This window comes from Hemitrygon akajei, chromosome 16, assembly GCF_048418815.1.
Source record: "Hemitrygon akajei chromosome 16, sHemAka1.3, whole genome shotgun sequence".
Taxonomy (NCBI): Eukaryota; Metazoa; Chordata; class Chondrichthyes; order Myliobatiformes; family Dasyatidae; genus Hemitrygon; species Hemitrygon akajei.
The window spans coordinates 6,996,881-7,285,238 of record NC_133139.1 but is presented as its reverse complement, the minus strand read 5'-3'; the positions used below and the strand labels follow the sequence as shown (position 1 = coordinate 7,285,238).

Genomic DNA, 288,358 nt, shown 5'->3' with positions numbered 1-288,358 from the left:
AGAATAATAACCATAACCATAACAGAATCAATGAAATACTGCCCAACTAGGTCAGAAGACAACAAACTGTGTAAATACAAAAAGAAGAAATAATAATAATAATATTAATTAATTAATTAATTACTTAATTACTTAATTAATTAATAAGCAATAAATATCAAGAACAAGAGATGAAGAGTCCTTGAAAGTGAATCCATTGGCTGTGGGATCATTTCAATGATGGGGCAAGTGAAGTTCAGTAAATTTATCCTATTTAGTTCAAGAGACTGATGGTTGAGGGGTAAATCACATCATCAAGGATTGTGCTGGGCTGCCCACAGGTGCCGCCACACTCCCGGCACCAACATAGCACGTCCAGAACTCATTCACCCTACCTGTGCATCTTTGGAATGTGGGAGGAAACTGGAGCACACGGAGGAAATCCCTGCGGACACAGGGAGCACGTACAAACTCCTTACAGGCAGGGCCAGGAATTGAACATTGATCAGCAATCACTGGTGCTGCAGAAGCATTACACTAACCACTACACAAATGTCAACAGTTTAGTTGGTGTTACTGATAATGTAAAACAAATTGCATGAAGACTCCAAATGAATAATGTACATGAACATCTAAATTGTTATAAACAACCTGTGCACTAATAATCTGTGGCGTAACTAACTTTATCGACATTTTTAACCTAGTGGGACACAAGAGTCTGCAGATGCTGGAAGTTAAGCCACTAATGATTCCTTTCCCCCTACAGATGCTGCTCGAGCCACGTAACTACAAGACCATGTCATAGGAGCAGAGTCAGGCCATTTTTCCATTCACCCGGTTCCACCATTACATCATGGCTGATTTATTTTTTCTCTGAACCCCATTCTCCTCCCTTCTCCCCATCACCTTGGACGCTCTTACTAATCAAGAAACTATCAACCTCTGCTTTAAATATACAGTGACTTCACCTCCACAGCTGTCCGCGGCAATGAATTCCACAGATTCATCGCCCTCTCACAAAAGAAATTCCTCCTCATCTCTGCTCAAAAGGAATGTCCTTCTATATTGGTCCTAGACTCCCCCACAATTGGAAACATCCTCTCCACGTCCACTCTATCTATTTATTTATTTACTGGGCTACAACACAGAATAGGTCCTTCCATCCCTTCAAGTCATGCCACCCAGCAAACCCCTAATGTAATCCAGCCTAACCATGGAACAATTTACGATGCAGGAAGCCAGAGAAAACCATAGTGGTCATGGGGAGAACATACGAACTCCTTACAGGCCATGGCAGGAATTGAACCCAGGTCGCCTGTATTGTAAAGCACTGTGCTAAACACTACGAGGGGCGATTGATAAGTTTGTGGCCTAAAGTAGGAGATGAGTTATGCAACTCTCGTTACATGAACATTCAGTTCAACTCTTTGAGTGATTATGCAGGAAGTTTGAAATTATCTCCTTCTACCGTAGGCCACAAACTTATCAATCACCCAGATGAGTTATTAACTGATGAGCTATTAACTTCAAACTTTCTGCATAATTACTCGAAGAGTTGAGCTGCACGTGCATGTAACGAGAGCTGTATAACTCATCTCCTTCTACCGTAGGCCACAAACTTATCAATCCCCCCTGCTGTGGACACCTTCTGGAGGTCCAAGATTTGTATGCTCCACGACCGCTGGACTAAGTGTGTAAATGTAGGAGGGGACTATGTTGAAAAATAAATGTGCTAGGTTTTCTAAAACGGACTCCTTCTACCTTAGGCCACAAACTTATCAATCACCCCTCATATGCTAGCATGCCGCTCCAGTATAGCTAGGCCTTTTGATAATTGGTAAGTTTCAAAGAGACCCCCCCCCCCCCCACCTCATTCTTATAAAATCCAGTGAGTACAGTCCAGAGCCATTAACTGTTCCTCATACGTTTCGCTGTGTAGACTAGGTAACTAGGGAAGTTCCCAGAATGTTGTTGTTTTTCATGAAGGGAACTGGTGAGGAAGTTTTACGCCAATTATATAAGGCATTGGTGAGAAAGTGTGTGGATTAAAGTCCTTATTTAAAGAAGGGTGTAAATGCACAGGAAATGGTTCAGAAAAGGTTTATTTTCTAATACCTTAAATGGACAAGCTGCCTTTTGAGGAGAGACAATAGACAATAAACAATAGATGCAGGAGTAGGCCATTCAGCCCTTCTAGCCAGCACCACCATTCACTGTGATCATGGCTGATCATCCACAATCAGTACCCCGTTCCTGCCTTCTCCCCATATCCCTTGACTCTGCTATCTTTAAGAGCTCTATCTAACTCTTTCTTGAAAGCATCCAGAGAATTGGCCTCCACTGCCTTCTGAGGCAGAGCATTCCATAGATTCACAACTCTCTGGATGAAAAAGTTTTTCCTGAACTCCGTTCTAAATGGCCTACCCCTTATTCTTAAACTGTGGCCTCTGGTTCTGGACTCCCCCAACATCGGGAACATGTTTCCTGCCTCTAGCGTGTCCAATCCTTTAATAATCTTATATGCTTCAATCAGATCCCCTCTCATCTTTCTAAATTCCAGTGTATACAAGCCCAGTCACTCAAATCTTACAACATATGACAGTCCCGCCATCCCGGGAATCAACCTTATGAACCTACACTGAACAGAGGATGAACAGGCTCGCCTTGTGTACACTGGAATGCAGAAGAGTAAAAGGTGACAAGATGCAAGATGTCAAGAGGAGAGAAAGAGACCACAGATGCAGGAATCTGCAGCAAAAAAATCTGGAAGAGCTTAGTTGGGCAGGCAGCATCTGTGGCAACAAAGAGATAGTCATTGTTCCAGATCAAGATTTAATGCAGAGTCTCAACACAAGACGTCAACCATCTCTTTTGCATCCAAAGATGCTCCCTGATGTTCTTGCAGTAGGTTATTTTACAAATCCCAAGAAGGTTTGGCTGGTTGATATGGAGAGGATGTTTCCTTGTGTGGGAGAAAGTAGAAATAAAAGTCATCCATTTAAGACAGAGATGAGGTGAATCTTTTTTCTTCTCTTGGGAGGACGTGGGTCTCTGGATCACTCCTCAGAGGGTGCTGGAAACAGAGTGAATATTTTCACAATAGGTTCTTGATAAGCATAGGGTTAAAGGTTACTGGGTAGGCATGTATGCAGAGGTTAAGTGACCTCTATGTTCTTATTGAATGGTGGAGAGATTAAGGGACCTCCTTCTGATTCTAAATCATATATTCCAGACAACGATCTTTGTTCATTACAAACTTAATCACTCGCAGATCCTCGTACATAGAACAGTGCATAAGTACTGGCCCTTTAGTGCACAATGTTGTGCCAAACTTCTTACCCATTCCAAGATTCCTTCCATCCTACATAGCCCTCCATTCTCTTATCTTCAATGTGCTTCTCTGAGAGTTTTTTTAATATCCCTAATGTATCTGCTTCTACCACCATCCATGGCAGGGCATTCCATGCAGCCACCACTATCTGTGCTAAAAGCCTACCACTGAAATCTCCCCCATACTGTCCTACAATCACCTTAAAATAACCCCCCTGTATTCACCATTCCCGCCCTGAAAAATAGTCTCTGGCTATCCACTCAAATAAGGCCTCTTATCTTATACAGCTCTATCAAGTCACATCTCATCCTCCCTCAGTCAAAAGAGAAAAGCCCTATCTTACTCAATCTATCATCATAAGACATGCCTCTAGTCCAGGCAACACCCTGGTAAATCTCCTCTGCACCCTTTTCAAAGCTTCCACATTCTTCCTATAATGACATAACCAGAACTGAACACAATATTCCAGGGATTTATAGAACTACAACAATACCTCACGGCTCTTGAACTCAATTCCATGACTAATGAAGGCCAATAGACCATACTCCTTTTTAACCACCCTATCAACTTGTGCAGCAACTTTCAGAAAAGAAGTTTATCTGTGATGCACCATCAATAACTCTCGGAGACGTGAGGCGAGATATAGGCTTTTATTCGCTGGAAGAGAGCAGCCTGCAGCGAGAGACCACCATACAACATCCTGGAGACTGAGGAAGGAGCAGTGCCTCCAATCGCCTTTATACCGGGGTCTGTGGGAGGAGCCACAGGAGCAGTCAGCGGGGGGGGCATGTCCAGACAGGTATATGTAGTTCACAACAATCTGCTTCAAAAACATGAATGTCTCTGGAATCCCAACTAGCAGTGAATTTTACTGTTGCTCTGAAATGCTAGTCAGCTTGGCTTTTGTTCCTATCTTTGAATAATCCCTGTGACATGCGAGAACAAGGAATAAAATCGATCCTGGTTATAACTTAAACTTCGATATATCCAACAATTTTTTTTTCCAATAGAAAGGTAACTTGGCTTGATAGAGGTGTACAAGATAATGGCTTCTGGCAGTCAAAAAATCCATCTAAAAAGAAATCACTATAAATACATTTTCTGAGGTAAATTGTGTTAAATTATCGATGCTAAAAGTGAAATGGTGAGGCAAGTTCAGGGAATGAGCTGAGATGATATGCTGCAGATGGAGGTCCGATGCTTCTGTGGCTGGCCCAGGAGCAAGGCTGGATCACTCTGGGTGCTGAAAGGAGAAGTCAGGGCCCAGACAGAGAACTCTTGATGCTTGTTCAACTGGCCCAGGAGTGATCTTGGATCACTTTGGGCTCCGAGCTGATCTGAAGAGCATGGGAGCAGCTTCAGGCTGAGCGGCGGAATCTGGGCCCAAAGCGAGTCACTTGGCAACATGGTCTAGGCCTGGGGCCTTTCACAGTAACGATGCCTAGGTTCTATTGTGAGGTGCAATGCGCCGTTTAGACAATTTAAAAAGATGGCCCAGATTGGAGGTGAGAGCCGATTTCACTCACTCTCCACAACCTTTACTCCTCTCTGTTCTGCTGTTGAGTCAATTTAAACACAAGCCCAGATAAACTCGAAAAGCAGGGTGTCAGTCAGGACGAAAGCTGATTTCGTTTGTTCCCCACAATGGTCACCTCTATCACGCTGAGGCTATAAAGACTGCCCCAGCTGATGTGCTCTGTGCCCGCTAGTTGGATGAACTGATAAGCAAGGCTTTTGGCCTTCTTCGAGCTGCTCCAGGGTTCAGATCTGACGACTTAATTTTGGTTCGGAATGCTGTTGTTGTTCGCTTCAATTGTTTGCGTGATTTGTATTATTTTTCTTTCTCTTGAGCATCATGCGTTGGTCTTTTTACATTCATTCTTTTTTTCCTTAATTAGGTTCTTTTGGGTTTCTTGTTTTGTGGATACCTGTGAGCAAACAAATCTCAAGTTTGTATAATTTATACCGCCTTTGATAATAAATGTACTTGAATCTTGAATGATAAGAAGCATAGATCGAGTGGATATGCAGAGACATTTCCCAGGGCACAAATAGCTAATATCAAAGGGCATAATTTTAAGATGATTGGAGGAAAGTATAGTGGTGGGGGGGGGGGGGGGTTCAGGGATAAGTTGTTGCACTCCGAGAGTGGTGGGTGCATGGAACACCCTGCCAGGGGTGGTGGTAGAGGCAGGTGCATTAGGGGCATTTAAAAAACTCTTAGATAGGCACATGAATAATAGAAAAGTGGAGGCCTATGTAGGAGGGAAAGGTTAGACTGATCTTAGAATAGGTTAAAAGTTTGGCACAATATTGTGGGCCGAAGGGCCTGTACTGTTCTGTGTTCTATGTTCTAGAAAGGTATAGAGGTGCAGTTGGTAAACATTGAATTGATGTAAGGAGAGTGAAGACATGAGGTTTAACTGCTTAGGAAATCTTGGGCAATGGGCCAACAGAAAATATTGATACTGATACTTTATTTGCTGAACCTCCTGTAATTATGCTCTTAAAAATAATTTAGCAGGGTATGTTAAGTGGTGTAAAGAATTCTACAGGGTTCCAGCAGCTTTCACTGGGATCTATCCCTGGAGGCCATGTTAATTTGCAGTTTGTTGCAACGTGCACCTGGAATCATCTCAGGAGGGAAATATTCCACGTTCTGAAGAAGAAGCTCGTGTCTCTCGGCAATCTGCCACTCCCTGTCAAAGGCAACTTGGGATTACCTGTTCTGAATGTGTCCCAGTGAACAGGTTTACACAATCTGTATGCTCAAGGTGTTCGAATAGGGGGTATGATTAGTCTTCCATCAAGATAGATCTGGAAGTACATTCTAATTTTTATCACAGTGAAATGTGTGGTGCCATTAGGAATTCATCCCCACCAAACCTTATTGACCTGTCTCGAACATTCACCACTGTGCATCCAGGTACTGCACTAACTCCATTTTATGCCACTGTAATGGGCTGCATTTCAAAGACCAACGAGCTGGAGTACAGGAAAGAGATAGAGAGCTTAGTAACTGTGTGTCATGACAACATCCCTTTCCTCAGTGTCAACAAAACAAAAGAGCTGGTCATTGACTTCAGGAAGTGGGGAATAGTGCACTGGCTCCTGCCTCCATCAATGGTGTTGAGTGCAGAGGATTGAGCACTTCAAGTTCCTGTCTTGGTCCAACCATCTTTAAAGTCACAGCCCAGAAATGACTCAACATCCTCAAATCAAACAAATAGACATGTGAGCATATGGCTTTGGAGTTCTTGGAAATTGTTCAGTCTGTAATGCTAGGCAGTTGTCACAACATTTCAGTCAAACTAGACACTTAAAATGATTTGTCTTCTTTGGCCAGAGGGAGAAACTGGGTTCTCTACTCACAGCACTAATATTTGTACCATTTTAAACCCTCCCCACAGTTCCTTAGGGAGTGGAATTAGCTTATATTTATTTTTAAGCAAAAGGAACAGTGTTATTGAGGTTTCTTGTTGCTGGTAATCTGATGCTTTCTACTGCATAAACAATAGATTTCATAGGGCCCAATACTCCAACCTGACGTCATGAACAATGATTTCTCCAACTTCTGGAAATTTCTGCTCCCTCTCCCATCTCCCTCTTGCCATTCCCCATTCTGATCTCCCTCTTGCCATTCCCCATTTTGATTTCCCTCCCACCCCTTCTCTTCTGTTCACCCGCTCATCACCTTCCTCTGGTGTCCCTCCTACTTCCCCTTGTCCCAAGTTCAACTGTCCTACCAGGTTCATTCTTCTTCAGTCCTTTACCACTTCCACCTATCAACTCATAGCTTCTTACTTCATCCCCCTTCCCCCTCACCTGGCTTTGCCTATCACCTGCCAGCTTGAACTCCTTCCACTCCCCCTACCTTCTCATTCTGGTTTCTGCTCCCTTCCTTTCCAGTCCTGATTAAGGGTCTCAGGCCGAAATGTCGACTGTTTATTCACTTCCATAGATGCTGCCCGACTTGCTGAGTTCCTTCAGCATTTTGTGTGAATTGCTCTGGGTTTCCAGTATCTACAGAATCTCTTGTGTACATGATTCATTTGAATTGTTTTGCCTGTTGCCTCTTGTGGTAGCCATGATATGGTTAAACGGGATTGTAAATAACAACCTCGTAATAATATCAACACTTCACCCAGAACCACATTGCCAGTTTTGAAGATTAGGATTGATGATGACAGTTAGTACCTACCTACAAGCTAGGGTTCTGTGAGGTCTCTGAGTACAATCCACTAGATGGAGCATCGTATAATCATGGATTGAGGAATGTTTTTAATGAACCATCTGAAAATAAGAGCATAAAACCTATGGCTCTTTGAGTCATTGCTGACATTCGCCAACACCATGGTGATTTACGGTCTCATCAGAATGTTCCTGCACTGTCCTCACGCCCCAGTTGCAGCTGCTTGGCCCAAGACTGCAAGAAATTGCAGAGAAACACACACACAATGTTGGAGGAGCTCTGCAGGCCTGTTGGCATCTATGGAAAAGAGTAAACAGTTGACATTTTGGCCCGAGACCTCTCATAGGTCCTGAGGAAGGGTCTCAGCCCAAAACGTCAACTGTTTATTCATTTTCTTAGCTGCTGCCTGGCCTGCTGAATTCCTCCGGCATTTTGTGTGCTGCTTTGGATTTCCAGCATCTGCAGATTTTCTCATGTTTATGACATGACATTTGAATTTATGGCAGCAGTACATGGTAAAGGCATAAAATTGCTCCAATTTACAAAATAAATAAATAGTTGGTGTCACTGGTGTTGCAATCGCATTACACTAACCACTATGCTACCGTGCCACCCAGAAGCAGTTTCTGAAAACATTTCAGCTTTATTCAAAGCAACCACACACAAAATGGTGGAGGATCAGAATCCATGGAGAGGTCTAAGCAGTTGATGTTTCAGGCTGAAACCTTCCATAAGTTTTATTCAAAGTGGAGTTATGTCTAAACCAGATTGAATACATTTCCCATAGCAGAACAAGCTGCACATTACACTCCCAGCAGCATTTAGAATTGAAACCAATTCTTGGCACTGATTGTCCCAGGAAGTGACCCCTCTCCACGTGCAGCAATAATACCCTTTTAACCTTTCAGAAAGGGGTCGCCGTGAATCAGCCTACTGCTGCCTCGGGTTGCGTCATCGGCTATATTTTTCTAGCTTGTCTAAAGATCCCAGCCAACTTCAGAAATTCAGGAAGGGTTTTTAGCAACTCATCTGAAGATGCAAAAGAGTACGTCCCACCCCAGGACGCAATCGGAGCCAAGCAATATGGCCATCTGTGTGAGACCTGCAAAGCTCATATGCCAGACAGGAATGCATTCGGCAATTTATAAGCCACATACCTCAGTTAGCATGTACTTGAGTTATGTAATCTGCTTTCTTCATTGGCCGGACTTTAACTTGGATGTGAAGAAACCAATATCTGAGTGTTTATTTTGTTTACTTTGGCCTGATGACAGACACATGAATCCACTGAGAGAGCCTGCAGAGGCAAACGGAGGGACTCCAGTCACACCTGAATACTAAGTAACTCATTAAGCAGTAAAATGAGAAACGCTGTGGGTTTAAAAATCAATGATCAAGGATAAAGTTCAACTTTATTCACCATATATATTTACATGTATTTGGGATTTGCTGTGGCCTGTTGGTCAAGACTTGACATGCAACAAAAAACAACTTTCAACAATTACAATGAATAAAAGATATATATACAATATAAAACTAAATATAAAAAAGCTAATAAAGTTAGAAGTATGGATATGGAATAAAATGTGGATAAATACATAAATGCCAGCATGTATTTACAATGTAAACAGCATTTTAAAAAGTGGTTTAAAGTGTATACAGTGCAATTTAGTGATGGGGGTAATAGATAGAGGGGAGAGGGGGACAACTAGAATGGTTCATCAGATTAATTGCCTGGGGGAAGAAAAACTTTTTTTAAGATGGTGTGAAGCCCTGCAACGTTTCCCAGAAGAGAGCTTCTGGAAAAGGCAGTTTGCTGGGTGGATTGCGTCCACAATGATTTTTCCTGATGAAGGGTCTCAGCCCGAAATGTCAACTGTTTACTAAATTCCATAGATGCTGCCTGGCCCGCTGAGTTCCTCCAGCATTTTGCATTTCTAATTTTATTGCCTCTTTGTCCTGGACACATAAATATCCTGCAGTGGTGGTAGAATGTACCCAATGATCTTTTGTGCTGACCTGACAGTTCTCTGTGGTTTTTGTACATTGTGAGAGGATGCCACACCAAAGCAGACGGTAATGGCCGATGTGATGATGCTCTCTGTGATGTCAGTGTAGAGCTGCACCAGTTTGTTCTGGGCATGATGGAGTATGGAAAATTACTGATTATTTGCACCAAAGACAAACTAAGGTGTGATACAATGTAAAAGCGGCAAGATTATTTCATTCTGTTGCATAAACACAGTTAGTAACAACATTAAACTCCCTAAGAGTTTGCACATTATTCTAATTTATCCCTAGTACTTACACAAGACATCCACAGTCCAGGCCTCCACTCTGCACTCAAAGGCCAGCGACCAGAATTCCATGAGAGCTAGAGGCACAAGGAGGCACAAGAGCTAGACAGTCAGTAGGCCCAGAGTTCCAGACTGGAGTTCAATGTCCCATTATTGACTAGTCTGGGGATCGATAGCGGAGATCAGAGCCCCAAGGTTGATCAGTAGTCTGGAAGTTGAAGCCCAGTGGCCAAAGCCTGGAGACTGGAGCTGGGAGGCCAGTCCTGTAGCTGAAGGACTGCCCGTGTGTTTGGGAGGGTGGGACAGAGGAAGAGGTTTGCTTTGCTGCTGTTGTGATTTTTTTGTGCTTGTTGTCTTCTGTGTTGTGGGAATGCTTTGCTGGTGCCAGAACGTGTGGCAACACTTGCGGGCTGCCCCCAGCACTTCCTTGGCTTGTGTTGGTTGCTTACACAAACAGTCCATTTCACCGCATGCTTCAATGGATATTTTGAATATAAATCTAAATCTGAAGTCTGAAATCCCTGTGTCCAACAGCTTGCACACTAGTTTTCACACCACTGTCTTACAACTATCAGAGTGAAGTTATATAGAAATGATGAAGGCTCCCTTCAGGAAGCATCCGTGGAAACAACATTGTGACAGGAAACAAAGTTACCAGAGCTGAGAAGCAAATACTGGACATGAATGTAGCAGGCCGCAAAGACTAAATTTTATGCTGCACCAATGCGTTGTCAGCGATTTGCTAACTAGTTCATAGGTAGATTATTGGTATTTTAGTAAATACAATGCAGATCTCTGAGTTTGCAATTAAACATTCACTAATTTTAACTTTGTGGAGTCATAGAGCACTACAGCACAGAAACAGGCCCTTTGGCCCATCCAGTCTATGCCGATCTACTAATCTGCCTAGTCCCATCCACCTGAACCTGATCCATACCTTTTCAATCCAGGTACTTATCCAAATACCTCTTAAATATTGAAATCGAACCCATATTCAAAGTTCAAAGTAAATTTATTACCAAAGTGCAAATATGTCACCATATACAACCCCGAGATTCATTTTCTTACCCAATAAGTCTAATAACCATAATAGAATCAATGAAAGACTGCACCAACAGTGTGCAAAAGAAAACAAACTGTACAAATACAAAAAAAAGAGAGAAAATAAATAATATTAATATTAATAAATAATAAATAAATGTCATGAAAATGAGATGAAGTGTCCTTGAAAGTGAATCCATAGTTTGTGGGAACAGTTCAGTTACGGGGTGAGTCAAGTTAAGTCAAGTTATCCCCTTTGGTTCAAGAGGCTGATGGTTAGAGGATAATAACTGTTCCTGAACCTGGTGGTGTGGATCCTGAGGCTCCTGTACCTTCTTCATGATGGCAGCAGTGAGAAGAGAGCTTGGCCTGGATGGCGAGGGCCCCTGATTATGGATGCTGCTTTCCTGCAAGAGCACTCCATGTAGATGATGTCAATGGTGGGGAGAGCTTTACCTGTGATGGACTTGGCTGTATCCACTACATCTAATAACTTGTAATACTTGTAACTTAGAGTAATTTTTTCTGCTATTATTGCTATAAAACCATACATTTCATGACATACGTCAGTGATAAAAACCTGATACTGATTCCTATTCTGAGGTAAGACATATTTCTTGCCAGCCCAGGGTCCATCCAACCAGCGACTGAAAATATCCATATAGAACAAAGAATCTTTGCATGCTTCCACAAGACATCAATATCACCAGGAGGACATTCACCTCAAGGTCCACAGCTGTGCGAAAAGTCTACACTGTCCCATCACACTCTCCTTAGGCTGTCACTAAAGAGATAGTGATGAGCAAACTAGAGGGCCTGAAGGTAGCTAAGTCCCCTGGTCCTGATGGGATGCATCCCAGGGTGCTGAGGGAATTGGCAGAGGTTATAGTAAGTGCATTGGTAATCATTTACCAGAATTCTCTAGACTCTGGGCAGATCCCAGCAGATTGGAAGACAGCAAATGTCACGCCACTTTTTAAAAAGAGATGTAGGCAAAAGACGGGCAACTATAGGCCAGTTAGTTTAACATCTGTAGTCAGGAAAATGCTTGAAGCTGTCATTAAGGAAGGAATAGCAAAACATTTAGAAAGGAGTGGTTCCATTAGAGAGACGCAGCATGGGTTCAGAAAGGGCAGGTCCTGTTTGACAAACTTACTGGAGTTCTTTGAGGACATAATGAGTGCAGTGGATAGAGGGGAACAGGTGGACATTGTATTCTTGTTTTCCAGAAGGTGTTTGATAAGGTGCCGCACAAGAGACCTATAAATCAGATACGGATACATGGAGTTAGAGGAAGTGTATTGGCATGGATAGTGGATTGATTAACCAATAGAAGGCAGAGAGTTGGTATAAATGGGTGTTTCTCCAGTTGGCAGTCAGTGGTGAGTGGGGTGCTGGACCTGCAGCTGTTTACCATTTACATTGATGATTTGGAAGAGGGGACTGAGTGTAGTGTAGCAAAATGACACTAACCTGAGTGGAAAAGCAAATTGTACAGAGGATGTGGAGAGTCTGCAGAGGGATATGGCTAGGCTAAGTGAGTGGGCCAAGGTCTGGCAGATGGAATACAACATTGGTAAATGCGAGATCATCCACTTTGGAAGGAATAATAGAAGAGCAGATTATTATTTAAATGGTGAAAGATTGCACCATGCTGTTGAGCAGAGGGACTTGGGAGTGCTTGTTCATGAATCGCAAAAAGTTGGTTTGCAGGTACAACAGGTTATTAAGAAGGCAAACGAAATGTGCCTTTCATTGCTAGAGGGATTGAATTCAAGAGCAGGGAGATCATGCTGTAACTATACAGTGTACTTGAGAGGACACACCTGGAGTACTGTGTGCAGTTCTGGTCTTCATACTTGAGGAAGGATATACTGGGTTTGGAGGCAGTGCAGAGGAGGTTCACCAGGTTGATTCTATAGATGAAGGGGTTAACCTATGAGGACAGATTGAGTCACCTGGGACTATACTCTCTGGAATTCAGAAGAATGAGAGGGGATCTTATAGAAACATACAAAATGTATGGGATAGAAAATGTAAGAGATAGATAAGATAGAAGTAGGAAAGTTGTTTCCATTGGTAGGTGAGACTAGAACTAGGGGACATTGCCTTAGGATTCAGGGGAGAAGATTTAGGACGGAGATGAGGAGAAACTGTTTTTCCCAGAGAGTGGTGAATCTGTGGAATTCTCTGCCCAGGGAAGCAGTTGAGGCTTCTTCACAAAATATATTTAAGATACAGTTAGATAGATTTTTACATAATAAGGGAATTAAGGGTTTTGGGGAAAAAGCAGGTAGATGGAGCTGAGTTTACGGACAGGTCAGCCATGATCTTATTGAATGGCGGGGCAGGCTCGAAGGGCCGGTTGGCCTACTCCTGCTCCTATTTCTTATGTTCTAATATTCTTATGAATGATACAGAGTAAAGCTCCCTCTACATTGTCCCATTGCACATTCCCAGGACTAAGAGTTACAGAGTAAAGCCCCCTCTACACAGTCCATCACACATTCCCAGAGTGAGAGATACAGAATAAAGTTCTCTCTAGACTTTCCCATCACACTCTCCAAGGACTGGGACAACATGGGTTAGAGAAAAGGGGGGGGAAAGCTAGGAAATATGAGATGTGCTGATATGAATGGCAGTCAGGAGTAACCAGTACCTCACATGACATCAGCCAGCAATGATCTTCAGTTCAGTCCAGTCTGGCTAAAATTAAAACTGTATCACATAACACTGAGATTCAGGTACCAAATACTCCATTTCCTAGGTTTTATTTGTCACCCTCAGAACTAATTGCAACAACCAAATCATAAACCCAATTTTAGGGAAGGCAGGGTTCTAATTATGACAGGATAAAATTACCCTAATCATTTCAATTGTCAGTATTTAAAGCTGACATTTAAGGTTTTAACCACTTGTCAGCTTGTAAGAGTTTGACAAGAAAAATCAGTCAGTCACTGGGATTTGAGGTTGCTCATATCAGCTGGTCAGATCTGTTCAAAGTTCAAAGTCAATTTGTTATTGATGTACTTATGTGTCACCATATCCTACCCCGAGACTCATTTCTTGCAGGCATTCATAGTAGAACAAAGAAATACAACAGAATCAATGAAAGCCTACACACAAAGGCTGACAATATGTAAAAAAGATGAAATATGCAAATAAAAATAAACTGACAATAATAAGTCAATAAATAAATATGTGCATACATACATACATACATTAGATAGATAAACAGATAGTACTGAGAACATGAGTTGTAGTGTCCTGGAAAGTGAATCTGTAGGTTGTGGATTCAGTCCAGTGTTGAGGTGAGTGAAGTTATCGTACCGATCCAGGAGCTTGATGGATATAGGACAATAACTGTCCCTGGCGGTGAGGGATCTAAGGCCACTCTGCAGCTCCTTCACGATGACGGTAGTAAGAAGAGACTATGGCTTGGATGGTAGACGTCCTTGATGATGGATGCTGCCTGCTCTTGGTAACGCTCTTGTAGATGCGCTCGGTGGTGGGGAGAGATTTCCCTGCGATGGACCGGGCCATCTCCACTACTTGTTGTAGGCTTTTCCATTCCTGGACACTGCTGTTTCCATACCAGGCCATGATGCAACCAGACATGATACTCTGCACTGTGCATCAATAGAAGTTAGACAAGGTTTTCCGTGGTGAGGTAGAGTCAGAATTAGCCAGGTCCAATCATTTAGGCTTCACTTGCTTCCAGCCTTGAACCCTGATGTTAATGGTTTCCGAGAATTTCAGTTACTGGTGTTTAACTAAAATATCTGACCAGCAATCACTCTGTACAACAATAGGTTAAAAACAGAGACATAAGAGATTCTGCAGATGCTGGAAATCTAGAGCAACACACACAGAATGCTGGAGAAACTCAGCATGTCAGACAGCATTTATGTAAAGGAATAAACTGACAATGTTTAGGGCTAAGACCCTTCCTCACTCTATTTAAACTTTATTAATTTTTTTATTTCTGTAAGATCTCTCCTCATTTTCCTGTGCTACAGATGCATCGCTGCTTGGTACAGAAACCGCACTTAGTGGACAGGATTGCTGTACAACTGGTAGTCTTCCCAATGCATCACCGGCACCAGCCTACCTGCCATCAGGGACATATAAACAGAAAGGTGCAGGGGAAGATCATGTGGGATCCCACCCACCCTGCTCATGGAATGTTTGTCCCACTCCCATCGGGGGGGGGAGGCTATGTAACATCCATGCCAGGACCCAGGCTCAAAACAGTTACTTTCCCCCAAGCAGGACGGCTGATCAACACCTCCACCCACTAACCCACCCCTCCACACCTCAACCACCAGGACTTTATCACTTCCTGTCAGTCAACTTATGTACAGACACTCTTGTGCCTAGCATCACTCTATGGGCATAAAATCAATCTACACATATAAGCTATCTTATGTGCTTATTGTGCTTTTTAATTATTGTGTTCTTTATTATTGTGTTACAGAGAAAAGTTGAACAAGTTATGTCTTTATTCTTTGGAGCGTAGAAGGTTAATGGGGAACGATAGAGGTATTTAAAATTATGAGGGGGATAGATAGAGTTGACGTGGATAGGCTTTTTCCATTGAGAGTAGGGAAGATTCAAACAAGAGGACATGAGTTGAGAGCTAAGGGGCAAAAGTTTAGGGGTAACACGAGGGGGGAACTTCTTTACTCAGAGAGTGGTGGCTGTGTGGAACGAGCTTCCAGTAGAAGTGGTAGAGGCAAGTTCGATTTTGTCATTTAAAAAAAAATTGGATAGGTATATGGACAGGAAAGGAATGGAGGGTTATGGGGTGAGTGCAGGTAGGTGGGACTAGGTGAGAGTAAGCATTCAGCACAGACTAGAAGGGCCAAGATGGCCTGTTTCTGTGCTGTAATTGTTATATGGTTATATGGTTATCTCCTTGTGATCTTTTTTTGTGCTGCATCAGATCCGGAGTAACAATTATTTCATTCTCTTTTATCCTTGTGTACTGGAAATGACATTAAACAACCTTGAACATTGAATCCAGTGTGGTCCTTTTATCATCACTTTTGCCTTACACCATTCCTTTTCTGATTTAATTACTCTGCTTTTACTTTTAGTAAAGGACTTCCTTTTCCTTTTTCTCTCTGCCTTTTCCTACATTTACCTATTAGTTGTTGCAGATAACTTCTTCCAATTCTCACCAGAAGTTTGAGAAGTTAGCGAGTCAGGCTGCAACTATGGAGGGAAATGAACAGGTGAGGTTTCATTTGCCAGATGTATCATTAATGTGCAAGTATCTGTGGAATTCTTTGCCACAGGCTGCTGCGGAGGCCAAGTCTTTATGTATATTTAAGACAGAGGTCAACAGATTCTTGGTTAGTCAGGGCATGAAGGGATACGGGAAGAAGACAGGAGATTGGGGCTGACAGGAAAATTTGATCAGCCATGATGAATTGGCAGAGCAGACTCAATGGGCCAAATGGCCTAATTCTACTCCTATATGTCATGGTCTTATTTACCAGGAAGATTTGGCCCGATGTCTTAGCTTAGATCTCCAGTGGAAAGTCAATAAATAAAGCAATAGTGCGATCACTTGAGTGTATGATGTTCTTCTAAGAGTTTGTCTATTGTTGGGTCCTCTAGAGGCTGATTGGGGATTCACATATGTTGGTGCAGTGTAGCTGTGGTTGTTCAGTCTCCTTTACCCCCTGCCTCTTGTTCCCTGTGGCACAAGGAAGTCGGCTGTCATGTAGCACAGCTCCCTCTTGAACAGATTTCCTCCAGGCGTATCTATTGAGTCAAATGTTTTCTTGGGTTTTAGATGTCATGTTGAATTCCTTCAGGCTGATTTTGATGTTGTCTTTGAAGCGGTTCCTTTGCCCGCCAGGGGCTCGCTGACTTTCCTCTAACTGGGAGTAAAGGGTCTGTTTGAGGAGATGTGAGTTAGGCATCTGCATGACATGACCTATCCGTTGAGTTGGTGTTGCTTTATCGAGGTGGAGGTGCTGTTCATGTTGGCCTCCTCCAGTACACTGGTCTTTGTGTGTCTGTCTTCCAGCTGATCCCCAAAATCTTTCGTAAGGATCAGTGGTGTTATTGTTCCAGGGCTTTCAGGTGCCGACTGTAGGTGGCCCATGATCCAACTCCATACAGTAGGAAGAACAACTGCTTTATAGACCAAAAGTGTTGTTTGGATCTGTAGGTCACAATCTTCAAAGACTCTTTTCCTTAATCTTGCATTGGCTCCACTAGCACTACTCAGGCAGTGGTTGATGTCTATTTTTGAGGAGAGAATGCTGCCAAGGTAGGGAAAGTGGTCTACATTTTCATGGGTGATATCGTCAACCTTTATGGAGGGCTGCACAAATGGCTGGCTGGGAGATGGCTGATATAGGACTTGGGTCTTTTTTATGTTCAAAACAAGACCCAGGGCTCTAATATGCCTTGGCAAAGGCATTCAAGATATAGCCTGTAAATTCCTATTGAATCTATACTATAATTTTCATAAACATACACATTTCACTTTTACATTAAATTATATTTTCCCCACAAGGCATAATTAATGAGTCAAGAAGTGAAACATCACTGCAGAATGTTGCAGCTCCATCACAGGCACAAAACCCACCACTGTGGACATCTTCAAGCGATGTTCCTGAGATATTCAGTCCCGAAGTAGGGTGTCGGCCCAAAATGTCAACTATCTACTCACTTCCTTAGATGCAGAATTCCTCCGGTATTTTATGTGCATCTTCAAGAGACGATGCCTCAAACAGTCAACATGCATCATTAAGGACACTCACCATCCAGAACATGCCCTCTTCTTGTTATTAACATTGACAGGGAAGCACAGAAGCTTGAAGACCCACACCCCACGTTTCAGGAACTCTTTCTTCCCCTCTGGTCTATGAACACAACCTCACTATTCCTCTTCAGCAACTTCCATTATGTTTGCAACTTATTGTAATACTTATGCCTTTGTGTGCAACACGTTTCATGGCTTACGTCGGTGATAATAAACCTGATTCTGATTCTGATTCTAACTCTCAATGTATTTCTGCGTTCTATAAAACAAATGTGTCTGAATACTTCTGTTGGTAATTAATAAAGCTGCTGCTGCTGAAGTCTGTACATGAAGTTGTTTTCTATTCAATGGGAGGAAGGTCAAAGTTGAGTATGCGAGAAATTCCAGTTATGTGGAGCCAACATGTTACTACACTCTCAGTCAAACTCATCTTCACATGTCAGCGAGCCAACGCAGCCAGCCATTAATTTTTTCAGTGGAGGATTAGTTCCTGTACTTCTGGCCTGTGGCATTTCTGTGCATTTAGATATAATCTGCTTTCTGGTTTAAGCATCGCTTTTTTTTATGCTGTTAAACAATGTTTCCCTGCCCAGGGAGAGATTCAACAATTCTCTGATGAAGTATATAGTCGTGTATAAGTGAAATATTATGTCCTCCTTTTCAGAGAGTTGCGCGTCTCTATCTAACTTCCTGGGTGTCAAAATCTCTGAGGATCTATCTGGGACCAACACATCAATGCAACTACAAATAAGTCATGACAGCAGCTACATTTCATTAGCAGTTTGAGGAGATTTGGTAGACACCAAGGAGACACGTAAATTTCGACAGATGTACCGTGGAGAGCCTTCTAACAGGCTGCATCACCGTCTGGTATGGGGGTGGTAGTGGTGGGGGTAGGGGGTTGCTGCTGCACAGGATCGAAAGAAGCTGCAGAAAGTTGTGAACTCAGTCAGCTCCATCATGAGCACTAATCTCCCCAGCATCCAGGACATCTTCAAGGAGCGGTCACTCAAAAGAGGCAGCATCCATCATTCAGGACCCACATCATCCAGCACATGTCTTGTTCGCATTGCTACCATCAGGAAGGAGGTGCAGAAGCCTGAAGGCACACACCCAACAATTCAAGAACAGCATCTTCCCTTCTGCCATCAGATTTCTGAATGGATGTTGAACCCATGGACACTACCTCCACCTCACTACTTTTTCGCACTAATAATTAATTTAACTATTTTATATCCATCTGTCTCAAAGGACGATGGGTGATGACGATGATCATCACAAGCCTGAGCACGAGGTTTGGAGATCCTGAGATGCCCAGTCATCAAGATCCCTCTCTCGGCCTCACCAGTGTAGTCCAAAGGAAAGCTAATGAAGCGATATGTTTGCCACCAGCTCGGCTGCAGGAGCTACCAGAAAAATTTTCAGTGACGTTCAGCCACCTTAGGGACTCCACTCCGGATTTTCAGTTTGGGTTTACTCCTGTAGCCTTCATCTCTCCTGGGGCTGCCCAGAAGGCAGTGGGGCTATCTACCCATAGCTAGGGTTCTGGTTCACGAGCACCAGGGTGTGTCCACTCGCCAGAGGGCCTGCGTGCCACAAGTGCAGGGGCCAGGCTTCCTCCCCATCCTCTGTAGTTCGTCTTGAGTCTGAAAGGAGTTCAGTTTCTTACTTACTAACTGTAATTCACAGCTTTTTGATTATTATGTATTGCAATGAACAACAAATTCCACAACATATGCCAGAGATATGAAACCTGATTCTGATTCTATAGAACATAGAACAGTACCATTGGGTGACACTGTCCTACAGTAGTTAGCATATCGCTTTACGACACCAGCGGCCTGGGTTCGCTTCCCGCCACTGCCTCCGAGGAGCTTGCACGTTCTCCCTGTGACCACATATATTTCCTCTGGGTGCTCTGGTTTCCTCCCACATTGCAGAGATGTATGGCTTAGTAGGTTAGTTAGTCAATGGGTGTAATTGGGAGGTGCAGGTTCCATGGGCCAGAGGGCCTATTACCATGCTGTATCTCTACATAGAACATTACAGCACCATGCAGGCCCTTCAACCCACAAAGTTGAACAGCCCTTTTAACCTACTCCAAGATCAATCTAACCCTTCCCTCCTACATGGACCTCCATTTTTCTATCATCCATTTGTCTATCAAAGAGTCTCGTAAATGTCTCTACCACATCTGCCTCTGCCACCATTCCTGGCGGCGTGTTCCACACACACCACTGTCTATGTAAAAACTTACATCAGACATTCCCCCTGCACTCTCCTCCAATCATCTGAAAACAATGAACACTGCCTCGTTATTCCTTCTTTTCCACCATTTATTTATTTTCTAGTTCATAGTCATCGTTGCACTGTACAATAAATTTAATGTCCTATGAGTCAGTGATAATAAACCTGGAAACATAAATTCAGTTGGCACAACATCATGGGCCGAAGGGCCTTTTCTGTACTGCAGTGTTCCACACTCAGTGGCCACTTTATTAGGTACACCTGTACACCTGCTTGTTAACACAAATATCTAATCAGCCAATCATATCAATGCATCAAAGCATGCAGACATGGCCCAGAGGTTCAGATGTTGTTCAGGCCAAACATCAGAATGGGGAAGAAATGTGATCTATGTGACTTTGACCGTGGAATGATTGTTGCTGCAAGACTGGGTGGTTTGAGTATCTCAGAAACTGCTGATCTCTTGAGATTTTCACGCACAACATTCTCTAGCGCTTACAGTGAATGGTGAGAAAAACAGAGAAACATCCTGTGAGCAGCTGTTCTGTGAGTGAAAATGCTTGTTAATGAGAAAGGTCGGAGGAGAATGGCCAGACTGGTACGAGCTGACAGGAAGGTGACAGTGACTCAGATAACCACGCGTTACCACAGTGGTGTGCAGGAGAGCATCTCTGAACGTACAGCATATCAAACCATCAAGTGGATGGGTGACAGCAGCAGGAGGTGATGGACATACACTCAGTGGCCACTTCATTAGGCACGGGGGGCGACCTGAGTGTACATCACCTTGTGAAACTTATTGTCAGATCCCAAGATCCAAGTGAAATTCTCGGAGACATTTGCTACTTAGTGAGCAGATAGAATTGACACAATACCCAACGTCATCTAATTTCTGTTCCCAGGAATCAAAACATAGCAGATGTTGGAAATCTGAAATAAAAACAGAAAGTGGAAGAAACACACAGCAGTTCGGGCCACTTCTGCAGGGAGAAAAGGAAAGTCACGTTCACACTGTTTCTCCGTCCACAGTTGCTGCCTAACTTGCTGACTCGCTAGGACCAGAGGCGCGGCCTCGGAATGCATGCATTCAGAACAGAGATTTGGAGGAATTTCTTTAGCCAGACAGTAGTGAATCTGTGGAATTGATGGCCACAGATGGCTGTGGAGGCCAAGTCATTGGGTATATTCAAAGAGGAGGTCGATAGGTTCTTGATTAGTCTGTCCATCAAAGGTTACAGGGAGAAAGCAGGAAAGTGGAGTTGAGAGGGCTAGTAAATCAGCCATAATGGAATGGTGATGCAGACCCAGTGGGCTTAATGGCCTAATTATCCCCCTATATCTTATGGTTTTATGGTGTTTTTGGCATTTTCTAGTGCTATTCCATTTCAAAGGTTTATCTAGAAGCAATTTAAATAAGGGGTCCTAGTGAAAAATCTTCATCCAATCAGAACTGATTTACATAAAATATGTGAAGGGAAGATAGAAACATACATTAATTATTGTTAGCTACAATAAAAGTAGTCATAGAAAACGACAGCACAAAAATATGTGCCTAAGACTTTTGCACAGTACTGTATGTATACATACATAATTAAAGTAAAAATCTAGGCAGAAAGTGAGGAAAAGAACAGTGAGGTAGTGTCCATGGATACATCATCCTTTCAGAAATTTGTTGGCTCAGGGAAAGAAGCTGTTCCTGAATTGTTGAGTGTGTGCCTTCAGGTTCCTGTACCTCCTCCCTGATGGTAGTAATGAGAGGAGGACCAGTCCTGGATGATGGGGGTCCTTAATGATGAACATAGCAGAAAAATGCATAAGTAACATGAAAACATTCAACAAAATTCAAAGTGCTTTCAAAGATTTAAACAAGTGTCCCATGTCACACAGGACAGGAGGACAAGTGTCTGAAAACTGCTGTGTAATCAGAGCTTTTGCAAGTGAAAACTATGACTCAGTCTGTGTTACCCACCCAGAACCTTTGGTAGAGGTTTGGGAATAAGATTTCCCCTTTCCGCTGGAGAAAAGCAAACTTGTGCAAACTCATCGTGCTTTGGAATGTGCAATCTATTCACAGAAAGGACTTGAGAGTGGAGAAGGGCTTTGTATTCACTGTTCAAAGTTCAAAGTTGACTTATTATACAAGAGTATACAGTACATCATCATATTCAACCCTGAGATTCATCTCGTGTAGGCATTCACAGCAAATACAAAGAAGCACAATCGAATCCATGAAAAAATGCATCCAACAAAATAGACAACCACCAGTATGCAAAAGACAACAAATTGCACAAATGCAAAAGGAGAAAAAATAAATAAATTGTTGTTCCTTTCTATGCCTTGTCCTGCATCTGGTGGCAACCCTGCCATTTCCTTAGCGTTTGTCTGTTCCTTACGAGGCCGAGTTGTTATCTCAATGCTCAACCCAGCACGGATGGGAAGTGCGTGAGGGGCCAGTCAGATTCAAACCAGGGACCACTCGCCAGCAGAGTCCAGTGCAGCTTAATAAATAATTACATAAATAAGCAATAAATATCGAAAACATGAGATGAAGAGTCCTTGAAAGTGAGTCCATAGGCTGTGGGAACAGTTCAATGTTGGGGTAAGTGAAGTTATCCCCAGTGGTTGAACAGCTTGATGGTTGAGGGGTAATAACTGTTCCTGAACCCAGTAAGGTGGGTGTTTTTAACCAAACCTGCCAGAAGTTTTAGAGATAATACGACAGGAAGAGAAGAGAAAGCACTGAATGATTGTAACCGTTCAGTAGACTTCTTTCAAAGAAAAGATAAGCTATCTTTTTGGTGATAGAGCTTTCATTAGAACTGGATGTATTGTTCTGATAAATGCTCAACATCTAAGAGAATTACCTCTCATATTTTTCCTGTACAGGTGCGGCTGTGTTAACCTAACAACGCCTGTTATTACACCGCTTTCCATTATCATTTAGCATACTGATAAGATTGATGTTAAAATTCTCACAAGTACTTCGATAGGCTGTTGTGTAGAGGTCTGGGATGTATATAGAAAACTGAAAAATACTGGATGTATTTTTGAACCTGTAAGATTTCTAATATTAAACGATTGGTTGAATATGCAGCGTGGCTGAAATAGTGTGGTTCCAGAACAAAAATCCCAACTGCATTCAATCGGCATGGTAGCACAACGCTTCACAGTACCAGCAACCCGGGTTCAATTCCCTCTCCCTATAGGGAGATTGTACGTGCATGGCTTTCCTCCGAGTGCTCCAGTTTCCTCCCACAGTCCAAAGACATACCGGTTGGAAGGTTAATCGATCATTGTAAGTTCTCCCATGATTAGGCTAGGAATAAATTTGGGGATTGCTGAGCAGTGTGGCTCGAAGGACCTATTCCGTGCTGTATCTAAATAAATAAACCTTCAGGCCATGCCAGTCAGGGACATGGGCTGTATTATACTTTGTGGCTGTATGTTTTAATGCTATCATATATATATATATATGTGATTTAAGCGCCATGTGCAATTTGCTGTGTGTAACTGCTGGTACCATGCTTTGCATCTTGGACCCTGGGGATCGCTGTTTCATTTGGCTATATCCATGGGTATGGTTCAATAACAATTAAACTTAAACTTGAATTTGAAATACAGACAGCTGATATAGTAATATATGCACAGTGGCCACATTATTAGCTACTCCCTGTACCTAATAGAGTGGCAACTGAGTGTGTGTTTCTGATCTTCTGCTGCTGTAGCACATCCACTTCAAGGTTCGATGAGCTGTGTGTTCAGAGATGCTCTTCTATACACCGCTGTTGTGATGCATGGTTATCTGAGCTATTGCCATCTTCCTGTCAGCTTGAACCAGTCTGGCCATTCTCCTCTGACCTCTCTCAATAACAAGGCATTTTCGCCCACAGAACTGGTGCTCACCGTTCTTTTTTCTTGTTTTTTTTCTATTCCCGCACCATTCACTGTAAACTCTAGAGACTGTTGTGTGTGAGAATCCCAGGAGATCAGCTGTTTCTGAGATACTCAAACCACCCCGTCTGGCACCAACAATTATTCCACAGTCAAAATCACTTAGATCACATTTCTTCCCCATTCTGATGTTTGGTCTGAACAACAACTGACCCTATTGACCATGTCTGCATGCTTTTATGCATTCAGTTGCTGCCACATGATTGGCTGATTAGATATTTGCATTAACAAACAGCTGTACCTAATAAAATGGTCACTTCATATCTATGATACTGTGATAAGCCAAGTCAGAAAGGTTGGGTTTATAGGGAACTTGCAAGGTCACAATTTTGGTTAACTAATTAAAAAGTATCAATACTAAAGTTTGCTTATGGCTGGGATGTATTGTAACTCAAAAAGAACAGCTTTTCTGTTTTTGATTTCACAATATTGAAAGCCGTTACTAGGCAATTGCACAATATATTTTCATAGCCTGACAACATCAGACAGTCACATTCTATGGGCAGCCAATAATCACATCGGCTGTATTTGTCAAGTTCAATATTCAAGACTCAAGATTTAAGATTGTTTATTGTCATTTCCAGTACACAAGTGTAAAGAAGAACTAAACAATTGTTACTCTGGATCTAATGCAGCACAAAAAACACAATAAGATAAAGAACACGATCATAATTTAAAAACACAATAAATATAAATACATGGGATAACTTTTATACTGTACATAGATTGATTGAATTCCCATAAAGTGACATTAGGCACAGCAGTGTCTGTACATAAGGTGACTGACAGGAAAATTATTTATTTATTGAGATACAGCATAGATTAGGCCCTTCCAACCTTTTGAGTCATGCCACTAGCAACTCCCCGATTTAATGCCAGCCTAATCTTGGGACAATTTACAATAACCGATTAACCTACCAACTAGTACGTCTTTGGACTGTGGGAGTAATCCAAAGTGCCCACAGAAAGGCCACGCTGTCACAGGGAGAAGATAAAAACACCTACAGACAGTGATGGGAATTAAACCTGTGTCGCCAGTATTGTAAAGCGTTGTGCTAAACACTACATCACCATGCCTCCCCAGATATAAAGTAGTGTTTGCTGGATAAGTGGGTGGAGGTGTTGACCAGCCTTGCTGCTTGTGGAAAGTAACTGTTTTTGAGTCTGGTGGTCTTGGCGTGAATGCTATGTAGCCTCCTCCCTGATGGGAGCGGGACAAACAGTCCATGAGCAGGGTGGGTGGGATCCTTCATGATGTTGACAGCCAAAGCTAAACTTCTTCCAGAGTTATTTTAGCAATGGATATCAATTAAGTATGTGTCATACATTTCAATTAAATTTACACATCCATAGAGGTTTTCCTCTAGTTTAGAAAAATAATACAGAGGTTCTGTTTAAAGCACTGTGTATAAACAATACAGTTTCCTGAATTTGGCTTTGATCCTAATTAAAAACGTGGCAGCTCACGCTTGGAACAGCACCAGCAGAACATGGAATTGGTCCAAGTGGCCAGTTGATCCAAATAAATTTGTTCTGATCAGCATTGAAGCCACAGCGTACATATGCTGAGCCAACGGGAACGTACAACTGGATCCGTTCTACTTCCAGGTCCATAGCAATACACACAAAATGATGGAGGAACTCGGCAGGTCAGGCAGCATCTACGGAGTGGAATAAATAGTCAATGTTTTGGGCCAAGACTCTTCATCAGCACTCGACTTGAAGGGGGAAGATGTTAGAAGCAGGACAAGCTGGAAATCGATAGGTGAAGCCAGGTGGGAGGAAAAGGTAAAGGGTTGGAGAAGAAGGAATCTGATAGGAGAGGAGAGTGGACCATGGGAGAAAGGGAAAGAGGAGGGGCACCAAGGCAAGGTGATAGGCAGCCCAGCAGAAGAGGTGAGAAGCCAGAATAAGGAATAGAAGATTGAAGGGGAAGGGAAAAAGAGAAAAAAAAGGAATATTAATTACCAGAAGTTAGAGAAATCGATGTTCATGCCACCAGTTTGAAGGCTACCCAGGTGGAATATGAGGTGTTGTTCCTCCATCTTGGAAAAAGAGGCTATGGACTGACATGTCAGAATGGGAATGGGGGTAGGAATTAAAATGGTTGGCCACCAGAAAATTCTGCTTTGGCAGTTGGAGTGGAGATTCTCAACAAAGCAGTCCCCCAATTTGCATCTGGTCTGTAAACTGTATTTCAATATTGATAAGGCCATAAGACTATAAGATATTATATTATTAGGCTATTTGGCCCATCGAGTCTGCTTCGCCATTTCATCATGGTTGATCCATTTCCCCAATCTCCTGTCTTCTCCTCGTATCCCTTCATGCCCTGACTAATCAAGAATCTATCAACCTTTGCCTTAAATACACCCAAGACTTGGCCTCTACAGCTGCCTGTGGCAATGAATTTCACAGATTCACTACTCTCTGGCTAAAGAAATTTCTCCTCTTCTCCATTCTAAATGGGCGTCCCTCTATTCTGAGGTTGTGTCCTCCGGTCCTAGATTCCTCCACCATAGGAAACATCCTCTCCACATCCACTCTTTTAAGACCTTTCAACATTTGATAGGTTTCAATGAAATTCCCTTCCTCCCTTCATTCTTCTGAATTCCAGTGAGAAGAGGCCCAGAGCCATCAAACACTCCTCATATGATAAGCCTTTCAATCCCGGAAACATTCTCGTGAACATCCTTTGAACCCTCTCCAAGGTCAGCACATCCTTACTTGGATAAAGGTCCAAAACTGCCCACAATACTCCACATGAGGCCTTGCCAGTGTTTTATAAAGCCTCAGCATTACATCCTGGCTTTTGTGATGTTGTAATATTGTTGGAAGTCACCCTTCCGCTGTTGGTTAACTTCAGCTGTGAGGTTCATAGACCAGCACGGGTGGGTTTCCATGTGCAAAACCCTGATGGAAATGCCATTTGCAGTTTTAGTGTGTCCTTCCTACTGATGTGTTCCAAAGTGGTCTTTCTGTAGACCAGCCTGCTCTAGGGGGTTATCCATCACCTATCAAGCTATAGGGGAGTTGCTGCTATTGAAAATGAATGGGCCAGCGGGGAGGGAGCATACACAAAGGGGAAGGGGACTTCAAACAAAGAGTCTAATCCACAGGAGGCATGTTCTCAGTGTGGTAGTGTTTGTGCAAATCTTTGATTTTGAAGGATCATGGAATTGAGGTGAAGAGGAGTTGAGTTCTGGGGCAGATCAGCCATGATCATTTTGAATGGTGGGACAAGCCTGATGGGCCAAATGGCCCATTCCTGTTCCTGTTTTCCTGTGTCCTTGTACTCAGGGCTCCAGCTAGGAAGTCCTGGCCTGAATCAGATTTGGAATTGGTTAAAACAAGGAGGCCAATGAGACCCAGAGCAGCCCTGACATCCACTGAGCAGCATCCAGCAAAAATCTAGGATGGGGACATCTCAGAAGAGTTCATAGCACTGACATACAGTGTATCGTGAAATTTGTTCTTTTTTTGGCAGCAGTACAGTGTAATTCATGAAATACACCACAAATCATGGAGCATTCAGAAATCTGATGGCAGAGGGGAAAAAGCTGCACTTATGTTGAGTGGGCATTGGAGACAGCAGAGATGGTAGACAATGGAATCTGGAGCAACACACAATTTGCTGAGGGGCATGTGTGTGGGTGGAGGGGTGGTCGACAATGTTTCAATTCCCGATACAGATTTTCAACGCAAATTGTCGACAGTTCCTTTCATCCCTCAGGTGTAGCTTGACCTGCTGAGTTCCTCCGACAGATGTTCTGGTGCTCGGCAAATTGAGAAAAAGTCCTATGGAGGCAAGGCCGTGCGTCCTGACTCGCTGCTCCTGTGCGCAGTAGAAAGAGTGAAAGAAGCCTTCCTTCATCAAGAATTGAATCAGGGTGTCCTTCCCATGCACTAGTGAGGAGCAAACTGTGCAGTAGAGAGCAACAGCTTGGTTTGCTCTTGAAAGTGACCGTGATCCTAATCTCTGTGGTCAAGGCAAAGTAATTTTGCCTTTCAATTCAGTGGAGTTTACCGTACTCAGGCAACATCAATGTCATTGTGTCAGAGAAAATGAAATTAATTAATCTTGATTTTTCCTACCTAAATGAGAGCAATCAATTTTCAGGCAAATGACACTGAAAGTTACACTGCAGCCAAATTTTGCATGATGCGTCACTTTTGAAATCATTTGGAGGAGAACCTTATACTAGATAAATACACAGTGGTCACTTTATTAGGTAGACCTGCCCACCTGCTGCTAATGCTGGTATATAATCAGTCAGTCATGTGGCAGCAACTCAATGCATAAAAGCATGCTGACATGGTCAAGAGGTTCAGTCGTTGTTCAAACATCAGAATGGGGAAGGAATGTGATCTAAGTGACTTTGACTGTGGAATGATTGCTGGTGCCAGACAGGGTGGTTTGAGTACCTCAGAAATTGCTGATCTCCTGGAATTTTCACACACAACAGTCTCTAGAGCTTACAGAGAATGGTGCAAAAAACATAAAATCATCTAGTGATTGGTGCTTCTGTGGGTGAAAACATCTTGCTAGAGAAGTCAGAGGAAAATGACCGGACTGGTTAAAGCAGACAGTAACTCAAATAACCACACATTACAACGGTGGGCAGAATAGCATCTCTGAACTTACAAAATGTCGAACCTTGAAGTGGAAGGGGTACAGGAGCAGAAGAACATGAACATACATTTAGTGGCCACTTTAATAGGTGCAAAAAGTACCTAATAAAGTGGCCAGTAGTGTATGGGTTCAAATTAAATTTATTATCAAGTACGTATGTATATGTTAATATATACTACCTTGGGATTAATTTTGTTACAGGTAATTAAGGATTAAAAAAAGTAGAGTACAATTTACAAAAAGAAACTATACATAAATACTGAGAAACAACAAATATGTAAGAGAAGACAAACTGCAAATAAAAATAATTTTGAGAATGAGTTGTAAAGAGTTATTGAAAATGAGTTTGCAGGTAGCAGAATCACTTCAGATTAGAGGTGATTGAAATTATCAAGATCAATTCTGGAGCCTAATGGTTGCAGGATAAGAACTGTTCCTGAACCAGGTGGTGTGGGACCTGAGACTCCTGTACTTCTTGCCCGATGGTAGTAGTGAGAAGTGAGCATTCCCTTGATGGTGGGAGCCCTTGGTGATGGATGTTACTTTGGTCTGACAGCCCTCTCTGTCAATGTGCTCAATCGTCTGACCATTCAATGTGTTCAAAATTTCCATAAAGAAATCAAAAGCTGAATTTCTTGATGAGTTCAAAGACAAACAAGATTCTCTCAACATTGTGAACTGACACCAGCAAAGCACCCTTTTAACTTAGAGATACAGCGTCAGAAACACAAGAGATTCTGCAGATGCTGGATATCCAGAGCAACACACACAAAATGCCGAAGGAACTCAGTAGGTCAGGCAGAATCCATGGAGAGGAACAAACGGTCACTGTTTCAGGTGGAAACCCTTCATCAGCAGTCATTGATTGCAGGACTTCAGGCTTCTATCCCTCCTCCTTGATAGTGGTAACAAGAAGAGGTCATGTTATAGATCAGGGGTTCCCAACCTTTTTTATGTCAATGCCATTAATCAAGGACCGCAGGTTGGGAACTCCTGTCCTAGATGAATGTCCTTAGTGATGGATGCCGACTTCTTGAGGCACTACCCCGAGAAGATGTCCTTCATGGTGGAGAGGGTTCTACCTGTGATGGAGCTGGCTGAGTCTACAACCCTTTGCATCCTGTTGCAATCCTGTGCATTGGAGTCTCCAGACCAGACACTGACGCAACCTGTCAGAAAGCTCTCCACCATGCATCCGTAGAAATTTGCAAACTTTCAGCAGTCTGAAACACTCTAATTGCAGTTGGCTAAAATATTCACCACAGGCAAATTCTGCAGTATAATAACATCTAAAATAGTTCCCTTTCCAACCAAACTTTTATATTTTGAGATGCATCTTCAAATTAATATCATTCCGTTTCCTTAGTGGGTAGAAATATCTGATAAAATTAACAAAATATATATATTTTTAAATTAGCCTCTTTGCAATTAGCAGAACATTAAAAAATTCAAATTTACTTTCATATCAAGATTATTTTTAAAGAAATTACTTATTATAAGAGAAAATGGCTTCTGCATTACATTCCAGTCAATGTCCTATAAATATTATTGTTGACAAATAAATTGTAGGCTGTTCTTGGACAGCAATATATTCTTCATGTCCTACAAAACCTATGTTTAAATCCTCTGTATTTAGACCAACTTACACAAATGTGTCAGTAAGCAACTATTTAAATTGTATGTTACACAAGTGTGACTCACTCTTAACAAATACTTGTAGACACCGGGTACCAAGTGATTCACTTCACATGCTTGAAGTTTATATGACTGCTATTTATTTAACAAAAAGTGCGGTTAGACAATCCGTCTGGAAACCAACCGGGTTCTTTGTCAACACAACCTGAAGGTACTACCTAGTATATTTTGTTCTACTTTTACATATTTACCCCATGTCTCATTGTCTACCTCTCTGACTGCTCCTCCTCACACTACCCAATCCTGCAGGCAATATTCTCACTACTGTCTTCACCTCATCTCTGCTGTTTGTCAGAGGATTATGAGGCAGGTCATAGGGTCATAAAGTCAGAGAGTACTACAGCACAGAAACAGGCCTTTCGTGCCATCTAGTCCGTGCCAAACTAAATAGGTCCATCAACCTGCACCTGGACCATAGCCATTCATACCCTTCCCAAATTCCTCTTAAATGTTGAAATTGAACCCACATCCACCACTTCCCCTGGCAGCACAATCCTTCCCCTTAAATATTTCACCTTCCACCCCTAACCTATGACCTCTAGTTCTAGTCTCACCCAACCTCAGTGGAAAAAGCCTCTTTGCATTTACCCCTCATCATTTTCTATACCTGGTGATCAGCTTCATGGCACCTACAATGCCACTCTTTACTTTTTATTTTTCTTTAGAGATACAGCACGGTAGCAGGCCCTTCTGGCCTATTGAGCCTGCAACATCCAATTACGTCCATGTGACCAACTAACCTACCTCCCCACATGTCTCTATTGGTTATTTTTATATACAGAAGTACACAAATGCAAAGAGGAAATGACAAAAATTACGTACAACAGCATCACAGCGTTACAAGACGGGTGACCCCAGCCATTATCAACACTCTTCAGAGATTGTCTGTCTTGTGTCAGTGATCACTTAACCAGGCTTTGTGATATGCACCAGCTGCTCATACGACCATCCAGCTATGTGACCCTGATCGGGAGTGCGGGTGAGGGTGCGAAACAGGTGCTACAACTTGGCCAAGGGCGACCTGCAGGCTTGCAGAAGAGAAGGAGTGCCTTGTACCTCCTTTGGTAGAGACGTATCTCGACACCAGCACCCAAAGGAAGTCATCGACATAAATTAAAAGAGAGGGATAGGCAAGAGTTGCTTTATTTGTCACACATACATCAAAACATATAGTGAAGTGTTGCTTTTGCATCAATGACTAACACAGTCCTTGGCTGTGCTGGGAGCAGCCCATAAGTGCGACACATTTCCGGCTACTTACTAACCCTAACCCGTACATCTTTGGAATGTGGGAGGAAACTGGAGATCTGGAGGAATCTCACACAGCCACGGGGCGAATGTACAAACTCCTTACAGACAACGGCGGAGGTAGAACCTGGGTCGTTGGAAAGTAGCAGACTTGAGCTGGATACAGAGAGTGAAACCAAACGTGCCCTTTGCTCCTCTATCCGCTGTTAACAGGCCTCTCACATGATGAAAGATGAACTCTTGAAGTCTGATCTCCTAATCTTCCCCACCGTGGGCCATGCATGCTAGCTGTCTGCCTGCATTACACTTTCACTGTAACTGCAACAGTACATTTTGCATTCTGTCAAATTGGCCTTTCCACTTCCCTGAATTAAAGCCACTCCCAAACTACAGAACAGGAATCTCCTGTTGCCTAACCTCATTATCCTACTAGTCCAAAATGCATTGCTCCAGATTATCCTCATATTCCATCTGGGTAGCCTCCAACCTAATGGTATCTAATCGATTTCTCCTTCAGGTAAAAAAAAATGTTCCACCCACCCCCCCCCCCACCCCCCCCATTCTTCTATTCCCACTCTGGCCTCTTACCTGAACATTGATTTGTCTAACTCCAGTAATTTTCCCCCTCCCCCTTCCCTCTTCTTCCTACCCCCCCCCCCCCAGCTTCCCTCTTACCTCTTCTCTTCATCTCACTTGCCTATTACCTCCCGCTTGTGTCCCTCCTCCCTCCCTTTCTCCCTTGGTCTACTCTCCTCTCCCATGGTCTACTCTCCTCTCCCATAAGTTTTCTGCTTATCCAGCCCTTTGCCTTTTCCACCTTGCATCTGCCAGCTTCTTACTTCATCATGCTTCTCCCGCCCACCTGGACCATCCATCACCTTCGAGTTCACACTCCTTCCCCTTCCCCCTATCATCTTAATCTGGCTTCTTCCCAGCTCCTTTCCAATCCCAATGAAGGGTCTCAACCCAAAGCATCAACTCTTTTATTATTACATAGACACTACCTAACTGGCTCAGTTCCTCCAACATTTTGTGTCTTTTACTCTGAACTTCCAGCATCTCAGAATCTCGTTTGTTCCAGATTATCCTCTGCTGGTTTTTATTCCACTTTATTTCTATTTGTTGTGAACTGAATGTGGGCCTGTATTTGACAGAGTTTGGAAGGACAAGATGGGCATCACATTGAATCCTACCAGACACTGAAAGGCCTGGATAGCATGAACGTAGAGAGGATGTTTCCATTGGCAGGAAAATCCAAGATCCGAGGGCACTGACTCAGACTAATGAGACCAGGCAAAATGTATTCAGAAAGAGGGTGGTGAACCTGTGGAATTAACTGGCACAGATGGCTGTGGAGGCCGCATTGTTGAGTATATTCGAGGCAGTGATTGATAATGTTATGTTTTGAAACCCTAAAAACCAATCAAAAGAAAAAATTAGGACCAGGGATAATATGTCTCTACTTCTTTCTGTGCTTTTAGAAAGGTGCGAACTTAGGACGTGGTGCATGATAACGTAAACCATTCACACACTTTTACACATAACCCATACTGAATTATGTAATCAATGAAGAATGCCTAATCAAACAATATATTTACAATATTAGTCATAATTTACTGAAATATTAAATACACAACACTCCTCCCTGCTTATCTGTAAACTCCAACTCGATATAGAAAGTATCTCAACTATATACAAAATATACTATATAATACAACTAGAATACAGACATCCACAATGTAGTAAATTTTAGATAGTCTGATTCAGGCCTACAGATTTAATCATTGTGGAGGATTTCTTACTCTTGTGGGATAATGTCTTTGCTGATGAGGGGAGTCACTCTGCCTGGCAGGTGCGATTTGTGGCTATTAACCAACCTCGGGGTCTGGGGCCTCCTCCGTGTTGTTTGTAGGAATTGACCCTAGGACTACAGGAAATAATTCTAACAGCTTTGTACACCTTTCTTCTCTAGCAATTGACACCACTCTCGTCAACTGACTGATGTGTCATCTCAAGATGAAATCAGATGCAATCTCCACTGTGTAGGAGAGTGGTCCAGTTCTGTCCTAAGTCTTTCCAAGTACCCAGTTTTGATCAGCTCTCTAGTCCCTCATCAGGACTACATGTCCAGGAGTGAAACATCGAACCTTCTAGTTTGAAGAGCCCTGAATTTGTCTAAGATTGGGTTTGTGGAGATCGAAGCAAGAGCTCAAGGGACAACCCAGGGACAGCATAGCTGGTGAGATGTTGGAGTGATCTAGCTCACAAACTACTTTACCATAGATGGTATAAGAAACCAGATGGGCCTTGCAAAACTTATTCGTGGCATTTTCATTTTAACACTTTTTGAGTTTTCCAATGCCTAGTGCTACTGTGACATCATCCAGTACCTTTGTTAGTTAGCTTTCAATTGACTCCATTGTAGCAGATGGGGCTTAACTTGAACATCTCGCAGCACTTCAACAGATAAATAGTTGTCTCCAGTTCATTTTAAAACTTACTCATCACCACTGTTGTGTTTTGTTACTCCAAAAACTAATCAAAAGAAAAACAAGGGACCAGAGATAAACATGTTCTTTACTTTTAGAGAGGCATTCATTTATTTCGTGGTGATGTAACAACATACTCATATGATGTGATGGTGTAATAATGTATGCCATTCACATACTTGTAATGAATTATGTAAACAACAAAGAATGCTTAATCAAAAGTATATTTATAATATTACACAAATATTATACACACACTAGATAGGTTCTTAAACTGACTGGAGGATTAAAGTTTATGAGGAGAAAGCAGGACAATGAGGTTAAAAAAATCTGCCAGGATAGAATGGCAGAGCAAATTTCATGGGCTGAATGGCCTAATTCTGCTCCTATAAGTATCTTATGGTCTTATAATGAAGACTTAAGCAAATGTATACTTTCTTCCTATATTCAATAATCCACTTAGCCCCTTCAGTCATCTGGCAGAAGAGAAACAACTGCAAGGGATAAATCCAGATACCAGGTTATTGACTTTTTCTGAATTAATTGAGTTTAGTATAATACCTTTAATTATTTATGGATATTTAGTGTCAAATATTCTATTCCTTTGTTTTCTAATTTATAATTGAATGAAAAAAGCTACAAACAATAGTGCATTCAGCTCACAGGTAAAGCCCTCCACACCATTGAGCACATCTCCATCAGCACTTTCGCAGGAAAACAGTCCTTCATCAAGGACACCCACCACTCAGGCCATGCTGTCTTCTCACTGCTGCCCTCAGGATGGTAGTACGGGAGCCTCAAAACCAGGGTCAGGAAACAATTATTATCCCTCGATCATCAGGCTCTTAGACAGAGGGGATAATTTCATGCAATTTCACTTGCCTTATCACTGAACTGTTTTCACAACCTATGGATTAACTTCAAGGACTCTTCATCTCATGTTCTCAATATTTATTGTTTATTTATTTACTATTTATTTCTTTGTACTTACTGTGAATTTCCACAATAAAATGAATCTCAGGGTTGTATATGGTGATATGTATGTACTCTGATAATAAACTTACTTTGAACTTTTTGAAATCTGGACTTTTTCTACTTGAAATTCTTTTCAATGATGTTTACTTGTTGTTTTAGAAAGGTATTACATTGTACAAGGACCTGCCACCAGAATGAAGATAGCTTCAGTCAGGAGCTGGACACTAATGGTTCTGCAGGAAACAGCAGGCCTGAAGTTCTGGGCTGCTAATGGAGGAAGCCCAATGAAAGATCCTTCTGAGGAAACTAGGTTGGGTAAGAAATACATGATCAAATATATTGCGCGTAGGATTATGTCACTTCTGTATCCAATGTCTTTAAGTATTTCCTCCGAGTCAGTCACACTTCAGACAAATTCATTGCTTTAAACAATCGTTATCTGTTGTTGTTTATCCTTTCTCATCAAAGTTCACCTCGCAGATTTGTTCCTTAGTCAAAAGGCAAGATATTGTAAAATATCCCATTTACCAAATGAACTTAATGACAAAATAACAGAGCTTTACTCTCCTTCTCTGATCAAAAAGATAAGATATACATTCTAAACAATTACTTGCAGATTCCACACACACACACACACACACACACACACACGCACGCGCACATGCAGACACACACATACATGCACGCACACATGCAGACACACACACGTATGCACACATGCAGGCACACACACACCTATGTACGCGCGCGTGCACACACACACCTGTACACACACACACACACACACACACACACACACACACACACACACACACACACACACACACACACACACACACACACACACACACACACACACACACACACACACACTTCCCCCTCCCCCCAGTTCTCTTGTTTTTCTTCAGGGAAATGTGCATTTAGTCAGAAGATTCGAAAGCAGTGGAAGTTATCTCTGCTGCTGAAGGTAATCAACTGTAATTCCAGGATGTGAATCTAAACTCACGATCTGCGCTACGCAACTCTGAACAGTTGCATTCCAGAGATAAAATTCCCTTAGTTCCAGCAGTTCTGGAACTAGAGCGTTCCACAGAGTGTTTGATTATCTACAGGCAACAGCTCGAAGGAACCCCACACAAACTGCAAATTGTTCCTCCCTAATGGGTCCTGAAGTTCCTGCATGAATGGTTGTCCTGCAGAAAACGCCAGTATTACATGCCTATAGGAGTGGAGGATGCAGGTTTGATTTCAACGTTTAAGAGAAATTTGGATAGGTAATTGAAATAGGACAGGGTATGCAGGGCTATGGTCCAGATGTATCCCCCTTATTACTTAGACTCTGTGCACTGTGATTACCGAATTTGCTACCCTTTTTGATTCTGCACCCCTAACTTACGGGTACTCACCCTGCTGGCCATAATTTTGTCCTGTCTTCTGCCTGCCCCTCCTGATGGTCTGACTGCAGACTATCTTGTATTTTTACCATCTGTCCTATCCCGAGTCCCTTCACATCTGGTTCCCAAACGGCTGCCAAATTAGTTCAAACCCTCCCCAACAGTTCTAACAAACCTGTCCACGAGTATATTAGTCCCCCTCAGGTTCAGGTGCAACCCATCCCTTTTGTACAGGTCATTCCTCCCCCAGAAGAGATCCTGAGGATCCAAGAACCTGAAGCTCTGCCCCCCTGCACCAGCTTCTCAGCCGCACATTAATCTGCCAAATCATCGTGTTTCTACCCTCACTGGCCCGTGACACAGGTAGCAATCCAGGTACTCCTACTGTGGTAAACCATGTAAACCTGTCTGGATACGCCCCTCTGCTGACTGCTCCTGTGGCTCCTCCCACAGACCCCTGGATAAAGGTGATTGGGGCACTGTTCCTCCCACAGTCATCCAACATGGTTGTGCTCCGTTTTCGCTGTTAATAAAAGCCTATTGTTATTTAATCTACTTCCAGTCTCCTAGAGTTATTGATAGAGCGTCACCTACCCTGGAGGTCCTGCTTCTCAGCTTTCTACCTAGCTCTCTAAATTCTCCAGGACCTCTTTGCTTTCTCTTCCTATGTCACTGGCACCAATATGTACCAAGACATCTGGATGCTCTCCTTAACCCTCCAAAATGCTGTGGACACAATCCAAGACATCCCTGACCCTGGTACCTAGTGTCCTGTTGACATCGACAGGAACTCCTGTCTGTTCCTCTGACTATTGAGTCCCCTATCACTACTATTCCCTCTTACCCTTCCACACCACAGACCTATGCTCTGTGCCAGTAACCTGGTCACTGTGGCATTTCCCTGACAGGTCATCCCCCACAACAGTATACTCATTATTGAGGGGAATGGCCACAGTGGTGCTCTGCTCCAGCTGGCTATTCACCTTCCCATTCCTGCTCCTGACAGTCACCCAGCTGCCCACCTCCTACAACTTAAGGGTGACTACTTCCCTGTAACTCTGATCGATGATCTCCTCACTCTCCCGTACAAGCCGAAGGTCATCCAGCTGCTGCTCCAGATCCCTAACACGGTCTTCAAGGAGCTGCAGCCGGATGCACTTCACACAGATGTAGTTCCCGGGGAGATTCTGGGTCTCCCAGGACTCCAACGTCTAGCATGAAGAACACCACAACGGTTATCTAAAGTACACTAAGTACCCCTGACACAGTAAGAATAAAGGGAAACTTACCTGGACAACTTACCCAGAGCCTGAGCCAAAACCTCCTTTGCGCCAAAGCCTGACACTCCCCCTCTCACCACTGGCCCACTCCCAACAATGGTCACTCCACCTGTCCATATAACCATATAACAATCACAGCACGGAAACAGGCCATTCCGGCCCTCCTAGTCCGTGCCGAACTCTTAATCTCACCTAGTCCCACCTACCCGCACTCAGCCCATAACCCTCCACTCCTTTCCTATCCATATACCTATCCAATTTTACCTTAAATGACACAACTGAACTGGCCTCTACTACTTCTACAGGAAGCTCATTCCACACAGCTATCTCTCTCTGAGTAAAGAAATACCCCCTCGTGTTTCCCTTAAACTTTTGCCCCCTAACTCTCAAATCATGTCCTCTCGTTTGAATCTCCCCTACTCTCAATGGAAACAGCCTATTCACGTCAACTCTATCTATCCCTCTCAACATTTTAAATACCTCGATCAAATCCCCCCTCAACCTTCTACGCTCCAATGAATAGAGACCTAACTTGTTCAACCTTTCTCTGTAACTTAAGTGCTGAAACCCAGGTAACATCCTAGTAAATCGTCTCTGCACTCTCTCTAATTTCGAGTAGGAGACACTGGAATAAATCTTCATAGTTGTTTGCAGCCTTCAATTATTTTGAGGAATATTTATGATAAGTTTTGATGAAGGTAGCATTGCTGGAAGAGAGAGATTTCAAAACAGTTGTCCTTAGTTCACAGGCAACTGGAACATTGCTAGGTGCAGCAGCGGCTAAGCTGTTGAGTTCCAAGAAGTAAGTATAAGTGAATCATCTGCTTTTAATGTTACAACAATTAAAATGACATAACTCAATCCACCCAATTAAACCGCAATATTACCTTCAACAACAGAATATCTCACAGTTTAAGTGAATTCATCACACCAGAAATAAACATTAATTACTCTCTCAAGATGCTTTTCTTGATTTATCTGTAGTAATGTGTCAGATCAAATGTAGGGATGAATAGTTCTCTGAATAAAAGTGACATTATGTGTAAACGGTTTGAAATAATCCCCCAGACTGGCAATGATTTGTACAACTATCATACATACACTCGGTGGCCACTTTATTAGGTATGCCTGTACACCTGCTCATGAATGTAAATACCTAATTAGCCAATAGCGTGGCAGCAACTCAATGCATAAAAGCATGCAGACATGGTCAAGAGGTTCAGCTGTTGTTCAGACCAAGTATCACAATGGGATAGAAATGTGATCTACGTGACTTTGATTGTTGGTACCAGATGGGATGAGTTGATTATCTCAGAAACTGATGATCTGTGATTTTCGTTCACGACAGTCTCTGGAGTTCACAGGGAGTTTCTTTATTTCTTTTTTTCTCTTTGTTTTGTGGCTATCTGTGGGAAGGCAAATCTTGGGGTTGTATACTGCAGATGTATTTTGATAATATTTATACTTTGAATCTTTGAATGGCATGAAAGCAAAACATCTAGTGAACAGCAGTTTTGTGGGTAAAAATGCCTGGTTGATGAGAGAGGTCAGAGGAGAATGGCCAGACCAGTTCAGCTGACAGGAAAGCGACAGCAACTCAAATAATCATGTGTTACAACTGCGGTTTGCAGAAGAGCATCTCTGGATGTACAGCACATCAAACTTTGAAGAGGATGGGCTGCAGCAACAGAAGGCCACACCAGGTTCCACTCCTGTATCTAATAAAGTGGTCACTGAGTGTAGATTCGCAAGTTAGAGAAACACGCAATCAATATCAAACCAACGTACCCAACAACTAGATGTTTCCAACCACGGACGCCACACCAAGTGACCACAGTATAACCGCTGCAACTTCTGAGAAAATTGTGCACTTGCATTGTACAGCGATGCAGATATCAATGAACAATTGCTGCAGACAAAGCATTAGACTCTGGCTTTTGTGTGGCACAATCTTTGAACCACAAGATGATGAAAAAGCGATAACATCACAAAAATTGGAGATACAAATCAGAGAAGTAAGCAGGCCACTGAAGGACTGATATTCAGGAAGTGCTATACCTCTCTGCTTTACCGCAGAAACAAAATATCTTCCTGACCCACACTGATCTACAAGGCCAAAGGAACATCTGGTCAACCTGATTTTAATCCAACTCTTCAGGAAAATTGAGGGGGAAAGACAATACATATGTTCTTTCTTGAGAGCACTGGACAGCAGAGTACATTTTAAGACGGGTAGAAAGAATTTAATGTCTGACATGCAGTATATTTTTCAGAACAATGAATTTACCTTTGGATTAAAAGGAAACTAAAGACTCTGGCCTGGAGGATAATCAAAAGCAGAAACCATATTTAACGTCTTCAAAAGGCGATGCCTCAAGAAAATGGAATCCATTGAAGATCAATGTCAATTTATTATCAAAGTAGGTATACCGTACTCAACCTTGAGATTCATTTTCTTGCAGGCATTGGCAGGAAAACAAATAAATTAAATAGAATCCACAAACGCTCACATACCAAAGACAAACAAATATCCAACGTGCAAGAGAGGACAAATCGTGCAAATAAATGATACTGAGAACATGAGCTGGGTCTTTAAGGACTCTCACTATCCAGGACTTGCCCTCTTCACATTACTATCATCAGAGAAGAGGTACGAGAGCCTGAGGACACATACTCATCAGCTCAGGAACAGCTTCTTCCCCTTCCTCATCAGTTTTCTGAACTGGCAGAGAACCCACGAACACGACTTCATTTTTTGCTCTCTTTTTGCAATACTTATTTATCTTGTTTACATTTCTTTTTGTAACTTATAGCAATTTTTTATGTCTTGCACTGTATTTACTTATTGCCTGTTACGTTTAGGGCAGCAATGAAGGTCCTCACAGTTTTCACTACTGTCAGCCATTCAAGTCTCAGGTGGAGACTCGGGAATGATGTACGATTCTTTATTGCTGCTTCCATAACAGTTTTGTTGGACCAGTCGTAAGAACGTAAGAACATGAGATATAAGAGCAGGAGTAGGCCATCCAGCCTATCGAGCCTGCTCTGCCATTCAATAAGGTCATGGCTGATCTGGCCAGGGACCCATCACCACCTTTTCCCCATAACCCTTAATTCCCCTACTATGCAAAAATCTATCCAACCTTGTCTTAAATATATTTACTGAAGTAGCCTTCATTGGGCTTCATTGGGCTTCATTGCTCTTTCATTTTTCCTTCCAAAGTGGATTACCTTGCATTTACCAACATTGTACTCCATCTGCCAGACCCTTGCCCACTCACTTAACCTATCCATATCTCTCTGCAGACTCTCCATATCTTCTACACAAATTGATTTTTCACTTAGATCAACAACAAACTTAGATACACTACACTCGGTCTCCCCTTCCAGATCGTTAACATACATCATGAACAGTTGCAAGCCCAGCACCGATCCCTGTGGCACACCGCTCATCACTGATCTCCAGCCAAAGTAACACCTATGTCTCCCAACTCCCTGCTCTCTACTAGTTAACCAATCCTCTATCCATGCTAATATATCAACCCCAACTCTATGCATCCTTATCTTATGGATGTCTTTTATGTGGCACCTTATCGAACACCTTCTAGAAATCCAAGTAACTAATGTCCATCTGTTCCACTCTATCCACTACGCTGGTTATATCCTCAAAGAACTCCAGTAAGTTTGTCGAACAGGACCTGCCTTTGCTGAATCCATGCTGTGTCTGCCTGATGGATCCATTTCTTTCCAGAGGCCTCGCTATTTCTTCCTTAATGATAGCTTCAAGCATTTTCCCAACTACAGATGTTAAACTAACTGGCCTGTAGTTATCTACCTTTTGCCTACATCCTTTTTTGAACAGTGACATGATATTTGCCGTCTTCCAATCTGCTGGGACCTGCCCAGAGTCCAGATAATTTTGGTAAATCATTACCAAAGCCTCTACTATAACTTGAAACATTCCCTTCGGTACCCTGGGATGCATACCATTAGGACCAGGGGACTTATCTATCTTCAGGCCCACAAGTTTGCCCACAGTCAGGATTGATAGATCTGTGTGAACCTCCAAACCTGGAGGACCGGAGGGCCGCCCTCCAACCTGTTTGGCGTGGGTCACCCTGCCAAGAGCCAAAGCACAAGGCCCTGACTCCAGCCAGCATAGCTGTTTGGGTCGTTGAGGCACACAAGCCTCCAAACCACGAAGTTGCGGTCATCTTGGAGGCTGCACTGTACTGCTGCCACAAAAAAACAAATTTCGCAAGATATGTCAGTGAAAATAAACCTGATTCTGATTGTAATTGTGAAGTAGTTCATTTATATACTTTAACTTAGTTGTTATGATCTTGCCCCTACTCTTCACTTTCTCTGTAACTGTTACACTTTATTTTCTTCCTCAATGCATTGTGTAATGAATTGATCTGTCTGAACAGTACGCAAGACAAGCTTTTCACTGTATCTTGGTACATGTGACAGTAATAAACCAATTGCAATTGCAATAACTCAGTGGGTGAAATACTTAACTCTCGATGATGCATCCTGATGGTAGCCCATTGTATCCAACAATGACAAGAGACACAGAAAAGTTTTAAAGTGGAAAAGCCATTGCACTCTCTTGACGTCACAAGTCCAGGTCCAGCAGTACAAGTGCAGATCACAAACGGGGTCTTCCTTGGTTGCAGTAGACGACCATGACTCCTTCTGTGCCTTGCCCTGACCTTTGCTCTCCACGCGCTATTGCAGAACCACCTTCCTGGCCGTAGAATCTCTCTAATGATCTCATCAGCCCAGTGCACTGGATCTGGCTTCGCATGCTAGGTCAGGCGTGTCTGAATCTCACCGGGGTATGAGACCCACCGTCTGCCCTCACCTGATCGACCTGTCGAAGTGGTGTAGCAGGGTGAGGCTTCCATAACAGCTACTTGGAGCCACTGATGAGAGCTGAGTGTTGGGTGGGGCCCAGGGATGAGTTTGCTGCTCCAGAATGGACATGACAAGCCCCTTCACCAGAAAAGCTATCCTTCCACGGACAGCCCATACACACCACAGACATACTCAATACTTCAGGGGTTCCCATCCTGGGGTCCAGAGAGCCCTTGCATCGTGGTACAGTATTGGTTATGGCAGAGAAAAGGTTGGGAACCCCTGACTTAATGAGAAACCAACAAAATCCAATGACTTTCTTTTAGATCCTGTATCAACATAATTGCTGAAAGCTTACAGTGACCCAGGCATACATTAGATAGATAGATAGATAGATACTTTATTCATCCCCATGGGGAAATTCAACATTTTTTCCAATGTCCCATACACTTGTTGTAGCAAAAACTAATTACATACAATACTTAACTCAGTAATAATATGATATGCATCTAAATCACTAACTCAAAAAGCATTAATAATAGCTTTAAAAAAAGTTCTTAAGTCCTGGCAGTTGAATTGTAAAGCCTAATGGCATTGGGGAGTATTGACCTCTTCATCCTGTCTGAGGAGCATTGCATCGATAGTAACCTGTCGCTGAAACTGCTTCTCTGTCTCTGGATGGTGCTATGTAGAGGATGTTCAGGGTTTTCCATAATTGACCGTAGCCTACTCAGCGCCCTTCGCTCAGCTACCGATGTTAAACTCTCCAGTACTTTGCCCACGACAGAGCCCGCCTTCCTTACCAGCTTATTAAGACGTGAGGCGTCCTTCTTCTTAATGCTTCCTCCCCAACACGCCACCACAAAGAAGAGGGCGCTCTCAACAACTGACCTATAGAACATCTTCAGCATCTCACTGCAGACATTGAATGACGCCAACCTTCTAAGGAAGTACAGTCGACTCTGTGCCTTCCTGCACAAGGCATCTGTGTTGGCAGTCCAGTCTAGCTTCTCGTCTAACTGTACTCCCAGATACTTGTAGGTCTTAACCTGCTCCACACATTCTCCATTAATGATCACTGGCTCCATATGAGGCCTAGATCTCCTAAAGTCCACCACCATCTCCTTGGTCTTGGTGATATTGAGACGCAGGTAGTTTGAGTTGCACCATATCACAAAGTCCTGTATCAGTTTCCTATACTCCTCCTCCTGTCCATTCCTGACACACCCCACTATGGCCGTGTCATCAGCGAACTTCTGCACATGGCAGGACTCCGAGTTATATTGGAAGTCTGATGTGTACAGGGTGAACAGGACCGGAGAGAGTACGGTTCCCTGTGGCGCTCCTGTGCTGCTGACCACCGTGTCAGACCTACAGTCTCCCAACTGCACATACTGAGGTCTATCTGTCAAGTAGTCCACTATCCAATCCACCATGTGAGAGTCTACTCCCATCTCCGTTAGTTTGTGCTTTAAGATCTTGGGCTGGATGGTGTTAAAGGCACTAGAGAAGTCAAGGAATGTAATCCTCACAGCACAACTGACCCCATCTAGGTGAGAGAGTGATTTGTGCAGCAAATACGTGATAGCATCCTCCACTCCCACCTTCTCCTTATACGCAAACTGAAGCGGATCCCGGGCGTGCCTTATCTTCAAACAACCATCGACTAAATATTTAATTGACTTACGGCACTTGCGTCATCTCTGTGGTGCAAATGGCTTGCACGTTCTGCTTTTAACCGAAGCATTGGTTGAGAAGGATAATAAACCAGCCATGATGGAATTGTGGAGCAGACTTAATGAGCTGAACGACCTAATTCTGCTCCTATGTCTTGTGGTCTTATGCTTGAGAGGTTCCTGATTAGTAAGGGTTTGAAAAATTACAGGGAGAAGGCAGGGGAATAGGATTGCAAGGAATAATAAATCAGATATGAAGGAATGGTGGAGAAGACCTGATGGGCCGAATGGCCTATTTCTACTCCTATGTCTTTTGGTTTTAATGTCTTATGGCCTAACACACCCATCTAAACTCGCAGGATATTTCAAGAAAAAGTGGTGAAGGAGATCACCTTGAAAATGCTTGATGAGAGCTACCAATGTCACACAGGTCCTTTAACAAAATAGTTTTCTATCAGATTCAGCTGCCAATTGTCATAAGGTATCCTCACCAGGCAGAACAAACAGATTCATCATCTGCTTCAGAGAAGCAGAATTTGTATCATCTGATAATGAGTCACCACAAGCCATTCAGGATGTTTCTAGGTTCAGTGATATATCACTGACATGAAAGTGCGTACTTGGGGGGGAAGTGCTCCTCTGTTTGTATTCAGATATGGGCTTCAGATTTAGATTTATTTATCACATGTGCATCTATACTGTGCTGCAGTGGACAGACGGGCTCTACACTTGGTAGTCCAATCTGCCCAGTGCATCACTGGCACCAGCCTACCCACTAACCGAAAGGTGTTGGAACATCACGGAGGATCCCACCCACCCTGCTCATGGACTGTTCGTCCCACTCCCATCGGGGTGGAGGCTACGTAGCACCCACACCAGGACCACCAGATTCAAAATCAGTTACTTTCCCCAGGCAGTAAGGCTGATCAACACCTACTCTCACTAACCCTCCCCTCCACACCCCAACCACCACTACCTTATCATTTCCTGTCAGAGCCACCTTTATGGACATACAGTCAATCTATGTATATAAGCTACCTCTGTGTTCATATTTATTGTGTTCTTTTATTACTGTGTTCTTTATCTTATTGGGGTTTCTTGTCCTGCTTTGGATCCAGAGCAACAACTATTTTGTTTTCCTTTATACTTAACATTAAACAATCTTGAATCTTCAGCAGTCTTAAACGTACAGTGAAATGTGTCATTTGTGTTAACAGCCAACGCAAACTAGATATATGCTGGGGGCAGCCTGCATTCCAGCGCCAACATAGCATGTCCACAATGTTCAGCAGAACAACACAGAACATAACAAGCAACAGAACAATAGCTGCAAAACAAGCCCCGTTCCTCCCTCCCCCCTCCACACACACTCTTCCTACTCCAGGACAAACCTCCAGCCTCCAGTCTCCAGGCTTCAGTCATCGGGCTTTCTACTGGTTTACCTTCTGGCTCTGATCTTTGGTATTGACCTCTGGACCAGCCGGTGACGGGCCTCCAGACTACATACCCGACCTGTGTTCTCCTAATGTTTCTCTATAACAATGTCTCCCTGCTTGTACAGTGCACGTTAACGTTTTGGTTAGTGCTCAGCTTCACAGCACCAGCAATCATGATCAGGGTTCAATTCCTGCCACGGGCGGTAAGGAGCTTGTACGTCCTCCACGTGACCTCATGTGATTCCCCTGGATGTTCCGGTTTCTTCCCAAGTTCCAAGATGCACGAGTTCGAGTTGGTGAGTTGTGGACCTGCTAAGCTGGCTCTGGAAGCATGGCGGTAATTGTGTGCTGCGCCCAGAACTGTAATGAGCTCTTCAAACCTGTGTGTAGGGTGTTGGGCTCTGAGGTTTATAGAGCATCTGAACTGGTAAAGTGTAGTTTAACAAGTCGTTTAGGGTCCCTTGTGTTTTTTCTCAAGCAACTTGCTCTTTGTAACGTGGTCTCCTGCATGCTTTTTGTTTAAGCTTGTTATGTGTATTTAGATAGGCTTGGGGATTCTGTGTTACAGTACTTGTATTATTTGAGTGGACTCCCGATTAGCGCTAATCATGGGGTCCTAGTTTAGAGAATATTATGTCTCACAGTGTCATTCGGCTGAGCCACCAATATTATTGTTATGAATAAACTCTCATTGTCAACTGAAGCGTTGTGGGAGACTGAAACATTGAGACAGCAAGCCGTGTGTTTGCTAATCACAAGCTGCAGTCAGAGGAAGGCCCCTCTACCCAAGTGATCTCTCTCTCTTGCTCTCTCTCTCTCTCTTTCTCCCCTCACTCTCTGTCTCTCTCTCCCTCTCCCTCTCTCTGTCAATGGCAGAGAGAACCTGTTGGTCCTCGAGACAGGGAAGCTTGGAGAAGCCACACTGGAGATTGTAACATCAGAACAGTGAGTTGCTGGCCTCCACTCTCATTGTTGACGGAGCGATCATTCCCTCCCGTGCCTGTCTGAGATACCGAAGTGCTGGTTTGTGAACTGTAGCTTGATGGGTTCTGAGTCAATGGACTCGTTGGCGTTTCTGCTGTTGATTGCATGGTGGGGGTGGGGGGGCTGTTGGTTCTGCTGGCATGGGTGGGAGGTCAGTGCTTTTGCTGCTGGTTGTGCAGAGGGAGAAAGGGGTTTTGGGGCTTCGATGTTTCTGTTGTTCTATTGTGCTCTCTGTTTTGTGGATGTCTGTGAAGAGGATGAATTTCAGGTTGTATACTGATATTAAGTGTACTTTGAAACTTTGTCTTTCCTCCACACTCGGGTTCTGATATTGGCAGCACACATCGTGACAAGCACATCTTGAACTGTGTTGATCAGTGACACTAGCAATGCCTTTCGCTGTGTGTTTTGATGTTTTGATTTACAGTACATGTGACAAAGGAAGCTAAAACCAAAGCGAAGTGACAGGAACCCATGTGACAGGAACTCGGGCTGATGTCTCAATAGATCAGGACAGACGCGACTGATGAGTAGATGGAATCCCTATCCACTTCAGAATCAAGTTTAATAGTTTAATCAAGTTTAATATCAATGCCTACTTTGTAATTGCATTCATATGTAGGTCCAGGTTAGATCCTCAGAGATATTGACACCCAGAAACTTGAAATTGCTCACTCCTTCCACTTCTGATCCCTCTTTGAGGACTGGTGTGTGTTCCCTCATCTTACTCTTTCTGAAGTCCACAATCCATCCTTTGGTCACAATACAGAAGGAGGCCATTCAGTCCATTGAGTCTATGCCAGCACGCAGAACACAATGCTCTGAGTTCATTTGTTTATTCTGAGATACAGCGCAAAATAGGCCATGGGAGCGGAGGTGGATGGTCGTATGAGCAGCTGGTGCACATCACAAGTCCTGGTTATGCGACCACTGATACCAGGCGGACAATCTCTGAAGAGTATTGATAATGGCTGGGGTCACCCTTCCTGCCCAGAGAAGGCAATGGCAAACCACTCCTGTAGAAAACTTTGCCAAGAAAACTCATAGCCATGAGATCATGATCATCCACATCACATGACACGGCACATAATGACGATGATGATGAACTCTGACACCCCAAGCTGTAATAGTGTCGCACTAACTGTCAATTTAAATCATCCATCTAGCTACAGATACGTGTGGTCTATATCCCTCCATTCCCTACCTGTTCGCGTATCTGTCTGAATGAGGTCATTGTATCTGCTGGCACCACGTCCCCAGGCAGTGCGTTTTCACCACCTACAAGTCTCCATGTCTCTGGCTTCTTCCCTCTTTCTCTCCAGTCCTGATGAAGTGATATGAACAAGAGGGGCTGGAAATCCAGTATGTGGAGCAGGAGTTCCCAAACATTTTTATGCCATGGGTCCCTACCATTATCTGAGGGGTCCATGGATCCCAGGTTGGGACCCCCTGATCTCGAGCAACATACACTAAACCCTGACATACTCTACTTGCTGGGTCCCAGGCGCAGCCATCTCCACTAATAGCAACATTCGCTTACGGTAATCGCAACCAATGTAGTAACCGGATTGGCATGTCAGGAAGCTTTACAGAGGGGAATAGGCAGGCGATGTTTTGGGCTGAGATTCTTGATTAAGGGCCTCAGCCCAAAATGTCGACTGTCCATTCCCCTCTATTGATGCTCACTTCCTCCAGCATTTTGTGTGTGTTTCTCTGTGTATTATATTGCCTTGTGGCTCTGTAGTTAGTGGTTAGCACAACAAAATGGGAACTGTACCTCCCTTAATCGCAGGACTCTATAGAGAGTGGTGCAGACAGCCCAGAGCATCTGTAGTTGTGAAAATCCCATGATTCAGGAGATTTACAAAGATAGTTGTGTAAAAAGGGCCCATAGGATCATTGAGGTCCCGAGTCCCCCCAACCACAAACTGTTCCAGCTGCCTCCATCCGGGAAACGATACCGCAGCATAAAAACCAGGGCCAGCAGGCTCCCGGACAGCTTCTTCCACAGGGCTATCAGACTGATGAACTCATGCTGATGTGAGTGTATTCTATGTCACATTGACTGTTCTATTTATTATGAATTATAAATTACTATGATTGCACATTTAGACAGGGATGTAACGTAAAGATTTTTACTCCTCATGTATGTGAAGGATACAAGAAATAAAGTCAATTCATTCAGTTCAATTCTTTCAATTCATTCATTCCCATAGATGCTTGTGAGGAGCTTGTACATTCTTCCCATGACTGTGTGGGTTTCCTCCGGGTGTTCCAGTTTCATCCCACAGTCCAAAGAACATACTGGTTGGTAGGTTAATTGGTCATTATAAATTGTCCTATCATCAGGCTAGGATTCAATTGGGGGATTGCTGGGCAGCACAGCTCCGAGGGCCAGAAGGGCCTCCTCCGTGCTGTATCTCAATAAATAAATAAATTTCAATACTCCCCCTCTCACCTATGCCCACTAGTATGTGATATTTTTGCACTGGGAAAACATCTCTATCTTCCCTACACACATACACCTACACACACACACATATATATATACCTATCCCAGTTACTTTTTTCAGATGGCCCCTCAGCCTCCAACGCTCCAGAGAAAATAATCCAAGTTTGTCCAACCTCTCGTCGTATCTCAAACTTCCTAATCCAGGCAACATTCTGATGAACCACTCTGTAACGTCTTCAAAACCTCCACTTCCTTCCTGTAATGCGGTGACCAGAACTGCACACAATACTCTAAATGTGGCCTAACCAAAGCTTTATACATCTGCCACTTGACTTCCCAACTTTTGTACTCAGCGATCTGACCAATGAAGGCAAAAATGTTGTCTGCCTTCTCTTCGGGTCCTCGTGCAGGGTCCTCATTCTTCATCATCAGCAAGTCCTGGAGTCAATACTCCAGGAGTATTGGGGAATGGGTCTTGTTTTGGTCCTTGTTGTGCTCTGTGGTGTTCTGTTGACCATTGTGGGCATGCTATGCTGGTGCCAGGGTGAACGCTGACACTGTGGGGGCTGCCCCCAGCACATCCCTGGGTTGTGTTGGTTGTGATTGAAAATGACACATTTCACTGCATGTTTCCATATGTACATGATAAATTGATTAGTCTGAATCTGAATTTGGGCTTCAGATATCATCAGTTCATAAATGTTCCAAGTACCCATGAATTCACAACACCTAAAGGCATGGGGAGGAGGCAAAGGCGAAGGCAAAGCATAGTGGAGGAAAACGAATTGGAAAGGTGTACAAGCCAAATCGTGGTGGCAGGTTCAAAGCCCCACACCTGCCTGAGAGCAAAGAACAATCCAATGTCTGGAGGATTTAGGCACTGGGCCAGAGTGAGAACATCAGGGTGTTGGGACTGGAGGACCACTTCTGCGTTGGTTCTGCTTGGTCACTGCTCCATGACGTTAGCTCAGCTGTGCAATGAGCTGAGGCTGTGACCTGCTGCGTCGGCCGTGATGCCTGACTTCGCGCCTGTGGTCCCACGATGTTAACTCAGCTCTGCAATGAACTGAGGCTCTCACCTGCTCTGGCTGCAGAAATGCCTGGCTTTTATAAAACCTCAGTTCTGAATGCTATTTACTTACTTCTACTGTTTGCACGATTTTGTTTTCTCCCCGCGCACTGGGTGCTTGGCGGTCTTTTTCTTAATGGGTTATTTTGGGATTTCTATGTTTTGTCGCTGCCTGTAAGGGTATGAACATCAAGATTGCATAATGTATACATACTTTGATAATAAATGTACTTTGAGCTTTGAACTTAGAATGTGGCTGCTTTGTCCTATTGCAGTCTTCACACTCACAAGAGATTCTGCAGCTACTGGAAATCCAGAGCATCTGGAGAAACTCAGCAGGTCAGGCAGCATCTATGGAGGAGAATAAACAGTCGATGTTTTGGGCTGAGACCCTTCTTCAGGACTGATACATTCAGCAATCATACTGTTTGTATTCTTCAGTTTCTGTTCTAGGCTGTGTTTAGTCAGCGCTGGCAAGCTGCATCATTTCCCTTTGCAAACCCTTGATGTATGATGTCTGCAAGACTGTTAAACTCCCTGAGGTATTATCACTGAAGTGGCATTGGTATTCATTTGGCAGCTAACTTGTACAATTTATTTCATTTGAAAAACACATCTGATTTTTGTGATTATTACTTTTAGTAAGAAAGGCATTTTTCCTGTTATCTTTTAGTTCAAAGGTCGAAATAAATATATTAACCAAGTACATATATGTCGCTATATATATGACCCTGAGATTCATTTTCTTGCAGGCATTCACAGAAAATACAAAGAAACAAAGATAATGGTAATGATAATTATAAATAAATAAGCAATCAATATTGAAAACATGAGATGAAGAGTCCTTGATAGTCAGTCCATTGGTTGTGGGAACAGTTCAGTGTTGGAGTGAGTGAAGTTATCCCCACTGGTTCAAGAACCTGATGGTTGAGGGGTAATAACTGTTCCTGAACCCGATGATGTGGGTCCTGAGGCTCCTGTATCTCCTTCCTGATAGACGCAGTAGTGAGAAGAGAGCATGGCCTGGATGGTGGGGATCCTTGATGATGGAGGCTGCTTTTCTGAGACAATCCTTGTGCTCAATGATGGGGCGTGCTTTACCCGTGATGGTCTGGGCTGCATCCACTACTTCTTGTTTTGCCATTAGAACCGAATGTTTCTGTGACAGACAGACTGTTTGGAACTGCTGACAGGGATGCTGAATAACTCCATTTCTGAACTGGTGGCAGCCCCTTCCTTCAATGTTCACATGAGCTCAGAAATGCCAAACAATGGAATTCAACCACACCAGAATAATCTACATTGCCTCACTTACAATCATATCTCTCCCAGACATTACTATATACGTTTATCTTGGAAGCTGAAAAAACAAACAGTTTAAAAAAGTAACTAAAATAGTAGCACATTATAATCATGCTGCTATTAACATGATAGAAAGCATCTGCCAATGGTGGTTTGCAACTTGTTTTATCACAGGCTGGTACAATTCTGCCTTTAAAATAGTTTTCACAGAGCTTTAAATCATAGAATTGGACAGGATAGAAATAGGCTCTTTGGGCCACCAGAGGAGCAAAGGGACTCAGGCGCCCTCGTGCAGGATTTCCTAAAGGTTAACTTGCTGGTTGAGTTGCATGTAATGAAGGCTGATGCAATGTTAGCATTCATTTTGAATGGACTAGAATATAAAAGCAAGAATGCAATGTGGAGACTTTATAAGGCTTTGGTCAGACTGCACTTGGAGTATTGTTAGGAGTTTTAGGCCTCTTATCTAAGAAAGGAGGTGCTGGAATCGAAGAGAGTCCAGAGGAGGTACACAATACATCCTATGAATGAAAGGGTTAATGTACGAGGAGCATTTGATGGCTCTGGGCCTGTACCCGCTGGAGTTTAGAAGAATGAGGGGGCATCTCATTGAAACCTATTGAATATTGAGAGGTCTGGATAGAGTGGATATGGAGAAGGTGTTTCCTATAGTAGGAGAGTCTAGGACCAGAGGGCACAGCCTCAGAATTGAAAGATATCCCTTCAGAACAGCAATGGGGAGGTATTTCTTTAGCCTGAGGGTGGTGAATCTGTGGAATTCATTGCCACAGACAGTTGTGGAAACGAAAACATTGAGCATATTTAAAGCAGAGCTTGATAAGTTCTTGATTAGACAGGACATCAGGATGTCAGGATGTCAAAGGTTACAAGAGAAGGCAGGAGAATGGGGCTGAGAGGGATAATAAAGCAGCCATGCTGGCATGGTGGAGCAGACTCAATGGGCTGAATGGCCTGATTCTGCTCCTATCTCTTATAGTCTTGATGCTGACCGTTTTGCCTATCAGCACTAATTTCATTTGGCCTCATTAGAACTCTATCCTCTGTGCTCTGTGTATTTTAAGTGTCTGTCTACAAGCCTCTCCAATATAGTTACTGATGAATTTCTACAAGATATCCTATCCTCAGTGAGCATCCAGCAACCACTCACACTAATTCTAGTTTATTCTCCTAACGCCGCCACCCACTCCCGCCAGGTTCTACCATACCTTACACCCTAGGGCAATTTGCAGTGGGCTCTTAACATCCTATCCCACACATGTCTGGGATGGGGAGGAAATCAGAGCACCCGGAGGAAAAAAGGTGTAGTCTCGAGGAGAACGTGCAAACTCCACAGAGAGAGCATTTGTGGTCAGAACTGAAAGTGAGTCAGAGAAGCAGGGAGGAAGGAACTCTCCTAGCAGGGCCATTGTGCTTCTGTCATCTCAGAGCTGTACTGTTATCACCAAGGATCTCCTTCCTCCATGGTCTAACATGCCAGTGAGATCGTGCACGGTGCCTCTCACCGATACCCTCCCCACAGTCCTGTCTTCATTCTGCAATGGTCTGTTGTAATTGAGGCATCACATCAAACCAGACACGGCAAGATCTATCAGCCAGATACATCCTCCTGACTCCGAAGTGCAACCCATTTACAACACCTGCACTGAGCGCTGCCACAGGCAAACAACATCCATCATCAAGGACCCCACCATCCAGGCCACGCTCTATTCTCATTGCTGCCATCAGGCAGGAGGTACAGGAGCCTCAGGTCCCACGCCACCAGGTTCAGGAACTGTTATCACCCCTCAACCATCAAGCTCTTGAACCGACATGAATTACATCACTCACCTCAACTCTAAACTGATACCACAATCCACAGAATCACTTTCAAGGATTCTGCAACTCATGTTCTCAGTATTATTTATTTTTTATTTGCACAATTTGTCTTCTTTTGCACACTGGCTGTTTGTATATAGTTTTTCATAAATTTTCCTGTAAATGCCTGTAAGAAAATGGATCTTGAGGTACCTCCTACACCTAATGAAGTGGCCACTGACTGCATGTTTATGGTCTTCTACTGCTGTAGCCCATCCATTTTAAGGTTCGACGTGTTGTGATTCAAAGGTGCTCTTCCGCTCACCACTATTGTAACACGTGGTTATATGAGTTACTGTCACCTTCCTGTCAACTTGGACCAGTCTGGCCATTCTCCTCTGACCTTTCTCATTAACAAGGCCACTGTGGTATGATGCACATCACACACTAGCACAAGGTCTCAGCCACCAGCTGCATGTTAGGTAAGGGTGGAACAGGGGGAGGCGGACAAAGGGGTGACAACCAAGAGAATTTCTTTCTGGGTAATCTGTGACAAAGCATCCGACCGCTACCAGTAAACAGAATCAGAATCAGAATTAGAATCAGCTTTAATGGTATATTTCATGAAATTTGTTGTTTTGCAGCAGCAATACGTTGTAATACTTAATAAAAAAAAACTATAATTTACAGTAAGAAATATATATGTTTTTAAAGAGGAAGTAGAGCAAATACAGAAACAAAAGTGAGGAAGTGTTCATGGGTTCATTGCCCATTCAGGAATCTGATGGTGGATGGGAGAAGTTGTTCCTCTACCTCCTCCTTGATGGTAGCAGTGAAAAGAGGGCAAGTCCTGGGTGATGGCGGGTCCCTAATGATGCATGCCTCCCTTTTTACTCATCGCTTTTTGAAGATGTCCTCGATGCTGGAGACATCTTGATGGAGCTGGCTGAGTTTACAACTTTCTGCAGCTTTTTCCAAACATGCGCAATAACACCACCCCACCTCCCCTCCATACCAGACGGTAATGCCACTGGTTAGAATGCTGTCCATGGTGCAAAGTAGAAATTAGAGCACAGCCTGAGTTATCACTTTGCTTTCCCCAAGTGCTTAACCAAGACACAAATGCTTCATAATGGTAAGATCAAAAGAGCATTAAATAAATATCCAACCCACATTAATAAATCAAACCATATTGAATACTATGCCAATGTCAACTAATGTATTTCCTGTATTATGCCTGGGAACTTTAACATACAGCATACTCTCAGAGATTTAAGAGTAGGCTTCTCGGGAATGCAAGTACAGCAGTAACAAGGTTCCTCCAGTACCAAACCACCTAAGCTGACGCTGGTTCAAAACTAGAAAATTCCCAGGTTTATATAGTCAGTAACATCTGATGAGTGGGAATCAGGGCTTGCAGACACGGGAAATTCAGCTTTCTCCCCCCTCCCCCACTCAAGACTCAGCTACCCACACAGATCAAATTCAAGTTTAATTGTCATTCAACCATACATGAATATCCATTAACAATGCCAAACGAAACAAGCTGGCCAAGGTTTCACCTTTCACCCTTAATCCATGATCTCTCATTCTAGTCTCACCCAGCCTCAGTGGAAAAAGCCTGTTTGCAATTACCCTACCTATACCCCTCATGATTTTGTGTACAATGAGGGTGATATGGATATGTAAGGAGGTGGGGTGGAGATACCAAAGGAGGCGTAAGGTGCTCCTTCCCTCCACTAGCCTGCAGGTCACCCTTGGGAAAGGTGTATTTAACATATAGCATGCTCTCAGAGACTTAGGAGTAACGTTCTCAGGAACGCAAGTGCAGCAGTAACAAGGTTACTGCTTAAACCCCCACCCCCTCCAGATCAGGGTCACCTGAAGCCATGGGAGCCATATGAGCAGTTGGAGCACATCACAAGTCCTGGTTATGCGACCATTAAGGCCAAGCAGACAATCTCTGAAGAGAATTGATGATGGCCAGAAGAAGCCAATGGCAAACAACTGCTGTGGAAAAATTTGCCAAAAAACAATCATGGTCATGAGACCATGTTCACCCACGTCATACGACACAGCACATACTGACGGCGATGATAGGAGTATGTGCTTTATCTGCTTTTATTTTGCAGAGTTTTAGTGAAATTAATCCGTTGTTTACAGCACTCTAGTGTTCTGTTGAATTCATTGCTTAAGGTTTAGCAAGATTTTTCTTTGACGCACGCATTTCTTTCTGTGAAATTATGCACACACTGTTAAGTCATTACACGTTTCATACATGTAGAATCACTATTCAACAACGTGTGTATGTGTAGAAACTGAATCATTTTAAGTTCAAGCTTAATTATCATTCAAATACACGAGTACCCATGAATACAACCATGCAAAACAAGGTGGCCAAGGTGCAAAACATATCACCAACAGTCATACACAGCAGAAGCATCGTATAGCAGGTATAAGACAGCAGATTGCTAGCCTCCTACCCAACCCTGCTTTCACAGCCGGGCTTGGGATTACCCATGGCAAAGTTAAGTAGTGCAAAAAGAGAGGAGAAAGTCATGAGGTAGTTGTGGTGAACTACATATACCTGTCTGGACATGCCCCTCCACTGACTGCTCCTGTGGCTCCTCCCACAGACCCCTGTATAAAGGCGGTTGGAGGCATTGCTCCCCCCTCAGTCTCCAGGATGTTGTGTGGCGGTTTCTTGCAGCTAATAAAAGCCTATCGTTCGCCTCCCGTCTCCGAGAGTTATTGATGGTGCATCAGTAGTGCTTCTGGGTTCACTGTTCATTCAGAAATCTGACAGCAAAGGGGAAGAAGCTATTCTTAAGAGTGTACCTTCAGGCTCCCGTACTTTCTCCCTGATTGTAACAATGAGAAGAGGGCATGTCTGCAGTGATGGGGGTCTCTTTTAGGTGTACTCCACATTTCAGCTCGATGGAACTCAGTGCATTTCCTTTATTAAAATTGTTTGTACACAGCTTAACTAATACCCCTCACCTCCTTATAATAACCATCTCCTCTCTGTTTGATCAGTCTAGATGCAGGGCCTTGACCTGAAACATTGACCATCTATTTCCCTCCTCAGATGTTGCCTAACCCGTTAAGTTCCTACAGCATTTTGTATGTGTTGCTCCTGGCCTGCTAAGTATTTCCAGCATTTTTCTGTTTTCAGTTATGATTTCCAGCACTGGCAGTTTTTCTGCAGCCGATTTCTGCTGTCCACACAGTACCCACAGATACAACTCCAGTTCCAATTCATAAGCACAAGAGATTCTGCAGATGCTGGAAAGCCAGAGTAATTCAGCAACATTCCCCATTTGATCTTCCCTCTGTTGCCCATGGCAACGGCGCTGACCACATGACAGAAATAACAGCAAATGCTAAAATAAACACTATAAAACAAACTTACAAATCAAAGCATGCCAAACGTGGTACAAATGTCAAGCAGTCACTCTTATGCATTTGTTTAATTCCTGTCTCACACAAGCCTTTGCCTGTTCTCCTGGTGCTTTACTGGACACTGCATGGTTCGTGGAGGACAGCCACCTTCAGAGGAACAGACACCAGACTGCCTCAAGCAGCTCTAAGTCGAGAAGGTGCCACTGCACAGCATCAGAAAGAGCTGCAGAAGTTGTAAGCTCAGCCAGCTCCATCATGGGCACTAGCCTCCCCACCTTTAAGGACATCTTCAAAAGGTGAGGCCTCAAGAAGGTGGCATCCGCATTAAAGGGGTCTCACTATCCAGGTCATATTCTCATTGCCTCCATCAAGTGCAGGAGCCTGAAGATGCACACTCCTCGCTGATGGGAGTGGGGCAAACAGTCCATGAGCAGTTTGGGTGGGATCCTTCGTGACTTTGTTAGCCTTTTCTCTAGAACCTTTCTGTACATATGTCATTGTTGGCGAGTAGTCTGGTGCTGGTGATGTGTTGGCAGTTCTGAATACCTAATGTAGAGCCTTCCTGTCTGCCGCAGTGCAATTCCATACCATGTGGTGGTGCGGCTGGTTAGCATGCTCTCCGCCATGCATCTGTACAATGACGTGAGTATAGGTGTCCATAGCCCAGTTCTCCTCAGCCTCCTGAAAGCAGAGGCATTGGTGAGTTTTCTTGATTGTGTAGGATGTGTTCTAGAACCATGAGAGAGGTTGTGTGAGTTCCCTGTAAGATGTGCACATGTGCACGCGCAAACATTGTTTGCTACTAACGCAAAAGAAAAGGTTGTTACGCTCTACCTCATTGGCATGTTAAATATATTTCACGATCGTACACAATCACATTTCCTTTTCTGGTTTCTGATGTGGACGGTGTCGATGACGAGTAGTTTGCGATGATTTGTCTGCGGATTTTTGAAATGGTTTATTTACACTTTTTATTGAAGAAGTTATTGATTCGCTGTGTCGAATTCCAAAGGAGCAAAGGACGTGAAATGCTAAAGAATTGTTAGTTCATTTAAAGCAGAATGGCCGAACGAAACAGTCAGAATTTCTACACCGAAAGCTCATGAGGTCAGGAACGCGCAGCTATGAGGAATATTTATGTACAATATAGAAACTAGTGTTACCTGTGTGTAGTGTTGCAATACAGAAGTTGCTGGAGAATTTGCAAATGGGAAGAAGTGGAGTGATATTTGGAAAGTTGACTTTTTAAAGCGCCATTTAGCAAGCAAATCACATATGGACGGTGTGCAAAAGTTCTGGCGAGAAAATCCTTCATTATTCACTACAGGCCTGTTACGTAGGTTTTGTGAGAGTGCAAATGAATAAGAGCGAAAGTGATCAAACCCGGAAGAGGTCAAAGTTCTTATTGACAGTATTTTGCTAGCTGTTAAAATGAATATCTCTATATATAAAATTCAGTGTTCACATGATGTTTTCACTGGGCAAAAAAAATTGCACAGCACAAGACGTTTGCGCACACAGGTCATTACAAACTAGAGGGAATATTGGTGCTGTGCCACAGATTGAAGAGGAATGTGAGTGGTGCAAGTTCTCCTCAAGTCCTGAACTGAAATTGAAGTCGAAGCTGCTGCAACACTATCAATGTTCTCTCAACACTGAGAGTCACAGTGAGGATGACAGTGGTGCACACTTGCAGGGGAACAGACATTTTTATCTCCCCTGATTTATTCACAGCATTCCAGCAACCAGCCTTATCCTCCAGGTAACTCCAAACCACTCCTTTAGCTCTCTAACAATGTATTTACACAGCCTCTCATCTTGAGGCCTTTGCCCCTCTGGACTGATTCCTAGCATCATACAGACCTGCTCTGTTGCCCCAAGCACCATAAAGGATGTAGTTTTAAACCTAAGCTTCCTCCGTGCGTTGACCTCTGGAACAGGGCTGAAACCCCTTCATTAAAATAGCAAATAATGAAGCTGATCCCATGTAGCCCACAACCAAGTACGTATTCATGCAACAGAGGGAAAGCCCGGAGGGTTGCTGACTGTGTTTCTCTGTGCATTCATGACGTTCGTGGTGGTGATGATTGTCCATCACGTCTGACGATGACAAGAAACCCGTGTGGGACAGTTTTTAAAGTGGAAAAGCCGTTTCCACTGGGGCAGTTCCTCTCTCTCAACCTCAGAAGTCCGGGCCCAGTGGTACGAACAAGCATCACAGACTGGGGCCTTGCTCTTTGCAGTGGATGACTATAATGTTTTCTGTGCCTTGTTCTCCACAGAGCACCTTCCTGGCCGTTGGATCTCACTGTAGATCTCCCCCGCCCAGTAACAGGAGCTGAGTTCATGTGCTAGGACAGGCATGTCCCTTTCTCACCGGGGTATGAGGCCCACCAGCAACACTCACCTGATTTAGCCCGCCTGTCGGAGCAGTGTACTGGGGCGTGGTTGTTGTCACATACTAATAGCAGTTTGGAGCCACAGGTGAGAGCTGAGTGTCCGGTGGGGCCCAAAGGTGAGTGAGCTGCCCTGGAATGGACACGACAAGCCCCTTCACCAGAGGCGCTACCTCCCCCCGGACACCCCATACACCCCTAAGCTGGTACAGTATATGGCGAGATTTTACTTGCAGCTCACAGAAAACTTATCTCAGGATTGTATATGGTAACATACGTGTACTCTGATAATAAATTTACTTTGAACTTTGACATGGCATCATATTTGTAAGTCTGAGCTTTATCGCAGTGCTCAAATGTTCTGAGGGGTTCTGCTCGTACCGACTCAGATTAGATTCATTTATTTATCAGATGTGCATAAAAACATGTGACAAGCGAGTCTGAAAGTGACGGCAGCACAGGACTGTTGTGGTTAGCACAGCTCTTTACAGTACCAATGACCCGGGTTCAATTCCCATTGCTGCCTGTAAGGAGTTTGTACATTCTCCCCGTGGCTGTGTGGGTTTCTTCTGCGTGCTCCAGTTTCCTCCCACAGTCCTAGGATGTACCAGTTGGTAGGTTAATCGATCATTGTAAATCGTCCCGTGATTAGGCTAGGGTTAAATCAGGGGAATTGCTGGGCGGTGCAGCTCAAAGGGCCAGAAGGGCTGATTCTGCATTGTATCTCAATAAATAAATAAAAACATACAGTGAAGTGCATCATTTGCATTAGAAACCAACACATCCTAAGGATGCACTGGGGGTATAACATAGCATGCTCACAATGTTCAAAACAAGAACAAAACAACGACAGCAAGACAAGCCTCGTCCCCCCACCCTCTCACACACTCACACACATAGACAGTTTCCAACCCCAGGATAGGTTGCTTCCAGGCCTCCAACCTCCAGTCCCTAGCCTGGACATGCAGACATTGGACCTCCAACTTCCAGATATGCTGACGCAAGGGCTTTGCCCATTGAGCCTCAACTTCCAGGCTCACAAACTTTGGTCTTCAGCCTTTAGTATGAACCCCAGGGTTCAACATTCACTTATCTTTAGACTCTGGGCCTCAGACTCTGACTATTGCAGTAAAAAACTGAACCGATGGTTGGACAACGATTGATGCACCGGGCCAGATTACAAAGGTCAAGGTATCATAGTCTGAGGTGAGGGACAGGCCAGTTGCATTCGCTGCTCCAGTCGGTGCTGAACTAAGGGTCTATGGACGGATTCGCTTTGGAGAGTTCAGTTCAGAGCACTATCTGCCTGTGTTTATTGTTTGCGTGATCTGTTTTTTTCTCTTACACATTGGCTGTTTGATTGTCTTTTTGTTTAATGAACTCTTTTGGGTTTCTTTGTTTTGTGGCTGCCTGGTAGGAAACAAATCACAAGGTTGTATAATGTATGCATACTTTGATCATAAATATTCTTTAACTTTGAACTTCGAACCTTGAGAAAGAGTTAGACAGGACCTGCACAACTGTTGCGTCCATAAATTTGCTCTACGCTCCACGATAGGGTTGACCCCAGGCTCTATGCAACACCCTCAACGTGTCTGATGGTATATTGCTTCATGCTCCCTCAGGTTGGATAAAGGCAAATCAAAGTTTAGTTTATTTTTTTATATATTGCTTGCAGGTAGCCAAGTACTTTAACAAAGGATGTTGCTGAAGCTAGAGGAGCTGAGTTATAAAGGAAGATTGAATAGGTTTGGACTTTACTCCTTAGCGTGTATAAGATTGAGAGGAGACTTGATAGAGGTATACAAAATTAGGATAAGTGCAAGCAGGCTTTTTCCACTGAGGTTGTGTGGGACTACAACCAGAAGTCATAGGTTAAGGGTGAAAGGCGAAAAGTGTAAGAGGAACATGAGGAGAAACTTCCTCACTCAGAGGGTCATGAGAGTGCGGAACGAGCTGCCAGCTCAAGTTGTGCAAGCAAGCTTGATTTCAATGTTTAAAGGAAGTTTGGCTAGGTACACGGATGGTAGAGGTGTGGAGGGTAATGGTCCCAATGCAGGAAAATGGGACTAGGCAGTTTAAATGGTTCGGCACGGACTAGATGGGCCAAAGGACCTGCCTCTGTGCTGTACCTTTCTATGACTCTGTAAGCACAGGTGCAATGAGATTAGGTCACATCATTAGGCCAAGTCAATTTGAGTCTATCATTGTGCACAAGTACAGCGAGGTACGAGTTCAATGAAGAAGTGGTCTGCAGCAACATCACAGGCACATAGATTCAGACAGCACACAGAACATAAATTATGTGAGACTGTCTAAAACAAGACATTGGTGCAAAAAGCACTAACCATCAGCCTTTGGCTGTTCATCATGCTTCCTCCATCACTTTGCCTTTCAATGCACCATCTTACTGGCTTACCCTGACGCTCCCTCATGACATCAGCAGCCAACAACCAGGACAAGAAAGGAAATGCTAAACTAAACATTCTAGTGCAAACTTATAAATCAAGACATGCCAAACACCATCTGTAAACTGATCATAAATTACATGCAACGAGCTGTGTCTGGGAATGTTAAAACAAGCAATGCTGTGCCGTTAACTCCATTCTTTGCTCATTTTCTGAAGTTGCCTGGCGAGAATGCAGTTCTTGGCTGCCAGCGAGGGATGAGGCTATGGAATAGGGCTGTGGTAAGAGGGCAAGAGAAAGATGAAGGGCACAGGCTTTGACCTTTGCAGCAGATTGTGAAATGAGGCGGGGTGGTGTTTCTGAGATGTGAGGAAGAGGGTTTGTTGTTGGATGTTTGCACATTTTCCTTGTTTTCATTGGGAATTCTGGTTCCCACCCACATCGCACAGGTGAGACCATAAGAGCAGAGTTAGGCCATTTGGCCCATCGGTCTGCTCCACCATTTCATGAGTTTAGAGGTCAGTTTTGAGTCTAAAGAACGACACACAAAAATGCCGGAAGAACTTAGCAAGTCAGCCAGCATCAATGGATGTGAATAAAGGAATTTCTAACCATAACTGGGCACCAATGCCATATTTAAATCTGCTGACATCACTACTCTCATTGGCAAAATTAAAGGTGGTGGGTGACAAATCAGCAATTACGAGAGAGACTGAAAATCTGGCTGAGTGGTACCACAACTACAATTTCTCACTCAATGTCAGTAAGACCAAGGAGCTGATTATTGACTACTTCGGGAGGAGGAAACCTGAAGTCTATGAGCCAGTCCTCATCAGAGGATCAGAGGTGGAGAGGATCAGCAATTTCATATTCCTTGGTATTCTCATTTCAGATCATCTTTCCTGGATCCAGCACATAAGTGGAACTATGAAGAAACCATGACTGTGTCTACTTCCTTAGAAGTTTCCAAAGATTCAGCATGTCATCTAAAACTTTGACAAACTTCTATAGATGTACCATGGAGAGTATATTGACTGGTTGCGTCATGGCCTGGTATGGAAACACCAGTGTCCTTGAAAGGAAAAGCCTTCAAAAAATCATGGATACAGCCCAGTCCTTCATGGGTAAAGCCCTCCCCACCATTGATCACATCTACACAGAGCACAGTTGTATGAAAGTAGTGTCTATCATCAAGAGCCCCCACCATCCCGGCCATGCTCTCTTCTCACTGCTGTCATCAGGAAGAAGATCCAGAAGCCTCAGTACTTACACCACCAGGTTAAGGAACAATTATTACCCATCACCCATTAGGCTCTTCACTCAACTTCACTCACCCCTGATGCCAGAAACCCTAAGTAACTCACATAAAACACTGGAGGAACTCAGCAGATCAGGCAGCATCTGTGGAGAGGAATAAACAGTCAACTTTCAGACCAAGATCCTTCATCAGGACCAGAAAGTAAGGGGGAAGAAGCCAGAATAAGAAGGTGGGACAAGGGAGGAGTACAATCTGGCAGGTGATAGTGATATCAAGTGAAGGGGCTGAAGGTGTGGGGGGGGGGCAGATGAAGTGAGAAGCTGGGAGGGGGTCGGTGAAAGAGGTTAATGACTGAAGAAGCAACTGAGAAAGCACGTAAAGGTGGTAGCTTTGTAACAAATATCCAAAGTAAATCATTTAATTCTCCTTTGCACTCATGTACTGAATGACAACAAAAAACCTTGAATCTTGAACAAGTTGCCCTTGAGGTCTCTTTCAGATCTTTTCCTTCTTACTATCTTATCTTTTCAAGTCAAGTCACTTCTTATTGTCATTTCAACCATAACTGCTGGTGCAGTACACAGTAAAAACGAGACGACGTTTTTCAGGATCATGGTGCTACATGAAACAATACAAAAACTGCACTGAAACTATGTAAAACAACACAAAAACTACACTAGACTACAGAGCTGCACAGGACTGCATAAAGTGCAGTTCACTCCTTCATGAGTAGTTTTGGGCCCTTACTTAAGAAAGGATACACTGTCATTACGTGGGAATGGAACAGTTAACATATGAAGAATGTTTGATGGCTCTGGGCCTGTTACTCGCTGGAGTTTAGAAGAATAGGGGAGGATATCATTGAAACCGATCAAAGTTCAAAGTAAATTTTATAATCAAAGTGCATATATGTCACCTATAACAACCCTAAGATTCATTTTCTTGTGGGCATACTTAATAAATCTATAGAATAACAACCATAACAAGATAAATGAAAGTCCACCCAACTAGGGCATTCAACCAGAGTGCAAAAGACAACAAATTGTTCAAATACAAAAAGAAGAAATGATAGTAATAAATAAATATTGAGAACATGAGATGAAGAGTCCTTGAAAGTGAGCCTATTGTTTGTGCGAACATTTCAATGATGGGGCAAGTGAAGTTGAGTGAAGTTACCCCTTTGGTTCAAGAACCTGATGATTGAGGGGTAATAACGGTTTCTGAACCTGATGGCAGCAGCCAGAAAACAGCATGGCCTGTGTGGTGGGGATCCTGGATGTTGGATGCTGCTTTCCTGCGACAATGTTTCATGTAGATGTGCTCAGTGGTGGGGAGGGTTTTACCTGTGATGTGCTGGGCCATATCCACTAACTTTTTTGTAGCATTTTTCATTCAAGGACATTGATGTTTCCACACCAGACTGTGATGCAGCCAGTCAAAATAATCTCCACCACCCATCTTCAGAAGTTTGTCAAAATTTTAGATGTCATGCCGGGTCTCGGCAAACTCCTAAGGAAGCAGAGGCACTATTGTGCTTTCTTCGTATTTGCACTTACACGCTTGGCCCAGGGCAGGTCTTCTGAAATAATAACACTAGGAATTTAAATTTGCTAACCCTCTCCACCTCTGATCATCCAATGAGGACAGGCTCATGGGCCTCTGGTTTCCTTCTCCTGAAGTCTATAATAAGCTCCCTGGTCTTGCTGACATTGAGTAAGAGGTTGCTGTTATGAGACCACTCTTTCAAATCTCCCTCCTGTATGGTGATTCATCACCACCTTTGATTTGATCCACAACAGAGGGTAGTGCATTCATTGCCGTAGACAGCTGTGGAGGCCAAATCATTGGGTATATTTAAAGTGGAGGTTGATAGGTTCTTGATTAGTGAGGGCATCAAAGGTTACGTGGAGACGGCGGGAGAATAGGGTTGCGAGAGCTAATAAATCAGCCATATTGGAATGGTGGAGTAGACTAGATGGGCCAAATGGCCTAATTCTGCTACTATTCTTATGATCTAAAACAGAAAACCAGCTTTATATTAAACGGCTGGCCACAGTGTGAATCTTAAAAACTGTGGTCTCAGTGGCTAATTAAGATCTATGCTCTCCAGAATTTAGGACATGTTTAAGGGTCCTAAAATCTGTTTAAGATAACTGACAGGAGCCCTGAATTTGGCACTTTGGACTCAGACCATCCAACCACCAAATTGTATCCCTTCAATCCAGTTCAAGTCTGAACAGTGGAGTGATATACCAACCATTTGCTGCTCTTCAGAATCTTTATTGATGTTATTTACAAATTTGCTATGAATAGTTAAAAAAACAATTTCACACGAAACCTGAGAGGCCTCATTTGCATGCAAATTAAGCTTAATTCTGATTAGTTATTTTGAGCGCAGAAAGGAAGTGTTCATTGAATAAAATTTGCAAATCATTCTGTTAGTGTGCAAAAATACAACCACTCTGAAGGCTGTATGCAAATAGTAACTCAGTGATTCTCACACTCCTTTATTTCTCACCCTTTTCTTTTCGTTATTTCCTAAAGCTGCCATTACATCCTGACACTGATGACATAACTACACTCAGTGGCCACTTTATTAGCTACAGGAGTGCAATCCGGTATGGTCTTCTGCTGCTGTAGCCCACCCACTTCCAGGCTGGATGTGGTGTGCATTCAGAGATGCTCTTCTGCACACCCCTGTTGTAAATGTCGCCTTCCTGTCAGCTTGAACCAGTCTGGCCATTCTCCTCTGACCCACAGAACTGCCACTCACTGGATGTCTTTTTGTTTCTCGCACCATTCTCAGTAAACTCTAGAGCGTGTTTTGTGTGAGAATCCCAGGAGATCAGCAGCTTCTGAGATACTCAAACCACCAAGTCTGGCACCAACAATCATTCCAAAGACAAAGTCACTTGGATCACATTGGTCTGAAGAACAACTGACCATCTTGAACATGCTTTTGTGCATTGAATTGCTGCCACATGATTGGCTGATTAGATATTTGCATTAACAAGCGGGTGTACGGGGTGCCAAATAAGGTAGCCACTGACTGTCTTTCTACCATTTATTCAGAAGGATAATTTGTGCTGCGTATTGAACCATACCTTGATCGTGTCTGACTTCACTAATAGGCTTCAATTTTACCTTCATAAATAGATTCAAGTGTAACATGTTATTCACTCAGTAGCCTCTTTATCAGCCACACCTGTACACCTGCTATGAGGTGGGACCTCATAGAATCATATCGAATATTAAGAAGCTTAGATAGAGTGGATGCAGCAAGGGTGTTTCCTATCATGAAGAAATCTAGGTTGAGAGAGCATTGCCTTAAAATAAAAGGACAAACCTTTAGAACAAAGATGAGGTGGAATTTCTTTAGCAGATGATGGCAACGGAGGCCAAGTCTTTGAGTGTATTTAAAGTGGAGGTTGATAATTTCTTGATTAATAAGGATGTCAAAGGTTATGGAGAGATGCAGGAGAATGGGGGTAAGAGGAATAATCAATCAGCCATGATGGCTTGGTTGAACAGACTCAATGAGCCAAATGTCCTAATTCTCCTCCTGTGTCTTATGGTCTTATTGTCTAATATTACCAAAACAGAGCCAAATACATGATGACATTTTTCACAGCAAGCTAAAAAAATGTTTTGATTAGGAAAACATGGTTAATACAATACTACAGGCATGAAAGCCCAAGTAAATACTTCATAATTCTGCTTGTGTGCTCCCCTGTTCAGTTCTGAGTAAGTTGATTAGTAATTTTAATATACTGCAAATTTCATGCCAAATTTATGTCTTTGGCAATGTGAGTTTGGCTCAGGAGTAATGAATTCTATGTGGAAATTGTGTTCAGAAGCTGCCAATTCTTTCTCTGCCATAGTTCCATTATTTCCACTGAGATATTCTTGGAGTGGGCACAAGAGTCTCCAAAGACACAGCTGAGCCTACACAACATCTCTGACTCTAATACCTCGATGTGCATTTAAACTATTGTAGACTTACTTAGCATAATGAGTCAGCTCTGGTTGAGCCAGTAGGTGTAACTTTCCTGAAAGGTTTTTCATTTGCCTCTTACATTGGGAGCTTCTGTTCCTTCTTTGTAAATGGTAGCACATGTAGTATACAAAGATTAAAGGTTAACTTTATTTATCACCTATACATCCAAACATAAAATTAAGAAACAAATATAAGAAAGTCTGCAGATGCTGAAAATCCAAAACAACACACACAAAATGCTGGAGGAACTCAGCAGGTCAGGCAGCATCTATGGAAAAGAATAAAGAGTCAATATTTTGGGCCAAGACCTTTCCACAGGACTGAGAAGGATGGGGAAGTTGACAGAATAAAAAGGTGGGGAGGAGGGGAAAGAAGCTAGTTGGAAGATGATAGGTGAAGCCAGGTGGGTGAGAAAGGGCTGGAGAAGAAAGAATCTGATAGGAAAGGAGAGTGGACAATAGGAGAAAGGGAAGGAGGAGGGGACCCAGTGGGAAGTAATAGGCAGGTGGAGTAAAAGGTCAGTCACAAACATGCGGAAGACTGCAGATGCTGGAAATCCACAAACACAAGATAAGCTGTTTGTGTGAATGATTAAAACAGTCTGAGGATGTGCTGGGGGCAGTCTGAAAGGGTTGACATGCTTCCAGTGCCAACATAGCATGCCCACAACTTCCTAACCCCAACCCACATGCTAACATAGCATGCCCACAACTTCCTAACCCTAAACACCTTTGGGATGTGAGAGGAAGCTGGAGCATTCAGAGGAAACGCACTTTTCTGGACGATGAGAGGTGCAGCACGGTAGCATAGTGATTCAGCATGAAGCTTGACAGATCGGGGTTCAATATCTGCCGTGACCGCATGGTTTCCTCAGGTGCTCTGATTTCCTCCCACATCCAAAGAGTTACGGGGTTGGGGTTAGTGAATTGTGTTGGAGCCAGAAGCCGCCAACACAATACTTAGACTGTGTTGGTCAATGATGTAAAGCAACGCATTTCGCTGAATTAATGGGCATGGTTCAAATAAAGCTAATCTTCATTGTATTTTCTATATCAGTTCATTCAATGTATTCATCTAGTGCAAGCTAAATTGAAATTTAAATAAATTCTTCATGAATAAGTCCATACAGAAGGAACAATGAAATATGAAAATTCCTTGCTAACCAATAACTGAAGTAATAGATTTGAACAAATATTTTTATCTTGATTCTCTTAAAAATTTGCAATCATAATATTCCTCAAACACTTTCACTCCAATAAAGTGCATTAGCAGGATCTGCATAGCAATTTTCATTGCGTTTGAGGGACCGGCCAAACGATTAAAGAAAATGAATTGTACAAGCTACTAATTAAAAAATTAATTTTTCTTGATCATCCACGTTAACATTGAGATCATTGATGAGACCCTACTAAGGACTGCAAGGACTGCCAAGAGAATCATTGGGGTTTCTCTTCACCAATTAGAGTTATTTATCAGGAATGCTGTGTACACAGGACCTTTAGCATTGTCAATGATCCCTCCCATTCATCCAACAATCTCTTTGATCCTCTACCATCAGGCAGGAGGTACTGTAGCATTAGGACAAGAACCGTTAGGATGGGAAACAGCTTCATAGTCACGAGCCTACTGAACTCACTGCCACCAGCCGGGTCTCATCATGTATGAAGCACCACCAGCTCTACAATGTTTACTTTTTAACTTGTGTCATAAATGCACCTATGTTAAGTGTCAATCTTCTGGAATATATTTTGTTATTTGTTAACTTTTTGGTGATAATATTACTTTATGTGTTAGGTGCGTGAGTTTTAACGTACTGGGTTGTGCACCTTGGTCTGGAAGAACGTTGTATTGCTTGGCAGTATACATGAATATGCTGAATGGCAATAAACTTGTACTTGAACTTGAGCTTGAGCCTTTTAGGAACCAATCAGATAACAGATTCTCCTCTAGGCCCTACCACAAAGACAGACAAAAGCAGTTCTCGATCCACCAACTAAGTCCATTCAACTTCCTCCATCCATTACTTTAACAAAGACACACCCTCCTGACTCATACTCAAACCTTTTTAACAATGGTAGCATTTCTGGTCACCTACCTGCAGCAAAGATATCAATAAGCTTGAAGGAGTACAGAGAAAATTTACAAGGGTATTACTGGTTCTTAACAACCCGAGTTACAGGGAAAGGTTGAATAGATTGGGAACTTATTCTCTGAAGCATAACAGAATGAGGGGACATTTGACAGAGGTATACAAAATTATGAGGGACATAGATAGGGTAAATGCAAGCATGTTTTTTCTACAGAGGTTGAGCAAGATGAGAACTAGAATTCATAGGTTAAGGGTGAATAGCCTCAGAATAGATGGTGTCATTTTAGAATGGAGATAAAGATGAATTTCTTCAGCCAGAGAGTGGTGAATCTATGGAACTTGTTGTCACAGGCGGCAGTGGAGGTCAAGTAATTGGATATATTTAAGGCAGAAGTTGATAGGTTCTTTATTAGTCTGGACATGAAAGTTTATGGAAAGAAGGCAGGAGATTGGGGCTAAGAGAGAAAATGGATCAGCCATGATGAAATGGTGCCCAAATGATCAGGGTCACATGAATCCATGGGAGCAAATGGTGGATGGTGGTGTAAGCAGCTGGTGCATATCACAAGTCCTGGTTATGTAAACACTGATGCCAAGCAGAAGAGTATTGACAATGGTTGGGGTCACCCGTCTTGTAAAGGCAGTGCCCAGAAGAAGGCAATGGCAAACCAACTCTGTAGAAAAATTCTGTAGAACCACCTCAGCAGAAAGACTATGAAGCTGGGCCATTTTTTCTGAGGAATGCTGCGTAAAAGATAATCATATAAAAGTTACTGCATATACATTAAATCAAGCTTAGTCTCCAACAAGAGTGTGGTCACCAAACCTGATTGACAACAATCCCCATCATTCAGTCATCCTCACTCTACGTGGTTGCTATGTGAAACCAGGAAGAAAATGGAAAGGTAATGATTTTATATCACAAACATGAAAACAATCTACAGATGCTGGAAATCCAAGTCAATGCACACAAAATACCAGAGGAATTCTGCAGGTCAGGCAGCATCTATGGAAAGGAGTAAACAGTCGATGTTTCAAGCCGAGACCCTCCATCAGGTCCTGATGAAGGTTTTATATGAAGATTCATATAAAGATTTTATATGAAGGGTCACTCATAGGAAGGGCCAGTACAATGCCTGATGGGAATAAGTGACACGTGTATCAGAACCAAGAGCAGGACAATCAACCTCCTGAGAGTGTTCCAATGTTCAATGTGATTGCGGGTGTTTCAATCTGGGCTTCAACATCTCTTTTCTTTTACATCCCCATACACTTTGAATCCCCTGCAACTTAAGTTTCTCTGAGACTCCATCATAAGTGAATTCAAAGACTCCGCATGTTTCTGGTTTCCAAGAGGACCACAACCTCACTGTAGAGTTAGGTGGCTTGCATGCCTAAATGATCTAGGGAACTACATTGGCTGGAGTCAGGACCTTGTGCTTTGGCTCTTGGTCGGGCTCTACCCATGCCAAACAGGTCAAAGGGTAGAGGCCAGACTAAGAGTGGTCCACCAATCCTTCAGATTCAGGGGTACAGCTCAGGGCTAACAATGCTGACTGGTCAAAAAAATTGTTACAGAAACAGCAATGAAGTGAAGACACTGCTGTGCTTTCTTGTTCAGGGAGGTGATATTAAGGGACCAGGTGAGGTTATCTGTGATGTGAACTCCCAGGAACATGGTGCACTTAACTCTGTCTATGGAGGATAAGTGAACATATAATTATTCTAAATCGATGACCCATTTTTCTTGAGTAGAGATAATAGCCAGAATCTTTTAGCCAGGGTAGAAATATCAAATACCAGAGGGCATAGCTTTAAGGGAGAGGAGGTACTTTAAACAGGATGTGTGGGACAAAATTTCTTAAACAGGTGCTCGCCATTGCCTTTTACAGTTTAAGATTGTTCATAGAGCCCATATGTCTAAATCTAAACTATCTCGATTCTACCCTGGCATTAGTCCGCTCTGTGATAAATGCAAGAGGGGCGTGGCCTCTCTCATCCATATGTACTGGCTCTGTCCTAGCTTGGAGAAATTCTGGAAAGATGTCTTCACTACATTATCAGGTATTCTGAATCAGCACCTAGAACCAAACCCCTTAATTGCTCTGTTCAGTTTTTGGGGCGAGACAGATTTATGTCTGGGTCCGACCAAATGCCGAACACTATCCTTTGCCTCTCTCCTGGCTAGACGCTTGATCCTCCTTAGATGGAGAGATGTTGCCCCGCCCACTCATGCGCAATGGCTTAATGATATTATGGCCTGCTTGGACCTCGAAAAAATTCATTATTCAGTTCTTAATTCGGATCTAAAGTTCCATAAGGTCTGGGGACCTTTTATCAAGTACTTTCATAACCTTCCTCTTGACTAGGGTTTTTTTTTTCTTCCTTTCGGTCCCTTGCTTTCAGCTCCCTTTTTTTTCTGGTAGTAGGCATTATTATCCTCTGTTGCTAAGTGTATTCACAGTCTGGGAGTTTGACTGTCCTGACCTATACTCTTTATATTGTGTTGTGGTCGGTCTGGAGTTGTTTTTTTTTCTTGTGTTGTGGGGCTTGGGGAGGACACTAAGCTTACTTGTCTTTAATTTGGGTGCTTTTTTGTGAAATTCTCTTCCTTTGTAGCATATTGGTATTGTATGCTTCATTTTGCACTGTATTAATGCTCCTCTTTGGGATTTGGGATTTTTAATTTGTAAAATGTTTTGAAAAACTAATTTAAAAAATTTAAAAAAAGATTTCTTAAACAGAAAGTTGTAGGTTCCTGGATATATATCATTGCTAACAAACCTGATTTTGCTTCTGATTCTGAGATGGAACCCACCTGTTTTGGATCCTTTTCCCAGAAGATATCTGCAGAATTATACTCTTCTGATCACTGTTGCAACGCGTGGTTATTTGAATTATCAACACCTTCCTGCCAGCTTGAACCAGTCTGGCCATTCTCGTCTGACCCTCTCTTATTAAGAAGACATTTTCACCCACAGCACTGCTGCTCACTGAATGTTTTTAGTTTACCGCACCATTCTCTGTAAATTCTAGAAACTGTTGTGTGTGAAAATCCCAGGAGATCAGCAGTTTCAAAGATACTCAAACCAGTCTATCTGACACCAACAATCATTCCAGAGTCAAAGTCACTTAGATCATATTTCTTCCCCATTCTGATTGCACAGCAAATGAACCTTTTGACCATGCCTACATTTTTTTATGTATTGAGCTGCCGGCACATGATCGTCTGATTAGATATTTGTACAGTACAAGCAGGTGTACTGGAGTACCTAATAGAGTAGCCACAGTGTATACTTATTATTGTAAATTATATATTTGCACTGCTTTTAAATAGATGTATGTACATAAGTAGTGCAAAAAAGAGAGAGCAAAATGGTGAGGAGGTATTCATGGATGCATGGACAGTTCAGAAATCTGATGGCAGAGGAGAAGCTGTTCCTACAACTTCTTAGCTAAATTCCTTTGCTTACCAAGCGAGGCAGTTGGTGACAGCATATCTGATGTGCTGCAATAAACTGGGGTGCATTAAACATCTTGGTACTTGTGGTGCCGCAGCCTCTGTGCTAAGCTGTTGCATTTGCCGAGATAATTCACCCTGGTATGAGGTTCAAACTCTCAGCTTTCTGAGGAGTGCTGTCATCTGAGTGAATACTGATAAGAAAACCACATTGCACCTAGGATCTGTTGACATTAGAGCAAGGGATGAGATAACAAATCTAACTTGAACCTCCATCATTTCTCTTTCAACAAATAATTTCATTGAAAATCTGCTGTGCAAATTTTTTTCTGCTATAACCAAACTAAAAACATCATCCCGTTGTAGACACAAATAAGATACAATCAAAGTTTGATGTTCATACATCAGGATTGTAGAATTATCCATTTTACCCAGGCTCTCAAGGCTCAAATCAGTCATGACTTTGTCCCATACTCTTAAACAACAATGTATGTTGTTAAAGGATTAGAAGCAGTTCTTTCAGATAAGAAGTGATGTGCAACATGCAAAGTAAATAATTTATAAAGCTGGAGTATAAAATGAATTACAAAGATTAAACTAGAAATTCTGCTCCTGGTACTATTACAGTTTTGGGTTGAGCTTGCTAAACTACTGGGCAGCATGTTAGTGCCGCGGTTTACAGTGCTTGGGGTTCAACCTCCACTGCTTGTCTGTAAGGGTACAAAGATTCGAAGTATGTATGCAGTTTACAACCCTGAGATTCGTCTTCCCACAGACACTCATGAAACAAAGAAACACCACGGAACATGTTCAAAGAAAACATCAAACACCTAACACGCAAAAAAAGGAAAAATCACACAAACGGCAAAAAATGAGCAAATTAGCACACAGAATATTAAACATCAAAACGTAGAATTTTTACGTTCTCCTTGTGACTGTGTGGGTTTCTTCCAATGTTCAAAGACATACAGGTTAGGGTTAGGGTTAGTAAGTTGTGAGCGTGCAATGTTGGCGATGGAAGCACGGCAACAACTGAGGGCTGCCCCAGCACATCCTGTAGTGGTAATAACAGGTATATAACCAGAGGCATGTTCCTAAGTGAAATGCACATGTTCCTCTGAGGAAACGTGCCACCGCCTGAGGCACCAGAATGAGTGCCAGCCCGGTTGTGATCTCCATGCCTTCACTCATCTCATCACAAGATTTCGCTCCTGCTTTCCACAGGCAGGATTTCCTTGAACACAATGCTTTTCACTGTATGTTTCAATGTCCAGTACTGTGCAAAAGTCTTAGGCACATGTAAAAAGATTCTGTAAAGCAAAGATGCTTTCAAAAATAATGTAAAGTTTCTAAATATCAAAAAGTTTACTATAAAGAACAGTACAGTAAAAAAAACTAAATCAAATTAATTTTGGTGTGACCACCATTGCCTTTAAAACTGCATCAATTCTCTCAGGTACACTGCCATGCAGTTTTATAAAATAATCAGCTGGTAGCTTGGAGAACTTGCCACAGTTCTTCTACAGACTTTGGCTGTCTTGCTTACTTCTTTCTCTCCAGGTAATCCCTGACAATTCTGCTCTTATATTAATGGTCTTTTGGAGATGATGTTGAGATCAGGGCTCTTTGGATGCTATACCATCTGAAACCATATTAAAAATCTAGAGAGCCTAAGAGTTTTTCACAGTACATGTGACAGATAGCATTAATCTTTAAAGAGTGACATAGTTTCAAAGAGAGTACTTTCAAAGAGTGTGACTAGACTCTTTGAATTATGTCTGTTTCTGCTCCAACGACTATTAAGTACCATAAGGAGTCCACTAAACTATTGCCTTTCCAATCCAAATGGCCAGATTGCAAAGATTAAACAAAATTAACAGACAATTGCGAGAGTTTCAAATAATTGGGATTGATCTTGATATAATTTAGTCCCAGCGCACTGTGACATTTCAGAACCATTTGAGCATTTTGTTTTACTTGCAGTTTTAAACACCATTTCAATCAGTCAATTGATTACCGCCCTAGATCTCAGTGTTGCCCAGTATATTAAACGCTACCACAGTCGGCTAATTGGGAATCCAGATGTGGGATTTGCAGTCCTGATTAGGAAATGGAAAATGAGTCCTAAACATTACTGTCCGTGTGATCACAGTACTTAGATTCCAACAATTCTTTGTATTTGTTCATTAAGTGGTATGAGGAAAAGCGGATTAGGCAGGTGTTTATTGATTATCTTCACTGCTCAATGCTGGGAGATGTTTGTTAAGTAAATAGCCACATTCATCTGTAGTTAGTGTGTGAATGCCAGTATTTTCTGGTAAGGTTGTCACAGTGTAGACACCTGTGGCTAGCCATCAGATTCCATTAGACAGTACTGTTGTCAATTGTTATCCTATAGGAATGTGTGCATTTATCGAAAAACAACTAATATGCAGTACTGTGCAAAACTGTTAGACATATATATATATATATATATATATATATATATAGAGAGAGAGCTAGGGTGCCATTGAGTTCTGCACAGAGCTGTAGTAATTGTATGTATTGCACTGCACTGCTACTGCAAAAATAAATAAAGTTCAATACATATGTGAGTGATGATAAACCTGAGTCTGATATGGGTTTCTATTGTGGACTGAGAGTGGGAAGGGGACAGGGAGAGGGGAAGGAGTGGGAAGCATCAGAGAGACATTCTGTAATGATCAATAAACCAATTGTTTGGAATCAAATAACCTTGCCTGGTGTTTCAGGGCTGGGTGTGTCTGCACCCCCCAATCTCCCTGCCCTTGGCGCTCCTCTGCCACCTGTCCTACACCCCTCCCATGGCATTCCATCCTCACCATTCCCAACAGCCTTCGCTCCCGCCAGATTTACAAACTTGCTTTCCACTCCACATTGACAAATACAATACTGTGCAAGAGTCTGAGGCACCCTAGGTATATATGTGTATATATAGCTAAGACTTTTGATCAGTACGTTACTCTATATACAGTATTTCTTATTGTAATTTACAATATATTTTATATATTGAACTGTATTGCTGCTGCAAAACAGCAAATTTCACCACATATGTCAGTGATAATAAACCTGATTCTGATTCTGAAATATCCCCATTTGGCTTTTCTCTGGAATCTGAATGGATGTCAGAGCTGTTCTGGGACCCATTCGTCTCCTCGTTTTGCTCTACATTAGCCAATACTTGGAAATAACACTCATGTGTCAGTGAGCTGTGGTGCTTGTGGATATTTCTCAGCAGTGATGATAGGATTACAACGTGTGAGCTGATGTCTTTGAGATGAGCTGTTGCAGTCAATGGCCTGGATAATCAGAGACCCACAGCAAAAGGCGGAAAAGCCTGAGTATCCCAATCAATGGTTATATCTCAGCAAAAGTCATTAAAACAACTGGTCGCTAACCGTACTGCTGTCTGTGGGACCGTGGGGTAGATAACTGAGTGGTTGCTGTGTTTCTTCCAGGTACAATAATGGCCACTTGTCAATGTATTTACTGACATTTGAATTCATTGAAATATTTAGAATTTTATTTAAAGATGTTGGTTGTCCGTCATACCCGACAATGACAGGAAACCTGTGCAAGAGAGTTTTTAAAGTAGAAGAATCATTGCACTGGGGCAGTTCCACTCTCTCGACCTTGGAGGTCCAGGTCCAGTGGTACAAACAAGCATCACAAACAGGGGTCTTCGTCGGTTTCAGTGGATGACCATGACTTCCTCTGTGTTTTGTCATGCCCTTCACTCTCCAAAAGGCGTTGCAGAACCACCTTCCTGGCCGTTGCATCTCACTGTAGATCTCATCTGCCCAGTTCTCCAGAGCTGTCTTCACACACCAGGACAGGTATGTCCCTGTCTCACCAAGGTATGAGACCCATTGGCTACCCTCAACTGATTCAGCTCGCCTGTCAAAGTGGTGTACCTTGTATGACCACTGTCGTATGCAGGCAGCTACTTGGAGCCACAGGTCAGAGCTGAGTGTCCAATGGGGACCAAAGGTGAATGAGCTGCCCTGGAATGGACATGTCAAGACCCTTCAGCAGAGGTGCTACCACCCCTCCCTGGACACCCCATACACCATTTTATTTAAAGATACAGCACCTTAACAGAGTGGTCCGGCTCAATGAGTCCACGCTTCCCAATTACACACATGTGGCCAATTAACCTACCAACACATGAATCTTTGGATTAGGGGAGGACAGCCAAGCACCCAGAGGAAACCCACCAGGTCATGGGAAGAACACTTCACAGACAGTGGCAGAAATGAATCCGGGTCGCTGGCACTGTAATGGCATTACACTGCCGTGACGCCCAAATCTATTCTGAGTATGTATATGATACTCCGTAAATGCTTGTTTTTGTGCATAGCATACACTTCCCCACTGCTATCAGACTTCTGAACCCATCACTACTTTCTCACCCTCTCATTAATGGTCCTGCCAAGTTCTCAGACTGTCAATTCTATCTCTTCCAGTTACTCAGTTTAGCATTTCTTTTTGCACCACCACAGACTGCCTGAAGCCCCACCCTATCATTGAGCACATCTACATGGAGCACTGCCTCAAGAAAGCAGCATCCATTATCAAGGACCCCCACCATCCAGGCCATGCTCTCTTCTCACTACTACCACTTGGCAGGAGGTACAGGAGCCTCAGGATCCACATCACCAGCTTCAGGAACAGCTATTATCCCTCTACCAGGAGGCTCTTGAACCATCGTGGATAACTTCACTCACCTCAACACTGAGATGATTCCACATCCTATGGACTCACTTTCAAGGACTCTACAACACATGTTCTCAGTATTATTTTTTAATTGCACAATTTGTCCTCTTTTGCACATTGTTTGTTTATATATAAGTTTTTGATAAGTTCTATTGTATTTTTTTATTTTCCTGTATATACCTGCAAGAAAATTAATCTCAAGCATGTGGTAACATATGTGTACTTTGATAATAAATTGACTTTGAGTCGTTGCTCAATTTTGTTGATTTGTGCCTGCCGTTGTATTTATTATTCCCATGTATATTGTTTACTCTGGGAGTTTCAAGCACACAAGGAATTTCATTGCACCCTTGTGTATATGACAATAAAGTTATCTGAATCTGAATCTGATCTGGGTCACATGTTTCGTGTATCCAGCTGAGGAAGAATGGGAAAAAAAGCAGTATTCATTCAATCGGAATTTGCCTGGAATGAAGCGTTATATTTATGAAGATAAACTTGATAAGTTTGGAATGTTTTCATCAGCACTGATTAGCAGATAACCCGATTGATGTTTTCAAGATTATGGAGGGTTATAATAAGGTTAATAACTGATAATGGGATGAAAAACTCATGAGAGTTAAAACAAAGGGCAAACAAGAACAAATTAATGTAAAAGACTGTTAGAATCTGGAACTCAGTGTCATGGGCTGTTGAAGCAGCCAGTAAATAATTTTAATAGGAAAATGATTACTTATAAAAAGGAAAATTGGCACAAAAGGGAAATGTTCAACTGTAAAGAGACAGTACACTGTTTAGGGCATAACAATGTAATGAGCAAAGGGATTCTGGGGTGCAAGTTCATAGCTCCCTGAAAGTGGCATACAGAGGTTGATAGAGTTGTTAAGAAGGCATACAGTATACTTGCCTTTATTAGTCGAGGCATTGAGTTCAAAAGTCAGGAAGTTGTGTTGCAGCTTTATAAAGCTCCAGTTAGATCATATCTAGTGCATTACATAGCATTCTGGTTGCTCCCATTACAGGAAGAATGCCCAGGCTTTGGAGGGGTACAGAAGAGGTTTACCAGGATGTTGCCTGGAATACAGGGCATGTGCTATAATGAGAGTTTGGAAAAACTTGGGTTGTTTTCTCTGGAGGGGTGGAAGCTGAGGAGAGATCTGACAGAAGTTTATAATAATATGAGAGGCATAGAGTAGACAGACAGTATAATTTTCCCAGGGTTGAAATGTCTAATATGAGAGGGTGTGCATTTAAGGTGAAGGGGGGGGGAATTTCAAAGGAGATATGAGGGGCAAGTTTTTTACACAGAGTGGTGGGTGCCTGGATTGGTCTGCCTGGGGTGGTGGTAGAGACAGACTTCTGAGAGACATTGAGATAGGAACATGAATGACAGGCAGACAGTCAGACATACTTTATTGATCCCAAGGGAAATTGGGTTTTGTTACAGTCGCACCAACCAAGAGTAGTGTAGAAATATAGCAATATAAAACCATAAATAATTAAATAATAAGTAAATTATGCCAAGTGTAAATTAGTCCAGGACCAGCCTATTGGCTCAGGGTGCCAATGTGAGGGAAATGGAAGGATATGGGTGCTGTGTAGGCATGAAGAGATTAGTTTAGTTAGCCACGAGATTGCTACTTGAGTAAGCATAGTATTGTGGGCCGAAGGGCCTGTTCTGGTGTTGTTCTATGTTCTATGGGCTGAAGGAGCAAAAGTGGCTTGAACAATGCTGCAAAAAATCCACACTATCAATTTTTTTGATTTGAATAGTTGGATGGCTGATTTAATAAATGTTGATATTAATTTAATAATCATGGCACCTTCCATCACTGTAGGACATATTGCCTGATTATAAATATCAGAATTACATAGAACATAGAAGAGGACAGCATAAAAACTATGGCCCTTAGGCCCATGAGGTCTATGACAAAAGCAATGCCAAATTAAATCTCTTCTTTTAACCCCATTCCCTGTGTATTCACGTGTCTAACAGCCTCTTAAAAACATACACACAATATCCTGGAGCAGTTCAGCAGGTCAGGCACCATCAATGTAAATTAATAAACAGTTGACATTTGGGCCGAGACCCTTCATCAAGACTGGAAATGAAGAGGCAAGATGTCAGAATAAAAAAGTGGGGTTTGGGGAAGCAGGCTAGCTAGAAAGTGATAGGCAAAGCCAGGTGGATGGGAAAGGTAAAGGGCTGCAGAAAAAGGTATCTTGGGAGAAAGGGAAAGAGGAGGGGCACCGGGGGAGGTGATAGGCAGGTGAGATGAAGTGAAGAGGTAAGAGGGCAGCTAGAGTGGGGGATGGAAGAAGAGGGAAGGGGGAGGGGTAATTACTGGAAGTTAGACAAATCGATGTTCATACCATCAGGTAAGGGGCTAGAGTGGGGAATAAAACAATAGAGGGGAGGCGGGGGAAACATTTTGTTACTTGAAGGAGAAATCGATGTTCATACCATTAGGTTGGAGGCTACCCGGATGGAAAATAAGGTGTTGCTCCTCCATTATGGGGTGGCCTCATCGTGGCCCAAGAGGAGACCAGGGACCTACATGTTGGAACAAGAAAGGGAATTGGAATTAAAATGTTTGGCCACTGGGAAGTTCCACCTTTGGTGGATGGGCTGTTAAACAACTGTTTCCACACCAGCCCTAGCACCTGGTTCCAGGTACCCACCACTCTGTATAAGAGACTTGCCCCACTCATCTTCTTTAAACTTTTCTCCTCTCACTTCAAAAGCATGTACTCCAGTACTTGACATTTCTACCCTGAGAAAATGATTCTGACTGCCTATCTCATCAATGCCTCTCATAATGTCCGCCCCTGACATCCCAGAGAAAAAAGACGGTTTCTCCTATCTTTCCTTATAGTATTATGGCAAACTCCTGTTGGATTTCATCAAGTTTGAGTCAGAATTGGAATCAAGTTTATTATCACTGACATATGTCATGCAGCAGCAGAACCGTGCAAGACATTAAGAATATAAGTTACAGTAAAAATATATTAAAAATTAAAAAGCAATATAAAAAGAAAGCAAAGCCTGGGGTAGTATTTATGGGTTTGTGGGTTGTCTATTAGTACATGGTGCACCTCACCCATTTGGCATCTGAGTACCAGCACAATTGCTCAGAGCAGGGATTCCCAACCTCTTTTATGCCATGGACCCCCACAATTAACCAAGGGGTCTGTGGATCCCAGGCAGGAGGCATTGGCTTAGAAAATTAAGAGAAGTCAGTGCCCATATGCAGCATACTGAGACAACCCTCAGCCCTGGGTTGATGATGATAAGCTATATTTTGACCAGATAAATGGCCAGATGCTGCAAGAGAATGACTGGCCACACTTACTGATACTACAATTACCATAATTGAATCTTAAGGACCCTGGAGGAAAAGGGGAGGTGTGGGCTCACTACTGAGCAGAAAATTATCTACACACTTGGTATGGTTGCAAGACAACATTAAACCAGGCTATTCTGTACCTTTGGGCTCATATTTAGAATCCTAAAGCATTTCCACCATCAAGAATACGATGGAATCAACTTCTCCAGCAGGTGGTAAACATGTAGAACTCATCACCACAGAATGTGGATGAAGCCAAGCACTAAAAGGAATTGGGTATAGTTATTCATCATTATGTGTTGTGTCCTATGATGTGGACAATCATAATCTTATCCATGAGCACGATTGTTTTGGGCAAATGTTTCTACAGAAGTTCAAAGTTCACATATGTCACCTTATACAATACTGAGATTAATTTTCTTGAGGACATACTCAATAAATCTATAGAATAATAACCATAACAGAATCAATGAAAGACTGCCCAACTAGGGCATTCAATCAGAGTGCAGAAGGCATCAACGGTGCAAATACAAAAAGAAGAAAAGATAATAATAATAAATAAATAAGCTAAAGGTATCGAAAATATGAGATGAAGAGTCCTTGAAAGTGAGTCCATTGGTTATGGGAACCTTCGAACGATGGGGCAAGTGAAGCTGAGTGAAATTATCCCCTTTGGTTCAAGAGCCTGATGGTTGAGGGATAGTAACGATTCCTGAATCTGGAAGGGTGGACTCTTCTTCCTGATGGTGTCAGAGAGAAGAGAGCATGGCCTGGGTGGTGGGGATCCTTGATGATGGATGCTGCTTTCCTGCGATAGTGTTTCCAGTAGGTGTGCTCAATGGTCAGGAAAGTTTTAATTGTGATGAACTGGGCCGTATCCACTACTTTTTGTAGGACTTTCTGTTCAAGGAGATTGGTGTTTCCATAGCAGGCTGTGATACAGCCAGTCAATGCATTCTCCACTGCACATCTATAGAAGTTTGTCAAAATTTCAAATCTCATGCTGATTCTTTGCAAACTCCGAAGGAAGCAAAGGTTCTGCCATGATTGCACTTAAGTGCTGGGCTCAGGAGAGGCCCTCCAAAATAATAACACCTAGGAATTCAAAGTTGCTAACCCTCTCCACCTCAGCAAGACCAAGGAACTGATTATAGACTTCATGACAAGGAAACCAGAGGTCCATAAACAAGTCTTCATCGGAGGATCCAAATCTTCCATACCCTTCAACCATCAGGCTCTTGAACCAAAGAGGATAACTTCACTTGCTTCATCATTGGAATGTTCCCACAACCTACGGACTCACTTTCAAGGACTCTTTATCTCATGTTCTCAATATTTATTACTTATTTATTTATTACTATTTCTTCTTTTTGCATTTGCATAGCTTGTGGCCTTTTGCACTCTGGATGAACATGCTAGTTGGGCAGTCTTTCATTAATCTGTTGTGGTTATTATTCTATAGATTTATTGAGTGTGCCCACAAGAAAATGAATCTCACTGTTGTATATGGTGACACATGTACTTTGAACTTTGAACGAAGGGTGATTTGATAAAGGTATACAAAACTATGAGGTGTATAAACAGGGTAAATGCAAGCAGGCTTCTTCCACAGAGATTGGGTGAGACTAGAACTAGAGGTCATAGATTAAAGGTAAAAGGTGAAATATTTAGGGGGACCATGAGGGAGAACTTCTTCCCTCAGAAAGTGGTGAGAGTGTGGAACGAGCTGCCAGCGGAAGTGGTGAATGTAGGTTTTATGTGAATATTTAAGAGAAATTTGGAAAAGGGTAGGGTTTTGGAAGGCTATCGTTTGGGTACAGGTCCATGAGACTAGGCAGAATAATAGTTCAGCATGGACTAGAAGGGCATGGTTTTGTGCTGTGGTATTCTACGACTCTCTGAAATGTAGTACTGTTGGATGGCAGCAATCTCAACCAGAGCCACCTTGTAAACAATACGAAGGAGAATGAATTAACTGTTTTTTGATCATGAATGTTCAGGGAAGAATAATAGTCAGAAGTCTTTGTGAAGCCATGATTTGTGCAGTAATTTAATTTCAAGGAAATAGTAATCTAATTGTAAAATTGCAGATTTATTCTGAGTTTTACAAGAGTCCACCAGCTTTTCCAAGTCATTTAGGTCTGATGAGCTTGAGCTAATATAGAAGGGACTCCAGGCACGCACATTGGCTCACACCATCCATCCCCCTTCTTCTACTGTGATGTGACCATCCATCAACACCCCGTACACCCTGCATCCTGTGACTTCAACTTCCCGCGCTTCTCTCCCTCGTGATCTTCCTTCCTGGAGATCTGGAAAGCTGATAGCAGAAATGCCAGGATGAATAAGGGAATATCCTTGTTCTGCGCATGGCCTGTTTAGTAGCAACACCTTGCACTTGTGTACTATTTAAACTTTCAGTCCAAGTTCAAATTTATTGTCATTCAACCATACACATATCTATCACCAAATGAAACAAAATTCCTCCGGACCAAGGTGCAAAACATAGTACATATAACTGACACACATAACACATAAAGTAATATTATCAGAAATAAATTAACAAATAATAAAGTGCATTTATGACACAAGTTAAAAAGTATATAGTATAACGCTGCGGGCACTTCATGAGCCCTGGGTGGGGGCAGGGAGTTCGGTAGTTTCACAGCCTGGGGGAAGAAGCTGCTTCCCATTCTGTCAGTTATTGTCCTAATGCCTCATGTCACCTCCTGCCTGATGGTAGGGGGTCAAAGAGATTGTTGGTCGGATGGGCGGATCATTGACAATACTAAGGGCCCTGTATAGATAGATAGATAGATAGATAGATAGATACTTTATTCATCCCCATGGGGAAATTCAACTTTTTTTTTCCAATGTCCCATACACTTGTTGTTGCAAAACTAATTACATACAATATATGCAGCAGTCCTGATAAAATTCTCAGATGAGTGGGAGAGAGACTCTGATAATCCTTTCAGTGGTGCTCGCAATCCTTTGTAGGGGCTTGCGGTCAGATGCCATGCAGTTCCTTGGGACATATGGAGGTGAATCATAGAACATAGAACATTACTGCACAGTACAGGCCATTCGGCCCACGACATTGTGCCAACCTTACAACATACTCTAAGATCTATCTAACGGTCTTCCCTCCCACGCAGCCCTCTCAGCTTTCTTGTTTTCCTTTAAATTAGTTTTATGTTTTGGAGTTACAAAACATAAAAGTGGCCACGATTAAGTTCAAAATGAACCCCAGATGACTACCTACCTGTTGAAGTGCAGCAAGATGCTCAAGTTTTTAAAAAGCACAGCAAGGAGGTTCAGTTAAAAAAGCTCAACCTGCAAAAGGAAAGAAGATCCAAGTTTTTTAAAAGGCAGAAAACGGAAGAATTAACAGATACCTATCATGCAGTGCTGTGAAGGTGCAGAAGTTAACATTGTGCCAGAGCATAAACCTAGGAGGCTCTGCAAATGCTGGAAATCAAGAGCAAAGCAGAATACTGGAAAATTCAGCAAGTCAGATGGTATTTACCACCAGAATCTTGATGAAGCGCCTCACCTTAAAACATCGACTGTCTATTCCTCCCCACAGATGCTGCCTGACTGCTGAGTTCCTCCAGTATTTTGTGAGCGTTGCTTTGGATTTCCAGCATCTGCAGAATTTCCCATATTTATGATGTGCTCCTCTATTTTTCTATCATCCATGTACCTACCTAGGAATTTCTTAAATGTCTCTAATGTATCTGCCTCTACCACTATCCCTGGCAGAGTGTTCCATGCAGCCACCACTGTGTAAAACATTTACCTCTGATATCCCCCCATCCCCCTCAAATCACCTTAAAACTATGCTCCCTCAGCTAGCCTTGTTAATGAGAGAGGAGAATGGCCAGGCCAGTTCAAGCTGACAGGAAGGCAACAGTAACTCAAATAACCACACATTGCAACAGTGGTGCGCAGAAGAGCATCTCTGAACATACAACACATTGATCCATGGGGTGGATGGGCTGCAGCAGGAAAAGACCACAAGCATACAGGCAGTAGCCACTTTATTTGGTACAGGAGGTACCTAATAAAATGGTCACTGAGTGTACTCACTCCCTTAAAAAGTGTCTAGGGAATTTAATATTTAAAATCGGCCTCTTTGACCAAGCAACACCCAATTCAGTGTATCACTGGGATATCAGGCTTCTCATCTTAAGGGAGGGATTGACCTTTGGTTGACTGGGAGCTGTGGCTGAGCCAAGAGAACACATCTATCTACAGTCAACACATTAAACGTTGCAACCTTGACCTCTAAACCATCACTTCAGCTGTCCAATCTCTCTAATTTGCTTATTATGGCATCTTTTGATGTTCTAAGACTGGATTTTAGCTCTTTCTGTTATTCAATTACTTCCTTTGTGATAGCTTTCATAGTCTAATTTTAGAACCCCCTCTGTAAAAAAACGCTTTGCCTTTTAACTTTTATCTTAATATTCATAACCATCAACAAATAACATTTAAACATCACTTGTGATTCGTTCACCGAATCTAAAATATTTATTTACTGTTATTTATTGGTACCGTGTTTTCGCACTTTGGAAATGTTTCGTTTTAAATGAAACGTGACCACTAAATTGTGGGCAAAATTATGTGGTTATCCTGTTATACCAGTCTAACTTACACAAGACTTTAGCAGCTAGTGCTGAGGGAAATGCGAAGATTTCCGATTAGCCTCCAATGCCGATGTTCAGAATGCCACACGCTAAATGGCGTGTTTGCTTGTGATATTTACTTTTTGCGTATCTGAAACGTGGGTGTTGTGTAAAATACACGGCACATAAGCCGAATGATAAGACCAACTAAGTTTCGAACCATTAAAAATTACAAGTGTGTGTGTGTGTGTGTGTGTGTACGTGAAGATGATTCTTCTCGCCCTGAGTGATCCTGTCACGCTGCTTTAGAGAGGGGGATGTCTGATCAGCTAACGTCTAGATACCTTGAGGCTTCATATGCGCAGAACACATACACACAAGAAAATTAATTCACAATTTAGTTCGGCCCGCACTCGGAACGCTGCAGCGTCTGATTCGTCAGTAAGCAGGACATCGGAGAAGACTTGGAGGCGCTCCAGCTAAACGATGACATCACCGCCATTCCAAAGTCCTGCTCCAACGAGCTCCGTTTCCTTTTCCTGCGAAACATCAGCGCAACATTGCCGGCGTTTTGGGCTGGGATGGGACGCCAGTTTGCACTCGGGACTTCGCCACCACTTGGCGTGAACGCCGCGGAACGATCAATGGCCGTGATGTTTAACATTGCCGCACTTAAAGCACGGTGCAGAAATAAAATGGGCTATCACTCCACCCGCCCTCCTCCTCCCTTCCACAGCCTCCCCTCCCCTCACTCTCAACTCCCGTGGACGGGCTTCCCACCGCCCGAGAGCAGCGCCACGGACACGGACACGGACGCCGCCACGAGGGCGGGCGCGCGAGGCCCCTGGGCCAACCCCCCAGCCAATCAGCGACCCGGACGCCGGCCGATTGGATGCAATCGCGTCACTACAATGGGCGGTCCTGCCCTTCTGATTGGCCGCTCGGGCGCACCGCCTGTCACTCAAAGGTGGAAGGGGGAGGGGAGGGGTGGTAAACCCACAACACTCGAGCAGCCGGCTGTCCGCTTACGCGGAATATATTGTCCCCGGGGAGGAAAGCGCCCCTCCGCCCGCTTCTCGCACGCCGGCCGCCGCAGGGTTTTTTTTTGTTCGGCAGCCGTTGTTGAGGAGCGCGGTTGGCCGCCGGCAGCGGGGCCGGGTTTTTTTTGTTTCTGCTGGCCGGGACTGAGCCCCCGGATGTTGGCGCAGGGATACCTCCCCCGCCTCACAATGTGATCATGTTTGAAGAGGGTAAATATGTCGGCCGCTGGGGATGCCTCTGCTTGCAGTGTAGCCGCAGTTCGGGGGGCCTTTCACCTCAGATAGTCCTTAAAGTTTGCAAAGGGAGGATCCGAGTGCCGGCACAGGGCGGGCGGGCCGGCGGTTGGGGAGGGGGGTGGTAACTATACCCCGGGAGGGCGCAGAAACCCCGCTTCCCTTTCATTTAATGTTGGCTTTTCGGATGCTCGCCGAGGAGGTAAACACACGGCATGGACTTTTATTGTTACGGAGTAGAAAGTTGTATGAGGGACCTCGGGTACGGCCAGATGGGAAAAGTACAGCACCCCCGGGCGGGTTGATCTAGAGGGTGGGAGGGGATGTGTCGGTCGGTATCTCCAAGGGCCAGAAAAGTGCTTTTTCCCCCGAGGTTAACTACTGCTGCTTTTTTTTAATGTCTGAAGTTGTTGCGGCTACTCTGGAGCGAGGGGCGCACATGCACAAATGTTACTGGGAATCGGGTGGCTGGGGGTTTGAATTCATGCCCCCATTTTCAATCTGTGAGGGGGCTGAGCACTGCCCCCCAAACTTTTTACTTTAACGCCCAAGTCAAAGTTGGCTGCCCTTTGTTACTTTGTCCCAATCCATCAGCAATGTTAACTTCTGGTGACTGTGAAAAGTGATCTGTTCTTGCACTACTTGTTCATATTTGCATTTTCTGTGTTTTTTAAATGGCAAATTCTCTTTCCTTTAACTTGAAGACAAGGCGGTTTTGAATCTCGTGATTAACATCACGGTGTGGTCAAGGGTAGTAAGGTTTTCTTTTCCTTTTCTTTTTTTAACCTTTGTTTAGGGGTGTTTTAATTTGTCAAAATGAATCCACAGCAGCGAATGGCAGCCATAGGGACGGACAAAGAGCTTAGCGACTTGCTGGATTTCAGTGCGGTAAGAATTATGGCGGTGTATCATGTATTTATGACCGATATATTTTCTTGCGGTATCGACTCTTTAACGTAATTGTGCAATAGTCAGTCGTTTGATTTGCGATTACCACCATTGCAAGTGGCTGGTATTTGAATTTTAAGCGTGAAGCCAGCTGGATGTGAACTGTTTCTGGAATGCCATTATCAAGCGACGCTGATACTGTCAGGGGCTCAGTACTGTAGGCGATCTTTTGTTTTACCAATTTATTTTATTTTTAACTGTACTTAATCCTAAGAATCTGTTGCAAGATGGTAGCGCCGATTAATTACTCGGAGCGCGAGTGGGTGCACTTTGAAACGAGTTCCTAGACTTGCGCTGTGGAACTAGTGTGAAATTGCGTGACTGGTTGTGGATTTAATGAATTTGATTAGCGAAAAAAATACTTTTTTTAAGCTGTGGTGTTGTTGATGAGACAGATTTTTGGAAAAATGATGAGACGCCCTGTTGCAAAATCCTTTATTCAAGTGACACTTTTTTTTCAGATGTTTTCCCCGCCTGCTTCTAATGGAAAAAATCGACCAACCACGTTAGGAAGCAACCAGTTTGGAGGGACAGGTACTGTGCGCTAATCTTTTATAAAATGGGCGGTATAACTATGTCAGTGAATGGTCTTTTGGTAAAATTTATTCTTTTCAGCCTTAGAATCTGGTTTGAATTGGTAGAAAGGTTGTGGATTGAAAGGACTGGATCCGTATTAGGTCTTTAAAATTTAAAAAAAACAATAGTATAGTTATTCACAGTTGAAACATCAGTGGGGAATGTGGAATGGTGTAAGGTATCTTGGAAATATGCCTGAGGGGATTTTACTGACTAATAAAAAAAGTGATGGCTTGACGAACAAAAAAAAGGATAATCATAGGAATTGTTTTTTGTCCTGATAATTTTGCCATCTACTTGGATAAAATCCAACATCAACAGATTTTTTTTAACTTCTATATTGTCTTGTGCTTCAAGTAGCAGTCAAAACATCTGCTCTTCTGGTGAAAACTGTTTTTTTTTGCTTAGCTGTGGGCATCTTGTCCGGTGATTCATTGTGTATGTGTGTGTTCCTGCTAGAAAAGCCTTCCAAGTTTGTTTTGAACATAATGCATTGTGTCCTGACATCAGTATTTCATTATCACTGTTCTAATGCGGGTAGATTAATTTCCATATGAATGGTTGCACCGTAGTAATATCTTGCGTGGGTAACGTTTGAGATCGGTGTCTTGTAACCTGTTTCGATCTCCGAGACCAAGTGAATCAGATGAGGAAACTCCACATGGTGAAACACTTTCTAGTTTCGTTGCTTAATCGTGAACTAAAAGCCAACTTGAGTATTGACAGGCCTCCTTTAGTTGGCAACTCTGTATTTAACTCCTTTGGGATCTCCATATTACAGCAGTGTCAGGATGGAGGGTGTCTGCATTTTTAAACCAGAAAGTACAATGTGAAATACCTTCAAGTGAGGGAAAATGTATAGCTGAAATGTGAGTAGTTGTTTCATTTTATGCTTGGATGATTGTAGTTATGTAACTTTTTTGTTTTTCTGCAGCAGTGATTATTGAGCTCTGTCATAGGTCACCTGTGGATTTGCAGGCATTTGGCAGTCTCCGGGGTGGTTGGGAGTGAGAATGGGGGAAAGAATAATAATATTCTTCTTCCCAGGTGCTGGTCAATGCTGAATAACAGTGACAGGGAAAAGATAGGCAGAAGGGCAGAATCAGTTTTAATATCACTGGCATGTGTTGCAGCTGTAAATTGCAATAAGAATCTTTGTGTCATATTTAATAAGAAAAATAAAAAATTCAACCACATTTTGTGTATATAATGTGCATGTAGACGTGTAAAAATATATACATAGTGCAAAAAACAAAAAATGAAAAATAGAGGCATGTACATGGGTTCAGTGTCCATTCACAAATCTGATATGCAGTGGGGAAGAAACTGTTCTTGAATCGTTAAGTGTGCCTTTGTGCTCTGTACCTCGATAGGAGCAATGAGAAGAGGGCATGTCCTTGGTGATGGGGGTCTTTAAAGATGGATGTTGTTTTTGAGGCATTGCTTGTTGAAGTTGTCCTCAATGCTGGGGAGGCTGGCTGAATTTGCAACTTTCTGCAGTGTTTTTTGTTCCAATCCTGAGTAGCCCCTCCGTACCAGATGGTGATGTAACCAGTTAAAATGTTCTCCATGGTTTCTGTGATGAAGTGCTCTATGACTTGAATTTAAAATTTCTTCCTGGAGCCTTTGAGCGATGCAGGGTAGCAGTGAATTTTCTAAAAGGCTAAACTGTTCCTAAATATAAGTGTTAATATATATGTATTTATTGAAACTCAGTTGAGATCATTGTCATATACTCAAATGTACAGGTGCAATGAAAGACTTGCAACAGCATCACAGACAATTTCTATCATCAGAGATCCCCACCATTCGGGCCATACCATCTTCTCATAACTACCATCAGGCAGGAGCTACAGAATCCTGAAGTCCCACATCACCATGTTCAAGAACAGCTACCTCGCTTCAATCATTCTGTTCTTGAACCAGCCTGCACAGCTCTAATCACTACTGCAATAATAACCACACTATGACCACTTAGCATTACAATGGACTTTGTATTTTTTTTGTTCTAATTGAGTTTTCCTGTTTTTAATAAAAAGTACAATTGATGTTTATTTTGTCTCCATATCCGATGTAATGTGCCTGTGACGTTGCTGCTAGTCAGTTTTATTTATTTATTTAGAGTCACAACAAGGAGCAGGTCCTTTCAGCCTGCCCACTTATGTGCCTTGTAATCTACCTATCTAATACTAGCCTAATCACAGGACAATTTACAATGACCAATTAATCTATAACTGGTACATTTTCGGTAAGTACATTTAATGTCAGAGAAATGAATACATCCTGAAATTCTTTTTCTGCGCGCACACCCATGAAAACACGATTCCAAAGAATGAATGACAATTAACTGTTAGAACCCCAATTCCCCCTCCCATACACAAGCAGCAGGAAAGCGATGAACCCTTCCCCCCCCGCCGCAAAAAAGCATTGGCACTCCCTACCAAGCACTCAAGCCTGTAGCAAAGCATCAGTAAAGACACAGACTTGCAGTACCCCAAAGACCACTCGTTCACCCGGTAATTCGACATACCACAGGCTCGCTCTCTCTCTCTCTCTCTTCCCCCCTCCCATAAGGGAAAAAGAGGTGTCCCTGTTTTACAGAGAAAGGGAAGACGTAACAAAACAACTCACTGATTTATGGTGTTAAAAGTCTAGTGTGTCACTTTTTATGAGCCCTGTGCCCAAAAACCTCAGGTCTCTGGGCACATAGTTAGCAGCAGGCTCGTTGCTTCCAATCTTCCATGTTCTCCCACGATGCATCAGTTGGCAGCAGCAAAACCAGCCCGTCTCTAGAGCCACGAAAGTTCAGCACCCTGAAGGCGTGCTAGTCTTCCAGGACACATCCCTGGGATATCAAAAAGTGGCTGATCGTAAGACCCTGAGAGTCAGTCCCATTTCCACAAAGAACCAAAGTCAGCATGGAACTCCAGGTCAGGGTCTTCAAAAGAACCTTGAAAGGGGAAAAAAGACATATCAAAGGTAGAAATAGAGCTGTTTCCGAAGATACAAATAAAGGTATCACCATGAGGTGCCATCTTCCCTAAGCTCCAACCTGGACTGTGGGAGGAAACCTGTGCATACATGGGAAGGAATTTACAGTTTGCAGTGGAAGCCGGAATTGAGCTCTGATGCCCAATGCTGTAATAACATTGAGCTGACCACTTTTGCAAAGGCATTTTTCAGTGCACCTGTGCATGTGAGCATGTGGCAATAAACTTGACTTTCACTTATCCAACTACATTAAACATAAATTGATAATTATTGCAAGAAAATGCAAATAGAATGAAAAATTGTCCTAGATTGTACTGAATGGCTCCATTCTTTTTCTTTCTCTCTCTTTTTCCTCCCTCCCTCTTCCCCTCAGCAAGAGAGGCGGGGGTGGGGTTGGAGAAACAAACTGCACTTTGTGTACAAAAGGGATGTTGAGGCGAGCAATTCAGAGATGTAATTCAATCAGTTTTGGGCTGATATCTTGAACCAAAGTAAAAAAGCTTGAGTTTATAAAAGCCTGTTGAATCCAGAGATTGAATTACAGCCTTGAGGTCCCTGCACAGCATCTGTTGTTTTGTTATAACATGGTTTGTAAATTTTAAGTTGGCTGTGCCATGAAGCTTTTTGTAGGGTGAGAATTTTGGCAGCATTTATCTAGTTGGTGAGATTGTAGAAGTGCAGAAAATTTACGATAAAAGAATGTGATTCTTGTATTGCCTGAAAAACTTAATTGCACCTTTGAGTACTAGGTGTAAACACAGATTCTGCAGGTGAGTGCCACAGTAGCATGGCAGTTAGCCTGACAATATTACAGCTTGGGCTGTCAGAGTTCAGAGTTCATTTCCTGACACTATCTGTAAGGAGTTTGTACATTCATCCCATGGTTGTATGGGTTTCCACTGGGTGCTCAGGTTTCTTCCCATAGTCCAAACAAACCTATTGGTTAGTAGGTTGGGTCATTGTAAAATTGTCCAGTAATTAGGTGAGTGGCTCTTTAGGTTTGTATATCTAATAAATAAGTTGCTGGAAATCTTGACCAGCACATAGAGATCCCGATGGAAGTTCTTAGCCTAAAATGTTGACAGTTTATTCCTCTCCATAGAAGCTGCCTGACCTACTAAGTTTTGTCTGTGATGTTCAAGATTTCAAGCATCTGCAGAATCTAATTTGAGCTGGTAAAATAGTTGGCTACTAGAATCACCTTTTTAATGACCTCCTTAAGCAATCTGTTGACAAACTTCAACTCATTCAGTATGCTACCGCTAGATTTTAACCAAAACCAGGATGGGGGAACACATCCCTCCTGTCCTAGCTACTCTGCATTGGCTCCATGTATCTTTTAGAATTTAATTTTTTTTTAAAAGCTCTTATAGGTCTGGGACTGGACTACTTCACAGAATCATTTTCATTTTATAATCCTGCTCAAGCTCTTGGATCTCTGCTGATCTCTTAAATTTAAACAATCTTCCTCAAAAGATAATTGGTAGGTCAGCTTTGAACTACACTCAACTGTGGAATTCAGTACCTAAAACTATAGGGGATGCAGACTCCATTAACACTTTCAACCGCCAGCTCTAAACCTATTTATTTAATCTTTTAACTAAATCTTTTGGTCTTTTATTTTCATGTTTGCATTTCATCCCATTGTACAGCACTTTGAACTGCATCATCTAAATGAAAAATGCTCTATAAATGTTATGACAATAAATACGAAAGGGAGTTGATGGACCTGTGAGAGAGAATTTATAGGGGTACAGGGAAATAAGAGAGGGAATGGGACTGTGTTCAAACACCAGGGCCTTGCACTTCATTTTTCAACTATATATCCAAGTACTTGAATATATAATTCCCTTTCAGGAGTAGAATTCTAGTAGTCACATTACTAGCTTAGTAGCCCAGAAGCATGGGCTAGCATTCTAAAGACCACAATTCAAATCTCACTGTGGCAGCTGTGGAAATTAAGCTCTGTTACTGATCTGGAATTTTTTTAAGAAAACAGTTGTGTCTTTTGCCTAATCTGCTGAGTTCTTCCTGCATTTTGAATTTGTTACTCTGAATTTACAGCATCTGCAGAATCTCTTGTCTTTTGTAATGATGGTTACAAGTTGTTGTAACAAAGTGCTGTCCATGTCCCATGCCTCTGTGCAAGGTTTTGGAATTTGTGGAACCACAAACTTCATCTCCAGTTGCAGCCACTGACTTCTGCAACTTGGTGACTGTTGGCATCACAGTAGTCTCTCTTCAGCAACTAAGTTTAGAGGGGTGTCCTGACCTAGGCAGTGTGACTGGAGTTTCATGTTTTTTCCACTTTATCATGATGAACTGCACTGTGCTCCAAGGTATGTTCAGTGCCTTTGAGATGGTCTCGTACCCTTCCCTAGATTTGTTCTTCTCTGTTATAATTTCTGTAACTTGTCTTGCATGCTCTTTTGTCTTCAATTGGTTTGGTCTGTTGAAAATCTACCATATTGTTGGACCTTACAGAGAGGGAATGTCAGCAAATTGGGTGAGTTAGTAAGATAGACACACACACACACACTCTTGCACCTTATCAGCTTCACAATTGCGGCTTTTTTGGTAAATTGTTCAGAAGGTTTGGAATTGTTTTTCAATGTGACATGATGTGCAATGTTTTGTAGATTAGTTCAAAAATTCCTACTTCAATATATTTTAAATATAGAAATTGAGACAGTAAAATGAGTATATAGTTATGGGGGCAGAATACTTTTTCAAGGCACTATGCCGTTGATGGCGGGTAGGCTGGAGCCAGTGATGCATTGGACATTTTTGACTACCCATTGACGAGCCTTCCTGTCCGCCGTAGTGTAATTTCCTTACTGTGCAGTGATGCATCATGTTAAAATGCTCTCGACTGTGCATCTGTAGAATGATGAGTATAGATGTACATCGTCCAGCTCTCTTCAGCTTCATTAGAAAGTAGGGTGTTGGTGAGCTTGCCTGATTGTGTAAAATGAGAGATTGCCCTTAAGGAATGGGAAATGGGCCAATTGAAGTGCTCTGGGTGACACCAAAAGTGATGGATCTCCTGTGCCCTAAGCACAGGTGATAATTTGATCCAGTTTTTGGAACATACGGTATTTATGATGAAATCATTATAGCAACCCTCTGTACTCTTCCTGGTGCCATTACACCTTTCTGTTAGTATTGTAATCAATCTCCGGCTGCAACATTAAGGTTGTGTAAGTGTTGGACATTGCGTACAATTTGGTGGCTTTCAACAGTTTTCCACTTCAGAGCTTGTTACGGCATCATTTTTTAAACATGGCATGAGAGTTCAAACTCTGAGACGTATAGGCACCAAATCAGGGAAATGCTTTCCTCAGCATCCGTTTGTAAAATAGGCAACTGTTTTTAAAAGTTGAATGATCATGCTTCTGTTCAGAAATGACTGCTGCCAATTCTTGTATTGTACGTGGTAGCTGTGTCATTGTTTCATTCTGTGTGAATAGTAATGTGGCCACAGTTAACATATAAATTGTGTTTGTACAGATTTTAAAACCAAAATGTTTGGGCTGTTATGTACTGTACTGTTATCAACTGATTTCTGCCTTGTTCTACTTGCAATGTTAATCTTCCTAACTTTCATCCCTATAAATACCTGAGTTTATTTGGCATCTACATCCAAGTGTACTTTCTCCACCATCCCTATGCTTTTAGTTCCGTGTCAAGCAAAGTGTTTCAAAGCCCACAGTAGACTGGTCTTTCCTTTCCCTGTATTTGTAATATATTCTACCTCCAAGAACTTGCTCTTTTAGATGCAGTGCCCAATGAGCCCCGCTGCCCAGCAACCCATCATTTACAATGACCAACTGACCTGTACCCGGTACATCTTCGGAATATAGGAGGAAACCAGAGCACCCAGTGGAAACCCATGCATTCACAGGAAGGACATGCAAACTCCTTGCAGGTGGTGCCAGTGATGCTCTGAGCTGTAATAACATCACACTGACTGCTGTTCTGCCGCGTCTGTTAAGTCATCTGTACTCTGCCTTGATTTGTTTTTGATGGTGACTGGGTTAGCTGTTGCCCATTCTTTTAGTTAGTCTAATATTCTCTCCAGAAACGTATTCCCCTTTCTTTCACAGCTTTACAGTAGCTGCATTTCATTTCCTCTCTATTGTGACTTGCGGAACTTTGTCTGATAATGTTCTTGTGTAGCACTTTGGAGTATTGTATAATAACTTTGAAGAGCACCTTTCATACAGATATTCAGTACTGTGCAAAAGTCTTAAGCACCCTAGCTATACTTGTGTGCCTAAGACTTCTGCACGGTACTGTAGTAGTTGTATGTATTGCATTGTGCTGCTGCAAAAAAAAAAATTCATTACATGTGAGTGTTAAACCTGATTCTGATATGGGTTTCTATTGTGGAGTGAGAGTGGGAAGGGGGCAGGCAGAGGGGAATCATGGAAAAGAGAAAGGGAGAGGAGAGGCAATGGTAAGCACCAGAGAGACATTCTGTAATGATCAATAAACTAATTATTTGGAATCAAATGACCTAGTCTGCACCCTCACCATCCACTGCCCTTGGCACTCCTTAGCCATCTGTCCCACACCCCTCGCCACTCCCAACATCCTTTGCTTCTGCCAGATTTAGATAGATAGATAGATACTTTATTCATCCCCATGGGGAAATTCAACTTTTTTCCAATGTCCCATACACTTGTTGTAGCAAAACTAATTACATACAATACTTAACTCAGTAAAAAAAATATGATATGCATCTAAATCACTATCTCAAAAAGCATTAATGATAGCTTTTAAAAAGTTCTTAAGTCCTGGTGGTTGAATTGTAAAGCCTAATGGCATTGGGGAGTATTGACCTCTTCATCCTGTCTGAGGAGCATTGCATTGATAGTAACCTGTCGCTGAAACTGCTTCTCTGTCTCTGGATGGTGCTATGTAGAGGATGTTCAGAGTTTTCCATAATTGACCGTAGCCTACTCAGCGCCCTTCTCTCCAGTACTTTGCATAGTACTGTAGTTTGAAGTGGTTTACAATGGGATAAAAGTACAAGTATTCAAAATAAAACAAAAACAAACATGAAAATAAAAGACAAAGATGTTAGTTTAAAGCAAGATTACACAAATAGGTTTTGAGCTGGTATTTTAAAGTGTCAACTGAGTCTGCATCACTTATAATTTTGGGTATTAAATTACACAGTTTAGGAGCGTAGTTCATATAAAAAAAAATTGACCTGCCCTTTGGGGGGGGGGGGGGGGGTGTTTAAATTTAAGAGATCAGCAGAAGACCTGAGAGTTTGAGCTGGTGGATGGCGAAGTGGTATGGCTCAATAGGCCACAAGGGCCTGTTCTGTGCTGAGGAATGCTGTGTGGTGTAAAAGTAGCTGTAAGTGAAAGGTAGAGTTAAGCATAGAGTTCCCTTTGAAAATATTTCAGATTAATGTAAAGTTTTGAATAGTCATTGACCAGGCATCAAAGAGCCTTTCAGATGTTGAGACACAGAATTCATTGAACTTTAAACTGCTTGGGGCAGTAGTTCCTTTGTGGCCTCTTGATAAAGTAATGATCTTTCCTTATGACCTTTGTTTGTGCTTGTAATAATTTTTGATTGAGGCATATTATTCCCAAAATGACTGACACACAAGATTGAGTTTGTGTGCATTTTCTTTTGTAGTTTCGAGATTTAAATTTTCACTTGACAGGAAACTAAAATGTGAAGAATTCAAGGTTGACAAGGTTAAGGAGCAGAATACAATTTAAGAAAACTTACTGATAGTGTATGATTGTTAGTTATAATATGACATTCCTTAAATATAGCAAGTCATGTGCTAATTGTCCAAGAATTCATGTCCTCTATTGTTGTGAACTTTTCAGCACATCGACAATCATTGCACATGCAGACGAGCTTTTACAAAGACTCATCACGTGATGAGAAGATTGAATTTTAGAATGAGTGCCACAGAGTTTTAAAACATTTTTTGTGGTGGTTGTGAGCTTCCTGAACTTTGTCATAACCATGAAATATACACCAAGTGAAATTTTCTTTCTCTATTCCAATTTTCACAACAGTTTTCAGTATTTAAATATACTGTATTTTCTTACCAATGTCTTGATGGTTTTGGCTCCTGAAAGTGATCTTAATAGCAAAAGTGCAAACTGCTCTAATATTGAGTAATACTTTTAAGTAGTGTTGCAAGATGCTTTGAAATAATCACCTGTTCCTGTATGCTTTTAATCTCAATCTCAATATTAATTTTCCAAAATCATCTACAGATTGTGTGACTGAGGATGTCTTTTGATGTGATTCATGAATGTCAGAGGCACAAATAATATTCAAAGTTAAAAGTTATCAGAGTACATTATCATTATGTGCCATGTTGTATGACGTCGCCAATCTTGGCAAATTTTTCGACAGAAGTGGTTTACCATTGCCTTCTGGGCAGTGTCTTTATAAGACGAGTGACCCCAGCCATTATCAATACTCTTCCGAGATTGTATGCCTGGTGTCAGTTGTCACATAACCAACACTTGTGATATGCAGAAAAAATATTATATATATAAAATAATCACCATATACTACTATTAAGATTAATTTTCTTGCAGGCATTCATAGTAGCACAAAAACTGAAATTGACAATGTGCAAAAGACAAACTGTGCAAATGCAAATAAATAATGAAAACATGAAAGTCTTTGAAAGTGAGATTGCAAGTTGTATTATCAGTTCAGTATTGTGAGTGAAGTTATCCATGCTGGTTCAGGAGTCTTGATATTTAAAGGATAGTAACTGTTCCTGGTGGTGTGGGACAGGAGGATACTGATGACAGCACTGAGAGGAGAGCATGGTTTGGATCCTTGATAGACCTTCTTCCTGTAATACTGCGGGTTAAAGGCATGCATACCCCAAGGGGTTCTGGTGAGCTCTGAAACCAAACAAGTGAAAGTGATCAGAACCCATAAGGTTGAATGATGGTAAAATACAGTTCCTGTGCAACATGATCTTAATGGTGACTTAGTTCAATGTACAGGCATATTGTTTTAAAACTTAGCACTTTTAATGAGAATTGAGCTGTGTGTATGGTAGTCACTGCTCATGTATAAATTGTGCAATCCCACCCTTGTGACGAGAAATTTATTTTATAAAATGTAACTGAATCACTTTGCGTATTACCGCATAGTTAAGATATTCAGGATTACTAATAAATCCCCCTGTTCAGTTGATGCAGAGGTCCTTTTGGTGTAATTTTTCTAGTCGTACATCACAGAAACAGACCCTTTAGCCAATCTGGCTCACGCCAATCACTATTCCTATCTAAGCTCGTCCCATTTGCCTGTATTTGACCCATTCCCTTTTCCAATCCATGTTTATTTTCATTTAGATACCACATGGTGCCAATGAGCATGAGTCATCCCATTACACTCGTGACCAATTAACCTACTAAACCATACATCTTTGGAATTGCACCTATCTAAGAATATTTTTCAATGTTAATTTATCTGTCCCAGCCTCATCCTGACAGTCATTCTGTGGACAGACCGTTTTCTGGGTGAAAAGATTGCACCTTGGGTTTTCTGTAAAATCTCTCCCCTCTCACCATAAATCTGTGCCCTCTAGTTAATTTCTGAATCCTGGGGTGGGGGGGAAGGTGGTGAATGTGCACCATCTATGCCCCTCATCCATAAAGTTGCCCATCATTCCCTTGCAGTCCACTAGGGAGGGGAAAAATAGTCCCAACCTGCTCAACCTCTCTCCATAATTCAGTTCTTTGAGTCCTGGCAACATGCTCGTAGATTTCTTCTACACTCTTTTTAGTTTAATGGTATTTTTCTTATAGCAGGGTGATCAAAGTCTGAAGGCAGTATTCCAGCTGCAGCCGTGCCAGCCACTGAGGACGGTCAGAACAGCGACTTTACCTTTAATTTGCTGTGTTGAAGTTGGGTTTAATATTGAACCACATCATCCTTGGTTATTAAAAGTCAAAGCAGATTCAGTGATTTTTGACACTTTGAACGTCAATCTTTTTTGAGCCATTCATGCAATTAAGACAAAGCATTGTCATTGTAGTCTAAAGTTTAAAGCATTGGGAAACACCTCTAAAACTTGGGTTTCAGTGTGAGGAGCTGCTGTAGGTAAGGAATGTTTCTGGGAATGGAAGGGTTAAAATGAGTGTTTGATGGCTCTGGGCCTGTACTCACTGAAGTTAAGGAGGACGAGGGGACATCTGATTGAAACATCAAATACTGAAAGGCCTATATAGTGGATATGGAAAAGATGTTTCTTGTAGTGGGTGAGTCTAGAACAGGGCAGCCTTAGAAGATTAGGACATCCATTTAGAACAGAGATGAGGGGGAATTTCTTTAGCCAGAGGGTGGTGAATCTTTTGGCATTCATTGTCACAGATGGCTGTGGATGCCAAGATATTGATTATATATAGAGCAGAGGTTGCTAGGTTCTTGATCAGTCAGGGTATCAAACGTTATGGGGAGAAAGCAGGAGATTGGGATTGAGAAGGATAATAAATCAGTCATGATGGAATGGCAAAGCAGACTCGATGGCCTTATTCTGTTCCTGTGTTTGATCTCATGGAAAATGTGAATGTGTACAGTCAATACTTGCACATCTTAAAATTTCAAAGTACAAATGCCTTGCTTTTGCTTTTAAAGTAGTTCAAGGTATATTATCAAAGTACGTATATGTCACCATATGCGAACCTTTGATTAATTTTCTCGCAGGCATTCACACTCGAACAAGAAATACGCTAGTCAATGAAAATCTACATACAGACTAACAAACAACCAATGTTCAAAAGATAAACTGCAAATAAAAAAACTAACAATAATAAAAATAAGTAATTAATACTAAGAACATGAGTTGTAAAGTTCTTGAAAGTGAGTCCATAAGTTGTGAAAGGTGAGGTGAGTGATGTTTTCCACGCTGGTTCATGGGCCTGATGGTTGGGGGTAATAATTATTCCTGAACCTGGTGGTGTGGGACCTATACCAGGCTCCTGTACCTATTTCCCCATGACAGTAGTGAGAGGGGAGAATGGCCTAGATGGTGGGGGGTCCCCGATGATGTATGTTGCTTTCTTGGGGTAGTGCTCCTATGTAGATATGCTTAATAGTGGTGAGACTTTTTCCTGTGATGGGCTGGGCCTCTTCATTTATCTTGTCAGCAGCCACACTCTAGAACATTCACATTTCTATGCTCAACCTCTTTAATGGCCATCTCCCCTCTGAACAGCTTTCAGCATGTATGTGTCATTCACAACACGTGTAATTTTTACAAAAAAAACAATTAGAACATCACACATTGTATAGGCAGTATTCACAAGACCAATATGTGGTAAATTATATACATTTTTAACAAGAAAAGATTAGAACAGTGCGCAACATATAAGCAGCATTCACAGCTTGAGTTATACAGTTTTGTTAAAAAAATTGCAGCAGCACGTGTGACATGAGCAGCACTCACAACACAAATATAAATTATACATAATTTTTTTTACAAAGAATGCTATTAGAACAATGAAAAGCAAAGTTGATGAAAGGTCTCAGCCCGCAACTAGACTTTCCATTTCTCTCAGTAGATGCTCCTGATCTGAGTTTGAGCAGTTTATTTTTTAATCTTTACTCCAACTTTCAGCATCTTTTGTTTCTCTCCACATTTCTATGTCTCTCTTATCCCTTTTTTTAAGTGTCTCTTCCATCAGACTTATGGTTGCTTTTAACCTTTGTGTTGGCTTGACATCTTGTGTTTTCCTTGTGCCTTTCTTTGATGTGCTTGTAGATGTTTCTAAGTTCTAAAACCACCACTCTGTGCAAATGTGGTTGAGGATTTTCTAAACCTGTTTGATCCACTCTTGTATCGGTGGTATTGAACAGTTTCTTAACTTCTGAATAAAATTAAGTAAACAAACTTTTTTTTGAATTGATGTGCTTGTTTCTGTGATCTATGGTGTTGAAAGAAACCAATATAGCAGTTCCAAGTTGAATGCTGTTGAAGACTTGGTGGGGGGGTTGTTGTATGCTATTCTTTATGCAAAAACCACGGACTGTTTTGTGAATTGCTTTTGTATGATCTGTTTTGTTCTCGTTTGTCGATAATGGTCTCCCTGGCAAGAAAGTTTCCCCAGGTGAAGTTTTGGGGATAACACCAGGCATTCCCTGGTGACTTCCTGTGCACAAAATAGGCAGACCTGAGACAAAAATAGACCAATAGTTTCAATTTTATCTCACTTAATCACTTGTAACACCTCAATTCAAACTTTGACCCATTTAAAAGATTATCAAACAAACCTTTCTGGTATGTCCACTCAATGATTCTATTATCTTCCATTCCTTTTAGAACAATGTGAGATCAGGAAGGAAAAATCAGAATCAGATTTATTATCACTGACGTGTCATTAATTTGTTTTGCAGCAGCATAAAAACCATAAATTACAGTAAGAAATGTATATAATTAGTGCAAAAAGAGCAAAAAAAAATTAGTGAGATTGTGTTCTTGGGTTGGTTCATTTTGATCAGAAATTTGATGGCAGAGGGGAAGAAGCTGTTCCTAAAACACTAAGTGTGTGTCTTCAGGCTTCTGTACCTCCACCTTGATGGAGAGGGCATGTCCTGGGTCATGAGAATTCTTAATGATGGGTGTAGCCTTTTGGAGGCATCACCTTTTGAAGAATCTGGTTGAGTTTGCAACTTTCTGCAGCTTTTTCTGATCTTGTGCTGAGGTCCCTCCAAACCAGTCGGTGATGCAACCAGTTAGAATGCTTACCAGAGTACAACTGTAGAAATTTGTGAGGGTCTTTAGTAATTTTCTTTGGTTTGATCTGCTTCTTTTGCTTATGAGAAATGGCCCATGTTTTCTCACAGCCTGTTTGTAAAGGTTGGGGGACAGAAGCAGTATTGTGTGGCTGTGGTAAGTTGCGTGTTGACTTTGGTTTTTGACTATGACAAGATCCTTGCATTTAGTTAAGTTTCATTTAATTGGTTCGGCACAACATTGTAGGCCGAATGGGCCTGTTCTTGTGCTGTACTGTTCTGTTTATGATCTAGAGCTCAACTTGTAAGTGCGTGGATTTTGTGCGCTTCATCTGCATGTTCCCACTCAGACTGAGGTCTGCTTGATGTTGAAAGCAAATTTATTATCAAAGTACATATGTCAACGTATACAACCCTGAGATTTGTTTTCTTGTGGACACTCGCAGTAAATACAAGGAAACAAAAAAAAGCACAATAATAGGAATAAAAAGATAAATATCGAGAACATGAGATGAAGAGTCCTTGAAAAGTGAGTACATACGATATGGGAGAAGGGGGGTCATTGAATACTTTCTCCATTACAAAGTGTGGAGACAACTGCATCCTATTCATCCTGACACTGGAATCTGGAGGAACAAACAAGATACAGTGGATTCTGGTTCATTGGTCAATCAGTTAATCAGGGCAGCTGCTTATTGGGACAATTTTTAAAAAAAAGCAAAAACTAATCAAGAAAATAGCCAGCTTTCCTTTCATCTATTTTGGATACTATGACACTTAATTGGATAGGAGACTGTTGTCGAACAGTTTCTAACTAGCATCAGTCAAATGCATATTATTTTGATGTTTGACATTACATCGTGCTTAGAGCGAACAGTTTTTAAGCAGTGTAACTTTTGTGTGTGATGTTTTTTTTGTGTCAGTTCAGAACTGTTTTGCTCATTGTGTCTTCAAGCATTCAGGCTTTAGAGATGCTGGAGACCTCCGGGAATGAGAATGAAACAATTTCACTACTTCGTTAGGAACTTGTTGAACTTGAAGTAGTGAAATCTTCTTGAATGTTACAATGAAAGTAAAGGTTTGAAGGGTACAATCGTCAAAAGGCATTATATTATTTACACTAGGTGTCTGCTGATTTTGTTTTATTTACAGTCAATCACAGCAGCATGCACTGGATGAATTGCTCTGTCGATGTTTATTAAGAACTAATATTATTTTACAATACTGTAGTAGTCTAATTCTGTATTTCATTTAATACAGAATTTGTTACTCAGTTAAATGTTAGTTTGTTTCTTTTATACCTTTAACTATTTTCATGAAACTTCAGCTAATTGGGGCAGCTGCTTAATTTGGCCAAAATAGGCTGGCCCTGATGTGTTCCAATTAACTGGAATCCACTGTATTGGGGGAACTTAGTGGGCTGAACAGAATCTGGAGGGAAATTGCATTGAACAATTTGGAAAACCAACATTTTGTTTTCTTGAAGGCGGCCATAATGTGGCATCTAAAATCCTAGCAGATACTTCGCTTTCCAGATGCAGTCGTGAATTCATGTCTGTAGTAAGTTTTTGGAACTTCAGGGATGCGTAACTGGTGATTGTCAGCTAGTGCAGAGCTTTTTCCAGTCTGCTATTGGGCAGTGAGGCTGATTTATGTAGTGTTTTGTTGGCGGGGCTTGGGTAGTTTCTCCATTGAGTTCTTTTTGCAAAATGCTGCTTGCATCAACTGCTTCCAGCCTGTGTGTCCTTGATAAGCAGCCCTTAGCAGGGAGGGTCCTTTAGGTATTGGAGTTGTTTAAGGGCTTGATAGTGTGCATGTTGTGGTTATCAGCTCACCACTCCATCTCTTGTCCTCGAATTACACTGAGTTCAGACTCTTCTTTCCTTCTTTGGTTTTTAAAAGCATATTTTTCATGTTCAGTTTAAGGCAGTGTTGGTGAACTCTGGTAGCTCAGTGTAGTCCAGGCACCCCTGATGCTTTGTGGTATGTGGAAGTTGTGTAACTGGTACTTTTTTTTCCATAGAGCCCTTTGATATTTTTTCTTTCTCCAGTGTCTTCTGGTGTTGACTTTCTAGAGGTCAGTGTGATGGAGCTGATCAAGGCTTGGTCCTCTTTGGCACCTGGTGTGGCCACTGTAGACATCCTTACACTCTCCAGTGGATGGCATTGACAAATGGGTTCCAGATCAACACTGATGTCACGTTCTCTGATGAAATTCACTTTATGCATTCACTTTATGGAATGTAAATTCTATTGGAGTTAGCTTCCCCTATCACTTCCTCCATGATTACCCATCCTAGGGGTTGTGTGATCACTGAATTGGTCATGCATTCCAGCCTTTGAGGTGAATATGGTAGTTATCCTCTAGTATTGCTGCCTCATTCTGTATTTTACTGTTTAAAAATTGAAGAGGGTTGTAAACCTACTGATGTGGGAAGATGTCTGTGCTGTTAATTTGAATTGAGCAGCTTGTTAATTAAGGAATACAATGTTGTTTAATTTCCGTCATTTGTGTGTGTGGGGGAGGGAGGAATCTGATAGTTGAGATGCATTCTATATTGAGTTGGAGTGTGTAGCTAAGCAGGGAGGAGTGTTGTGTATTTAACATTTCAGCAGTATTTGAGTTATATTGTAAATATATTGTTTGATTAAGCATTCTTCATTTGAATAATTCAGTGTTATATGTAAAAATAAGTGAATTGCATATGTCATGATGCTGCCATGTCATATGTGTGCCTCGCTTAGTAAATAAGTAATAAGTAAAAGCAAAGTTAGACTTACATTCCTGGCTCTGTTTCCTTTTAGTTAGTTTTTGTGCATTGGAGTTACAAAACACAACAGTGGTGACAAGGAAGTGCTAAACGAACCCAAGATGTCTACCTAACTTGTTGAATTACAGCAAGATGCTTGAGTTTTTACAAAAGGTACAGCAAGGCACTCAAGGTTGAAAAGGGAGGCTCAGTGAGGTTGCAGGAAAAAGCGTAACACATGCTTCTTGGGAACGGACAGAGGATGTCAATTTTTTTTTAATGGTCAAAAATGGAAGAATGCACAAGTTCATAAACAGTGGGGAAAAATCCTGCCATTTGTATTTCAGAAAAAATACAAATGGCAGGATGCATCGTAAAGATAGACGTCAAGTCAAGTCGCTTTTTTTGTCATTTCAACCATAAACTGCTGATACAGTACACAGTAAAAAATGAAAGTGTTCCTCCAGGACCATGGTGTTACATGAAACAACACAAAAACTACACTAGACTACAGACCTGCACAGGACTACATAAAGTGCACAAAACAGTGCAGGGCAGTACAATAATTAATAAATAAATAATAAACAAGACATTAGGCACAGTAGAGGACAAATTTAAATATAATAATAAATGATATAGATGTCAGTCTAGACTCTGAATATTAAGGAGTCTGATGGCTTGGGGGAAGAAACTGTTGCACAGTCTGGTCGTGAAAGCCTGAATGGTTCGATACCTTTTGCCAGATGGCAGGAGGGAGAAGAGTTTGTATAAGGGGTGCGTGGGATCCTTCACAATGCTGTTAGCTTTGTGGGTGCAGCGTGTGGTGTAAATGTTTGTAATGGCCGGAAGAGAGACCCCAATGATCTTCTCAACTGACCTCACTATCTGCTGCAGTCTTGCGATCTGAGATGCTGCAGTTCCCGAACCAGGCAGTGATGCAGCTGCTCAGGATGCTCTCGATATATCATGTTCGACTACACAAGAGATGAGTGGAATTTTTATACTGAATAGATGGGCAGTATTTTGAAGCAAATAAATAGCGAATGAGAAGCAAGTACCAGTTTTGAGTCCGTTGGGTTTAAAGGCAAGCATTTTGTGTAGAAGTTTAAATGCTCCAACCAAACCAGCTAACATGAGCTTTGCTGATATTGTGAAAGTGATGTGGGAAAATTTGGAACCAAAACCATTGTTAATTGCTAAATGTTTAGTTTTCATAAGTGAAGTCAAGAGGAGTCCATTTCAGTTAATGTGGTTGAATTGACGAGATTGAGCATTGTCAGTTCGCTAATTGTACGATTGTTCAGTTTGTGTAATCTTGCAAGTAAGCATTCAAAGCCTTGAGATTTACCATGTGTAAACTGACAAACAATATGGCTTACACCAGAAGTGAGTGGCAAATTAATTAAATTGGAATTGAGTACTGGCTCGGCCTTTTCAGTCATTCCACAAATTGGGTTTGAATGGCATTTCCCAGATACTAAAGTGAAGAAATGTAATTCCTGTGGGAATAACATCTGTAATAGTGAAATACAACAACCAAGAAGCCACTTTGGGGTTTTAAGTGGTAAAAAAAACAAGAGGGCTGGCATTGTGGGGGCATGATTGGCTGAGACGTCTACAACTTGGTGATCCATCCATGCATTGCATGCCACATCCCCAGGACGAGAGCCATCTGAGAGCAAATCAAGAAAAGTACTGGATAATGCCACAGCAGTATTCAAGGATGGCATTGGAAAACTTAAATATATCAGGGGTAGAGTAGAGTTAAATGAAAATGCTGCACCCAAGTTTTGCAAAGTTTCTCTGGTTCTTTATACCATCCATGATAAGGTAGCCAGTGAGCTAGATCACATAGAGGCTGAAGGAATTCTTTTTAATATTGATTGGAGCCTGTGGTCCCAGTAGCTAAGAAGAATGGGTCTGCCAGGATCTCTGGTGATCTTTAAGGTCTTCAACCCAGTACTGAAAGCAGATCATTACCCTCTGCCCAAGATAGAGTATATCTTTACAAACCTTTCTGGAGGAAAACATTTCAGTAGAGTGGGCTTAGCTGGGTCCTACTTATAGATAAAGATGGAAGAAGAGACCAGGGTATTTCTCAGCATAAACACTCAAAGGGCTTTATTGCCATAATAGGCTTATTTTTGGAGTAGCAGCTGCACTGTGGCAGAAAGCTATGGATCAGGTGCTCAGTAGCCTTATTGTTACCAGTAAGGCTGACATGGGTAGTCTCAAATCTAGACATTTTAACAAAGATGAGAAATTATGGACTCAGCACAATGCAGGAAGTGTGAATTCTTTAAACTTGCTGTGGTCACACCATCCATTCACAAGTGTGCTGAAGATGTTCACAGTGGATGCCCCAAGGCCAAAGGACGTGTCACATTTGAGTCCTTTTTGGGATTTCTCAGTACGAGAACAGATTCCTGACAAACCTGGCGACAGTGCTCCATCCCTTAATCAGATCAGGAAGAAATGGCAATGGACAAAGCTGTGTGAGGTGAAAGTGTTGTCTCGATCTGTTTATAGCTAAGCAGGGAGGAGTGTTGTGTATTTAATACTTCAGCAATATGGTAAGTATATTGCTTAAGCATTCTTGTTTAAATAATCCATTATGGGTTGTATGTAAAATAAGTGAATTGCATTTGTCATAACACTACAATGTCATAAGTGCATGCCTTGCTTAAAGTAAAAACAAAGTCTCATTTTTTGTATTGCAGTTGCATTTTTTAACAGACGGTGTGGTGTTTTACTGTTTGATAAACCTGTTCTACTCCAACTTGCACTTCTAGGCCACATACTGGGAAAAAACTGGAACTTGCTATTATGTTGGGCTTCAACTTAAGGAGCTTCAGTTTCAGAGGAAAATAACTTGCAGAGGAAATGTGGGGTTTAAATATCTGGCCCACAGTAACTGACATGGACACAGAGCCCAGTGGTCTCTGCCTTTTGACTTGCCAATTCAATGACACAGTCGGAGTAAGGCATTTTCAAACACCTGAGTGATCTGCAATGAAAGGGTTGCCATTAGGAGTGTTTGATGGCTCTGTGCCTGTAATTGCTGGTGTTTAGAAGAATTGAGTAGGGTTCCCATTGAAACTATTGAATGTTGAAAGGCCTAAATAGTGAATGTGGAGAGGACGCTTCCTATAGTGGGGGAGTGTAGGACCAGAGAGCACAGCCTCAATAGAGGGACATTCCTTTAGAACAGAGTTGAGAAATTTTACCAGAGAATGGTGAATCTGTACTTCATTGCCACAAATGGCTGTGGAGGCCAAGTCATTGAGTTTATTTAAAGTGGACATTGATACACTCTTGATTAGTAAGGGTGTAAAAGGTTACTGGGAAAAGGCAGGAGAGTGGAGTTCCATCAGCCATGATGGAAAGGTGGAACAAACTCAATGAGCTGATAGGCCTAACTCTGTTCTTATGTCTGCTGGTCTAGGATACAAACAGAAAACAATCTAACTGTACTTAAGACCAGGTGAAACATTGACTTCTTTACCAGCAATAGATATTTAGAAACCATTTGTGTTAACTTATCTGGTAATATGTTTAGTTGAGAGTTGTACTTGCTGTTGGAGTTTAGTGTCAGCAGAACTCATTTACAGTGGTGTCAGAGGCTGAACTCCACCAAATATGATCTGAACATCAACATTTTGTTCCCTCACTTTAGAAAAGAGGTAGTGATTAAAAATATAAGTGTTACAGGCCAGCGAGAAACTTGAATTTCAAAATTTCCAATAAATCAAAAGTTGGGTTTTCCTAAGAGTTGTTGACTTCACAAGAAAGAAAGATTCTTTCAGGGCTTGCCTTAATTGAACATGACAAATTTACTTAGAGATTGCCACTACTGGTATATTAGGAGTCTGTCTGTACCAGCAAAACTCCGTGAATGCAATTTGCTGAAAGACAGGACATTATCAGGTGTGTGTATGTGTAAATTCATTAGTACTCTATGTACAGTTGTAAGAAAAACTTTGTGAGCCCTTTGCAATTATTTGTTTTTCTACATTAATTACTCATAAGATGTGGTCTGATCTTCATCTAAGTCACAATAATTGACAATCTGCCAAAACGAACAACACACAAGCAATTGTACCTTTCATGTCTTTATTGAACACATTATTTAATCATTCACAGTCCAGGCTGGAAAAAGTATGTGAACCTTTGTTTTTAATAACTGTTAAAACCTCTTTTTGCAGCAGTAAGCTCCACCGACCATTTCCTGTAGCTGCTGATCAGACTTGCATAACAGCGAAGAGGAATTTTAAACCATTGCTCCATACGAATCTGCTTCAGTTCATCAATATTTCTGGGATACCTTGCATGAACAGCCCTCTTCAATTGAATAGCATCTCAATTGAGTTGAGGTCTGGACTCTGACTTGGCCATTCCAAAACACAAATGATGTTCTTAAACCATTGTTGATTTAATTTTGTGTTCTGGATTATTGTCTTGTTATATCATCCAATTTCTATTAAGTTTCAGGTGATGGACCTGACATTCTCCTGTAAAATGTCTTGATATAATTTTGAATTCATTGTTTCCTCAATGATTGCAAGCTGTCCAGGCCTTGAGACAGCAAAATGGCTCCAAACCATGATGCTCCTTCCACCATGTTTCACAGTTGTGATGAAGTTTTGGTGTTGGTGTGCAGTGCCCGTTTTCCTCCAAACATAGCGGTGTGCATTTCTGCCAAAAAGTTCTACTTTTGTCTCGTCTGATCAGAGCGTTGTCCTGCAAGAATTGTGGAACATCCAGATGGTCTTTTGCAAACTTGAGACATGCAGCAATGTTGTTGTTAGTTTTTTTTTTTGGAGAACAGTGGTGTCCTTCCATGAACATCATTCTTCTTCATTTTTTTATAGTGTATGCATGAACAGAGACGTTAGCAAGTTCCAGAGATTGCTACAGGTCTTTTGCTGTTACCCTTCAGTTCTTTTTCACCTCCTTCAGCACTGGATGTTGTGCTCTTGGTGTGATCTTTGCAGGTTGTCCACTCCTAGGGAGAGTAGCAACAGTACTAGAAGTCCTCATTTGTAGATCCTGGACTGATGAGCAGTCAGGACTTCAGAAATGCTTTTGTAGCCTTTTCCAGCTTCATGCATCTCAACAGTTCTAAGGTTCTTTGAAAGTTGTTTTGCTTGAGGTATGGTGCGCATAAATAGATCTTAAGAAGAGCGGGCTCTGTCAGTAACCTGTTTAAAGGGCAGAGCACTTCTACAGCCCACACCTCCAATCCCATCTCATTGATTGGAACACCTGACTCCAAATGACTTCTGTAGAAGCATTATCCCAGAGGTTCACATACTTTTTTTTAAAAAACCTAGACTTTGATTGCTTAAGTGGTGTACTCAGGATTGACGAGAAGTACAATTGTAGGTGTGTTTTTTAGTTTAGGCTGTTTGTGTTTGTCTATTATTGTGATTCAGATGAAGATCAAACTACATTATGAGTAATTAATGCAGAAAACCAGGTAATTGCAAATGGTTCGCAAATTTTTTTTCTTGCAATTGTAAATTAGCTAATCTTCTGCGGTTACTGGCACCTTAAAACAAGTCGCTCCAAGCAGATGGAGCTCATCAGCCATGATTGGCAGCTCATCCAGGAAAAGCAATGTTCTGATTTCAAACTTCTGCTGCCCTGTGGCTATTCTCACTCATGGGGAAGGCTTTGGGAATAAACCCCATGGGGAAAATCCCAAGCTGGAGTTCTTGCAGCAGTCCTGTGTCAAGTTCAAAGCTGACTAGCAACTCTTGCAATTCCACTGGTGCTAAATTGTATTGGTCACTGCTGTTCCGTTGGATTCATCACGTGTGGAGAGAGCGAGCCTGCTGCATGGACAACAGCTTGTCCATATTGTACTGCCCTGGCTTGTGTACAGCTAGGACGCGATGTCCACGGTTGACCCTAGCCAACCAAGGGCTTCCATATGCATTTATATATTTTGTTGTTCTTTATGCTTATTGTGTTTATACTGCATCAGATCTAGAGTAACAATCATTTTGTTCTCCTTTACACTCATCTACTGAAGAATGAGAATAAATGATCTTGAATCTTGAAATGGTATTGCAGAGTTTACTTTTCATTACAGACTTTTTTGGATGCTGAGAGAATTGAAAAGATAGCTTGCTTTAGATGGATTATAATTTTAGTAACTCGCATGCCCTGGGAATGCTTCAGCCTGACTGACGATAATGGGTAGATATCCTTCTGCTCTGAAATTTAGTTGTTCGCAAAAGCCTCTAATATACGTGTCCCCTTCTGTTTTTGTTTCATTTACCGTTGCTTAAATGTACAAGGTCGTAGTTGGCAAAGACAAGTGCATGTCTGTAAAGGAATAGGTTCTAAAAGTTTCACTGTGTTTAAGCATGCACTATCCCTATTGTTAGAATGTTTTAAAGTGGCCCCAGATTTCCTGTTTTTCTTTATTTTAAGAAAGCGTACCTCCACACAATTAGCCTTCCAGACTGCCAGAATTATCCAAAACACTTGCTGATTTTTCTAAAGTAAACAAGACTGATGGAGTCTATTTATTGCTTATGAGCCTTATCCTGCCTTTATTTTGACTATAAACAGCTCTACAAGTCTGTCTACTCTTGTTAACAATCAGTGATGTTATCAAGGTGAAGAAAAACGTTCTCAAATGTGAGTAAATTTCAGAGATTGTGTCATAGAACACTAGATTCAAGACTGTTTAATGTCATTTCCAGTAGTGTAAAGGAGAATAAAATAATTGTTACTCCAGATCTGATGCAACATAACACACTAAAATAAAGAACACATTAAAAATACAATTAATATAAACACACAAGGTAGCTTGTATACATTGATTATATGTCCATAAAGTGAGACTAAGCACAGGAGCAGTATCTATACATAAGGTGTCTGACAGGAAATGATAAAGTAGTGGTGTTTGGAAGTGTGGAAGGGTGGGTTAGTGGGTTGAGGTGTTGATCAGCCTTACTGCTTGGGGAAAGAAACTGTTTTTGAGTCTAATGGTTCAGACATGGATGCTGCATAGCCTCCTCCCTGTTGGGAGAGGGGCAAGCAATCCATGAGCAGGTTGAGTGCAATCCTTCCAGGATGTTACTGACCCTTTTCTGCCACTTTGCTGTATATCTGTCACTATAAGACAGAAACCAGCCTTTCAGCCCACCTAGTTCATGCCAAATTATTACTGGGCCCATCAGTCGAACCCAGATACAGCTCTCCAAATCTGTGACATCCATGTACCTAACCAAATTTCTGAAATGTTGCAAATGAATCTGCATCCATCACTTCTGCTGGCAGCTCATTCTACACTCTCATCACCCTCTGAGTGATGAAGTTCCCTGTCATGTCCCCCTTAAATATTTCACCTTTCACCCTTAACCCACAACCTCATTCTAGTCTCACCCAACCTCAGTGGAAAAAGCCTTCTTGCATTTACCCTATGAAATTAATCTGTTCTTTATAGCACTTAGTGTTCTGTTAAATTCTTGCTGAAGGTTTAGCGAGATTATCTTTGACACACATTTCTTTCAGTGAAATTATATGCACGCTATGAAGTCATTACACGTTTCATACATGTGGAAACTCTATTGAGTAACGTGTGTATCTGTGTAGAAACTAATCCTGAATCATTTTAAGTTCTAGTCTAATGATCATTCAACCATGCATGAATATCAATGAATACAGCTAAACAAAAGTGTTCCACCAGGACCAAGTTGCAAAACACAGTACCAACAGTTATATAGGGCACATATAGCAATATAAGACAGCAGAAAACAGTCACACAAAAAAATAGCCCAAGACCTGAGTGTCATGTCCTATAAATTGATGGTCCATGGATGTCGGCAAGAACAAGCAATCCACAGACGAGCACGCGCGTGCACTCCACCTTTTTCCTGTTTTTCAGACAATGCTGGTGTAACATGATGTTGCAAATGAACTTTAATGGGGGGGTGCTGATGTTTCAGTACAATCTACTTCAAAGCAGTTAGTTTACAATGGAGAAAAAAGTAACATGTAGGAAGTGAAAATACAACATTTGAAGGAGAAAGTTACAAATTCAGCTAGCTCCACAATGGGCACTAACCTCCCCATCATCAAGGACATCTTGAAAAGGTGATGCCTCAAAACGGTGGCATTCATTATTAAGGACCCCTGTCACCCAGGACATACCTTTTAGGAAATTCACTGCTGCCCTGCATCACTGAAAGGCATCAGGAAGAAACTTTTAATTCAAGTACTGTAATGGTTCAGTGCAACTATAAATGTAGACAGTGCAGAAACCCCTGTCACCCAGGACATACCCTCTCTCATTGCTACCATCAAGGAGGAAGTACAGGAGCCTGCAGACACACACGTCCCCTCTACATCAGATTTTTGAATGAACAATGAACCCATGTACACTTTTTTGCTTTCCTTTTGTGCTACTTATAAATGTTTCTTATTGTAATTTATAATTAATATATCGCAATGTACTGCAGCCACAAAACTGCGAATTTCACAACATATGCCGGTGTCAGTAAACCTGTTTCTGAAATCTTAAAACTGCTCTCACTGATGAGAAGAGATGTATACAGAAATGTCACCAGCATATTTTCAGTTAATGTCATGTGCAGAATTAGTGCAACTAGTATTTTGTCTTTTATGAGTTACATTCACATTGACTTCCCAATACAGCTGTCTCCTCAGTTTTCATCTACCCAGCAGCAGCCTTAGAGTACATTTTGTTGCATTCTTTTAAGCTGGGCCCTGGCAAACTGGCTGGCTGTGTTTGAGTTTATATGACTATGTAATAGTTTCGGGTTCAAGTTTATTGTCATTCAGCTGTATGCGTGTGTACACCCTATCCTCATTATACGTGGGGGATACGTTCCTTGTAGTTGACGCATAATGTGAATAATTATTTAAATGGAGAAAAAAGGGATGCGTTCCAGAGAGCTTTCTAAATGTATTTTATCTGTAATTTATTCACATTTTCATACCAATACGACACAAAAGCAGTACCACAAGGAAACATTCGTATTATATTTCATTAATTTAAGGTAATATTCAATGTAATAAATCATAAAGTTAACATAGTAGGGTGTACAGTACTCGCCAACAGTGGCAGGTGTGTTCACTCCAGGAGTTGAGTGGTTGTTGTGGTGTTGGGATCATATCAAGCACAGCAAGGGATGAAGGAAGACTCACAGAAGTCTTAAAACTGCTGGCAGCAGGAGATGACACCGGTTTGAAGAAAGTAGTGAGGGTTGTTTGCTTGGCAGTATTTTGTTTTTCAGCATAAATTTGCTTGTAGGGAAGAAGGGTTGACGGTAGGGAACGACTAAAATGCTGACTCCGTTCTAAACTTGGATCCATGTCCATCGTCATTTGTGCCAAGTGTTCTGACTTCCACCATTCCCTCACCATTGGTAAACTCCCGAGATTTTCAAAATCGTCTATTGCTTGCAGAGATAGCTCACCGTAAAAACAAATAAATAAATAAAATTATAATGCACCTTGAATGTGGATCACACCTTGGTCAAGTGGTTGAATCAATGGTGTTGTGTTAGGCGGCAGGAAATGCACTTCTGTTAGGATGAATGCTGTTCACATGTTTAGGATGGGCTGGCGCATTGTCAAGCAACAAAAGAACTTTAAAGGAAAAATTCTGTCCCTGGCAGTAGCGTTCCAGAGCTGTGTTACCTTCAGCTGATGCTGCGCTGTTTATAATTTCCAACAAGCGGTTCTCTGCCACTCGGCTGATGGCCCAGGACATGACATCAGACTCTTAGGAGTCATAGTTAAATATTTCAAGTACAAAATCACTGCACTGTAGGTTAAACCAACAAAAGTTTAAGAGCGCAAGATCGCACATCCACATCTTGCCAAAACCAATGTGAGACTGGCGGGAGTGAGTTTGTGAGGCGCGCACACCTGACTTGTATTGGCGGGAAAGTGGTGCTTCTCATCCCAACAGTTAGACTGTGAGGCACGTGCATATGACTTGTATTGGTGGGAAAGCAGTGCTCCTCACATAACTGCGAGTCCGCATTGTCTGAAGACGCATATAACAAGGATAGGGTGTACTGCCAAACGAAACAAAGTTCCTCCAGACCAAGGTGCCCAACATAGTGCATATAAATCATACAATAAAGTAACAAATAAGGTCTATTTGCATCACAAGTTAAAGAGTAAGCAGTATAACAGTACTGGCACTTCATTTGTGATGAGACCTGTGTGGTGGCGCGGAGTTCAGTAGTCTCGCGGCCTGGGGCAAGAAGCTGTATCTCATCCTAACAGTTCTTGTCCTAATGCTATGGTACCTCCTGCCTAATGATAGAGAGTCTAAGAAATTGTTGGGCGGCTAAGTGGAAGAGAGACCCCGATGATCTTCTCAGCGTTCATCGTGATCCTTTGTAGGAGCTAGCAGTCAGGTGGCTTTTAATTCCATTGATGCAACTTGTCAGAAGACACTGCCCCTGTAAAAAATCAGATTGAGGTGAGAAGCCTCACTTGCCTTGGTCTCCTCAGGAAGTGGAGATGCTACTGTCCTTTTTTCTTTGACTAAAGACCTGGTTTTGAGGGACCAGTTGAATTTATAACACCATGAGACATAAGAGCAAAATTAGGCCATTTGGCCCATCGAGTCAGCTCTATTGTTCTGTCAAGGCTGTTTTATTTTCCCCTCAGTACAGCTAGCTCCTCACTTACAGTTTTTATGTACTTAGCAGCAGCCTTGAAGTGAATTTTGAGCACTAGATTCTGTAAATACTGCAAGTTCAGTGACACGCACGGAATGCTGGAGGAACTCTATTCCTGATAAAGGGTCTCAGCCTGAAAAGTCAACTGTTTATTTCCCTCTATAGATGCTGCCTGACCTGCTGAGTTCCTCCAATGTGTGTGTATGTTGCTTTGGATTTCCAGCATCTCCAGAATCTCATGTGTTGTTGAAGGTAATATTGATATTACTGCAAGTGGGGTGATGTAGTTAATATCTGTAGGAAAGTGAGGAAGCTCTCTGGTTTATGGGAAAAGTTTTGGGACAATTGAGAGAAGAAATTCTCACTTAAACCAATGAATCGCCTTGTTCAGTTTGAGACAAAAGGAACAACTGTGCCACCTTCTGTAGATATCTGCTGAATTTAGATATCTTTTTTGAGACAAAAAGTGGAAGATCCAGTGACATCTGTATACTTTTTATTTTTGTCCACAAACTGCTTGTAATTTTTTTCTCACTTCTTCTGGGATGTTAGTTTCAAACAAAACTTCACTGTTTTAGCATCAGCCCTCAATGAATAAACTGAAAGTTAAGTTTTTAAAGGTTGTTTAATGTCATTTCCTGTACACAAGTGTATAGGAGAACACAATAATTGTTACTCTGGATCTGATGCAGCACAAACACTAAGCTAAAGGACACTCAAGAAAAAATACAATAAATATAAATACATGGCTTATATACATTGTGTACATAAAGTGGGGCTAGGTACATGAGTGTTTGCACAAAAGGTGAAGTAGTAGTGGTTGGGGGTGTGGTGGGGTGGGTTAGTGGCTGGAAGTGTTGATCAGCTTTCCTACTTGGGGAATGTAACTTTTTAAAAAAATTTTTATTAGTTTTTCAAAACATTTTACAAAATTAAAAACCCCAAATCCCAATGAGGAGCATTAATACAGTGCAAGATTAAGCATACAATAACAATATGCTACAAAGGAAGAGAATTTAACAAAAAAGCACCTAAATTAAAGACAAGTGAGCTTAGTGTCCTCCCCAAACCCCACAACACAAGAAAAAAACAACAACTCCAGACCAACCTCCACACAGTATAAAGAGTAAAGTCTGGACAGTCAAACTCCCAGACTGTGAATACACTTAGCAACAGAGGATAATACTGCCTACTACCAGAAAAAAAAAGGGAGCTGAAAGCAAGGGACCGAAAAGAAGAAGAAAAAAAAACCCTAGTCAAGAGGAAGGTTATGAAAGTACTCGATAAAAGGTCCCCAGACCTTATGGAACTTTAGATCCGAATTAAGAACTGAATAATGAATTTTTTCGAGGTCCAAGCAGGCCATAATGTCGTTAAGCCATTGCGCATGAGTAGGCGGGGGAATGTAACTGTTTTTTGAGTCTGGTGGTCCTGGTGTGGATGCTATGTAGCCCCCTCCATTTGGGTGGGATACTTCATGATGTTACTGCCCCTTTGCTGGCACCTTTCTGTATATACAGTAGTGTAAAAGTCTTAAACATGTTAAAAAATTTGTAAGATGAAGTTGCTTTCAAAAATAGTGAAGTTTCTAAATAGCAAAAAATTACTATAAAGAAGTTTAAAAAAACTAAAATCAATTTTGCACGGTACTGTATATCCTTTATGGGGGTTTGGCTGGTGCAGTGATGTAGCTTATTAGGATGATCTTTACTGCGCATCTGTAGAATGATGTGAGTATAGCTGTGCATAGTCCAGCTCCCTTCAGCCTTATCAGAAAGTTGAGGTGTTGTTGAACTTTCTTAGAAGGCTTTACCTATGTATGGCTCCATAAGTAAAGTCCTAATGTAGCATTTAGTAAAATAGCATGAGTGGACTTTGATTTCATGACATTTCTGAACGGTGCAGATTTGCGTTTTGCTGAAAATTGCAAGGTTAATTTTCAAGGTTAAAGATTGGCCTACAAAATCAGCATTGTTCGTTTGTTTCGTCTAGGCATGTGAATGAAGCAGTAATGATGTATGGGTGTTCTCCTTTTTAGTTGGATTACTGTGGTGTATGCTCCCCGTTGTTGATCCATAATCACTGTATCTCTGTCAAATTTGTTTGTAGAGGCTGTTCCCGCAACAGAAAATGTGTGCTACCCACATTAAGAGTGAGCGTGAGCAGTGCTTTCACAAAGAATTTTTATCCCACCAAAACGTAACATCATTTGTCTTGTTTAGTTAAGTGTAGACCTTTTATTAAATGGATCTCCTGTTTTCATTCTGTGCATTGAATGCAGGAATTTGTGTTTGGTACACTTGCGTACACTTAGACCAAATGTTTTGTTTTGGAGAAAACGCACCTGTGTTTAAGTGTGTTAAGCCCTTATTGCCACATTCTAAGTTTAGATTGTATGTTTTGACTATGCTCAATGTAAATTCCGATTGAAAGCAAGCACTATGCTGCTGAAGTATTGCCTTAACTACACCAGTATACCTGTGTAGATACATCTCAAGCTGGGCTTTTACAAGTATGTTTTGGATAAAGAGGGCAATTCACTAATCTGTTAGTACTCTGCCCTGTATTATGACTGATCTCTGTGGCTGAGAAAGACAGTGGGTTTCATAGTGGCAAATTGCAGTTTCCACCCCCTCATGTGGTTTGGACTCTTAATGCTGCTATCAGATAATGAGAACATCTCTGTTTTGCTTGCTTCTCTTTAATTGGGTTGGGTTTGCAACAGTACAGCAAAGATTTAATTGGGGACTTTATTTCCATGTTGTTTCTGGCATTGACTCCTATTAGGAAAAGTGAGTTGCGTGGTAATGGCTCTGTAGAGTATTTGTCTACAAGCATGCACACGTGTCAACGAATTGGATTGCTTAGCACTGTTTTTGTACAGAGCAACTCACAAAATGTTGGATTAACTCAGCGGGTCAGGCATTGTCTATGGAAATGAATAAACAATTAACATTTCGTGCTGAGACCCTTCTTCAGCATAGATCAGGGGTTCCCAACATTTTTTATGCCATGGACCCCTACCATTAACTGAGGTCCATTCAGAAGGCACAGAATCACTTTACCCCAAAGAACAAGCATTCTTAAGGAAGGATGAGGCAACCGTGGCTGACTAAAGCAACATAAGCAAGAGCAATTGCTATACATTATAGCAAAAACTAACAGGAAGCTTTTACAAACCAATAGAAGGAGAGAAAAAAGATGGAATTGTGAAGGTAAACTAACCAATAATAGGGTGTCAGACATTTTTTTCAGATACTGTAAAAAGAGTAAAAGAGGCGAGAGTGGGTATCAGACTGCTGGAGAGATAGTACTACTACTACTACGTTGACTCAGGCGTAGGGGGCTGACATTGGGCACGCTGATGAACTCTCCACTCCTCCCTCTCCCTCATCAGTGTGTTCATCTACATTAGCCGAGCCGCTATCTTCTAGTAGTGTGTTGACATAGTCTTGGGAGGGCACCCAGGGTTCATCCTCCCATGCTTGGGCTCCTATGTGACGACTAGGCTGGCAGGTAGCTCAGGACAGTGCCCTGCTAGTTGCAGTCTTCTCGCCTTGATTTTAGTGGTGAGCATCGGTAGGTCGTCATAGAGCTCGATGTTTGTCATGTGCTGTTGTCAACTCATATAGATAGATAGTAATGGGGGGGGACAAAGATGGCCTATGCTATTATGTTTTAAGTTACAGCCTCTGAAAGAAAGGTGATGTACAAGACAGGGCAAGATGGAACACCTTTGGGTTTTGTGTAATACTGACGTTCTCAGTGCTCAACCAAAATATTTGTTGTTCTAACTCTGTATATAGATTAGCAGGGATCTACGTTGGAACACAATTTTGGTACAGTATTGATTTTAATATTGTCTGTTTATTTTTTTAGATGTTTCTAAATGGGATTTTCAATCCAAACTGAGAGCTTTTACCTTTTGTATGATAATGACATCATTAATTACAAAAACATGGGTTGTTTGTCCCTCCTGTTGGGTGCGTTCTTGGATTTACTCCATGTTCCCACAAGGAAATGAATCTCAGGGTTGTGTATGGTAACATGTATGTACTTTGATAATTTACTTTGAACTTTGTACTTAGAATTAAGATTAGTGTACAAATAATCCATTTAATTCAGATTTCAATAATGTTGCAGTTTAGAGTGATTTCCTGGAACTCTAATTTGTAATGACAGTTTGATTGTGGTATTCAGTGAAGTACTTCCAGTAAGAAAGCAGATTGAGCAACTCAAATGCTGTTCATGTGCTTGTAATCAGAAGACAGGATTTAAAGAAACTGGCTGTAAGTGGAAAAATGAACTAAATACCACCAAAAAATGTATATGTAGGAATTGCACTCAGTGGCCACTCTATTAGATACAGGAGGTACCTAATAGAAGTGGCCACTGAGTGTAAATATCACATAAATAGATGTGTAGCAACTATTTGGAATTCTCCAGAGAGTAAATATGACTGAGTTGTATTTCAACCTGATGCTGAATTGTAGATACAAGCAGTTTAGAGCAAGGTATTAGAATGTGGAATTGCGACCATAGTACAGTTGGCCCTCCTTATCCGCGGGTGATTGGTTCTGAGACACCCCGCGGATACCAAAAAACACGGATGCTCAAGTCCCTTATTTAGCCTGTCTCCGTGCAAAGGTCTTCAGGACCCAGCGGAACCCTGGACTTTATTTAACATGTCTCAGTGCGGTGGACATTAGGACCCAGCGCAGCTCTGAATCCACAGTGTTTCTATTCACGGAAATGATCACGACTGAAAATAAGGTGGAAGTAATAAAGTGATCGGAATGAGGTGAAACGCCATCGGTCATTGGAAAAGTGTTGAGCTACAGTCAGTCAACGATCGGAACAATTTTAATGGAGCATGTCCCAATGAAAGCTACAATTATTACTAAGCAACGCAGTGGTTTAATTGTTGAAATAACGTATGTTTCTTAAGTGTTTTATATGCATAGAAAGGTAAAATAGGTACTATATACTAAGAAAAACGTTTGACTAACTGACGCTAAATAATACCGGATGTACCTGTTCTGACTTCAAATCCGACTTAAAGAGGGACTCAGGAATGGAACTCATTCATAACCTGTTTAAGTCGTTTCTAGATTACTTATAATACCTAATACAATGTAAATGCTATGTAAATAGTTGTTATACTGTATTGATTAGAGAATAATGACAAGAAAAAATAGTCTGTACATGTTCAAACAACAAGTGCTGGAGAGAGAACTTCTGGGTTTTCCAGATCCGCGGATAAGGATGGCCGACTGTATCTGTTACTGGACTGGTAGCCAGAGTTCCGGTATATTGTTTGAGAAGTGCAGGATTGTATCGTATCACAGCAGCCCAGAGATTGAGTAAAATAACTGTTGGTCTCCATAGGACTATTGAGTTGTTACTGCTGCTTGCCTTGTGTGGCCCTTGAGTGCTGTCCAGCAGTGTAATCTGGCCCTAGCCTCTTTCCTCACTTCAGAGGCAGCAAATGACAGCATTACAGGCAAAGTTTGTTACATAAATATGTAAAACATGCCCTTTGGTTGGCAATGCTGTGCTGGACGAATTAAACTTGTAATTAACTGCCTACCTAAACAAATCTCTGCTGCCTACACAATGTCCATATCCCTCCACTCTTTGCATACTTACGTGCATATATAAGATCCTTTTGTCATATTCTCCTCCACTACCATTTCTGGTAGTGCATTCCAGGTACACACCACTGTGTACCTAAAGAATACCTTGCCCTGCACACCTTTGAACTTAACCCCTCTCACTATAGATGCACATCCTCAAGTATTTGACATTATTGCGTTGGGGATAAAGAATTCTGACTCTGTCTACCCCATCTAATCCTCTCAATCTCAAACTTCCATCAAGTGTTCCCTTTGCCTTTCATCATTCCAGAGAAAACAACTCGAGTTTGTCCAACCTGTGCTCAGCATTACAGTGCAAGACATTAAAAATTACTATAAGTAACAAAATAGTGCAAAAGATAGTGTGGTAATATTCACAGACAATTCAAAAATCTGATGGTAGAGGCAAAGAAGCTGTTTTTCAAACATTGACTGTGGGTCTTCAGGCTCTTGTGTCTCTTCCCTGATGGTAGTAATGAGAAGAGTATGTGTCCAGATGGTGAGGGTCTTTAATAATGGATGCCACCTTCAGGCCCTGTGTCTTGAAGATATCCTCGATGGCAGAGTGCATTGTTCCCTTGATGAAAATGGCTGAGTCTTCAATCCTGTGCATGAACCTCCATACCATATGGTGATGCAACCAGTCAGAATGTTTTCACGATACATCTGTAGGAATTTGCCAGAATCTGACATACCAATTCACCTCAAACTCTAATGAAGTAGAGCTGCTGTCATGGTATTTGGGATTATCCTTTCTAGATGTCATGCGACCTGAATAGAATTGCCTGAAGCTTGCCTGGGAAGGAGGCTGAGATGACAATCCTCCCAGTTGCTATCGCTGAAGACGATTCTTTGTTTGGGTCTCTCTCTGCCTTTTCAGACTTCGACAGACTTGTATAGATGTGCGGGGGAGTGTATATTGACTAGTTGCATTACGGCCTGGTATGGAAACATCAATGTCCTTGACTGGAAAACCCTACAAAAATAGTGGATAAGGCTCATTACATCACTGGTAAAGCTCTCCCTTACATTGATCAGATCTGCACGGTGCACAGTTGCAGGAAAGCAGCATCAATTATCATTGGCCCCACCGTCCAGGTCATGCTTTCTTCTCACTACTGCCATCAGGAAGAAGGTACAGAAGCCTTAGGTCCCACACCACCAGGTTCAGGAACAATTATTACCCCTCGATCATCAGGCTCCTAAATCAGAGGCTTCATTCAACTCACTCACCCTGACATTAACTGTTCCCTCAATCTGTGGGCTCCCTTTGGCACTTCAATCTCATGTTCTCAATTTATTGTTCATTTATTTATTTATTTTTGTATTTGTACAATTCGTTGTCTTTTCCACATTAGTTGTTTGTCTTGTTTTTCATTGATTCTAAATTGCATTTCTTTGTACTTGCTATGAATGCCTACAAGAGAATGAATCCCAGGGTAGTATTTGTTGACACTTATATATACTTTGATAAATTTACTTTGAACTTTCATCCTAACAGGCTGCATCACGGCCTGGTATAGAAGCGCCAATGCCCAGGGCTACACGTGAAGATTGACAAACGACTAATGTGCAAAAGACATTATGCAAATAAAAAAAATACTGAGAACCTGAGTTATAAAGAGTTTTTGAAAGTGTGTCTGTAGATTGTAGAATCAGATCAGAGTAATGGTAAATGAAGTTATCCATGCTGGTTCAAGAGCTAGAGTACTAACTGTTCTTGAATGTGGTGTTGTGTTACTAAGATTCCTGTACTTCCTGCCTGACGGTAGTAGTGAGAGGATGGCATGGATGCTGGGTCCTTTGGATACTGCTTTCGTGTGACAACACTCCTGTAAATGTACTCAATGTTGGAGAGGGTTATGCCTGTGATGAACTGGGCTGGATCCATCATTTTCTGTAGCCTTTTCTGTTCTTGGCATTGGTGCTTCGATACCATATCAGCCTGTGATGCAACCAGTTAGGATACTCTGCACTGTTGACTTGGCTGAAGCTGCCTTTATCCTAGGCTTAGATTGACTTAATTATGTTTTGCTTTGTTATAGTGATTTGAGTGGCTTGCTAGGCTGTTTGAGTCCAAACAAATCAACTCACTGTCTGGAATCACTCAAACCAAACTGGTAACAGAGCTGGGCTTCCTTCCCTTGACATTATTTAAGAATCTGTTATGTTTTTATGTTTTTGGAAATGCAGCACAGTAACTATCCCAACGAACTTGCGGCACCCAGTTATACCCATGTGCCTAGTTAACCACCTAACCTGTACATCTTTGGAATGTGGGAGGAAACCTGAGCACCCGGTGCAAACCCATGCGGTTACTGGGAGAACGTACAAGCTTCTTGCAGGTGGGGTTGGAATTGAACCTGGGTCGCTGGTGTTGCATTAGTGTTCCGCTCACCACTATGTTACCATGCCATAGGCCCTAAGTTGAGTACAAGGAAAGCATCTGCACTAGTAATCGTTACTAAACTGAGCTAACTCACATGGATATAGCAGCTTTCCCACTGTGTTACTGTTCTCGTAACCCACAGAAAATAAACCTATAGGATTTAGAAATGTAAACTTTCCTCCAGCATTGTGTGTGTGGTCTCTGTCTCTGGATTTCCAGCATCTGCAGAATCTTGTTTACGATTCACACCCTTTCCATGCTTTGTTCCAAACTGAGTCCACAGTGGTTCCCACGGTTTATTAGAGCAGCAAACAGTTTATGAAAATACTTTATTTATTCCAGAGTCTTTACTATCTGCAGTGGTTTGTCTTAGGTGAGGCATCTTATACAGGCTCATAACTTGACTTAAAATCTTTATACTGCTGAAAGTACTTCGAAGTTCAAAGTAAATGCGTTATCAAAGTATATATGTCACCATATACTATGAGATTCATTTTCTTGTAGGTGTTAACAGGAAAATAAATACAATTGGATAAAACTATATGCAAATAAAGGCTGGCAAAACAAACGTGCAAAAGAAGGCAGATCGTTCAGATAAATAATATTGAAAAGATGTTGTTGAGTCCTGAAAGTGGAATCAATTCAGAGTTGAGGCGAGTGCAGTTATCCATGCTGGTTCAGGAGCCTGATGGTTGAAGAGTAATAACTTCCTGAATCAAGCAGAAAACAATAAGAGTGCAGAATAAAGTGTTACAGTTACAGAGAAAGTGCAAGAGGCCTGATAACAACGGGATAGAACTTGTCTTAGAGCCTGATGGTACGTGCTTTCAGGCTTTGGTGAGAGGGGATTGTATGTTGCAGTTCTAAGGCTATGTATTAAACCAGATACCGAAAAAAGTTTTTGTATTTTTTAATAATTTCAGTCACTTTGATGTCTTACAACCAGGAAGACATGGTGTGGGACAGAAAATATTGACTATCTTTAAAGATAGTTAAGATATGTTGTACGTGGTGAATGGATGAATGGGGGGGGGGGGGGATTAGAATGATCTTGGAGTAGGTTAAAAGGGTTGACACAACATTGTGGGCCGAAGGTCCAGAACTGTACTGTTCTCTTTCTGTTAAGTGGCACAGCAGGCTGTCTCTCTGTTCCGATGACCTTGGGTATTGTCTGTGTGAAGTTTTTAACGTTCTTCCTATGATTGAGGGTTTCCACAAGGTGCTCTGGTTTCCTCCCACATCTTATGGAGTGCTAGAGATGCAGCAGGGAAATTGCCCTTTGCCTACTTGGTCTGCGCTGCGCATCAAGCTCCCACTTCTATGCTGACCCTGCTCATAGAGTCTTTGTTCTCCCTACATTCCTGTCACTTTCTGGGGGAGGAGAATATGGGCGGAAGCTGTGAGGTCATAGAGAATGTGTGCAGACTTCGTACTGACAGTACCAGAAGTCAGTGCGCCATCCGCAAAATCAGAATCAAGCTTAATATTACTGGCATATATCATGAACTCTGTTGTGTGGCAGATAGATACAATGCAATACATAATAAAAAGAACTCAAATACAATACTGTGTGTATATATGAATATTGTATTATTTGTATATATTGTTTATTTTATATTTATTTGAGGGCATTTCCAGGGTGATAGTGCTCCTTAATGATGAATGCTGCTTTTTTGAGGCATCGCCTTTTGAAGGTGTCCTCTTTTGGGAAGGCCTGTGATGGAACTGGCTGAGCTTGCAGCTTTTTCCAATCCTGTGCAGTGGCCCCTCCACTGCAACCAGTTAGAATGCTCTCCATTGTAAATCTGCAGAAATCATCTGCTGGTTGGTTCCCTTCTGTAAATGTTTCCCAGTGTAGGTGGTTTACTTGAAAAGCAAAGTGTGGTTAAAAGATGTGTGAGAGAAAATAGGGCTTTGAGTATTGGAATGAGATTGCTCCAAGAACAAACATGAATTTGATGGGCTGAATGGGCACTCTTGTATGTCATGGGAAAGAGTGATGTTGCCATTCCACTCAATATATACCGTAGATTCCGGATTTTAAGCCGCTACTTTTTTCCCACATTTTGAACAGCTTTGAACTTTGCGGCCAATAATCCGGAGCGGCTAATGCAAGGTTTTTTTCATGCCGCCTCGTAAACATTTTGCCTCGTAACAGTAGACCAATAAAATTGATGAGTAGTTCACAGAGGTCCAATGAAATTGTATGATAAATCAAGCGCACTTTCACAATTAAATTATTGTAAATCAGTCATTTGTACTCACCCTCATCAACATGGAAAACACTCGAAGCATTGTGCTACCTACCCTCTTAGTTTAAACTATATTTGTTTTCTGTACTACATCGCGGGATGCTATGACGACACACCCGGTTTCGCGGCGTCTTGTGGGAAAATGCCGTTTGCGATGAAACGGAAAGGAGGGGGTCGAGCGGCGGAGCGGCTTTGGATCTGAGCGAAATCTGCTTTTAAATGCCGTTTGCGATGAAACGGAAAGGAGGGGGGGAGCGGATTACGCGAGCGGCTTTGGATCTGAGCGAAATCTGCTTTTAAATGCCGTTTGCGATGAAACGGAAAGGAGGGGGGGAGCGGCATTACGCGAGCGGCTTTGGATCCGAGCGAACTCTGCTTTTAAGTTAAAGGTATCAATAACTTTTCCTGGTAGGCTGCAGTATATATATTTTTTACCAGTCGTTAGGAGATATTGGAATGTTGTTCAGTAAAGAAGTATACGCAACGTATATTTAAAAGTAGCCGCGTACGGGAACGGTTCGAAAAAAAGCATTTGCAATATGTATTTGTTTTTGTTACCATATGGATTTAATTAAAAGTTAAAAAAATCCTCACGTGTAATATCTTTCTGTGTAAATATCTCATATTACAACGTGGGACACCTGCGGCCGAAAATCCGGTGCGGCCTAAAATCCGGTGCGGCCTTTACATTTAAAAAAATGATTTTATTTCTAAAATTAGTGCCAGCGGCTAAAAATCAGGTGCGCTCTGTAGTCCGGAATCTACAGTAGTTCATTATTGTCACATGTAGAGATACAGTGATAGATTTTGTGTGTTACTCTCTATGACGTCATATGCATTACATCAAGATAGGAAGCAAAGTTGGTAATTTTAAAAAGCTTTTCATTGGAGATGTCGTCTTTTATAGGCTCAAATGTTATTGTGTCATGCCTGCTGTACTTAGTGATTCAGACTTGAAAATGCAGGGCATAGTTTTAATATTAATGGAAAATTAGTAACTAGTAATGTTGGCGATGGTAGAATGAAGGTGATGTGGAAATGGGAAGAGATTTTGGAAATGGTGTTCAGTGGTAAAATAAGTAGATATTGCACTAATATTTTGTGACTTTGTTCTATTGTAACTATAGACAGGGTAGCACAGGGGCATGCATGACTATTACAGCTCAGGACATTCCCTAGTTTAAAATTCAATTCCATGCCATCTGTAAGGAGTTGTTCTCCCTGTAACCATGTTGGTTTCCTCTTGGTGTTCTGGTTTCCTCAGTCCCAAGAAGTGCCACTTAGTAGGTTGATTGGTCGTTGTATTTTGCCCTGTGGTTAGGGTAGTATTAAATAGGTGGGTTGCTGGGCGGTGTGGCTCATTGGTCTGGAAAGGCCTGTTCCATGCCATATCACTAAATAAATATGTGCTATGTGTGTCTCTTGGTGCTGTGTTTTGCACCTTGGCCCCAGAGGAATGCTGTTTCATTTGGCTGTATTCATGTCTGGTTGAATGATAATTAAACTTAAAATACAGTATATTTTGATAGGGGTCATGTAAATCAGTCAATGGTACAGGCAATTCTGTGGGTGTTTGATCAAAAGATAACAGAGGTGGCAGATGAGATGGCGAAGCAGGTTTGTGTGCAGCTATAGGCTGGTATAAGTTTTTCAGGAAGAGAAGTGAAAGAGATCTACTGGAATAGTGTCAGAAATGTGGGGCTTCAGTTGTGTGGAAAGACTGAAAATAATGATCCTTGGAGCTGAGTTAGTCAGGGTATTGGTGGAGATCATCGAGTCAAAATAAAGATTTGGTAGAACAATTTACTGAAAGACGGGAAATTGGAAATCATGGGGCAGTAATTTAAGCTGATTTGTGGGGGGGGGGGGGGAACTAAACATGATAAAGAGTCGTAAAGCACTACAGCACAGCTAAGTCCATACAGTTAACTCTACCGAGTTCCATCAATCTACATCTGAACCATAGTCCTCCATATCCTTCTCATCTATGTACCTATCCAAATTACTCTTAATGTTGAAATCAACCCCACATCTACCAGTTTCCCTGGTGGCTTGTTCCATATTCGCAATACCCTCTGGGTGAGTCATTTTCCCCTTTGGGTTCCCCTCAAGTATTTTACCTTTCTCCCTTAACTATGACTTCTTGCTCTAGTCTCACTCAACTTCAGTGGAAAAAGACTGCTTCCATTTACCCTAACTATACCCTTCATGACTTTGAATACCTCTATCAAATCTCCCCTCATTCTCCTGTGCTCCAGGGAATTGAGACTTAAGCTATTCAACCTTCATGGCTCAAGTCCTGGCAACATCCTTGTAAATTTTCTATGCACTCTTTAAATCTTATTGATATCTGTAACCAGAGTTGAAAAAAAATGCTCCAAATTTGGCCTCGCCACAATCTTGTATCACTTCAACCTAACACCTGAACTCCTGCATTTAATACTCATGTGCTTCCCTGCCTAATCTACTGTTGTTATCTGATTTGCTGTACCTGGCAGAGCTATATTTGACAGTAATAGTAAGGAAAGCGGGAAATTGAAAAGATGTGGGGCAGTGGTTAAAAGGGTTATTTGGTGGGAGGGTTGTTTTTGGGATTGTAAAGAATCCCTATCACCCATCCGATAATCTCTTTGACTCACTACCATCAGGACTAGGACGACCAGACTGGGTAACAGCTTCTTCCCTCAGACTATGAGACTAATGAATACCTTGCACCACTGAGGTGGCATCACTAGGACAGCAAACTGTTTACTTGTGCTGCACACTACATGCATTGGAATTGTATTTATTAACTTATTTAACATTTTGCTTTATATGCTGTGAGATAAGTTGTGGTGCACGGTGGACTGGAGGAACATTGTTTTGTTTGGTTGTATATACAACAGTCAGATGATAATTAACTTGAACTTGATTTTCAATAAGCTGGCACAGAAGAATACTTTTAATTCTATGCCTGTATGCAATTCTAACCAGAGCATTAAGTCTGTGGACATATTTCCAATTGCTCCACTATTAAGCTTGAATTATTTTTTTAATCCAACCTTCACATTTTTCTTGATTCCTCCCTAATATATTTAGTTTGGTGATACCTGTAGGAAATCGTGTTTCATATCAGTGGCTTTGAGTTATTACTGAATTCCTCCTCTCAATTTCCACATTTTCTCAGGTTGGAGAAGCCACATCTCATTCTGTCTAGGTTTTTTTTCCCCTTTGCCATTCCCTGTTCTTTCCCACTCTGACCTCTTACTACTTCTCGTCCCCTGCCTATCTATCCCTGGTTCCTCCCTTCCTTCCCTTTCTCCCAATCTCTTCTCCAGTCTTTGCCTTTTCCACCTCCCACCTCCCCTCCAGCTTTTTACTTCATTCCCCTCTTTCCCCACCCATATGGCTTCACCTGTCACTTTCTAGCTAGTCCTCTTTCCCTTCTCTCCACCTTATTCTGAGATTTCCCTTTCTTTACAGTCCTGATGGAGGGTCTTGGCCAGAAACGTCAACTGCTTATTCATTTCCATGGATACTCTTTGACCTCCTGAGCTCCTCCAGCATTTGAATGTGTTGCTCTGGATTTCCAGCATCTGCAGAATCTCTTGTGTTTTTGATTTTCACATTCATTTGATCTGCTTATTTAAATAACTAATTGCAGATTTGCAGTAGCAGTTTCTAAGCAACAGACAATCTATTGGAGGAACTCAGCAGGTTGAGCAGAGTCTATGGATAGGGTGGGGGAAAGGAATTGGCAACATTTCAAGTCAAATCTTGCATCCATCACTTGAGTACTTTGTGGGTGACACAGTAGCGTAGTGGTTATTACAGTGTTTTACAGCGGTGACTGCCTGTAAGGAGATTGTGCATTCTCCCCAAGATTGCATGAGTTTCTCCAGGTACTCAGTTATCCTCCTACATTCCAAAGATGTGGGTTTGGGATATGGGTTAGTCAATTGTGAGCATGCTATGTTGGTGCTGGAAATGTAACAACACTTCTAGGCTGTCTACAGTACAAACCTTGCTGATTTGATGCAAGCGACACATTTCACTGTATGTTCTGCAATACATGTGACAAAGCTAATCTAATCTGCCATACAGTGACAATCCAACAAGTTTTTGGCAGATAAAATGGCCTTTGACTTGGACCTTGGTCACTGAATTCATTGCTACAATCCATTCAAATTTGCCAAATATGTGGTTCTGAGGTCTATTAGGAAACTGGTGACTTATAATGTGTTAATGTGCCACACAGATTGTAGCTGGGAGAAAGCTGACATGTTAGCAGTTTTTATTATGACATAGGGTATAGCATGGTAACAGGCCCTTCTGGCTCAACAATTCCACACCGCTCAATTACACCCAAGTGTTCAATTAGCCTACCAACCCGTATGTGTCTGGAATGTGGGAGGAACTGGAGCACCCAAAGCAATCCCACATGGTCACTGGGAGAATATATAAACTCCTTACAGACGGGAATTGAACCCGGGTTGCTGGCGCTGTAATAGCACTGTGCTAACCGCAGTGCTCCTGTGTCCCTACTTCTAATCATTGACTGTGGCAATGTATATGACCAGATTTTTTTTCTTCCGGGAAAGCATCTGGTTATAGAATACTGTTGCATTGCTTTTCAGCAAGTCTATCTAGTAAAAGAGCTGAGTCATACAGACAAGAGAGCCAGTTCATTCCTTGGTTTATGCTGAATTTGCTTGTTCCAACTGTGGCCATTTTGGGTGAGCTAAATTGGGTTCAGTGTACTCTGTGGATTGGAAAGGAGACAGGGCTGTTATGTTAATACTAGCAAGATGTGTAGAAATTCAGTGACAAAAGATCAAAATACATTACCTGTACTTGCCCTGTGAGATTAACTAGCTGAGTGACTCTAATCAAGGCTCCACATAAGTAATAGTCATGTGGGTAAAGTACCCTGGGATTAACAGTGGGCAGAACTATAGTGCAGGATAAGTCATATTTTAAACACGAGATTCTACAGATGCTGGAAATCCAGAGCAACACACAAAATGCTGGTGGGTGGGAAAGAAGCTGGGAGGTAATCTAATGGTCCACTCTTCTATCAGATTCTTCTTCTCCAGCCCTTTGCGTTTTCCACCTATCACCTCCCAGCTTCTTGCTTCATACTCCTTGGCTTCACCTATTGCATTCTAGGTCAGAGGTTCCCAACCTGAGGTTTATGGAACCCTTGGATAATGGTAAGGGTCCATGGCATAAAAAAGAATCCAGCTCATCTTCCTTCATTCCCCCTGCCCCCCTTCCCCCCAGTTTCTTATTCTAGCATTTTCCCCTTCCTTTCCGGTCCCGATGAAGGACCTTGGCCAGAAACTTCAACTGCTTCTTAATTTTCATCCTCCAGCATTTCATGTGTATTGGTCATATTTTGATATTTTTCAGCTGAATGACAAAAACCAAAAATCTTTTAAATATTATGGAGCATTGAAATGAAAGCAGTCCATGCTGCCCCAGTTATTATGTCCCGAGATCAGATGGATGTTCATGTGAGCGGGATCTTTGCACACCTGGAGTTCGAGTCTAGTTTGAGGTCCTGTCATCAGTTAGTTTGGGGGTCAATAACCAAATATTGGTGCTCAAACTCTACAGCTTGTGTTCTCAATATCTTTTTTCTATTTGCATAGTTTGTTGTCTTTTGCACATTGGTTATTTGTTGATTCTATTATGTTCCTTCGTATTGTTGGATTGGACTGTATGCTTATTTTCTTTGCAGTTTAACAATTAATTCCTTGTTTATATTTTATATAATCACCTATATACATGTAACTGTTTAGTATAGTTCCTTGTGATCACTGTGTGTGTGTGTGTATACACACGTGTACGCGTACGCGCAGTTATTCTGTGTGTTCCCCAATGGTTATCGTACTTTATGTCATTCTGGGAAGTTCTCTGGTGTGGCATAATTTGAGTAGGGTCTGTTTGATTGGCTACTCTTGTCTACAAATTTGAATGGATTGCTTATCTATGGTATAAGAAGGATTGACCACGTTGGCCTGCCATCCTTCTCTTTGGTCCTGTTCTTTGTTCTTAGCTGCTACTCTTCTGCAAATCTGCATTTCAGATTCTTTGTTCTAATTGCAGTTAAAAACAATGGTGAAGCAACAAGTTTTGTGCCACTTTCTTGATTTCCAGAAGAGCCTCGAATTTAAAAATAAAATCAAAATCCAATAGTATCTAAAAAGAATGCCTTGAGCAATGTGTAGCATCTACTTAACATCCTGATCAGGGTCATGTGAAGCCAAGGGAGCAGATGGTGGGTGGTCATGAGCAGCTGGTGCATGTCACAGGTTCTGATTGTGCGACCATTGATGCCAGGCAATTTCTGCCCAGAAGCAGACAGTAGCAAACCACTTTAGAAACATCTGCCAAGAACAATTGTGGTCATGGAAAGACCATGATCATCTAGGCACATAACAAATCAACAAAGTATACTTTTTACGAACTTGAATTTCGGGTCTTACAGGTAACCACAAAAAAACAAGGAAACTGAATTAGAGCCCTTTTAAAAAGGACCGTCAAATACCCAGTGTGCAAAAACAAAAGAATGGCTCATTACTTTTTTATATTTGGTTTTAGGTGTAGCTCAACATTGTTATACACCAGTGACCTGGGTTCAGTTCCGCCACTGTCTGTGGGGTGTTCGTATGTTCTCCCATGGCTGTGCGGATTTCCTTAAGGTGATCCAGTCTCCTCCCACATACCAAAATGTACAGTTGAGGTTAGTGAAGGTTCTTGATCTGAAATGTTAGCTATCCATTACCCTCCAAGATGTTGCTTGATTTAGTGAGTCTGTCTAGCTTTTTTTGTGTACCATCCCAGATTGCAGCATCTGTAGTCTCTTGTCTCATTACTGTTCTGTACCATTAAATTTCCTGCACTGTCAGGGTATCAGAGGCTGTACAGTTGCATAGCAGTTAACATAATGCTATTATAGCACCAGCAACCTGGGAACAATTCCAGCCACCATCTGTAAGGAGTTTTTACATTCTTTCTGTGCCATGTGAGTTTCCTCTGGATGCTCTGGTTTCCTCCACAATCCAAAATGTGTACTAGATTAACTGGGTGCTTCATTGAGCTAGAAGGACCTGTTACCATGCTGTATCTCTATATAACTTTTTTGAAGTATGTAACATGGTGTTAAACATTAGGTAAGAATTATCAGTTCTGTTTCCAGATTCATGTTGGGGAAACCAAGAGTTGGAGCGGAGACCCACAGTTATCTCCTGGTTGGGAGGTAGAGAAATTAGTTATTTGTTTGATAGGTAGGAGAGTGAAAATGTGCAGTTTTATTAATTGCATCACTGTCTGATATGGTGGGCACAGTAGAAAAGCTTATTTACAACAATACAATGGAATAGGAGGATTAGTTCTATAGAGTTATTTGCAGCTATAGGATGATATGAAGTGAGTATGTAGAACAGTGCACTCCAATCCAGGCAGCGTCCTGGTAAATTTCCTCTGCACCCTCTCTAAAGCCTCTACAACCCTTCCTATAATGAAGTGACCAGAACTGAACACAATATTCCAAGTGTGGTGTGGGGCCTCCTTTGTTGGTCAGGGTTGAATATGGAAGTTGTATCCTAGCTCTCTAGATATGCAAGTCAAGGCAATGCACTATGGAGAGCATATGCTGCCCATGTAGTAAGCTACCCCTCTCCATGCTTGTGATGAACCCAAAGGAATGGCAGAGACCAATATATTTTAGCACTGGCAGCAGCGCAGGAGTTGCCAGTGCTAAGCTACGTGTGAAGGCCAGGAGAGCTGGACTTGGTTGTCAGAAGCTATTTGAGATGCATGCCATTGGGAGCATTTAATTGGTAGTGCGAGCTTATCCCCATTGCCATCCTCGTCTATAAAACCTTAAGGAACCAAGAGTGCTCTAGCCATGGTTTAATCAAGCTGCATCGTTACCTCACAGCTCTTGAGCTCAATGTTCCATCTGAGGCTAACACCTCATGTGTCTCTTAATAAGCCTGTCAACTTGCGCAACAACTTTGAGGGATCTATGGATGTGGAACAAAAGATCCCTCTGTTCCTCCACACTAAGAATCCAATCCTGGTGAATCTTCTCTACACCCTCTAAAGCTTTCACATCCTTCCTGTAATGAAGTGAACGGAAATTGAACACAATACTCAGTGTAGTCTAACCAGGGTTTTAAAGAGCTTAAACAAATCACTAGTCAAATCTTGACAGGTCTGACTGCCTTATGATTGAAACCTCAATAAATACAACCACTTAACATTACATGTACTTGTCAAATGATGTCACTCTTTTTAAACCAACAGATTTGAATTTTGCCTTTTCCCCCCAATTAACTGTAGTGCAAGCTTGGCAATATAGTTGAAATGGTTTTTTATTTGCATTCATTACACTTCATTAATTCAATGCAGAGTACAATCTGATGTTAAATGTCCATTGCAGATAATCTCAATTACTTCCCAATGAGCCAGTTAAATCTACTAAAAGAGGTGACTTGATAGAAATGTATAAGATAACTGGCACAGATAGTGGACAGCCAGAGACATTTTCCCAGGATAGAAATGGCTAATACTAGGGTTCATAAATTCAAGATTATTAAATGACATTTCCAGTACACAAGTATAAATAATTGTTGCTCTAGATCCAATGCTGCACAATTTTAACAGCAAGAAGCATAGAGGGGATATCATTGAACAGACTGGTGCGTATGTGAAATACTGCCGGGGTGGTGGTAGAGGCTGAAATATTAGGAGCATTTAAGAAACTCTTAGAAGGATGAGAGAAAAACAGAGGGCTATGTAAGGAGGAAGGGTTAGATCAGGAGTTCCCAACTTTTTTTATGCTATGGATCAATACCATCAAGCAAGGGATCCATGGACCCCAGGTTGGGAACCTCTGGGTTAGATTAATCTTAGTAGATTGAAAGGTTGACACAGTATTGTGGGTTGAAGGGTCTCTGCTGTGCTATAGTGTTCTATGTTCTAAATGTATCTGGGGTTATCAACTGGATCTCTGCTTTTGTCTTTAACTGCCAGGTAAATAGTGTTGTATTAACTTCAAGATATTCAAAAACTTCCCTAAACTCTCAACAAGAATCCTAATCAAAGTTTTCTTCCAATCCAGGAACCTTGTACAAGAGTTGAGTATGTAGTCAAAATATTTTGTTCTGTAAGCTTAATATAATTACTTTCTCATTATTCTCCTAACTGAGGTTCTGCTAATCAGTAGAATACACAGCTAATGCATTGGTCAGGGTATTCCATATCAGCATATCCATAGAGAATTTTAAGGTTTTTTAAAAAAGTATTCAGCTCTGGTAATCCCTTTGTTTGCATACTTCTCGAGATATTGATCAGAGGATTGACAGTAATGGTGAGGATTGGGTAGACATCTGATTCACAGTATTGTGTCTAAAAATTCATATGTAGCAAGCATGTTTTTGCTATAATCACTTCAGGAAAATCAATTAGATATTGGAAAGTAAGCCTAACTTCTGGGGAAGTTTCTGGCCAGGAAAGGGTAAGAATTTTGGCTTCTTTCCCCCTTTCCATTCCAGTCCTGATGAAGGGTCTCAGCCTGAAACTTCAATTCTTTATTCCTCTCCATAGATGCATCCTGACTTACTGAGTTCCTCCAGCATTTTGTGTGTGTTGCTCTGGATTTTCAGCATCTGCAGAATCTCATTTGTTTTTCTAGAAACTTAGTTTTCAGTTGCAGGTGTCACACCACATGAATCTGGTTATTTTATAGGTTAACTGTTATCAATGGAATTTTGTTATCTCTAGTCTGAGTACGAGAAGATCACAACTACAACTTAGTCTGGTCTTTGTTCTCTTGACACTTGTTCTTTGCTTTTGTAACACTTTAAACAATTGTAAGCAATGTTTTATGCCTCATTTTTAACTTTTGAAGAACCTTTGGATTGCAAAACCATCAGGATCCAAAAGATGCAACTTAAAAGTGTTGTACTTTGGATTTTATTTCTACTCTATATGGCTCCACATCAGTTCTTAAACCTAACTTGACAGCTGGGTTTGAACTTCATTTTACCAGTTTGACATGAGGATTACAAACATCAGTGTAGCTTCAAAGTTCAAGTTCAGATAAATTTACTATCAGCTTGTCATTTTCTACCTTGAGATTCATTTTCTTGCAGGCATTTCACTAAAACAGAAACATGTTAATGAAAAAGTACACACAAAGAAAAACTGAAAAATAACCTTGCCAAAGAAGACAAACTTGTGTGCAAATAAGAAATAAGTAGATAAATAAATTAATGAATAAAAATAAAATGATACCGAGAACTTGAGTTGTAGAGATCTTGAAAGTGTTGTGTTCACTGATCATTTCAGTGTTGTGAGTAAAGTTATCACCTCTTGTTCAAGACCCTGTTGGTTGGAGGGTTAAACCCATTCATGAATGCAGCGATGTGGGTCCTGAGGCTCCCTTTCCTGATGACAGTAGCAAGGAGAGAGCATAGGCTGGACAGTGGAGATCCTTGATGGATGCGGCTTCTTGTGGCAGCGGTTCTACTGTTCCTGTATACTTATGGTTAATGTTTCCAGTGTTGGGCCAGAAATCCTTAGGGTTTATTCCTTTTTAAAGGTGGTCTGGCCTTGCGTCATCTGTTTTTTTCAAGTTGGCTTCCCACTGACTTCAGCATAATCTGCAATTTGGCACAAAGTTGAAGTTGGCCTGCCAGTATAAGGATTTCCTTTACACATGCAAACTGCCAGGATGCTATTTATTTTCCTGCCGGTTTATTGAGCTTGTAAACTAGTTGATGCATTATGACCAGTTGCTGTTAGCTTACACTAAATGCTAGTTCATAAAGTTATTAACATCTGACTATGATCTAATACAGTGCTAATTACAGTAACAAATACTGTATAAAAGGCATCTGTAATGCCACAAGAACAAGAGATTCTGCAGATGCTGGAAATCCAGAGCAAAAACACACAATGCTGGAGGAACTCAGCAGGTCAGGCAGAATTTATGGAAAGATATGAACCCTAATGCTGTTTTGTACTGAAACCCTTCATTAGTACTGGAAAGGAAGGTGGCAGTACCTTTCCCACTGCTTCTGCCCCTTCCTTTCCAATGTTTAGGCTTTGTACAGGAACTGTTTTCAGACATTGTCTCATTTGGCCATAAGCCGGTTCGTTTTGACAGTAATAAAACAATAGCCAATAGATTTAAGGTGAAAGGGGAAGAGATTTAATAGAAACTTAAAAGGACAACTTTTTCACCCAAAGAGGTGAGTATATAGAGTGAGCTGCCAGAGGAAGTGGCTAAAATAGGTACATTAACTATATATAAAAGTAACTTGGATAGGTATGTGGATAAGACAGGTTTGAGAAATATAGCCAAATGTGGCCAAATGCTTCCGTTCAGATTGGGTGAGACTAAAACTAATCATGAGTTAAGTATGGTGGGTGAAATGATTAAGGGGAATTTCATCACACTAGAGCAGGGGCTCCCAACCTTTTTTATGCCATGAACCAATACCATTAACTGAGAAGTCTGTGGACCCCAGGTTGGAAACCCCTGCTGTAGAGTGATGAGTATGTGGAATGAAGTGGTGGATGCAGGTTCTATTTTAACATTCAGAAGAAATTTGGATAGGTACCTGGAAGAGGGAGGGAGGTGGTTGATTGGACTAGGCAAGTTAATAGTTCAGCATGGTCTAGATGGGCTGAAGGACTTGTTTCCATGCTGTATGACTCTATATGGCAACGTGTTTAATTATGAAAGCTGGATGGAAAGAAAGGCTCATAAATGGCTTGTACGAGGGGGCATAATTTTAAAATGATTAGAGGAATGTATGTAGGGTGTGAGAGGTAATTTCATTTTTATAGTGGTGGGTGTGTGGAATGCACTGCCAGGAGTGTTTGTAGAGGCAGATACATTAGGACATTTTTAAAAAACTCTTAGATAGCCCTTGATTTTTCTATCATCCACGTAGAATCCCTACATAGGAGGGAAGGATCAGATTGATCTTGGAGTAGGGTAAAAGATTGGCATAGTATCGTGGGCCAGAGGACCTGTACTGTGCTGTTCTATGCGTGGTAAGTGCAGCAAACCTCCACTTGAGTAATCATCTTTAATGTATTTAGCATTTTTGAAACTTGTCTTTTTTTTAGTATTTTGAATTTCTAAAATGACTAGGTCTGAAACATTCTGCTAGCGTGTATTTATAGAATCTCACAACTGTGAAACATGTTACAATTTGTGCAGTTTTTTCCACAATTATTTAAAAATAAATTTTGTGGTGATTCTGCTAGGAAAGTGGAGGCTTGTCAGACGCAAACTATACATAGGAGGAATCATTATCACATTACTGATGAGAATTGTCCAACCTACTCTACTGGTATCCTCACTGAGCACATCCTTAGAAACTGATCTTCAGCTCCAATTCCACAGAATTTTTTTTGAAGCTGCACTTTTGAAATATTGACCAGATTATGTGAAGATTTCTGGAAGAGGTCTTATTGGTGGATTGTTGGTCAGCATGGCTCAAAGTGCCCAGAAGGGCCTATTCCATGCTGTATCTCAATAAATAAATAAATTTGGAGATGCAGCTTGGAACAGACCCTTCCTGCCCAATGAGCCACACCACCCAGCAACTAACCTAATCACAGGACAATTTACAATGACTAGTTAACCCACTAACTGGTGTGACTTTGGGTGCTCTGCTTTCCTCCCAGTCCAGAGGAAATCCAAGAGGTCTCAGGGTAAACTCCTTACAAATAGTACCAGAATTCAACTCCAAATTCTGGAAAGCTCCAAGTTGTAATAGTGTCGCACTCACTACTATGGTACCTAACTTGCATTTTGTGCCTTTTGGAGTTGGTGTGTGGCAGCAGTGGTGGAAGGACATTGTACCTCAGAATAAAGAGAGAATCGGATCTCTTTAGTATGACCATATGATACTTGCTCCTTGTGCCTGTTTTGCAATTGGTCTTCAACACAATATTTGGCATTGTTTTAATAAATACTGCATTCACATTGGGGATTTAGTGAGATATTTGCAGTTTTCAACATAAATGTCATATTTCTTCTGGCCTGTTAACAAGTTCTAATGGCAGCCTCGCCGTGTACTGTACTGAAGTTCCAACCTTTGTCTTAGAACTGACTTTAAAATGCTTGATCTCTTCAGATTTCCCTGGGGAGAGGGTTGGTGGGGAAATAAAGCAGGCAGTTCATAGCTGAGAGAGGCTTGTTTCTTTTGTTCTCACTGGGTGTGTCTGTACCACCAACCTTTTCCAGCAAGCTCGTTCAAAATTCAATGTTCCCACATGACCAGCAACTCCAATGCAGTGTGCTGAATGTAATTTTTTTTTACAAATATGCTTAACATAGAAGATAGAGCAGTACAGGTCCTTTGACCCAAGATGTTTTGCCGACCTTTTAACCAAAGATCTATCCACGAGCCCTCTATTTTTCTGTCATCCATCTGCCTCTACTACCCCCAGCAGCACGTTCCATGCATTACCACTGTTTTTTTTTAAAAAAACTTACTGGAGGATCAAACATTTCTGTTTGGTCCCACAGAAATGGTTTTTCTGAGAAACACAGAACTTAGAACAGTACAGTATAGTGCAGGCCCTTCAGCCCACGTTGTTGTGACAACCTTTTAGCTTACTCCAAGATCAATGTAACTCTTCCCTCCTACATAGCTCTCAATTTTATTATGCAGTATGAAACAGGCCCTTAAAGCCGCACCACATAGCAACCCACCTGTTTAACCCTAGCGTAATCAAAGGATAATTTACCATCAGCAATTAGTCTAACTGCTACATCTTTGGAATCTGGGAGGAAACCAGAGCACCCGGAGAAAATCCACGCATTACAGGCGACACCAGAATTGAACTTAATGTAGCTGCTTCTAACACCAATCCCAGCAACACACCCACAATCCCACCACTTTTTTTTAAACTACCTGTGACTTCCCTCCTTTATTTTTCCTCTAATCAAAATTATTGCCCCTTACATTAGCTATTTCCACCCTAAAAGGGGTGCTGGCTGTCTACTGTCTCTGATCACCTATGTCAAGTTACCTCTCATCCTCCTTCACTCCAGAGGGAAAAGCCCTAGCTAGTTCAACCTTTCCTTATTAGCATGCTCTCTAACCCAAGCAACATTCAGGTAAATCAACTTTGCGTTCTCTAAAGCTTCCACATCCTTAAAATTGATCTTGTTCAGGATGTAAACAAAGTAGCTGTAAAAATGTACAGTTTAACTTGCTCAGTGAAAACTGACTTGAAATGTTGTTGATGTAAAATAAGTTGTGCTAAACCCTGATGAAGGGTCTCTGTTCAAAACATCAGTTGTTTAATATCTTTCAATAAATGCTGACTGACCTGAGTCCAGCATTTTGTGTGTGTTACTCTGGAGTTCCAGCATCTCAAAGTTCAAAGTAAATTTATTATCAAAGTACATAAATTCTTTTTCTAGTATGCATACTCAGTAAATCCATAATAGAAAAATAACCGTAATAGAAGCAATGAAAGACCACACCAACTGGGCATTCAACTAGTGTGCAAAAGATTTTAAAATGTTGTGCAGATACAAAAAAAGAAATAGTCATAATAAAAAAATAAATAAGCAATAAATATTGTGCATGAGATGAAGGGTCTTTGAAAGTGAGTCCATAGGTTGTGTGAACAGTTCAGTGTTGGGGTGAGTGAAGGTATTCCCTTTGGTTCATGAGTCTGATAGATGGGTAAAATTGGTTCTTCCTGAACCAGAGGGTGAGAGTCCTGAGGCTCCTGTACCACCTTAGTGATGGCAGCAGTGAGGAGAGAGCATGGCCTTGGATGTTGGGAGTCCCCGATGATGGATGTTGCTTTCCTGCAACAAGGCTCTATGCATATATTTTCAATGATGGGGAGGGCATCTGCAGAATCTCCATTGCTAGTTCAAAGTGTTAACTATGTATTTTTACCATCCATCTAGCTGGTCTAAAGGACTGTGGGCTTCTCATCTGCAGTTTAGTGAATTGTGTGTTTTGAACTGTGCTTAACTGTATTGGGGTGACCCAATGTCTTCATTGATAAATTTATTTCTCAGTACACAGTGTCACTAGTGATGGTATACTGTTATTGCATGGGCCTGTACTCACTGGAATTTGGCAGGATGATGGGAGGATCTTGTTGACACCTTTCAAATATTGAAAGGCCTGGATGAGGTGGATGTGAAAAGGATATTTTCTAGAGTGGGGAGTCTGGAGCCAGAGGGCACAGCCTCAGAATACAAGTACTTTCAATCAGAGACAAGGAATTTCTTTCGTCAGAAGGTGGTGAATCTGTGGAATTCATTGCCATAGATGACTGGAGGCCAAGTCGTTTAGTAGATTTAAAGCAGAAGTTAATAGGTTCTTAATTAGTAAGGGTGTCAAGGCAGGAGAATGGGTTGAGAGGGTTAATAAATTAGCCATGAGAGAATGGTGGAGCAGACTTGATGGGCTGAATAGCCTAATCTTGTGGTTAGTTACACACCCAGCTGTTCCAATATCATTTATCTAAACAGCTCAATCTCTAATGAATGCAAGATGCTGGAGACACTCGGCAGTATAGGCAGCATCGGTGGAGAAAACTGACAGCCAACGTCCATTTCCATGGGACATTTCCTCCCAGTATCCTTGTACTTCAATTTCCAGTATCTGCAGTCTCTTGTCACCTTCTGAGAGCCTGACAGCAGGTGCATGAGAAGACCACCTGCAGATTCTCCTTCAGACTGAACTCTATCCTGTCTGGAATGTGTCATAGTTCTTGCATTGCTGGGTCTTAAATCCTGCAATTCCATACCAATCACCAGGAGAGAATCTTCACTGGGGATCTGTGGTGATTTGAAGTAATTGGCTCCCCAGCCCCACCTAGTGGGCAGATGGTGATGGACGATAAATATGTCTTGCTGGCATAACCCATATTCCAAACCTCACCAAAACAATTATGCAATCTTTTTTTCTATCAGTATCTAAAATCTAGCAATGATAAAAATCATTGAGACTTGTAGTTTCTCTTTCGCTTTTTTCATCTTTCGTGGTGTGTTGGCATGGTGTTTTCTTCAGTTTCAGCATGCCTGTCCTCAGGTGATGCAAGAATACTGAAATACCTTGCTTATCTGTCCTGTTCTCTTTGGAGATCCATGGATGTGGTTTCCAAACACCCTCTTTATATTTTTCCAGTGCCATGTACCTATTGGAGCAAAGGATGAGAGGTGACTTGATAGAGGTGTATAAGATAAGAGGCATAGATCGAGTGGACAGCCAAAGACTCTTTTCCTAGGGTGGAAATGGCTATTAGTGAGGGTATATATTTTATTGATTGGAGGAAGGTGTAGTAGGATGTCAGGGTAAGTTTTTTTTTACACAGGTGGTGGGTGCATAGAACATGCTGCCATGATAGAGGTAGATGCATTAGGAATATTTAAGAAACTCTTCAACAGATGTTAGAAAAATGGAGGACTACGTAGAGGGGAAGGATTAGATTGATATTAGAGTAGATTAAAAGATCAGTACAACATTGTGGGCTGAAGGGCCAGTGCTATTTGTAATGTTCTATGTTCTACTGAATATTTCCTCTCCAAATGTCAGCTTCTTTGGATTTAATTCCCATTTGATATTTTATGCATTCAACTAGTTCTTATCTGTCAAATTTTTGCACCACCTGTGCAGCCACGCAGCAACTGAAATGCTCCTGCGCACACAGCCTTTGTTGCCATGCAGCTGGAATTTTCTTTTCTATAATGTTAAGTACTGCACAGATTTCAGGCCGTGTTTTTAAAAAAAAAAAAATTCCTGTTCAGAGTAGTGTTTGGATCACACAGCTATTTAAAAAAAACTTAAAGGGGAATGTCTAATACTAATTTTCCATAATTTTGTTTGTATAATTTTTTCATTACTACACCACCTGAGACTTTTCAATGCTGCGGTACTGGCATGGATCGAATCCCTTTTTTCCCCCATTAAAGCCATCTTTTTATGTATGACCCTTTTACTGTTTATCTATACAAGTGTCAAATCATGTCAGCGAGGATGGGGCTGGACAGCCCACAAGTGTCAACATGCTTCCAGCACCAACATAGCGTGCCCAATTTACTAAGCCTAATCCATGTGACTTTGGAATGTCAGAGGAAACCAGAGCACCCCGGGGAACCCGTGCAGTCCTGGGAAGAATACAAACTCTTTACGGACAGCAGCAGGAATTGAACCCCAATTGCGATTGTTGGCATTGTAAAGCATTACTCTAACCACTACAATGCTACAGTGCTGCATGGATCAGGAGCAAAGTACCCTGTATTTGTTGCTGCCAAAACCTATTGGTTTTGAAGTTCTCTAGTATAACAAGTAGTCCCCGGGTTATGAATAAATTCCGTTCCTGAGCCAGTCTTTAAGTTGGATTTGTACGCAATTCAGAACAGGTACATCTGGTATTATTTAGCATCAGTTAGTCGAACGTTTGTCTTAGTATATAGTATATTTTACCTTTCTATGCATATAAAACACTTAAGAAACATAAGTAAACACGAGTGAATCTGCAGATGCTGGAAATAAATAAAAAACATAAAATGCTGGCAGAACTCAGCAGGCCAGACAGCGTCTATGGGAGGAGGTAGTGACAACGTTTCGGGCCGAAACCCTTTATCAGGAGTTAGTGACGACGTTTTGGGATGAAGGGTTTCGGCCTGAAACGTCGTCACTACCTCCTCCCATAGATGCTGTCTGGCCTGCTGAGTTCTGCCAGCATTTTGTGTTTTTAAGAAACATAAGTATTTTAATAATTAAACCACTGCGTTGCTTTCACTGGGGCAAGGCCGTTCACATGCTCCATTATTCTCACTTTATCCTTTACCTGTATCCTTTAAAGTTGTTCCGATCGTTGACCAACTGTAGCCTAAAGCTTTTCCAATGACCGATGACGTTTCACCTCTTTCCAATCGCTTTATTATTTCCACTTTATGTTCTATCACTGAGCAGCAGTGAACTGTCTGATTGGTCTATCAGAGTTCTCTTTAGGAACTAGTTGACTTGATCAGCATTTCTGATCTGGCTATTGTTCATGATCGCACTTAATTTAAAAAAAAATACAGCAGCAGCCACGGGCAGTGGGTCCTGTGCTGCTTCGGATCCTAAACTCCACCCACACTGGCTAAATGGGACAAGTGGGGGCGGTGCTGACTGGAAGAGGGGATCAGAGTGAATCTTGATAAGAAATATTTAAGCCAAATACAAAGTTATACACTCAACACAGTGTTAACGGCAACGACTTAAAATGGCGGACGGTGTCGTGATCCGACTTAAAATGGCAGACGACGTTCTCCTCCCTCCATAAGTACGAGTTGGACGTTCATAACTCGGGGACTTACTATAGTGTGTTTCTATACCTGCTTTTGAGTGTTGCTACTTTGGGAAATATACAGGTAGTCCCAGAGTTACAGCAGCTTGTACTTACGAACCGAGGAAGGAGAATGCCGTCCGCCATTTTAAGTCAAATCGTGCCACCATCTGACATCTTAAGTCGTTGCCGTTGACACTGTGAGTGTTTAACTTTGTATTTGGCTTAAATTTTTCTTAGTAAGATTCACCCTGACCCCCCCCCCCCCCCCCCCCGGGTTCCGGTCTGCTGGTGGCGCAGTCAGATCAGCACCAGGCTAGAGAACGGAGGTTCCTGAGTTCGATTCAGTGACTCCCGTACCATCCATGCCAGGTTGATGTCGAGCTCACAACTCGACATTTTTAAAGGATAACGGATAAAGTGATAATAATGGAGCATGTGAAAGGCCCTGCCCCGATGAAAGCTACAATTATTACTAAGCAACGCAGTGGTTTAATTATTGGAATATGTATGATTCTTAAGAGTTATATGCATAAAAGGTAAAATATATACTATATACTAAGACAAACATTTGACTAACTGATGCTAAATAATACTGGATGTACTTGTTCCGACTTGCGTACAAATCCATCTTAAAGATGGACTCGAACGGAACTCGTACGTAATCCGGGGACTGCCTGTACTGTATTTCTGTCATTAATGTAACATGTTACTATTCTGAAACCATTTTGCAACATTGCCCAATACCCACAGAGGTATTTCCCCAGAAACCACTAGCAACTGGAATGTGATCACTTCAACATCAGTGCTGATTTGCAATTGGTACAACGAGTTGCAGGGATTGAACTTGGCAACAACTTTGTGACCTGTTAGCAAACCAGAGAGCAAACAGGAAAAGCTGAAGTGTTTTTTCTAATTCTTTTCATTTCCCACTTGTTCACTATATTGTGTATTGTGTGGGAAGATTATTTTTAAAGGCTTTAAAATATTAGTCTGTCATTTATGATGCAGTTGGCAAGTACTTGTGGGAAGATGTATTGAAATGTTAACCATTCTCAGCACAAATAATTCCTCTCTTGCCTCTTGAGTTTAGTTTGAATGGTTAATGAGGTGATTCCATTTGCCTGTTAGCTGGGCCTGTAGATTGTGGATGATTCTGTTACAGATGAATTTCTGCTCTTATAATCTGTTAACCTGGATAATAACTACTGAATAAGTATCTAATTCACTTCTATTTGAATTGTGTTGGTTGTTAACATAAACGATATGTTTCTATGTACATGTGATAAATAAAGCTGATCTTGTAAGTGTCATAGCATTATGGCAAAACACGGATTGTTGGGATCCAGAATGAAGCCTTTCCTTAAGATATAGAAGCAGAATTAGGCCTTTTGGCCCATCAAGTCTGCTTCGTCATTCCATCATGGCTGATTTTAATTTCAGAGCAGGGAAGATTGTTAAACTTACCCAGATTTATATAGTACAGGAGGGGCCCCTTTTTTTTTTTGAACGTTTGCTTTATAACAATTCGCTGTTATGAAAGACCTACATTAGTACCTGTCTTTGCTAACCAAAGAGGATTTTCGCTTTTACAAAAAAAAGACACGCTTTATACGTGTGTTTACCCCGAGAAAGACCACAATGACCGTGAAGCCTTGTGCGGGCAGTTGTTTGCGCATGCGTGTACATGTTGATTTTTTTTCCCCCTCCAAATCGATTTTGGCTCGCTGTCTTCCCGAGTTTGATAAGTGAAACTACACCGTACATACAATATTTCTACTTTATATAGGGTGTATATTTATAATATAATTCCTGCTTTTACTATATGTTAGTGTTATTTTTAGATTTTGAGTGTTATTTGGTTTGATTTGGTAGGTTTTTTTTGGGACTGGGAATGCTCAAAAAAATTTTCCCATATAAATTAATGGTGATTGCTTCTTCGATTTATGACATTTTGGCTTGCAAACGGTTTCATAGGAACGCTTTACCTTTGAATAGCGGGGGAAACCTGTACTGTGTAAAAAGTCTTGTGCACGTATTTAGCTAGGGTGGCTAAGGCTTTTGCACAATCCTGTATTTGTCAATGTGCAGCAGAGAATGAGTTTGTAAATCTGGTGGGAGCAAAGGATGTTAGGAATGGCAAGGGTGGTGTGTTGCGGAAGCGGTGTGGGACAGGTGGCAGAGCTGTAACTTCCCAACTGTGGCACCCAATGTTAATTGTTGGATTACTGGGCAACGCACCTCAGTGGGCCGGAAATGCCTGTCCTGCACTGTATCTCTTAAAACGATATATAAAACCCAATACACCCAGATGTGCAGCCCACAATAACCAAATTAAGACTAGCTGGTCACCATTTTACTATGTGAGGATGTAATTGAGCCAAAGTTAAGGAAGCATTGAGTCTACAGCGAACAGCTGGGGACTAAGAGAAAACCTATTGAATATTGGAAGGCCTATCAAATATTTGAAAGGTCTGGATAAAGTGGACATGGAGAGGATCTTTCTAATAGCAGATCATAAGAGCAGAGTCCACGTCCTTGAAGGATGTCCACTTAGAACCAAGATTAGGAGGAATTTCTTTAGCCAGAGGATAGTGTGTCTGAAATTCATTGACACAGATGGCTCTGGAAGCCAAGTCATTGGGTGTATATATTTGATGATTTCTTGATGAGTCAGGGCATCAAACATTGAGGAGAATGGGGATGAGGGAGAAGATAAATCAGCCATAATTGAATGGTGAAGTAGACTGTGCCGAATGGCTTGGCTTTACAACTATGTCTTCTGGTCTTAAGACAAAACACCGACTACATCAGCAAACATAAGGTTAATGTGGACTGAGCCCATGCTTGAGGATCTGTACTGCTTTCTCACTGAGACTTTCCTCCCCAGAGCTGAGTGGTGGGGTGATGAAAGGCCATTGCCCTGATGTAAACCATTCTTCACAGATGCTCCCCTATCTGTTGAGTATTAACTTCATTTTGCTTTCCTGTTTGCCTTGATTGAACAGCATAGATTTAAACCTTCTACCACAATGGCCAGGCTTGTCATGGACTTTTGAGTGCAATTGCATTCCAGAAATCTGCACTGGAATGTGTATTCTTTATTGTTGCAGGCTCATTGTTTATACTTGTAGAAGGGATTTTTGGATTTTGATACTGCATTATGGAAAGTTTCCTAATGTGATTATGGTTAAAAAGCATTTTAGAAGTCTTGTAATATTGATGCTTCCTGTTAATTGTCAGATCTTTCTGTGAACTGAGGCCAATCTATTTCTGAAATGCTTTGGAAAACATACCCTGGCATGTTTAAAGTAATGCAAAAAAAATGCCGGAGGAACTCAGCCAGTCAGGCAGCATCTAGAAAGAAATAGAGTCAATGTTTTGAGCCAAGTCCAAATCGTCACTGTTTATTTCTCTCCATAGATGCTGCCTGATCTGCTGAATTCCTACAGTATTGTGTGTTACTCGGGATTTTCATCTTCTGCAGAATCTCGTGTTTATAATACCATGGCGTGTTTAACCTCCTGTCCACTTGAAGCTAAGAGCCATTGTGCCTGCATTTAGTGCTCAAATAGACTTGAAAGATCTTGCTCTCTGTCTACTACGCTCCCATAACCTTCAGTGAATTCAGTCTTGTTCAGTAAATGTCACGAGCAGGTGTTTTATCTTTTGACTTTAACCTTTCCCCAAGTTGACATTGATGTACCAGATTCATTATGTAGCCTGTCACACAATGGGTGGACATCAGGAGTGGTTGCTTGCTGTTTGATACTTTGGGTTAAACAAATGCTTATACAAATTGTTGCCATGTTCCCTATGTTAGAATGATGTTAACATTTGAACAGAAATGGTTAATTTGTTAGAAAAGCCTGTACACTGAAGTTTTTTCACCAAGAAGACTTTCTGTAGCTGCCTGACCTGCAGAGCTCCCCCAAGACAAAGGGCGGCGCGAGAGCGTAATGATTAGCACAGTGCATTACAGAGCCAACGACTCAGGTGCTCCTGTTTCCTGCCATGGTCCAAAGACATAGTTGTTGATAGGTTAATTAATCATTATCAGTTCTCCTGAAATTAGGCTAGGGTTAAATTGGGGGTTGCTGGGCAGCAGGGCTGGAAGGGCCTATTCTGCATTGTACCTCAATAATTAAATATATGTGTAACTCATGCATTTTCCAAGTTCAAGCCAATTGACTGGATTGGAATTAGTTTATTTTTGTCACAAGTGCTGGCACGGTGGCATAGTGGTTAGTGCATACTTTTACAATGCCAGCAGTCACCAGTTGGGGTTCAGTTCTTGTCGCTATCTGCAAAGAGTTTGTACGCTCTCTCCGTGACTGTGTGGATTTCCTCCAGATGCTCTGATTTCCTCCCACATTCCAAGGGCATACAGTCAGGGTTAGTGAATGGTAGGTACGCTATGTTGGCACCTGCAGTGGGGTGATACTAGTGGGCTGCCCACAGCCCACCCCTCACTGATTAGATTTGGCACCAGTAACACATTTCAGTGAATATTTTGATGTACGGGTGACATATAAATCTTTTTTTTCTTGAAAATACTGAATGTTGTTCAAGCTTTTGTATCTTCTACCTGGTGGAGGTGGTGTTGGAAAAGGGAACGTTACTGGGGTTGGTAGTTTTTTTGCCCATTTTCTTGAAGCAAGGGAATCATCCATGGGAGATAACGGGAGATTAAAATGCAGAATACGTTTTTTTATTGTGGTACCTCAAGGTTGCTTACTCTTATTAAATCTTATACATTTATAGGAGAAAATGAGGAATTAGAAACTGGTTTGCTATCACTTTGTTTTGCAGTAGCAATACATTAAAAATATTACTATTATAATAAATGTATAAAAAATAGTGCAAAAATGGGAATAAAGAAGACCATTAGACATAGCTGAATTAGACCCATCGAGTCTATTTTGTCATTCCATCATGGCTGATTTATTAACCCCACCCCTTTTTTGCCACCCTCTCCCCATAACCTTTGACACCTTACTAATCAACAACCAATCAAACTCCTCTTTAAATATACCCAAGGACTTGGCCTCCAAAGCTGCCTGTGGCAATGAATTCCACAGATTCATTGCCCTCTGGCTAGAGAAATTCCTGTTCTAAAATAGTGAGGTAGTGTATATGTGTTCATTGTCAATTCAGAAATCTGATGGCAGAGGGGACGAGGCTGTTCCTTGAAACGCTGAGTATGTCTTCAGGCTCCTGCATCTCCTCTCCGATGGTAGCAATGAGGCGGGAAACAGTTCAAACATTGGCACATTATCGTCAGATTGTTGCTTACTGTAAGGTTAAAAGATCATGAATGGTCTGCCAGGTATTAATGCATAAAATGTTCATAGTTTTATCAAGAATCTCCAGAAATAACATTTTGGTGTTTTGATACTTGGTATAAACTGATTTCAATTTGAGTTAAAATTAATAGCATGTGTTGTGGTTACCACTTCCTAGTAAGCTGACCCACTCCAAACCCAACCCTTTACTATGTCCATTGATAACACTTGCCAGTGATTCATTATACATGTGCTTTCTTTTGATAGACCAGTCACCCACTTGCCCAGCCTTGTTCACTCTTTACTTGGCCTGCCTTTCTCCCATTTATCTGCCAGCTTCTTGCTCTTTCCCCCTCCCCCCCCCCCCCCCATTTCCCACCGTGATGCCAGTTACCACAAATGTATAGAGAATTGAGGGTGAGTTGGTGTTGGCTGCAGGAAAATCTTGCAGATTTTCAGAGTACTTGTGTTATCTTTGTATAGGACAGCTGGAAAGAGGAGACTGCGGGGCGAGCAGTCTAATTTTGCGAACTTGTTTGAAGAGATGGGGTAGGAATGACAGGTCAGGCATTCAAAAAGTTTCTTCTTTCTTCATGTTATGGTGGGAAAAGTTGCAGTGGAAGCAGTGACGAAAGGTGGCATCATAACTCCAGAAACATCTCCGGAAAAACTTTTGCAAGGAACAATAGTAGTAGTTGGATCTAGGAGCTGAGTAAAGAATGGTGATACACAATGCAGGAGGAGCACAGCAAGTCAGGCAGCATCTACAATACTGTGCAAAAGTCTTGGGCACATGTATAGCTAGGGTGCCTAAGACTTTTGCACACTACTGTATTTGTCAATGTGGAGTGGAGAGCGAGTTTCTAAATCCAGCTGGAGCAAAGAATATTGGGAGTGACGGTAGAGGTATTGGACAGGTGGCAGAGGAGTGTTGGGTGTGGGGCTGTTGTGCTTGCAAACATGCCCAGCTTTGAATCACTAGGCTAGGTCATTTGATTCCAAGCAGTTGGTTTATTGATCATTACAAAATGTCTCTCTGGCGCTTCCCTCTCCCTACCCCTTTTCCCAACCATGATTTCCTCTCTCCCTGTCCCCTTCCCACTCAGTCCACAATAGAGGCCCATACCAAAATCAAGTTTATCATCACTCACATGTGTCGTGATTTTTTTTTGATACAGCAGCAGTATAGTGCAGTACATAAAATTACTACAGCTCTGTGCAAGAGTCTTGGGCACCCGAGCTATATGCATGCCATCTTGGACAATGACTCCCATCCACTCCATAATGTACTGGTTAGGCACAGGAGTACACTCAGCCAGAGACTCATTCCACCGAGATGTAACACTAAGCGTCATAGGAAATCATTCCTGCCTGTGGCCATCAAACTTTACAACTCCTCCCTCGGAGTGTCAGACACCCTGAGCCAATAGGCTGGTCCTGGACTTACTTCCACTTGGCATGATTAATTATTATTATTTAATTATTTATGGTTTTATATTGCTATATTTCTATACCATTCTTGGTTGGCGCGGCTGTAACGGAACCCAATTTCCTTCAGGATCAATAAAGTATGTCTGTCTGTATGCCTCAGATTTTTGCACAATTCTGTAGGCCTCAATAATGAAGGGTCTCGGCTCGATATGTCGAATGTTCATTCATTACCACAGATGCTGCCTGACCTGAGTTCCTCCAGCATTCTGTGTGTATTGTGTTGGATTTCCAGCATCTACACAATATTATGTTTAAAAAATGATCATATCCAGCCAGTTAATATGGTGAAACCATTCTGCCTGAATATGGAGGGACCAGACTTGCTCAGGCATGGAGATACTTCTGAAATGTAAACAGAACAGATGTTGCATGCTGCTGTAAGCTTCATGAACTGGCCATTTTGTGCATTACTTTTTGTTTCAGTCTGGAAATACCTTTATAATTGAGCTTTGGTGCATTACAATGAATGAACATCAAACCCATAGAAAAGTCTGAGAAATGCGGCTAAAACATAGTAGTGCCTTGCTTTACAAAACAAATTGTATTACTGTGTTTTACTTAATGAACTACCAAACCTTTGTGTTGGAATCCATATAGAGACACTCTCAGTTTAAAATCAGATTCAGGTTTAATATCACTAGCATTTGTTGTGAAATGTGTTGTTTTGTGACAGTAGTACATTGCAATACAGAATATATACTATGCATTGCAATACAGAATATGTACTATGCATTGCAATACAGAATATGTACTATGAATTACAGTAAGTATATATTAAATTAAGTAGTGTAAAAAGGCAGGGAAATTGAGGTAATGTTCATGGGTTCATTGTCTATCCAGAAATCTGATGGCAGTGAGGAAGAAGCTGTTCCTAAACATTGTGTGTTTTTAGGCACCTGTACCACCTCCTTAGTGGTAGTAATGAGAAGAGGGCATATCCTGGGTGATGGGGGTCAGTAATGTTGGAGATATGCCACCTTTTTAAGGCTAGCCTAATCACAGGACAATTTACAATAACCAGTTAACCTACCAACCAGTACGTCTTTGGACTGGGAAGAAAACCCACGTGGTCATAAGAACGTACAAACTCCTTACAGACAGTGGGAGGAAATGAATCCAGGTCACCTGTACTGTAAAGCATGTGCTAACCACTACATTATCTGCTGCCCAGGACATGGGATTCTATTCCTGCTGCTGTCTATAAAGAATTTGTGCATTCTCCCATGACAGCATGTGTTCTCTCAATCAAATCATGATCAATGATCGCTGATGCTGTAAAGGGACTGTTACAGTGCCACCTTATGAAGGATTCGCCCCCCCCCCCCGAATTCTAATTAGAATCTTGTAGTTTTCGTTATCCAAAACGTACTGATGTGGTAGAATACAAGTACACCCATCCTTTTGAGGAGAAGCATGTTGACCTCAGAGAGGAGGCAGAGGGGCCTAAAGAGACACAATCAACATTTTAGCAATGGCTTCTTCCCCTCTGCCATCAGATTTCTGAACGGTCATGGACACTACCTCACGTTCTTTTGTTCACACTTATGCAAAGTTTTTTTTTTGAAAGGCTGCATCCATCATTAAGGATCCCCATCACCCAGGGCATGCCCTTATCTCATTGCTGTCTCATGTGCCATCAGATTTCTGAATGTACAATGAACTTATGTACTGTACCTCATTATTTTGCTCTTTTTGCATTACTTGTATATAATGAGAGATTTATATGTATCAATAAAATTGTAATTTTGTAGTCTTTTAAATTGTGTATTGCACCGTACTGCTGCTGCAAAACAGATTTTATGCCACATGCCAGTGATCTTAAACCTGATTTTGATTCTGACTACTGTGTGTGTGTTTGTGTTTTAATATAATTTATGCATTGCACTGTACTGCCACAAAACAATTTTCATAACATTTAATTATGTTAGTGATAATAAAGTTGATTCTGATTGCCAGGTTGTTGCAATGGATTCCTCAAAATAAATTCATTTTCCCTGGCATATTTTATACTGTCCTACCAGTGCAGGTAGCTGATACATGTCGTATTAGACTGTGTTAATCTGTTAATGAGTTTTTTTTAAGACATTTGAGTGGTTGTGGTTTAATTGGTGGTGGTGGGGGGAATCAATTCCAACTGAACTGTTCAGAGTTATGCTCATTATGAATCTGAGACATTGGTGGTATGAACCCCATGGCCAATATTGGGGCATGATATTGGGATATCAATAGGGATGGTGACCTGTTAGAATTTATTACCACAGAGGGGGTTAGTAGAGGGGTAAGTCATTGAATATATTTCCAAGTGCAGAGGGTATCAAGGTTCACAGAAAACAGGAAAAGCTGTTGGAATCAAAAATTGCCCACAATTGCATTCAGGTGGCTCACCAAATGGTTAACTAATTCTGTTCTTAATTGAAGGGCAGAGTGGTGAGAGCAAGATGAACTGCTCTTGCAGAGAATTAGTACGGACTCCTCATCAAGCTAAATCGCTTTCTCAAGAAATAAACTTAAGTTTCAGGCTGAGACCCTTCGTCAGGACTACAGTCCCAATGAAGAGTCTCAGCCTGAAGACTATTCCTGTCCATAGATGCTTGGCCTGAGTTCCTCCACTTTGTATCTGTTACTCTGGATTTCAAGCATCTGCAGAATCTCTTGTTTATACAGTCAGCCTTCTGTTCCCATAGAAGAACATAGAGAAACCCTAACCAACAAGGAACTCGAAGGTCTGCTGAAATCCTCTACAGAAGATGATGCAGTAGATTTAGAGGAGGCACAGCCATCAATTTGGACATTTGAAAAATTTGCAGCAGTTTTTCAACAGGCACAAGTGTTAAAGGATATGATCCTCGAGTACGATCCTTCGTTGGAACAAAGCCTCCGTGTCACCCGAGGGATAACAACATGCCTACAACCACTGCAAGATTTGTTTGATGATGCAAAGAAAAAGAAAGCTTCCTATAACAATTAGCTTTCTAACTAAAGCATCTGCAATTGTGAAGCCTCGACCATTAACACTTGAAGATCCTCAGCCCTCAAACTCCACAGATCCTGACATTAGTATTATTGAGCCTCCTCCAAAGCATCATTATTCCCTAAACAATACAGTGTAACAACTATTTACATTTTGTTAGGTATTATAAGTAATCTAGAGATGATTTAAAGTATATGGGAGGATGTGCGTAGGTTGTATACAAATACTAAGCCATTTTATATAAGGGGCCTGAGCATCTGCGGATTTTGGTATCCACCGGGGGTGGGGTTCTGGAACCATTCCCCCACGGACACCAAGGGATGACTGTAAACTGTTCTCCCACTTTTGGTGATTTGGAAATATCTGATTTTGTTTAAATATCCTACTGATTTAAATCTTTTTTTTAAACCCTTCAGGCCTGGACGAGCGAACAGGGACTGGCCCATGGGCAGGAAGTGGACAGGGCAGTAGTCCAACCTACGAACAACCAAGAGTAAGTCTGCCTTGCTTTCCCCTTCTTGCTTTTGGTGGGCAGAGAAGTTGACATGAATGTATTGAGCCAAAGGGCCCATTTCTGTCTGAATCTTCCTTATCAGCTGTCCTTAATCTAATGCTTTCTATGCCGGTTCTACATGTAACCCTTTGGTTCAGCCAGCTCATCTTTGTCTAGGGGAAGACAGCCTCTGGCCCAGCCAAACTGAGAAATCTCATTTGTGTGGATGCTGTATGATGTGTTGCCTGGTTACAAATCCCAACTGCAAAATATCAGACAGTACACCATATGCAATTAAAAGAGTGAACTTCATAAATCTTAATCTGACTATAGGGTTAGTAAAGAAAATAAGAAAAAAGGGCCCATTTTAATGAAACAGTCTAATGCGCATGTTGGAGCTCACAATTCATCCAGTCATTTCCAATCGACCTCCGAGTGCCGCCGACCTTCAGACCCTCGCTCCTAGTCCACTCCCTCTGGCAGTCTACCAACTCTCTCCACTCGCATCTTTTTTTCTTCATCTCTTGGCACAGAAGACTGTGAAGTCCCTGCTTCCAGACCCACAAGAAAGAACAACATGCCTCTCATTGGCTAACATACATTCCAAAGGTCCTGTTATCTCTAGTCATAACCCAAACATTGCTGCTACAAAGAAACCATTACCTTAGCAGTGAAACACTTCAGAGAGGCCATTACATTAGGAGTGAAACATTACAGAGCATTACAAACATAAACACGAGTTGAACTGAATAATCTACCCAGAGTGTTTTTTTAAGTCAGAAAATACCCTATTTTTTCCAAGTTACAGCATGGAGATGCGCTGTGTTTTCATTCAACCACCTGAATGACTGGGGATTCCACAGTGTCTGGCCTGCTGAGTGTTTCCAGCATGTCATTTCATTTTAGATTTCCAGTAGTTGCACCTTTGTATTATTTCTGTAGCTACCATCCAAAAAGGTTTGGTACTGATGCTGAGACTGAGTCCACAGCCATGGTGCCATTTCATTGCCGCAGCCAGTCCAAGATCCCATTAGTTGCAGGCCACAGCCTCAGTTCAGCACAGAGACAGGGAAACCTTGTGGGGCAGAAAACTGAACGCCAGCCCTTCCCTTGCCTCCAGTCCCAACACCCTAATCTTTTCAATCTGGCTTGCTGCTTAAGTCTGCCAAACAGCACTCCTTCAGATCTGAGGGAATTAAAGTTTATGCATACTGCCACCAGAGGAATTGGCGATAACATTTTTCACTTGTTCCAAAATGAAAATTAGAGAAGAAAAGATCAGGTTTATTAGTCATATGAACATCGAAACACAGTGAAATATGTCATTTAAGTCAAATCAGGAAGGTTTGTGCTGGGCAACTGCAAGTATCACCACGTCAATATAGCATGCACACAATTCACTAGCCCTGATCTGCACACCTTTGGAATGTGGGATGACACCAGAGCACTTATAGGAAACCCAGGTGGTCACAGGGAGAACATACAAACTCCTTACAGAAAGCGGCAAGAATCGAACCCTAATTGGTGGTTGCTGGCGCTATAAAGTGCCATGCTAACTGCTATACTATCGTGTCGCCCAATTTTATCGTGTGCAAAGGAGTTGGCATCCAAGCATCTGATAATCACTTTTGTTTGGAACTCCCAGTGCCTTGGCATCTGACTTGCAGGAGCTGTTGTTCCCATGTTTCCTTTTTAAAAACTCTCGTCATAATCCAGGGTCACGTCCTGAAATGTTAACATTTCCTCATCTGTCTCCCCCGCCCCCCCCCCCCCCACCCCACCACCATCACAGATGCTGGTCGACCCACTGAGTTCCTCCAGCATCTGCTAGAAGAAGAGATTTAATTGATAGTATTCATTGTAGTAAAGAAAAAACTATATTCCAAAAGTGCAATATTACTTGCCAATTCGTTAATGCAAATATGTAATCAGCCAATCATGTGGCAGTAACTCAATGCATAAAAGCATGCAGGCATGGTCAAGAGGTTCAGTTGTGTTAAACCTAAACATCAGACTGGGGAAGAAATGTGATTTGTGATCTTGACCGTGGAATGATTGTTCTCAGATTGTTACTCTCCTTTGATGTTTCACACACAACAGTCCCTAGAGTTTACAAAGAATGGTGTGAAAAACAAAACACAAACATCCAGTGAGCTGCAGTTCTGGGGGTGAAAATGCCTTGTTACTGAGAGAGACCTTGTTAAGTTAACAGGAAAGCAACAACAGCTCAAATAACTCCACATTACAAAGCATTGATGTTCAGAAGCGCACCTCTGAATGCACAAGCATTGAACCTTGAAGTGGATGGTTTACCGAAGCAGCAGTAGACCCTGCAGCAGCATGGTTCTACTTCTGTACCTAATAAAGTGGCCATGGAGTGTATGTAACATCTAGTATGTAATAGAATGGAAGAATGGTGAGTACACTGACTAGGCCAGGTATAGAAACACCAATGCCCAGGAATGGAAAATCCTACAAAAAAGTTGTGGATACAACCCAGTCTATCACAGGTAGAACCCTCATCGCCACTGAGCACTTCAGTACCGAGCTCTGTAGCAGGAAAGCAGAATCTATCATCAGGGATCCCCACCATCCAAGCTTCTCTCTTTTCTCATTGTTGCATCAGGAAGGAGGTGCAGGAGTATCAAGGCGGACACCAGCAGGTTCAGAAATAGTTATTGCTGCTCAACCATCAGGCTCCTGAACCAGCATGAATAATTCCACTCAACACAACTCTGAACTGGTTCTATAACCTATGGGTTTACTTCCAATGTTGTCAGTCTTTGTAGTTATTCATTGCATCTATTTTTTGTTCTATTATGAATGCCTGCAAGAAGATGAAGCTCGGTAATATTTGGTGACCTATATGTACTTTGATAAATTTACTTTGAACTTTGAGAATGTTGTCTTAATCAGAAGAGTAGGTGTAACTGCTTCAATCTAAACAAATATTTGGGTTACACATACTGGAGGAATTCAGCAGGTCAGGCATCTATGGAGATGAATAGTCACTGGACATTTTTGGCTGGAGACCAGAGGAAATTTTCATGTTTGTTTTTATTTTATTTTCATGTTTGTGCTTTATCCCATTGTAAAGCACTTTGATCTACATTTGTGTGAAAAGTGCTCTACAACTAAGTATAATTATAAATTCCCAATATGTGTAGTTAGTTGTATATGATGAATGAAGTTGATCATTGATCAGGACCTGTTCACCTCTCACCAGATGTAAGCCAGCATCAACTTTCAAGGTTTATTTATTTAATTTATTTAGAGAGACAGAAGGGAATAGACCCTTCCAGCCACACTGCGATTGAGCTCTGAACTTCAACACCCTGGGCTGTAATGACATGCTAACCACTACACTACCGTTGCATCCATACTTACATTGGAAAATCTTTCTTAGTACTTTGCCCAGATTGGAGAACACCTTTCTATGCTGTGACTTGGGATCAATGTTCAGAAGTTAGAACATAGAACATACATACATACATACATACATAGAATGTACAGCACATTACAGGCCCTTCGGCCCACAATGTTGTGCCGACCTTCAAACCCTGCCTCCCATATAACCCCCCACCTTAAATTCCTCCATATACCTTCAAAGTTCAAAGTAAATTTATTATCAACATACATATGTCACTATATACAACCCTGAGATTCATTTTCTTACGAGCATTCACAGTAAATACAAAGAAACACAACAGAATCAATGAAAAGCTGCAGCCAGGCCAAACAATCAACGTGCGAACTGTGCAAATACAAAAGAAAATAATAAAAAATAAGCAATACATATCGGGAGCATGCGATGGAGTCCATACATTGTGAAATCAATTTAATTTTGGGGTGAGTGAAGTTGGATGAAGTTATCCCCTCTGGTTCAGGAGTCTGATGGTTGAGAGGTAATAGCTTCCAGAACGTGAGGATGTGGGTTCTGAGGCTCCTGTAACTCCTTCCTGATACAACAGCAAGAAAAAAGTATGGATTTTGTATCTGGTGGGGGCTTTACCTAAAAGCATCCAGTCTTAGTGCACTGGGTCTGCTGGCAGTTTGAGCAGCAGCTGTTGGAGGGAAGGAATTGATTGATGTTTTGAATTGAAACCCTCTGTCAGGACACTGTTTAACATTGTTTACAATTTAAGTTTGTCTAAAATTCTAAAGGAGAAAAAAATAATTATTACTCTGGATCTGATGCAGTGCAAAAGAAACACTGAGAAAAGGAACACAATAATAATAAAAAATGCAATAAATATAAATACATAGTGCTTATACATTAATTGTGTGTTCATAACATGAGGTTTGGTACAGCAGTGCCTATACATAGAAAATTATCAAGTTGTGGTTGGGGATGTGGAAGGATGTGTTAGTGGGGGGAGGTGTGAATCAGCCTCACTGCTTGGGGAAAATAACTGCACTCTTCTGGGTTTGTATGCAAAATGTTGACAACTCCTTTCTTCCTGCAGATGCTGCTTGACCCACTGAGTTCCTCTAGCATATTGCAGATTCCAACTTCTACTGTCTCCCCTGTCTGCTTGTGCATTGTTCTGCTAGGGAAAAAGAAGAATATTTTATATTAAAAAAACACTGGCACAGAAGTTTGTAACTACAGGTGGTTCTGCAGATGCTGGAAATCCAGAGTTACACAGACAAAATGCTGGAGGAACTTAGCAGGTCAGGCAACATCAATGAAAGGAATAGAGGAAGCATTTCGGACTGAGACACTTGTTTTTGGATGCCAATGCTTTTTTAAAACTTGGAATGTGTTTTGGGTTTACAGCTTTGAAACCCTTCACTGCCATGTATGTTTTCCAATCCTGTTATCTTTCTTTCCCTTTTCAAACAGAGCTATGGTGAGGGTTCCCACTACAGCGATCATACACCAAACAGGGAGTTGTCATCAGGTGAAGGCCTTTCTTCGTCATCCTTCATGAACTCCGGTCTCGTTGGTGAGAATGAAGTGATCTTTACTTCCTAAATTTTCTGAAAGAGAAACTTATTCAAATTTCTGGGGTGTGGTGTTATTGCTGCAGAACTTTTGAGTTTTTTTCCCTCCATGATTGAGCACAGACTTTGCCATCCCAAAATAAAATAAATTATTGGCAGGTGGTTGGGATCAACCATTTTAATTGCATTTTAAATAAATTAATAATCATTTAATCTGATGGTAGAAATTGAACGCAATGTGTACAGCAGTGAAGAAAGGGCAGCTACTGCATGGTCAGTGTGGATGCTGAACAGAATGGTGAGGCAGCTTTTCCAAGGAGATCAACAATCTTGATTTTTTTGGCTGAGGAGTAGGAAGTTAATGTCGTGGTGAATTAACAAAGATGGCATCTTCAGCTCTAAGCCTGAGGTGGTGACCTGCAGGCAGGTCAAAAGCCAGAAGCATTTGGTATTTACAGAAGCCTTAATGGATTTGTTTTCTGCCTTGACATTCCTCCAGCTTATGCCTCCTGATTTGTCTAGCCTGAAGTGTGAAGCAATAGATGTAATTTCTGTCTAAAGAGATTGTTTAAGCAGCTCGTAATCATTCAGATTTTTATAAAGTATCCAAGTATTGAGCCACATCCTTCTGTAGATAAATCACTAGAACTGTGCTATTAAGTCTTAGAAAGCAGTAAGGCTTAGGAAGTTCCCAGGTGGTGATATTTGAACTCTCTGCATATCCTGTAATTGAACCACTGTGTATGATCATACTACAAAATTCTGTTTCCCAAGAGATTTTGGGAAGTGAACTTGGGGCTCCCATGTGCTTGTATACACACATCCAGTATGCTACCACTTTTAAGGCCCATTTGACGTTGAATTAGAATTCCTATTGCTATAGTCTCATGATTTTATTTAAAAAATTTAAGGAGAAGCTGAAGACCATTAGACCTAGCAGTAGAATTAGGCCATTTGGCCCATTGAGTCTGCTCCACCATTCCATCATGGCTGATTTATTTTCCCTCTGATCCTTATTCTCCTGCCTTCTCCCCATCACCTTTGATGACCTTAATAATTTAGTGCCTATTGATCTTCGCTTTAAATACATCCAGTGACTTGGCCTCCACAGCCATCTATGGCAATGAAATTTACAGATTCATCAGCTTTTGGCTAAAGAAATTTCTCCTCCTCCTCTCTGTTCTAAACGGATGTCCTTCTGTTCTGAGTAACACACACAAAATGCTGGAGGAACTCAGTAGGTCATGCAGCATCCGTGGAGAGGAACAAACATCGACTGTTTATTCCTCTCCATGGCTTCACTCAAAAGGTGGTGGGAGTGTGGAATGAGCTGCCAGCAGAAGTAGTGGATACAGGTTCAACTGCCATATTTATGAAAAGTTTGTATGTGGATGTGAGGGTTATGGAAGAATGTAGTGGTCCAGGTGTGAGTAGATGGGACTTGGGAGAGAAACAGGCTAGATGGGCGAAATGGCCTGTTTCTGAGCTGTAGTACTCTGACTAGATACAGCTTTGGGGGGGTACCCACTATCTGAAGCTGTACCTACACACTTTCAGTGTAGCCAGTCCCATGTATAGAGAACTGATGAAACAGGCCCAAGGTTTGATGAACTACATTCCAGATAAGAGTAGGGGAGATTTGTCAAAAAGAATTCCCTCTGATGCCCATCCCAAGGAACTGGTAAACTTCGAAGGTGGTGAAAAATAAATTTTCTGGAATCCAAATCTACAGTTCTCTTTTCTAGGCTTTCCAGTGCTCGAATAAAAGTTGGCTCTTGCAGTTGGAGGCTTAAGACCTTAAGAATTCTTCCAAAATAAGGAGTTGACCCTGTAGTTAATTGATTGGATTATTATTGTCACATATCCAGGGGTGCAGTCTTGGATACTGTTCAACATTATGCTGGAGGAACTCAGCAAGTCAGGCAGCATCTATGGAAAGGAGTAAGGAATTGTCATTTTGGATCGAGACCCTTCATCAGGACCAGAAAGAAACATGGCAGAACCCTTCCAGTCCTGATGAAGTGTCTTGGCCTAAAAGGTCAACTCCTTACTCTTCTCCATTGATGCTGCCTGACCTGCTGAGTACTTTCAGCATTTTGTGTTGCTCAAGATTTCCAGCATCTGCAGAATCCCTTGTGTTTATGATTTGCTGCTCCATTGCATACTATTCATACAGGTCGGATCATTACACAGAGCATTGAGGTAGAACAAGGAGCCCTCCAGGGAATTAAATGCCTTGTGGATAATAGAAATCATATTTGAATTTGACATTGTTAACAGTTTTGTAATTCTCTGATCATTGTGTGTATTTTGTGAGTGAATAACCTTTTGTAGTTTTTTTTTTAAATAGTCAAAGGTAAAACAATAACAATGCAATGCAGAATATAGTGTAAAAGTTACAGTGCAGGTAGACAAGGACTGTATTTCGGAGTATCTGAACCCACTGCTGTCTGCATGATTTTGTACATTCTCCCAGTGACTGTGGGTTTCCTCTGGGTGCTCTGGTTTCCTCCCACATTCCAAAATTGTAACAGTTGGTCATTACAAATTGTTCAGGGTTAAATCAGGGATTGCTGGGTGGCAAAACTGGAAGGACCTATTCTGCACTGTATCTGAATAAATGTAAATACAGTTCTAGATTAGCCTGACTTGATGTACTTTTGATTATCCAATCCTTCAACTGCTCAACTAGAATGCTGATCTTTAACTGGAACGTCAAGGATTCCAAGTTGGCATTGATGATATCTGGTGATGTTTTGAGGCCTGTTCACAAAATTTCTAGATGTACTCTTTCCCAACAGGAGGACCCTCACCAGCACCACCATCTAGGCCATCCTTTCTTCTCGTTGCTGGCATTGAGATAGAAGTACAGGAGCCTTAGATCCTACACCACCAGGTTCAGGAACAGTTAATCCCCCTCAACCATCAGTTTCCTAAACCAGCATGGAAAGCTTGACTTGCCTTAACGTTGAACTGATTCCACAACTGTTGGGCTCACTTTCATGGACTCGGCATTTATTAATATTATTATTTTCCCCCTGTGACCACATGGGTTTCATTTGGATTCTCAATGTTTATTAATATTTAGTTTTTTCTGTGTATTTGCACATTGCATTTATTGTCTTTTGCACAGTGTTTGTCCATCCTTGTATGCAGTTTTTCATTGATTTTTGTGTTTCATTACTGTGAATGCCTGCAAGTAAATTAATCTTGGTAGTGTATGGTGACCTGGCTTCACTTGCGCGTGTGTGTGTGTGTGTGTGTGTTTGTTTTACACACTTTAATAATAAATTTACCTTGAACTTTGTATTTTGATCCTTGATGCCATGGGACATGTCAAAGGCACATTGTCCCTTGTAAATTCTAGAATATGAACATGCATACTAATTAGGGAAGGGAAAGCAGTTGGTTTCTCATGGAAAAGTTCCTCAGAGGTATATATCCTTGCAATTTTCTACTTGAATTGGCTCCCATGCCATCATACACGAAGCATAACTAATGAAAATTCTCTCTCGACAGCCCTAAGCTGCTTTCTGACTACAGTAGCTATTTTAGCTCTGAGCTGTGCTGATATCCCTTGTGTTTTTATGCATGTTGATCTTTGCCAGGTACTCTAAATATCTTGCTCTGTTATTTTGTACATTGTTTTTGCCCCTTCCCCATTCCAGGTACCTTATTTGTAAACTGCCTCTGAAGAGGCGGATCCATTCTACATTTTGCTTCAATGAAAATGAATTGGAATCGGCTTTATCTCTTCCTGCACTCCTCTCTCTTTCTGTTCTTCATTCTGGCTCCCTTCTCACCCCTTCTTTTCTCCTCACCTGCCCATTACCTCCCTGTGCTGCCCCTCCTCCCTTTCTTCACTCTTGTCCCCTATCAGATTTCTTCTTCTATGACCTATTAGTTCCCATATTCTCATTTCATCTCGCCTTCCCCTCACCTGGCTTCACCTGCCACCTACCAACTTGTACTCCTTCCCCTCCCCCACCTTCTCCCCCATTCCAATCCAAGTGAAGGGTTTTTGGCCAATATGTCAACTGTTCTTCTTCTCCATAGACACTGTCTTATCTGCTGAGTTCCTCCAGCATTTTGTGAGTGTTGTGCTGGATTTCCAGCATCTGCAGAATCTCTTGTGTTTATGATTAAGGCTCTGTCTTTGTTTTATGATCTGGTTTCTGCTGTGACTTTTCAGTCTAGCCTCCTGACGAGTGTCTGCTACCTTTTTTCAGGCCCTGTAGCTTTCCCTAATGAGCCATTGCTCTGAGCTCCTTTGGAAATTATTATTGCCGGCTGGAAATGTAGCACTTTCCCACTGAATCAAACAGTTTGAAACTAATTCCTCACATGCTCGATACTAACACCTTCAGGGACTTGCTGAAAAGGCTATTTCACTACAGAAAATAATTTGGAACAACTAATACTGTATTTGTTACTGGGCCTTTTTTTGTTTATTAATACAAAATAAGCTCCAGGGAATGCAGTGTTGCAATTAAAGCAAAAAAGCTTGAAGGACAATCAGAATCAGGTTTATCACTGACATGTTGTGAAAGTTGTTTTATGTGGCAGCAGTACAGTGCAGTGCATAAAAGTACTGCAAAATTACAATATGAAATACATGTAAAAATTAAATCTCATCATCTTTGTCATTATGTACTGTGTTGTATGACTTAAGTGATCATGGTCTTTGACCATGATTGTTCTTAGCAAATTTTTCTACAGCAGTTTGCCATTGCCTTCTGGGCAGTGTCTTTACAAGATGGGTGACCCTGGCAATTATCAGTACTCTTCAGAGATTGTTTAACTGGCGTCAGTGGTCAAATAACCGGGATCTGTGATGTGCATCAGTTGCTCATATGACAGTCCACCACCTGCTCCCATGGCTTCATGTGGCCCAGATCAGAGGGGCTGAGTAGGTGCTACACCTTACCAAAGGGTGACCTGCAAGCTAGCGGAGGGAAGGGGCACCTTACACCTCCTTTGGTAGAGACTTATCTCCATTCTGCCGCACTAAATTAAATAAGTAATGCAAAAATATTAAGGTGGTGGTCATAGGTTGGTTCATTGTCTGTTCGGAAATCCTACAGTGGAGGGGAAGAAGCTGTTCCTAAAATGTCTTCATGCTCCTGTATCTCTTTTCTCATGGTGGTAGTGCGAAAAGAGCATGTTGTTGATGGGGATATTTAATGATGGATATCGCCTTTTTGAGGCATTGTCTTTTGAAGATGTCCTTGATGCTGGGGGGGCTAGTGCCTGTGATGGAGTTGGTTGAGCTTGCATCTTTCTGTAACCTTTTTCTGATCCTGTGCAGTGGGCCCTCCATATCAGACAGTGATGCAACCATTTAGAATGCTACCCATGGTACATCTGTAGAAATTTGCTGTAGTCTTTGCCATTGCACATACCAACAAAATATAACCACTGTTGTGCCACCTTCGTAATTGCATCAATGTGCTGGGCCCAGGACAGATCTTCAGAGATGTTTTCACCCAGGAATTTGAAGTGTGTGGTAAATGCACTTATTATTTTTTAAGTTATTTGTTTTATTACTGTGTGTGAGAGAGAGTTGCATGTACAGTGCTGTGCACCATGGTCTGGAGGATTTTTTTTTGGTGGTATACATGTGTATGGTTGTACTGCCTCCAAAGCCGGTATATCCTTAAAGTATGGAGACTGCACACAGTACTCCAGATGCGGCCTCACCAGTACCCTGTACAGTTGCAGCATGACCTCCCTGCTCTTGAATTCAATCCCTCTAGCAATGAAAGCCAACATTCCATTTGCCTTCTTAACCTGTTGTACCTGCAAGCCAATTTTTTGCGATTCATGAACAAGCACTCCCAAGTCCCTCTGCGCAACAGCATGCTGCAGTCTTTCACCATTTAAATAATAATCTGCTCTTCTATTATTCCTTACAAAGTGGATGATCTTGCATTTACCAACGTTATATTCCATCTGCCAGACCTTGGCCCACTCACTTAACCTATCTATATCCCTCTGCAGACACTCCACATCCTCTGTACAATTATTTTTCTACTCAGTTTAGTGTCATCAACAAATTTTGCTACGCTACACTCAGTCCCCTCTTCCAAATCATCAATGTAAATGGTAAACAGCTGCAGACCCAACACTGACCTCTACGGCACTACTGACTGCCAACCGGAGAAACACCCATTTATACCAACTCTCTGCCTTCTATTGGTAAACCAATCCTCTATCCATGCCAATACACTTCCTCCGACTCCATGCATCCATATCTTATTTATAAGTCTCTTGTGCGGCACTTTATCGAATGCCTTCTGGAAAACAAGTATACGATGTACTTATCCCCTCTATCCACTGCACTAGTTATGTCTTCAAAGAACTCTGGTAAGTATGTCGAACAGGACCTGCCCTTTCTGAATCCATGCTATATTTGTCTAAAGGAACCACTCCTTTCTAAATATTTTGGCATTTCTTTCTTAATGACAGCTTCAAGCATTTTCCCAACTACAGATGTTAAACTAACTGGCCTATAGTTGCCCATCTTTTGCCTACATCCTTTTTTAAAAGGTGGCGTAATGTTTGCTGTCTTCGTATCTGCCGGGACCTGCCTAGAGTCTAGAGAGTTTTGATAAATGATTACCAACGCACCTACTATAACCTCTGTCAATTCCTTCAGCACCCTGGGATGCATCCCATCAGGACCAGGGGACTTGTCTACCTTCAGGCCTTCTAGCTTGCTCATCACTATCTCTTTAGTGACTGATTTTATCAAGGTCCTCACCTCCCATTTCATCCATAACATCCTTCTTTGGCATATCACGTGTGTCCTCCACAGTGAAGATAGACACAAAATAGTCGTTCAATGCCTCAGCCATTTCCTTATCACCCAATATCAATTTCCGCTTCTCGTCTTCCAAGAGACCTACGTTGACTTTAGCCACCTTCTTCCACTATATATATTTATAAAAACTTTTGCTATCTGTTTTTATACTTTGTGCTAATTTACTTTCATACTCTATCTTCCCTTGCCTTATTTCTTGTTTAGTTGTTCTCTGTTGCTTTTTAAAGTTTTCCCAATCCTCCAGTCTCCCACTACTCATTGCGGCTTTGTACGCATGAGCTTTTAATTTTGATACCATCTTTTATTTCCTTAGTTATCCAAGGCTGGCTCTCCCCACACTTACCGTCCTTACTTTTGACTGGAATATACTTTTGTTGAGCACTGAGAAATTTTAAAGTATTCCACTGTTTCTCAAATGACCTACTAAATAGACTGTGCTCCCAATCCACATTAGCCAACTCCTCCCTCATCCTGTTATAATCTTCCTTGTTCAAGCATAATATACCAGTTTTAGATCTAACTATTTCATCCTCCATCTGAATGCAAAATTCAATCATACTATGTTGAAATCATCAGGCTCCTGAACCAGCGTGGATAACTTCACTCACCCCAACATTAAATTGATTCCACCACCTGCAAACTCATTTTCAAGGGCTGTACAACTCATGTTCTCAGTATTTATTTATGTATTTTTGTTCTTTTTGTATTTGCACGTTTGTCATTTTGTGTTGGCTTTTCATTGATTCTATTGTATTCCTTCTGAGAAGAAAATTAATTTCAAGGTAGTATATGGTGATATACATGTACTTTGATAATATTTACTTTGAAGCGATATTTTCGGATCTCCAAAGAACCCACTAGAATAAGTAACGAGAAATGTTTATGTGGCTTTGTTAGGGAGGTAAACCCAATAACTTCAAGAGCAAGCTTGGCATAAATAATTCAAGGTGAATCAGAATCAAGTTTAATATCATTGGCATGTGTTATTCTTTGTCATGTATTCTTCTGAGCAGTGGTATGGTGTAATACATAATGAAAACTAAATGTCAATGAGAAATTATATGAAAATTAAGTTAAGTTGTGCAAAAAGAAAAAAAAAGTGTTCATGGGTTTATTGTCCATTCTTAAGTCTGAATGCAGAGGGGAAGAAGCTGTTCTTGAAATGCTAATTGTGTGTCTTTAGGCTCCTATACCACATCCTTGATGGTAGCAATGAGAAGAAGGCATACCCTGGGTGATGGGGGTCCTTAATGATGGATGCCACCTTCTTGAGGCATTGCCTTTTGAAGATGGTCTCACTACTGGAAAGGCAAGTGCCCATAACAGAGCTTACAACTTACTGCTGCTTCTTCCAACCTTCTCCACCCTGGAGTGTCTTTGCTCATGAGTGTAGTTGCATGATTACGATGGGCAAATAACTTGCAGTCGACAGTATAAGATATGTGAATGATGTTTGTCATGTAGGATTTGCAGAGTAATTCGTGAGCATCCATGTGTGAATTCTCTGTGGATTAGGAAAACTATATAGTACCATGTGGCTGCTTTGCACCTGCTACCCCTGAGTGATTAATTTGTGATGCCAAGGGGAAGATTTTTTTAAAATATCACTGTCTTAATTTGCATTGTTGAAGGAAAATATCTTTGGGGCCTTAACACTGGATTTTGTTTATTTCAACCTCTAGGAATTCTACCGAGTGAAGTTGGAGGGGAGGAACTAGGGACAATATTGTGCTTGTATATCTCAACAGTGGATTGGCCTCTTGACTGTTGGTTGTCTGTCGTATCTAGCGATGACAGGAGACCTGTGCAGGAGAGTTTTTTTTAAAGTAGAAAAGCTGTTGCAATGGGATAGTTGCATCTCCCTGACCTCCAGTCTGTGTCCAGTGGTATGAGGGATCGTCTCAAACTGGGGTCTTCCTTAGTTGCAGTGAATGACCGTAACTACTTCGGTGCCTTGACGTACCCTTTGAAGAACTACCTTCCTGGCCACTGGATCTTAAAGTAGATCTCATCTGATAAGTATATCCCTATCCTACTGTGGTATGAAGCCCACCGGCTGCACTCACCTGGTTTAGCTCTCCTGTTGAAGTAGTGTACAGGGAGGGCTTGGCTGCTGTCACATGCAAACAGCTACTTGGAGCCACAGGTGAGAACGCAGTGTCTGGTGGGAACCAAAGGAGAGTGAGCTGCCCCAGAACTGACACGACAATCCCCATCACCAAAGGTACCATCCCTTCCCTGGACACTCCATACACCCCTTGCTTTTTGGTTGAAATTGGTTAAAGTTAACAACATGTTAACAGCTGTACTGTTTTGTGACAAAGTAAATTGCAGTTTTCAACTTTGTTTTCATTTTTTTATTGCATTTGGGTGATCACCTGAGTTATAGTAAGAAAGCATAGTGTATTGTCCTTCAAAGGGTGGTGTATCTGTGGAATTCATTGCCACAGGAGGCTGTGGAGGTCAAGGTATTTGGTATAATTAAAAGTGGAGGTTGATAGTTTCTTGATTAGTCAGGCCACCAAAGGATACAGGGAGAAGTCAGGAGAATGGGGTTGACAGATGATAAATCTGCCATGATAGAATGGAAGGGCAGCCTATATGTGCTGAATTGCCTAACTCTGTTCTGATGTCTTATAAGTCGGAGGGTGGGTGTTGAGTTCAAGAGCCATGGGGTAATGTTGCAGCTCTATAAATCTGGGTAGACAATACCTAGAATATTGTATTCAATTCTGGTCACCTCATTATAGGAAAGATATGGGAGCAGAGGAGATTTACCGAGATGTTACCTGGGTAGGAGAGCATGACTTGTAAGGATAGGTTGAGTGAGCTAGAGCTTTTCACTTTGAAATGAAGGAGAATAAGAGGTTGATTAAGAAGGTGTGTTGTGTTGACCTTCATTAGTCAAGGAGTTGAGTTCAAGAGCTTTGAGGTAATGATGCAGCTCTATAAAACTGAGTTAGACCACACTTGAAATTTTAAGTTCAATTCTGGTCTCCTCATTATTGGAAGAATGTGGATGCTTTGGAGGGTGCAGAGAAGATTTACCATGATGCTGCCTGGATTAGACAACATGTTCCATTGCTTTTGCTTCTACTTGCTTCATCTGTCTCCCCTGTTTTCTCAGTCAGTCAAGTTTTCTTTACCCTCTACCCAATGTTCAGCTGCTCAAAGTGGTGTCAGCCTGAAAAGTTGACTATTAATTCTTCACCATAGATGCTACCTGACCTACTGAGTTCCACCAGCATTTTGTGTGTTACTCTGGATTTCCAATACCTGCAGAATCTCTTGTATTTATGCTCTTCTGTAGTCCAGGTTTTGACCTGGAGGCATACAGCATGGAAAAACAGGTCATCACATCCACACCAACCAACAGGGATCCATCCATATTATTCCCATCTTCTAGCATTTGGACCACCATCTCCATGACAGCAGAAGGATGGAATTGTTTCAGGGCAACTAAAGCATTGGAGATGTGGATTGATCTTTCCAGTTTATTTGCCCTTTCAAGATGAATCAACAAATACCCTAAAGCAGTGCGCGCTAAGCATGTCTACATGTACACTAAGAAAAAGTTATTTTTTTCTCAAATCAATTTCAAATACAAACCTTTCATGTCACCTTTTTAAGTTCCACAGTTTCACACTACTTGGAAAATAGATTATCATTAGTATTAACCATACTTTCCAACATGCATAATATAAATAAAATTGTAATTAGTTGAATAATCTGTTTTTAAAGTTTGGCGATAAAGTACCTTAGTGTGGACCAGAGCAGCCTATTGCGGATGTATCTCTAAAAATAAAAAAAAAGCTTTCACCATGCGCACGTGTACATAATTGTGGTCAGTCTGTTGATATCTGTCTTTTATTAGCTTTTCTTGGAAGTTCTTTAGCAAATTCTGAAATTGCATAATCTTTAGTTGGCAAAATTTGAACTTGTGCACCTTAATGATTTGTATAGGATCAGAATGTAATTGATAGCTGAGGCCAGGCACCAATTCCCTACAACACCTGATTAGTTACCACTGCCTCCCCACCCCTGAAAAAGACCTATTTATTTGTACTGTTACCTGATTGTATTGAAAATTGGTTAACCTTACAACTAACATCATTCATTTAACTTTTTTAACAAGACCTTTTATGTGGAACTCCATTGCAATCTTTCTCACAATCCATGAGGATCACATCAGCTTCCTTCTATTCTGCCAATAGCATCCTCAAACTGTAGTGTGTTTGTCAAATATTTTCCCTTTCATTACTCAATCTTGACTTTTGTCCAATTCCACTGGTGTTTTTGAAGTCAAGTTCAAGTTTACCATTCAACTGTATGCTGCCTAATGAAAGTGTTCCTCAGGACTAAGGTGCACAACAGAGTACTTAAAACTCAGACACATCATACCACAAAAAAAATTCCACAAGATTGACATTGAGAGTAAGGTGTGTTTATGACACAAAAATAAACAATGTTATGCTACTTGCGCTTCATATGTGATGAGAGCTGGGTAATGGCAGGGAGTACACAAGTCTCATGGCCTGGAGGAAGAAGCTGTTTCCCATCCTAGCAGTCCCTGTCCTGATACCTCTTGCCTGATGGTAAGGGATCAAAGAGACTGTGGAACAGACGATGGATCTTTGACAATGCTAATGTTCTATTATCTTTAAGTATCAGATGTAGGAGCAGAAATAGACTATTTGGTCCAAAAGGTTTGCTCTACCATTCCATCATGGCTGATGTATTATCCCTCTTACCCCCATTTTCCTGCCTCCTTGATGTAACCTTTGATGCCCTTACTAATCATGACAGGGTTAACCTGCTTTAAAATATACCCAGTAACTTGGCTCCACAGCTGTTTGTGCCCATGAATTCCACAGATGCATCACCTTCTGACTAAAAAAAAAAATTCCCCCTCTTCTCTGTTCTAAAGGAACGTCCTTCTATTCTGATGCAGTGTCTTCTGTTCCTAGACTCCCCCCACCATAGGAAACATCCTTACCACAACCACTTTATCTAGGCCTTTCAACATGTGGTAGGTTTCAGTGAGATTTCTACCTTCATTCTTCTAAACTCCAGCAAGTAAGGCTGGTGTGGTAGCATAGTGGTTCACATCACACAATGCTTTACAGTACAAATGACCCAGGTGCAATTCCTGCTGCTACCTTTAAGGAGTTTGAAAATTGCTAAGAGTTGGGGGGGAGGGGGGGGGTGGTCTTCTGGATCCAAAGTGCTGGTTGGATGTAGGTCCTTGGGAGCCAAACTGGGGAACTTGGCCTAGACCTGATCCCCTCCTGATCATTGTGAATTGCAAGACATCTGACCCTACAAAGGACTGCAAGCCCTCGTGAGTGGATCATTGGGGTCTGATCCACCAATGTGAGATATTTATCATGAGTGTGGTGTACACAGAGCCCTTAGCCTTGTCAATGATCCCTCACCTATCCAGCAATCTCTTTGGCCCCCTACCATCAGGCAGGAGGTACTGTAGCATTAGGACAAGGACTGTTGGGATGGGGAGCAGCTTCTTCCTCCAGGCCTTATGACTACTGAACTCACGGTCATCACAAATGAAATGCTGGTAGCACTATACTGGTTACTTATAACTTTTGTCAGAAATGCAAGTCATTTGTTAATTTATTTGTGCTGATGTTACTTTATGTTGTGTGTGAGTTGTATATATTGTAGTGTGCACCTCGGTTTGGAGGAACATTGTTTCATTTGGCAGTATACAATTGAATGACAATGAACTTGATTGTGACCAAATACCAAGGCCAGTAGTGGATTTACCTGCAGATATCAGGAAAATCATTAGTGGATGAACATTACACGTTTTATGATTTCTTGGTTACTCTCAAGTGTTAGTAGTGTAGCACACCTCAGTTCTGCTGAGTCATTGATACTATTCCAAGTATGGAGAAATTATCCTACCATTCCTCCTTTCCACACCAGCCACATAACAGTATGTTGACAGCAATTCAAGTCTTCAACATTTTCCTACCTAGGCATATGCCCAACTTCTACATTATTCATTATTCAGTTTGAAAGGAACTTGTATTGAATAAAGGTAAATAATTTTGTTTGTAAATCTCATGTTCAATTTTTGGTCAAATAAACTATTTCAGGAATTTAGGAATTGGTTTATTATTGTCCCATTTACTGAGGGAGGATGACAATCTTGTCACATTATTACTTTGATTTTTCCCAAAGAAGATCTGCCTTTTCATGCATGACATTACTAGAGTATTTATTGAGTAGTGTTTATTTAAAGATGTTCAAGTCTAAACAGGTGCGAGAATACGCCGCCTAGGTATTGGTTTTGGTTTATTATGGTCACATCTACTGAGGTACAGGAGAAAACTTTTACTTATGAGGGATACAACATGGAACAGGCCATTCTGGCCTAATGAGCTGCACTGCCCAGCAACACCCCCCGCCCCTCCCCCATTTAACCCCAGCCTAATTATAGGACAATTAACCTACCAACCGGTATGTCCTTGGATTGTGGGAGGAAACCCATGTGCTTATAGGAAGGACAACCAAACTTATAGAAGGCACTGAAATTGAACTCAAATCCAATGCCCTGAGCTGCAGTAGCATCGTGCTAACCATTACACCACTGTAGCAGACACCGGAATTAACTCTGATGTCCCAAGCTGTAATCACATAGCGCTAACCACTATGCTACCATAGCAAACAGCGGAATTAAACTCCATTGAGCCACGCTGTAATAGCATCAGGCTAACCACGACGTATGGCGTGTTTGCCTGCTTTCCAAACCGCTCGCGCCATATGTAAAAGCATCAAGGTGGTTAAAAAGTTCAAGTTCATGTTCGTGTTTTTTGTCATTCAACCATACGAGTGTGTATACCACTAAAAGAAACATCATTCCTCTGAGGCCATAGTGCAAAACAGAGTACAGATAGTCACACGCAACACATGTAGTAATGATCCAGCACATCATCACAAAATATTAACACATTCACTGTATGTTTATGTAAAACAGTATAATGTTGCTGATGTTGTTATAATAAAACAAGCAGTTGTATAAAGAAAACAATACAAATTATAGTGCAAGTTATCGAGAAAGTATGGTGCAGATAGATCAAAAGATCAACAGTTCATCCCTTAGTCATACAGTCATTGAAAAGTACACCACAGAAACAGTCTCTTCAGCCTATCTAGTTCATGCCAAACTATTTAAACTGCCTAGTCCCATTGATCTGTACCTAGAACTTGGCCCTCCAAACCCCTACTATCCGTGTACCCATCCAAACTTCTCTTAAACATTGAAATCAAATCCCTATACACCACTTGCACTGACAGCTCATTCGACACTGAGTGAAGAGATTTCCCCTCATGTTGCCCTTAAAGTTTTCACCTTCACCCTTAACCCCAACAGCCTCTAGTAGTCTCACCCAACGTCAGTGAAAAAAGCCTACTTGCATTTACCCTATCTATATCCCTCATTTTGTATACCTTCATTAAATTTCCCTTCAATCTTCTGTGTTCCAAGGAATAAAGTCCTATTTAATCTTCCCTTATAACTCAGGTCCTCCAGACCCAGCAGCATCCTTATAAATTTTCTCCGTACTCTTTCAACCTTGTTTACATCTTTCTGTAGGTGGGTGACAATGATAGCAAACAATACTCCAAATTAGGCCTCACCGATGCCTTACACAACCTCAACATAGCACCCCATCTCCTGTAGTCGGTACTTAGATTTAAGAAATGTATGAGTGGTCCATTCAATAGTCTGATAACAGCTGAATAGAAGCTGTCCTTGAGTCCACGATCTCTGGTTTCAAAACATCGCACAGTTGTCTTCATTCCTTGAGCAGTTTTTGACTATATAATTACCTTTATCTGATATTGGTTATATTTTATAGATCCCATTGTTCTTGTTTCAAGAAGGTTTTCTTTAGGGCTTCCACAATATTTATCACTCCGATTGCCGCATTTGAAGGCTCAGACTGTACTCGCTGGAGTTTAGAAGAATGAAGGAGGATGTCATTGAAACCTGTTGAATATTGAAAGGTCTGGTAGAAAGGAGGTAGAGAAGATGTTTCTTATAGTGGTGGGGTCTAGGATCAGAGTGGACAACCTCAGAATAGAGGGACATCCCTTTAAAACAAATTAGGAATTTCTTTAACCGGGAGTAGTGAATCTGTGATTCATTGCCAGATGGCTGTGGAGGCCAAGTCATTGGGTACATCTAAAGTGTAAATTGACAGGTTCTTGATTAGTAAAAGGGTATCAAAGGTTATGAGGAGAAGACAGGAGAATAGGGTTGAGCGGGATAATAAATCAGTCGTGATGGGATGGTAGAGAGACTTGATGGGCCGAATGGCCTAGTACTGTTCCTCTGCCATAACTCTTAATTTTTTTCTTACTTTTATTCTCAGATTAGCTGTATTTCTGCATTAGTTCTGTGTTCCTGCTTTAAAAGAACTTAAAAGTTGATGAGTGAGCAACTGCTGTGAAAAAGAAGACAAACTGTGCAAATACAAAAAAAATAATAAGTAATTAGCTTGAAGGTGATGAGATGCAGTGTACATTCGGAAGTTAGCAGGTTGTCAAAGTATAGCTGTTTAATAAAAGATGAGCAAACTAGTTCCTTGCAGCAGAAATTGATCAGTGAATCTTTTTTTGTTGTTATGAAAGATTGGAGAGAATATCAAGAAAACAGTCTTTGTTTTAATGCACTGGGATTTTTAATCCCAGCTACAATGGCATAAGGGGTCTTAGCTCATCTCTAGTGTAGTGCTGGAGACCCAGGTTCAAATCCCACCGGTGACTATAAGGAGTTGGTGCGTTTTCCTCATAACCCTGTGGGTTTCCTCCCACATTCAAAGACGTATGGGTTGGTAGGTTAATTGGGTGGCGCAGTCTCTAAAACTGGCAATTTTACCAGTTTGCTTCTCAGTGAGTATCTGCATTAACTATGTGTTCAGACTTTGAATGGAGGTGGAACCAGCACCTTCTGACCCAGAGGTGTGAGCTGTACCAGCTAAACAAAGTGAGATTGCAATGAAAATAGTCTGAGGTAATAAACGTGAGTTGTAGTGCTTTTGGTGCCTGGTTTGAGTAGGGGCTGAATCCGATTTTGATTAACCAAATTATAGGAGTTATTGATCTGCAACTGAGAGCAATTAACTCCCAGGCTGCCTTTGTCATTAGTTTCCAGGCTTTAGTTAAACATAAAATGGATTTGTTATAAACGCCCAGTAAATCTTGAGTTGGGCATAGTTTATATAGTGATGGCAGGTATAAAAAGTGTGATGTTTGAAACTTGATTTTTTTAATCTATTTAATATTGTGCTTCCTGTCGAATGTGAACTATTGTTGATAATACCAATGCCTCAAGATGTTTAATACTTGGATTACTCAGACTAAAGAATCAATTATATTCTTTTATAATCCTTCTGCACGTTTACTGTAGTTGGAGCAGCAATTCCTTTGTACAAAAGTAAAGGAAATGTAAACACAATGGTGAAGATTTTTCGACAACTGATTAAAGAAACTTTTAAGGAAGTACAAGCAATGGGGAAATTGTTTGTATTGATGTATTGCAATGCAAGTTTGAAATGTGTTGTGTAATGCCTTGTTATTTTACATAGTATGTATTGTACCTTTACTTTCTGTGCTGCATGCTTAAAGGTTCCACTTTGGAGGCTCAGCTTTATATTAATTAAAGCTTTGAAGTGCGGGGAGGGGCAGCCATTTCCCAAAACATTAAAGCCTCAGCTTTGGTAATAAAATGTCCAGGTGGATTAGATGATTACCAGAGCACTGCATTCCACACAGTCTCGAGGTGGATTCCCTGAGGGACTCACAAAGTAGTTGATCTCCAGAATTGTTCTTTCATTTCTTATCCACTAAAACTAGTAAATCGCTTTACTGTTGTCAGATATACTGAGGTACAGTAGAAAAACTTTGTTTTGCAGGCTATCTATACAGATCATTTCATCACAGTGAATTAAGCAAAACAACAACTGAATGCAGTTACAGGGGAAGTATGGTGCAGGCAGACATGTGGAACCATCCTCTTAAAAGCTTATAGTAATGTTCCTTGGAATTAATTAGTAGGCCCTCCATTTGTTGGGCTCAACCAGATATAATACAGGTTTCCCCTGCTATCTGAAGGTAGAACATTCCTATGAAACGGTTCGTAAGCCGGAATGTCGTAAAGTGAAGAAGCAATTACCATTTATTTATATGGGAAAAATTTGAGTGTTCGCAGACCTAAAAAAATAACCTACCAAATCATGCCAAATAATTTTTTAGAAAACCTAAAATAACAGTAACATATAGTAAAAGCAGGAATGATACATTAAATACACAGCCTGTATAAAGTAGAAACACTTTTCTGCAATCATTGCAGCACTATCTAGCGTAGCAAAAATCTCACGCAAGCACTCTCAGCACAAGCATTCTCTACAGAAGCACTCTCTCCAGTAACCTCTAGGCTATGAAGCTGTCAAATCATACTAAATAACACATTAAAAATACACAGCCTATATAAAGTAGAAATAATGTACGTCCAGTGTAGTTTCACTTACCGGATTCGGGAAGACAGCAAGCGCACTGATAATGGTGTGTTTGGCTGAGTCGTTGGAGGTTGGGGTGGTGGAAGGTAGAGCAGACTGGGGTGTCATCTCATCGTAGTCTGTTTCCATCAGGGCAGGCAGGTCACCTTCTATGTCTACCTGCCTCGATGTCGAAGGTCGAGGTTCATTGTCTGCTGTGGCTGATGTGGAAGGCTTGAAAAACGACAGTATGCTTGACTGCTTAGCCTCATGCATTTTTCTATCATACAGTTCTTTGTAAGCACTCAAACCATCCTGCAAATATGCCCTAAACCTACGTACCCTTTCAAAATTAAAGTCATACTTTCCTGCAATCATTGCAGATTTGTCAATCACAGCAAAAATCTCACACAATTGCTTCACGTTCAGTTCCTGGACAATTTCACTTTCGGGCCATTCGTTACTGTGTTCGGTTTCAATTGTTATCCTTTCCTCGTGCAATTGCATCAGCTCTTGGTCATGGGATGCCAAAACCTCTTCAACATCATCTTTGTCAATTTCCACAAACCCAGCTTCCTTAGCCAAACTCACTATGTCCTTACTTAGTTCACCACGATTGAAACGCTTTATTATGTCTAGTTTTACGCTAGGTGTAACACCCTTACAAGCTCTTTTAGGCTTTTCCGATACCTTAGAGCTCATCTTGCTAACGGATGCACAAAATAAATTGACATAAAGCACAGATGTTCACAGGCACGTGTTTAAGCAATGGCGACTAGAATGCATTTCCAGGGGAGGAGCTTGGCTGTTCAGAGTGCGCGCTGCCTTTTTTCATAACAGTGAAAACACCTGTTAGTGAAAACCGGTAACCGGTCTTTCGTAACAGCGAGGTGTCGTAAAGCGAACATTTGAAAAATGAAGGCCACCTGTACTTCCTGGCTGTCTAGATATACAAGCCAGGGCAGTGTGATATGAAAAGCAAACTGCTGCCAATGCAGCTGATGAATTGAAAGGAACAGCCAAGACCAATATAGTTTGGCACTAGCAGTGTTGTAGGAGTTGCCCATTGGCATTGAATTCAGTGTCTTAAGGGCTCCTGCTCCACATTTTTCCTCTAGGTTTACTACTGAAGCCTACTCAATGAGTGGGTATACCCACAAGGCAGCAGTGGTTTGAAATCAGAGCTTTCCTTGTAGATGAGCTGCCAACCATGCCTGATATGCCCCATCTGCCTGAAGTGACTGGTTTTAAGGCACCAGTAACTAAGCCACATGTTGAAGGCCAGGAACTGGACTTGGTTGTCAGAGGCTAATTGAGACACATGCCGTTGGGAGCATTTAATTGCTAGTTGGAGCTTATCCCCACTACCAGCACACCCCAGCTATGACAACCTTAAGGACTTTGGAATTAACTACCTTTTCACAAACCTCCTAGGATTAAGGTTCAAGTTTATTTCTCACAAGCACATTGAAGCATATAGTGAAATGTGTAAACAACAAAAAAAAAGGATGTAATATTCCTGCCATCGAAGAATAAAGTAGCAGATTAGTAGGTAGGCCTCCGTTAGTCTCGATAGACCATGGATTTGCACCTTGGAAAGTTTCCAGGGCGCAAGCCTGGGCAAGGTTTTTTTTTAGTGGAAGACAGACAGTTGCCCAAGCTGCAAGTCTCCCCTCTCCATGCCACCGATGTTGTCCAAGGAAAGGGCATTAGAGCTGATTAGTAATAGGCTGTTCGCCACACATTCTTGTGCCAACATAGCATGTCCTCAATGCTCAAACTTCAAAGTAGATTTCATTTATTGCAGTAAACATTCCTGGTAAATGGGAAAAATGGACAACAGAATGAATGAAAAACAGCAGACAGAGACCACAATCTGTGCAGATTGGTGATAACATCTGCTCGCTGACGATGAACACCAGTGCACCTCGGGTGTGTGCTTAGCCCACTGCTCTACTCTCTATATTCCCATGACTGTGGCTAGGCATAGCTCATATACCATCAATTTTCTGATGATACAACCATTGTCGGTAGAATCTCAAGTGGTGACAAGAGGGTGTACAGGAGCAAGATATGCCAACTAGTGGAGTGGTGTCGCAGCAACAACTTGGCACTCAACATCAGTAAGACAAAAGAGCTGATTGTGGGCTTCAGGAAGAGCAAGACGAAGGAACACATACCAATCCTCATAGAGGGATCACAAGTGGAGAGAGTGAGCAGCTTCAATTTCTTGGGTGTCAAGATCTCTGAGGATCTAATTCTATAGATGTACCATGGAGAGCATTCTGACAGGCTGTGTCTCTGTCTGGTATGGAGGGGCTGCTGCAGAGGGTTGTAAGTTTAGTCGACTCTTTCTTGGGTACTAGCCTACAAGGAGTGGTGTTTCAGAAAGGCAGCGCCCATTATTAAAGACCTCCAGCACCCAGTTAATGCCCTTTTCTCACTGTTACTATCAAGTGGGAGGTACAGAAGCCTGAAGGCACACACGCAGTGATTCAGGAACAGCTTCTTCCCCTCTCCATCTGATTCCTAAATGGACATTGAACTCTTGGACACTACCTCACTTTTTAAATATATATTTCAGTTTTTTTGCATGATTTTTGATGTATTCAATATACATATGCTGTAATTGATTTACTTATTATTTTGATTTTTTTTTCCCCTTCTATATTATGTATTGAGCTGCTGCTGCTAAGTTAACAAATTTCACGTCATATGCTGGTGATAATAAATCGGATTCTGATAACCCAATGTGCAAAAGACAACGAACTGAAAATACAAAAAGCAAAGAAAATAATAACAACGATAAATAAATAAGCAATAAACAAGCAAGAATATGAGTTGTAAAACCCTTAAAAGTGAGTTCATAGGTTGTGGAATCAGTTCATTATTGGAGTGAGTGAGGTTATCCCCTCTGGTTCAGGAGCCTGATGGTTGAGGGGTAATAACTATTCCTGAACTTGGTGATGTGGATTCTGAGGCTCTTGTACCTCAAACTGGAGCAGATCCAAGTCATTTCTCAGGCAGGAGTTGATATGTTTCATCACCAAACTCTCAAAGCACTTCATCACAGTGGATATAGGTGCTGTTAGGCAATGGTCATTGAGGCATGTTACCACGTTCTTCTTGGGTACTGCTATAATTGAAGCTGCTTGAAGCAGGTTACTAGAACATTGAGTGTGTATTTTCAGGCTCCTGTACCACCTCACTGAGGGTAGTAATGAGAAGAGGGCATGTCCTGCATGGTGGGGGCTCTTAACAATGGGATACTACCTTTTTAAGACATCACCTTTTGAAGGTGTCCTTGATGCTGGGGAGGCTAGTGCCCCTGATAAAGCTAACTTCCTGCTGTTTTTATTCCAATCCTGAGTAGTGGCCCCTCCATACCAGATGGTGATGTAACCAGTTAGAATGCTCTCCACAGTAATTTCAAGAGTCTTTGGTGACATACCAAATCTCCTCAAACTCCTAATGAAGTATAGCCACTGGCTTACCCTCTTTGTAATTGTATCAATATGTTGGCCCAGATCTTTAGAGATGTTGACACTGAGGAACTTGAAACTGCTCACTCTTTCCACTGCTGACCCTTGGTGAGGACTGGTGTGTGTTCCCTCGACTTCCCCTTCCTGAAAAGGAGAGGATTTCTGCTTCCGTTTTCCAACTGCATGGCCGGTCCTTTGATATCAGCACTCATGGGACTGGATGCTTAGATGCTGTTCATGATGATGTATGAATGCAGAAATGAAAATACTGCTGCGGGAGTAATTTAACCTATTTTGTGACTTGAATGTTCTTTTTGTTAATAGTGAAAAATGCAGAGAGGGTTACATTTCCACCATTTGGAAGAGAATCAGCCATGCCAGCATTAAATCAGGTAAGTGGATGGTTAGTTCTTTGTACTTGGTTTATTATTGTCACATGCATTGAAGTACAGTGAAAGACATTGTTTTGCATGCGAACTACACAGGTCATTTCTTCACATCAGTGCATCAAAGTAGTACAAAGTTCAAAGTGCACTTGTTATCAAAGTATGTATGCAGTATGCAACCCTGAGATGCCTGCCTTCTCCCCATAATCATTGACACCCTGATTAATCTAGAACCTTTCAACCTCCGCTTCAAATGTACCCAGTGACCTGGCCTCCACAGCCATCTGTGGCAATGAATTCTGCAGATTCACCACCCTTTGACTAAAGAAGTTCCTCCTCATCTCTGCTCTCAAGGGTCATCCTATCTGAGGCCGCACCCTCTGGTTTTGGACTTCATCCATGATAGAAAACATTTTCTCCACATCCGCTCTATCTTGGCCTTTCAGTATTTGAATTGGATGGGCTATAGCAGCAGAAGACTATGGACATAGACTCACTGTCCACTTTATTAGGTTCTTCCTGTACCTAATAAAGTGACCATTGTGTGTGTATCTAAGCCAAGTCCCTTCTCCCTCTTCTAAGCTCCAACAGAGTCACAACTTGCCTGTCGATCCTTTCCTTAGGCAGCTTGTCCATTCCAGGTATTTGGTTAGTAAACCTCCAAACTGGATGACCTTGACCATTACTGTACATTTTACCCATAAGGTGCTCTCACTGATGCCTTGTGAATCTGAAGCATAATAGAACATGGTACAGCACAGGAGCATCCCCTTCAGCCCACAATGTTGTGTCAGAGAAAATAAATTAGTAATCAAATGGGCAACTAAACTAATCCATTATCCAGGGGTTCCCAACCTGGGGTCCATGGCATAAAAAAGGTTGGGAACCCCTGTATTCTGCCCTGCCTACGCAATGTCCATATCCCTCCATTTTCCTTACAGTCATGTGCCTATCTAAACATCTCTTAAATGTCCCTAATGTATCTGTCTCTACTACCACCAGGTAGCGCTTTCCATGCATCCACCACTCTCTGTTAAAATAACTTGTCCCACACATCTCCTTTGAAATTACCGCCTCTCAGCTTAAATGCATGCCTTTGGCATTAGATATTTCACCCTTGGAAAAAAGATGCTGTCTATCTACTCTATCTGTGCCTCTCATAATCTTTTAAACTCCTATCAGATCTCCCCACATCCTCTACTGCTCCAGAGAAAGCAGTCCTTATTTTGTATTTGATTCATATAGAAAATAAACTATAGCAGCCCATTAACTTAATCACATAGCAGTTAGTTTCTATAGACAGTACTGTACCATGGGAAAGGTGAATAGGGCTAAACCTTTTTAATCTGTGAATTTATTTTCTCATTTTTCCCTCTTATGCATGCTGTGTGACTCCAACTGCGGCTTAAGAAATTTGATTTAACTTCTTCTTTCAGATGTGGTTGTCAGAAATTTTCAGGCAGATGGCCATGATCATAATGATGATCATTCCTCACTGAAGCTCTCATCTAAAATCTCAGATCTAGGTGTTGTATGCGAAAGACCCAAAGTATTGTTAACGATCCCTATCACCCATCCCACAATCTCTTTGACCCACTACTGTCAGGAAGGAGGTACAGGAGCATCAGGGCTAGGACTGCAGACAGCTTCTTCCCTCAGGCTATGAGATTAATGAGTACCTGGCCACTCCTGAGGTCTCGTCACTAGGACAACAAGTTGTTTACTATTTACTGTATTGTTTACTGTTTACCTGTGCTGTGCACTATATGCATTTTGAATTGTATTTTATTAACTTATTTATGGTAATGCTTAATTTGTTTTATGTGCTGTGTTGGTCCAGGGGAATGTGGTTTCATTTGGCTGAATATATGTACAGTCAAATGCCAATAAAATTGAATTTTGGTGCACTACTTTAGAATGATGTGGTGAGAAATAAAAAATAGGTTACGTGTTAAAATAGATGCAAATTTTTTTAAATCCTTTTTTTCTACGTGTATTTTATAATCCTGGGTGATTAGAATTAATAGCGTATGTAAAGTACAGAAGTAGCTCAGCAAGATGGGCAGCATCTATAGAGAGGAATAAATAGTTGAAGTCTCAGCCCAAAATAACTACTGCTTATTCCTCTCCATAGATGCTGCCTGACCTTCTGAGTTCCTCCAGCACTTGGTGTTGCTCAAGATTTCCAGCATCTGCAAAATCTCTTGTGTTTATGATTGGGTTAATTGTGGGTTTGTTTATTTTACGATACAGGGAACTTTTATGAATTCTGAAATGGGAATGGCCAATTCGGGAACAATGTCACCGACTGGAGTCAAACCTAGCTCCCAGTATTACCCCTTTGCCAGTAACCCTCGCAGAAGGCCAGTGCAAGAGCCAACTAGTCTAGGTAACATCACCAGTGTTGTCTTCTGTTATATTACTGTGTGTTCTTGGTGTTCCTATAGCTGAGCAATTCTGTTTAGAAATTGAAAATTAGCTCTATCCTCTCTCCACAAATGGTTGGAGGATTTCAGTACGTCAGGCAGCATCTCTGGAAATGAATGAGCAGTATAAATGGTTATAGAATAAGCATTTCCATAGATGCTGCCTGACATGCTGAATTCCACCAGCATTTTGTGTGTGTTGCTCTGGATTTTCAGCATCTGCAGAATCTCTTGTGTCCATCCTTTCTAGTTTCTTTTAGTTAAATAGTTATGAGGAAAAAGCCATGTTTTTTCACCTTGTGACATAAATTTCTCCTCCCAACCCCCTCCATCTATTACCCCAGTCACTGCATTGTAAACACTTTAAACCACTTTTTATAATGCTCTTTACATTGTAAATGCTTATGTGTTTTATTCTATACTTGTACTTTAACCTCTAACTTTATTTTCTATATAATTCTTTATTATAATTTTTAAATTTTGTTGTGTTTTTTGTTGAATGTTGCACCCTGACCAACATACCACAGCAAGTTCCTAATACATGTAAATGTATATGGCAAGTAAAGTTGATCCTTGTAACTGAAATGTGGTTGGTTTATCATATCAATTTGATCAGATTGCCAAATCTTCTTGTAATCACTACTGGGCATCTTTTCTGTCTGGAATGCATTTCCTTTAGCTTTATATAGATTAAAATCTTGGTTATTTAAAAGGTAATTACCTTTCCTGAGGTATCTGATAAATGCATTATGGCATTCGGTAACCCTGTATCTTCTCTCTTTTGCATCCTCTTTTGTTCAATGGATTATTCATCTAAATTATATTTTTACTTGATTTAAAAACTTCAATTCCTGTTCATGACTGTTATAATAATTTTGGATCTTCATTCACATTTTTAGAATCCCAGCCCAAGAAAGTAAGAAAGGTGCCTCCTGGCCTGCCTTCTTCGGTAAGCCTTTTGTTAATTATTTTAACAATTCTAAATTTCTCAAAACAATAGTAAATTCTAAAAATAAAAAATGGTGAAAGTATCTCATTTGCTTGCAAGCAAGGTGGCTGAAAGCCTTTGACTACTTCCATGTTGAGCTGTATGCTAGTGATCTTTAAAATATTCTTGTATAGCTTGTTAGCAGGCTGCATGAATGTTTAGTTTCCACTAAATAAATGAAATAGTTTGTTTCACTACACATTGCTCACTGTTGTTGTACCAAAACTTAACGTTCTTGAGAAAACACATGGAAAAAATACTGGACTCCTTTACCATGTTGTAAGATTTCTTAAGAAGTATGAGCTAGCTTCCCCATGAATCGTCACCTCGCCGTGGTGGAAAGGCTTGTGAGTTCCTGAAATCCCGAGAGTGATGCTGTTTGGAGTTTAGCTCCTATTAGGTGCTTAGCTCCTATTAGGGTCACCCAAGTTGGTAAGGACAAGGGGATGTTCCAGACTAAGAGAGATCCAGCAGACACCTCAAAGGTGTGGCTGGTGAAAGATGATGACATATCACACTGGTAGTGAAAGCAGTGGAAGGCTACAGCAGTGAAGGGTTCTCAGTCGTCGTACATTCCATGCCACTGGACCCTGACCCCGATCTGTCAAAGACCGTGTGGTGGCTGGCCATGCATGAGGCTCCACAGCCACCTGAAAGACCCACCAATAGGCAATCCCATAGGAGAACATTGTACTCAACCACTATGATGACTACCTACTTCTGGGGGGTGGGGGGATGCCACAGTAGCGTAGCAGTTAGCGCAGGGCATTTTGGGGTTTCAAGTTCAATTCTGGCACCTACTGTAAGGAGTTTTTATGTTTTCCCACGGACCATGTGGGTTTCCTCTGGGTGCTCTGGTTGTCCCCCACAATTCAAAGACATACCAGTTGATCATTGTAAATTGTCCTGTGATTAGGCCAGTGTTAAATAGGTGAATTTCTGGCTGGTGCAGCTCATTACGCCAAAAGGGCCTGTTTCGGGCTGTATGTCTAAATCAATCCAATACTACTATTGAGCTGGAGAGAGGCTCTGGAAGGTGCTTGGTTTGCTGGTATTTGGTTGAAATAAAGAGAATGGGAAAATCTTAACATTGAAAAAGGTAGCTGCCTTTAAGAATTGAGCATATTTTTATTCAAAAACTTTTTAAGTCTCTGCTATCTTAAAACATAATTATACAAGTACACTCCTGGGAGTTTAGATGCTTTTGAAAGCCACGTTAGTAGCTTGATTCTGGAGACAGAGACTGAATGATAAATTGTGAATTGAACTTGTTCCAGGAGACAAGCAAAGAGTTTGTGTGTGTGTGTGTGTGTATATATGTTCTGTTGTTTAGGCACATTGAATTGGGAATTTAATACCCTGACCTCTTGATAATTGTGGTTTCTAGGCCATATTAAATTTTAGTTTGTGTGAGAATTCTAAATAAGACTGTTTAAACTTACTCATTGTTCTCAAAAAGCTACGCTTTACTTCAAAAATAACTCATAAATACGAGAAAGTGTGCAGATGCTGGAAATCCAAAGCAACTCCCACAAAATGCTGGAGGAACTCAGCAGTCAGGCAGCATCTATGGAAATGAATAAACAGTTGACATTTCTGGCTGAGACCCTTCTTCAGGGCTGGAAAGAAAGGGGGAAAATGGTGGAATAAAAAGGTGGGCAGAGAGGAAGGAGGACTAGCTAGAAGGTGATCGATATGTAGGAAAGGTTAAGAGCTAGAGAAGAAGGAATCTAAAAGGAGAAAAGAATGGACCATAGGAGAAAAGGGAGGAGGAGAGGACCCGGGGGGAGTGATAGGCTGGTGAGAAAAGGTAAAAGACCAAAGTGGGGAATGGAAGAAAGGAGAGTGGAAGGGATAAATATTTTTTACCGGAAGCAGAAATGGATATTCATGCCTTCAGGTTGGAAGCTACCCAGATGAAATATAGTGTTGCTCCTTCACCCTGAGGGTGTCCACAATTTGCAGTACTCCTCAAAACAGTATTTTTTTTCCACAATGGGGGGGGGCAGGGGGAGAGACATTCTAGGTCATCATATTGGCATATAAGATTCTCACAGCCTTATTTTAGTAGACATTTTAAAGAACCTTATTGATGGTATTGCAATGGTTTTTACAACTGGATCAAATATTGGTTTACTTTTAGATGAATATTAAGTGACATACAAAAGGTGAATTTTTACATGATTGTTTGGAATGCACACCCTGAAAAAGAAGAGGTAGAAACAAATTCAGTACTTTCTTTTAAGAAGGAATTAGATAAATGTTTGTAAGTGGAGCATTTTGCTGTGTGTGGGGGGGTGGGGGAATGAGAATAAGATTGCTCCTTCAAACGGACAATTTCACCACAGCAACCATTACAACTTTGCTGTAATGTTCCTTAATTTTCAGGGGGAAAATATTGCAGCAGAATCTTGACTGTCAAAGTTTTGCAAAATTCTGAAGGAGATTATTTAAAATGAAAAGCCCTAATGAAGGAACAAAAACTGTTTTATGGTGCTCACCTTTATCAACCAGGTGATAATCTAATATCAAAAATTAGAAGGAAACAAAACTGAAGAGAAAATTGAGGAAACTTCAATGGTGTTTAATGTCATTATTTTAATGAGGTGGAAAGACCAAATTCCCTGTTTTTGAATTTGTCCATGGCCATATTCTTTCTCTCATCATCCATCCCTCTAATCTGGGACAAACATAATAGGCCAACTAATCTGTCATGAGTTTATAATTCTGGAATAGCTGTGCTTTCTGGTCTCTTGACTCTCTAATCCCACCACTGCTTGTAAGGAGTTTGTATGTACTCCTGTAATCACATGGGTTTCCTCCCATAGTCCAAAGCCGTATCAGTCGGTAGGTTAATCTGTCATGGTAAATGTACTATGATTAGGCTAGGATTAAAATTGGGGGGTTTCTAGGTGGCATTACTCAAAGGGTTGGAAGGGTCAATTCCACGCTGTATACCAATAAATAAATAATCACTCCACTATTTAAACGCTCGACTTTGTTCTCAGCACCTCCCCACTGCTTTTCAAAGTTCAAAGTACATTTATTATCAATGTATACTGTATACAACCTTGAGATTCATCTTCTTAGAGGCAACCACAAAAAAACACAATGGAACCCATTTTTAAAAAAGACAGTCAAACACCCAGTGTGTGGGGGGAAAAACAAATCGTGCAAACAGTAAAAAGTAAACAAATAACACATGGAATGAAGTTCACGAAAGTGAGTCCACAGCCAGCAAGCCGGTACAGGAGCCCAACTTGCAGATCACACTCTTCATTTCACTGCTCCTTTCAAAAACAAAGTTCTCTCCAAAAGCTATTTCTTTACCATGTATTTTGTTCATGTGCCTTGCTATTTCCCTGTGAAGCTCATGCAGTTTGTTTTATAGCACTAAAGAGATAAAAAATTATCTTTATTTGTCATAAGTACACTGAAACACACTGCGAAATACATAATTTTCAAGAAAGAGAATCATCGAGGTTGTGTTGGGCAGGCCACAACTATTACCATGCTTTAAGCACTAACGTAGCATGCCCACAATTCACTAACCCTAATTGGTACATCTTTGGAATGTGGGAGGAAACTGGAGCAGCTGGACGAAACCCACATGGTCATGGGAAGAACATACAAACTCCTTATAGGCAGAGGCAGAAATTGAACCCAGTCTGCTAGCACTGTAACAACACTATGCTACTGTGCCACCTCCCCTGCTACTTACTGCACATGACGTCCTGATTCATTGAACATGCATTTTTGAGGATGTGACTAAACTGATGAAGGTAGAGCAGTAGATGTAGTCTATATGGATTTCAGCAAGGTATTTGACAAGGTACCCCATGTAAGGCTTATTGAGAAAGTAAGGAGGCATGGGATCCAAGGGGACATTGCTTTGTGGATCCAAAACTGGCTTGCCCACAGAAGGCAAAGAGAGGTTGTACTCGGGGTCACATTCTGCATGGAAGTTGGTCACCAGTGATCAGGGATGTTGCCAACTTCAGGGATCTGTTCTGGGACCCCTGCTCTTCATGATTTTTATAAATGATCTGGATGAAGAAACATAGGGATGGGTTAGTAAATTTGCTGATGATACAAAGGTTGGGGGTGTTGTGGATAGTGTGGAAGGCTGTCAGAGGTTACAGCAGGACATTGATAGGATTGATAGAAACTGGGCTGAGAAATGGCAGATGGAGTTCAAGCCAAATAAGTGTGAAGTGGTTCATTTTGGTAGGTCAAATATGATGGCAGAATATAGTATTAATGGTAAGGTTCAGAGGGATCTTGGAGTCTGAGTCCATAGGACACTCAAAGCTGCTGTGCAGTTTGACTCTGTGGTTAAGAAAGCAAATGGTGTATTGGCCTTCAGCAATCGTGATATTGAATTTTAAGAGCCATGAGGTAATGTTACAGCTATATAGGACCCTGGTCAGACCCCACTTGGAGTACTGCATTCAGTTCTGGTTGCCTCACTATAGGAAGGATGTGGAAACCATAGAAAGGGTGCAGAGGAGATTCACAAGGATGTTGCCTGGATTGGGGAGCATGCCTTATGAGAATAGATTGAGTGAACTCGACCTTTTCTCCTTGGAGCGAAGGAGGATGAGAGGTGACCTGATAGAGGTGTATAAGATGATGAGAGGCATTGATCATGTGGATAGTCAGAGGCTTTTTCCCAGGGCTGGAATAGTTAGCACGAGAGGGCACAGTTTTAAAGTGCTTGGAAGTAGCTACTGAGAAGATGTCAGGGGGTGTTTTTTTTTTACACAGAGTGGTCAGTGTGTGGAATGGGCTGCCAGCAACAGTGGTGGAGGTGGATACGATAGGGTCTTTTAAGAGACTCCAGGACAGGTACATGGAGCTCAGAAAAATAGAAGGCTAGGGGTAACCCTAGGTAATTTCTAAGGTAAGGACATGTTCGACACAGCTTTGGGGCTGAAGGGCCTGTATTGTGCTGTAGGTTTTCTGTGTTTCTATGCTTTTAATCAATGTCGTCCTTTCCATTGTAAAGGCTAAAATACCATCCCTAGTATTTCATCATACAGACTTGTAGCTGCATTTGAATTTGAAAATTGGCATTCCTACCTTGATAACTAGGCCATAAGACATAGGAGTAGAATTAGGCATCAGCCCATTGAGTCTCCTTCCCTAATAGAAGTGGAAAAATTACTAGTTTCTGTAAGGGAGGGGGCCACAAGTCATTTAAAATGGATCTTAATTTTAGTACCAAGGTTCATAAAATGGAAAAACTAAATCTATGTCTTTGAAACTAACCCTATTTTCCACCTGTCTTTTTCCTTATGATTTCAAGTGTTTGTTTTACCTTCTAAATTTCTAATAACCACACTGTTGTTTTAAAAAAAAATTTGTATGCACTTCCCAGTCTCTGTTATCAAAGCACTAAAGCAAAAGGTCTCATCCTGAAACATCAACTGGTTATTTCTCTGCATAGATGCTTCCTAACCTGCTGAGTTCCTCCAGCATTTAGTGTGTGTTTCTCTGGATTTCTAGCATCTTCAAAGTCTCTTGTGTAAATGAAAAACCTGCATAAAAATGGTGCTGTATCATAGCCTGTAATGAGAAAATAGACGAAACTAAAGCATTTAGTCACTTTCAGTGGGAAGAATTTATGCTAAATCCTAGATAATGGAGCATGTTGTATATTCAGTGGCATTTTTCTTTAATTTGCCTTGTGCTGTTTGACATTCATTACTTTCTTTCCCAAGGTGACTGACCTCTTAAAAATGAAGCAGTCAATACCATTTTGGAGAGTATTTGCAAGTTCATAGTTTATCCTGTTAAGCTCTGTTTTTCCTTGGCATTGGTTATATCTACAGGAATTAAACCTTGCAGAGTTTAATTGAAAGGTCACTTTGTGGTATTGCTTTGTACCACTGCATTAGAACCTTTTTTAACAACAGCTGTAGCTTGAGTTAGAAAGAGGGAAAACATGTCCTTCTGTATGAGCTCCGGAAAAGAAGTGACAGGCTTGTTTTTTGCATTTCCTATTTCAAAGTTCAAATTAATTTATTATCAAAGTACATATATGTCACCATATAAAATCCTGAGATTCATTTTCTTGTGGGGATACTTAATCTATAAAATAATAACCGTAACAAAATGAAAGACCGCCAAACTAGGGCGTTCAACCAGAGTGCAGAAGACAGAATTAATAATAAATAAATGAGCAATAAATATTGAGAAGATGAAGCAAAGAGTCCTTGAAAGTGAGTCCATAGATTGTGGGGACATTTAAATGATGGGTGAAGATGAGTGAAGTTATCCCCTTTGGTTCAAGAGCCTGATGTCAAGGGGTAGTAACTGTTTCTAAACCTGGTCGTATGAGTCCTGAGACTCTTGTAATTTATTGTTCACTCAGTTCTGCAGCTGGGTAATCTTTCTAAGCACTTTCATGGATATTTTAATCCTATAGCATTATTGACTCCAACACAATATGTTTTGGCATGCACTGACTGCAATATTTAGGTCATTAGTTTATTTTCTAAATAACTCCCAATGATTAAACTTGTATTCAAACAATCTGCTGGAAGAATTCAGCAGGTTGAGAAGCATCTGTGGGAAGAAAGAATTTGACAATACTTCAGGTTGACCCCTGCATCAGGCTGCAGGTCTGCAAGATGACTTTGCATGACTAAGAATTTTGAAAGGGCATTTATAAAGTGCTATTTGTGCATAATATTCTTTTAAGATTTTTCTTAAAAGAAATTATTAACATGATTTTAAATACCAGCAGTTGTTAAATGCAAGCTAATAATTCTTCCCACTGAAAGTGACTAAATGCTTTAGTTTCCTCTATTTTCTCATTACAGGCTATGATACAGCACCATTTTTATGCAGGTTTTTCATTTACACAAGAGACTTTGAAGGTGCTAGAAATCCAGAGAAACACACACTAAATGCTGGAGGAACTCAGCAGGTTAGGAAGCATCTATGGAGAGAAATAACCAGTTGCTGTTTCAGGACGAGACCCTTTAATAACTGGTTTATTTAGCCTGGCAGATGGGCATTTGGGTCTAGGCTAGGGGTTCCCAACCTTTTTTAATGTCATGGACCCCTACCGGTAACCAAGGGGTCCGTGGGCCCTAGGTTGGGAACCCCTGGTTGAGGCTTACCAGGAATGTTAGCATAGGTAGACAGCATGCTAATGTAGCAATTAGTACAATGCTTTATATTACCAGCTAAAGGATTGGGGTTTGATTCTATAAGTAGTGTGTACGTTCTTCCCATGACTGAGTGGGTTTCCCCGTGCACTCCAGTTTCCTTCCACACTCCAAAGACGTGCCTCTAGGGTTAGTTGGTGTTGGAGCCGGAAGTGTGACAACATTTGCGGGCTGATCAGCACGATACTCCCTGATGTGATTTGAGCAAATGACACATTTCACTATATGTTTTGATGTACATGTGAGAAATTAAACTCATCTTTAATCTTTTAAATAGAGCTATTGTCTCAATCCAACGTATCATCTAATATTCTGCCTCCATAGATGCTGCTTGATCTGAATTTCTCAAGCCATTTCTACTCTTTGCTTATAGATGACATCTGCAGTCTCGTGTGTCTCCACATAAGCTTCTGAGACTAATCACGCTTCCTACCACCTTGATCCTAGTATGTTATACCACTTCAAAATTCAAAGTAAATTTATTATTAAAGTATGCAGATGAAATTCATTTTCTTGCGTGCATTCACAGTAGAACAAAGAAATACAATAGGATCAGTGGAAAAACTACACACAAACTAAGACTAACATCCAATGTGAAAAAGACAGACTATGCAAATGCAAAAAAAATTATAATAATTTTGAAGACATAAATTGCAGAGTTCTTTAAAATGAGTTCACAGATTGTGGAATAGTTCAGAGTTGAGGTGAGTAAAGTTATCCACATGGGTTCAGGAGCCTAATGATTGAAGGATAATAACTGTTCCTGAACTTGGTGGTGTGGGACCTAAGGCTCCTTTACTTCCTTCCCAATAACAGCAGCGAGAAGAGAGTGTGTTCTAGATGGTGGGGGTCCTTGATGATGGATGCTGCTTTCTTGTGGTAGCACTTCTTGTAGAGGTGCTCAGTGGTGAGGAAGGCTTTTCCTGTCCCAATCAGCTTCACGCCCCTCCCCCAGCTCTTGAGTGTCAAAAGGCTAGGATACAATAAATTTCAGTGACTTCTAAGGAGTTTCATTGTACACTTCAGGAACCTGAAGATGCACACTCAATATTTTAGGAATGGTTTCTTCCCCTCTGCCATCAGAGGCAATGAACCCATGAATACTTCCTCTTTTTTTTGTGCTGCTTACTTAATTTTTATGCATATATATCTTACTTTAGTTTATAATTTACCTTTATATTGCAATGTATTGCTGCAAAACAAAATATTTCACAACATGGGCAATGATATTAAACCTGATTCTGATTAAAAGTTTGTGAGACTACCTTCAACTGAGTCTTTAAAAGCACATCAGTAAATTGTATATTTCTTCTATGAATACAAAATGCTTGGCACAAGAATTTTCACAACTGTTCCAGTATTAAAGTGTTTTGTTTATATGCCATGTGGCATATCAGTATCCCAGGGGCCCTCTCTCTATAGGCCTTCAACCCACCCCTCGAAACCTCCTTTAGCATCCACCAGCGTGTTTACTTCATAACTAGTTGAAGTGACAATTAAGGTGGACTGGCGTGCACTTACAGTTCAGGTATTGTTTTGTGCTGTTCTCTAGTGACACAGTTGAGTAGGATAGAAGTGAGATTATCTTTTATTATTGGCCCCTGGTGAGTATATTAATGTGATAGTCCATGCTGAGGCACAACGGTGCATCATGTATATTGCACATTTATCAACTCTGGCCTTAGCTTTTATAAGAAGCATCGTATTTCTGATCTGTTGGTGTGGAATATCATCTTGGAGTATGGTTGAATATGCTCGGAAATTGGTGGAAAAGTGCTGAAGCTTTGGGATGAAGTAGTTTCTCTTGCTTTATTAGTCTCACAGAGATTACTTCGCCAAACGTATTTTCCAGTGCATCTGAGTTCCCCTTGTAAATATTGACTCGTTTTCAACGTCCTCTGAAATTCAGTGCTTTCCATGTAGAAAGAAATGTTATTGATACATGCTGGAGTCAGCATTGCAGTAACCTGCAGAAGAGGCTCTTCACTCCATCTAGTTAATGTTGGAGAGGTATCCAGAAAATACAGGATTGTGTAAGTATCACCAATGGATGACTAAAGCAGGGAATTAAAATGAAATTAGAGCTGCTATAATTGGACCAGAATAGATAAAAATCACTTTGTTCTTTCTTTTTAAAAAATGTACATTCTTGTTTTCAGATTTTTGTTTTACTTTTCAAGTTGCAGTTTTGGAAATGAGGGGATAATTAGTTGGAATATTCCTTCTTCAATACTTTACCATTTCCACCTATCAACTGCCAGCTTTCTCAGTTCATGCCACCTTCCCCCCTCACCTGGTCTCACCGACCACCTGTATTTGTACTCCTTCCCCCTCCACCTGCTTATTCTGGCTTTTTTCCCCTTCCTCTATAATCCTGAAGAAGGGTCTCAGCCCAAAAAGTCGACTCCTTATTCTTTTACATAGATGCTACCTGACCTGCTGAATTCCTCCAGCATTTTGTATGTGTTGCTCTGGATTTCCAACATCTGCAGAATCTCTTGTTCTTATGTACCACTCGTGTAATTATAGTGTGACAAATGTTAGTGGGCAGTTTCAACTAGAAATGTGCACAAAGGAAATAATATCCAATGAAAAATGCTGATTTTGACAGAAGTACCTAGAATGTAAAACTGTAGACATGAAGTTAATGTAAGGCAAGACTTTCGATACAGCCGGGAAACTGTTACATTGACAGTTGCAGAAATTATGCAGAATTTGAAAGTTCCTTGCAGAGAAATAGTTGACCTTTTGGAGCCTAAAACTACATTTCTTACCTCAGGTGGAATTTCACAGATTCTAGTTTAGTGCAAGAACAGAAAAGATTACCTAACAATGGATAGGTTAGTTAAACTCAGCAAGCTACAGTTTATCGTGTAGTATTTGTTGCACATCTTTCCAGTTCATTTAAGCTTTTCCTGTTTCCTTGTTCAAATCCATTCTGTAGTTTGATGTAACATGTGGATACTCAAATAACTGGCCTTAGGTAAACAGGGAAATAAATTTTGTAATGTGCATTTTAAATTTGTGATTGTTTTCAGTAAGTGTGTTTTAGATAACTTGTTCTCATTCTAGAAAGTTGTTAACAGTTACGTGGTAGTAAGTGTAACTCTTTCAAAGTGTAATTCTGTTGTGACAGTATTTGTATGACTGGAAATTTGGCAACATAAACACGAGATTATGCAGATGCTAGAAATCCAGAGCAATAAAAGACGCGCACACACTCACAGACACACGTACTGCAACTCTACAAGTCAGGCAACATCTATGAAATGATTAAACAACTGACATTTCAGGCCAAGACTCTTCTTCTGGACTTGTGAATGAAAGAACTCCACCCAAAGCATCAACTCTTCATCCCTTCTCCATAGATTCTGCCTGACTTGCTGAGCTCCTCCAGCATTTTGTGTGTTGCTGTGAGAATTTGGTAAAATAATTTTAAAATTTTGTTTTGAAGTCTTTTTCTGCTTAGTTGAATGCAACATTGGTGAAGTGATTTATTGATATCTCTTGGCATCTATGACTGCTTATTAACACCTCCATCTTGGGTTGAACCGGTGAAACAGGTTGCCAGATTCCTTCATTTTCACTGTTGTTCATGGAGTAGATACTTTGCTTATTATCATTGGCTGCACAGAGAAGGGATAGTTCAATTAAATTATTACTTCTACTTTTTAAGCCTGCATACCTTCACAACAGGTGTTGGGGCCATTTCAGACAATAATAATGGGGTTGAGAGGGAAAATGGATCAGCCATGATAAATTGGCAGAGCAGACTTGATGGGATGAATGGCCTAATTCTGCTTCTATCTCATGGTCTAATATTCAAAGTTCCAAACAAGCAAACATACGTAATTAGATATCTTTTGTGGCAAAAAGATGAGGTTTTGCAAGTTTCTGTTTGCCATAATTTCAATGAAGTACTTATATTCTTAAAGCAGCATTGTGCCATTATGTAATTCCAAGTCAAAGTAAAATCTATTATCTGATGACATACCCTGCCAAAACATTGAAGGTTGTTTAATATCATTTCCAGTGCACAAATGTAAAGGAGAATGAAATGTTACTCTGGATCTGATGCAGCACCAAAAAAAAAACACAATACGATAAAGAGCACAATAATAATAATTTAAAGACACGATAAATAGAAATATATAAGATAGCTTATATACATAGATTGTATGTCTATAAAGTGACGCTAGACAAAGGAGTGTCTGTACATAAGGTGACTGGCAGGAAATGATAAAGTAAGAGGGGTGGGTTAGTGGGTGGAGGTGTTGATCAGCCTTACTACTTCAGGAAAATAACTTTTTGAGTCTAATTGTCTTGGTGTGGGTGTTATGTAGCCTCCTCCCTGATGGAAGTGGGACAGGCATTCCAAGAGATTGGTGAGTGGGATGCTTCATGATGTTGCTGGCCCTTTTCTAGCACCTTTCTATGTACATCCTTGATGGTAGGTAGGCTGATGCAGTCTTGACTCCCCATTGTAGAGCCTTCCTGTCTGCCACAATGCAGTTTCTATACCAAGAAGAGGTGCAGCTTGTCAGGATGCTCTGTACTGTGCTTCTGTAGAATGACTTGAGTATGGATATACAAAGTCTATCTCCCTTCAACCTCCTCAGAAAGGTATCTGAGCTTTCTTGACTGTGTAGGATTGTGTTCTGGGTACATGATAGATTGTGTGTGATGTGCACTCCTAGCAGTTTAAAATTGTTTTCAGTTTCCACCTTTGTGCCACTGATGGGGGTCTGTGAACAGTGCAAGTTCTCCTGAAGTCAATAACCATCTCCTTTACCTTATTGTATTAAGGAAGAGATTATTTGCCTGGCACCAGGCCTTGAGCTCTTGCATATGTCACCCTATGGTGGGCTTATGTTCATCTGCTGCTCAGGTGAGAAGTATGGAATTTGGAAGGTTAATTTGAAAGGGAGGACCAGGGAGACAAATATAGAAGAGGCAAACAAGTCCTGGGAAGGGAGAAAATGGTAGGATATGAAAAATGGGGATCTTGGAGGTATTTCCACGGATCAGAAAGGTTGCAGGATTGATGGATGAATAAATTGGTAAGTGACGCTTGCCTTTATTAAACAAGCTGCAGAACACAGAGGTCTTTTGTACTTCTTAGTTCATAGTGGATGTCAACAAGAAAATGCATTTCAGGGTAGTATGTGGTGACACAGACATACTTTGATAATAAATTTACTTTGTGCTTTGTGTGCGTCCCTAATGTATCTGCCTCTATCCCCATTCCTGGCAACATGTTCCACACACTCACTACTGTGTCTAAAAAAAAATTGAATTAAACTTGGTCTTGAACTTGAAAAATCTGCCTCTGACTTCCTCCCTTTACTTTCCTCCAACATCCTGAAAGTATGTTCCATTGTATTAGCTACTGGGCATGCTGAGAGTGTTGGGGAGAGAATTAACCAACAGCATCCCACTGTCATGTAGTTGTATATTATTTATAGATACAGCACAGTAATGGGCCCATTTGGGCTAATGAGCCCAAGGCACCCAGTTACACCCATGTGACCAGTAAACATATTAACTTGTATGTCTTTGGAATGTGGAAGAAATCCACAGCACCCAGAGGAAACCCATGCAGTCATGGGGAGAACGTATGGGATGTTCCTTATAGATAGTGGTGGGAATTGAACATGGTCTCTGGGACTGTAATAGTGTTATGTTAACTGTTACGCCACCAATTCATTCCCCCAACCAAGTCTCTGACACTTCTAGAAAAACAAGCCAAACTTGCAGAGAAGACTAATCCTCCTCCACTTTAGATGAAGACTTTCATAAATTCTGCTGCTGGAAGTTGGGACTTGCTCACCTCATCAGTTTTATTAGGGATGTGATGCGTGCATAGCTCCTACACAGCTGTGTTTGAAACTGGGACTGTGCCAGAAATGGACAGATGGCAGAGTTATTAGATGTGCATCATTCAATTCCCATCATGATGCTTGCTATTTAATCAGATTATAAAAAAGTCAGTTTTTCAAGATTAATATTCAGCTCGGTAACCTGTACCATTTTTATCCCAGTGCTAATGGGGGGGGGGGGTGTTGGAAGAAATACGTTTTGTAAAAGTACATTGTGCTGCAAAAATATTTTGCTTCCAATTATACTTATTGACAACAACATTCAAGCATTTTATGAACAGGAACTTTTTATTAACTAATCCACAAGATAAAAATACAGGCAGGGTCCACAGTGACTTGTTAGATTGAATTGGCCATAGAAGATGGGGTTGTAGTGGAGCATTGTTCTGACTGGACATCTGTGATGTACAGTGGTGTATTGCAGGGATCAGTGTGGGGAGCATAAGACGAGGGCTGTATTAGGCCATTTGGCCTATTGTCTGCTCTGCTGGTCCATCAGCACTGATTTATTATCCCTCTCAGCCCCATTCTCCTCAATACTCTCCATAACCTTTGATGCCCTGACTAATCAAGAGCCTATCAACTTCTATTTTAAATATACCCAATGACTTGGCATCCACAGTCATCTGTGGCAATAAATTCCATAGATTCACCACACCCTAATTTTTAAAAAAAATTCTGTCCCAAAAAGATGTCCTTGTATGGTGGGGCTGTGCCCTCTGGTCCTAGACCCTCCCACTCTTGGAAATATCCTCTCCACATCCACTCTATCTAGGCCTTTTGGTAGGTTTCAATTAACTGCAACACTACTGTGGCGCCTGATACTTGTGATATTTTGTGTGTGTGTGCACGCATACACATGATATGAACAAAATTGCAGGTAGGCTGTTCAGTAGGACGAAAGAAAAATTGGCAGAGCTGCAGATAGTGAGGAAAGCTTTCCAAGGATTCAGCAAGAGGGAGATCCATTAAATGTGGCTGGAAAAAAGTCACTTTAGTCTGGAGGTATTGCACTTAAAGATCAAATGTAAGAGGAATGTGTACAGTAAATGGGAGAGCAATCAATTTCCCTCTGATTTTTTTTTACAGCTGTGGGAACCAACCATTGCACTGAGCAGGAATTTTTTTACATAGTCTGAAAACTGCACAGCACTTTAATATTAGCATTATATAAAAGAAAATTCCAGCTTCACAGCCACAAAGACTATGTTCATAGTAAATTTATTATCAAAGTACATATATGTCACCATATACAACCCTGAGATTCATTTTCTTATAGGCATACTCAATAAATCTATAGAATAATGACTATAATAGAATCAATGAAAGACTGCTCAATTTGGGTGTTCAACCAGACTGCAGAAGACGTGTGTATGTCTGTAGCTCTCTGAAAGTGACGACGTGTGGATAGGGAGGGAAGCTTACGGCATGACTGCTTTCATCTTAAATTATTTACTTAAACCCTGTCATCCCTACTGGGGCAACGGCACCAAGAGTAGCTAACCAGAGTTCGTGGAGGCCGATATGATAGGGTCTTTTAAGAGACTCCTGGGCAGGTACATGGAGCTCAGAAAAAATAGAGGGCTATGGGTAACCCTAGGTAATTTCTCAGGTAAGGACATGTTCGGTACAGCATTGTGGGCTGAAGGACCTGTGTTGTGCTGTAGTTTTTCTATGTTTCTATGTGCTGAGCCTTAGTATAAGACTTTGGTTAGGGCACATTTGGAACATGGTGTTACCATTGTGATCACCCCTTTGTAGGTAGGATGTTCAAACTTCAAAGTAAATTTATTATCAAAGTACATATATGTCACCACATACTACATTGAGATTCATTTTCTTGCAGGCATTTACAGTCGGAACAAAGAAATACAATAGAATCAATGAAATCTAAGCACAATAGTATTTACATACGAACACTGACCAGCATCCAAAGTGCAAAAGAGATAATATGTGCAAATACAATAATAATAACAATAATAAATAAATAATACCGAGGACATGAGTTATGGAGTTCTTGAAAGTGAATTCATAGGTTGTGGGATCAGTTCAGAATTGAGGTGAGTGAAGTTATCCAGACCAGTTCAGGAACCTGATAATTGAGGGGTAGTTCCTGAACCTGGCAGTGTGGGACCTAAGGCTCCTGTACCTTCTTACCAGTGGCAGCATCAAGAAGAGAGCATGGCCTGGATGGTGGGGGCCTACATCATGGATGATGCTTTCTTGCCACAGCGTTCCTCGCAACTCATGATCTTGACAGTAGGATGTTGACACAAGGCTCCAATTGTTAGAACCTGAAACTATAGGAAAAGGTTGGAGGAGCTCAGTGCAGCTATGAAAATGAAGAGTCTTGACCCAGTATGTTGGCTGTCCATTTCCCTGCGTAGACGCTGCCTTACTCTAGCTTTTTATGCTTAAATTAGCTTTATTTGTCACATGTGCATTGAAACCTCGAAGCATACAGTGAAATGCATCAAGGATGTGCTGGAGGCAGCCGGTAAGTGTTGCAATGCTTTCAGCGCCAATGTAGCATGCCCACAGCTCACTAGCCCATATGTCTTTTGTCATGGTGGAGAGGCTTGTGAGAACTTAAGATCCTGAGAGCAATAGTTAGTTCCTGTTATGATCACCCACAGTAATAAGGTCAAGGGGGGATGTTTCAGACAAAGTGATCCAATCAAGACCTCACTGGCGGAGCCTGCGGAAGATCACAAGTCACAATGGCAGAGGAAGCCTGCAGCAGTGAAGGGTCCCTAGTCATCTTGCATTCCATGCCACTGGACCCTGACCCCGATCTGTTAAGGACTGTATAGTGGCTGCCCATTCATCAGCCTCCCCACATTAAACAACTTCGTGCACAGGTATTCTCCATAAATGTTATGTTAGGTGTATGCTGGATTGTCCTCTACAGCTACCTGAAGACCCACCAATAGACAACTCTTTTGGAAAACATCATACTCGACTCGACACTGTCTTTGGAAAGTGGGAGGAAACTGGAGCACCCGAGAGTAAGCCCATACAGTCATGGAGAGAATGTACAATGCCTTACTATGCCTAGTAAAGACATAGTGTAGTGGTGGGAATTGAACCCGGGTTACTGGTGCTGTAAAGAGTTATGCTAACTGTTACACTACCGTGCTGTCACACAAGATATAGTTATGCGCTTGTAGCACCTTGTCAGTAGCTACTATAGGAAAAGTTGTTCAACCCATTGAAATCTCCGATCTTGATAATTTTTAATTTGGGTACTGGTTGCAAATTATTTGTATTGCATTTGTAATTAGTAAAAGACAACTGAGTCTTACGTGACAGCAGTGTTGATTGATGTGGTGAATTTAACGTGGCTTCAGTAGTGAAGAGAGAGAAATATAGTTAAATGGTATAAAGATCCTGAAAAGAAGTGGGGAGCAGAATTACTGGACCAGAAGTTAGTCTCAGCCCGAAACATCGACTGCTTATTCATTTCCATATTCTGTCTGACCTGCTGAGTTCCTCCAATATTTTGAGTGTGCTGCCATACAGAATTACCAGCAGCCATCAGAGCTTAATTAGAAATACAGTGGATTCCAGTTAATTGGGACACATTGGAACTAATACATTTTGGCCTAGTTAAGCTAGCTTCATGGAAATAGTTAAAAAGGCATAGAAAAGACAAACTACCCTTTAATTGAATAATAAATTCTGATTTAAATGATATAGAGATCAGATTAGAACACTACCAATACTACTACAGTACTATAAAACCGTGTATTAGTGTCTAAAAGTTACTGACGGAGGAATTAATCCAGTGTATGCTGCTGTTCTTTTAATTAACTCTAAATGAACAAAATCTGCGCAGACACCTAGTAAAGATAATGGACTGCTTTCACACAATGCTTTTGATTATTACATCCTCAATCTTTCATTTTCACTCCCAGCCATTTCTGGCATCTCGAAGCCTGAATGTATGAAACCACAGTGAGCAAATCAGTTCTGAATTGTCTTGCTGCTTATTTCTCACCAAATGTCTGTGACTAAAAATCACTGCTTTTTTGAACATAAACACATGCAACAGATGCTATTTAAAAACTGTTATCTCGAAGTATGGTATTGTGTCTAACGGCCATACAAGTGCAGGCAATTGTGCTAGTTTGAAACTGTTAGACAACGGTCACCTGTCCCTATTAGTGGCACAGTGTCCCAAAAAAAAAACCAAAGGGAACCCTTGCTATTTTCTTGATTAGTTTTTGTTCTTTAAGAGTTGTCCGAAATAAGCAGCTGCCCTGATTAACTGATGGCCCAAGTAACCAAATCCATTGTGTAATTGTAAGGATTAGGGTTATCTTATTGGAAAGTGTAACATGGTAGACTCCATCCAAGTATGGTCACATGGGCAAAATGGCCCATGGGTGGCATAGTAGTTTAGCAGTTAGCATAATATTTTACAGTGCCAGTGAATGGAACATCAGGGTTCAAATCCCGCTGTTGTCTGTAAGGAGTTTGTACGTTCTGTCCATGGCCACATGGGTTTCCTTCGGGTACTCCGTTTCCTCCCAGACTCCAAACATGTATGGGTTAGAGTTAATGAGTTGTGGCATGCTATGCTGCCAACATTTGTGGGCTTCTGCCAGCACATCCTCGCACTTCCCTCTCAACCGGGCAGATGCAGAGCCACGCGGTAACTAAAATGCTCCCACTCAGATAGCCTTTGGTGCCACACGGTTTTCAGGCCATGTAAAATTTTCCTGCTCAAGAGTAATGTGCAGCTTTAAAATAAATTAGAGGGAACGTTGCATCCTTGGAGTGTGTTGTACATTAATGCAAAAAAGCATTTCGATGTATATTTTTGTGTACATGTGACAAATAAAGCTGAACATTTTTTTTTTAAAAAGGTTGGACAAACTGGGATTGTTTTCTCTGGAGACTGAGTCCAAGGGATGACTTGAGAGCGATGGATAGGACAGCAGGTCTTTTCCTGGGTGGATCGAATACTAAAAGCATAGATTTAAGGAAAGAAAGAAAAAGCAAAGTATCCTTTGGATACACTATATGATGTGTGATGACAGAGCAGAGATTAGCTTGTCATACGTACATTAAAACATACAGTTTTGGTGCCGGAAGCATTGCGACACTTGTGGGGTGCCCCTAGCACTTCTTTGGGCTATGTTGGTCATTGGCATAAATAAAGATGCATTTCACTGTGTTTTCATGTACATATCAAAAATAAAAGTAAGATAATCAGCACTGTATGGTATGAGTTAACTGGAAGAGTATTTTGCAAGCTTTAGATTTTTTAGCTGAGATAAAAATGTTTTGATCTTGTTTCCATGTTCATGTAATTGTTCTTGGGAAATGTGCAGTACCATGCAAAGAAAATTTTAGGCACGTTATATATAGCTAGGGTGCCTAAGGCTTTTGCACAGTATTGTATTGGTTAACGTGGAGCACAGAGAGAGTTTGTAAGTCTGGTAGGAGCAAAGTATGTTGGAAATGGCAAAGGTAGGGTGTAGTGGGAGGGGCATGGAATAGAAGTGGCAGAGGATTGGGGGGTTGGTGACGCGAGTGCAGACACACAGGGCCCTGAGACACCAGGCAAGGTCATTTGATTACAAACAATTGGTTTATTGATCATCACAGCAAGTCCCTCTGATGCTTTCTGCTCCTTCTCCTCTTCCTTTATCCCAGCAATGATTCCACTCTCAGTCCACAATAGAGACCCATATTAGAATCAGGTTTATCATCACAGGTATTCAGGAAATGTGTTTTCTTTTGCAGCAGCAGTATAGTGCAATATATAAAATTACTACAGTACTGTGCAAAATCTTAGGCAACCTAGCTATATATGTGCCTAAGGCTTTTGCATAATACTGTATATATAATCATTTTTACTTTTGAGCTATTTAGTGCTTGTGCACACAGTATTTGTTTGAGGTTGCCTCGCTCCAGCTTGGCTCTTCCCCTCTTCCACCTTGTGTGAAGCCTTCAGAATCAGGTTTAATATGTTGTGAAGTCTGTTTTTCAGCAGCAGTACATTGCAATACGTAATAATAAAAACAATCATAATAAATAATAATATGAAATGTATTTTTAAAAAGAACAAATAAGTAGAGTAAAAAGAGAGCAAAAGAAATAGAGGTAGTGTACATGGGTTCGTTGTTTATTCAGAAATCTGATTGCCGAGGGGAAGAAGCTGTTCTTAAAATATTGAGTGTTTTTTCTTCTGGCTCCTGTACTTCTGATGGTGACAAGGAGAAGAGGGCATGTCCTATGATTTAATGATGGATGCCTCTTTTCTGGGGCATCGTCTTATGAAGGTGTCCTCCATACAGGGGACACTAATGCCCAGGCTGGAGCTGGTTAAGTTTTCAACTTTCTGCAGCTTTTTCCAATCCTGTGCTGTCACCTCTCCATACCAGCTTCTCATTCAAGTTTGACGTCCCTGTTATCTCTGCGTGTCTCAGCATAAAATTTTCTTCATAGTATGCAAAGTGAAAAGCATTATTTAAATGCAAATTGTTGCTGATAGAATGAAAATTGCACTCTATATAAGCTACAGTTTAGACTGATTTCAGCAGCTCTTGTCAATCATTTGAGGTTGTTTCAGAATCAGGCTTATTATCACTGACATGTTGTGAAATTTGTTGTTTTGCAGCAGCAGTGCAGTTCAAGACAATTAAAAAAGTTACAAGAAGAAATATACACTCAATACCCACTTTATTAGGTACAGGAGTGAAGCCCAGCGTGGTCTTCTGCTGCTGCTGTTCATCCACTTCAAGGTTCTAAGTGCTGTGTGTACAGAGATGCACTTCTGCACATCACTGTTGTAACACATGTTTGTTGAATTGTTGTTGCTTTCTTGTCAACCTCTCATTAACAAGGCATTTTCACCAACAGAACTGCCGCTCACTATATTTTTGTTTCTTGCACCATTCTCTGTAAATTGCAGAGACTGTTGTGTGTGAAAATCACAGGAGATTAGCAATTCCTGAGATAGTCAAACCACCCTGTCTGGCACCAACAATTATTCCACAGTCAAAGTCACTTAGATCACATTTCATCCCCAATCTGATGTTTCATCCAAACAACATCTGAACTTCCTGACTATGTCTGCATGTTTTTATGCATTGAGTTGCTGCCACCTGATTGGCTAATTGGATATTTGCAGTAATGGACAGGTGTACTAAATAAAGTGGCCACTGAGTGTATAAATAAGTAGTACAAAAATAGCAAAAAGATGGGCAATGTTCATAGGAAATTGATTTGAACTACAGTTAGAGTGAGTCAGATATTTGTGTCAGGGATGAAAAAGAGCTTGTATTTGCATATAGCCTTCAGCATCCTCTGATTCGCTCCAAGTGTTTCACGTAGCTAGACGAAGGTAAAATTTGTCTGGTGTAAATAACACAACTAGTTCCTGACTACCATTAATTTGAACTTTTGTAGAGTGAAAATCTGACAAAAAAAAATCTAGGACAAGTCCTCTTCTCACTGCAAAGGAGATGTGGGAGAGTGAAAACCTACATTTTAGGAACAGCTTCTTCCACTCCACCATCAGAGTTCTGAATCTTTGGTGACATACCAAATATCCTCAAGTTCCTTATGATATATTGCTACTGGCATGCCCAGGGAACAAGATCCATTGGCTCTCTTGTCTATCCTGTCTGTTATTTCCTTAAGGAAACCATGCTGACTTTGGCCTATTTTATTGTGTGCCTTCAAGTACACTGAAACCTCATCCTTAACAATGGACTCCAACATCTTCCCAACCACTGAAGTCAGGCTAACTGGCCTATCGTTCTCATTATTTTGCCTCCCTCCCTTCCCTAAGAGTGGAGTGTCATTTCCAATTTTCCAGTCCTCTTGAACAATTCCTAAATCCAGTGATTCTTGAAAGATAGTTACTAATGCCTCCATAATCTCTTCAGCTACCTCTTTCAGATCTATGGATGTAGTCCAACTGGTCCAGGTGACATATCTACCTTTAGACGTTTTACCTTCCCAAGCACCTTCTCCTTCATAATAAACACCCACTTCTGCTTCCTGATACTCAAATTTCTGTCATACTGCTACTGTCTTCCTCAGTGAAGACTGACACGAAAATGGCAAAAAATGCTTCTAATTGTTTTAAAGGCATTGAATGTTTTTAAACCTCAGTATTATCGCACTAACATTATTTTGTTCTCCTGTATAGGTGTACGCTTCAACATCAAGTGAAGAATACAGCAGGGATTCAGCTGGGTATTCTTCATCCAAGCCTTCAGGTTCTGTATTTCCAGGCTCATTCTATATTCAAGGTAAAGTTAATTATCTGAATTAGTAGTGAGATTATTTATTCATCTAGAAATACAGCACAGAACAGGCCCTTCCAGCCCAACGAGCCACACCACCCAGCAACCCACCTAATTTAACCTTGGCCTAATCAGGGGACAATTTACAATGACTGATTAACCAGTACATCTTTGGACTGCGAGAGGAAAATAGAGCAAGCACCTAAAGAAACCAAATACACACAGGCAGAGCGTAAAGACTTTCTTACAGAAGATGGTAGAATTGAATTCCAGAATGCCCCAAGCTGCGATGTCTCTTAAGACATTTGTACTTCCCTTTGCCCTTTTTTTTTGTTGGTGAGTGCACTATCTTATCCAGTCTTTGTTGCCAGAATTGAACTCCAAACTCTGCCGCAAACTTTAATAGTGTCGCGCTGACTGCTGCGCTACTTTGGCATCCCCAGGAGTAGAGAATGTTTTGTGTTTTCTCAAATTTGGAAAATGACTCATGATTTTCAGCTGAAAAAACGCCTTGTGTACCAACTTGATTAACACAAAATGTTTTTTTTAAAGGAATCTGCATTATTATACCAGGGGAGAGTTGTTCTTTACTTCATGTATCTTTAATTCTATGCACAGTACTGTAGTAATTTTATATATTGCGCTGTACAGCTATCACACAAAAAAAATCATGACGTATGTGAGTGATGATGCACCTGATTCTGGAATGTCTTTATTGAGGATTGAGAGGGGAAGGGGGCAGGGAGAGGCTGAATCATGGAGGGGAAAAAAGGAAGGGAGAGAGGAGGGAGCAGGAAGCACCAGAGAGACATTATGTAAAGATCAATAAAACAGTTGTTTGGAATCAAATGACTTTGCCTGGTGTCTTAGAGCTGGCTATATCTTCACCCGTGCCACCTTTCATTCTCTGACACCTGTCCCACACCCATCCTGTGGTGCTCCACATTGACAAATGCAGTACTGTGCAAAAGTCTTGGGCATCCTGGCTGTGTGTATATATATGTACCTCAGACTTATGCGCAGTACTGTATCAACTATCTATTACACTGAGGAGAGTTGTTCTTTATTTCAGTTATCTTTAATTCTATATACTTACTGCTTCAAAATACTTAGGAATATTACCCAAGTGCATGGAAAATATGTTTGGTGCCATGGTAGCATAGTAATTAGCATGACGCTATTACAGCTCGGGGCATCACAGTTCAATCACAGCATCCTCTGTAAGGAGTTTGTATGTTCTTCTCATGTGGGTTTCCTCTGGGTGTTCTGGTTTCTTCCCACAGTCTGGTTAGTAAGTTTAATTGGTCATTGTAAATTGTTCCGTGATTAAGCTAGAGTTAAACTAATAAGTTGCTGGGCAACATGGTTCGGTAGGCCAGAAAAGCCTGTTCCACGCTCTATCTCTAGGTAAAGGAATGATAGTAATAGAAATATATATAATTTAGGAGGTGTTCTAGAATATTAGATATGACACAATTGCATTTTTATTTGTAAATCAGATGTAAAGTAGCATTTTGATTCATGAAGGTGTATTATCTTGTAGACTAAAGTAGAAATGATATTACTTCTGTTCTTTGTGGGAAACCCCTTTGTTATTTTGCACTATAGAGTGCTGAATGTGTGTATTTTTAACATTGATGAGATCTAGTGGTTTGAGTTTAATTTGTTCCTCAATGCAGTATGACCTGAGGTTTAGTTACAGGGCTGCGTTAAGGTAAGTCAGTTACGTAGTAGTCTCGGATGTACTGAGGTATTTGCCTAGTTTGACAACCATCAAAGTACATGGAATGAACCAGTCACCCAATTTACTTCAACTCCTTGTGGATCTTGGGAAGTTGCAAACTGAACCTTCTTTAGACTCTTAAAGGCAACAAGATTAGATTTCCTGGGGGCACTTTCTTCTGCAAGTCCATATAGACACTGTTCAAATGGACCCAGTTCCTTCAGGAGTTTGGTAGGTTCTTAACTTTTATTTTGGGTTGCTTGATATTCCCATAAAATGCCACAATAGCTGCTTGCCTTAGCTTTAGGAGAAGTGTAACACAGAACAGTACAGGCCTTTCAGCCCATAATGTTGTACTGACCCTTTAACCTACTCCAAGATCAGTCTAACATTTCCCTCCTACATAATCTCTCCATTTTTCTTTCATCCATGTATCTAAGAGTCTCTTAAATGTCTGTAATGTATCTGCATCTATCAGCAATCCCAGCCATAAATTCCATCCCCTTACCATTCTCTGTGAGGGAAAAAAATGTACTTCTGATATTTCCACATATATTTTCTTCCAGTCACCCTGAAAGTACTTTTAAAGACACATTTATTATCAAAGTATGTATACCATGTACAAACCTTGAGATTCACCTTCAGCTGCAAAATGAAGAAACACAATAGAAGCCACGAAAACCCCACACAACAAAGACCAGCAAACATCCAATGTGCAAAAAAAGTAACCAAATAGTACACGGAACATGAACAGCAGAATCACTAAAAGTGAGCCCACAGCCATAGAACCAGTTTAACACTGAGATGTGTGCAGCCAGTGAAGACTCTTGCACCTCGCACCCGATAGTCTGGGCCTGTACTCACTGGCGTTTAGAAGAATGAGGAGGGGTCTCATTAAAACCTACTGAATATTGAAAGCTTTAGGTAGAGTGGATGTTTCCTATAGCTGGGGAGTCTAGGACCAGAGGGTACAGCCTCAGGATAGAGGGACGTCCATTTAGAAGAGAGATGAGACAGTGGTACAGGCCGGTTCATTGGGTATTTTTAAGGCAGAGGTTGAGACAGGAGAATGGGGTTGAGAGGAATAGTAAATCAGCCATGATGGAATGGCGGAGCAGTCTCGATGGGCCAAATGGCCTAATTCTGCTCCTCTGTCTTATGGTGTTATGGTCTAACTATTATACTGAACTGAAGACATTGGGTCAGGTTACTCTGGAAAGTAATGTTCTAATCTCCAAATCTACTCAGATTCATTTGTTCTGAAACAGATTTTTAATAACCTGGGAAAGGGGTACACGCAAATCTCATGTTACAACTGTTTGGGTTACAGAGACTTAAAGATTTCTCAAATCACTACCCAAAAATTTGAGATACAGAATAAAATTCACTCTTGCAGAATTTGTATGGGTATGTGTGTGTAGTGGAGAAGAGCGGTTAAGAAGTAAATAAATCAACTCTTCTTTTTGTTTTCAACCTGTGTTTCTTGATGCATGCATAAATTAAGCCGCTTCACATTATGGAAAATCGAGATGCAAAGTAAATTAAAAACGCTTGCAAGTAAATTTATTATCAATGTGCATACATGCCACCATATACAACCATAGGGTTCATATTCTTGCAGGCATTTACAGCAGAACAAAGAAATACAATAGAATCATGAAAAACTACTCAAAAAGACTGACAAACACCTTTCCCTCCCCCCCGCTTTCCGCAGGGATCCTACGCGACTCCCTTGTCCATTCATCCCCCCAATCCCTTCCCACCGATCTCCCTCCTGGCACTTAACCTTGCAAGTGGAACAAGTGCTACACCTGCCCTTACACTTCCTCCCTCACCACCATTCAGGGCCCCAGACAGTCCTTCCAGGTGAGGCGACACTTCACCTGTGAGTCGGCTGGTGTGGTATACTGCATCCGGTGCTCCCGGTGTGGCCTTTTATATATTGGTGAGACCCGATGCAGACGGGGAGACTGTTTCGCTGAACACCTACGCTCTGTCCGCCAGAGAAAGCAGGATCTCCCAGTTGCCACACATTTTAATTCCACGTCCCATTCTTATTCTGATACGTCTATCCATGGCCTCCTCTACTGTCAAGGTGAAGCCACACTCAGGTTGGAGGAACAACACCTTATATACCGGCTGGGTAGCCTCTAACTTGATGACATGAACATTGACTTCTCTAACTTCTGTTAATGCCCCTCCTCTCCTTCTTACCCCATCCCTGATATATTTAGTTTTTTTTTGGTTTTTTCCCCCTCCCTTTTTTTTTCTTTCTCTCTCTGCCCATCACTCTACCTGTTCTCCATCTCCCTCTGCTGCTCCCCTCCCCCTTTCTTTCTCCCTAGGCCTCCCGTCCCATGATCCTTTCCCTTCTCTAGCTCTGTATCCCATTTTGCCAATCACCTTTCTGGCTCTCAGCTTCACCCCACCCCCTCCAGTCTTCACCTATCATTTCGCATTTTCCCCTCCCCCTCCTACTTTCAAATCTCTTACTATCTTTCCTTTCAGTTAGTCCTGAAGAAGGCTCTCGGCCCGAAACGTCGACAGCGCTTCTCCCTATAGATGCTGCCTGGCCTACTGTGTTCCACCAGCATTTTTTGTGTGTTGCCTCACAAACACCCAGTGTATAAGAAGAAATCCTTTGCATCCTATGCAAATCCAAAAAAAAAATGATCAATGGGGAGGGAGCGACAGAGGGAAAGAGAAGAGTTGGAACAGGGAGAGAAAGAGGGAGAGGACGAGACAGGGACAGAGAGAGGGAGAGGACCGTACAGAGAGATGAAAAGTGAGAGATAGATGAGAACTTAGGTTGTAGAGTCCTTGAAAGTGGGTCCATAGCTTGTGGAATCAGTTCAGTGCTGAATAAACACAACTCCACCCTCCCTATAATGTGGGGTTCACTGGTGCTGAATTTTATTTATTGTCTAATTCTTCACTTGCCATTGTTTCTTTTTAAAAAAAATTGGCTGGTTGTGTGGTAAAAATGGACACAAAAGATTTAGCATTTTCCAAAAAATTACTTTTACTAAATATTGTGCTCACCTCCAAAAGATAGTCGGAACACTTTCCTTTCTAACCACTCAGTGCTATCAGCGAGTACTCTGAGATGAAAGAGGGATTATCAGATACAAATTTTAAAATTCCTTCTAGTCCTCTCCAACAACATACTGTTAAACCTAATCCCTGAAGAACTCCCTACACAGTACTGATTGTATTTTTCCAGTTCTTATGCCAAGATGTCCTGCTGTTTATCCAGCTGAGATTGTCCAATTACTGCTGGATTCAGGACTCATGGCTATAGGCTCATGTTCACCTTGAGCTGCGCTGTTCTAACACACACATCTCATTGACTCGCAGCTCAGCAGAGGAAACTTTTACCCTACGAGTCTGGGCCAGATTCAACTACAATTTCCCATGGTGAAGGGTGTCTCTTCTAATCCACTGTGCCAAGGTTTCTCCCTGCACCAGTTTAAATGAAACTTTACTGCTGTATTGCACTGTAATGGTACCGCAAAGCATAAAACAGAACATAGAACTGTACAGCACAGGAACAGATCCAACTGGCCACAATGTTGTGCTGAACCAATTAAATTAGTAATCAAATGGCCAACTAAACTAATTTCTTCTCAAGGTTCAAAGTAAATTTATTATCAAAGTACATATGTCACCATATATACTTGAGATTCATTTTAGAATCAGAAACATAGAAAGCTTACAGCACAATACAGGCCCTTCGGCCCACAATGCTGTGCCAAATATGTACTTTAGAAATTACCTTGGGTTACCCATAGCCCTTTATTTTTCTAAGCTCCGTGTACCTATCCAGGAGTCTCTTAAAAGACCCTATTGTATCCGTCTCCACCACCATCGCTGGCAGCCCATTCCACACACTCACCACTCTCTGCCTTTTAAAAAAAAAACAACTTATCCCTGACATCTCCACTGTACCTACTTCCAAGCACCCTAAAACTGTGCCCCCTTGTGTTAGCCATTTAGCCCTGGAAAAAAGCCTCTGAGTATCCACATGATCAATGCCTTTCATCATCTGAGGCACCTCTATCAGGTCACCTCTCATCCTCCATTGCTCCAAGGAGAAAAGGCCAAGTTCACTCATTTTTTGATTTCAACTCACGTTTCTTGACACATGAATAAATGACATGAATCCATATGATGGAAGATCACTCTGCAACTTATTTTTAGCTTGGAAAGGCTCCTGACTCTGAGGGGAAAAGAATGTGTGGTCCAGTACTCAAGAAGGGCCAACTGAATGTCTTGTATGACTACCTTCCAGTGGCTCTGACCTCACACATCGTAATGACCCAGAGAGGCTGGTCCTGGCTCATGTCCGACCACTGGTCAGATCAGGCTTCGGTTCCCCTGAATTTTGCCTACCAGGAGCATACTGGAGTCAACGATACTGTCATCTTCCTGCTGAACAGAGCCTACTCCCATTTGGAATAAGCAGGGTAGCACTGTGAGGATCATGTTTTTTGATTTCTCTAGTGCCTTCAATACCATACAGCCCTTGTTGCTGGGGGAGAGAAGCTCCATTCAGTACAGGTTGGCACTTTCATTGTTTCCTGGATAATGGGGTACCTAACTGGTACCTGACTGCATGGTCTCCCTTCCTGTTTACCTTGTATACCTCAGACTTCAAATACAACACAGTCATGTCATCTGCAGAAATTCTCTGATGACTTAGCAATAGTTGGGTGTATGAAGGGAGGATGAATAGAGGGCCCTAGGCGAGGACTTTGTCAAATGGTGCAAACTGAATTATCTGCAGCTCAACATCGGTAAGGCAAAGGAGATTGTGATGGACTTTTGGAAGATTAAGCCTGCATTGCTCCTGTTACTACTGATGGTGAAGACGTGGATGTGGTGAGGACCTACAAGTACCTGGGGTGCACCTGGATGACAGATTTGAATGGAACACCAAAACAAAGGCTGTGTACAAGGATGGCCAGAGTTGCCTTTTACATCCCGAGGAGACTGATGTTCTTTGGAGTATGGAGGCCTCTCCTTCACACATCCTACCAGTCTGTTGATGGCAATACAGTCTTCTATGCAGCGATGTGCTGGGGCAATAGCATCAAGACGGGTGATTGATTTCTGGCAATTCTGCACAATGTTTCTCACCCTCTGCATGCCACCTTGGGTGAACAGAGGAGCACTTTTAGTAATAGATTAAGATAACCGCGCTGTTCCAAAGAGTTTAATATGAAGTTATTCTTACCATTGGCCATTAGGTTCTATAATGAGTTGACCTATAGCCGGGGAAGAGATGATCCCCTTCTGTTAGACTGTTTGTGGTAACTTATTTTTTATTCTTTCTTACTTCTCCTAATATTTGTATATCTGTGCACTTGTAATGCTACTGTGACACCGTAATTTCCTTGGGATCAATAAAGTATCTATCCATCTCTCTATTTTGAATAAACATAGCTCTGCCCTCCATATATCATAGAGTTTCGCTGTATTAAATCTTATTTATCTAATTTCTCGTTTTTGCCATTGTTTCTTTAAAAAAACAATTTTTTTCTGGTTGTGTGATAACAGGTGTGACCAACCAAAAATGGACACAATACTTAGCATTTACTGAAAAAAATATGATAATTATATAACTACATACTCAGTGGCCTCTTTATTAGGTATCTCCTGAAGCTAATAACGTGGCCACTAAGTGTATGTTTGTGGTCTTCTGCTGCTGTAAGCCATCCACTTTAAGATTCAATATGTTGTGTACTCAGAGATACTTTTCTTCACACCGCAGATGTAACATATGGTTATTTGAGTTACTGTTGCCTTCCTATCAGCTTGAGCCAGTCTGGCTAGTCTCCTTTAACCTCTCATTAACAAAGCGTTTTTACCCACTGAACTGCTGCTATCTGTATGTTTTTTGTTTCTTGCACCATTCTCTGTAAACCTTAGAGACTGTTGTGTGTGAAAATCCCAGATCAGCAGTTTCTGAGATGCTCAAGCCACCCTGTCTGTCACCAACAATCATTCCACAGTTAAAGCCACTCCCCCCATTTTGATGTTTTGGCTGAACCACAACTGAATCTCTTGACCATGTCTGCATGCTTTTATGGATTGAGTTGCTGTCACATGGTTGGCTGATTAGATATTTGCCCTAGCAAGTGTACAAGTTGCCTAATAAAGTGGCCATAGAGTGTATATTTCCATTCTGGAAGTCTGCAGATATTAAACAAGCTCTTTAATTTTTAGATGGTATTCACAACAGTCCTGATGTCTGGAATTCATCCAGTGGAATGGCTCAGCCAAGTTACGGTGGTTTGATGGGAAATACGACAACCCATTTATCCCAAGCGAGTGGCTACAGCAACCTTCATCCACAGGAGCGCCTGGTAAATGCTCTTAATCTCCAGAGTGCTAGCAATGCTGGGGTCGCAAAGTGAGGAGGCTCCAGTTAATTGTGAGAGAAAGTGATTGTGCAGAATGTTAGCATGCGGAGAAATTCCTGCATTGTGGGGAAAAAGCGATAAAACTGATTTTATTTCTGCAAGTTAATTGGATGATAATTGCATTATCGCTTAAATTGTTTGACCACTGCTTAATGTATGATTACCATAACTCAAGTCAAATTTTGTGTCTATCACCTTCTTAAAATCATTTTAAATGTATAAGCTCCTGCAACTAACTATATTCAGAGTTCTTTCAAATCAGCTCTGAGTGAGCCAAAGCAATTTTCCAACTGCTGTTAACAAACTGCTTGGAATTATGGCTTTATTTAAGGCAACTTAACAACATTTCTGGATAGGTAGTCTAGCTTCAAATGTTTCACTTTAAATTTTGCATGTGTAATCTGATGTCATGCTTAAATGAATTGGTCACGTCTAAGACTGAATGCAAAGTATTTGCAAAGAAGTATAGAAGGGAAAGAGGGTAATATGGGGATTGTAAAAACTTTCTGTTGAGATTTTAATTGCAAAAACATGTTTTTTTAATTCTATTAATTCCTTTGTCAGTAATTCTGGGAAAAGAAAACTAGAATCTACGTCATACTTTATTAATTAGTAAAATACTTCCATCTGCATAGTGTCACTTGAGACTAGCAGTTTAGTGTTGGTGGTGACTTTCAGTCGGGTAACTAGGTCCCACGTGGGACAAATACAATAAACCATAAGACGTAGGAGCAGAATTAGTCCGTTTGGTCCATCGAGTCTGCTCCACCATTCTATCGTGGCTGATTTAATATCCCCCTCAACACCATTCCCTGCTTTCTCCTCGTAATCTTTGATGCCCTGACTAATCAACCCATTGATTTGGCCTCCACAGCTGTCTGTGACAATGAATTCTGCGGCTAAAGAAATTCAATAAAAACCTAAGAACAGAATTAGACTGTTCAGCTCCTGTCTACTCTGCCATGCCATCGTGGCTGATGAATTATCCATCTCAACCCCATTCTCCTGCCTTCTTCCCAAAAGGCTCTTTGAGTCAGAACCAGAATCATATGACCATACGAAATAGGAGCAGAATTAGACTGTTCAGCCCATTGAGCTGCTCCGCCGTTTCATCGTGTCTGATCCATTTCCCTCTCATCCCCATAAAATGACCACTGAGTGTATACTGATGATCAGAATCAGGTTTAATAGTACTGTCATGAAATCTGTTGCTTTGTGACAGCGTACAGTACAATACATAACAAACCTATATAAATTACAAGTTAAAGTAAGTAGTGCAAAATGTACTCCTGTAATGGGATCCAGTTTCCAGTGGACTGGTTAGAATAATCCGCGAACACAAAGGTAAAAACAAAATCTTTCCCTATGTTCTCTGCCAATTAAAGCCTCATAAACACCTCAGTCTTATTTGCCTCCACCACCACCCCTGACCGGGCTTTCTAAGCACCCACCATTCTGTGTGTTTAAAATAAACTTAGTTTGAACCTACCCCCTCACATGCACTCTAATGTCTGACATTCTGGCTTTTGCCTTTCAAAATTTTATTGCCATCTACAAGTCTCCACCTGTGCCCCTGCCACTTCTTTATACTATTAACTGTCTTCCCGCTTGCTTTACAATCCTGAGGAAGGGTCTCGGCCCGAAACATCAACTGTTTATTCGCTTCCACTGATGATGCCTTACCCACTAAGTTTGTCCAGCATTTTTTTTGTTTAATATGGAAACAACGGTAGTTCTCAAGGCCAAAACTGCTGCTGAAGATATTATTTCATTTAGAGATACAGCACAGTGACAAGCCCTTCTAGCCCACAAGCCCACACTGCCCAATGACACCCATGTGACTGATTAACTTATTGACCCATATGCCTTTGGAATGTGGGAGCAAACCAATATAATCACAACAAAGACATACAGACTCCTTACAGACAGCGACAGAAGTTAATCCGGGGTTCCTGGCGCTGTAATAGAATTACACTAACCATTACACTGCCATACCATGTTGCCCTTAAAGGGGTTACCTTTAACCTATCAGATCCCGAAAAGGGGTTACCTTTCAAAGGTTCAAAGACTCATTTATTATCAAAGTATACAACTTGAAATTCTTCTCTGGGTAGCCATGAAACCAACAAAAAAAAATCCTTAAACCCTAAAAATCCCCCTCTGCACAAAATGGAACAAAAATGGAAAAGGCACGTCAACCCCTAAATCCCTCCTCCCACAAAAAAGCTAACAAAATGAAACAGGAACATCGACCTCCAAATCCCTCCTCCCACACAAAAAAAAGAAAGATCGGGCGAAAAACACAGAATATGAAAGCACTATAAGACTGAAAAATAGTCTACAGTCGAAGTCCACATCCAAAATGCAGAAACCTGGGGAATACTCTCTGGGTCCAGCAGCAGACCTTTCCCTCTGTGTAGCAGAGCCATCAGAAGGCAGGCAGCAAGTGTTCAGCCTTCGCACTAGCCTCAATGCTTCGATCTCCTTCGTCACTTCAATTGGCGAAATGGAATTAACAATACCTTCCCCCCGCCCATCCACAGGGTTATCGCCTTGAGGTTCCCACACGTTGTCTGTCTCCCAGAATCTGCAGAGCGCTGAAGCACCCAAACCTCTTCAAACTTGCACATTCACCTCAATGTTTCAATCTCCCTTATCCTTTAACCTGTCCTTTCCCTTAAAGAGGTTACCTTAAATTCATCTTTTCTACTCTACAGTCAGAGATCATTCACATTACAAACATACACTCATAACCAATGTGATTTCCTTAACAGATAACATAGAATATTACAGTACTGGCTCTCCACCCTACAATGGTGTGCCAACATTTTAAACTACTCCATGATCAATCTAACTTCTCCCTCCCACATAGCCCTCCATTGTTAAACTATAATGCACAGGAGCAGAATTAAACCATTTGGCCCATTGAGTCTACTCTGCCACTTATCATGGCTGATCCATTTTTCCTGTCAGCCCCAGTCTCCTGCCTTATGCCCATATGCCTTCATGCCCTAACAAATCAAGAATCTGTTAACTTCTGCCTTAAGTATGCATACAGACTTGGCCTCCACAGCTGCCTGTGGTTATAAGTTCCACAGATTCACCCTTGTCTGACTAAAGAATCGATCATCATTTAAGAGTTTCTTAAATGTTCTGTATGTATATCTGCCTTTGCCCCCACCCCTAGCAGTATATCCATTTTGTTTATAAAAATTGATAAAATTAGTTTTTAATGTTCCAATGTACAGTGCAGAGCTTATCTCGCATAGCATCCATTCAGATCAACTCTTACAATGGTGCACTGATGTAGTACAAGGATGTACAATAGCAGAATGCAGAATGAAATGTTACAGGAAAAGTGCAGTGCGGGTAGACAGTAAGGAGCAAAGTCACAGTAGATTGTGAGACCAAGGGTCCATCTTATTGTACTGGGGCAGGGGTTCTCAACCTGAGGTCCACAGACCCCTTGCTTAATGATATTGGTCCATGGCATAAAAAAGGTTAGGAACCCCTGTACTAGGGAAACGTTCAATAGTCTTTTAACAGCAGGATAGAAGCTGTCCTTTAGCCTGTTGGTACATGCTTTCCAATCCTAGAGTTGGGTCATTCTAAAGCTACGTGCCATTAGATAGCCACATCAAAAGCCGTGTTCTCTTGCTGTATTTTGGCAATAACCACAAAGTTATTACGCACCATCAACACTGGCCTTTGTGGGTGAGCTTTCATGCTGTAACAGATTAGACAAAATTATATCTTTCTGGTTCTAACAGTAAATTCTCTCATGACTTCGGTGTGCAGTGCTGGCCAACATTCTTGAGCATTAAAAAAAATGATCAAGTGATTTTTTTTTTTATATGCCGGTTTAGCTGTGGTTGGTTCTAATGAGCCAGAAACACTTGGAATTTTCTGTTTGTTTCTGGTCAATTAGAGCAAGCAAAAATCTTTTTATTTAAGACTATTAGTTCTGCTGGGTGATTTGGAATTGACTAGTTTTGTGAATGGATTAAGAATTCCTTATCTTGTTAGAAAAACCTTTTTCAGTGTATTTTTATTCTGCCTCTTTAGTGTCCCAGCCACTCATTATTAGCAGATTGCATTGCTGATAACAAACTACTTGGAAAACATAGGCAACATAGTGTTACATTTCTGGAATTATTGATATGATCTGGAGCCGCATCAGTGACTAATGGGAGTGTAGATCTGATTTTATCGTAGCATCAGAATTCGAGCCAGGTCTTCAGGCAGTTTTGGTGAATAAATTTAATCTTTAATTCTCTTGGTTCAGGTAGATTTAATTTCATCAGACAGTAAGGTACATTTTTTGTACAAGGTGATACGTCGGACTTGGGTGGCAGTGTAGAGATACATCCTTATCAAAGGAGGTGTAAGGCGCTCCTTCCCTTCACTAGCTTTCAGGTCACCCTCAGGCAAGGTGTAGCAGCTGCTTACCCCCCCACTCCCCAAATTAGGGTGGATGGTCAGATGAATGCTGGTGCATATCAGAAGCCCTGGTTATGCAACCACTGACGCCAGGCAAACAGTCTCTGTAGAGTATTGATAAATGCTGAGGTCACTTAGCTTGTAAAGACAGTGCTAGAAGAAGGCAATGGCAAACTGCTTCTGTAGAAAAATTTGCCAAGAACAAGCATGGTCAGGGATAGGAAGACTATGATCACCCACGCCATATGACACAGTACATGATGATGATATGTTGGGCTGTGTAATATTTAGATACACAGTGAGGCTGCATTTGTTACTTGTTAGAGATGCAGCATGGAACAAGCCCTTCCAATCCACCGAGCCACACTGCCCAGCAACCCCTCTATTTATCCCTAGCTTACTCAGAACAATTAACATATTAACTGGTATGTCTTTGGAATATAGGAGGAAACCATAGCGCCTGGAGGAAAGCCACACGCACTTTACAGAAAGAAAGTGCAAACTTTCTTACAGAGGATGCTGAACTGAACTGTGAACTCTGGTGCCCCAAGCTGTAATAGCATTGCTCTAACTGCCACAATACCATGGCGCCCCCATTCAGAAAAATAAGAGTGAAAATAGCTGGGAATACTCAGCAGGTCAGGCAACATCTGAACACCATAAGAACATTTTTATATATTGCACCATGAAACGACTAAGTTCACAAAATTTTTTTTCATACTGTGTAAAGATAACACCTCGACATTTAGCCTAACTTCAAACCTTAGAAAGTTGGCAGTTACATACTTGTTTCAAATAAAGAAATAGATTAATTTTTTTGTCACATGTACATCGAAGCATACAGTGAAATGTGCTTTTTGCATCATGGCTTGCGTTGTGCTGGGGGAATCTCACAAGTGTCACCACACTAACACAGTGCCAACATAGCATGCCCACAACTTACTGATGTTGGATTCTGATATTTTTAATATAAGGTTCTTTGAGAAGTCAGGAAAGAGGCACAAACTTGTTGTTTTATCATTTTATTAAGCATCAATAGAACAAGGAGAATTGAAAACAGGCAGTAATAGAGGTCAAGTAAATGAAGGGAGTGAGATGCAGGAGAAAGAAGATGGTGCTGCCTAGTGGTCAGCTCTTTTTTTTACACATAGATAAAGAACATTCAGTTCAGATTTGCAGTGATGTGACACTTCACTTCTAACTTTAGTCAGGGTCATATACTGTATCTGGTGCTCCCAGTACAACCTCCTCTACATCGGTGAGACCCAACACAGACTGGGAAAGTGCTTCATGTAGCATCTCTGTTCTGTCCACCACAAAAGATGTATCTATATGTGTGTGTGAGTATGAGAGAGAGAGATACTTGCATACCCTTGCACTCTGGCTTTCTGTGTGTGTGTGTAAAAGAGAGAGAGCAAGAACGGGAGTGTGTGAGAGAGAGAAAGACCTGCATTGTGCCACATCATTGGATATATTTAAAGGAGAGGTTGATAGGTTCTTGATTAGCCTGGTGTCAAAGGTTATGGGAAGAAGGCAGGAAAATGGGGTTGTAAGGGATAATAAATCAGCCATGGAGGAGTAGACTCGATGGGCTGAATAGCCTAATTCATCTCTTAAGTTTTATGGTCTTATAAGAGACAGCAAATCAAGTAGCCTCTATTCAAATAAAGTAGACCCAAAGAAGCTTCCAGAGCTTTCCCGAATCATACAAATGTAACCACTAGGGAACACACTGAACAACTACATATACATGCAACACACACAAAATGCTGGAGGAACTCAGCAGGCCAGGCAGCATCTATAGAAAAACCCTTCAGCAGGACATATACATACTGAGGCCACTAGGAAACACAATAAACAGCTACATATACATCGGTAGCTATATAAAATGCAAACAGATAATGGTTAAACTGCAAGGAAAATAATAATTAAACATTCTGAGGGTTAACACTAACCCTCAGCTGTACGTCTTATTGGAATTAAATTTCTTGCTCATTTGAAGCTCATAGAGTAAACAGCATCGTTAGTTCACTGTGTGCCGTATCATACGACATAGGCGATTGTGGACTTTCCATGACCATGATTGTTCTTGGCAAATTTTTGTGCAGAAGTGCTTTGCCATTGCCTTCTTCTGGGCAGTGTCTTTACAGGACAGGTGTCCGCAGCCATTATCAATACTCTTCAGAGATTGTCTGCCTGACATCAGTAGCTGCATAAGCAGGACTCATACAACCATCCACCACCTGCTCCCGTGGCTTCATGTGACCATGATTGAGGGGCTAAGCAGATGCTACATCTTATCCAGGGGTGACTTCTGGGATAGTGGAGGGAACGGGCACCTTGCACTTCCTTTGGTAGAGGCATATCTCCACTCCACCACCCAAGTAAATATATGCAGTGATAATAAATATTACAATAAATACAGTCAGTGTGAAACAATAGCACTTTGGGCTGAAACAATTCATCAGGACTCAAAAATGCAGTAAAATACAGTAGTGCAAAAATAAATGTTAATGTGACAATAACAGAAAAGATAATTAATTAAAGATAAATTGGGGAATGTGGCAGCACCAATGGGATGTGGATGTGAAGAAGGTAATTGGTTTTGATGGCAGTGGTGAAGAAGTTAGTGAAATTTTTACTTTCTTTTACAGGGTTATCCAATGCACACAGTGTCGTCGACTGAAGTTAATGGAAGTCTTCCTTCTATGTCAGGTTTCCACTGTAGCAGTAACTCAGGTTCAGTTACGTTCGGCGTCTCATCTCACACACCGCCAATCAGTGGGACGGAATCCATCATGAGTATGTCTATCTTTCAGTGCAAGAGTGCGCGGTGTGTGTTCATCTGTTTGGGGTTCTGAAGACCATTGACTCCATTCAGCTGGGTTTTTAAGTAGGATCCAACTCGAGCACTGCTCCCTTCGTGAGTGAGGCAGATACCTCCTATGGTCAATGGAGTTGGTTGATACCCAGTGTCATCTGAAGTTTAGCATAGAGTCATAGAGCACTACAGCACAGAGACAGGCCTTTCGACCCATCCAGTCCATGCCAAACTATACTCTGCCCAGTCCATAATACATTTCTGTCCCACCTATTCATCATGGTAGATATATTATCCCTCTCAGTTTTCCTGGCTTCCTAGTACCTCTTGTACCTAATAAAGTGGCCATTGAGTGTATGGTCGTGGTCTTCTGCTGCAGTAGCCCATCCACTTCAAGGTTCGTTGTGTTGTACATTCAGGGATGCTGTTCCTGTTGTAACACGATTATTTGAGTTACTGTCACCTCCCTGTCAGCTTGAACCATTCTCATCTGACATCTCTCTCATTAACAAAGCATTTTTGCCCTCAGAACTACTGCTCACTGAATGTTTTTTTTTGTTTTGCATGGCATTCTTTGTAAACTCTAGAGATTGTTATGGGTTAAAAAAAAATCCCAGGAAATCAGTTTCTGAGATACTCAAACCACCAATCATTTCACAGTCTTAAGTCACTTAGATCATAATTCTTCCCCATTTTGATGTTTAGTCTGAACAGCAAGTGAACCTCTTGACCATGTCTGCATGCTTTTATGCTCTGAGTTGCTGCCACATGATTTGCTGAGAAATTGGCCATGACTTGGCCTCCACAGCCATCTGTGGCAAAGAATTCCACAGATTTCCCCACCCTTTGGCTAAAGATATTCCTCCTCATCTTTGTTCTAAAGGAACATCCTTCTCTTCCGAGCCTGCACCCTTGACCTGCATCTGGACCATAGTCCTTTATTACTGCTCCCATCCATGTACTTATCCAAAGTAAATGCTGAAATTGAACCTACATCCACTACTTCCGCTGACAGTTTGTTCCACACTCACAGCACCCTCTGTGTGAAGAAGTTCCCCCCCCCCCCCACCTCAGGTTTGCTTTATATATTCCACCTTTCACCCTTAACCCATGAACTCTAGTTTTAGTCTCCCCCAACCTCAGTGGAAAAAGCCTGCTTGCATTTACCCTTTTTATCTCCATCATAATTTTGTATACCTTTATCAAATATCCCCTCATTCTTCTATGCCACATTCTTCTAATCTTCTATGTTCCTAACTTATTCAGCCTTCCTCTGTAACTCACACCTTCAAGTCCCAGCAACATCAGAATCAGGTTTAATATCACTTGGAAAAAGTCATTAAATTTGTTGTTTTGTGGCAGTAGTACAGTATAATAGATTTTTTTAAATTAAGTTTGCTGACAACACCACTATCATAGGCCAAGTCAAATGTGGTGCTGAATCAGCATAAGAGAGGGAAACTGAAAATCTAACTGAGTAGTGCCACAACAACACTCAACTTCAGCAAGACCAAGGAGCTGATTATTGACAGGAAATCCATGAACCAGTCCTCATCGGGGGATCAGAAGTGGAGAGTATCAGCGTATTTAAATTCCTTGGTGTTATCATTTCAGAGGATCCCTCCTGGGCCCAGCATGTAAGTGCCATTGCAAAGAAAGCACAGCAGTACCTCTACTTCCTTAGAAGTTTATGAAGATTCAGCATGTCAGCTAAAACTTTGACTAACTGCTATAGATGTGTGGTGAAAAGAATATTGGCTAGTTGCATCATGGCTTGGTATGGAAACACCAATGCCCTCAAAAAGGAAAATCCTACAAAAAGCAGTGGATACGGCCCAGTCCATCATGGGTAAAACCCTCCCCACCATTGAGCACATCTGCATGGAGCGTTGTTGCAGGAAAGCATCATCATCATCTGGGACCCCACCACTTAGGTAATGCTCTCTTCTTACTGCTGCCATTAGGAAGAAGGTTCATGAGCCTTAGGACTCACACCACCAGGTTCAGTAATAGTTAATTCCCATCAATCCTCAGGCTCTTGAACCAAAGGGGATAACTTCACTTGCCCAATACTGAAATGTTCCCACAGCCTATGGACTCACTTTCAAGGACTCTTCATCTCATGTTTTCAATATTTATCGGTTATTTATTGATTAGTATTATTTGCTTTCTTTTTGTATTTGTGGAGTTTGTTGTCTTTGCACACTTGTTCTCCACCTTGTTGGTGTGATTCATCATTGATTATATTATGGTTACTGGATTTATTGAATGTATCTGCAAGAAAATGAATCTGAGGGCTGTATATGGTGACATATATGTACTTTGACAATAAATTTATTTTCAACTTTGAACTATAAATTACAATAAGAAATGTATATTTTAAACTAAAGTAGAACAAAAATAGTGAGGTAGTGTTCATCGGTTGGTTGGTTGTGTGCTCAGAAATCTGATAGCGGAGGAGTAGAAGCTGCGTGAAATGTTGAGTGTGTGTCTTCAGGTTCATGTATCTTATTTCTGATGGTAGTAATAAGAAAAGAGCATGTCCCTGGTGATGGGGGTCCTTAATGATAATGCCATCTTTTTGAGGCATTGCTCCTTGAAAATTTCCTTGAATCTGGGGAGGCCAGCAGCCTTGAAATTTTTTTTGTTGCATTCTTTGAATCTTACTGATATCTTTCCTGTAGGTCGGTGACCAGAACTGCATACACTGGTGTTCTCTGTTCTAGCAGATCTTGCAATGTGTGTTATCTATCCTTAAACTTTTATTTCTTTAGTCACTTCCCTGATCAAAGGTCTCTCTCAAGATTCAATATTTGCTAGTTGAGTAAGGACATCAGATATAGGAGCAGAATCGGGCTGTTTAGCTCTTGGACTCTGTTGTGCCATTCCATCATGTCTGATTTATTATCCCTCTCAACTCCATTCTCCAGCCTTCTCCCATAACCTTTGACACCCTTACTAATTAAGAACCTATCAGCCTCCGGTTTAAATATACCCAGTGATTTGACCTCCACAGCTGTGTGTGGCAATGAATTCCACAGATCCACAACCCTCTTGCTTAACAAATTCCTCCTCATCTCTATTCTAACTGGATGTCCCTCCATTCTGAGTCTTTGTCCTCTGGTTCTAGACTCCCCCACTATAGTAATCATACTCTCCACATCAGCTCTATCCAGACCTTTCAATATTCAATAGGTTTCAATGACATACCACCCCCCCCCCCCCCCCCCGGTTCTTCTAAACCCCAGGGAGTACAAGCCCAAAGCTTGTTAACTCTTTCATTCCTGGGAACTTCCTCTGTACCCTCTCCAATACCAGCACTTCCTTTCTTAGACAAGGGGCCCAAAACCACTCTCAATACTCTCAAGTGCAGTCTGACCAATACCTTACAAAGCCTCAGCCTGTTGGGTTTCCTGTTAACTTATCTCTTCTGATTTCAGCTAATAGAGGAAGTTCATCTGGCAGCCCACAGACCTGTGACGCACTGGGGAAGGCTCTAGCCTCGGTAAGCTTAAACACAAGAGATTCTGCAGATGCTAGAAATCCAGAATAACACACACACAAAATGCTGGAAGAATTAAACAGTCAACATTTCAGTCCAAGATTGTTCTTGACAGCTTTATGTAATAACTTGTATAACAATCGTATTATTGTAAGGGTTTAATTAACCTTCTTTAATTGACATGAACACAGACTATTGAATGGATTGGCATATTTAATGCAGCTAAAATTAGAATGTTAGATGTATTTACTGTCCACGTATCAGGTGTTAACATGCAGTGTTGATTTGGATGCAGTTAAGTATATGGTGCCTTTGTGTTACTATCAAATAACTAGTTTGGGGACTTGCCTGTTTTCCAGATTTATTCACCAGACCATACCAGCAATAACTTCCATTCAAATCCATCAACACCAGTTGGCTCCCCACAGGCAATTGCAGGTATTTATTATTTTTCCCAGTGGTCTTACAAAAATGCTGTATTTCTCCATATCCTGAATCACTGCTTGTGTTTGAACAGTGCAGCTGTTTTTATCCTCGCAGAAGATGGGGCTAGTACACCACCCAGTGTTCAAGATTGAAACTGCATGATTTATTTCAACTTCAGTGGATTCCAGTTTTTAGGCCATCAGTTAATTGGGGCAGCTGCTTATTTGGGACAACTCTTGAAGAACAAAAAATAATCGAGAAGATTGCCAGGATTCTCTTCATTTATTTGGGATTCTATGCTGCTTAATTTGGGCAGGACACTGTTGCCGAACAGTTTCTAACTAGTGTCAATCGTGTGCACTTGTGTGGCCATTCAACACTACTCCGTGCTTAGAATGAAAGTTTTAGATAGTGTCTCTTGCTTGTGTTTGTGTTCAAAAAAATGGTGATGTTTTTGTCACTGATCATTGGTGAGAAATAAGCAGTCAGACAATTCAGAACTGATTTGTTCACTGCGTTTTGGGCTTGGAGATGCCAGAAACAGCCGGGAGTGAAAATGAAATGATTTCACTACTTCAACGAGTTGGGGACCATGATGAATTTAAAGATATTGAGAATCATCTTGAATGTTATACTGAAAATGAAGATTTGGAGGATGCAGTCACCAGCAACATTGTATGAAGGCAGTCTTATCTGCACGAGGTGTCTGCTGATTTTGTTCATTGCATACACTGGATGAATTCAACTATTAGGAACTAACACAGTTTTTTATAGTTCTGTAGTACTATTGATAGTGTTCTAATTTGTTCTGTATTTAATTTAAATACATAATTTGTAACTAAGTTTGGGATTTTTATACATTTTTGTGTGCTTCCATGAAACTTAAGCCAATTGGGGCAGCCACTCCATTGGGCCAAAATGTACAGGTCCCGATGTGTCCCAGTTAACTAGAATCTGCTGTGTTTATTTGAATAAAATTGGTTATTCTGTCTTTCTACAGGTACAGGTCAGTGGTCTAGAACTGGGGGCCAAGGTGCACTGTCACCGAGTTACGAAGGGACGCTACATAACCTGGTAGGATTTTCACAGTGAACTTATATTTTGCAATACTGGATCTGCATTGTACAAAATTTTAATTGATAATAATTTCAGTGCAACAGTATACATTTTGGAAGAGGTTATATGCTCTTCACTATCCTTTCTTTTAGTATTTAATTTAAAAATGAATAGAGCTCTTAGCAAAAAATTATATCCCAGCAGTAAGCTGAGACTGATTGTGTTTTGTGGTATTTATGTTGTTCTTTTAGTAAAAAGAATTATTTCATATTTTGCTATTCAGTTAAACTTTGCTCCATGTACCTGGACCACCTGAATTTAGCAAAAAGTTAGTATTGGAAGTTTTTAATTCAAATTAAAGAAATAGTGTCGAGGGGGATAATAAATCACCAATGATCAAATAGCAAAAGAGTTGGGCTGGCCGAATGCTGCTGCTATGTCTTAAAAGACCTTGAGACCAAAGACAAGAGAGCAGATTTGGGGCATTCAGTCCATCGAGTCAGCTCCACCATTCCACCGTAGTTGATCTATTATCCCTGGCAACCCCATTCTCCTACCATCTCCCTGTAAACTTTGATGTACTTACTAATCAAGAGCCTGTCAACCTCCACTTTAAGTATACCCAGTGACTTGGCCTCCACAAATTCACCTGTGTCTAGGAAATTTCTCCTCATCTCTGTTCTAATCAGAAGTCCTATTCTGAGGCTGTGCCCTCTTTTTGTAGAGTCCCCACCATTTAAAACATCCTTTCCACATCCACTCTATCTAGGCCTTCTAGTATGAGGTAAGTTTCAATGAGATCCCATCTCATTCTTCTAAACTAGAGCAAGTACAGGCTCACAGCCATCGAACACGCCTCGTGGATTAACCCTTTCATTCCCAGGATCATTCTCATGAAGAGTTAAGATTGATCTCGGAGTAGTTAAAAGGTCGGCACAACATCATGTTTTATATTTTTTTAAATCCTCTAAATCCCACACTTCCAGTGAATAAAATATTTGATTGTTTAATTCCAGGTGGCTGGTCGCAATGGTGCATGTAATTACTGCTGCCCTTTGCTTCTTACTTATAGACATATTTGAATGTTTAACTTCCTTTCCAAGCAGCAGAATAAAATGGAAGATCGGCTAGACAGACTGGACGACGCCATTCACGTGCTGCGCAGTCACGCTGTTGGGTCAGCAACAACCATGCCCAGTAACCACAGTGACTTGCATGTATTAATAGGGCCATCGCACAATGGCCCAGTCGGAGGTTTAAGCACAGGATTCACACCCCCAGTCCTGTTGCCAGCAAACCGGCATTCTATGGTGAGAGTTCCACCTTCTCAGTTATTTAAACTGGCTCATTGCATGATTGTTTATTTCACAGTACGGTGCAATCATCTCTTTTTGTGTATATTAGTTACTGAAGTATTGTTTTGAAATCTATATCTTGTTATCATCAAGATCTGGAGTGTTGGAACACTTGCAATGAACCTGTCAAGTCTCCCAAGAATTGGTGTTTCATCCAGGTTTTCTATTTATTTTGAGGTACAGGTCCTTCTATCTCAATGAGCTGCACTGTCAGCAACCCACTGGTTTAACCCTAGCCTAATCACACGATAATTTAAAATGACTGATTAACCTACTAACCGATACATTTTTGCACTGTGGGAGGAAACCAGGGCACCTGGAGGAAGCCCACATGCTGACAGACTGGACGTACAAATTCCTTACAGAGGACGCTGGAATTGAACACCAAACTCCAATGCCCCAAGATGTAATAGCATTGTGCTAACCTCTACACTACTGTGATGCCCTTCTTGTTATTTGTATGTAAGATCTGGGGTGTTGGGACACTTGGATTATTGTGTCAGCTTTCATCCAAGTTATGTATTGATAAAAATAGGTGAGTAAAACCATAATGTTTACAGATACCGCTACAACATTCTGTCCTTGTAGAGCCAATTTATTAACAAAGTGGTTTGTTGTTGAGAATCTACCTTTGGTTTTTTGCGTTGGTTCATTACACAAAGTTGAATCATGGAAATCATAAACACATGAGATTATGCAAATGCTGAAAATCCAGAGCAACGCACACAATCTGCTGGAGGATCTCAGCAGGTTAGGCAGAATCTATAGAGAGGAATAAACAGTTGACATCTTGGGACATTTTGCAGTCCTGATGTAGTCTCTTGGCCTGAAATATCAACTATTTATTCCTCTCTATAGATGCTGCTTGACCTGCTGAGTTCCTCCAGCATATTGTAAATCAGGAAAATGCCCTATTTAAAGATTAAAGAGAGATTAAATTAGCTTTATTTGTAACATCAAACATTGAAACATACGGAGAACTGCGTTGTTGGTATCATCGAACAACACATTCTGAGGATTATGCTGGGGGTGGCCCACAAGTGTCTCCATGCTTCTGGCGCCAACATAGCATGCCCTCAGCTTATTAATTCTGACCCATACAATGCATCTTTGGAATACGGGAGGAAACTGGAGCACTGGGAGGAAACCCAAATGGTCACAGAGAGAACATATAAACTCCTTTCAGACTGCGGCACAGATTGAGTACCAATCATAATTGCTAGCGCTTTAAAACATTACACTAATGGCTACGCTACCATGTTTCTCAACCACTTCCCTTCCTGGTTTTATAGGTTTTTAAATCTTTTTGCTTCGTGCTTTCTCTTGCAACTTGGGAACATTCCAAAAAATCTTATAAACTTGAAGTCCTGTTAAGATGCAATCATTGCAATTTTGATGTAAATCTTCAAGAAGTAACCTTGTTTCCAATTTTTCATTATAGGAAGGACACGGAAGCTTTAGAGAGGGTGCAGGGGAGATTTACCAGGATGCTGCCTAGATTAGAGAGCTTGTTTTATGAGGATAAGTTGAGTGAGCTAGGGCTTTTCTCTTTGGAGTGAAGGAGGACGAGAGGTTACTTGAAAAGGGCGTACAAGATGATGAGAGTCATAGATAGAGTGAATAACCAGTGACTTTTTCCCAGGGTGGAAATGGCTAATACAAGGAGCCATAATTTTAAGGTTATTGGGGAGGGGTTCATTTACACAGCGAGTGGTGGGTGTGTGGAATGCGCTGCCAGGGATGGTGGCAGAGGCAGGTATATTAGGGACATTTAAGAAACTCTTAGACACATGGATGAAAGAAAAATGGAGGGCTATATGGGAGGGAAGGGTTAGATTAATTTTAGAGTAGGTGAAAGTTCAGCACAATATTGTGGGCTGAAGGGTCTATACTGTACTATGCTGTGATGTACTATGTTGGCTAAGGGACTTACAGGTTGGACATTGTTCTATGTCCAAAGAGGAGATAGAGGGACAGAATTTTGACATTTGACAGAATTGAAGGTGGATCCGAGGCCATCGTCAGATGATCCATGGTCTTGCTTTGAGTTTCGTATGAGCAAACACTCTTTCTTGTTTCTTCATGTGTAAGCTTGTGGAAAGTGCTGAACACTTGTATCTCACGCTGTTGTTTTTTGATCAGGTTGGAGCTCATGAAGAAGGCTCAGGAATATCTAACAACCCTAGTGTTCTGCCCAGCCGTGTGCTGCCATCACAGACCACTGCACTGTCAGATCTTAACCGGCCTCAAGAAGCTTACAGCGGTCAGTATGCACCTGTATGAATGTAATGCATTGTGTGCTTACTATGTTTTTTTACTACAGAGGAGAAGTTGTTAGTAAAACAAAGAGTGTGCATCCTAAGGCTCTTGTACCTCCTCCCTGATGTTAATAATAAGACATGTCCTGGATTTGTTGGTTTGCTTGTTTTTTATTGGACGGTATAGCATGGAGTAGGCCCTTTCCAGCCCTTTGGGCCACACTGTCCCAGCAAATACACAACCCCGATTAACCCTAACCTAATCACAAGGCAATTTACAATGATCAAATAACTTACCCAGCATGTCTTTGGACTGTTGGAGGAAACCAGGGTATCCGGAGAAAATCCAAGCAATCCACATAAAGGATGGACAGAGATCCCTTAAAGAATGGTGGCAAAATTGAACTCCAAAGCATCCCGAGCTGTAATATCATCAAGCTAACCAGTGTGCTATCATGGCATAGATGGGGAGGGTCCAAGATGGGTGCCGTCTCCTTGAGGCACTGCCTTTATGTCCTCAATGGTGGGAAGGCATTTATAATGTTATTTACAGAATGGGACATGTAGTTAATGATCTCTTGGTCCAGTATATTTCATCCATTCCAAAGTCAGATGTCCACTTTTTGTTTCAAGTTCAAGTTTAATTATCATCCAATCATACTCAAAAATACAGCCAAACAAAACAGCATTCCTCTGGGGCAAAAGTGCAAACACAGTACCAACAGTCGCACACGGCATATACAGCACATATAATAGCAGAAAAACATTCAGTTACCAAATATAACCCAAGTCCCTGATGTCATGGCCTGTAGATTCATTGTGCATGGATGTTGTCCTGGAGCCATGTTTCTACAAGAACAAGTCCCCAGCAGTTCCTCATATTGCCGCAGACAAAGGCAGTCTAGCTTATCTTCCACTGAGCAAACACTGGAAGGCAGCACAAACAGAAGAGGCCAACTTCCCATCCACTACTTTAAAATCGATGCAAATTTGTGAAGTGATTTTGTAGAAGGGTAAAATGCTTTAGAGCTCCAACTGATACATAGCTAATGCCCCATCCAAATTTGCAGGGGAAGTGTCTGCTGCAAAAACCAGGATCTCCTGGTGGTCACCCATTTCAATTTGACTTCTCATTCCCGTTCTGAAATGTCTGTCCATGGCCTCCTTTACTGCCATGATAAAGCAAAACTCAGGTTGGAGTAGCAACATCTCATATTTTGTCAGAGTAGCCTCCAACCTGATAGCTTGAACATAGATTTCTCCAACTTCCAGTAATTTCTCCCCTCTCACTTCTCTCTCTATCCATTCCTTACTCTTAACCCTCCCCTTCTCCTCACCTGCCTATCATCTCCCTCTGGTGTCTCTCCTCCTTATTATTCTTCAATGGTCCATGTCCTGTCCTATCAGATTCTTTCTTCTTCAGCCCTTTACCTTTTACATCTAAAGCCTCAGAGGTTCCTACATCCTCTCCCCCACCCACCCGCCCACCTTTTCCCTCACCTGGTTTCGACTACCATTTGCCAGCACGTACTCTCCCCTTCCATCCACCTACTTATTCTGGTTTCTGTCTCCTTTCTTTCCAGTTCTGATGAAGGGTTTTGGTCCAAAACATCAACTGTTTATCCCACTCCATTGATGCTGCCTGAGCAGTTGTATTCTTTGTGTGTGTTGCTCAAAAAAAGATAGTGATTTGCGGTATGGGGTCTGTAAAAATAGAAACCCTATAGGTACATAGAATTCCTGTAGACATGCAAGGATAGGTGGGCATCACAGTAGCGTAACAGCACGATGCTATTACAGCTCGGGGAATCGGAGTTCAATTCTGGGGTCCTCTGTAAGCAAGTTTGTACATTCCAACTATGTATGTGTGGGTTTTCCCTGGGTGCTTCGGTTTCCTCGTACAGTCCAAAAACGTACCGGTTAGTTGGTCATTGTAAATTGTCTCATGATTGGACTAGGGTTAAACAGGTGGGTTGCTGGATGGTGCAGATCTAAGAGTCTGTTCCACACTGTGTTTCTAAATAAAATACCTTAGTTGATATTTTGAGCACTTGGCTCAGAGTTTTGTGGTCAAAATTAATTTACACTCGAAGTAACACTTTTTGTACTCAAATAATCAGTGGTAGATTCAATGAATTCCAAGAAAAAGGTAATAAGAACTTTAGCCCATTGCATCTTTCAGCTTATAAAAAGAGGGAAATTGTCGGCTAAAGGTGTTGCAATGTTCCTTCTAATTTTCTTTTAAAGCTGTACGGACTAACCATTGCTCTCTGCAGGAAATGTTTACACGGCTTGAAAACTAGTTGGCAATTGAATAAAACATTATATAAAAGCAAATTCCAGCTGTGTGGCAACAAAGGCCATTTGTGTGGCAGCTCTTCAGTTACTGCACAACTATACAACCTTGAGGGAACAGTGATTGTAATACCTTGTCTCAAGTCAAAGTCCATTTGAAAGTCTTACTAGCAGCAGCATCACAGGCACACAGCATCATATAAGCAGCATTCACAAGAAAAATATAAACATGTACATGAAAGAACATAATTAGTACAAAAGATTACAAAGTCTGTTTTAATGTAAAGTGGTCATGGTGTTCACTAAACTGTAGTGATTAGGATTTTACCAGTTGGTTCAAGAACTGAATGGTTGAAGGGAGGTAGCTGTTCTTGAACTTGATGGAGTGAGACTTCTGGCTTCTGTACCTCCTTGCAAAGATGGCATGGCGCATATGCTGGGGATCTTTGATGATAAATTGGCCTTCCTGAGGCAGCGCCTGAGGTAGTACTTACTCATGTAAATACTACCGATGGTGGGGAGGGACATGTCTGTAATGGGTTGGGCTGAATCCTACAGGGGCCTGGAGACCCACACATTCAACATTTTAGGAACAGCTTCTTCCTCTCCACCATTATATATTATTGTAGTTTTTTATGTATTACAATGCACTGTTGCCACAAAACAATGAACTTCATCTCTGAGTCCACTACACTCTGCATCTTCAAACAAGAGAAAATCTGCAGATGCTGGAAATCCAAGCAAAACACACAGAATGCTGGAGGAAATCGGAGGACTGGAGAAAAAAGGCTGAGGAGTAGTTTTAAAAGGTGGGGGAGGGGAGAGAGAAACACAAAGTGATAGGTGAAACCTGAAGGGGAAGAGATCAAGTGAAGAGCTGGTAAGTTGATTGGTGAAAGATATACAGGGTTGGAGAAGGGGGAGTCTGATAGAAGAGGACAGAAGGCCATGGAAGAAAGAAAAGAAGGAAGGAGCACCAGAAGGAGGCAACGGGCGGGTAAGGAAATAAGTTGAGAGGGAAAGGAGGACAGGGAATGATGATGGAGATGTGGGGGAGCATTACCGGAAGTTTGAGAAATCAATATTCATGCCGTCAGGTTGGAGGCTACCCAGACAGAATATGAAGTGTTCCTCCAACCTGAGTGTGGTCTCATCACAACAGTGGAGGAGGTTATGGATAGATGTATCAGAATGGGAATGGGAAGTAGAATTAAAATGGGTAGCCACTTGGAAGATACCACTTCTTCTGGCTAATGGAGCATAGGTGCTTGGCGAAGCAGTCTCCCAATCTATGTTGGGTCTCATCGATATACAGGAGGCCACATAGGGAGCACAAGACATAGTTTATGATCCCAACAGATGTCCTCCCTCCCTACCATTCAGGGCCCCAAACAGCCCTTCCAAGTGAGGTAACACTTGACCTGTGAGTCTGTTGGGATCATATACTGTGTCTAGTGCTCCTGGTGTGGCATCCTGTATATTGGTGAGACTCTACCTTTTAAATCTACTCCTCAGCATTTTTTCCTCCAGTCCTGCTTAAGGATCTCAGTCTGAAACATCGACTGTACTCTTCCATAAGTGCTGCCTGGCCTGCTGAGTTTCTCCAGTATTTAGTGTGTGACACTGCATCTTCTTGAATTCCTGCACCAGATAACAATGCACCCAATGAGTATGTCTGTAGAAGTTAGGTAGTGGTCAGTGGCATCCTTTCATGGTCTCAAAACACATCCTACACAATCAGTAAAGTTCACCAATGCCCCTACTTTCTGAGGAGGCTGAAGAGAGCTGGATCATGCACATTTACATTTGCATTGTTCTACAGATGTGCAGCGATGATATTTTAATGAGCTGCATCACTGTTTGGTACAGAAACTGCACTGCAGCAGACAGGAAGACTCTACAACTGGTAGTCAAAACTGCCCAAGCCATCACTGGCACCAACCTACCTACTATCAGGGCATATGTACAGAAAGGTGCCAGAAAAGGCCCTGCAATTTCATGAAGAATCACACCCACCCTGCTCCTGAACTGTTTGTCCCATTCCCATCAGGGAGGAGGCTCCATAGCATCCACACCAGGACTCAAAAACAGTCTCTCTCTCTGCAAGCAGTAAGGTTGATTAACACCTCCAAACCCTGCCCCCACCACCACCACTACTTTATCATTTCCTGTCAGTCACCTTTTATGTAGACACTCCTGTGCCTAGCGTCACTTTGTGGACAATCTTATGTATTTATATTTTTTGCGCTGCATCAGATCCAGAGTAGCAATTATTTCAATCTTCTTTGTGCTTGTATACTGGAAGTGACATTAAACAATCTTGAAACTTGAATTCTGTTACTTAGGAGCTACATTCCCTCTAATTTTTTTTTTACAGCTGCGCAGACCACCTGTTCTGAGCAGAAAGTTTTTAACCAGAAAACTATGCAGCACTTTAATATTTTTTTTCTAATATGTATACTTTGAATATTTAGAGTTAAAATAGAAAAATCACATACTTTAGATTTTATTTATTAATTGAAGGGTATACAGTACAGTACAACAAAGAAAATCTTACACATTTCGTAAACTTTTTCTACCTGTGTTCAGTTACTGCGCAGCCATGTACCAGCACAGATTAGGGGGAACAGTACTTAGAAGAATAGCTCACTTGCAGTTTAGGACAAGAAATCTGATTAGTTTTTCACCCGCTTGGCAGATGTTTAAGAGAAATGTAGACATAGGTAATGCCTCTCACAGCCTGTAGACGTTCTAAGAGTCCATCACATGAAGCACATTTGGTCACTGGTTATATCCTAATTTGTAACCTCCCTGATTCTCATCCTTTTCCAGGAATGCCCGGTGGTCTGCAGAGATCTAATGCCAGTCAGTCTACTGCGGATATAAAGCAAGAAGAAAAGGAGGACGACGAAAACCACAATTCCTCGGGTACAGAAGAGAAGTCAGATGATGAACGGAAAGATTCCAAAGTGTCATCACGGGCATCAAGAACAAGGTATTATTTCCTCTGTCCGAGAAGTGGTCTCCAATTTCTTGATGTGGGCTAACTAAGTGCTGTGCTCTTTTGAATATATCACAACAAAGAATAGAGATTATTATGTAGAAGGTGTAAGTAGGAAGAGTTATTTCCCTGAAAATCTTGGAGTACTTCATCTCCATAGTAAACTAAAAGTTTGTGGAAAGTTTGGGTAAAGTGAGCAAGGCATTTTGAGATCTGTCTGATTCCTTCATCTATCTTGGCCAGGTGCTCAACTGTCGTTAAAGTTTCTTATAACATTTTATTTGCAACAATTTTATGGAACTCAATACCAAAACTGAGACACTTATGGGTGTGCTTGTTCTATCAGTGCAGGTCAGGGGCATGGGAATAAGTGCATATATGAATGGTTGTCTGTCATATCTGACGATGTCATTTAGATTTGTGCTGTTCTTGATTATGTGAACTGCACAAAGAAACCTGTGCAGAAAAGATTTTAAAGTGGAAAAGCTGTCGCACAGGGATAGTTCCTGTCTCTCGACTTCTGATGTCTGGGTCCAGAGATACAAGTAGTCATCACATCTAGGGTCTTCTTTGGTTGTAGTGGACTTCTTCTGTGCCTTGTCATGCCCTTCGCTCTTCACAAAGCGTTGTAGAATCACTTTCCTGGCCATTGATCTCATCCGTCCAGTCCACTGGAACTGGGCAATGAGCATAATACACTCAGTGGCCACTTTATTAGGTACAGGAGTGAAACCCAATGTGGTCTTCTGCTGCTGTAGTCCATCCACTTGAAGGTTTGATATGTTGTACATTCAGAGATCTTTTCTGCACCCCACAGTTGTAACACATGGTTATTTGAGTTACTGTTGCCTTCCCATGAGCTTGAACCAGTCTGGCCATTCTCCTCTCACTTCTCTCACTAACAAGGAGTTTTCAATCACAAAACTGCTGCTCACTGTATGTTTTTTGTTTCTTGCACCATTCTCTGTAAACTCTCTGTTGTGTGTGAAAATCCTAGGAGATCAGCAGTTTCTGAGATAATCAAACCACCCCATCTAGTACGAACAATCATTCCACAGTCAAAGTCACGTAGATCACATTTCTTCCCCAGTCTGAATTGGTCTGAAGAACAACTGAACCTCTTGACCGTGTCAGCATGCTTTTGTGCATGGAGTTGCTGTCACATGATGGGCTGATTAGATATTTGCAATAATGAGCAAGTGTATCTAATAAAGTGGCTACAGAGTATACATTCCACTATCAATAAAGACATTAAAGGAACAGAATGCAAATTCATAAGCTGACATTGTCCTATGAGAAGCAAATACTTTTTTCCTCAATTTTCCCATCCTCTCTGATGACTAACTTGGTAAATAAGCATGTGGCATGCAAATAAGAATGTGTGGGTTTGGACTTGGTGAACCAACCATTTTAAATCCTATTCCCATTCCCGTTCCAACATGTTGGAAATGGATCAGCCATGATGAAATGCCTTAGCAGACTCGATGGGCCAAATGGCCTAATTCTGCTCCTATGTCTAATGTTGGTCCATGGCCTCCTCTTCTCCTATGATGAGGCCACTCGCTGGGTGGAGAAACAACACCTCATATTCCATCTGGCTAGCCTCCAACCTGATGGCATGAACATAGATTTCTCCTTCTGGTATTTTTTTCTTCCGCCTCCTTCCCTCTTAGTCTATTCCCCACTCTGGCCCCTTATGTTTTCTCTTCACCAGCCTATCATCTCCTATCAGATTACTTCTCCAGTCCTTTACCTTTCTAACCCACCTGGCGTCACCTATCACCTAGCTTGTCCCCCTTCTTGTCCATTCCCAATTAAGGGTCTCGGCCTGAACTGTCAACTGTTTGTTAATTTCCATAGATGCTGCCAGATGTCCAGCATTTTGTATGTGTCGTTCTGGTTACTGGTGACTTGTCAGATTGTGTCAGCAAACCTTGACACGTGACTTCTAAAACACTAACTGATGGAGTTGTAGATTCATGACTGTGTTCCATCTCCCTATTCAAAGTTCACAGTAAATTTGCTATCGAAGTACATTTATGTCACCCTACACAATGTCAAGATTCATTTTCCTACGGGCATTTACAAGAAAATAAAGGAATACTATAGAATTCATAAAAAACTATACATAAGTAAAGACAGGGAAACAACCAATGTGCAAAAGAAGACAAATTGTGCAGATTTAAATAAAGGATAGTGAGAATGTGAGGTGTAGAGTGCTTGAAAGTGAGTCCCTAGGTTATGGAGTCATTTCCAAATTGAGGTGAATGAAGTTATCCACGCTGGTTCAGGAGCCTGATGGTTGTCGGGTAATAACTATTCCTGAACCTGGTGGTTTGGGACCTGAAGTTCCTTCCTGAAGGCAGAAGCAAGAAGAGAGCATGGCCTGGATGGTGGGGGTCCTTAATGATGGATGTTGCTTTCTTGTGATTGTGTTCTGTGTAAATCCTGTCAGTGCCTTGTGTATAATAGCATTTTTGACAGGCTAAGTGTGGCCGTGCCCACTAGCGCTTTATGTTATTGTCATGGGATGATAGAAGAAGCAGCGTCTGACAGTCTCATTGAATGTTTGTTTTATTTTTATTCATACCAAATATGCTGCACACAGGTGAAATCATTAATGTTTCTAAGTGGAAATTATTTTCATGATTACATAATAAATGTGACAAAATGTCTTGCAGATACACCCAAACTGTTCACAAATTGAAAATGTATCTGAGCTTGCAGACAGGTCAAGTGCAGACTTAACATGTTAATCAAGAGGGCAGTGAAGTTTTAATAATATGATTCATGATGTGTGAAACTGATTTTTGTTTGCTAAAGATGTGCAAGTAAGTAAGTGGCAATTTTACATTGTTTCAAATGTTTTATTTACTAAGTTTTTTTAAGTGCTTTTATCAAACTGCAGCCTTCAGAAACAACATTCAGTGGCCACTTTATTAGACACAGGAGTGGAACCTGGTGTCGCCTTCTGCGCACCACTGTTGTAATGCATGGGTTACTGTTGCCTTCCTGTTAGCTTGAACCAGTCTAGCCATTCTCCTCTGACCCCTCTCATTAGCATGACAGTTTTGCCCACAGAACAGCCGCTCACTGGATGTTTTTTTTTGTTTATCACACCATCATCTGTAAACTCTAGAGACTGTTGTGCATGAAAATACCAGGGGATCTGCAATTCTGGGATACTCAAACCATCCCATCTGACAGCAATAATCAATCCATGATCAAAGTCACTTAGATCACGTTTCTTCCCCATTCTGATCTTCGTCTGAACAACAACTGTCTGCATTAACAAGCAGGTATACAGGTGTACCTAATAATGTGGCCACTGAATGTAAGTGTGAACATTAAATCTTCGTAATATTACTAAATTGTTAGCTGATTTATTGTTTGTTTCATATATTTGAAAAGCATGTAGTTGCCTCAATGATCTTCGCTTTTTATTTTGTACTTGAGGGATGTCTTTATTATATTTTGGTCAGTAGTCAAGATGATGACGAGCAACTTCTCCCAGAGCAAAAAGCAGAAAGAGAGCGGGAGAGGAGAGTAGCTAATAATGCCCGTGAGCGCCTGCGTGTGCGTGACATCAATGAGGCCTTCAAGGAACTTGGACGCATGTGTCAACTCCACCTTAACAATGACAAGCCACAGACAAAACTACTTATTCTCCACCAGGCTGTGTCAGTCATTCTCAACTTGGAGCAACAAGTCAGAGGTCAGTTAGCCATAGTGATAACAACTGGCATGGGGGCTTTCTGTACTGTCGAAATACAGCATGCCTAAAGGCTTGTCCTCCCTATGCACCATTAAAACGTCACGCCCTGTTTCTCAAAACTTGCACTTCAGAATCAGGGTTAAATCCTGGCATATATTGTGAATTTTTTTGTTTTGTGGCAGCAGTACATTGCAATATGTAATGAAGAAAACTATAAATTAAAATTTAAAAATATATAGGTAGAGATAAAGATGGATAGGTATAGATAGGGGTGGGTATGTGTGTACTGTATATATATAAAAAAATAGTGAAGTTGTGTATGTAGGCCCATTCAGAAATCAGATGGTGAAGGGGATGGAACGTTTGCAGAAACTTAAATACAAAATGTTCTGTTTCCTGTTGTGCTTTTCTTGATCACTTTCATGGTGGTAATAACTTGGATTTCATTTTTTGTGTATAGTTAGTGAAGCGATACACACAGGTATATCTGGTCCAAAAATATCACTGAGCATACTTTCTTCAGTAACACACGTGAAATGTTGGAGGAACTCAGCAGGTCAGGTAGCATCTGTGGAGGGTGATAAATAGTCAGCGTTTCAGACTGACACCCTTCATCGGGACTGGATGGAAGGAAGGCAGAATAAGAAGGTGGGGTGCTGGCAGGTGAAAGGTGAAACCTTGGTGAGCAGGAAGGTGGGTTGATAGGGGAGAGAAGATGAAGTGATAGGTGGAAAAGGTAAAGGGCTGAAGAAGAAGGAATCTTAAGGAAAGAAGAGTTGGACCATCAGTGAAAGGGAAGAAGGGGAAGCAGAGAGAAATATACTTTTGGCATACTTATTTACAGGTGGGGATGTGAAATTGGATGACTAAGTTACTTGTTTATATGCAGGTCAGGCATATTGAACAATTTAGGTGTAAAGGTTATGCATTTGGAGATTAACTCAGCCAGGCCAGCAGTAAAATCACTCAGCCAGGCCAGCAGTAAAATCACTCCATTTGGCCCCCACGTCCTTGGAAAGTAAAGGTGAAATTTTAAACCGTTGTCCTGTTCCACAGGCCCCAATGTTATGAATTGAATGTGTCTGCAGTAGAACATTAGTCCCAAAAGGTGTATTCTGCTCCAAGAAGGGACAGGCAGGTGTAGATGAAGGAAACAGCATTGGGCAACAAGGACATCATTGTCTCCTCTCACACTGCCTAAATTCAAGCCCAGGTGTGGGCTGTTCATTGTTAACATTTGTCAGAAGATTATAACTTGTGAACAAACAGTATTCCAGTTTTCCCACAAATCCGTCTCTTTTCAAAATGCGACTGCATTTACCTTCTAAACTCATACATTTATGCTTCAAGTTTAAACATTATTCAACCATATATGAATACAGCCAAATAAAACAGCAAAGTGCAAAACACTGTACCAGCAGTCACACACGGCACAGGCACCTATAGCACATATACAGTGCTGTGCAAAAGTCTTAGGCACATATATATAGCTACAGTGTCTAAGACTTTTACACGGTACTGAATATTATGTCTTTCCAATTACTAAGTAACAAAACTAAGTACTCTTACTTCTGTTTCCCAACCACCTTCCTATTTTAACCAATATACCTATGTGCAAAAGTCTTAGGCACCCTAGCTATATATATGTACCTAAGGCTCGCACAGTATATCGTAAGATAGCAGTAAACATACAGTAACACAAAAAATAATTATATACTTCAAGTTTCTGGAATGTAATGTCCTGTAGATGGATGGTAATGGGATGTTGTTGGCAAGAGTAACTCCACAGCAGTCCGATTATCACAAACTAGTTTTAAGGAGATGAAAATGTTGGTTACTCCCAGTGCTAAACATGTTCCATCTTTCAAAATCCCTTTAACTGTCGAGTAATACAAGGAAAGAAATGACTGATCGCCAATTCATTCATTTTTCTGGGTTGCATTCTGCTTCACTCTTTAAAGGTTCCCCATAGGTTAGCCTGGTGTCCTTGGTCCTCCTCAACATCTTTGCTTCATTATTGTGTGTTTCTGTCATGCTTCTTTAGATGTGTCCTGGGTTTTTCTCTCATACATCCATCTTGCTTGTCCCTCCTCTGTGCATGGAAATCTTGGCATGCCTCACGCAGTTTTAACAGTTCCTTTGCGATTCATTGTATTTGGGACGATTCACATCCGGCCAGCTTGTGCTCTCGGTCATAATCTCCATAACAAATGTGTTCCTCTCTCCTATTAATTCACACAAAATGCTGGAGGAACTCTGCAGGTCAGGCAGATAGATGCATAGACCATAGATGCTGCCTGACCTGCAGAGTTCTCCAGCATTTTGTGTGTGTGTTTCTCTGGACTTCCAGCATCTGCAGAATCTCTTGTGTTTAAGATTTGCCACTCTTCTGTTCCATGGTTATACACTGGCTGTATTCTGACCTCGTACTTGGTGCTTGGCAGTGTTCAAGGCTGGAAATTGATACGAAACTATTGAATAATTCAATCTGACGAGTCTGGCAACTCTTTAATATTATTGTTCCAAGTTCTGATTTACTTGGCTCTCCGAAATATCGATTCCAACAGCTGACAAATAAAATGGAGCTTTGGCTTCAACAGACCCTGTGTAAACCTACAAAAAATAAATTTCAAGCTACCCTGAACATTAAAGGTGAGAGAGAATTCCTAGTTGGCCTCACTTTGCGCATCATGGCAAGCCCACACAAAAACAAAAATTACTTCTGTGTATCAGCAGGGCAATTACAGGTAACCAATGAGGCTAAAGTGAAAAAGAAAATGTGAGCAGAGACAAACTGAGAAGTAGTGAAGCTTCAGAAACAACTAAGTGTTAAAACACAAATAAACTTGATGGACTACCTTTCCCCTATAAATGCTGATACAGACTTTAAGGAAAATTCTTGTTCACTTTATAAATTTAGGTTATAGTATTCTAAGATTTTGAGGCTTTGAGACATACTAGGTTCCTTTGGGCTGTTTTTTAACAACTAAAAACCCATTTGGAAAAGCCATTAGTTCAAAGTAAATCTATTCTCTAAATACATATATGTCACAGTGTACAGACCTGAGATTCATTTTCTTTCAGGCATTCACAGTAAATACAAAGAAACACAGTAGAATCAATGAAAAACTGCACTCTAGACAAACAACCAATGTATAAAAGACAACAAGCTGTGCAAATACGAGAAGGATGAAATAATAATAAGTAAGCAATAAATATTGAGAACATGAAATGGAGAGACCTTGAAAGTGAATCTATAAGTTGCTCAAACCATTCAGAAATGAGATGAGTGAACTTATCCCCTCTGGTTCAAGAGCTTGATAGTGAAGAGTAATAACTTCCTGAACATGGTGCTGTGGGCCCTGAGGCTCCTGTACCTCCTTCCTGATGGCAGCAGTGGAATAAAAAAGCATGGCTTGGATGGTGGGGGTCCTTGATGACAACCAAAAAAAAATCCAAATCTGAATGTTGGGCACATAAAGATTTGCCAATAATTGAGTACTCAAACATATCTGTGTTGTTAGTGGCTCCATGGTAGCACAATGCTAATACAGCTCAGGGCATCAGAATTCAGACTTCATTTCTGGTGCCATCTCTAAGGAGTTTGTGCATTCTCCCCGTGAGCGCTTGGGTTTCCTTAGGTGGTCTGGTTTCCACCCACAGTCCAAAGACATACCGGTAAGTAAGTTAATTGGTCATTTTAAATTGTCCTGTGATTAGGCGAGGGTTAAATAGGTGAGTTGCTGGGTGGCACAGCTTATTGGACCAGAAGGGCCTGCTCTGTGCTGTATCTAAATAAAAATATAAAATAAACTAAATCGTGTATTTGACCCATAACTTTGACATGAACAGCCAAGAAAGATGAAGGAAAATAGCCCGAGCTTTGACTGCATAGCCTACAACCATCACATGTAGAAATGTCAAACCATGCCATACTGGACATTTTGTTTGAATCCAATTTAGCCTGGTGAAATATTAAAATTACATTTCCTATGACATAATATTGCACTAATGAAAATTATTTTTTTCTCTCGCCAAGAATTTAAGTCAAACATAATTCACATTTTAGGGTTAGATAAATTATGAATAGATTAGAGTAATGTCAGGGTATTTTTCCTTTAAATCAGGGGTTCCCAACCTTTTTTTATGCCATGGAGCCTTACCATTAATTGAGGTGCCCATGGACCCCAGGTTGGGAACAGTTGTTTTAAAGAAAATTTAAAATTAATACATGTGTAGCATTTTGTTTAAAAGAAGTCTTGATTTACAAATTTTGCATTCAGGATTGACTTGTGATAAGGCAGAAATATCCCTGAAACTATTTTAAAATTTATCCTATACAGCTTTTTACAATTGATAATGCCACACGATTACATGTGTGCAACCTGAGTACATAATGCCAACTCCTTTATCAGGGCAATGTAATCTCCTGTGCCTGTCTCTTTTAGCAGTTTGCTCTGGATGTGAAGCTTTTACAAGCCAGTACGTCTTTTTTTTTGTGTGGCTTTCTTTGTTTTATTTATCTATCACATGTTTGTGGTAGTCTAGCTCACTCAACCGGTTAACAAATTTGAAAATGCAAACTGATTTCTTAAAGCAAATTTTGTGCCTGATATTTTAATTTTTTAGCTTTGTGAAGGTACACTATATATTTAGTTTTGATAGAATCTTTATGCACTGCCAAAGGAAAATGGCTTTTTTTTTTAAGTTGCCACCTCTAACTAACACCTATTGGCACTGTGAACCCTGCAGTACTGACGAAGGCTTTACAGGCGAAGAAAAAGAGCTGAAGGACCGGGAAAGGCGGATGGCAAATAATGTCAGGGAGCGAATTCGCATCAGAAACCTTAATGAGGCTTTCAAAGAGTTGGGCCGCATGTGTCAGATGCATTTAAAAACTGATAAAGCTCAAACCAAACTCATCATCCTGCAGCAGGCCGTCCAAGTTATTCTCAGCCTTGAACAACAAGTACGAGGTAGTGTACAGTAACTAACATTGTACCGAGGGCAACACTGCCTGCTCCTGCCGGGTTAAACTACTTTTCTGATTTCCAAATTTGGAACAAGGAAACCAGGCAGCCTAAAATTTGACAGTAAATTGGTGATTTAACAGATTTCAAATTCATGTTTATCATCTGACTGTACATGTATACAACCAAACAAAGCAATGTTCCTCTGGAGCACGGTGAACCCACAAAACATAGATTACACACAGCACATAAAGCAAAATGTTACCATAAATAGGTTAATAAAATATAATTCAAAATACATGTTGTAAACCGTACAGTAAACAGCTCACTGTCCTATTAACAAGACCTCAGTGGTGGCAGGGTATTCATTAGTCTCACAGTCTGAGGGAAGAAGCTGTTACCCAATCTGGCAGTCCTTAGTCATAAGGTTCCTGTACCTCCTTCCTGATAGTAGTGGGTCAAAGAGATTGTGGGATGAGTGATAGGGATCCTTAACAATGCTTCAGGTCCCTCGCCTACAACACTCCAAGTAAATATCACAAATAGGGGTGAGCGAGATCCTGGTGATCCTCTCGGTTTGGATTTGAGAATTTAAGCTTTGTTCGGAGTTTATTAAGAAAATTACGGGTTTATTTTTAATTTCATCAATGCTGGTAAGTTGGGATATGAAGAAATTTGTGGAAGTGCATTTGCATGGTACATTACTGAGATTTTTTAAGGCACTGGTCAGACTGCACTTGGAGTATTGTGAGCAGTTTTGCACCTTTTATCTTAAAAAAAAAGGTGTGCTAGCATTGCAGAGGGTCCAAAGGAGGCTCACAAGAATGATTCTGGGAATTAAAGGGTTAACAGATGAGGAACGTTGATGGCTCTAGGCCCGTACTCACTAAAGTTTAGAAGCATGAGGGGGTTCTCATTAAAACCTATCATATATTGAAAGGCCCAGATAGAATGGGTATGGAGAGTGTGTTTCCTATAGTGGGGGAGTTTAGGGCCAAAGGGCACATTTCAGTCAATTTAGAACAGAGATAAGGAGTTGGTACGTTCTCCCCATGACCATGTGGTTGGTGCTCCAGTTTCCTCCCCCAGTCCAAAGACGTACCGGTTGGTAGGTTAATTGGTTGTTGTAAATTGTCCTGTGATTAGGCTCGAGTGAAGTCGGGGGTTGTTCGGCGGCGTGGCTTGGAGAGCTGGAAGGGCTATTCCACATTGCATCTCAATAAATAAATAAAATTTCCTTAACCAGAAGGTGGTAAATCTGTGGAAATCTTTCACTTACAGGTGTAGATCCTTCCTCTCCCAAGGTGACGTCTTTGGAGCATCTGTTGGTGTTTCTGTAGCTCTAGGTTTTTATGGGATGGGGTTGATAGCCCAATACCCAACTGCCTTCCTTTCTTAGTTGAGCTTGGGACTGTCCATGACAGAGTTATTGAAAATATTTTAGGGTTTAAAAAATAACACTGCAGGTGCTGAAAATCTGAAATAAGGTCAAGCCACATCTATTGGAGGGGAGGGGGGAACTACTAATGTACAGTTCAAAGTTGCAACCTGACCTAAGTATTTCCAGCATTTTCTGTGTTTATACCACATAGATTATGAATTTTAGTTGATCAGATTAGTTTATCACATGTACATCAAAACATATATAGTAAAATTACATTGTTTAAGTTACAACTAACAATGTGCTCGGGCCAGCCTGTAAGTGTCACCACACATTCCAGCACCGGCATACCCTGCTTAACAGAACAGAACATACGTATGCTTAACAGAACAACACAGAGCACAACAAACAAAATAACAACTTCATGACACTGAAGGAGTTGGGCACAGTTGGAGGTATTTCTTGGCCAGGGAAAGGATGAAATATGAAGGGAAGCTAGCCACTAATATAAAAGAAGATACAAAAAGTTTTTTTTGAATATATAGAGTAAAAGTGAGATGAGAGTGGTTATCAGACTGCTGGGAAGTTATGCTGGAGCAGTAGTAATGGGGACAAAGAAATGGAGGACAAACTGAATAAATATTTTGCATCAGTCTTCACTCCGGAAGAAACTAGCTAAAGACCAGAAATACGAGAATGTCAGAGGGCAGAAGTGAGTGGTGTCACTATTACTAAGTAGAAGATACTTAGGAAGCTGAAAAATCTGATGGTAGATAAGTCACCTGGACCAGGTGGACTGCAAACCAGGATTCTGAAGGGGTGGTGGAAGCATTAGTAATGATCTTTCTAAAATAACTAGATTCTGGAAAGGTTCTGGAGGACTGGAAAATTGGAAATGTCATCCAATTTTTAAGAAGGGAGTGAGGTCGAAGAAAGGAAATTATAGGCCTATTTCAGTTAGCCTAACTTCAGTGATTGGAAAGATGTTGCAGCCTATTATTAAGGATGAGGTTTCGAGATACTTTGAGGCACGAGGCACATGATAAAGTAGGCCAAATTCAGCATGGTTTTCGAAAGGGGAAATCTTGCCTGATAAATCTTTTGGAATTCTTTGAAGAAATAGCAGGCAGGATAGACAAAGGAGAGTCAGTGGATGTGTTTACTTGGATTTTCAGAAGGCAATGTGCCACACATGAGGCTTCTTAACAAAGTAAGAGCCCATGGTATTGCAGGAAAGGTATTAATATGGATAGAATGGCTGACTGGCAGGAGGCAAAGTGGCATTAAAGAAGACCTTTTCTGATTGGCTACCGATGACTAGTGGCGTTCTGCAGGGGTTGCTGTTGGGACCGCTTCTTTGCACAGGATATATCAATGATATGGATAAGAAATTGATGAGCAAGTTGTGGACAATACAGAGGTAAGGGGAGGGACAGGTACTGATAAAGAAGCAGGGTGCTTGCAGAGGGACTCATTAAGGAAATGGACAAAGAAGAATGGGCTGGTAGAATATAATGTAGTGAAGTGCATGGTTAAGGAATATAGGCATGGACTGTTTTGTAAATGAGAAGAAAATTCAAAAATCAGACGTGCACAGGGATTTGGGAGTCCTTGTGCAGGATTCCCTAAAGGTTAACTTGCAGGTTGAGTCAGCAGTATGGAAGGTTTATGCAATGTTAGCATTCATTTTGAGAGGACTAAAATACTAAAACAAGGATGTAATGCTGAAGCTTTATAAGGCTTTGGTCAGACTGCACTTGGAATATTGTGAGCAGGTTTGGTTACCTTATTTTAAAAAAGTATGTGCTGACATTGGAGAGGGTTCAGAAGAGGGTCACGAGAATGGTCCTGGGAATGAAAGAGTTAACAAATGAACATACGTTAGCTCTGGGTCTGTATTCACTGGGGTTTAGAAGAATGAGGGAGGATCTCGTTAAATATTGAAAACTCTGGATAGAGTGGACGTTTTCTGTATAGGGGAGTCTAGGACCAGAGGTCACAGCCTCAGAATTGAGAGGTGTCCATTTATAGTAGAGATAAGGAAAGATATCTTTAGCCAGAGGGTGGTGAATCTGTGAAATTCATTGCCACATACTGCTGTGGAGGCTAGGACATTGGTTGCATTTAAGGTGGAGGTTGATGGGTTCTTGATTAATCAGGGTGTCAAAGGTTCCAGAGAGAAGACAGGAGAATGGGGTTGAGAGGGATAATAAATCAGCCGTGATGGAATGGCAGAGCAGACTCGATGGGCCAAATGGCCTAATTCTTCCTATGTCTTATAGTCTTTCCTTCCTTCCTCCCACACACTCATACATGGACATTCCTCCAATGCTGAACAGGTCTTCAGTCTGCATCTTCCAATCTTCAGGCTCCTGCCATTGGGCTCAGACATTCAAGCTTCCGATTGACCTTTGGGCTTGGATTTTCTGTATTAACTCGTGGACTAGCCGCTGATGGGACCTCAGACTCCCAGCTCTTGGTTCATCCTTTTTGCACAGAAATCTGTCCCAGAACCCACCAAACTGGGACAGTGAGACATCCATGGATGTCTTTTGTCACTTGCCCACATCACTGGCCTTCAAGCACAGAAAGGAAGCCTAGACTCTGGCCTTTGACCCCTAACTCTACTCTGTCCCTAAAATCATCCCTATGAACTTCTAAAACAAAAGCAATCAAGTCTATGCCAGTAAACTAAGCTATATTCTTTGTTGTTCAGTCTTTTTTTCCTGAAAATTATGAGTGTGTGGAATCTAATCCCCCTGGATTAATTATTCTACGTTCCTGGGAAAAACGTAGAAGCTCCTTACAGACAGTAGCAGGAATTGAACCCGATTGGTGATCACTGGCGCTGTAACAGTGTTATGCTAATCGCTACACTACAGTGTTGATTAGTGATGTTACTGATGCTTGGTACCACAAAGACACAACAGGTCTGAGGCAGTAACTTCAATCAGAATAGGAGAAATTGGTGTGTACAACTTGCTGATAATCTTTAAGCACTTCTCCTTGAAGGCCAAGACAAATGTCAACTGCTGGCTAGAAAATCCAGCCCCTTGCTAGTTGGTTTATTGTTGTCACTCATACCAATTTCAATTTTATTGTCATTCAGCCATGTGCATCCTAGCTGTCTATGTAATATGCTAGCCAGGGCCATATGATATGGAGAGCAAACTGCTGCCCATGCAGCAGGGTTCCCCCCATCCACACAGCTGATGATTCCAAAGACTGATACAGTTTGGCACCAGTGGTATTGAAAGAATTGCCAGTCAGTGTTGAACTCTACATAGTTCTGACTTAGGGACTCCAGCTCCAGATTTTCTCTTTGGGTTTACTCCCAAAGCTTTCCCCACGAGTGGGTATAGATGCAAGGCAGCGGTGGTTTGAGATCAAAACTTTCCTTCTAGCTGAGCTGCCAAACACGGCTGACAAGCCCCATCTGCCCAGAATACATGTAAAGCACCAAACGAAAGTGTTCCTCCAGACCAAGATGCACAGTACATATAACTCATAAAGTAATATTTCCATAAATTAACAAATAATAAAATATATTCCAGAAGATTGGCGTTTAGCATGAGGAGCATTTACGACACAAGTTGAAATGTAAACAGTATAACACTACTGGTGCTTCAAACATGATGTGGCCTGAGTAGTGGCAGGGAGTTCAGTAGTCTCACAGGCTGGGGGAAGAAGCTGTTTCCCATCTCAACAGTCCTAGTCCTCATGCTATGGCACCTCCTGCCAGATGGTATCTTTTTTTTCCATGATACAATGCAGAACTTTTTCTTCATGCTTCCAGGTAGATCATTCCAGCCATAAGTATATTGAGGTAGTACAAAGGGAAACACAATAACAGAATGCAGAATATATTTTACACTGACAGGGAAAATGCAGGTAGACAAGCAATTTACAAGGACCATCATGATGAGGTAAATTGGAAAAATGAGGAGTCCATCTTTAATGTACAAGAGTTCTGTTCAATAGTATATACACAAGAGATACTGCAGATACGGGAAATCCAGAGAATCACCATAAAATGCTGGAGGAAATTCGCAGGTAAGGCTGCATCTATGGAAAGAAATAAATAGTCAATGCTCCAGGCTGAGACTCTTCATTGGGATTGTAGTCCTGGCAAAGAGTCTCTGCCTGAAATGTCAGCTGTTACTCCTTCTCCATAGAGAAAACCACTTAGCTTGATGAGGAGTCCATACTAATTCTATACAGGAGCGGTTCAGCTTGATGTTTTGGGCTGTGACCCTTTTATCAGTTTTTTTTAATCTTGCTTTAATAAAGAAGAACAAATCTGATAGGAGAGGAGAGTGGACCATGAGAGAAAGAAAGGGAGGTGATAGGCAGGTGAGGAGAAAAGAGAAGAGGCCAGAGTGGGGAACAGAAGACGGGGGAGGGGGGAAATTCTGCCAGAAGTTAAAGAAATCGATGTTTATGCCATCAGGTTAGAGGCTACCTATACCTGTTCAATAGTCTTGTAACAGCAGGATAGAAGTTGCCTTATGCCTGATGTGTTCTTTCAGACTCTTGTATCTTCTTTCTGATGGAAGGAGGGAAAAGAGACTGTCCAGCATGGGTGGAGTCTTTGGTTATGTCGGATGCCTTCCCAAGGCAGCAAGAAGTGTAGGTAGCATTAATGGTTATAACCTATTGTCCTGATGAAGGATCTCGACCCGAAATGTCGACTCCATAGCTGCTGATTGACCTACTGAGTTCCTCCAGTATTTTGTGTGTTTGTTACTCTGAATTTCCAGCATCTGCAGAGTCTGTTGTGTTTTATGGAGGGAAGGCTGGTTCCATGACTTCTAGGTGTTGCTAAAACTCTTTGAAGTATATTATTTTTCCTGCAACAAATTTACCTTATAATTTGAACAAAGAAGGTATAAAAATCCCTCTTTATTTAAACCATGGGTTCCCAACCTGGCATTTACAGACCCCTTGCTTTATGGTAGGGGTCCATGGCATAAAGAAAGTTGGGAACCCCTAGTTTAAAATAAAGTTAATAAAATTTCAAGATATGGCAATTAAAGTATGGCAAGTTTGAGTTTTTTAAAACAAGATTAAGGAAGGTATGGCATTACTTACGGTTCAAAGGTTCAAGAGCCAATCGGTCTCAAAGTGAAAGCTGACGTTATTGTCATACATTCAAGTACATGTATGTACAGATACAATGGAAAATCTTGCTTGCAGTGACATCATACAAAAACATAAACCATGCACAATTTTACAATGAACACAATTAGAGCATTTTTAAAAATCCCCTGCACACTCTCACCATTCTGTGGAAAACAAAATTACCTCTGACATACCCCCTATACTTTTCCTCCAATCACTTCAAAATTATGCCCCCTCATATTAGCTATTTCCACTCTTGGGGGAAAAAAGGTCAAAGTTTCTAGTTGTCTGCTGTATTTATGTCGCTTATCACCTTGTACACCTCTATCTCCAAGAAGAAAAGCCCTAGCTCACTCAACCTTTCTTCATAAGATGTGCTTTCTAATCAAGGCATCAACTGGTAAATCTCCTCTGCACCCTCTCTAAAGCTTCCACGTGTTTCCTATAATTATTATTTGAAGCAAATCTGTAATCTTTTTTATCTGAAGAAATTCTATACAATTCCAAATGTGTTTTATTCAAATATTTCATCTATAATTTTTTAAAAGTTAATGGATTGTGTTAAAGGATGGATTCTGTCTAGATATTTCTATCATTTTTAAATGGTTTGTATTTGAGTATTTTTCTGTATTACTTTGTCTGTAGAGCGCAATTTGAATCCTAAAGCTGCCTGCCTTAAGCGAAGGGAGGAGGAGAAGGTATCGGCAGTGGTAGGGGAGCAGCCACTGCCTCTTTCAGCTACACATCCTGGTCTGGGAGATAATCACAATGCAGTGAGCCACATGTAGAAGGTAAGTCAGAAGTTCTGGGCCTCATATTGAAGAAAAGATGTGCTGGCACTGGAGAAGGTCCAGAGGAGGTTCATGAGAATATCCCGGGAATAAAAGGGTTAACATGTGATGATCCTTTGATGGCTCTGGGCCTCCACTCACTGGAGTTTAGAAGAATGAGGGGGATGATGTGGATATTGAGAGGATGTTTCCTATAGTGGGGGAGTCTAGGACCAGGGAGTTAACATAGGAAGAGTGTTTGATGACTCGCTGGAGTTTAGAGTCATAGAACAGCACAGAATTAGGCCCTTCAGCACCAAACCATTTGATCTGCCTACTCCCATCAACCTGCACCAGGACCATAGCCCTCCATATCTTTACTATGCATATATTTGTCCATACTTCTCTTAAATGTTGAAATTGAGCTTGCATGTGCCACTTATGCTGCCAACTCGCTCCATACACTGAGAGTTTCCACTCATGTTCCCCTTAAACTATTCACCTTCCACCTTTAACTCATGATCTCCACCCAAACCCACCCAAACCCAGTGGAAAAAGCCCTCTTGCATTTACCGTGTCTATATCCCTCAAAATTTTGTATACCTCTATCAAATCTCCCCTCAATCTTCTACATTCTAAGGAATAAAGCCTTAACTTATTCCATCTTTCCTTATAACTCAGGTCTTCTGGTCTTGACAACATCCTTGTAGAAGAATGAATGGAGGGACTTCATTGAAACCTACCAAATCTTGAATCTTTAATCTCTACACTCTCTCTCTAAAGCTTCCACATCTTCCGTATAATGAGGCAACCATATTGAATACAAATATGGTGCCAAAACATGTTCATTTTATCTACTTGAGATGACATAAACACTAAAGTTTTGAAGAGCTGAATCAGTAACACATATCACCAGTGTGGAAAAGACAGCATGATTTGAGTAACTGATAAACAGAAACATTAATTTGTGATGACATTTTGAGTACCACACACTCATAATTTTCAGGAAAAAAAGACTGAACAACAAAGAATATAGCTTAGTTTACTGGCATAGACTTGATTGCTTTTGTTTTAGAAGTTCATAGGGATGATTTTAGGGACAGAGTAGAGTTAGGGGTCAAAGGCCAGAGTCTAGGCTTCCTTTCTGTGCTTGAAGGCCAGTGATGTGGGCAAGTGACAAAAGACATCCATGGATGTCTCACTGTCCCAGTTTGGTGGGTTCTGGGACAGATTTCTGTGCAAAAAGGATGAACCAAGAGCTGGGAGTCTGAGGTCCCATCAGCGGCTAGTCCACGAGTTAATACAGAAAATCCAAGCCCAAAGGTCAATCGGAAGCTTGAATGTCTGAGCCCAATGGCAGGAGCCTGAAGATTGGAAGATGCAGACTGAAGACCTGTTCAGCATTGGAGGAATGTCCATGTATGAGTGTGTGGGAGGAAGGAAGGAAAGACTATAAGACATAGGAAGAATTAGGCCATTTGGCCCATCGAGTCTGCTCAAACCATTCCATCATGGTTAATTTATTAACCATCTCAAACTCATTCTTCTGTCTTCTCCCTGTAATCTTTGACACCCTGACTTATCAAAAGTCTATCAACCTCCAGTGATGAAGTTCAAGTATAATTGTCATTCAACCATTCATGAATACAGCCAAACAGTACAGCATTACTCTGGGGCCAAGGTGCAAAACATAGTACCAGCAGTCACACATAGCACATATATAAGAAAGCAGTAAAAAGCAGTCAGTCAAAAAAATATAATTCAGGACCTTGAGTCCATGAATACAGTACGTATTGAAGAAATCTGCAGTTGAACACAATATGTCTTATCTTCTGCCAAGCCAACACTAGGGGGCAGCACCGACTCAGATAGTCTGTATCTTCCTCTCCCTGTCCAGTTATTGTGAATCTGTTTCTCTTTTCCCAGTGAATCATTCCACAATTTCATCAAGTTAGTTAATGTACCACCTTTCACCATAGTGTTTGAATATTAAACCACATTGATCATTTTAATTTTAAATGTTGAAAATTTTGTTATCTACACTCTAAATAATCCAGACTAATCCTTTTCAAATTTATTTATCACATGTACAATGAATGTATCATTTACGTTAACAACCAGCACAACCTAATGATGTGCTGGGGACAGACTGCAAGTGTCGCTACACATCGTTTCTCCTGGGCTTGCTGACCGACTTTTAATGTGTACATAAGTAATTCCACTATATCTGTCTACACATCTTTAGTTCCACAGTTCTGAAATTCTCAAAAACTTATTTTCCTAATTTTGACCAAGTTTTTGATTACAATTATTCTTTTTGTAGTTTGATAGTCACTGCTACATTTAAATAGAAATTGTCACCATTTAGTTGGGCCTGAAAGCAATTTAGAAAGCACAGGATACATACATCCCAAAGAAGAAGTATTCTAAAGGAAAGATGACACAACAGTGACTAACTAATGAGAAGTCTGTAAGCCAACATAAAAGCCAAAGAGGGGGCATATTACAAAGCAAAAATGAGTGGGAAGTTAGAGGACTAGGAAGCTATTAAAAACCAACAGATGGAATACGAAAATCAGCTAGCCAATAACATTAAAAAATATACCAAAACTTTCATTAGATACATAAAGTGTAAAAGAGAGGCAAAAGTGGATAGCAGACCACTGGAAAACAATGCTGGAAAGGTAGTAATGGGGGGGCAATGAAATGGTGGACGAACTGAGTAAGAATTTTGATTCTGTCTTCACTGTGGAAGACACTAGCAGTACGGTGGAAGTTCCAGGTGTCATGAAGTGTGTGAAGTTACCATAACTAGAGAGAAGAACCTTGGGAAACTGAAAGGTATGAAGGTAGATAAGTCACCTGGACCAGATGGTGTACACCCCAAGATTCTGAAAGGGGTGGCTGAAGAGATCGTGGAGGCATTAGTAATGATCTTTCAAGAATCACTAGATTTCGGAATGGTTCGGAAAGACTGGAAAATTGCAAATGTCACTCCACTCTTCAAGAAGGGAGAGAGGCAGAAGAAAGGAAACTATAGTCCATTTAGTCTGACCTCAGTGGTGGGAAGATGTTGGAGTCTACTTTTAAGGTTGAGGTCTCAGAGTATTTGGATACACATGATAAAATAGTATGGCCTATTAACATGTCAGCATGGTTTCCTGAAGGGAAAATCTTGCCTGACAAATCTGTTGGAATTCTTTGAAGAAATAACAAGTAGGATAGACAAAGGAGAATCAGTTTATGGTGTATATTTGGATTTTCAGAAGGCCTTTGACAAGATGCCACACATGAGGCTGCATAACAAGCTACTAGCCCATGAAATTACAAGAAAGATTCTTGCATGGGTAAGCAGTGGCTGATTGGCAGGAAGCAAAGATTGGGAATAAAGGGAGTCTTTGCTGGTTGGCTGCCAGTGACTAGTGGTGTTCCACAGTGGTCTGTGTTGGGACACATTCTTTTTGTGTTATATATCAATGATCTGGATGATGGAATTGATGGCTTTGTGGCAAAGTTTGCAGACAGTATGAAGATAGCTATTGGGGCAGGAAGTTTTAAAGAAGTAGAGAGGCTACAGAAGGACTTACACAGATTAGGCGAATGAGCAAAGAAATGAAAGGGTTGACTAGTTTCTAAATGGAGAGAAACAAAAAAAAACTCGGGTGCAAAGGGACTTGGAAGTCCTTGTGCAGTATTTCCTAAAGGTTAATCTGCAGGTTGAGTCTGTGATGAGGAAGGATAATTAAGGGTTACGGGGATAAGGCAGTTAGGTGGAGATGAGTCCATGGCCAGATCAGCCATGGCCTTACTGAATTGCAGAGCAGGCTCGATAAGTCAGATGGCGTACTCCAGCTCCTATTTCTTATGTTCCTTTGTTCAAATGTAATATTAGCATTCATTTCAAGAGAGCTAGAATATAAAAGCAAGGATGTGATGAGCAAGAAGGACATTTCCTCATTCATTCTCGTATGAAGGAGATGTCCTCCTTTTTCAAAGAAAGGGGCTTCTCTTCCTCCACCATCAACACTACCCTCAACTGCATTTTTTCCAGTTCATGTACGTATTGAAATTTAATATAGACAAGTGTGAGGTGTTGCATTTTGGAAAGACAAATCAAGGTTGGGCATACACAGTAAATGGTGGGGCACTGAGGAGTGTGGAGGAACAGAAGGATCTGGGAGTTCGGATACATAATTCCCTAAAAGTGGAATTATGATTATGTAGGTAGACAGGATTGTAAAGAAGGCTTTTGGCATCCTGGCATTCATAAATCAAAGTATTGAGTATAAGAGTTGTGATATTATGATGAGGTTGTATAAGACATTGGTGGGGCCAAATTTGGAGTATTGTGCACAGTTCTGGTCACCTAACTATAGAAAGGATATCAGTAAAATTGAAAGAGTGCAGAGAAGATATACTGGGATATTGCTGGGTCTTCAGGGGTTGAGTTACAGGGAAAGATTGAACAGGTTAGGACTTTATTGCTTGGAGCGTAGAAGAATGAGAGGGAATTTGATAGAGGATTACAAAATTATAAGGGGTATAGACAGAGTAAATGTGAGTAGGCTCTTTCCACTTAGATTAGGAGAGATAAATATGAGAGGACATGGCTTTAGGGTGAAAGGGGAAAGGTTTAGGGGGAGCTTCTTCACTCAGAGTGGTGGGAGTGTGGAGCCAGCTGCCATCTGACATGGTAAATGCAGGCTCACTCTTAAGTTTTAAGAATAAATTGGATAGATACATGGATGGGAAAGGTCTGGAGGGTTATGGACTGGGTGCAGTCAAACTTTAGTGGAATAAAGTTTCAGCACAGACTAGAAGGGCCAAATGGCCTTTTTTCAATGCTGTAGTATTCTATGGTCTGCTCTTACCCCATCCTCCCACCACCCTACCAGGGATAGGGTTCCTCTTGTCCTCACCTACCGCCCCAACAGCCTCCACATTCAGCTCATAATTCTCCAGAACTTCCACTATCTCCAACAGGATCCCACCACCAAGCACATCTTTCCCTCCCCCTCTACTTCCTGCTTTCTGTACAGATAGCTCCATGTGACTCCCTTGTCCAGTCGTCCCTTCCCTCTATCCTCCCTCCTGGCACTTATCCTTGCAAGCGGATTAAGTTCTATTCTTGCCCCTACACCTCCTCCCTCACTACCTTTCAGGGCCCCAAACAGTCCTTCCAGATGAGGCAACACTTCACCTGTGAGTCTGTTGGAGTCATTTACTGTGTTTGGTGCTCCCGGTGTGGCCTGAGACCCAGCATAGATCGGGAGATCGTTTCACTGAGCATCTACGCTCCATCCGCCAGAACAAGCCGGATCTCCCGGTGGCCAGCCATTTTAATTCCACTTCCCATTCCCATTCTGATATATTAATCCATAGCCTCCTCTACTGTCATAATGAGGCCATGTTCAGCTTGGATGAACAACACCTTGTATTCCATCTGGGTAGCCTCCAACCCGATGGCATGAATATTGATTTCTTGAACTTCTAGTAATGGCTCCTGCCCCCCCTTTACCATTCCTCATCCCCTTTTCCCTCTCTCACCTTCTCACTTTGCCTGCCCATCACCTCCCTCTGGTATTCCTCATCCCTTTTCTTTCTTCCATGACCTTCTGTCCTCTCCTATCAGATTCCCCCTTCTCCAGCCCTGTATCTCTTGCACCAATCAACTTCCAGCTCTTTATTTCATCTCTCCCCCTCCCGGTTTCACCTATCACCATCTGTTTCTCTCCCCTTCCCCACCTTTTAAACCTACTCATCTTTGCTTTCTGTCAGAGGCTCTTGGCCCAAAATGGCGACTGTACTTTTTTCCATAGATGCTACCTGGCCTGCTGAGTTCCTCTGGCAATTTGTGTGTGTTGCAGGGATGTAATGTTGAAGCTTTATAAAGCACTGGTGAGGCTCACTTGGAATATTGTGAGCAGTTTATTGAAACCTATCGAATGGTGAAAGGCCTTGATAGAGTGGATGTGGAGAGGAGTTTCTTATGATGGGAGAGTTTAAGACCAGAGGACACAGCCTCAGAAAAGAGGGCTGTCCCTTTAAATCGGAGATGAGGAAGAATTTAGCCAGAGAGTGGTGAATCTGGGAAATTTTTTGCCACAGGTAGCTGTGGAGACTAAGTCTTTATGTATATTTAAGGCAGAGATTGATAGATTCTTGATTGGTCAGGGCATGAAGGGATACAGGGAGAAGTCAGGAGATCGAGGCTGAGAGGAAAATTGGATCAGCCATGATGAAATGACAGAGCAGAGTTGATGGGCCAAATGGCCTAATTCTGCTCCTATATTTATGGTCGGCTGAGTCTTAAAAGCAAAAATTACAATATAGTCCTCAATATAGTTGTTTAGCAATATAGTCCTAGAATACTACAGCACAGAAACAAGCCCTTCTGCCCACCTGGTCCATGCTGATCTATTCTGCTTAGTCCCATAGACCTACACCTGGAGCATAACCCTCCATATCCCTCCCACCCACATACCTTTCTTAATTTCTCTTAAATGTTTATATTGAACCCACATCCATCACCTGTGCTAGCAGCTCGTTCCACACACTCTCCACCTTATGAGTTAAGGAGTTCCCTCTCATGTTCCCCTTAAACATTTCACCTTTTACCCTTAACCCCTGACTTCTAGTTCTAATCTCACCCAAGCTCAGTGGAGAAAACCTACTTGCATTTACCCTATCTATACCCCTCATAATTTTGTATACCTCTACCAAATGTCCTCTCAATCTGTACATTTTAAAGAATACAGTCCTGATCTCTCCTTGTAACTCAGGTCCTCCAGACCCAGCAACATCCTTGTGAATTCTCTGTACACTTTCAGCCTTGTTTACAGTGGTGCTGTAAAGGTGATGAACCCTGTAGAATGTTTTCTGTTTCTGCATAAATATGTGATCAGATCTTCATGTAAGTCCTAAAACTAGATAAAGAGAACCCAATTAAATAACACAAAAATTATACTTGTTCATTTATTTATTGAGAAAAATGATCCGATGTTACACGTATTTGTTGGAAAAAGTATATGAATCTTTGCTTTCAGTAACCGGTGTGACCCCGCGTACAGTAAGAACTTCAAACAAACATTTCTAGTAACTGATCAGTCCTGCACATTGGTTTGGAGGAATTTTAAGTCATTCCTCCTTACAAAACTGCTTCAACTCTGAGGTGTTGGTGGGCTTCCTCATATGAACTGCTGGCTTCAGGACCTTCAACAACATTTCTATAGGATAAGGCCAGGACTTTGACTTGGCCATTCCAAAACATGAATTTTCTTCTTTTAAAACAATTCTGTTGTTCATTTGCTATTGTCTTTCAGATCATTGTCTTGTCGCATTATCCAGGTTCTATTAAGTTTCAGGTGATTGACCACTACCCTGATATTCTCCTGTAAAATGTCTTGATACAAATTTGAATTCATTGTTCCCTCAACGATTGCAAGCTGTCCAGGCCCTGAGGCAGGTCTTTTACTATTGGGTTCTTTTTCACCTCCTTCAGCATTGCATGTTGTGTGTGCTCTTGGTGTAATCTTTACAGGGTGCCCATCCCTAAGGGGATTAGCAACAGTACTGAGTTTCCTCTCATTTGTGGTCAATTTCTGTTACTGTGAACTGATGAACACTCTGGTCCTTGGAAACGCTTTTGTACCCTTTTCCAAGTACAATTCTTCTAAGGTCCTCTGAAATTTGTTTTGATTGATGCATTGTGCACATAAACCGATCTTCCTAGAGAGGAGCAGGCTCTGTCAATAACCTGACTTTTTATAGGGCAGGGTACCTCTACAACCCACACCTCCAATCTCATCTCATTGATTGGAACACCTGACTCCAAATAGCTTTTGTAGAAGACATTACCCCAGAGGTTCACATACTTTTTCAAAATAAAACATAATATTGGATCATTTTTCTCAATAAATAAATGGACAAGTATAATATTTTTTGTGTTATATATGTAATTGGGCTCTTCTTTATCTAGTTTTAGGAATTGCGTGAAAATCTGATCACATTTATGCAGAAGTAGAAAAGAATCTACAAGGTTCACAAACTTTCTAATACCACTGTACATCTTTCCTGTAGGTAGGTGACTAGAACTGTACACAATACTCCAAATTAGGCCTCACCAACATGTTATACAACTTCAACATAACATCTCATCTCCTGTACATTGATTTATGAAGGCTAACGTGCCAAAAGGTTTCTGTGTGTCCCTACCTACCTATGTCTATTTCAATGAATTTTGGATCTGTATTCCCAGATTCCTTTGTTCTACCACACTTGTCTACATTAAATTTCATCTGCCATTTTTCAGCCCATTTTCCAGCTGAAGCAGATCCTTCTGCAAACCATGATAGCCTTCCTTACTGTCCCCATTCGTTGTATCATTTGCAAATTTGCTAATTCGGTTAACCACATTATCTTCAAGATCATTGATATAGGTGGCAAACAACAAAGGACACAGCACCAATCCCTATGACAAACTACTAGTCACAGGCCTCTAGTTAGAGAGGCAACCCTCAACAACCACTCTCTGACTTCTCCCACAAAGCCCATGTCTAATTCAATTTACTACCTTATCCTGAAGCAACTGAACCTTCTTGACCATCCTCTCATGCGGGACCTTGCCTTCACTGCCTTGCCTTCAATCTACTTCCCTGGTAACTTCCTCAAAAAAAACTCTATAAGATTGGTTAGACATGACCTACCACGCACAAAGCTATGCTACCTATCCTTAATCAGTCCATGCCTATCCAAATACTGATATATCCAGTCCCTTAGAATACTTTACAATAACTTTCCCAAACTGATGTTAGACTCGCCAGGTTATAATCTCCTGGTTTATGTTTAGAGCCTATTTTAAACAGTGAATTTGTTTTATTACTCATGTGTTGCCTTTGCATTACATGCCTTTGCGTAGCGGGCCACGGTAGCGATGTGGTTAGCGTGGCACTGTTACAGTTGGGGATGTCGGAGTTCAGAGTTCAATCCTGATGCTGTCTGCAAGAAGTCTGTACAACTTCCTGTGACTGCATGGGTTTCCTCTGGGCGCACTGGTTTCCTTCCACAGTCTAAAGCCTTAGTAGTTTAAATGGTCATTGTAAATTATCCTTTGAATAGGCTAGGGTTCAAATAGGTGGTTTGCTGGGAAGTGCAGCTTGTTAGGCCGGAATGGCCTGTTCGCGCAGTATATCTAAATAATATATAGAATTCAATTTTGTTTTGCGATTGGTAATAAACTGTTAATAACTTTCTGGAATATAAATTATTGCTACTGTGCAAAATGGTAAGATTGCCTAATTATAACTTTCCATTTCTCTCCAGCTCTGACTGCCTGGTTTAACTGAAGGTGGTAAGCAAGAACGACACATCATCTGTCATCTTTCTCCTTGAGGAAGAAACCTTGTTCTGCCAAAAACAAAATGATAAAACTGACAAATCCTTTTATCTGGATCAGAATTGCAAATGTGAACATGCACATTTGTTATATCTATCTAAAGAGGGGGGACAGTCGATGCATATCATTAGAAGTACTGGATCTCTGTGCTGCAAAGGTTTTTTGCTACAGTCCAAAAGGGAAATAAAAAACCCTTCCCCGACAGTGGAAGAAAGGAGTTAGTGCCTGAGCTTATGTTAAATCCCAGTATGTTTTAATGAAACCTGCAAGGATGCAAGGTTGTTTTGGAACAAAATTTCAACAAAGTCCTTTTTGCTTGTTTTGTAAGCAAGTTGTCTTATTGTTTAACAAAAAAATAATGTCCTTGGTTTACAGCATTCCCAGAAAATATTTGTCTTACTCAACTGACACGCAACCACTCCACGTCTCCCTAGTACTTGACTGGGGTGGGGGAGGATGGGAGGGGATTGTTAGCCAATGGACAAAATATCCTACAGACCTTCTCTTGTCCTGCATTTGCGATCAGGTAAATGTGGAGGGCCAACATAATGAGTGCATTACTGAAGCTAGTTCATTCATTTGTAGGGAGTTATTTTATGTAAAATGAGCAAAACTATATTTTTGCATTATTAGACTTTACATTGTAGTTTTTTAAGGTAGCTGGACATAGTGCGTACTCAGAACTTGAAAGGTCTTTGGAGACTTTCATATTGCAGTAACTGTTGCTGCAGATTCTAGATAATGTATGACCATAGGTTTGTCATGGATTTATTCAAGAAGTGGGAAAACGTTTCCACGCTATTGTAGATTCCTACACAATGTAATATTCAAATGTTTAAAAATTCTTATGAATTGGTCGTGGAATCTAATACGGATGTGAGCAACTTACGTAACAGTGGCTTGCCTCATGCCAAGCTGAATTCATTTCTGCCGCAGCCTGTGTACTGTGGAAACGAACCCATTGCAAATAAAAAAAAAACACGGAATCAGTCTTCCACTGAAAACGTATATTCACAGACTCTCACCAGCCAAGCAGAAGACAGTACTTTTGACATAACTTTTTTTATTTTTAAAAAAGGTGTGAACAAGTGGAAAACGGACAACAAAACCGTGGGACTGAATGAACAAAATTTTTGACATTTGAGGGTAAAATGCCTGACATTACTAGAACTGCATTAAATATTGTGCAGTGACATTTCTCAGCTCATTTTGAGTATTGCAGATGTATGTAATAGTTAAAAAAAATTACGTGGCCTTTTCATTCTTGTACTTGTGATGCAATGTGGACAGAATGAAAAATGACCAGTGCCTAACATTTCATTAAAAGCCTCTTTTTTGTCTAGTGCTTTTTTTGCTAAGAAAAGACTTGCAGTATACCCTTACAAAGTGAAATTTAAGGAAAAAAGTTGGCTTATTTTCACAACAGCAATCCTTTTATACCATAAATCTTGAAAATGTCTTGGATTCCGAATGTTACTTTTTGTAGATTTTTACTCAATGTCTGATTCGAGAAGTTTATTTTAGTACATGTAGGTAAAGCTTCTTCTAGCACCCATACAGTACTTAAATGTTACACAATTAGATTTCTGATTGTGTTGCTGAGTGCCTCGAGTTCCTTGTGTGTTTTTTTTTGTATTTATACAAGCATCAAAACAGCTGGCTGGAGTATTCGGAAAAGTAGTTTAAATCATTTCCTTTTGCCTTAGTAGTTAACGAGAGCTGTCATGTATATAACAGTAATGTAGCAATAAATGTGCCATTTTTATAACAGGAATGCCCCTCCTTTTTAATGTCCGTTTAATCTTGTATACCCAATGTCATTGTAATAAAGGGTTTTCCTTAAATTTAAACAAGTGTTTCCTTTTCCACTGTGTAAATTAACAAATATGTATTATGGAATAGATCAATTATAATTTGCACCTATAGCTTTTCAGTTTTGTAACAATAGCAAAAAGTTCCCAATTCAAAAATGTATTATGTTTTGGAAGACCATAATTGCCCACGAGGCACATAATAACGAAAATGATTATGTTTTGCTGAATTACAAACTTCTGGCTAATGTTATCTGGCAGGGTACTTGTAATTACATTCAACTGTGACTTTTCTTCATATGGATTATAGCATTTATGACTTGTTATTTTAAGGAAAATGCTGATCAATTATTTGTGAAGTTTTTGAAAATTGAGGCGGTACTGTGTAGCTAGGTTTTTGCCCCCCTCACAGGTGTTGGTTGTCCATCGTATCCAACAATGACAGGAGACCTGTGCCGGTGAGTTTTTAAAGTGGAGAAGCTGTTACAATGGGGCAGTTCCAGTCTTTCAATCTTGGAAGTCCAGGTCCAGTGATACAAGTACGAGTAGTCATCGCAAGCAGGAGTCTTCCTTGGTTGCAGTAGATGACCATGACTTCATCAGTGCCTTGTCATGCCCTTCCCTTGCCACAGAACGTTGCAGAACCACCTTCTTTGGCCATTGAATCTTACTATTGATCTCATCTGCCCAGAGCTGCATGCTAGGATGGGCATGTCCCTATCTCTCAGAGCATGAGGCTCACCAGCTACCCTCATCTGGTTTAGCCTGTCTGTAGAAGCAGTGTTCATGGGTTGTGCTGCTGTCCTATGCGAACAGTGACTTGGAACCACAACTGTGAGCTGACTGTCCTCATAGCTATTATGTATTGGTATACATAATATCCTGAAATCTCCACACATTACGCAGTTTGCCTCTCTGTGTGTGTGAAGCTTTTGGTAGCAATCTTGCCTGAGCTAAAAGTGTGGATACAAGATTTTCTTCAAAAATTTCATCTTGGATTGTTGGGTTTATCCCACTGCTGTGCTGACTTGTCCTCTATTGGAATGAGATGTTAAGGTGAGGTCTCATCATGCCTTATGAACAGAAATGATAGATCCCATTGTGTAACATAGTAAAGCAGAAACATTTCACGTGGTTTCCTGATTTAATATTTAACCCACAAGCTCTATCATTAAGTTATGTTATCATTATTAGCTACAAAAAGAGAAACATTTGGGGGTATCATGAGCTTGGGAAATGCACTTTCACCTACCTTTCTTTGGCTCTTCACCCTTATCTATCTTCTCCCTTTCTAGTTTGTCTCTCGAGATCCCTCTTCATTGCACTAATTAACACAACAGTGCTGCTCCGCATCATCTGCCATTTTCAATGGGACCCTACCACCAAACACGCCCCACTCTCTGCTTTCCGCAGGGATGGCTCCTCTCTGATTCCCTGTCCCTCCTCTCTAATCTCCCTCCTGGCACGTATCCCTGCAAGCAGCAGAAGTGCCACACCTGTCTATTCAGGGCCCCCAAACACTCATTCCAGCTTAAGCAACAGTTCACCTTGCAAGTCTGTCAGGACTGTATACTGTGCCCAGTATAATCAATTTAGTGAGTCCCAATGTAGTTTGGGGAATCACTTTGCCGAACACCTTCACTCCATGTGCAACAAGTAGAATTTGCCAGTGGCTAACTATTTTAATTCCAATCACCATCCCCATGGCCTCTTCACCTGCCATAATGAAGCCACTCTCAGGTCAGAAGATTCTCACTCAGGATCTGTTTCAGAGGCCAAAATCATATCTTAAAAGACTATGAACCTTTGTAAGGCAATAGGCTCCAATGGAGTACCTGATAAGGCTGCCAACCAACTGGCGGGGGTATTCAAAGACATTTTCAGTCTCTCGTTGCTACAGTCAGAAGTTCCCATCTGCTTCAAAACAATCATACCAGTGCCATACCTTAATTAATGACTTATCATCCAGTAGCACTCACATCTATGGTGATGGAGTGCTTTGCAAAGTTGCTTATGGCTAGATTCAACTGCCTAAGCAAAAACATGAAGCCACTGCAATTTGCCTACTGCCACAATAGGTCTACTGTGGATGCGATCTCATTGGCTCTTCACATGGCCTTGTATCACTTGGACAATACTAATGTGTACATCAGACTGCTGTTAATTGGCTACAGCACAGTATTTAACACAATCATTCCTGCAGTTCTGATCAAAATGCTTCAAAACCTGGACCTCTGTGCTTTTATCTGCAACTGGATACTCAACATTCTCACCAGAAGACCACAATCTGTGCAATCGGAAATAACATCTCCACTTTGCTGATGAACAATACTGGCGCACTTCAACGATGTGCATTCATCCCACTGCTCTACTCTTTTTATACCTGTGGCCGGGCACAGCTCAAATGCCATCTTTTAATTTGCTGACCACACAACTATTGTTGGCAGAATTTCAGATGGTGACAAGGCTTACAGAAGTAAGATAGTTCAGCTGGTTGAGTGGTATCGTGGCAACAACCTTGCACGCAAAGTCATTAAGACCAAAGAATTGACTGCGGACTACAGAAAGGGCAAGTCAAGAGCACACATACCAATCGTCACAGAGGAATCAAAAGTAGAAAGGGTGAGCCGTTTCAATTCCTGAGTGCCAACATCTGAGGATCTATCCTGGGTACAGCATATCGAGGCAGTTACAAAGAAGGCACGACAGCCAATTGAGATTTGGTATGTCACCAAAGACATTTGTAAATTTCTACAGATGTACTATGGGAAGCACTCTATTCTGATATAGAGGGGCCACTGCACAGAATTGGAAAATGCTGCAGGAATTTGTAAACTCTGCCAGCTCTATCATGGGCACTAGTCTCCCCAGCATTCAGGACATCCTCAAGAAGTAATGCCTCATTAAGGATCTCCATCACCCAGGACATGCTCTCTTCACATTGCTACCATCAGGGAGGAGGTATAGGAGGCTGAAGGCACACACTCAACAATTCAGGAACAGCTTCTTACCCTCTGCCATCAGATTTCTGAATGAATATTGAACACTGCTTCAATATTTAGAATCACAGAAATCTACAGCCCATTACAGGCCCTTGTGCCAACCATGTAACCTACTTTAGAAACTGCCTAGAATTACCCTACCGCATAGCCCTCTGTTTTTCTAAGCTCCATATACCTATCTAAGAATCTCCTTAAAGACCCTATTGTATCCGCCTCCCACTGTGCAATCCACACACCAACCAATCTCTGTAAAAAAAAAACACTTAGTTCTAAAATCCCCCTTGTATCTACTTCCAAGCACCTTGAAACTATGCCCCCTCGTGTTAGCCATTTCAGCCCCGGGAGAAAAACCTCTGACTATCCACACGATCAATGCCTCTCCTCATCTTAAACACCTCTATTGGGTCACCTCTCATCCTACGTCACTCCAAGGAGAAATGGCCAAGTTCACTCAACCTATTCGCATAAGGCATGCTCTATAGTATCCACATCCATCCTGTAGTGAGGTGACCAGAACTGAATACAGTACTCCAAGTGGGGCCTAAGATCTTTTATAGCATTAACATTACCTCAGAGCTCATGAACTCAATCCCACAGTTGATGAAGGCTATGACACCATACGTCTTCTTAACACTGTCAATCTGGACATGGAGCCCAAGATCTCACTGATTCTCCAAACTGCCAAGAGTCTTATATTCTGTCTTCAAATTTAACCTAATAAAATGAACCATTTCACACTTATCTGGGTTGAACGCCATCTGCCAGTTCTCAGCCCAGTTCTGCATCCTATCAGTGTCCCACTGTAACTTCTGATAACCCACCAGCCTATCTACAACAACCCCAACCTTTGTGTCATCAGCAAACTTACTAACCCACTCTTCTACTTCGTCATCCAGGTCATTTATAAAAATCATAAAGAGGGGTCCCAGAACAGATCCCTGCAGAACACCACTGGTCACTGTCTTCCATGCAGAGTATGAACCACCCTTTGTCTTTTGTGGGCAGGCCACTTCTGGATCCACAAAGCAAGGCCTCCTTGATCCCATGCCTCTTTTCTTTCTGAAGGGGAACCTTATCAAATGCCTTGCTGAAATCCATATATACTACATCCACTGCTCTACCTTCAATGTGTTTTGTTACCTCCTCAAAGAATTCAATTAGGCTCATAAAGCATGACCTGCAACCACGCTGACTCTCCCTAATCAGATTGTGTGTCTCCAAAATGCTCACAAATCCTGCCTCTCAGGATCTTCAACAACTTAACCACCACTGAAGTAAGACCCACTGGTCAATAATTTCCTGAGTTATCTCTACTCCCTGTCTTGAACAGGGGAACAACATTTGCAACCCTCCAATCTGCTGATACTTTTCCCGTCCCTATTCATAATGCAAAGATCATCGCCAGAGACTTGGCAATCTCCTCCCTCACTTCCCACAGTAGCCTGGAGTGTATCTTGTCCAGTCTCGGCGACTTATCCAACTTAATACCTCCAGCACATCCTCCTTAATGTCTATACACTCAAGCGTTTCAGTTCACTGCAAGTCATACCCCCAATTGCCAAGGTCCTTTTCAATGTTGAATACTGAAGCAAAGTATACATTTAGAACCTCCACTACCTCCTCTGGCTCTATACATGGTTCCACTATTGCATCTGATTGGTCCGATTCTCACAAGGTTCATTCTCTTGCTTTTCACATACTTGTAGAGTATCTTGGGGTTTTCCTTAATCCTGTTCACCAAGGCATTCTCATAGCCCCTTTTAGCTCCTAATTTCATTCTTAGCTCCTTCCTGGCACTCTTGTAATTTTCTAGAGCTCTAACAGTACCTAGTTCTTTCGTAAGCTATTCTTCTTAACCAGATTTTCTACAAACTTTGCACACCATGGTTCTTTTACCCTACGTGCTTTCCCTGCCTCAGTGGAATATACCAATGCAGAACGCCATGCATATGCTTCCTGAACATTTGCCACATTTCTGTCGTCCATTTCCCTGAGAACATCTGCTCCCAATTTATGTTTCCAAGTTCCAGCATCATATTTTCCCCTGCCCCAATTAAATGTTTTCCCAAATTGGTGCCCCATCCCTCTCCAACACTGTGGTAAAGGAGAAAGAGTTGTGATCACTACCTCCAAAATTCTCTCCCATTGAGAGATCTGACACTTGACCAGGTTCATCTTCCAATATCAGATCAAGTACAACCTCTAGTTGGCCTATCTACATATTGCACCAGGAAACCTTCCTGAACACACCTAACAAGCTCCACGCCATCTAAATTCCTTGCTCTAAGGAGGTGCCAATCAATATTAGGAAAATTAAGATCACCCATGATAATAACCCTATTATTATTGCACTGTTCCAGATTCTGCCTCCCTATCTGCTCCCCGATGTCCCTGTTACTATTGGGTCTATAGAAAGCACCAGGGTAGTTACTGCCCCTTCCTGTTTCTGACTTCCACCCACAATGACTCAGTAGACAATCCCTCTATGACTTCCTCCTTTTCTGCAGCAAAGTTGTTATCCCTGATTAGCAATGCCACTCCCCAGCTCTTTTGCCTCCCTCCTTGTCCCTTTTGAAACATCTAAAGCCCGGCACATTCAACAGCCATTCTTGCTCCTGAGACATCCAAGTCTCGGTAATGGCCAGGACATCATAGTTCCAACGTAGTTCCACGCTCTTAAGTTCATCCACCTTGTTTATAATATTTTTGCATTAAAACAGACACATCTCAAACCATCTGGCTGAGTGCATCTTTGCTCTATCATCTGCTTATCCTTCGTCACAAACTCCCTACTTGTGCGCCATCCGTCCCATCTTCTGCCTCTTCACTTCGGTTCCCACCCCTCCCCCCTTCAAATCCAGTTTAAACCCTCCCTAATAGCATTAGCAAACCTTAGGCAGGACTGGAGAAAAATAGCTGAGTAGATTTGAAAGGTGGGGGAGGGAAGAGAGAACCGCCAGGCAATAGGTGAAACTGGGAGGGGGAGGGATGAAGCAAAGAGCTAGGAAGTTGATTGGTGAAAGAGACAGGTGGAAGAAAGAAGAAAGGGAGTGGGGGAGGGAGGAGCGGGCAAGGAGATAACATGAGAGAGGGACAAGGGGATGAGAAGTGGCGGGGGAGGGGGGAGTGTGGAGGCATTACCGGAAGTTTGAGAAATCGATGTTCATGCCATCAGGTTGGAGGCTACCCAAACGGAATATAGGTGTCGTTTCTCCAACCTAAGTGTGGCCTTATCGTGACAGTAGAGGGGGGGGGGGGGCATGGATGGACATATCAGAATGGGAATGGGAAGTGAAATTAAAATAAGTGGCCACTGGAAGATCCCGCTTGTTCTGGCAGATGGAGCATGGATGCTCCACGAAACAGTCTCCCAATCTATGTTGGGTCTCACCGATCTACAGGATGCCACACCGGGAGCACCGAACACAGTATTGACCCCACCAGACCCATAGGTGAAGTGTCACCTCACCTGGAAGGACTGTTTGGAGCCCTGAATGGTAGAGCGGGAGGAGGTTAGGGGCAGATGAAACACTAGTCCGCTTGCAAGGCTAAGTGCCAGGAGGGAGATCAGTGGGGAGGGACGAATGGACAAGGGAGTCGCGTAGGATCCCTGCGGAAAGCAGGAAGTGGGGTGGGGGGGGGGGGGAAGATGCGCTTGGTGGTGAGATCCAGTTGGAGGTGGCGGAAGTTTCGGAGAATTATGTGCTGGACGCTGAGCCTGGTGGGGTGGTAGATGAGGACAAGAGGAACCCTATCCCTGGTAGGGTGACGGGAGGATGGGATAGAGCAGACGTGCGTGAAATGGAAAAGGAGGGCAGCATTGATGGTGGATGAAGGGAAGTCCCTTTCTCTGAAAAAGGAGGACATCTCCTTCCCTCCAGAATGAAAAGCCTCATCCTTAGAGCAGATGCGGCGGAGACGGAGGAATTGAGAGAAAGGAGATGGCGTTTTTACAAGTTGCAGGGCGGGACGAGGTATAGTCCAGGCAGCTGTGAGAGTCCATTGGTTTGTAATAGACATCGGTGGATAAGCTGTCTCCGGAGATCGAGAAAGAGAAGGGAAATGTCAGAAATGGACCAGGTGAATTTGAGGGCCGGGTGGAAGTTGGAGGCAAAGTGGATGAAATCGACAAGAGCAGCACCAATGTAGTTGTCGATGTAGCGTAGGAAAAGTGGGGGGCGGTCACCAGATTAGGCTTGCAACATAGACTGTTTCACGTAGCCGACAAACAGGCAGGGGTAGCTGGGAGCCATGCGAGTGGCATGGCTACCCCCTTTTGTTTGACGGAAGTGGAGGGGAGCTGAAGCTGGAACTGCATTCCGACACTCGAGTTGTAATAGCGTCACAATAACTGCTCTTCTACCGTGGTGCCCTACTAGAAATAACCTGATTTCTACCAAACAAATCCAAATCCCTTTGGTAAAAATGAAATTATATGAAAATACATTTTGAATGAACCTGTGGGGAAAAATACGATTGATTCTGTTGATTCATTCTTCCTCCATTGAACATTCGGCCAACAATATTGTATTATTCTCAATGCCACTTTATATCACGCCCTCTTCCTGTGTACAATCCGCATCCCTCCATTCCTTTCATTTTCTAAAAGCCGCCTGCTTTCACTGGTAACCCATTCCAGGCACCTGTCACTCTTAAAATACTTTAGTTCAAGTTCAATTAATGAATTAATTTTGAGATACAGCGCGGAGTCGGCCCTTCGAGGCGCACCGCCCAGCAGTCCCCGACAAACCCAATTAACCCTAGCTCAGTGATTCCCAACGGGGCGGTTACGTGTTAGGGGAAATAGAAATCAGCGGGGGGGGGCGGCGTTCCAGATTATTGGGGAGGTTAAAGGCACCCTCACTTGAGCTACGAGACTTGACCGACCGCTCGTAAAAAGGCACTTCCAATAACTCGCTGGGACCAAACGGTGAAATTAGAGCCAAGCAGTGAACCTGCCGACCCCGAGGATTCCTCTCTTCGCGAATTTGCGTGTCGCGGGGTGTTCTAGGCGACCTCAGCCTCATACGTGCGGTCAAGAACCACTTTTATGAGACCTTACGTAATCGGTCAATCGCGCTAACTGGAATAGTAGTCTGTCGCGGGATTCCAATCTGAATCCCTGTCAATGTTATATATGCTATTGTTATCGTCTTCATCTTCGCCTCGCCGTTCCCTTGCATGCTATCCCTGTCAACTCGCTGCTGTCGATTTTAACTTAGCCCCGTTCATGTTGGATAAATATATATGGCGCGATCTCTGTGAGTCTGAAAGCGGTGAAGCCTTGGATTCTCATCCTGCTGAGAAACAGAAACTACAGAAAGTGTATCAATACAATTGTTAATACCTGGAGTATGGTTTTATTCCGTTCCCATCAGATCAGTGACACCCCATGTGTCTTATTTGTAATACTGCACTGTCTAATGAAGCCATGGAACCATCAAGATTGAAGGATCACTTCCGTAAACGACATCCTGAAAAGGCTATTTATGGAATTACTCAGTTCCAGAAGATGAAAGAAACATTTGAAAAATGTTGCACATTTGAGTCATTTGCCAAGAAATAACTCCATGGCTCCCCTCTTTTGAGCCACAGCCATCTTAAGGCCCTCTCTGCTGCATCGGTGGTATTGCGGATGAAGAGGTTATGTTTTGTAAAATGTTAGAAACAAATATCAACGGAAAATGAATCTACAACAAGCTCAAAATATATATTGACGATAAAAGTATTTTGATTAGGAACATGATTTCTTGTGCAACAGATATATGACAGGTCAGCAGACTGATTTAGTGGCATTTATGAAAAATGAAATTCCAAGTCAGCAATCCATTGTGTAATGCATCATCAACATCTCGCAGCCAAAAACCTCAGTCAGCGACTTTTTTCAAGCATGACTCTCGTATCTGCTATCAACAGGATTAGATTCCATCCATTAAAAAGCAGAATATTTCACCAGTTATGCCAAGATAATGATGAAGAGTTTGAACACTTGCTTCTTCACACTGAAGTGCGTCGGCTGTCAAAAGGCTGCTACTCAAAACGTTTCTTTGATCTTTTTGACACTGGTTGAATTTTTGCTCAAAATTGACAACAGATTGGGAGGCAAGACTGAACTTCGACGTGGAGATGAAGCATCCTAGCTAACCAGTATGACAGAATGAACATCTAAATGTGAAACTGCAGGGTGAAAATTTCAATTTAATCTAGGCAAAAAGTGCAGTGTCACCTTTTATCGAAAAATTGAAAAGATATAAGCAAAACATTGAGAGAAGAAAGTTCTCACAGTTTCCCTGCATGCAACGTGTGGCAATGCACACAGTCAATGTTTCAGGCTGAAAGCCTTCATCAGGACCCTTCACTGAGTCCTGATGAAGAGTCTCGGCCCAAAACGTAGACTGTTCACTCTTCTCCATTGATGCTGCCCGGCCTGCTGAATTCCTCCAATATTTTGTGTGCTTTGCTTGGATTTCCAGCATCTGCAGATTTTCTCTCGCTTATTGATGAAAAGTATGGCCCTCTCTTTCAGAGATGGTGATTTGCAAGAGTACTGCTTACACCTGCAATCACTGAAGAAGGATTTTCAGAATCACTTCAAGGATTTGAACAATCTGGAAATTCCAGACTAGGTAATTAACCTGTTTCTTTGCAAGGTGGAAGGACAGAATGAGAGCTTGCAAGACAAAATTATCGAAATTCAGAAGGATGAAGAAGCAAAAACATTTTTCAGAAATGTCAGCTTTAGCGGTATGTGGCTACACTGTCATATGACGTTTCCTGGTCTTTGGAGAAGAGCCAAACTATTCTTCATTGCATTTCCATTCTCCTACCTTGTTGAAAGAGGCTTCAGTGCAGTGAGCCACATACTCACAAAAAACAGAAATTGCTTGGACATTGTTACACATGAGAGCTTAAGGCTTTTCCTGTCACAACTTGAACCAGACATTTCAACTCTTGGTAAAAACCATCAAGCTCAATAATCACATTAATATTGAATCTGCTATACAGCGCACGGGTACTATGTAAGCAAGGTTTAAGTACAAATAAAAATTTAAAGCAGTATCATTATGTTAGCATATGATAGATAGGTTCTTACACTATGGGGGTGCTGGAAAGTATATTGTGTCTAAAGGAGGTATCGGCAAGTATGAAAATGCCTTGGGGGGGCATTGGGCTATAAAAAGGTTGGGAAACCTGATCACAGGACAATTTACAATGACCAATTAACCTAACTGGTACATCTTTGGACCTTGAGAGGAAACTGAAGCACCCTGGGAAAACCCACACATCCCACAGGAAAGATGTACAGAGACTCTTTCTAGAATGGTGCTGGAATTCATCTCCAAACTCCGGAATGCCTGGAGCTGCAATAGTGTCATGCTAACTGCTACACCACTGTGTAAATTGGTCATTATAAATTGCCCTGTGAATAGGCTCATGTTGAATAGGATGGGTCGATGAGTGGTGCGGCTTGTCGGTCCAGAAGAGCCAGTTTTGTGCTGTATTTCTGAATTTAAAAATAATTAAATACTGGAGACATTCTGTGCAAAGAGAAACAGAATTAAAGTTTCAGGCTGGTGGTTGTCCGTCATGTCCGATGATGAGAGTGAAACTTAACTGGTAGAGTTTTTAAAGGGGAAGGCCATTGCACTACGACATCTCAGAACTACAGGTCCAGCGGTATGAGTCATTGCAACAACTAGGATCTTCCTTGGTTGCAGTGGATGACCATGAATTCTGTGCCTTTTCACGCCCTTCAATCTCCAGGAAGGATTGCAAAGCCGCTTTCCTGGCCATTAGACCTCACTGCAGATCTCTTCTGCCCAGTCTCACGCTACGACAGGCATATCCCTCACCAGCTTATGAGGCCCGCTGGCTACCCTCACCCGGATTAGCCCGCCTGTTAAAGCAGTGCAACGGGGTGTGGCCGCTGTCACATGCAAACAGCTGCTTGGAGCCACAGGTGAGAGCTGAGTGTCCGGTGGAGCCCAAAGGTGAGTGAGGACCCAGAATGGACACAACAAGCCCCTTCACCAGAGGTGCTAACACCCCCCCCCCGCCCCCCGAACACCCACATGCTTCAGACACCTGTAAAAGCATTTGCACCTTGCATGGCCTTTTAAGCCCCCCCCCCACCTTAAAAGCATTGAATGTGCTAAATTAAGAATATCCTCTTCTGTCAAATTATGTTACAGTTTCTTTAATCCATCTATAACCTTGAAAGCAACAGCCCACTCGACACTGGATAGAATTTGGAATTAAATTTGAAGATTCCCATATTTGTCACTATTAATACAACATCATAGGTGAGGGGGACAAACTGTACTACCAACATATCCTCCACCCCCACACAAGAGAGGCTCTCCATTGGTCAGAGTCAACAGGGATGTTGCATCCGAGCTGTCTACGTGACACCCAGGCCAGGGTAGTACAATATGGAGGGCAGGCTGCTGATCAATACAAAGGAACAGCAAAGACCGATACAGTTTTGTCACCAGCGACGTTGCAGGAGTTGCCAGTCAGCATTGAACTCAACATAGGACTGCCTTAAGGGCTCCAGCTTCAGATTTTTCTTTGGGGTTTACTCCTGAAGCTTTCACCATGAGTGGGTGTAGCTGCAAGGCAACAGATTTGAGATCAGGGCTTTCCTTCTCCTAGATGAGCTGCCAACATCTGTCAGAAGCAACTGGTTTTAAGGTGCAGGTAACCCACCTTTGCCCATTATCAGCAATTCCACCAGGTTTAGTAGCTCAGCCACACGTGAAGGCCAGGAGCTGGACTTGGTTGTCAGCGGCTATTTGAGACACACACCGTTGGGAGCACTCGCTAGGTAATGGGAGCTTATCCCCAGCTATGGTAACCTAAGGAACCCCTATATAGGTATCCAAAAACTACTTTAACAAAGGCTCCCTCACATATACACCCTCTGACAATAAATCTGCTAAATGACAACTCTAAATTCCTGAATACACGCTGGATGAATCCCTTGTTATTCAGCTCTGATTTATTCACTGTCCTGGAAGGCAACAGCTCAGTCTTCTGAACCTGCTCATGCTGACGTGTATTCAAAGGAGGAACAGCAGCAGATTAAGCTGAATTTGATGTGCTCTCCCAGGTGCCATTCCGGTCTCCGATCTCCCAGGTGCCATGCCAGTCTCCGATCTCCCAGGTGCCATTCCGGTCTCCGATCTCCCAGGTGCCATTCCGGTCTCCGATCTCCCAGGTGCCATGCCAGTCTCCGATCTCCCAGGTTCCATTCCAGTCTCCGATCTCCCAGGTGCCATTCCGGTCTCCGATCTCCCAGGTGCCATGCCAGTCTCCGATCTCCCAGGTGCCATTCCGGTCTCCGATCTCCCAGGTGCCATTCCGGTCTCCGATCTCCCAGGTGCCATGCCAGTCTCCGATCTCCCAGGTTCCATTCCAGTCTCCGATCTCCCAGGTGCCATTCCGGTCTCCGATCTCCCAGGTGCCATTCCAGTCTCCGATCTCCCAGGTGCCATTCCGGTCTCCGATCTCCCAGCTGCCATTCCAGTCACTATTCTGTGAATCTACATGATGTATTTTCTTAGCTTTGATGTTTGGGTCAGATGAAGTTATTTCAAAGAAACCAACTGAGATGTGCTTCAGCACATCATGAATGTTATAAAATCATAAGTTAACTTAGAATTAATGACTAAAATGTTAAGCAATAAGATTTTTTACATTGTTTTGAAAATTTCTATGCAAAATTCAAGCTTCTAGTGGCTGTGTATTCTGTGTGCATCTGGGGTCAGGTTGACTTACTGTTAATATTTGAGAGGGAGTGTAAATTAGAATGAACTAAAATTTGATATGGAGGAGGAAACAATTCCAATTATTTACCTTCTCAGGGATACTTTAAGCAGCTTTGTTTCAATATCAGTTTTTTGAAACCTCAGGCACAAAGTTTTGAACCCAAACTTTGCTTCCCCAGATTCAAATCCGAGTGTTTCCTACACTTTGTTTTTGTTGCAGGTTTTGGGCACCTGCAGCTTTTTTTTACACCACATAGTTCTCTTTTCAGGTCTGCTTAAATCCCTTCTTCGTGATTCGCATTTTATCCCAAAAGAACATAGTGAGTCATTACCCCTTTCGTAATGTAATGGAAATCCTGAGCAACACACACAAAGTGCTGGAGTAACTCAGAGGTCAGGCAGCATCTACGGAACTGAATAAACAGTTGACATTTCGGGCCATGACCCCTCATCAGGATTGAAAAGAAAGGAGGAAGATGTGAGGATAAAAACTCGATGGGTGAGAAGGACTATCTAGAGCATATATGTCAAACTCAAGGCCCGCGGGCCAAATCCGGCCCGCGGTGGAATTATCTTTAGCCCGCGAGATAATATCTAATTACTATTAAAGCTGGCCCCAGTAATCGAAGCGCCTATGGCATATGATATGGCTAATGCTGAGTTCATTCAGGTACCAGGTTTTCAGGGTTTTTAGTGTTTATTCGGCAGTCTTCTTCATAAGAAACGGAATTTGTAAAGTGAAACACTTTGTAGTTATAGCAGAGACTGAGACACATGAGAGCAGGCTGAAAAAACGGAGGCAACGAAAGCTGCGTTCGCACACGTCCGACTGATCCGGCCCGCATGAAGCTGCATTTTGCTCAATCCGGCCCGTGACCTAAAATGAGTTTGACACCCCTGGTCTAGAGGGTGATAGGTGAAGCCAGGTGGGTGGGAAAGGTAAAGGGCTGGAGAGGAAGGAATCTGATAGGAGAGAAGAGTGGACCATAAAAGAAAGGGAAGGAGGAGGAGACCCAGAGGGAGGTGATAGGCAGGTGAGAAGAAGTAGAGACCAGAGTGAGAAATAGAAGCATTTTGGGTGTGCCATAGATTCTGCCTGACTTGCTGAGTTCCTCCAGCATTCTATATGTGTTGTTGTGGAATTTCAGCATCTGCAGAGTCTCTTGTGTTTATAATGAAAATCTCGTTTTATGCAGTTGTTTCAGTTTCACCTTGGGTCCTTTGCTCCTACTGCTACACACTCGGTGCACAGCATTACTAACATACGCCCTTGACCAGGCACATTTTCAACATTGTAATGTAACCAACATTCCGGCATGGATGGTCCCAAACCGGCTGCAAATAGGGGGAGGGTTGGGCACGGGGCTGGCAACCCCATTCCGTAAAAACCCAGAGCTACAGAAACGTCAACAAAAGCTCCAAAGACCTCATCCCTGAAGACAAATGGAGTTGAATGGTGAAAGCCACAGGGCTGATCATCCTGCTGTCAGCCAGAACCACCACCACTGGAACGTTGAATATAAAGACCGGGCGTGGAAATGCGACCTACACCCGGCCATGGACTAAAAGAATCTGGCAGGCTGCTGCTGACAACCAATGTCCTGCTAGGGGCAATAGGCTTAAATGTAACCAATTTAGTCTTGAATTAGTTGATTGGTTGGGTTAACTTGGTATTTACTGTGGTCAACCAACAATGGATATGGAACAGAGTTGCTACTGACACAAGCCATAAATCTTCAAAGCAATCAGAATCAGGTTTAATATCACCAGCATATGTCATGAAATTTGTTGTTATGCGGCAGCAGTACATTTCAATAATAAAAATGTAAATTATGGTAAAAGGTATATTTTAAAAAGTTAAATAAATAGTGCAAAAAGACAAAGAAAGAATAGTGTTCATGGGTTCAATGTCTATTCAGAAATCTGATGGCAGGAGGTAAGAAGCTGTTCCTGAATGGTTGAGTGTGTGTCTTCAGGCTCCTGTACCTCCTCCCTGATGGTACCAATGAGAGGAGAGCATGTCCTGGGTGCTGAGGGTCCTTAATGACGGATGCTGCCATCTTGAAGCACCACTCCTTGATGATGTCCTGGAAGCTGGGGAGCTTAGTGCCCATGATGAAGCTGACTAAATTCACAACCTTCTGCAGCTTATTCCGATCCTGTGCAATGCTGCCTCCCCCCGCCCCCAGTACCAGACAGTGACGCAGCCAGTTCGAATGCTCTCCATGGTACATCTGTATAAATTTGTGAACCCTTAAATCATACCTTTTAATGAAGAACGCTTCATGAAAATGCAATTGAACAAAAGTTGAAAAGGAGATAGAAGAATAAGCTCCTACATCTCCTCCATCACTACTATTCAGGGCCCCAAACAGTCCTTCCAGGTGAGGCAGCACTTCACCTGTGAGTCTGTTGGGGTCATTTACTGTACCTGGTGGTCTCAGTGTGGCCTCCTGTGTAACAGTGAGACCTGAAGTAGATTGGGAGACCACTTTAGCGCTCTGTTTGACAGAAGAAGCAGGATATCCCAGTGACCACCCATTTTAATTCCAATTCCCATATATCAATCCATGGCCTCCTCTACTCTCGCAATGAAGCCACACTCCACACTCAGGTTGGAGGCTCAACACTGTCTGTGTAGCCTCCAACCTGATGGCATGAACACTGATTTCTTAAACTTCCAGTAATAACCCCCCCACCTTTACCATTTCCCATCCCCTTTTCCCTCTCTCACCTCATCTCCCTACCTGCCCATCGCCTCCCTCTGGTGCTCCTCCCCCTTTTCTTTCTTCCAATGAGATTCCCTTCTCGAGCCCTGAATCAACTTCCCAGCTCTTTACTTCACCCCTACCCCTCCCGGTTTCACCCATCGCCTTGTGTCTCTCACTCCTCTCCCCCCACCTTTCAAATCTACTCCTCATCTTTTTTTCTCCAGTCCTGCCGAAGGGTCTCAGACAGTACTGGTGTTGTCTTTTTTCAGTTTCTGCATGTAGAATTCCTTCAGACTATTTGGCCCTCTTTTGGTTGTAAAGAACAAACTTGAAATTAGACAGTTTTATCCCAAATACTGACTATCTGTAAGCCAGCAGTTATTGGGACAGACCTTCAGAGAAGCCAGCGAGTGCTAATGCTGGAAATGGATAGCAAATTGTGAGTAAATATACAGTCGCTGGAGAATAAGATTGAGGGCCTAAGGGGATGATTGCTGTATCTGAGGGAAATAAGGAATTGCTGTATTCTGTGTTTCATGGAGACGTGGTTCACTCCAGACATGTTGGATACATCAGTAAGACCCGAAGGCTTCTTGATACACCAGATGAACTGGACTTCCGATTTGGAGAAGACAAAAGATGGGGTGGGGGGTGGTCTGTGTTTCATGATAAACTCTTTGTGGTGCTTGGATACGGCAGTCTTTTCACACTCTTTTTCCCCAAACAAGAAGCAGTCTACCGCGCCACCTTTCAAATAATTGTTGGGGACTTTAGTTGGGCTTGTTTGATGAGAACTCTTCTCAGTTATTGTCTACATATCACCTGCACCACCAGGGATCTTAACACACCAGACCACTAGTACATTATGATTAATAATGCCTACCATTTTATGTTTTCACTGCATTTCAGGAAGTCTGATCATATGGCTGTCCTCCTACCTGCATACAGACTGAGGCTAAAGAGCAAGGCCCGGAGGTAAGGACAATAGAGAGGTGGTCGCGAGAAGCCGAGGAGTCTCTATGAATTGCTTCAAGTTGGTGGACTGGGCAGTGTTCAGGGATTGATCTGGGGATCTGAATGAATACACTATGGTTGGCTAGTGGGTTCCCAAAAAAATATTCAGAGTCTCCCCCAACTAGAAGCCTTGGATGAACCATGAGATACACCATCTGCTGAGAGCCAGATCAATGGATTCAAGTCTGAATACCAAGAAAGTTTCAACTGGTCCAGGTATGATCTCTGGGAAACCATCTTACAGGGGAAGTGGCAATTTTGGACTAAACTTGAATCAACAAAGGATGCTTGACATTTGTGGCAGGGCTTGAATACTATCATCTCTTATAAAGTTAAATCAAGCGACATGGGAGACAACAGGGCTTCACTTCCAGATGAGCTCAATGTCTTCTTTCCGGTCTAGGTGAAGGGTCTTGGCCCACAACGTCAACTGTTTACTATTTTCCATAGATGCTGCTGTGGTAAACTACGGTATGTATACCTGTCTGGACACACTCCTCTGCTGACTGCTCCTGTGGCTCCTCCCACAGACCCCTGTATAAAGGCGATTGGGGCACTGCTCCTCCCTCAGTCTCCGAGATGTCGTGCTCCCTTTTTGCTGCTAATAAAAGCCTTTTGTTCACTTCCCAACTCCGAGAGTTATTGATGGTGCATCAGCTGCCTAGCTAGCTGAGTTCCTCCAGCATTTGCAGATTCCTCTTGTTTGTGAAAGAATCAGAATTAGGTTTATTATCGCTGATGTGTGAATTTGTTGTTTTGTGACAGCAGTACAGTGGGAAAACATAAAAGAATTACTATAAGTTACAATAAGATAGTGCAAAAAGAGAGCAAAATAGTGAGGTAGTGTCCATGGTCTGTCCCGAAACCTGATGGTGAAGGGGAAGAGGCATGTTCATAAAACTTTCAGTGTGTGTCTTCAGGCTCCTGTACTTCCCTGATGATAGGAATGAGCAGAGGGTGACAGGGTCCTTAATGATGGATGCTGCCATTGAGATATCACCTTTTGAAAACGTCCACAGCTGTGGAGGTTAGTGCCCATGATGGAGCCGGCTGTGTTTGCAACTTTCTGCAGCTTTTTTTTCCGATCCAAAGATTCTGGGGAAATGGAACAAATAAAGATTCGTGTGATGCAAGTTTTGTACCTTGTGCTGCGTCAATGCACTGTGCAAAGATCTGATCTGATCTGATCCGAACGAGCAGAATGCGAGACAACTTTCGTTCATCATTGCTCTGGTACATGGACAATAATAATTCCAGTTCCAACTCCCACCATAGGGGGCAGCACATCGATCGCGCGATAGAGACGGCAACACGGCGGCTTATACCTTAAAATGCAAAATATTTAATTTCAGAACAAAAGAAAGCATAACACTGTGCCAATGTTTAGGGAAATCGGGGAGGGTTTGGGTGGAGACGAGGCCTAATTTTCCCGCAGGCGCTGCCTGGGCAGAAACTGAGGCGGGGTCCTGCGGCCATCTTGTGGGCGGGCAGTCAGTCGATCAGGAGGGGACGAACGGCCGCCGGGATGTTGGAGCGAATTCTTGCGCCCAGATACGGGCAGCTGCTGAAGAACTGGTGAGGGAGCGCGGGCGGCTGGGGAGCGGTGTGTGGGGGGTGGGGGGAGAGGGTGAAATGGAGGTGACCCGGGGGGGGGAGCTTTTGGGCCTCGGGCCTCAAGTTGGTCTTAGGCTGGAGCCTTTTCCCGTCATCACCACCTCCCTCCGCGGGGAGCTGAGGCTATTGCTGAGCCAGGATTCACGGACGAAAATGTGATTGCAGGTGAAGGTCGTGTGGTAGGGCTCCGACCTGTTAGAGGTCAGTGCCTAGCCACAGGGAAGTCAGAGTGTCCTCAACGTCCTCCGGCAACGTGGCCCTTTCCCCGGCCCCGCAATGTATTTCTTCCTCGCCCCGCTCTCCCTCTCCCTTCCCCCTCCCCTCCCCATCTCCCCTCCCCCCTCTCCATCTCCCCTCCCCCTCCCCATCTCCCCTCCCCATCTCCCCTCCCCCCCTCTCCCCCTCCCCATCTCCCCTCCCCCCTCTCCCCTCCCCATCTCCCCTCCCTCCCTCCCCCCCCTCCCCTCCCTCCCTCCCCCCCTCCCCATCTTCCCTCCCTCCCTCTCGCCCCCCTCCCCCTCCCCTCCCCATCTCCCCCTCTCGCCCCCCGGCCGCACTCTCGCTTCAAGATGTCACTGGCCTTTTTCTGCTACTTTTCTGTATATATGTCCTTGATGGCAGGTTACTTACACACCAAAAAATAAAATATTAGTGCCAGAGAGGTGAAAGGAGACATAGTCTGAGGTATCTCATCAAACCAAGTGACTCTAAGATAACCTCACATTTTTAATTCTGGATGGCACATGTTCAGTTGTCATGACGGAGCTGTTGTTTCCCAGTCTGCCTACTTTCAGAAGCTCTGATCTTGGGCATCTTGCATGGCTCAATGACAGTGTTTCTCCACTAATGTTCCTACAATGCCTCTTTGGGCATTTTGATATGTTAAGTAGGTCATATAAACGGAGGTGATAGTCATATTAATTTATAGATTAGCAAATAAAACGCTGTTTCCTTATTGAAAATCGTCAGATTTCCACCAGGTGGCAGCTTATTGCACAAGTTAAAACATTCAGTCTAACAGTTTTACTGACATGCCTGATGTTGCTGCTACATTTAATTCAAAGAACTGTATGTTCTGTTTGGCAGCTGTTTTCTTAATAAATCCCATTGTCAAATCTATATATTGTACACCTGCATTTACTGAGCCTATCCGTGCTAAGTTACAAACCACTTGGAATACAGTTTGGCTCCAGATCATTAGAATTGTATCAGCTCACCCACCCAGAATAGGCAGAAATCAAGCAGAGATTTGATGCACCCGACACCCTGACACCCGATATGTTTTTGGATGCTGTTGCTAACAGCCATTAGGTAGATCAAAAATAGGAGAATGTATCCTTGGCAAGAAGTGGCTTCTTGAGCCTAGTAAGTGAAACATATTGAGTATTGAAAGGTGGCTTTGATAGAGTGGATGTGGGGAGGGTATTTACTATAATGGGGAAGTCTCGGACCAGAGGGCACAGCCTCAGAGTAGAAAGACGTCCGTTTAGAACAGAGATGAGAATTCCTTTAGCCAGAGGACTATGAATCTGTGGAATTCATTGCCACAGATACCAGTGGAGGCCAGGTCATTGGGTATATTTAAAGCGGAGATTGATAAGTTCTTGATTAGTTAGGATGTCAAAAGTTACAGGGAGCAGACAGGAGAATGGGGTTGAAGGTGATAATAAATCAACCCTGATAGAATGGTGGAGCAGGCTTGATGAGCTGAATGGCCTAATTGTGCTCCGATGTCTTATGTTCTTAATGAGGGAGAAGGAACTTACTCATTAAATTTTTTAAAATAGTGGGAGCGGGAAAAGAATTCAATACAAGACGTTCTCTGGATAGGCAAGTGTGGTTCCCACTCAGCTGGATAGTGTAAGAAATAAAATGGAGGAGGGTGGGATACAGTGAGCCATGTGAAAGGTAGGAAAGTCTAACGGTGGTCTCTGGCAAGTAGCATGTTTTCATTGCCTTTGCTTAGGACTGTGTCAGTGATTTCACTGGAATGGAATCCTTGTCATTATAAGAGTCAAGTAAAACATAGGCCCTTCTGTCCATGGTATTGTGCAACCTTTTAACCTACTCTACTATCAATCTAAGCTTCCTCTCCTCTGAAACACGTGACCCTCCATTTTACTTTCATCCATATTACAGGCACTTATTATCAGAATCAGAATTAGGTTTAAAATTACTAGCATATGTTGTGAAATTTGCTGTTTTATAGCTTCAGTACATTACAATACAAAATAATAACTTTAAATTACAATAAAAGTATATATCAAAAAACAATTAAATTATTTTAGTGCAAGAAGAAAGGGGGAAGATAATACTGAGGTAGTATTAATTAATTCATTTGTCGATTCAGTAATCTGATGGCATTGGGGAAGAAACTTCCTGAAACATTGAGTGTGTGTCTTCAGGCTCCTGTGCCTCCTTCTGATGGTAGCAGAGAGAAAGACAGCATGCTTTGGGTGATGGGGATCCATAATGATGAATGCTGCCTTTTTGAGGCATTGCTTTTTGAAGGTGTCCTGGATGCTGGGAAGGCTAGTTCTCCACAGCGCATCTGTAGAAATTTATGAGTGTCTTTGATGACATACCAATTCTCAAACTCTGCATGAAGTATAGCCAGCCACTAGCAAATCTTATTTGTAAATGCATCAATATGTTGGACCCAGGATATATCTTTAGTGATGTTGTGACACCCAGGAACTTGAAACTGGTCACCCTTTTCATTCCTAATCCCTTGATAAGGATTAGTATGTGTTCCCTTTCCTAGTCCACTATTTGAAATTCTTGGTTTTACTGACATTGAGTGCTAGGTTGTTGCAGTGACACCACAGAACCAGTTGATCTATTTCACTCCTGTACACCTCTTCACCATCTGAAAATGTACCAATAATAGTTGTGTGATAAGCTAATTTATAGATGTTGTTTGAGCTGTGCCTAGCCACACAATCATAGGTGTAGAGCAGTGGGCTAAGCCCACAACCCTGAGGTGCGCCAGTTTTGATCATCAGCAAGGAGGAGTTGTTATTTCTGATCCGCACAGACTGTGGTCTAGTGAAGAACTTAAGGATCCAATTGCGGGGACACAGGGGCCAGGTAATAGATCTTGTTGATTAGAAGTGAGGGTATGATTTTGTTGAACACTGAGCTGTAGTCAATAAACAGTAGCCTGATATAGGTATTACCATTGGCCAGGTGATCCAAGGCTTATACTCTTTGTATAAGAATAAAAACTACCTCTGACATCTCCCATTAACTTAATTCCACTCATCCTAAAATGCCTCTGCTATTACTGTCCTGTGAAAAAAGGTGTTGGCTGCCTGCTCTATGCCTTTCATTATATCATACGCCTCTATCCAGTCAACTTTCATCTTTCTTCACTCCAAAGAGAAAAGTCCTAGCTCACTCAACCTCTCCTCAAAAGGTATTTTTAAACTTCCCTTATATCTTCCAAAAAAAGCTAAAGCTTCCATTTGAATCACATCCCTACAGCTTTTTAACAGATACTTTGGAGGTCTGCCGCGGTGTCTGAACCTCGACCGGCTGCGCCAAGTCCACATGGGCTGGTTTGAGTTGGTCCACCGTGAAAACCTCCTCTCTCCCCCCAATGTCCAGAATGTACGTGGATCCGTTGTTGTTGATCACCTTGAATGGCCCCTCGTACGGCCGCTGTAGCGGCACCCGGTGTCCGCCCCTTCGTACAAACACAAACTTACAGTTCTGCAGGTCTTTGGGTACGTGGGTCGGGGTCCGTCTGTGCTGTGAAGTTGGTACGGGGGCCAGGTTGCCGAGCCTTTCGTGTAGCCTGTCCAGGACTGCTGCGGGTTCTTCCTCTTGCCCCCTTGGAGCTGGTATGTACCCTCCCGGGACGGCCAGGGGCGCACCATACACCAACTCGGCCGACGAGGCGTGCAGATCCTCTTTGGGCGCTGTACGAATTCCAAGCAAGACCCAGGGAAGCTCGTCCACCCAGTTAGGTCCTCTCAGGCGGGCCATGAGACGGTGACGGTGTGGTGTAGCTGCGTTCCCAAAAGGCTGGCCACAGCCGACCACAGACTGGAGGTGAACTGGGTGCCTCTGTCGGAGGTAATGTGGGCCGGTACCCCAAAGCGTGCTACCCAGGTTGCGATCAGTGAGCGGGACCGCCTCTGGCCACCTCATGAACCGGTCTACCATAGTTAGGAGGTACCGCGCTCCTCGGGACACTGGTAGGGGGCCCACGATATCCACATGAATGCCTACCACCCACAGTCGAATGGACTGGTGGAACGCTTCCAGTCTGTGTTTTACTTGACTCTTATAATGACAAGGATTCCATTCCAGTGAACTCATTGACACAGACCTAAGCAAAGGCAATGAAATAACGACACGCAGTCGGTAAGTTGTTTGGAGACTAGTTTATTCAAACTTCGCGGCGCTGGCATTTAATCCCTAGCACCCGCCCTCTCCAGGCGGAAATGACATCAGAGGTGCATTACCAAAGTCTCCCCCCGTGCGCTGGCTATTTGTGAGCCGGTTTGCCTGCGCAGAAAGTGGGTTGCCACAATCCCATTAAGTGACCATTCAACCCCAGCACGATGATTCATCAGGTACCAATGTGACCTTTAGGTTTTTGATGACTGGCTGAAGCTTCTGGTTGGAAAGTTTTAGTCAATAAAATTAATGAAAGTTACTAATGTTCCACTTGCTAATTATCTAGATAATCTCCCATTACATCATTACTCCATTACATTGTTTATTATGAAACAGAAGGAGGCCATTCAATCTGTTGGCTCCAAACTAGGTCCCAAAAGAGCAGCCCATCAGTTGAACAAGCACAAAGTGCTGGAGGAACTCAGAAGGTCAGGCAGCATCTATAGAGAGGAACAAAGGGATGATGTTTTGCACCAAGACCCTTTATTGAGACTGGAAAGAAAGAGGGCAAAAGCCAGAATAAGCTGGCAGCTGATAGATGAAGGCTGGTGAGGGGGAAGGTAGAATAAAGTGAGTAGCTGGGAGGTGATAGATGGAAAAGCTAAAAGGTTGAAGAAGAAAGAATCTTAGGAGGGGACAGTGGATCATGAGAGAAAGTGAAGGGCGGCCACCAGAGGGAGCTGATAGGCAGGTGAGGAGAAGAGAAAGTGTAAGAGGGGAGCCAGAATGGGGGGTGGATAAGGAAAGAAGGGGAAGAAGTTACTGGAAATTGAAGAAATTGATGTTCAGGTTGGAGGCTACGCAGATGGAAAATAAGGCATTGCTCCTCCTCATTGTGGCAATAGAGGCAACCATGGACCGAAAGGTCAGAATAAGGATGGAGAGCACCAAGGAATCCTCCCTTTTATAGATGGAGTGAAAGTTCTAGGTAAAGTGGTCCCCAATCTACCACCAGAGTATTCATTGGTCTCACAGCCTGAGGCAAAGACCTGTTTCCAGTCTAGCAGTCCTAGTCCTGATGCTCCTGTATCTCCTTTCTGTTGACAGTGAGTCAAAGAGATTGTGGAATGTAGTAGAGATCCAACAATGCTTTGAGCCCCTCGTCTACAGTACTCCCAGTAAATGTCTCAAATAGGGTGAAGGAAGATCGTCATCATTCTCTTGGTGGTTTTTACTATATAGGGTCTAGTTATCTGATGCCTTGCTGCCTCCGTACCACACAATAAACAAGATTTCATATTTAATATAATTGTGATTTTATAGGATTCCAACTGCCTCTACATGGGGAGCTGTGGCTGGTGTACTGCTGGTCTATGCTACAGATTGGAAAGTTATAGTTGGCCGTATCCCATACATAAAAGGAAAATTCAAGAGTGATTGAAGATTATTAACGGTAAGCTGTTGTTACATTTTTCAGAAATTTGTAGTTAGTGTGAAAAGTCATTTTGTATAAATTCAGTGAAAATTTACCTGATTATATTAGTTTTAACTAAAATAAGTAAGTTGGTTCATTAAAGTGAATGAAATTCTTCTATTATTGGCGACCAATCTGTGTTGTGACTGTTCTTTCTTCTTTTGCCCATTACCCCTACAAGGGCATAGGCTGTTGACAGCAGCTCACCAAAGTCCTCAGACCTGGGCCAGTCCTTCAAGTTATCCCCAGGTGTAGCTCATCTTTGAAGATCCTTCTTCTCCGAGGATGAGGTCTTAGGAGCTTCTGTTAGTGTCTGCTTAGTTCTCTGTTTTATTGGAACAGGCATTCTGGTCCCATGCTCAAATCTCCTGCTTTCACAGCCAGGTTTGGGAATGGCCATGGCGGAATTATGATCATGTTTAGTCATTAGAAATAACTTGAAAAGTTTGTTTTAGCGACCTGAAAGCCACATAATATTTCTCATTTCCTTTACTGTGTCACAAACAAAACAATTTGGAGTTGCTTCCTACTTCAAATCTTCATGTTCAGTGGCACAATATTGTATCAGTTGGTGTAGATTTTTATAGCAGAATTTTCAGCAATAGAAGTTCATTCCCCACTGCTGTCTGTAAGGCGTTTATATGTTCTCCCATGACCAAGTTCTCCAGTTGCTCTGGTTTCCTCCAACATTCCAAAGGTATATGGGTTAGGGTTAGTAAGTTATGAGCGTGCGATGTTGGTGTCGGAAGCATGGTAACAATTGCAGGCTGCACGTATTCAACTGTGTTGGTCATTGACATAAATGATGCATTTTACTGTATGTTTCAAAATGCATGTGACAAATAAAGCTAATCTTTATCTTTAATCTTTGCTGTAATACTGACTGACCACAGTCAGTCAGTGGTGTATGACCCTTAATAGGCAGTTGACTGGTCCTCTCCCAGGGATGAGGTCTTTGAAGCTTCTGTTGGTGTTTCTGCAGCACTGAGTTTTTTACGGGATTGAGTTGCTAGCCCATGCCACCCTCCTCCTTTTGCATCTGAGCTTGGGATCATCCATGGTGGTATTAACTTTTGTAGTAGTGTACCAGAAAGGAAAAAAAATTTCTTTGTGGATTAATTTGCTTGTTTCAAACAAATACATAACTACTTTGTTATTGAAACTTTTCACCTTCCTGGATTTTCTAAATTAGTGGTTTATTTTCTAAACCTTTGATTGCTTCCCCAGAGTTTGAGGTTTAGGGGCCTCTTCATTAATTGCCTGATGAGAAGTAAAACCAGAGGCAGGGTTTCAGGCAGTTGCTCCACATTCAACCAACCATTTCAATTCTGATCTCCATCCCCATTCTGACATGCAGGTCCTTGGCCTCCTCTTCTGCCAGATGAGGCCGCTGTCAGGTTGGAGGAGCAACACCTCGTATTCCGTCCTAGGTAGCCTCCAATCTCATAGCATGAACAAACTCCAACCTCTGGTGTTTTTTTTCTCTTTCCTCTTCTCCTCACCTGCCTGTCACTTCCCCCTGAAGCCCCTCCTCCTTCCCTTTCTCCTTTGGTCCAATCTTCTCTCCTAACAGATTTCTTCTTCTTCAGCCTTTTACCTCTTTCACATCACCTCCTAGCTTCTTACTTCATCTTCACCCTTCCCCCCATCTTCTTACTCTGGCTTCTTCCCCATTCCCTTCTGCTCTAGTTCTAGTGATGAAAAGTGTTTGCCAGAAAAGTTAACATTTTATTCCTCTCCTGACCTGCTGAGTTCCTCCAGCATTTTTTGTGTGTAGCTCTAATACTTAGGTAGTGATTTGTGAATACTGTAAGGGCAAACTCCGTAATCCAAACAGGTTTAACGCGGATTGTCTGTGTGCACACTGACCTTGGGTAAAGATTTCAGAGATTGATTACTCTCTTGGTTAAGAAATTTCTTATGTCAGTCAAGCAAGACCAGCCTCTTATCTTGAAACACTGATTCCTGGTTCTAGTCATCCGGCTCAGAAGAATTGTCAGCCCTGCATCCACAATATCAAGTCCCTTGAAAATGTTTTGTGTTTCAATTGAGGTCACTTCCAATTCTAAACTTAAAAAAAATTAGCCCACACTGTGTTATTTCTCCTCAGAGTAATCCCTTCACTAGAATCAATCTCAGCAGGCTTTGCTGCAGTGTCCACAATCACAAGGTTCTCCTTCCTCATGAAGTGAGACCCAGACTGGGATTCAGATTCAGGGAGACCCAGACCCGAATTCAGTATACCAAGTGCAATCTACATAATAGATTGTGAATCAAACCAACAGGACTGGTATGTGTGGTGGGGGCGTAATACTACACAGGATTGAAATAAGCTGCAGATGTAAACTCAGTCAGCTCCGTCATGAACAATAGCCTCCTCGGCATCCAGGACATCATCAAGGAGTGATGCCTCAAAAGGCAGCATCCATCATTAACATTATCCAGGATATGTCCTCTTCTCATTGCTGCCATCTGAGAGGAGGTACAGGACAATGAAGACACACATTCAATGATTCAGCAAAAGCGTCTTCCCCTCTGACATCTGATTTCTGAGTGGATATTGAACCCATGAACACTACTTCACTACTATTTTTTTCTTTTTTTTTGCACTACTTCTTTGATATAACTTTTTAAATATATATATTTACTGTAAATTACAATTTTTATTATGTTGTAAGGAAAAAGTTAAATGTTATTCCTCCTTGGTGTATGCTAAAATAAATGAAAGTCTGTAAGGCGAAGTGCTGCTGGCTTGGAGAGGGGTTGCTTTAAGTAGAGGAGAACCAGTCCACAGCAATGTTTTGAGAATGTTACGGGAGTACAAGTCTAGCCATAACAATGAAAGATGGTGAAAAACATGTTTTTCTGGTAAAGGCAAGGTCATTGTGCAGGTGCAGGTACCAAATGCATGGACAAGTACCAGTGTAAGGGATTTTAATGGGTATAAAAAGAACATTTTATCCTCCTCTAGGTCATGGCTAGTGACTAGTCTGAGATGGGGAACAGTACGTTGAGAGAGTTGAATATATCAAATTAGAGTTAGATGTAGAGAGATGAGGCTGTGTGGAAGCATTCTGCACATTAGCTCAGTTAGAGGACAATAAGTATTATTTTGATTTCTGTACTGCTACTACTCACCGCAGTAGAGATTTGTTTTTCCATCTATTTCATTTGTGCTGTTCTAATAAAGTTTTTCCTTGTGGCCTTGAACACGTGTCGTCTCCTTTGTCTGCAGATGCTATACCCTGAGCTGAAGCAGGAAAGAACACAATGAATTTTTGTTTACATAGGTATTGCGATGTACTGCTGCCACATAATGACATATTTCTTAACGTGTGCTGGTGATGTTGTGATTCTGAATCAGTAATCCTACACTGTGGACTGTTTACTTCTGTGTCATCCTTCC

The 288,358-nt window shown here is 41.7% G+C and overlaps 2 protein-coding genes and 1 long non-coding RNA gene across 16 annotated transcripts in view; 2 read left to right on the top strand and 1 right to left on the bottom strand.

Annotated features, from left to right (window-relative positions):
* Positions 1–76,466: 76,466 nt before the first annotated feature.
* Positions 76,467–85,594, bottom strand: LOC140739723 (uncharacterized). Of its 3 annotated transcripts, XR_012101727.1 has the most exons (4): positions 85,197–85,594; positions 83,487–83,557; positions 79,339–79,428; positions 76,467–77,291 (listed from the first exon to the last, which is right to left on the bottom strand). It is a non-coding gene; the product is annotated as an uncharacterized lncRNA (long non-coding RNA). The 3 variants fall into 3 exon arrangements; XR_012101726.1 differs by having other exon boundaries at positions 76,467–79,428; XR_012101725.1 differs by lacking the exons at positions 76,467–77,291; positions 79,339–79,428 and adding an exon at positions 82,304–82,541.
* A 235-nt stretch (positions 85,595–85,829) lies between these two features.
* Positions 85,830–261,062, top strand: LOC140739720 (transcription factor 12-like). 12 transcript variants are annotated; one of them, XM_073068173.1, is made up of 20 exons: positions 85,830–86,102; positions 86,923–87,014; positions 87,536–87,608; positions 153,581–153,657; positions 158,504–158,606; positions 179,757–179,824; positions 182,072–182,207; positions 183,144–183,193; positions 204,460–204,562; positions 212,508–212,647; positions 219,799–219,946; positions 223,406–223,470; positions 223,827–223,905; positions 224,894–224,967; positions 226,056–226,259; positions 228,447–228,567; positions 233,690–233,852; positions 237,344–237,573; positions 249,691–249,836; positions 259,137–261,062. In XM_073068173.1, the coding sequence occupies exons 2-19, from the start codon at positions 86,943–86,945 to the stop codon at positions 249,831–249,833; spliced, it is 2,049 nt and encodes a 682-aa protein (XP_072924274.1). In that variant the 5' UTR covers positions 85,830–86,102; positions 86,923–86,942; the 3' UTR covers positions 249,834–249,836; positions 259,137–261,062. The 12 variants fall into 12 exon arrangements, with proteins under 12 accessions (XP_072924274.1, XP_072924272.1, XP_072924276.1 ...); XM_073068171.1 differs by having other exon boundaries at positions 85,831–86,102; positions 86,955–87,014; positions 226,053–226,259; positions 237,341–237,573; XM_073068175.1 differs by having other exon boundaries at positions 85,831–86,102; positions 237,341–237,573.
* Positions 261,063–278,948: 17,886 nt separating this feature from the next.
* Positions 278,949–288,358, top strand: part of LOC140739719 (cytochrome b-c1 complex subunit 10-like) — a 12,909-nt gene continuing 3,499 nt past the window's right edge. The window contains exons 1-2 of the mRNA XM_073068162.1: positions 278,949–279,092; positions 284,802–284,931. Coding sequence (XP_072924263.1) covers positions 279,043–279,092; positions 284,802–284,919 — 168 coding nt within the window. The 5' untranslated portion in view covers positions 278,949–279,042 and the 3' untranslated portion in view covers positions 284,920–284,931. The remainder of the gene's footprint in view (positions 279,093–284,801; positions 284,932–288,358) is intronic.

What these genes read in the sequence shown, in the direction of transcription:
- LOC140739720 (XM_073068164.1), top strand. Translation starts at nt 86,299, where the DNA reads ATGTTGGCTTTTCGGATGCTCGCCGAGGAG. An exon ending in CAACCTACGAACAACCAAGA is followed by an intron (nt 153,658 to 158,503) that starts GTAAGTCTGCCT and finishes CTTTTCAAACAG; the next exon opens with AGCTATGGTGAGGGTTCCCA. An exon ending in CTTGGAGCAACAAGTCAGAG is followed by an intron (nt 237,574 to 249,690) that starts GTCAGTTAGCCA and finishes CTTTGTCTGTAG; the next exon opens with AGCGCAATTTGAATCCTAAA.